Consider the following 244,416-nt stretch of genomic DNA (forward strand, 5'->3'; position numbering starts at 1 on the left):
AATGTTGTGTATTTACTAAAATACACAACATTTCTCAATGACTATGAGTTAAGGTGTTTACTCTATGAATGGAATGATTGAGAAAGGAAGATGGAATTGTAGAATGATAGAAGGAGGAAAAAAGATATTGCGTACTATGGAAAACGAGAACGAAAACAAACATTCTAGTGAAAACAATGATTAAGTAATACAAAACCCTGTTCCCAATAAAAAAGGGGGTGGAAGGAGAGGTCCCCAATAGCGGGGTCATTAAAAAAAGGTGTTTACTCTGGAGCAAATATCCACTTTATTTTGATTACACCACACATTGTCATTTGTACGGAATAGTTGCATTAAGCTCATGCTTATAATGCGTCTTTAGCTTACCATCTCGTATTTCTAATTTCTATTTGTACTCCTATTTGCTTTTAAGTAAAACATATTGTGAAGGTTGTTAAATTAAAAATAATGGCATGGATTGTTACAGAGCAAAAATATTGAAAGTCGTAATATTAATTAGGAAAGTCAGCAATACATATTGACGATCTTCATGAATTATATTTTATAAAATGTAATTAATTCATGCACAGTTTTTAAAAAATAATCACGTGTAAATGCATCCACAAATAAAATTGAAACAATTTTATTTGTTATGTGCTGCATACTGTGTTTGCGCAATAAATGCATAAAAAAGTTATAGCAATGCGTTGATACTTAAAAAAATTCAAGTTAGTCGTGGATGAGAATATCAGTTCCAATATAAAATAAAAAAGTCTTTAGAAAACACTTTTTAACCTAGTGATCTCTAAAATAATTTTCTTTGATTTTTATCAAACTCATTTCAAATATTTTTTTCAATTTCTGTGCGTAATACACCAAAAAATTCTCATTATTCTTTTAAGTTTTATAATTTCGTTTTATATTTAACTATTATTTCTTATTACAACACTTAGTTTTACGTAACTTGCAAAAAAGAATTTCGAATTTATTTTGTTTTGAATTGACCGTAAAACGAAACGTCAATGTCATTTTAGCTAATGTTTTAACTTTTGTGTATTTTGTAAAATTTTAGAATGTTAGTCAGAAGAATTAATTTAACTCATTCTTACCGTTTATTTAATAAACTTGTAAATAAACAAAGTCCGACGTTATCAACATTATGTAAATGCAATAATATATCACAATATAGGTTATGATTTGTTTTATTTTTCAATTTTAAATTGTTAAAGTCTAACAAATTCTTTGCACTAGTTGCAAAAACATTTTTTTTAATTATATGGGTTTTTATTTTGTTGCTATGTTACAAAACTAAACGGTTATCCTTTTAACTATTAATTACTAATTAATTTTGAACCTCTCATCATTGAGCAATAAGCAATTGATTATATGTAATTTTGCAGGTGGTTCAAAACTGATGTTTCTCGTAATAATGAAAATGTTACAAACAGAAGTAGCATTATGGTTTCTGGAGGTATGGAAAAAAATTCCTCAAAGTTTCCTTTTCATGCACAACAATCATCACTTTCCTCGGAAGAACTTTTGGAGAAGATGTTTACTGTCTTATCAGCGGATATACATCAAAAGAGGAGGGTGTATAAAAATGATTTAATCAAAGTTATTAACAAAGTAAAGGAATTGAAATTTTCATCAAACAAGCAAGGGTTACTTTTAATTAAATGCTGTGGTGATTTACTTGTAGATGAAACCCCATCAACTAGAATGGATTTATTGGAACAAGTATGGTCTACATTGAAGTAAGATGTTCTATATTCACTCATTGTCAGTTAAACTGTGATGCTTGTGACTAATTTAAATTATTCAGATTAAATTTATTACTTATGGATTTGCACTTACCATACCAACTAGTGTACAACACTAATTTACTATAGGAAAATATTACTTAAGTACAACAGGGGTGAGCAACTTTTTAAATTAATGAGCCAATTTAAATTTTAAATTTATTTGGCAGGTAGCACATAAAGTAAACTAAAATTTCATCTATAATAGACATAACAACAAAAATTTAACACAAAAAGTTAAATATTTCCTGTACAAAATTAAAAATAATAAAATTTTATTTTTTTTTTGATTAGAAAAACTGCCAAGAAAGGAATAGAACAATGACTACTTAAAATTTTTAAAAAGCACTGGCTCTGTTTTTTGGATCTTGTATCAATGTCAGCCAGAATTGATGTAGTAGCTACACATACCCATTTCTTATTATGTATCACTCAGCCTTGATCAGTGATCTTTTTCATTAATTTCATGGTTGGAAATAGTTGTATGTAAACATTCTTCTAAATAGAAACTTTTTCTTTGCATTTTTTGTCAATAGCAAAAATTTTTCAGGGCTCACATAATTTTTTTTTTTTTTTTTACTGAAAATAGTAACATTATGTGAATGACTTACCATAAAAATTGTTTCGTTTTAGTGTGTACTATCATTTTATTATATCAATTTTATAATTATATAGTCATTGGACAAAGTCAATAAAATAAGTTAAATTTTAGAAATGCTTGGTCGCTTAAACATGTTTAATGAGTCACAAACAGCTCTCAGGCCATATGTTGGACATCCCTGTATTACAAGATATTATAAGAGATAGGATATAAAGATGCATGGTTTTAGTTATTTTTTGGCTACTCACTATCAAGCTAGTTACTTATTAATAAATTTACATAAGGATAGTTTTATTATATTTAGTTTTATGTTATTTCAGTTTTATGGAGCTATTGTATTTAATTGCAGACCACATACAGACTTTATGGTTGACCACTACAATGAGTTACTCCGGGTATACATAGCTAACAATAGGACATTGAATGTTAGTTCCTTTATCGGTCAGATGGGAAAAGCAAAACCTAATATATTTACTTATGAACTGCTTTTGGAAGCTCTTGGTGAGGTAAACACTATATATTACATAACTTAATGTAAATTAAGCAATTGTAATTTTAACTAATTGTTACTTGATATAAAAAAAACAAATTTGCATTTGTTATTAATTGCTTTTCCTTACATAGCTAGTGTGGTTAAGATCTGTGTGTATGACAATCTTTTGTGTTTGAATCTTTGATTGATTTTTTGTAACTGTTCACAAACAATAACCATCAAATTGTGAGGAAGCTGGCATGATAAAACAACAAATATCATCAATTCATATTAGGTCCATCTACAACCATAGGCTCTCTCTGAAAGGATGCATTTCATGCAGTAGTAGAAACATGACAAGTCTAAAACAATTAGATATTAATTTGTAGCTTGAGCAGCTACTTCTTAGCATTCTATGGATTCACCATGCTGGTGCTAGGTCCTTCATGGTGTAGGCAGATGGGCCCCTTGTGGTACTTGGGGTTGATGACCTCATATAGCAGGTTCAAGGAAGCCTTGTTCCTATGCAAGTGTATTCACCTTCATGAATCAAATATCACACACTACCTTACCAAAATTTTGAGAATATGTCAACCAATATATGCATGTTTGCATTGATAATTTAATTGAACTGTTACACTTAACTGCTTATAGTTTATAGTTCTCTTCTTATTCATATAAAAATCAATGTTTCATACCATTTATACATAGTATTTACTCCTTGTATAATTAATTACATGATTGATATTATAATGTACATGTCAAATATAGTTAAATTACATTTGAAAGAGTAATATTTGAGCTTTTTAGCTGATTCTTCTCTACAGATATTATTTGCAGATAGTTGTAGCTTACTACTTATGTTAAAGTAATTGATGATTCAAAAGTGGTCATGTAAATGCCTACTTGAATAAAGATATTTTAAATTTAAATAACCTAGATACATGTGAATAAATTGTAAATTTCAGGTTGGAGATATAAATCAGGCTACAGAAGTAATTTCTAATATGAAAGCTCGTGGTTTACCAGCTACTGAACATATTTTCTGTTCTCTGATTGTATGTCAAGGAAAATCGGGGTAAGCACCTTTTCTTTTAATTTTTATCTTATGGTGATTTTGAATTAATTATATGTAAATAATGCAGATTTCTGTCATTACATTTAATTCCTATTATAATCAATTAAATAATAGTGAAAGAAAAATGTTTCTGCTTTCGATTTCAGTAACCTAAACAACATTCAAGAGGTTTTAACAATGATGAAATCGTTAAAACTTAACTTAACAATCAATACATATACAGCAACAGTGAGAGCATATATATTTAACAAAAAAGATGAACTTGTCCTAAAAGAAATGCATAAAGCTCAACAAAGTGGATTACAATTTGATGAGACCCATATAATGAATATAGTCAAGACATTAGCGTCTGTTAGCTTGTATGAGCTTATTCCTAAGGTAACTATTCAGTTTTAAATTCTCTGGTGGATTTCAAAAGGTGTTGTAATTTAATAAAATTAGATGGACTTAATTGTTGGATATATTTTATATAACTTTTGGTTGAATTGAATGAAAAGTTGTCACAGTTACTGATGACTGTCGCGGCCTAAATAGAAAAGTCAGTGTCACGTGTGTACATTTACGCACAGTGTGTGTGTACATAAATATTATTTTTCACTGATCAGAAAGTATCATATAAAGTATAATGCCTCCATTGAAAGAAAAAAAATTTTGCTCACTTTTAAAAATAATCTATTATCAGTTTATTACAACAGGTCTGTTAAGTTAGGCTTGATAATTTTTTTTTATGAAAAATACTAGTAATTTATAAGTCTGTTCCTATTTCATTTTGGACCTACCGCTCAATCCATTGCCAACTAGGAGAAGATACGATATCATTTACAAACCCAGTAAATGATGTTTGGTCTCCTAAGACTTGATAAATATAACGATAAAATTCATTTCATTATTCAACATTGGACAACTTCTAACAGAACTTTTTGATAAAAAAATAACTTTTTAATCTATTTTTTTATTGAATATACTCTGCTTCGCAAGGTTATAGTTGTGGAGAAGAAACAGAAAGAAACTCCACAACAACACATCTTTTAATAATTTAACTGCACAGATTTATACATATACACTATTGAATTTAGCCTTAATGATGAAAGTGATAAAATGATGAAAATAGTCAAGCCACATCATTGTCACCAGTTCTAGTCATTAAAATATTCATTTAATGAAAAATACCTTCACCATAAATTTGCTTTTAAAATGCATTTTGGATTTTGTAAATTGTTAGTTAAATAATGTTATGCGAAATTACATAAAAAATCTAATTCCTTTTATTACAAATGATTTGCTTTGTAAACACTGTAACACACTTAAAACTTAGAATCCTACATAACCACAAATGCGCTAAGATGATACCACTTGATGTTTTGATAATTTAGAGCTGTAAATTGTAGCAATGTATGTATTTTAATTCACATTTATTTTATCATGCTTCGTTTTATTTTGTTTTGAATTCAGGTACTCAAATACCTCCCGGAAGATATTCTTAAAACCCCTTCAATAACACCATACATGCAAAGCGTTGCTACGTCATTGGTGTATCAAAATCACCCAATGGCAGCTCTTGAAATATACAAATGTCTCCCTATACCCTCATTCGGTCCTAAAGATGACCAAGGATTGCATGGAAGAAGCTTAGTTAGGGATTGTGTTAGGGCTTCTATGGTAAGTGACAAAAGCATACTTTGTTTTTCTCTTCCACCGTTGCACATAACTTATCCCCTTATATTCCAAATAAGAGCAATTGAAAGTAGTCTACAATCTTAACAAAATCGTCTGTCCGTCTACCTCACGGGTAGACGTCGTACAATGAACTTCTTGGTCCCTGGTCTCAACTCGTGAACCCTAAGGCCCCAGGGGCCATCTGCTATTATTTTACAAGTTTTTGTTTAGTATACTTCTTAAACGTATTACGTGATAATTCAAAGCGCAATAACACGGGGACTGTATTATAAAACTGTTACGAACCAAAAAAGATTTTGTCTTTTTATCTGTCATATATATATATATATATATATATATATATATATATATATATTTATATAGATATAAATATATCTGCATTATTTAACTTTTACAAATTCTAAATTCAAATATCTTTATTCAAGTAAGAATTTACATGCGCTCTAAATTATCGTCAATTATTTTAACATTATGTAGTACTACAACTGGCTCCAAACGGTTATTCGTTGAGAAGAACTAGCCAGAAACGCATCAGTTGCTCTTTTAAATGAAATTTCATAATTCTTTATGTGTACATTACAACAACCACCAAGTTCCCCATCTTTCGATTTAGTAAAAACTCTCAAATTCTATAACAAAATTGATTTAATAATTTTCTTTTAATTTTAGATTAAAAACTAAGAAACGGTAGGTCTAAAATATCTTGTGTTAATTTTTTTGTATATATATGCTTACATTCATATCCATGAAGGATTTGTAAACTTTTTGAATACGAAATTTAGACGTTGCGAGTTTATTTTTTTATCTTGAATTTATCATGGGTGTGTTACTATTTTTATATAAGATTTTAAATTAAATAAATAATTTTCTAGGGATCTAGCATAATCGGCCTTATTGCTCAAGAACTAATGTCATCGGGCCGAAACCCCATAGCTTTACAGAATGCTTGTGAAACAGCATTACGGCTTGGTAAAGTGCCATTAGCTCTGGATTTATTAACTAGAATGAAGCAGTTAGGTATGCCAATAAGACCTCATTACTTTTGGCCTATTTTACTTCATACATCAAAAACGTACGGAGAGAAAGGTAAGTGCTCTACATATTTTTAATTAATTTAAGAATTGCAATTGTTATAGTGCTATTTAAATTCACAATGGTTTTATCTATTTATTTATTTAAACACAAAACACATTTATTTTAACTTATGTTCTTATCAACTAAACTGTGGTATTGTTGAACTGTAAATTACAAACTTTTTTAATACCTTAAATAAAAAAAACCTGCGAATATAATTTGTCTTTAAACTTATTTTACTTTTGTAAATTCAATTAACAATTGAATTGCGAGAAACGACCGAGGTAAAGATGCGTTTATATGCTTGTTGTCTTTTGCACAGTGCGGATGAGTTTTGCTCTTGTCCTGTCAACTTTATGATTTTTGTGTTTTGGACTGATTTCAATTTTAGCTGTAATTTGCGTTTTTTAGCATTGGTTTTTGATTTATCTGTGGCTCGATGTTTTTTAAACAACGATAATAATTATATCAAAAAAACTCACTAACCACCTATTTTATTAAAACTATTTATGACCAATAAATATCAATTTAAATTTTGTTGTTACTGGTAAAACTTTAAAAAAGTACACAGTGTAAACACATCGTTACATATCTTTGCGGTTGCTAACACCCACTGCAGTGATCTATCTCTTTTACTTACCAAAGTACGAGAAAGATTTTGTTGTGCATAAACCACTTATGAATGTTTTCTTTTAGGTATAATGAATACGCTATCAACAATGATGATGATGGAAGTAAGGCCTGATTATGAGACAATTATGACGTATACACTTCCATATGTCAGTTTCACTTCACCACAGAATCTGATGAAGAAATTCCAAGATGCAGGTCTATCAGCTACCACGGTACTGACGCCTATGATGGAAACGCTTCTGAACACGGGTCAAGTTAGAGCAGCAAGCGAGATTTGTGAGTATATATAGTCATTCTTATTTTTAATTAAGACTACTTTTCGGATACCTTGTGAGTAGGTTTCTTGCTGGAGACTATTCTGACTGAGAAAACATCTAATTCCATACATCTTAGTGCTCGCCTCACTAATAAATGATGGTAAAGATAGTCCTGCGGTTCCCAAATACCGCAGAGACATAGATCAAAATAAATAGTACCGAAAAATAAAACAGGCCGGATAAACATGTAAAAATAGGAAGAAATGAAAATAAAACTAAAATAAGACTTGTAAACAAAATATGAAGATATAATTTAGAAATAATAAAATAAATTTAATCTCTTGCTGTGATAAAAATCTTTTATGTGATACCTACTAAGTAAAAAAACAACATTAAAAATTTAATGAAAGCAAAAGTAATAAACTGTCAGAAATACATAACATTGCCTGTGATAACTGAGGAGCGAGGCAAAGGAAGAGAGGCGATGCATGGAAGGAACATAGTTTGGAAAGGAATGAAAAGAGATCTTATGACGTATGATAGATGAGCATATCAATAAAAGATTACGTTGAAAGAATTATTACAAGTATAAAGCCATGTTTAAAATTACATAGGGGTGTACAAGAGGTTTCCAAAAAAAAATTACCTCAGTGTCAAATGAAGGTTTATGACGAATGTGTGTTACCAGTTGTGTCTTACAACATAGAAACTTGGGCTCTCACTATGACCCGCATTATCAAGCTCATAGTTTCTCAATGAGACATAAAGAGAGCTATGTTCGGGATTTCTTTGTAATATCAGAAATATCACGAATCAGAATTGAATCCGTAGACGAACAAAGGTAACGGAAGTAGCCTAGCGGATTGGCAATTTAAAGTGCAGCTTTAAGGTTCTAGAGACCATGTTCCGCTCACAAGGTGGACAGACTTCGGAGGATGCCGCAGGTCGCGCCCGGTCCTATTAAAAATCTATGTGAGAGGCTTTTGTCCAGCTGTGAACATCCTGTGGCTAATTAAAAGTACTTCCTCGTATAGCCAACGAAGTGAATAGGTTGACAAATTACTATCCAATTATGCAACATAAAATACTGTAGAGTTAAAACGTCTTAAATACGCCAGCGGTTGTCAACCTTTCATACGATGATATTACAAAAATCTTTAATTTAATTACTAGTTATTAGATTGTGACTATTTATAAATATTGTTTCAGGCGAGTTGTTTGAAGGAAAGGTTGACACGGAGATCTTACTGCGACCTCTTGTCAAAGGATACTTAATAAGCCTGGATGTGAAATCAACGATCCATATTCTAGAGGACGTAACTGCGAAGGCTATTGATAAGAACAAAGATTGGGTGGGCAGATTCCTTTGTGTTTTTATTAAACATAAAAAGGTGAAGGTGGATCTATCAGATTTTATGGCCATTATTCAGGTTTGTTCATGTTTAAGAATTTTTAGCTCTTTTGAATTTTAACATACTAACTTAGTTAACCTTATTGAATTAAAGCAAAAACCAATAGGCTTTTTGGAACTCCCAATAGGCATGCGGCTATTGGGAGTTACAAAATTGAATGATGATGAGAATTTAATTTTGCCCCTCTACTATTATTCATTCAATCCTTGCTTTTAATGAAGTAATTCAATATATGTAGCGTATTTTTAAAAACTGTTGACTGTAGGGTACCTACATATTTTGTAAACATCTGATTGTTGAAAAGTATTTACAAGAGAGAATTCTCGAACAATTCACACAGTGTTTGGATTTCTCAAGAAGTTACGCTGTTAGTTGGAAATAACAAAACATTGTCTTAGTATCGTGTATTTGCCGAAATAAATATAATAGTAGCACTATTATAATAATCCAGTTATTTAATTTATTGGGTTGTAAACTGTTCATCTTATAAATCACTACTTATTTTTTAAACTGTGCGTGCTCAAACGCGTGCTAACTATTTTTTGGCAGAAGCGAGTATTTTAGCTTTTAAATAACTCGTTATTCGACTAAAATACTAGCATAGTCCGAATTATTCTTTAAGCTTAATATTCAACACTTCATCTATGCCTTGTTTATTTTTTGGTAATTGTACTTCGATTTCATAATGCATCATTTCCTTAATCGTGTTTCGCTATGGTCATTAAAAATTACAGGCTTTAAAAGGAACGTCATTAAAGATATCAACCACAGCAGCAGACTATTGCATGACAAGACTGCCTGATACTTACGACGAGGCGACCGTTGAGAAGTTTAAAAGAACTCTCATTGATATCACGGATGAGAAGCTGGTGGATGACAATGATATGTTTGTTCAACAGATGCCGCATCCAGTAAGCATGTACCATTTTATATTAAATGTTTTACTGTGTATCAAAATTTCAATCCAATTAGGACGTTATTGATGAAATTATTAATGAAGAAAATGAACCCGTAGTTGTTGGACGTACTACGCTCCACTTTGTACGAACGAAACAGAGCACTCCTCGTATTCCGGTCTTCTTTTAATCTTTACGGCCGCATTTTTGGCCAGCTGATACGCCATTGCCCTCCAAACCCGCATGCGCTTTCACCCAGTGCAATCTTACGGTTCCCTTTCTCTCTTGCAGTTGTAGATGATTATATTTACCTGGCATAAACCGTCTATCTTGGTTAGTCCAATTTCGAGAAAGAGATCACTTGCCGAATCCAACTCGTATGGGCGGTATTCCTGAAGCTCCGAAATATCTCGTTAAAATTGCCTAAAAAGCAAGGTCTTTGACCAATATGTGTAGCCAGTGATGACATACAGATCTGCCAGATGGTACCTTACTATGTACCTGATAAAAGGCTTTAGGCTTCATTTAACATCTGATAGCCTAAAATGGCATCCCTCCTGCAGTTTATTTTACTTTAAAATTATTTTATATATTTTCAGAAAAATATGAACGAAGAGTCACTACGCGCTCATCTATGCGAGCTCGAAGCGAAAAACATGAACACACGTGGAGTTCTTCGCAAATTGCTGCTGCAGTATTGTAAAGAGAATAACTTGAAAGCGGCTTTGGAGATTGTCGACAAATGCCAGAAAGAAGGAGTAAGTTATTTGTTATATAAGTAGTTGAGTAACAATCCAAGCCGAGGTCCTCTCTGAGACCTTTCCGCCCAGACAGTATGGAGCATACGCTGAAGGTACTTATGCTTGGTGGAGTCTTAATCTGGTGAATTATGTAAAGACACGAGTCGAGGTTCCTGAACTGAGCCTTAGTGTTTTGATGTAGGCGTCTTCAGCCCTCTACCATTTTATTACCACAGGCATACCAAGAGGCAAGTTACCAATTTTAATGCACCGTACATGCTCAGTGTATATTGGTTTAAATCCTAGGATATGTTGACTTGCATTATTACTGAATAACTGTTAATAGTCTAGTGGATTAATTCTAGTAGCTGGTTACGGAATAGAATTTTTTTTATGTTGGTTTAACAAATGAAGGCTATAAAACTCGATAGATTTGGTCCATATGCTGACTGGATAAAATCATAATTTCCATACATTCTCTGGTTTCTGGCTTCCGTTTCTGGCCTCCGTTACTCCGGGTACAGTAATAATGTTATGTATTTGTTACTACATATTTAGGGTAATTTAATAAACGGACTAAGTAATCCAGTTCTCCCAGAAAATACAGATAAATAATAGTTAATTTTTAAATTCGCATTATTTTTAATAACCTGCATAAGAGGCAATATTACATTACAGGTATTTCTGTCTGCCGGTATGAAAGCGGCTATATTCGATCTTCACGTGAAACTAGGTGAATTGGAGTCGGCCGAGTTGGTACTCAATGATCTTAACAAAACATTCCCCAACTTCACACTCGACGAGTTCAAACTAATCGACTTCGCGACGTTGATGGTTTACAAGAACAAAATCAAACAAGCGTGCGAATTGATTAACGAACACTCAAAGAAAAAGTAAGAATTTACTCTATTTACACTATTTAAAGTCAAACTATTTTATTCGGATCGCTAGATGATTTGCGATTCTCTCTAGGGTTTTGAAATACGAGACACTGTAAAACACCATGTTTGTTGCCATTTCAGGACAAGATTAGATTAAATATTTTACTGGCTACTTTGTTGATCTTAAACTTAAAAAAAATGGTGCCTTCCTTCCGTATATTCCTTCTATCCACTACAAGTAAATATACTATTCATTAATTTGTTTACAATAAAGATATAATACTCAAGAAATGTACTTTGTACTGTATTCCCTAGAAGGATTTAATAATAGGTAAAGTGCATAATTTAACTCATTGGACTAAGCTAAAGATATTTACATATGTCTATAGGGTAACACATGGTGTGTTTTTGTACATATTTATGTTTAACCTGCGGTTTATCTGAAAAGACTACTGTGCTTTTTGTTATCCGAGAAGACGATCATAAAATTTTTAATTTATTATCAAATTTTAGATTTCAAAGAGTTTTGACTTTAAGCATTAAAATCTTTGAACCCCATAATAATCATCTGTCCCTTTCAACCTTATACTTTATTAAAAATATGGATGGAAAAGCATAAACGTCTTATGAGTTTATTATCATCTAAAAACTTCTATATGGTACTTTGCCTTTGTTTATAATTAAAAGTAAAATTATGATGTACAATTCTTTTTTTTTTCAGTCAATAGGCATAGGCCCAAAGATTGTCACAATGACTTGTGTCACAATGCTGCTTGCAGCGACTTCTCTTGACCATAATTATATCGTCGGTCCCTGTCTTGGAGGGCCTACCCATGATGCGTCTATCGGCTCGTGGTTGATCCTCTGATCTTTCTGTTCTAATGGCTATTCGTTGCAAGTGCGATGTGTTCCGCGTACTGTCACTTCAAACAAGCAATGTTTAGACTTACGACGGGGTCCTTGCTTCTTCTGCAGATCTTTTCATTTATAATTAGATCTAGTAGCAAAGCTCCGTGTATAGCCCTCTCGCTATCTGGGTGACCTTGAACCTTATATATATATTTATAAAACTGATTATTTTTTTACAGGCGCGTGGTGGGTGGCCGGAGTATATCAATGAACTGCTGGAGGCTGTTAGACGCGGTGGCGGCGCAGGGCACGGCGAAGGACACGCAGCGTATGTTCGAGCTTCTAACGAGCCTGCGGTACTGCAAGCCAACGAACACCATACTCGGTCCATTGATACGTGTGCATTTAAAAAAGTAATTTGATTGACCTGATTCCTATATTTATCATTAATTTATATTATTAGAATTATGTTATTCGGCATCGGCTAGTACAGCCTTTTTAACCCTTTCCACTCCACTGTCGAGTGATACTCGACATGGCGTAATACTTCTTTTTGCGAAAAATTTTAAAACAGGAAAGATTTTTGTTACTAAAATGAATGAAACATATTCTAGAATCGCAAGGTACCATAATTCAATTAAATTTTATCGAAGCTACATAATAGCCTTGGAGTGGAAAGAGTTAATAATTAATTTCCAAGAACAAGGCCATTGACCACGATGAAAGGTCATGCCTGATACATAAATATCAAATATTTTTTTAACTTTTTAACCTAGACTGTTTTGTCAGTGCATTCAGTTGAAAATACGAATACTGATAAATACGAATGCGGCAAATAATACGAATTACACAATTACTACCATTAAATCATTAGACACATGTTTCACTTCTCCACGGGGTATCCTCAGGAGCAACGCCACACCGATTAGTGCCACAGTGGTCACTCGGTGTTTGGCATTTATCAGCGGGCTGGCGGGCGGTGCACTTTATTGCACGACTACTGCTACTCAAGAGTTGTTATAATTAATACGTTAAATTTGTTTTTTACGTATAAATGTGATTAAAAATATTTATTCTTATTGTTACCAGTAATAATCTAGAAGTAGCTGTGCAAGAGTTTGAAAATCTAGCAAGTAAATATAGTAGCACTCCGATGAAGCATGAGCTACTCTGCAATATACTGACGGCTATGGGCGATGGTGGATCGGAAGACACGTTTATAGTCAACGAGAAACGCAACAGTGGTCTCAACAAACTGGTGCAGCGAATTCTTAGTGTCAATAAGAAGGTGCACGGGTCTGGTGATGTTCAGGTTTGTTCTATTACATTGTTTGCAGAAAACATGTCTAACCTATCAGCATTAAAACCTATGTGACCTAAAATTAAATTTTAAACTCTCCCTTTCTTAACCTTTCTTCGACACCCTTCTGGAAATATTGTTATAAAAGTTAGACCTCTCCAATAATAATCAATAATTATCTGAAATAGTGAATAATTTCTTTATTGTTCAGATGTCTATTTTTTTTATTGAGATATCTTTAATCGGTTTTCTTAGAATCTCTCGTCTCCTTGTGTCATCTCTTGTAAGGTCTTCCTCTCCACCTTTCTTAAGCGAACATATTTTTGAACGACCTCTAGATTAAATTCTCAATTTTCCAAATACCTTAGCTTAGTGTTTTCCAACGTCAGCTCCACGCCCCATAGGGGGGCAATTTAATAGTTAAGTGGGTATTTACAAAATGAACCCTACTACTTTAGTTTAATGCTTTCGCTTTAATATTAAAATTATGTACTTTATACAAAGGGACTTAACAATTTTAGAAAGTAATAGGGAAGGATGGGAAACACTGCCTTAAACAGTAAACGCCAGATACAGTACCTCTCGAGCAATCTTCTTCGCTATTACTATTGTCAGTGTTCTTTATACGAACTTTATTCGTAACATTTTTGCAATACTTCTGTCTACCTTCATTAATTTATCTATGTACCGCCCAAATGGTTAAATGGTAGAAAATGCGGAATTATGTTCAACGTTATTGTTTAAGATGTATAAATTTAAACTTTTTATCTCTAGTATAAAGTTTAATAAGATTGTTTATAAAGATCGAAATAAAAAAAGAGAAAAAAATTATCAATCTAAACAAGCTCGCTTCGCTTTGTGCATTTATTACTTTTGAAACTTGCTAATGTTGGATTTTTGTTGACAGTTAACCTTAATAGCAGCTTTAACGGAGGTTGGATACAAAAAAACACTTCGCAGGCTTTTACTGGACCCCACGGTAAAGTTCCATCCGGACGCTTTGCTGCGCCGCTGCGAAAGGTTCGCGGATGAAAAGAAAGTGGTGGCGCTGGAAATGATCGCAGATTGCATAAAAGATCTGCGTCTCTTTGATGTAGAAGAGATATATAACTTGATTTTAGACGTTTATCGTAAGTAATTTATAATGTATAAAAATATACCCAACAATAATTAATATTCACACCGTTACGTTATTATTCATGTTTATATATTTCCAAAATAACCGGCTGGAATCGACCTGTCCACTTTGTAGGCAACGTTCTGCTCTCTTCACTCCAGAATCTTAAGGCTTCTATCTTCACAAAATATACTTCTTATGATACCTCGAGAGAGACAGATTTAGATTAAGTCTACGCTAAGTTTCTAGATTTAATTTCAGTAATAGCAACAATAAAACTGATAATAATAGAAGATAAGTTGGACTTAATTCTGTATAAAAAAAAATCTTAATTCTAGCGACTATTTGTCCGTGCACGTTATGTGGTTTGGCCACTGTCCGATTAATTTCGTCTACGGATCTTATCAATTCTGATACTGTGGGAACTTATCAATAAGACGAGTCAACTAAAAACTGAGAGAATCTTAAGTTAATAAAGGATATTGTAGACATTTTGAACGGATTACTTTTTCTTTTAGCTCCCGCTATTGGGGATCTCTCATACCCTTTTCTTGTTTGGTACAGAGTTTTAATTCCTGTTTTATAAATTTTTTCATATCCATTTTTTATTTTTATTTTATGCTTTTATGCTCTTCTGTATTTAACATCTATCTTTCCTCTTCTTTCATTCTATAATTTTCTATTATTATTTTCCATACTGATTTCCGTTCATTCATCGCCTCACTTCCTTCGCCTCGTTCCTCATATATCCCAGAATAATGAAATTTGTATTTTGTTTCATGTTATTTATTACTATTCTCACAGATCACCATTTTTTTGTTTAGTTTTATTCACGTTTATTTCTAATTCTACCTCCTGTTTACTTGATGACTTGATCGGGTTAGTTTAGGAATCTTTATATTTTATATTATAAACATATTTTTTTTTCAGAACGTGATAATGATTGTCAAGAGGGACTAGCCCTGTGGTATAAGATGCAAGACGCCGACGTGACGCCGTCGCAGAAGTTTATACGGAATCTGTGTTCACTTTGTATTTCTAATAAAAGAGAAATACCTTCAGACTTAGAAATATTGCTCGATAAGCATAACAAAAAAGCAACTAGTACATAAATGATTGTATTGTAAAATTTTTGACTTGTAAATACAGTGTCTTAGTTTTGAATAGAAAATTTAATTTAATTGTAGTGATCTGTGATATTAAATTTTGTGTTGCAGTAGATAAAATGTTACTATATATGTGAATTTTAATTTATTTCCTTTTGTAGGCACTGGAATGAAGGATTTTAACTGCTCCCTTCCCACATCCACTCTGTAGACTGCCATCTTGTGATTGAAGGATTATTAATGTTAATTATTTGTCGGTAAACACAATTTAGATATACAATAAGATTAAGATCCGGAATTGTGCTTTATTTAATATGATCTGTGAAATATTTGTACACCTTTTCTGTACAAAAAAGTAAAATGAGGTATAATATACATACCTATATTCGGCAAGCACTTGTCAGAGTGGTCGTGATCACGCCCCAGTCAGTTCTGATGCCCTCGCTGTTTTATGCGTCGTCACGTAGCTCGATGTTGAGATGAGGAGGAGAATTTATTTATAGAGTATAATTAAAAGTAGTTTTAATGAGGAGTGCTTCCATAAGAACACTTGCCTTCCACTTTGCAACAACTGTTAAACCTTCCATTGAGACCTCATAACGATGACATGTCCAAAGAACCTGAGAAATTTTAGTACAGTCAACGATAACCGCTCATATATACATATATATTATATATGTGTATATATACATACACACATATAACTTATATATATATATATATATATATATATATATATATATATACTTATATATATCTTAACTTTTATAATCTTATACTTTGTAGAAGGTTCTTATGGAAAAAATCAATAAAAACCGCAGTCATTTGAAGAATTTCTGGAAATGTAGTCTAGAACTGCGCGTTTGGCAGTTGGCTATGAACTTTCACCAGTTTGACAAATCATCTCCATAAATTTAACTTCTTGTTTAACTGCGTCGGTCATTATTGTTAAATAAAGTGATCAAGTTACATTTTTCTAACGACACACCAATAACTATTTATATATTATATTTCATTACTCAATAACCGTATCGACAGCCAACAAAAATCGAATTTGAGGATAAATTGAAAAAGTGTTGTCACAATGAAATAAAATTAAACAATGCTTAAATTTAAATACATTCAAATTTAATGTAAAGTAAGAATTTGAAAAAAATATCAAGAAATAAAAGGCAAATTGTAATTTCCGAATTAACAGTTTATTGATTCGTAATTACACAATAATAAACACTTCACTATAAGTACGTTGCCTTTAAATCGATATATATATATATATATATATATATATATATATATATAAAAATATTTATATGGGTTAAAAACAATGTATTCTCTTTTGTTAATAGGATTTGACATTATCGAGATCTTCAATAATTTTCTTATTAAGGTTTGATAATTCTTCCAAAGCCTGCTTCTTGATTGGTTCGTAATCCGCTTTTAAAGTGATCGAAGCTATATCTTCTTCCAATACGGTCTTTCTATTTTCAAGATGTGCTACTTGATCTTCTAACGCATTAAGTTTTGCGTACATCTCATTTCCGTCTAGGACCGCCTGCGTATAAAAATGAATTATAATCGCAATATACAGGATGGGCCAAAATAGATTTAGAATATTTTCTCGGCTTCTTTACCTGAATTTTCTCGAGTTTATTAGCCGCTTCAATAACTGCACTCTCAGTAGGGGCTAATTTCTCTTTTAAAAGTTGTAGCTCACTTTGCAATGCTTTCTTCTGTTCCTCTCCTGCCAATTTAAAATAATTACTATATTAATTTATTACTCAATAAAATTAACTTTGCTAAAATATACATGCGCTTATACCATCTTCTCTCAGTCTTTCTAGGTCGGAAAGTGTCACAAGTTCTTCTTCCATTACTCGTGTTTTCTCAGGTAACATTTGTAATTCAGTAACTAAACGCTCTCTAGTTGCTTCAACCTGAAATTCAGATACCGGAATTAACTAGCTTTATCCAGGCTGTTTAGTTATAGCAAAAAGTTTTATAGCACACTTATTTCTAATCACTATTTACAAAGTGATCACTCTGAAATGGGTTACTTTAATTTATTTTTTCCAGTGGAATAAGACAGGTCAATAAGACAGACAGACAGTCAACAATGTCAAAAGGTAATAAGGTCTTACAGTACAAAGTCTGCAAGAATAGACAGTGAACAATAATTTATTTCAATATGTAGTAATCCGAACTGAAAATGTTTTTTATTACTATATTATTATTACGGAACTTTTTATTTCTGTTACCATTCATGTCGGGTTGTTTGTCAAATACTCTATCCATGAAGTATAAATATACTTCTTTAAAGCTTTTACACTTACTACTTATAGTTTTATGTCCTTTATAAACAGAGAAAGAACATCGGATACATATTTATCTGAAATTAGATAAGTAAATATGGAGGCGGTTCCAAAGAGTATTTTTTTTAAAAAATTTCAGTCTACTTAGGCTAACACAGGTGTAGTTTGCCGTCCTATTCGCCCTTTTTTATGTGTGATTGTTTCTAAACAAAAGTGTTTTCTATAGTTAGCTAACTCTTTAATTTAAAGCAAATATGGATTCAGTGATCTAATCTACGACTATGTATGTATATGTTTATAATAAAGCTATTACTTTTTTTAAATTCGCTTGGAATCTTTCATAATCCTTCATGAGTGTTTCTACAGTTTTTTTGCTTTCATCGTATACCATCGAATATCCTTCCCTTTTCTTTAATAAATCTATTTCACTCAAGTCCAAATCGATGTTAGAGCTGCTATGTTCTAGAGCAAACACAATATCTTTCTCTAACTGTTCTATCTTTTCTTTTTCCTTCGCGAGATTTTCTTCGTATGTGGACATGAACAAGTCCATAGTTTCCTCTCTTTTCTTCAATTCTCTGTATTTTTGGTGTCGTTCAGAATTACCCTCTTCTAGATCCTAAATAACACAAATAATTTAGTACACCGTTAATCCAAATTTTAAATAAGGAATTGTATTGTGTTGACCTGTTCAGCTTGTTCAATAAGTTCTTGGACTTTTTTAATCTGTTCTTTCAAATTTGCCGCATTACTATCTAATGAAGCAATTGCGGCGTTATCTTCTCGAACCTGTAATATATTTTTGAAATTATTATCACGGTTAGTATACTAGTGTATGTATATACGAGGATCAACTATATGAAAGTCCAATCCAAGACCGAGTCTCAAAAGTCGAAGTCAAGCGACGCATAAACATTGTTTTATAATATACGTTTGAGACGTTTTTTTGTTGTTTACCCTAATTTTTCTTATGTATAAATAGGGAGTAAAATTATTGTATCAACTCTTAACAATTACGATTTTACATTTATTACTTATTTTAATATCTTTGTGTATTTCATAGAATTGTACATGATTCAATGTAAACCAAATGAATGAATATCAAATATCATCGTCGTTTCTGCCCATAGATCCTTTCTACGAGGAATAGTCTTCCCCCAAAGATATTTATGGGAGGATATACCGTAATTTACACGCTTGGAAGGTGGTTGCTGCATATCTTCTGAAAACTTGTTTGTGACCAGTGACAATCCTATAAAACCCGGGAATCGAACTCGAGACTTATGTCTGACCTCTTACTTATAGTTCTTTACCGCAGGGCTACTAATATTCAAAAAAATATAACACCGGAGAAGAATGCTGGGAATATCATTTACTTCGATAGTTATCATCTCTTCAAGCTCATGATTAGAAAGCGTTTTTCGACAATGGTTTGTTTTTTTTTGTTTGGATCGGGCTGTCTCTGCTGCCCAAACGCTATTTGCAGATTCCGTGGGTTTGAGGTGACAAGGTGCATAAAGCGCCTTTAGACCTATTTTAAGTTAGCGAAACTCGAGGGTTACCGAAGGAGCTTCAGCTCGGGTCGCCACATATTACTATTACACCAGATTGGCGGTTTGATCTTAAATTATGAAGTAATATGACAACGTTATATGAAAGAAAGACTAAACATTACGGAATACGTAATAATTATGTAGAATGGCGTAAGGTCCAGAGGTCGTCTTGCGTAATGATGACTAGTTAAAGTGAAAGTCCTCGCGGATCGACGCCTAAAATTGTGCATAAAATGTCTTGGTGAAAGAGAAATGGCAGGAAACTTTTAAAAAAGACTGCTTTGCATTAAAGGTAATTTTTATTAAGGTGAAAGAAATAGTTTTTATTTATTTTTCGGAAATTAAATAATGTTTTTGAAAGTTTTAATGAAATTGGTGTAAGTTTACCTGCTGTAACAACTTCTCTCTCTCCTCCTGCGGATCCAGGCGGTTGTTTATTTCATTTTTGAGGCTATCACGCTTCTCTTCCGCCGCCGCTAAACGCCTATGTAATTCTAACAAGTGAACTTTTATCTAAAATGTTAATTAATGATAATTGAAAATGAATAGAATGAATATTACAAAAATGTGCAAGTATGCCATCGATAACAGCTTCATTAGTCTTGTGGAAAATGGACAAAATTCCGGAAAATCCATTTATTTTTATCGATAGCAATATGCTAATATATTTTTTTTTCAATTCGACATGCGTATATCCGCTCGTTTTTAATTGAAATGCACATAATATTTGTAAAGTAGTGCAAGGTGAAATTGTTTTGAATGTTCGTTTACCTGTGACATAGAAATTTCTCTATTGAATTCCTCTTTCTCCTTTGCGAGTTGGTCAATTTGTGTTCGGGCATGTTCTACTTCTTCTCTTAGTGTTGCAGCGGCTGCCTCCAGTTCATTGTATTGTTGCCTTTGTTCTGCTGACATTCCGGACAAAAGTTGGGATATTGTTGATTGCTCCTGCAGGAATTGTATAAAGTATTTATTTACATATAATACGTTTCTTCGAGTCGGTAGGGACGGTTGGGGAGATTGAGCTAAAAATAACCGCTGATGTTAACACTTTTGGTACCCAAAGATGATGATTATCCATTTACTGGTCTTTCTTTAACTAAATGTGGCAAAAAAAGAGAACTGGTAGTATTACAACAAGAAAAGGAGCATAAAGAGTATAGCATTCTTGCGACTTAGGCAGTGTGAGTTTTATTATTGCGTACTGCTGCTTTCTTTATTATCCGTGGTCATGTTCATCTTCATTTATCATTTTAGTCGCAGGACGTCTACCGCTAAAAATAGGCCATCGTATTATAGATTTCCAATAGAACCAGTAAGGAGCGCCCCGCATCCAAAGGTTTCCGTCGATCTTTACAGGATCATCTGTCTGTCTTGTTGGTGGATATTCTACGCTGCGCTTGTCCGTTGAACTCGAATCTAGAACCTTAAGTAACCTGTGGTCGAGTTATAAAAAAATATCATGAGACAGTGAGGTGTCTTATTTAAGAGTACTCGATATTAGAGTTCAGGAAAATCTCGTGTCCCAACTCACTGTTGGAAGTTAGAAAAAGCAAATTCGGAATAGACCGACACACCGGAGGTAAAATCAACGTTTAAAGAATTTTTTTTTGCATTTATATGACAATAAAATAAATCGCTCAATGTGTTGCTAAGCGCAAAACTCGTAAATGGTTCGAACAATTCGAGGAAGGTTTATCTGGTGGAAAAAAAAAAGAAAAATTGTTAAGAAAATAGTATTTCAACTTTTTTAATATCTTTCATTGACAACGGATGATATTAAAGAATTGTTTTTTTATTATTATTAAAACATTAAATCATTATCATTTACGATCGATTATTGATTTTTAAAAGTTCTACTTTTCTTATCAATTTTTACTAACACATTAAACTTTAAGAGAAATTTGGCTGTTTTCTTAATGCAACATAAATTATCTTTGCTCTTATTTAATTAATAATGCAATGTAAATACTAAGTTTTTACTTAAGTAAGTAAGCCAATCTACCTTCCAACTTCATTGTAATTGAGATTTCTTCTATTATTATCGCTCTTTGCGACAAAACCGCCTATTTTAACACTGTCGATAAATAGTTACAAGTGTTTCAGTGTTTAAAGAAAAAAAAACGAGTAATTTATTTATCTATATCAATAAATAAAGTTATCACTCTGAAAAACGTATCATTAATTATCGTTTTCTATTTGTCTACGACAGGTCATTGACTTTTGATACTACGAAATCTATTAAGGCTAGTAATAAATAGAATAGTCCGCAAATTTATCGCTTATATTAATATATTTTACCTTATCCATTTGTTCTCTTAGCTGTCTTAATTGGTTTTCCTTTCTCTGTTTCTCTACAAATACAAGTTCGACCTCTTCTTGCAATTTTCTATTACTGACTTCCAATTCTCTTGTTTGTTCTTCAACTGACTGTTTAGTGGTGTCTCCGTTGGCAATACGAATGGCTGTGTTATAATCGGCCAATCGTCCTTGTAGATCTAAAAACAAATATGTATTAATAAAAATATGAATAAATGATTAACTTATATCATTTAGTGAGGAGACGATCTTCAATTTGAATGATATGCTGTCCCATATCAGTGCAATACTACTTGGAGTTTCAACGATCTGTTATGATATAGTTCTATAACGTTAGTGATAAAAAAATGAATATAAAATGGATTAATATAACAACGTTTGAGATGTACTTAGCCTGAGTAGTTGTCTATTGAGGGTACCCGTATATATTCTCTATTTTTAGAGACTTAACCGGTAACCGGTACTATTGGGAATGGGCGTATGTCCAGTAGTGGGCGTCTTGTGAATTTTCATTTAAAAATAATTAAAAGGGTTTGTCCTAAAATTAAACTTATTTTTACCCGTCAGTTCTTGGGCTAGCTCTTTAACTCGCTTCTCGTAATGTTTCTTAGCAGACTTCTCTCTTTCACCAGATTCGACTTGTTCGCTTAGACGAGCAATTTCGGCTTTCATCTCACGAACTTTCACTTGCATCAGCTCCTCCCAGTACCGTTTGTCTTGCAGCTGCCTCGTCCGGAAACCTCTAGCTGTTCCCGTTCTCAGACCGGAGATGCCTTGTTGTGTGATTGGTCTATCAATCTGCAAACGTTTACACATTTCGTAATTACTATAGGTATCCGCTAAAAAAATAATAAAAATTTGATTTGTTACATGAAATATAGTTTTAGGGTCTGTTGTAGTTAAAAAAAACTTTCTTATTGTTCCGCTACTGTTGTAAAATGTAAAAAAATGATTGATTTACCATAGAAAACCCTGTCATAGCTGTGGGTTGCCGGCTAGCAGTAGGCGGAGCTGGCCCGAATCCAGCTGTAGAGACACGAGAAGCTGTGCTTCCACGATACGCAGATGTAGGCCGCATATTGCTGCTTCTAATTTGTAAGAATTAAACTTATGACACACAAAAACTTTGTGACTCATTCTCATGAATTACTTCCTACATTTAATTCTAATATCCAACATATTACATAGATACGTTGACAAGAATTTCAGCTTGCAACTTCAAATATTTCAAATTGGATTAATTTACTCTCTTTCTAGAAATGTCATCTTTGAAATATATTTAAGTATTTATTACTACTGGATGTCTCTGTAGCAAACACATTATAATGTTTTTGCATTTTGTTTGAAAGTACAAAAATTTCCAAATCTACCACCAAACACCTATCTCTAGGTTCCGTAAAGTTAGTAACAGTTGTATAGATTGTAGTTTTACAGTATACTCTTCTTTAATGCCTCTGAATTATCACGTAAAAAATTAAAAAGCTTATTAAGACAAAACATATACAAAAATACTATTACACTGATTTTTGTAGTAATGATTTTGAATATAAAATTGAAAACTACTTGTTCTTTATTGTTGAATCTGTTGTAGATCCTTTTCAAGACAGTTTTGGAACCATTGGAGCCATGTATTTTAAATTGAAGGAAACCGTTTTAGAGAAACAAATTTGATCCAAGTTTCTAACTTGGGTTCTACTAGTGCTTTCCTCATAAAGTACATGTTATCACTTTAATAATTCAAACTGGATAATGATATGAATAAATAAATAAGAAACGGTTTTAGGTGACAGGAAAAAGCTTCATGTTAGTACCCTGGTCTTCTGCAAAAGTTACTAACTACTCGTACATAAATGTAATATTTTGTAAAGGTTCACGATCACATGAAAACTTACGAGAGTGACAGATAACAAAAGCGGAAGACATCAAATACTTATGACTAGCTAAGAAACACGAACGAAAGTTAAAAGTAATATCAGTTTTAAAAATACATAATAATTTAAATTATATGTCAAATAGTAGTAGTATATATTTAGTTATAAATATTAAGAATTGGTTAACCCGGAAACTGCAGTTCCACTGTTAGTATATTCTCGGTAACCTCTCCTGGACACAGGCCTTGGGGCATCGGGCCGTCTACTCGCACTCGCTCTGTCCACGGCACTGCCTTCGAAAAAATCCATAACGATCGTTATATCTGATTATTTTACACGTACAAGGGGCTGGATTAATTAATTGAACTTATCGTCACGCGCAACTACGATGTTGTTTGACCGTTACCATAGAAACGTTACCGTTTGTCTATGATAAGGACGTATTCCTTTGTAAGTTAATACTTTCTAGCTCAAAGTCCCGTGCAGCTGTAAAATTCGTAAGGGTTTAAAACACAAAGCATTAAAAATGTTTTAAATATAAACTAGGTATTGTTTTCTAGATTTCTTTAATTTTTACCTTGCATTTAATAATTGTTCATAATTTAAAAACGTGAGAAAACAAACAAAAAAGTGGAATGCGGTATACCGATCGCTAAAATAACCGACTTGCTATTGACGAGAAACTTTTCTGTACTTTTGTATTATTAATACATTTCCAATCAATCACTTGTTAAAAGTCTTTAAAGACCATTGCGCAAAACTCAATCAAAGCCCTAAGGTATCGAATTCTTATGGACTAAGTTTCTTCAAGAGAAAGACAGATGTTATAACTACGATTTTAACCATATGATTAATCATACTTATAATAATCAAGTGACTGCGTACGTTTGTTCGCTTTATCTAACATGTACTACATTTGGTTATTTCCCGAGTACTAGTTCTCGTAAACAACCATTTACAAATAATGTGCCAATTGAATTTTTTTGAAGATGTGTACCAGTATATTTGGTTCTAAATTTAATGATAAATTCATAGAGGGCGGTATTGAACATGTTAATAAGATGTTCGATGGCTTAAGACCTAACGTGACGAAGGTGGTCTTTGTGAACGGGGATATGGACCCTTGGAGTAAGCTGTGTTCTGAATAATATTTCTACTGAAACGCCAGCTATTTCTATTCCGCGTTCTTCTCATTGCCGGGATCTATTTTCTAATCGTGAGGGTGATCACGAGGAATTAAAAGAAGCGAGGAAAAATATTGAGAATTTGATAAAGAATTGATAGGAGCGAAAAAGTAGAAGATTATTTTTATTTCAATTGTAGCTATTTAAAATTAGATTATTCAGAAATAATCGAAGTAGTAGGTAGTATTAAATTATTTTTTTTTCTTTTACATCTTACTTATTATAAGTTACTCAATAAATAAAAACCTGTAATTCTCGTTCACATAATACTATTTCACAAATACGTCTTTAAAGTTTGGCAATTTGTTTACCGTAAAATTTTGGTTTTGAAATTTAAAAGAAAAAATTTATTTGATTATTCATTTTTTAAAATGTTTCTGTTTTTAAGTATTGTTTTGACTATTTACCCAGAAGAGCCTTTCTTGAGTTTTAACGATAAAGTATGAAATACGTATAAGCGAATTGAACAGTTCTTGAGTTTTACGCTAAGCAATTTTTGGTAAAATAGTAGAAATAAATATTAAGAGTCAGTGAATCCGAAAACTGTAGATCCATTGTTCGTATATATTCCCGGTACACTGCCTTCGAAAAGATCCATAACGATCGTTATATCTGATTATTATACATGTACAAGGGGCACGATTAAATAATTGACTTTATCCTTACGGGCAATTTAGTAGTTGCTTGACCTATCTTATGACAATTTTACGTTTTTATCTATGGTATGGTCCTTTTCTACCTTTCAATTAAACCGTATGTTATATTGTAGATTCATAGCACGAAAGATATATGAGGAATATATTAGGAAGGACAAAACACAAGTTAACTCGCAATAGGGTGATGCTGTGTGTATGATGGGATTGTTATGGTATTGTTTATTATGAACTTTTACCGTCCGGCTGAACTATCGATAGAAAACTACTGCCAACATCTAGTAAGATTAAAGTATGATCCATGGAGAAAAAGGCCAGATTTAATCGATAGAGAACTTCCATGATCATAATGATCTTTTACGTTACACACATTTAGCTATTCAGAAAAAAATTGGAAGTTATGGTAGAGAGGTGATAATGAATTCCTCATATAGTCATAACCTTGTATCTTTAGATTTCTACCTATTTCATTCTTACTACATTTGTTCAGGCAATATCAGGTAAACGTCAAAAGAAGACTGCCAAAACAACTTATCATGTTTTTTTTTTAAATCAGAGCTCTCAAAATTCTACAACAGCAACGTCATGCCTCTACTTACAAGATAGCAAACAGTTAACGAACAAAAAAGTACCTATGTACTATATTTCTCCATAAAAAAACCTTGTGAAAATAGGACTAGATTTACAAACTATTACCTATAGGTAGGTAAGATCTAAGTAATTTAGTTCTTCATTATGTCAATTGAATCGATAAACCTCTTTTATGAATAACTAAGGGAGATAAATTCTGATACGGTATACCGGTTACTAAAATAATCGAATTGCTGCTTTTTGTGTGATCAATTTATTACCAATTAGTCTACATTACTCCTTTTATTACACATTAAAATAATTAATCTTTCATGTTTAATCACTATATTTTTATTATTGTAAAATATTGTCGTATATTATTACGTCTTAAAGAATTCAAAGCCTTGCATTTTTTCACAGCAATAAAAATAAACAAACTGTAATTTCTAAAACAATTTAGTTAGTACATTGCCACTATCATTTGAATGCGCGATAAAATTTCCTTAAATATTTATATATTCCAATTACGAAACGGCTTTCTTGCATTATAGTAATATATTCATTACACTACACAGCTCCAACTTGATCGGGAACAAGTGCTGTCACGAGTAGGAGTTTCAAATATGTTAACAATTATTATAAAACTATTATTTACCATTCAGATTCAGAACATTTACGGATTTGAATTTAACGGCGGTTTTAAATATCTAACGAAAGAAATAGCTTCATATTTACGAGTTGGAGATGATGCAAGATACGAAACACGGTGGTTGCAACAGAAGCTCGACCATTTTGATAGCAACAAAAAACGTACTTGGCGTATGCGATATTTTGCAAAAACTGATTTTTGGAAATCTGGTGGTCCAATTTACTTATTTCTTGGAGGCGAAGGCGAAGCATCACCGAATTTTCTGAACACTGGTATAATGTATGAACTGGCAAAAGAAACAAATGGAGCAATGTATGCCTCAGAACACAGATATTATGGAAAAAGTATGCCCGTTCAAGGCACAAGTGTTGAAAATTTTAAATATTTGAGCGTATATCAAGCCCTTGAGGATAATGCGCATCTTTTACGCATAATAAAATTAAATCCGATTTTTTACAAATCTAAAATCATCGTCATCGGCGGTTCTTACGCAGGAAATCTGGCGGCATGGATGAGATTACTATACCCTGAACTGGTTTACGCAGCAATAGCGAGCAGCGCGCCTGTTTTAGCAAAGAAAGACTTTTACGAGTATCTCGAAACTGTTAACGAAGTTTATGGAAAATACGGGACGGATGACTGCCTGAATGAAATAAATCAACGATTCATACAGTATGAAACTATGTTTGAAACCGCTGATGGCATCGAAAAACTAAAGGAGGAAGAGAATATTTGTAATGATGTTGATATGAGTATTCCAGAAAACAAACAGTTATTTTTTTTAGACAAAGCTTCTAAATTTATGTCAAATACACAATATGGAACAATTACCGTAATTAAAGACCATTGCGCAAAACTCAACGAAAACCCCAAAGAGTTGAATATTTATGGACCAAGTTTTTACAGAGACACAGCAAGATGTTATAACTACGATTTTAACTATATGATTAATCAGACTTATAAAAATCAAATGACAGCGTACGCTTGCTGGCTTTATCAAACATGTACTACGTTTGGTTATTTCCAGAGTACTAGTTCTCGTAAACAACCATTTACAAATAATGTGCCAGTTGAATTTTACGTCAAGATGTGTACCAGTACATTTGGTTCTAAATTTAATGATAATTTCATAGAAGACGGTATTGAACTTGTCAATAAGATGTTTGGTGGTTTAAGACCTAACGTGACAAAAGTGGTTTTTGTGAACGGGGATATGGACCCTTGGAGTAAGCTCAGTGTTCTGAAAAATATTTCTTCTGAGACGCCAGCCATTTTCATTCCGCGTTCTTCACATTGCCGGGATCTATTTTCTAATCGTGAAGGAGATCACGAGGAATTAAAAGAAGCAAGGAAAAATATTAAGGACTTAATAAAGAATTGGATAGGAGCGGAGGAGTGAAAAAAAAAATTTAATAACAGCTATTTAACAATAGGTTAGTGCGAAATATACGAAGTAGTATTAACCTAAGGCGGCTTTTAGCTAGTGATAATGTAAGGTTATTAATAAGGGGAAAAATAAAATAATCAGATTTATTAGAAATAATTGTAAATTTTATTCATACACATTTTCCTTATGATAGGTTACTCAATAACCAACACCCTACGATATATGAAGAGGATGTTGATGTATCTAATCTAGTAAAAAGTACACCGGTCAATAAAATTCCGTTTATACAAAATTCATTTTACGAAATAAAATAGTATTATTTCACAGATTACATTCCTCCAATTAATCTCGGATTTTAATATTTTAACCTATTTCTTTCATAAAAATCTACTCTACATATACTATATTGATACCATAAAAAATAATATTCTTTTTATTTTTATCTGTGGTTTATATGTAAATTTATGTATTATTGATTTAGTATACTTTAATATAAAATAAGTCTTTAATACGTTCTAATAGGTAGGTATAATACAATATATTGGTAACATGTGAAGCACCTCCGAAAATTTTATGTTGAATGTACAACGACGTTCCATTCTCTCTGAAAACGTTTATTATGAAAAACAAAATTCTGTACAACATACGTTCGCGTGTATATTGCTTACTTTTTAGACCTCTTACATCTTTTAGATGTGGAAATTTTTATACCGTAAAACCGTGGATAAGAAAATTTAAGTAAGAAATTTTCTTAGGAAACTGTTGTGGTGTTTAATTGTTATATATATTTATAATATTATTTTCAATTTATATACTTACTATAAACAGGGCAGTATAGCTAAGCTTTATAGTAATTGAGTATTGTTAAATTATAGATTATACAGAATATATAGATTTGCAAATCATATTGGCGTTAACATACTGTATGTAACTAAAAAAATAAATCGTAGCTGGAAATCTATATACAACAGGGTATAATGATAAAAAATGTACCATTACAATCTAACATATTACTTTAATGTTTAAATTAGACATTATTAACCGTCCTTAAATGTATGTATAAAAAAGTTTCTTTAAAATCGTCTCGTCTATAAACGTGCTGATATAAATATACAAACGTAAAAGCAAATTAACGATTTATTGAATTGCTTTTATTCCCAACCCTGTATTGACTAGGATTGACACCTAACTTAAATTTAAGTATAACAATAGAAAATACACAATAGAAACTATTTGTAGTTTTGTTTTTCCAATAATAAAATTTCGGAATCATTTTGAAATGCATTGGTTTTGTTTTTATTTGTTTTAACGTTGAAATCAGAATAATACATGAATAATAAGAATATATTTATCTAAAAATATCGGCAGTGATAATTTAAACGCGCTTACCGTAAATTAAATTAAAAACTTAAAGAAAATGGTAAAAAATATTTCGTAGAAATAAAGTGTATAACTAAAAATTTATATAAAGTCAATTTTTTTTACAAAATATCGATGTTAGTTGTTTTAAGAAATATCGAAATTGATTATTATCTATCCATTTTAATTCGGTCGCGATATATGTTTAAACGAATGTTCTATAATTTACAACAAAGCAAATATTTACAGTGATCGAGTAATAATAGATATAAATACAGTCACATCGATATGGCTGAAGCGTAATGTTAAACATCGAGTTATTTAGAATTTATTCAACATCGATGCGACGGTATATGTTCGTCGAATTACAATACATGGTGCGTCTCTATGGATGATCTAGTCCCATTCTCCGATGAACATTTGACGAGCATTCGGTGCAGGTGGCGGCGGGAACCCACGACCGGGTACAGGCAGGCGGCCATAAAGTGCGTACGGATCGTAGTGTTCGCCGTCTGAAAAATATCAAACAAAAATTAAATTTATGCCTCGAAATATCAATTGGATTATATGCACACGTAGTATGTTAACTTTACGTAACAACTAGCAGCATACACTCATCGTTATACGATGTCTCGTTGATTGTTTTCTAATATAAAAGTAAAATGTTATATATTCTTGAAAATATAAAACGTTGGTGCCTTACAACTTTGTGAAATAACAAAATTTTGAATAACACGATTCTATTCACTAATAGTGATGCGAAGCTTGCTATGGCGAAGTCTGGCGATTGTATTCGAGCGCCATAGTGAGTATGGTCTGAAAAATGCAGAGGGAAAAGAGAGCGAAAGCTTAAGAATTAGAAGATTGCAGTAAGACGGTATCGTGATTTATCGGAAGCGAAAGGCGTGGTGCTACCAAGCGAAGCGTAAAACGGAAAGATTTGTACCAAGACTGCAGCGTAGTCCGCGAAGTTAAAGTGCGGGGTTAGTCTGTATGTACACTATCGTGGCTGCTGGATCACGATCGGGCGCAGCTTTCGATCCCTGTCGGGATAGAATTGGAACATCAGCTTTTCTTTTTTCGGGTTACGCTGGTACGCACCGATTCCGCTCTCGTAGGAGCGAGCGTGCCACAGGGCGGCTTGCGGCATGGGCGCGTGGGCGAAGGGCGGCATGTGCGGCGGGAAGGGCCCGGGGTGGGCGTGGGCCACGCTGTAGCGCTTGCTGGGCACCGGTGCCTCCTTCAGGGTCAGCCGCTCGGTCATCGTCGGCAGCACGTGCTTCGCTCCATTTGCTTTTACGAAGTTTGGCACTCGTGCACGGAGTCCGCAATAATACGGGTCATCTGGAACAACACGACATAGGGATATATATATCTTAATTACTTTTTCCGAAATGTTTTTGAATTACGACCATGAAGCAGTAGAAGCAGCTTGGCTGGGAACCAGCTTAGTCGAGGTTGAGGGCAGTCAGGCCAGATACGGTAATCGAGGCGATCTCTATTTCCCTTGCAGTGGGCGTCTATCATAATGGATTTCTTTAAACGATGGTATAGATATATCAAAAGCGGAGCAACACAAAAATAGATCAAAACTGCGATGGGTTAGTGTTGTAAAAAGACTAGAAGTTGGTAAGAAGCGAAGATGTAAAGATAATACGCTGTTATCGGAAAGTACAAATTATCTAGATAAGAACTTTTAACTGCTTGCAAAGACAGAATTTAAATATATAAAATTAAAAAAACCTAAATAACAAACACAAACAATTACAATACCTAAATAGTAAAAAACATATCTTATATAGTTTTAAAATAAATCCATGTTCATAAATTTGCCGTTAAATAGCATACCATGGATCGCGATGTCAACTGGGACACGGGACCATCTTCATGTTTAACATGTCGCCGATATTCCTTGAACGTGTTCAAAGAAAGTCTACATGTGGTGACCATCTCAACTGTATACGTATAAAAAGATTTTCATGTAACAGAGATTTACGTACGTTTACATTTGCACACCTTTATAGATTATCACCAATGAAAGTCTAAATGTATTTCGCGACAGAATTAATTTTATTTATTTATAAATCATAACACTTACGAAATATAAGTTAATACAACTTAAATTATTTGTTAGCTTAAGTATTGTATTGTGTATCATTCAGAGACCTATAGCAGTATGACAGACAATGCTTCTCATATGGTCGGATAACACATAAAAATTATAACTTAAAACAGCATTTCACGTAAATAATAATGTACAAAAAAAAAAGAAAAAATCTGGGCTGCGATATCTATTAATTTCAAGATAAATGCATCTAATCTCTTAATTACTTTAATTAAATAATTATTATGATGATGAAATCAGTACTAATATAGAAACATTATGACATTACGAATTATTGCAGGTGTGTGTCATTACTTATGTGTATCATACGTTTTTAGTCAAGTCAGTAATATAATTTAAAAAAGAATCCAAAGATGCTGTTAGGCAGTACACTTCCGTTGTATGTGTCACAATAAATGCGACTATTTATGTTTTTAAGCGACTGTTTAATCGGAAACAGGATCAAATGATCAATGTGGTTATTTCAAACCGTTTGGAGGAAGGTTAGCGAACTTTACTGTAATAAATTTCGAAGTATTGTTTATAGTCTAGGAGCAAGACAAAGTAATTCGTGATCTGTTAACTGCGCATGATCTTTCCGCATCCTACGCTTCGTCAAATGCCGTTTGAAATATCAAGGATATGCTAAAATGCCAGTGCAGTTGCACAATAGCTAAACATTGCTTCGATATAACCTATACTCTAAGCTCCGTTTTACTTTAAATACTCCATGACTGTCAGCAGTAGAGTAAAATTTAAGAAATGCTGCCACAAACTATATTATTAGCTACTGAAGCCATACAAAATCGAATATGTTACGATATGTATAAATACTGTATTCAATAAACCAAAACAGATAAATCAATTAATTTAAATCACATTTTGATTATGATACAACAATTATCTCTAATAATTGGGAGAAATGTTGTTAAACGTCAAAGGAGACGAAAGGTAACGGGAAAAATTGTCCTGTCAGTACCATAGATAGTGTTCATTAACTTTTGTTGTTTTAACACATATGGTTGTGGGAAACTGGATATATAAGGAACCAAAAAAATCTCTTCCCATAAATTTTCTTCATGGACATAGATCCATACAAATTTTCATGGTGATAAGTTGATCAATAAACAAGTTGATAGGCCGTAGCGCCATCTTAGGGCAACATACAACAACAGGAATAGCATATAAACCTTATGATAAGAAATAAATATACGTTTCAATTTACATGGTGCTCGCTAAAATAGTTTTTATGCTAAATTATTTCACAATTCATCTGAACTAAAGTAATCATTGATAATACTACATTTGTATCTATTTAAGTTCATAGTTTTTAACACCCAATGATTGAAACCTAATGAGTACGTAACTGCAAAAGAACTTTAGCCTTTATCGTCAATTCCAACAGTCATAATAGATACATTATCAAATGTAACCAAATATCAAATATATATGTAAAACAGTGACCTCATAAGAAGATCGCATTTTTAAGGCCGACGTTTAAAATTAATTGCCGCCTTGTCAGTCTATTAGCATAGCATGACTTTTCAAATTTTTGAATTCGGGTCAAAACATTGTACTATATTCAATTATGCGAATTAATTGTAATTAAGAATTAATTTAAAATGAATTTGTGCTCGTAAAATATCTTGCGTATATCGTCGAAAAAGAAATGTTGAATACTGGAATTTTCTAGTACATAAATTAAAGATCACTAGTTACTTGCATGTTAGACAATAAAGACTTACACCAAGACGTTAAAGAGTTTGATATATTAATATAAAGATTTTTACATATGTTTATTATAATACTATTTCGGTTTTTAGTTGGTAAAGTGAAAAAATAATGATTTATTTTAAGACATGTACAGCTTTTTACTTCTTCTTTTTCTTTACATTTGATAGACGCCCACTCAAAATCAGCACGATGACCGGTCTCGCACTTCCCTCATCCAGCGAGTTCTCGTCACCTTAATTACGTTGTCGTTTCACTTAGACAGAGATCTACTCAAGATTTTTTCCACAACAATGGCTATCGTTTTCACGAGCATTGAGCATGCCTGACGAGCAATTCTTTGAGCTACGTCGATGAACTTGGTCATTCCGTGGATCTCTTCATTTCTGATGTGATCTCGCAGCGAAAATCTGAGAGACCTTAAGACTTCTTTTGAGCCCGTCGTGAATGACTACGTTTCAGATTCGTACGTCATCACAGCTAACACATATTATATAAAGACCTTGATCTTATGACATTGTGGTCTACTTCACGTTGTGATATTTGACTTATTTTTCCAGTAAATATATGATAATTGATACCTTAATATTATTGCCCTTCACCCAGAGGGCGTTATTTAGTGTAAACTTCGCATATGTATACATTAAAAAAAAAATGTAAATACATAGTTTATAAACATTTTGACCGTATATTATATTTGTGAAGGCGTTGAGCCTTATTACATAGACGAAACGACCAGGATTTTTTTGATGGGAGAAAATGTTGAAAAAAAAAATCGCGTAGAATAGTTAAAACTACATTATTATTTTACCACACAAGCCACTATTTGATTCTTTTCATAATTGTGCTTAACCTAAACTCATTTTATTTAAAAATGTGTGATCCTGAGCTATGTACTAGCTCAGCCAGTTCATTGCTTTCTGTTAATCAAACAAAAAGTACATGAGAAAAGGTTCTTCCTCTTTTATAAAGAAGCAAATATTGGCCAACCTTTTAAACTTGTAGAAGAAACATGGCATGGTGGAAGTAAAGTATTTCTCTTTACGCCTTTCAGAAAAAAAATGTAGCTATACTTGTGTACAATAATTTTATCAAAAAAATTTTTGTACTCTTTAATATATTAAATGCGACATTTGAATTTTGTAAACATTTAGTTGGTTTCCTAAATCTATGAAGTATAGTAGAAAATAAATTGTAAACTGGACGATATCAGCTACTAACATCTAATAGAGTTGTCGGCCTGAATACATTTGGAGCGCAGAAATGCGCATATTTTAAATATGTCTAGTTGAAACACGTAACTCATACTTTACGAGTGGCGCTGTAAATCTACGGGACGCAGACAACATAGGTTTATAAATGATGATTCTTAAGAACCGGGTTATTGATATTACGATGTTCACACCACCGGTGCAACCATTGTAAATAATGATTTTCGTACATAAATCCTAAGTATTGTCAAAGGCATTCGCTGCTAGAATATATCAAGGGGAGTGACCTTGATAAACTACCTATTGTTACACGAGCAGTGAACGTGAACGGAAATACACAAATACTATAAATATCTCTGAAAATAGCGGGAAATTTTTAAATATCGAACGCAATAAAAACTCGTGTTACCGTACCTATACAAAATAGTTTACGTAATTTATATTTATGCATGTGTAACGTACTATTTATATAATACGGAGTACAATTTACGATTGAAATTACTAGTAAATATTATAGTAAATAGTTCAAGAGGTATTAAATATGCCATATGCAACATATGCCTCCCATCATAGCTATTTCAAGCGTTTGCGAGTTCGCATGTATGTAGTAATATAGACTCCTTAGTAAGACATTTGTTTCATTAATTAAATACAATTCTATATGCAATAAAAACATATCTGTTACCAATACAATATGTTTATTGTCCATTTTAAATTTAATAAAGACTTTTAAATATTAATACTTTTTATACGTATAAAAATTATGAGTTTGAGTTCCATGAGTTGTTCACTGATGGAACACGTCTCTCTAGGAATATAAGCCATCATCGAGTATATAATCATATAAATATGTATTGTCAAACTTTATTAAAAGATGCGTTGTTGTGAAGTTTCTTCTTGCTGCTTCTCCACAACTATAACACCTGCTTATATTCTGTAGTACGACGATGGTCGATTGCGACTTCGTGTGAATAATTGTGTAAGTGTTGGGGTGTGTTAAACTCTTCCCCGAGCAGGCTTTCAAAATGCCGAGGAGCTCGGCTCGGAGACCGAGCAAGTCTGTATTTTTTGAAAGCGGTCTAGCGACCTTCCAGGATTGCAACGAATGCTGGTCCCACGGAAGAGTCCTCCAACTTGCTTCCATTAGTGTAGATATTCAAAGCATGGGGATAGGGTGGAGTGTAAATACGATCTCTAGAGAGAGAAAGGAAAAAAAAGAGACTAAAAAAAAGGTTGATGATCAATAAGAGTTCTATTAATATTCCAATATCGAAAAAATGAATTTTATCTTTTTTATCATCACACTTTTAGAGGATAACCCAGGTTAGAGAATAAGCCGGTTTCCTCAAGATATTTTAAATCCTCAAAAAGACATGTTACAAATCACCTCAAAAGTCTGAAATAAACTCGCGCATGAAACCTTCTCATAACTCCAATCGCTAACTCCATTCATATTCATACAAAAATACCAGTTTATTACTTACATAGTATAGAAGAAAATGATATTTAAAGATGTATCAAGTTAATTGCGCATTTGAATCATACTTGACCCAGTAATTGATATAACAGTAACTTAATAGGCAGACATATTGTGTGCACATTCTCACAAATATAACGTGCGATTGCTAGCTCAATCCCACGACAGTCTCCGCTAAACACAGGTTGGTTTTAACTTATATTCAAGAACTGACTGAACTGACTTATCTAGTTCATTAAGTCTTTCTATTTTTATTCTTTATGAAAATAAACAACATTTACTTTATGTCATATATAAATAATAATAGCATTGAATTGTTTATAAATATGAATCCCTATTTCCCTTGGTAACGTCATAACTTGACGGAACGACTGTCGATTTCATTGATCTTTTTATAGAAAAAAAAATTAACTATAGGAAAATTCCGCGTTCGCACGCTGAAAATGTATATAATCGATTAACAGTTGCATCTCAAACCAAACCAACAAACAAAAAGAACCAAATACTCAAATCACAAAATGATTTTATCTACTTCACATTAATTTATTTTTTACATTAGAGTAATTTTTTTGAACAAAAAATTTCGGTACAGATTGTATTATATACATTAGATTATTTGTAATTTTATCGTTCATAAATTATTTTTTTGGGTGTATATACGTTACATTTGGTAAATAATCTAATTAATCAACGTACACGAATGATATTGAGACATTTATCTTCACATTAACAATAAATAAATTTAAGTATTAACATGGAAAATATTTTTAAACGTTCAAGAGGGTGTAAAGAAACTTCTTTCTCATTCACCTTTTTAATTTGCCAATTTATTTTTCTTTTTGCGTTGATTAATAACATTTATAGGACGTGCGCAATTAACGACAACTGTTTTTTAGTATTTAAACCATTCGCTTTGTTGCCAGTGGTCGTAATTTTGTATGTTAATTAAAAAGCTGCGCAATAGGACGCTATAAAAGTCTGGCCATTTTTTTTAATTCTAGCCTCAGACGTTTTAAGGTGACCTTTGGTATATTGGACGGGTTTCGATGATTATAAATAGTTAGTTTTATTCTTTTTGTTTCCGCTTTACAAATAAGCATAATATAATTTAGTACATTTTATTTTGATGTGATCATTTCCCAAATATCTTATTACGACTCAAATTATTTAATGTTATAAGAATGTAAATTAGCACATCTCTCGTTTTTGTATTTTACCATTCAATGCCTAACAAGTAGTAAATTTACGCTTTTAATTTTCATTTGTGCAGAAAATTACAAATGGACTATTTGTAATTGCACGTCGATACATAAATTTTCGAAACAATTATTCAGTATCACATATGCGTATAATCATATGTATCAATACAATACATTTGTACCTTCTTAATACTTTTGTAGATTGCTGTGTTTGCTTTTACAATAAACTTCTCAGTAATGTTTCTGTTTTTTAAATATCTAAAGAATTATTAAGATAATATAAACTAAAATATAACTAGAGAATAAATTACTCTACAATGTTAAGAAAGTCTCATAAGTAATAAAAAAAATTAACTAAGGAATTTTCGTTGCTTTACTAAAAGCTTTTCAAATTTAGATGTTAGTTCCTACCAAATTGGGCTTCACTGGCATTTTTCTCATGACGTGCACAAATAATCACAGATTATTTATATAAAACAGATAATAAAGCGACTAAACGAATAAATATTTGTTTAAATGTCAACGTCTATATCTACCCATGCTATGAACTAATGTATAAAAAGTAACCTGCAACTAGTAATCTAGTATTTTAAATGCTAAACTCACCGTATTTCTTGTTGTCCTTTCCTTTGTCAGATTTACCTCTTGGGAACTGTGATGGAACGCGTCCGTTAACTTCGATGTCATCGTAATCCGGCTGGAGATGATAAGAAAAAATTAATGTTTAGCGGTAACAATAAATTTAATTAAGATTCAAATCAACACACTTATAATATATATATATAAATATTTCAATTAACTACGTCTACGATTAATAGATTACTTTAACGTCAACAAATAAATCTAGTTATTTTTAATTTAGTGATATTTGTGATGCTCTTAAAAAGTTATTTTCATTCACTCTTTATAAAATGATAATTCTGAAATAATTAATATTAAAATATTTTTTATTGGAATGAGGTTGGCTAAAGTCTGCATGGCCAAATAGTAAACAATTATTAATTTTAATATTTAGTAATCAGAATTTTGAAAACTTTTGTATTTACTATACTATGATTTCGTTATTTATTTTTTTGACACCATTCGTTTTGAATAGGGTGTACCAACCATTAAATTAACAGCATTATCAACCTGTATATTATAGAAATAAATAAGTAAATATAGATAACCTGACCAACATTTTAACCTTTACAAAGATATCAATAAAGGTAAAGATGTCGACAATATATTCTGATTTCAACCAGAAGCTGTCGACGGTGTAGTATATATTAAAATGTTGTCAGTTTAACCGAAGGTTTATCCTCTAAATCAGTACAATCGGGTGCGATCCGGAGCTAACATGTCTTTGGAAATAGAATGAAAACTTCTCTTTAGGAATCTCATGTATTATACAAGAATATTCTAGTATCAAAGTACATAAAGAAAGTAAATGTACATTGGAAGTATTTTGTAATTTAATAGGATTGTCTTTGTACGAATTTTGTATATTTTAGTACAATGTGAGTACACAAAGGAAGTAAAAAAGTAAAAGATTAAAGAGCGTTAAAATAACAATGCGTGGGCACTATCTCAGAGTCACGGCAACGGAAAATATTGTCCAAACTACAACTAATGTTGATACAAACTCATATTGTAGATGAGATTGTATCATTCCGAAAGAAATTATTCGCACCACCCGGCTTAAAACCTTTTATTTTGAACTGAAGTCTCAGTAAACCATGCGTTTTACAAGCGGAGGACAAAAAGGCAGACCGCATAATTCATGTGTGTAGTGTCACGGTTACAACCTTTTAAAGGAATGTACTATTTGGATCACCAATAAAAGAACATAGAAGGCGACCTCTAGAGGGCGTGTTGAGCCATCTATCTTTACCGGTCATGGAATCACAGATGCGTTGGCGAAATGGGCTTAACCATTGTGTTCAAATAATACTTTTAAAAATAAATCACGATTTTTGGATTATATATTCTGTTGCTTTGGAAACTGTTACATTGTAAACAATTGGAAATGACTTTTTTACTGACATAGTTTGAAATTCCATAAAACTTACCGTTGCTCCTTGTTTAACGTTTAATATATTATAATTAAAGCACATGTTACTAATTTACGAAAACATATTTTTATTTAGAATTCATTAATTATTTATCTATATTTTTATGGATTAAGATACTTTTTGATATCCATAGCTGTATATGTCCAATAACATGAAACTAATAAAATTTATTTGTTTTTTAATAACTACAAAATGGCTATGTAAGGAAACTGCAATTCTGTCTGTAAAATATTACTTTTTACTTTTATTTAAAATATGTATATACATATTCAAATGCACACGTGTTTGTAACATAAACTAAAAGACTATATATTCTTATTCTCCTGGTGGTTTTTGAGAAATTTAGTTATTTTGATCATAATTCTAGAATTTCCTCCAATGCAATAGCGTCTTCAAGGCAGTGAAACATTAGTAATTATTTTTTACTTTTGACCTTTATTCTTTTCATGACCTTAAAAGATGGAATATCTATTGATCCTTCTTCAATATCAAGTTAGGTAACATCATCCTGCGAATATGTGTTGATTGTATATGGACTCCATTATTCACGTCAGGCGACACTGATTCGAAATCACTTTGCGTATATCGGGAACCTTATCTCCGACATAATGCATTAACAACGTCCATTTCATTTTGGAATTTCTGCGGTTTGAGGGTCAGGGTCTCAATTCCATTAAAACCTACTTGATTCATGGACTTAATTTAGTTAGGTCCGAAGAGATTGCTTTTGGGATTCCGATGACAGCTTTGGACGTATATTACGTTGCATGACATGCGATTCTCGAAAATTTCTAATTTTAATCTGCCTCCAGACACTTTGCAATTTGTTTTTAATTTGTTTATTAATGTTTAACATGTCATATTAAAGATATATTTGTTGTGTTTTATATGTTTTAAATTAATTTTATAAAAATATACATAATATTTTGAAAAGCATGAAAAAGCTTTTTTCACATGCTATGATTTTATAATATATTTTTATTTTATGGTTATTAGTTTAAAGTGTAAAAGACTCGATTGAGATTTAATTTTTAGTTTCTATCGAATTGAATTGTTTTGTTATGTGTGACGTTGTTGGTATTGTTTTGTTATGTTTCAGCCTACTGCCAAGGCATCGGCGTCCCTCAAAGAAATGGGGGGTATAGGCTTGGCAGGCGGTTTGGCAATCGCAATGTGGTATTATAGTGCGCAGAAAACGCTGCAGCCCATTTACGTGTGAGCAGTGACAATACTATCAAACTAAGGCAATAATTGTTATATAAGATTGTACCCCGGGAATCGAACTCGCGCCCTACGATCGTAAGTTTCATTCCTTTACCTCTGGGATACCACTGCTCCAAAAGCGACCATTATATATAATTCAAAGTATAAAACAATATGAGAATATGCATCAAATCTTCATGCATTATCTGAACAAAAACTGTGACCTGGATAGTGTTAAAATTAATCATTACTTTGTTTAAGTTACGATTGTGTTGTATTAGGTCATAAAACTGGTTATCGTCTAAGTGCTTATAAATTAGCGTGCCTTTTAGAAACCACTTAGCTAAATCCTTTTTAAAACATTTAATTGGGATTTACGGTGAAAGGTTGTGATGAAAATCGACTGATTTTTGTTTCTTTTACAGGGTGCGTGGTTATCAGTGTAAAAGATTTACAGGGGTGAATGTATAGTTTATATGTAACCAAAAAGCTTCAAATCTTCTACATCCATTTTCAATCACCTTTTATAAAGTGATCACTGTTAAATATGTTACTCAAATTTATTTATTGTTTTATATTGAAATTTGACAGATTAATAACTCATTTCGAAGCTCAAAATCGACCGGGGCACATCGGAAACAATTATTATTTTTAATAATTAGTTAACGGAGTTTTTAAACTTTTCTTTTTACTATATTCTTATTATGTTATTTATTATTTCTGAAACCATTGATTGATTTTTGAGTTTAAGATTATTGTTACATACCTTAGGAATGTCAGCAGGCCCATAGCCGTTCTCCCGTGGTGGAAGCTTGGGTGGTTTATCACCTCTCCTCTGTCCCATTTGCATTATGAGCTGTTCCCGGGTAGCTGCTACCACGCCATGACCATTCCCATGTCCATTGCCAAGTCCATATCCTCCAGAGCTTCCGCTTGATCCTGAACCATTGACGTTAGAGCTAGCGATGCTGTAGGGGTCTTCATCAGGGATGGGTATGCGCGGTCTATTTTTGATATCCAGCGGTCTTTGAACTGTTGAAAAACGTTTTTTTTTTTAATTTGTGTTTATTTATTTATTACTCACGTATAAGCCAAAGTGGCAATAAAAAAATACATGGACAACTTTATGCGCTGCAGGGGCATGGAGTGAGTTATACTAGACTCGGCTAAAACCTCGTGGTCTTGTTTAAAGATATGTTGTTAAAACTACGGAAAAGATTTCGGATACTGCTAGACTTCTAGATAAGTTTAATTTTCTGGATAGTAGTCGATATCTTTGAATCTAAAGTGTCATTTATTTACGGGTACCACCCATCTTTAATTTCATCAGATTAGACTGGCTAAAAAATTAGGGTTTAAAATTATTTTACATGCTATGAATGAAATCAATGCTATGAATAGAATTTACATTACGTATTTTATAACTAGCGTTCTTTAAAAATACTCTAACCTTTTTTTTAGTTTGGCAGTTGGAAAAAAGTGATTTTAAATGTTATTAAGCTTACAACTCATAAACGGCACAACTTATTCATTTAATTCTTTATATATATATATTTACATTAAATAACGAAGAACGTTGTTAAAGAGAAAAAATGGCAAAATTAAAAATTAAGATTTCTTCACGAAAAGTAGTAAAAAACATGAAATAAAATTGAATGTTAAAATGAAATAGTTGTGTTAGAATGTATTCCAATAAAATAACGTGTGCCATTAATTCTTACAATGAAAATATATTCACATTACTGCTAAAGCCTTGCATTGTATGGTATAAAAGACTTATTTTTATAAATAACTGTTGTTTAATATAAAGGAGATTTAATAATAATAAAATGATCAATCCCAAATACGTTTTATTTATTATTTTGTTTACTTGTGCGCAACAGACCTATAATTTTTGATATTACGAAGTCTGTCGGAGCTGCGATTGATGATATGAATAAAAGATTATATTAACAAATATATACGTATTAACTTGCTATGTGGCCTTTAAGTAATGGTATTAAATGTTGTCGCTAACAGACACTTTGAGCTATCGAAAATTGTGAACGTTTAGTGTCTGTTGCGAAATCGCCACGACATGAACGTCGTGTCGTGATGCTGGGATCGGACGCCAGTCACTTTACTTCACGACTTTGGGCAACCTACAATTATTACCTCCATAGCAATAAAGGTTGCAGGGCTTATTAGCCATCAAAATTACCAGTTTCAACGTTATCCATTTGTCATAAAAACTAATCGTATATTATTAACTACGAGAAAATTCGGCGCAAGGAGGGTAGGTTTGAAAACTATAGGTCTAGATTAATAAATATAGCGGCCCTGAAATCTTTTTATTACACTAATTATAGGTTAAAGATCGAACCAGGATTTTGATGTTATCATATAAAAAATGTTTACATTAGTTCAAAATCGAATTATATCGAATGATCAAGCGGAAATCGATATTAAAGCGTACGATGCAGTAGACCATGACGAAGCTATACAAGTCACTTCGAAAGCTGTGATTAAAATGGTGGCAATTATATATACAAAGTGGCTGTTATTATTTTGTATCTAATAATTACAATATAATTAAAACAATGAAATTGTAAGTGCGTGAGATAACGTAAGTTATACTTAGAATTTAAACTCTTCATTTTACAGTTTTCTAACAGCGAAACAGCGAAGGAATAAAACATGTAAACTAGATTAAAGATAAACGACGACAAGTAAGATTTGCGATTGTTTCACACATATGTGGGCTTACGAATAGGTATTCTTATAAAAATTATAAGTACGAAATAAGAACGCTTCTAGAATCATGATAAGGTATGGCGGTGACGTGAATACTAAAGATTCGGTCTATCTTTGTGTCCAAAAAGAGAGCAAATTAAATGTCATTATAAATTGTAACGTGAATTTAAGTCCTACAAATTGATGTATACGGGGATGACATTTTGATATATTTTATCTATCAATATACACATTATATAAAAGATTTCCATCTATGTACTGACTCATTACGATATCTCCGGAACCACAGGACTCGGAAACATGAAATTTGGTACGAATATCTCCTTCACCTTAGTATTTATTATCATGTTGCTTTTTTTATCAAGAATGGATTTTATTAAATTACATCAACAAAAGATAGTGCGAATAATGTTAAGCAGATGGGAGATGGCTAATTTGTTACTATTTATTTGTGAAATTCATATATCTTTATAGACCGCCACAGTTATAGACATTATTAGGGATTATTTATTTTTTAAGGAGGGAAGTCTTATTGGTCTAGTAATTTTAGAAAATTCGGCAATAGAAATAGTCTAGTCTTTGCTTCCCTATTTCTAATCTAAGCTTTTTCCGAATTTTGAAATTTATTGTAATTTCCTAATATTTAGGTTAAATTAAGTTTTTTTTTGCTCTAACGCTACAATAATTTGCAGTAAATGTTATTAAGTGCTTCTGGCTTTCATAAAAAGATCGTTTCCGTAATTTGATCAACGATGCTTCCTTTTGTCATCAGCTCGTGCTATTTTGCATAATTTCGATCACGATTCCGGTTAGACCAATACTTTAATGTTTCAATTGCCGATAATTTCGATCTCATAGTTGATCCTGCAGCAATGGGACAAAGGTGAATGGTTTATTTCGACTCACTGAACTAGTTATGCCACAGTTAGTCACGAACACGTGGTGCGACCTTCACGATGAAATTGAAATTTACCAGCTTAGAGACGAACATGGCTGCGTGCTGGCGTGGTGAACGATTTCGAAATATAAGACAAAGTGTATCGAATGTTACGATCTATACTATACATACTTGAAATTACCTTTATTTTTATTTTAAATTCATCAAAAATTGCGGAATCGGAACAATAACTTTGTTTAATTTAAAATCGAAGGCTACACGGAAATGAAAAAAGTTAACCAAACAATAATGCATCGCTTTGCACGCAGCGATAAAGATATTATAATCCATGGCGGTGTCACGATAGAAACTTTCTTCTAAAGATTTCTTTGCGTTCTCATCAAATAAACAGCTGTTAGACCGCGAAACCACTGCGGGAAAAACGAGAACGTATTTTATGCGCTATGGGAAATCAATGGAATCTGGTTGTGCGGTTTCTTTCACATAGATACCTCTATGATTTGTGCAAAACCAATATTAGACGATGATAGTAAGTGCGATGTGAATAGAGCTAGTTAGAAATTTGAAGTGTAGTGTAAGTGAAATGAGGTGCAATACATCATAAGATTGAAGGCAGATTGCATTGTTGCACAACAATAAAGCAGACTACTGAGAAGTGAGGGACTGAATAGTTGATGCGGTCGCGCGGTATGAGAGTTGAATCAGATTTGCAATTTGTTATAAAATTGCGTGTTTTATGAAAGCGATATCGACCGCAGAATTAATGTTAGTTATTTTTAACAAAGTAAAATATCAAATCGTGAGTAGGAAATCAGTTCTAAAATAATATATAAGATTCCTCAGAGTGAAGCGAAGCAAATAAATTAGCACAGTTCATGTTAAATTCTGTAACCTCTTAACCATTTCTTTGTCTGTTGGTTTTCCTTGTATGTATCGTTGAGTAGAGAAACAATATTAGGTAATGATATAAAATGGCAATAGTAAACATATACATTTCCCAGTATTATACGTGATGCATAGTCAGGTGTTATATTGTTAAGTCTTTCAATTTCAAAAGGAATTACTCTGATCGGCCGCATGACCTAGTTCCGGAAGCATGTTGGACTGGACAATGAAACCGATAAATGGCGAATGCGAGTGGCGGATCACCTTGGTCGTATAAAAACCAGTTCACTTTTGCATGGGCCACAACAATTACCTTTAAAATTACGTTGATGGTCCTGTTCTTTAAGGTCGTCTCGTATTACCCGTGTGCGGAAACCTTTTTCTGTACCCTCTATATCGAATTTATTCGGAAGATAACGAGGTAAAAATTTACTCTCGCTTCAAAAGCTTGGCTCAAGGTCGCGGCGTATTTAAACACACGTCTGCGGTTCTCCGTGAGAACTTTGCATTATAAAATTTAATTTTATATATTCGTTAACGTTTCTTAATGATAAGTGCGGAGGTCGACTCATTGTTGTGTTGCATAACGCTGCAGCGCCGTCCGGAGGTCTGAGACAAGGTAACTGTAGCATTGCCGGCACTTCTACCGCCAGCAACAGTATGTACCAGCACCATTCAATGGTAATTACTTACGTTGATGACGCGTGACGTCTGATTGAGTCCTTGTAATATTTTTACAATGAATGTATGCGAAGAATTGTTATAAGTGCTAAAAATATGTTTGCGTTTTGACATTACTTGATTCAAATCGATAAAGGGATGAGTCCGGCGATAAAAAGGTAACAAAGACAATAAACACAATAAGCGTTGTCATACATTAAAGTCGTGGGCGTCCTTTGAGAAATATTGTTCACGATGTAATATTATAATGGGATCATTTCTGTTCTCATGGCGATGGTGGGTCTTTAGTACAACACTGTGTCTTTGTCAGAGATCTCGGCGTTAGGCGATTTATTCGCTTTGACACGTATTGTAGTTTAGCGTCGCCTAAGCGCTTCCATTTAGATGTGTCAACTGATCTCACTTACCTTCTAAATAGTTTACCTTGTAAATACCGCGCACTCTTTTATTTTTATACACCTAATTTTAATATGTATCAATTTTAACGGGCTGATAATTTTGTAAAATATATTTTAACAAAATTATACAAACACTGACTATCCAACAATATGTTTTTAGATTGATATAAAAAATGGTTATTCCTATCGGTCTATAACAATCGAATTTTTTTTTCTCGATTTAAAATCATCATATCAAATGTCAGTAATTCGAGTCAGTTTATCCATATAGAATCTTTATACCTACAATCAGGGTCGTGATGAGGACGATGTATATTTTACACGTTATTAAACTGAAGAAAAACAAACTGCCTGTCCAATAGCATTACTCGGGTTAATCAAGCAGCGGACAGAAAAAAAGATCATGGAACAAAAACCCAGAAATGATTTATTAAAGATGAATCGTGGCCAGTTCACATTGAATTCGGGAATCGGTTGCGGCTGGTTTTTTTTTTGCGCGGAAGTGCTAGGCTTTTTTGCACAAATTACGAACAAACGATTATTAACAACATATATATTATTCAAGTACTTTTGTTGTGGAACCTATATTAATATAACATAAAAGAAATACGTTGCTAGATACATTTTTTCTTAAGTAGCTATTTATTACGATTAATTAATAGATTATGTTTAATTTAGACCAATTATTATTTGAGTTAAAATTAATTTATAAATGTAGCTGATATTTAATATACGAAAATATAAGGTATTATAGATAGAAAATGTTAAACGCTGTAGATATACAATATAGCTATGTCATAAATATTATTATCATCATCATATTAACTGATAAACGACCACAGAAAGGCACAAGCTTCCCCCAAAGATGGTCAGGACGACCAGCCTTGCGCTGCTCGCACCCACCGACTTTCCCTGTCCTCAACTATATCCTCAATCCATCTAGTAAGGGCCCTATCCACGATGTGTTTTACTCACCGCCACTACAGATGAGCTTGGTTCTTCTATGGATGTCCTAATTTCTTATTCGATCTCATAGCGAAGCTCTGTGCATAGCCTGGCTATTTATGCACATACATTTTTATATTTACATATAATATCTACTAATGTGTTCCCGAGGTAATTGCATCTTGCTAATGTGTTGCTAGTGTAATCAAGGAATAGAGTTATTCGACCGAAAAAGTGTAATTAGTTATAACAAATATGTATTGTTTATTTTCATTCTGAAGTTAAATAGATGTCTCAAAATCATAATAATCATATATTATTTATACTGTCTATAAATAGAATACAGTTCGATGTTTTATTCCATTGAAAGTATTTTATCATTTTTATTTATTTGTTGGAACTTTTAAAGGTCCTTGTCACTCGGATATACGAGTTCGTTCTAAAATGTATTTATATGATATACGTTTTTAATTTAAATTTCTGATATACACTACAACCATTAAATACATTAGGCGGAGTGTAAATTAAAAGAAATCTACAAAATATGCGTTATATCATATAGACTGGACTTTATCAAGGATTAGTGGACTTAGAAATGACGTAATACCCGTGCAAGTTTGTCCCCTTACACTCATACGTGAGAAGGGAAAATGTGAATTACTTACAAGTCATCAACTTGATTGTTGTTACTTATGTCAGTCATTAAGAATGCTATGATGACTGCTGTTAGTGAGTCAAGTATTGTAATTGAAAAGTTCCCAGATCACACTCAAGGAATTGCGGTTGAAATTTTTTGTTTAGCATAACATATCATCATATATCAAGACAACATCTACCGCTGCACTTTATATTGTTGCTGAATTATTATTAGATAATTTTAAATTAAATAATAAAAGTTATTATCTGCATACTTGTATATAAACAAAAAATAATCCCTATTTCTTTTGTACGTGCTATGACTTGACAATAATTTTTCTGAATCTATACACATTTTTTTGTTTTTAATGCTTTCTGGAACGTTTATTTTAAAGAACAGAAAAATTGAGCAAAATCTGAATAAACTTAGCGCATTTGACAGTTTGCTGTGAATTTCACGTACAGTAAACTAACATTGTCACGTAATTTCTTTATACAAAATTAGAATATATTTTTGATATTTGTAGCATATATTTAATTTTCTCTAGGAATATGACAAGAAAATAACTCAAATTGTTTCGGGACATCTCGAACGAAATATTTATTATAAAGTGTAAATCTTATAGTAACAAAAATCTTTTATGTTACAAATTTCTAACATGATCAAATATGACATTTCTTTTAATAGAGTCCGTTAAAAATTAATAACCATGCTGTATTTATCCCACCGTGTTATTTATTTCCTTAACGACTTAAAAATTAAGGGAAGTAAAGATGCGTTTACAGGGAGCAAAATGACAGCATTTGTCAGAATTTGTTTATATACTATACTGTTTTCACCGGACAAAATGAATTTCAGAATATGTATCACCAATCTATAGTGCCAGTGTGATAAGGATGCGTTTACATCTGCCGATGAACGAACTCGCACAATAATTGTTTCTATTTATGTTTTATACTATATTACTTATCGTATGTTTATCATACATATGTTAGAATAGAGCAATAATTGATATTTTGATATAAATTATTTTTATTTATATTCTTTGATGGTAGACTATTTCAACAAATAAAATTTTCCTGTTTTATCTTAATACCGCTCAGAGTTTAATTATAATTTACAACTTAATACACTGTAATTAGCACAATAGAAGAGGATTAAGGTGACCTACTAGAAAAAAACAATTCAAACTAGAATAAACATAATGTGAGAATGACTAAATTGAATTCGTATTGTGAGAAAACAATTTGTGTATAACGGTTACGTTATATTATTACTAATTAGCATCAAATGTTGTTTGTGACGTCATAGTGCTGTTATTTGTTTAAACAATAGCTGGTAAATATTAGCTGGTGTTATTAAAAATTTTATAGCAACTTATATAAGCAAACTGTTTGATATGTGTTTTTGCATTTTAGTATATTAGAATAATATACAAATAATATTTATAAGCTTTAGTAATAATTGATTTAATTGATCAATTTCATCATCATTTCGGTCATAGAATGGCCACCGCTGGACATAGGTATCTTCGTCCAACTATGGATTTGCCGGTCTGTAGTGTGGACACCACAGTCCTGGATTGGACTCCAGAACTTCAAGACTCTGGCAGCTATCTGCTTAGTGCGCCATGTGTATTACCATTTAACCTTTTATTATTTTGATATTTTACACTCATGATATTGTTATGTATAAGTAATGTATATCTGTTCATCAATAACAAAGGAATCATTTTAATAAAATTAACATTATTCGTAGTTTCAGCTCATAGGTGCCCACCGCAAGACACAGGTCTCACCCAAAGATACCAATTGGAGAATATATCATAATTGCCACACTTGGCAGGCGGGTTGACAATCGCAGTGTGGTATGTGGAGGACGCTGTTGTCTTACCTCAAGAAACTTGTTTGTAAGCAGTGGCAATCCTATATTATTAATGCAGAAAGTGTGAATTACATTAGATAACGTAACGCGGCAATTGAATTCACGACCTACGATCGCAAATTTCAGTCCTTCCGCTAAGCTACAACTGCTCAATATTATTTATTATTACATCTTCGTTAAGGAGGTCAACCTACAGAGTGAACAGATGACTTTGTTAAGGTCATCGGAAGATGCTAGATGCAGCCCAATGTTAAATGGTGTTATTGGAAAGTTATGGTTAAAGTCCTGGTTGAAATGACGTTGTACTAAAATTATTATACATAAGTAGCTCATGTAGTATTTAAAGTATATATATATATATATATATATATATATAATTTCAAAATTTATTCTGTATGCATATACGGCAGTGTATAAACGTTCTGGTTAAAAGTATTAAATTTTTGATCTAAAATTTTATTAGCTATTTTTTGTCTGTAATTTATTTGGACAACTGGCTGTATGTATTATCGGCTTTGTATTTTAAATTTAAAAAAAAAAACTGTAAATGTCAACCAATTCATGAATCCGGTTTTGTGGAACACAGTGTATCGAAAAAAATTGTTTTAAAAACCCAAGTCGAAATTCTCCTCGAACAAAAAATTTATTCATCTCAATGTCACACAAAGAATAAAAACAATGCTATAAAAATAATATTTAATTCACATATAATTAATGAAAAAACTATATGTAGAAAATTACCTTGGCATTTCCTCTGATCGCGGCTATTTAGTGCCCGTCAGTGTACTATGTATCATATTTTATAACTTGATAAGTTGTTTATAATTATACTGACAGATATATCTAAAATTGATATTTTCTGACGCTCACATGCCGTGATAATCGGTAACATGATATAAATATATCTTTAAAAAATCCGCATCGAAACTTTAAGTAGCAGATTTGACAAAAAATTAATATCCACTCATTAGCAATACGCGTTTGTACGTCTCCACGTGTAAAATAAAAGATATAGAGTCGTTCATAATGAAAATATAAAAAGAAGAAACTCGCCTATTAACGGATGATTTCGCTTTTGGTTATATTTTCATTTAAGATTTTCTTAATGTCACCTTCATGTTGTCAGAGACACGTAGACCATTTAGAACTTGGCAATTTCCGAAGTTTATATTATTCATAAACAGTATTTCTTAGCAACTTTTATTTGTATACATTTATCATTTATTTATTCTTTCCTTTCTACTTTTATACATAAGAAATTAATTAAACTAACGGTTTTATTAAATAGAAATCCAAGTGTAAACATAATCAGTATAAGGGTTTTTATGAAAAAAACATTCGATTACCAATGTGGCTTGCATTTGCAATGTCGTTAAATAAATCGCAAAGGGACTACCCTTGTGTATTCGTAGTAATCTAAAAAATATATGTTTTTCATATGGCGAATTGTAAGTCCAACCTATACACTTGTGTTATAAAAACATCAACATTATTATTTATACACCAGAAAATTTAACTAACAATTATTTGTATTAAAAGAATTACAATAAATATTGCGTTTTGTAAATGACTTTTTTATTATTTATTACGTGTCGATTATTGATTATTCATAGTTAAAACAGGACAATGTTCGCTAGGATAGTTAGATGTAATGTACATGTATCTTTATTATATTAGTCGTAAAACAGAATATTGTGTGAAAATTTACCTGGTGGCAGCTTGGATTTGAGCATGTCCATAGCGACGACGTTGATTACTAGCACCCATATCGGACACTCCAGAAGATCAGCATCTGATTTGACGAACGCTACAGCGCTCAAGCATTGCGTCTCCAACCGCCTTCGATCCGGGTAAGAACGCCTGAGCTCACGGTTCACATTTGACTGGAATTTCTTCATGTCGAACAGCTGGGAACAATAGTAAAGAGTCAGAACTTCTTCCTCGTTTTAAGATTTCCTTATGACGTCACAGTTGGTCTAGAGCTCATCCGTTTTAGCATCATATAATACCGTTATACTGCTTTAGCCAGAGAATTTTTTAAAATATGTAGTCATCGGAATTATTACGTTTTTTATTATAGTGTTTTTATGTTACATTATTTATTAAATCATAAATCATTGATCTTTGAATACGTTGTACACAAAATTAATTGAAAGCAAATGAGCTATACATTCATCTGCTAAATGCTGTTTCACTTGAAATTATTCTTTATAGGTAATACCTGTATATACATAGCCAGTTATTGATTATTATATTAGAAATACCTGTACTGAAATTTTAAAATTTAAAATACTGGCTATCGAAGATACCGGATAAATTGAAAGAGCGACAATGTTATTATGCAATAGGAGCACATCTTCTGTTATCGCGGTCAGTTGCATCAAGATGTCCATCAGAATTCAACATGACATCGGACAGAGAAAAAAGAGTTGTCGATGGTATCTACAAAAAATTGCCGCCTACGCTAATGATAAGTCATCGGGATAGGGCTGTCGGTATAATAACTGATTTGTTTTGGAGAATTTTAATTATAATTGCTGTACACATCTCCTTTGTTAATTTAAGAACCGAAGGTGGCGGCTCACTTTAATTGAGAAAGTTCTCGGAATTTAGAGTGAAGTTAAACAATATACACCCGGTACAACGGCTTGATGGATTAAGCAAAACAAAATAAAAAGGCCATTACCCTTTTATTTTGTTTAATAATTAATGTACATATATTATAACTTTACTAAAGTATGCTAAGAAAAACAAGTTAAGCTTCAAAGGCACTATTTATTGCAGTGGTAAAAACTTTTTACTTTATTACACACACACACATATATATATATATATCTACTATTTAAAAAACTTTAACGTATTTTGTAATAAACATTTCATTTTAATCTGCTGAAGCATTATGGATGATACTAAGAAAATGATTGCGTTATCAGATGGTCTAATAAACCTTACTCCGGTGACATACAAGATGAAGAAGACAACATTGTTTTTCTTTAATTTACTCTCAAGGGAACTAATCGTGGGAAATAAAAAGTATCGCACGAAAAAGAATCACACAGATCAGGGTGGTTACAACACACTGTACAGTGTATAGTATTGTAACTGTTTCTTTAAAGAAAACTGACCGATTCTTGTAAATTTAATGGTCAAAATAGCAGTACGAATGTAAATTTAGAGTATCAAGTTCATGGGCGTATTGGTACGTGATTATCGAAAATATATTTACAAGTATAAAAACTTACTATTATTAAAGTTCTGTTTATATGGCTATTGTATAGACCGTTGTAATATTTTAAAACATATTTTTTTGTTAAACTATTATTCACTTTACACTAAAAGCAATGTATTTACAACTGGTTGTATACAGATGATCTATTTTGTGTAATTTGTCAGTAAAAATCGATAAACTTTTTACACCATTTACAAACAGCCTGTATAAAGACTATTTTGACATAAACAAAAAAAAATTCTGGTAAAATTCATCATTCGTTTAACTTATAGCTATACAGTTTGCAGGGACGGATAGTAAACAATAATTCATTTTACTACGTAGTAATCCGTAGATTTTAAGACGAAAATATTAAGCCTTATTTAAAGAAAAGGGTTTACCGTGTATCAGTTATTTGGCAGCAAATTATTTATAGATTTTTAAAGCCTATGTAACCAATCAACTGTATATATTTCAATCAGTTATTGAATGTATAAACTAATTCTTTTTGAAAGCGCTCGCAAATTGTTGCAATATCTAGAGTACAGACAAAAAGCACTTTGTTATCTGAGTGTTCGCTTTCATTACTCTCAAGGAAACAGCTTAAGATACAAACAAATAAGTGAGGCAATGACCATTCTTTGCCTTGCTTAATAGCGCTATCTTCTCTCATTGTTCTTGGCTGCTGCTTACGTAAAAGCTGGTATTTAATGGTGTATGAACTACTAACGAATATCTCGTCTAACACACTAGGAAGTGAATTTTGTATTGTTTGATTCGACCTGATTATTTTATACTGTTTCCTACTTCGCAACGTATATTTATTATGTACAAATTAAGAAGTGTAATAACTAAAATGTATTTTCTAAAATCATCTATAAATAATTGTTAAAAGAAGCGTAAATAAAAAAGTGAATATGAAAAACAATGTGACGTAACAAGATCAAAAAACGAACGCCGCTGGGCATTTTGATAATTTCGAAAGAACGTCAACTAAAAAGAAATTATGTAGCAATGCCACGGTCAAGACATGGATCGTGCTCGGACGTAAAGTCGTGATGCACAAGGAATTACCACTGCGCCATACAATGCTTCTCGCATTAGTGGTGCTCCGAAAGTTAAATTTCTACACAAATTATTGTCTTAACCGCTAATGTACGACTAAGAAATTATAGTACTCAAGGGCGAGTCTAATTGAAGTAACAATAAAATAATCTAAAAACACAGGGCCGAAATAGTAAAATATTTTATTGCATTGCATGTTTAAATATATTTTTATTTTGCAGTGCGATTAAGGTAAATTTGTATTGCCATCACGATTGTAGGAATACTGATCAGATTGTAAATACAACACATGTGGAGGAAACAGCTCGAACGTGATAGAGATGTAATACTTATCGATATTCTATCAACTGCGCATTCAAGTTTTTCCAGTTAAGTTATTTACCGGACAAAACGACTAGTAAAAACAATTTACTTATAACTTTAAACGTTGACAGGCAAGTATACCTTCCTTGTTGTAAATATCAACGTATTTAAATGAAGAAAGCGAGCATGAAACTCAGATTACGGGAGCAGCTAAGGAATTAATTGAACAAGTTTCGACATACACATAATGTGCGTTCGTCTCGAAAAAAATTATTACTGGTAACACCCATAGCTACGCCTACTAAGCTAATAGCCTTTCTTGTAAGTAAAAAAATGTAGTAAACATCGCTTAATCTAAATTTTAAACGTATTATAATTTAAAACCCATCGCAGAGAATGCAGCATAATATACACAATTAGTTTTGGTCACTATATTTTTTTATAGCTAATTAACTATAAAACATTTAAATGTAACATTTTTAATAAAATTTTGTAACGTCTAAGCGCCAGTTAATCAAATACACAAATCGTTTTTCACTGGCTATATAAATAAAATAATTTATTTCATCTTATGTTTGCACAATTTTCTATTCCATTATTAAGTATTCATTCATATTGTCGACTGGACTTTTTGGGATAAATTACACAGAGTTGAGGTCGATAGTTTTTTGTATCCTATTTTAGTTATAAAGAAATGATTATGTGTACTTTAAAAATGTATAGTAATCACAAGTTCTGAAAATGTTTCATTTTAAGACCAAAATGATTATTTCAGTTTTAAGTACAAAGTGAACTATGTTATCATCTGATATTATAACCATTTAAAATACATAGAGGTAAAAATAACTTACTTTAAATATCTTTTCTTGTTCCAGTGAATAGCCAGGTAGCTTCATAATGTCCTGACCTATTGCAGTCTCTTCGTTGTTTGTAGCTGCCGTACTCTTCACAAACACGCTACTCTTGGAGTAGCGTCTGATGAGTATGTTACCTGCATCGTCCATTTTGATTTTCACGCCCTGATTAAAAATGATAATATCATTTAAATTTATTATTGTCAAATTCCTGTTTTAGTATAGACAATTCATCGTTTAAGCCTATAGATGCCCACTGCATGGTATAGGCTTCCTCCAAAAATATATTTATAGGTCGATATGCTATAATCTCGTTTAGCAAGTGGATTTGCGATCGTAGTGTAGTATTATGGTAAGCAGGGAACGCTTCTGCCCGTCCTGTGGAAACATGTATGAGAGTAGTTACAATCATATACAATTAATGAACAAAGTATGAATTATATAAGATTGTATTCCTGGAATCGAGCCCGCGATACGATTGCATGTCTCAGTCCTTTACCGCTGGGCTAACACTGCTCAACAGACAGTTATTAACGGGTTATTGTGATATCCTTAAGCGTTATGTACAAGGTCAGTTTTTTTTTAGAACGAATCATCGTGTATTGGTTTTCGTGTATGACGTGTCAGGAGAGCTTAACAATAGAATAGGATCTATTAACTTTTGACCTATGATTTCATTCACCTTTATAAAATCCGAAATGTTCGGGGTATACTTATGCCTTTCCTTGAAAACTTGTTATATATAATCCTAATGATAGATCGTTAATATTCGAAAAAGAGTATTGATTCTATAATTGATATCCAAAAGAAAAATATCCAAAAACTAAACTTCATATTACACCGGTTTAAACTTCAAAACAAAGAAGAGATTATTGTGATTCTCATGTAAATTATGTTCAAACAATTATTTTTAATATTTTTAAAGTTATTACAAGATTAGCCTATTATAAAAGGCACAGGACCCTTTTTTGCTTATTCCAGAAAATAATATGATTATACTGTCCCCAAAGTTCGCAACCGTTTATACCAATGGGGACAGTAAACCTGCCCGAGGGCGGTAACCTATTTACGGGAGAGCTTGCCTCTGTCATCTCTGACAGCAGTACTCTTTAAAGCGAGTGCCCTGTGCGGGAACGCGTTACTTGACTCTCCAAGTAGGCTATAGAGTTGTAAGGCTCATTCTCTTCGAGTACACAATCAATAACCTTCGCTCAGGATGCCAGACAAGCTGACTCACATATAATCTGGATATGGTGTCGGAGTTGTGGGCATACTCATTTTCAGATTCCCACTTAAAGATCTGTCTGTAGTTTAGCTACAACAGGCTGCAGTGGGTATTATTTAACATATCTCTTACTCAGCAGATAAGCATCTGAATTGCTGTAACTGAACACATTGTCAACACTGTCTAAAGTGGCAGTAGGCGGGGCATATTGCCGTTGCCGTTGGGGCCGAAAAGTTCTTGAGAGGCGACCACAATTCGGCGTAGACATAGTTGAGTACCGGTCATCGTGACTATTTTTTGAGGAGAGCTATACTTTGCAGTGGGCGTTCATCAGGTGAAAAGAAGTATAAGAATAAGTATTTATTTCTTATAGAGAAATTTGAAAATATTTATAGTATATTAAAATGGTACAACTTTATGTTCACGAAAATTAATATTCGTTTTTTAAACTACCTTTTCGATGTTGGTAGACGATGTCTGTGCACGAATTTAAATCGATTTTTTGTTCACTGACGTGTTTACGAGTTCGGGGCGTATAGTTGGCTGTACCGGGAAGTGTAGCAACATTAATGAAACATAGTTAATTGTCGCTGGTTGTTTCGAATGCCGTAGGTTCGACGGGCCGTGGATAATGAATTCGTGTAGAAACTAGTGGACTGTTTAGTCACAGATAATATATTATTATAATGGTAGTAAATATAAAACTAGTGTAATAATGAAACTAGAAAATACACGATGCTTCCATATTTAAAACTTTTTAATTTGATTTTATTTATAACAGAGCAATGACGTTGGATTTAGCTTACTGGTCCTATAGAGAAACTATGGGGGAGGCACATGTCCACCTGTGGACATCTTACGTCAGTAATTATGATGGTGAACAGAGTGATAATTACAACAACATTCTACTCTTTAAGTTACAAATTAATTAAAATAATATTTTAAAATATCTTAAGAAATTAGGAGCATGCAGAGGAATAATGGAGAAAAAAGATTATTAACTCACACTGGTTAAAAATATGTATGAAATGAATTTTAAAGCGAAAACAAAATCGTTTGCCGTAAAATCTTGAGTCATATATCCTTCTGGAGAAGTAATAATGTCTAAACGATTTAGTTGCCAACCTTCACATGAGGAATACTAAGAGATTAAAAATGTAAACGTTAATGATTTTCAAAATGGCTTTTATGCATGAATAAATGAAATAAATTTTCTTGTGTCAAAATATTTTTATATACTTCACTGTAACACACCACTGACGTTTACTGCGTCGTTTGAATGGTATCAGTGCGAATAAAGTTGTGCGTGCTTCATTTATTTTTACATGTAAACTAAACCTTATATACCAATTATTAAAATTGGTTTCTGTAAGCAGTGTAATTGAATTTAAATTTAGAATTGATAATTTTTCATTTGGACATATGACAACTTCTTAATATACATACATAAAATTTGACATGTTAAATTTCGAACTTTTGGACATCAGCTCTTAAATTTTAAAAAAAAAGATTTTTTGTTAGGAATTTGAATCAGCGTAAAAGTTTACATTTATATATCGGGACAAAACTCAAAATTAAAAAGTTAAGGTGATCGCCTGGTTGGAATAATATTTATTGAAATAAGTTGTGGGCAGGACTTATCACTGTTTTTAAATTTTTTTTATTATAAAACAATAACTAATCTTCTTTAAATATTAAAATGTGTATAGTATAATGGATCTGTCAATTAAAATTTTCTTTGAAATTAACTTATCGACATTTGGACAAAACTTAAATTATTATTTCGAGTGTATAGTATGTTCGGTGCAAATGTTAATCAGTGATTGTTGTTTTAGCATTGGTGACATCAAACTATGTGTTACGTAACCGTGAGACCCATCGAAGTAGTCATTAGGGCTAATAGCAATTGTTATTATCTACATGGTTTCGTATCTAAGCAATATTCAGCTTATATATAGAAGAAATATTAAATCGATAGTCTTTTTAGAACGAAAAAATTATATCTTTTGTTAAGAATTCTTTAGGAAACAAATAATGGATCTGTAGAACTTTATTCACTATCATAAAAATTGTGTACTGTAAATAAATCTTTACCTGTCCTACGTGTTTTTTCACTTCTTCTGTCTTCGGATCTCTGAGTGGGTTATCAAATCCGCAAAGGCCGATTCTGTAAAGATAAACACAACGTTAGCGATGGCAACAAAGGGTTGTATTCATAACACGCAAATCGTATATTTTTATGTTATTTCTGCATAGCTTGGAACGTATCCAAACGAATTTAGAATAACATTAAAGTAGGAAAAACCGCATATAAAAATAAAATGCCATTTGTGACTAACACAGAAAAAATAATGTTCTTTGAATCTTTGTAGGTATTGCTAAAATTTTAAAGCTTAATCGGATAAATTAAAATACGTTTATATGTAATCAAATTAAATAAAGGAGTATATTGACGACGAGTTCGAATATTTTTATTTGCAATTCAGTTCTCATGTAACAAATTAAAGAATGACGTCTGAAGAATTCGTCATTGATCAGAATTACATGCACGTGCAGTATCGGAATATTGTTTTCTCAAAACCGTTCTTCGGTCTGTGTTACCCTGAGAACGACTACGTGGTTAGTTCATTGATATTCACGGTGTGATGGTTGGTTCCTGGCGACGCCTACTGATTGGAAATTTCTATTCGATTCTTTAAGTATTGTTTGAGAATACTGTGTTTTCTAATCACTTACAGAGGCGTTAACTCCTATGGTTTTGTAAGCGATTACCGTACAATTGAAAGTTTATCCATTGAATTTTCTAACCGTGATGGGAATTATGATGGTTAATCGCTTAAAATTGATTGCCACACATTGTGCCAGGCCATTTATTTCTCCTAGAGAGTAAGGTGGTGGTCTATGCTCGGAGCTCCTCTGCGAGGCCGAATGAAATGTGAAGAGACCTGAACAACCAACGTTTCCGACGTTGCTCGAAAATTCAATTGGTCGTTTGAAGTGGAAATGGGCAGAACAATTTGCTCGTTAATTTGACAGCTATTGAGTGACGATAGTAGACAAGGAATGGGTAAGCCAATGATAAAGTCAGGTTTGCTGGAAGTTGTAGGATGTGAACAGCCCAATATCGGTCATCGAAGCGTTCTTAGGGGAAGGCTTATTCCTTACAGCGGTCGTCAACAGGCTGGCACAAAGAGAGGATTAAAAATGTTTACAATGTAAGAAACATTGCGAGATCGTTTTAATATTCAAAAATGAATCAGTTATACCTCTGGAATGAGGAAGTAAAGAATAATTATAAAACCAGGACTTCATTCTCAGACGACGGCAAAAATAAGATAGAATAACACGAGAACAAATCAATTTGTAGAACGTATCGATGGGTCGTCGAACCAGTAGAGACGGGGAACGGTGAACGGCAGCCTTGAGGCGTGACTTGTGCCGGACCGGATAGCTACTGTCATTTCTCGCGCGTGGCGCCATCTACTTCAAACCGATTGAATGATAATTTTTTTACAAGTTTAAAGAACGGTTCATGACCTTTACAAAAGCCATTTGGTGTTTTTAATAGTGCTCTTGTAGATAACTTATTTTTAACGTCAGTTATTATACAAAATTATAAGAATAACGTAAATAGGCAAAAATACATATCTACTTTATCGAGTTGATAAATTTAGCAGGAGAGATTCAGTTAGACATGTTGTTAAATAAATTGTCATACAGCCGTTAGGTGTCAAGTAGGTCTGATGGCATAACAGCACCAAATATAACAATCACATATGTGTCAATGAATATTTTGAAAATCATCCACGACCGAAACGAGGGTCATGCGTGATCGAAGTCAAGGCGACGTCGCTTGATGAATTGCTTTGAAACAGTGGACTCGTTAATTCGATATTGTTCCGTTATCTATAACAATTACATGTTATTTCGTTATTAGCTGTTGCAGTCACGAACTGAATAATGAAATGGTGGTTCTGGCATGTAAATAATAGGCTATTTTGTTTAGTAACTTGCAAAGCGTAAGGCAACGATAGCCTTTACAGTTTGTCTATATAATTATATTGTTAAATATACCGGGAGGTACCTAAATATTACGAAATAAATATTAAAAACTGTTATCAATGAAATTCCTATTTATGATGCCGTATTTGCCTTATATTGTGATAAGTGAATGTTCACACTAATGGGCGATATTTAAAATCCTCGAATTTTCCATTTTTTTAAATAGGTTAGCATGTCGAAACGCTGTAACTTCGGATAGTGCCGATAGATGGCGCTGGTAATGTGGCGCCAGCATCGACTTCCCCATAATTTGTTCGAAGCAGATTATCTTGCAAAAGGTCACCTCTTCGTTAAATTGGGTGTTAGTTTATAATGAATTGTCAATAACCCCGACAGTATATGTAAAATATGTAAGTTTCTTTAAGCAGTGTTCAAAATCGATAAATCAATGAAATGTGAAACAACTAAAATAAAGGAGCCGGATTTTAAATTCAGCATGAAGTATGTTTTAAGCTATGATAATGCTTTGGAATGAATTACTCTACTACTTTATTAAACATGTTGTGAAAGCAATCACAAAATAAAATAATTGTTTGTTGTGGGTTCAACTCAGATGATTTGTTTGGAATTCTTGTGAGTTTAAATTGAAGAATATGCTATAAGCAAACTCAATTTGATTCTAGTTTTTTTTCAACCGGCAAGCGAGGTAACTGCAAATGCTTTTAAGTGGATGGATGGATACGCTTTCAGCGCAATATGTAATCCCTCTGTAATAAATGTAACATACTGCAGGTAGCAGATATGCTTGAAATCTATTTGAAATATAGGAAGTGAGAAACTGAGTTACAAATTATGTTATGCATAATTCAATAGTGTTGCTATATATCGATACATTAAAAACAATTAATTTGCGAATTTTTATTCTATATCAAGTTTTTACAAATAAAACAAATTAAACTTATATAAAAAATGAAATTTAATAAGGAATGAAACGCAGAATAGAATTCTTTAAGACTATTATGATAAAGAAAATTAATATAATAAAAATAATTTTTACTAAGTTTATTTTTCGTAACATAAATTAACATATTAAAATGAATTTTATTCTTTTTTTGTTATGAATTGTATTTGTATAATTTTTATTCGTTTCTAGAATTTAATTGGAAACGTATATAGGCACTTATTTAATTTACCTAAATTTAAACAGAAAATTAAATAAAATTGTCGATATCGATAGCCCTGGGCATGACGAAAGCACTTTCGATTACGGAAGTTGTTGCCTCGAGCGTAATCTCATTGAAAGTAAAAGTCGATGGGAAGGTACTGGATTTGCTTCAACGAGGCCTATACAGTTTCATTAGTGTAGTCATATATTTTTTCTTTTATCTACCTATTTTAATACTGGATTCTTTTTAATTTACGTCATTCTTTTTTGCAAGTAACAAATTATTTAGTTTTAAAATCTCAGCAAGGCAAAATTCTTAGACTGCACCTTTACAAGTGAAAATTAACCGCCATATGTGTTGTAAGGCGTGAAATTCGAATAAAATTCCCCTAAATCTACATTTTGTTAATATTTTATAAAGAGTAAAATAAAAAATTCACATCGTATAATAGTAAATAAATAATTTTCCCATGCACAGCAAGGAATGATTATCCGTTATTAGCTGTCAAACATTTGATGTCAATCAAAACAAAAGAAGGGCTTGTTAGGATGTAATCAAACAAAAAATATCGTGTAGCATACGGTATTATCATAAAAATAATATAGCATTGATATTTTTTATTACAATATTACTAAATCTTGCGGTATTTGAAATAAAAAAAATATTTTTGTTAGTGTTGTTTAATTATAAAGACTTTAATCTTTAATCAATAAAAAAGTTAACAAAGAATTAGTCAAATGTTGGATTGCCAATAATCTCTGATAGTACAAAGTTTGTTGGAGCAGCTGTATTACTTATAAATAAGTCTATTTTTAACTTAGAGTTTAGTAATAAATATCGTTTGTAAGCGAAAATAACTTTATAATCACTGTAGAACCCAGTTTCGCCAAACAGAGGAGGACTTTTCATCTTCTATTTATAGATTATGTATGTTGAATTACATATAAATATCACGTTATATCAGCTAATGTTACATAGAACAGGTTTTTATTGGATATAATATTATAACTATGTATATTTGTATAAAAACTATTAAAGTAAGTTAATATCGCATAAATAAATATATCAGATGTATTAAGTAATTATTAAACAAATTATTTCTAAGCACTACATGACGAATAAAAATAGGCTCATTCGAATCTTGAAATATGTTTTAACAAGCAATTGTAAATTGTGACACGAATTTTAGAGGACATCTTTGTTTGCAGAGATGAATTAAAGTTCAACATGGGTCACACCTTGTGACTAAAAGGCATAAAAATTTCAAGGTTAATATTCGTCTACATCTTAAAGTTAAATTAGAAGACTGTAAATAGTGTTTTATGTAAAATATTTGTATTTTATGTTATGTTATGCGTTGGATTATTTCCACTGTAATGATGTCACTGATTGATTAGTGAATGTTACAAATTATGTTAATTTTTAGGCCGCTTTTCTAAAATTTTTGCTCTTTTTTAACACAAAGGCTGAAATATATGTAGATAATTCGTCGGAACTAATTGAAAAACTCGCAGTCGCTTAAGGAGTCATGGGTAAGGCTGCTCAGGACTTCTTTATGAAGTCGAATCAGGAATCAGGAGAATTGTAGGTGACCTAAAATAACTGATATAACTCCGTCGATTAGTAAGCTGAAGTGTCAATGAGCAAGCGATATAGAGTCAGAACAGATGGTAGCTTGGGCCTTAAGATTCTGGAGTGAAGATCACAGACCGGTAAGTACAGCCTAGGATGAGCACCAGTAAATGGATAAACAAAATTGTTAAGATTGTCGCAAGACGTTGGACGCAGTCTGCCCATCGACTCTATAGGAAATCCACTAGGGAGGCTTTACAGCAGCGGGCATCCCACGGCGGAAATAATGATGTAATTATGAGATAATTCTCAAAAAGTGTTCACTTGCTGTGAATCAAACTCGCGACCTACGGCTGCAAAACACAGTCTTTAATCAATGAGTTACTACAACTATTAATTTTATATTTTTAGAAGTTGTAATCAATAGTAAATAAATTTAACTAAGTTAATTGCCAAACGACGAGCAGATTACGATATTAAAGAAAAAGTTTTACATGCGATGAAAGTTTACTAACTTAAAGTGTATTGTATTATATGAATTAATCCGTATTTATCTTGGCTACGTCATTTGAGAAAAACTTTACCGATTTCATTAATTTTTACAAACGTTTCTTATACTTGATTGAAGGGTCTTATGAAAAAAGAACGTTTTAATTTTTTTTCATAAATTTTCAAATAATCCGAAATATTTTCTTATTTTTTTTCATCAATTTGAAAAAATTCAGAAGGTTTTTGGTTCGCTTTGAACTTCGCGTTTGACAGTTAAAATTAATAGTTCATATTTTGAAACTTTTTTAAAGTGTTATAAGTAGAACATATTATTCACACAGTACCTAATATAACATAGCTGGCTGATAATAAATTGACCCCAAAATAATTTCTCTTAGCGTTTATCCACTTTCTACCTTACGTCTGTCACTTCTCACTTAATAAGATATCGTTAAATCAAATGATGCTCGACATGGATTGCTCATTAACTTTCGCTACTAACAAATCGTATTGTATGGTTTACTGAGTTCATTTCAACTATATCTATTATGTCCCAGGTGACACACGGTTTAATTATATATATTATCTGGGCTTTTTCATTTTTATATAAACAGCGGTATAATATTAAGGACTGTGCTTATATATCGCCAGTTATTATTAGATATAAATTAAGGAAAATGTCATTAGAAAACTACGACACTTTGGTACAAAAAATTACGTTCCACCGCTCGGTTCTAGATTAAGAGAGATTGATAATAAAAATTGCATATTCTTTTCGATTAAAAAAATATAGTAAATTAAAATACTAGTCCAGGCTGTCAAGCGTTTGACGAAAATTAAGACAAAAAATGACCTGTTAGGATTATCTTTGTTTAACCACATTATTATTAAGATATTGCAGTAAAGGAAATATAAACTTTTTTTGTAAATAATCGTAGTAACTATGATATAAATCAATAAACAAAATAATCTATTCGAAACACGTTTTATTAAGTTTCATCTTCTACTGAACTACGACAGGCCAAAAACATTTAGGCAATACTTAATCTACCGGAGTAGTTTGTGTTTTAATAAAATAAAGCTAAGATTATTTAATACTTTTGTGCAGTTTATGTCATCGAAAGTTCCCAGTTTTACGCACGTTTTGTTTGTCTTCAACCCGATCTATCCACTGTAGGTCAGACATGTCTACTTTACTAACAAACACAATAGATCGAGTTATGTTCCTTGAAACGGAGCCGATTCGTTTTGTGCCAAGGATCACGGCGATTGTCCGCAGATGCGCGTGCCCCGTTCGTGTCACCTTGATTACAAAATTAGGGCAATAAGAGAACGGTCAGAATTATGTGTCGATTATTATCAACCGCTTTATATTCTTATTACCTTTACGCTTGGACGATTATGCTACATCGTAGCAAATAAACACACACGTAAAGTACGTCATAAAAGTCTTCATTTTACTATTAGATTGATCATTCCTTTTTATTATATTATACTTTCCAAAGTTCATACAGCGTTGTTTGAGATAGACTGAAATAGGCATCAATTATCAACAGTAAAGAAATTTAAGGATGCGTTTACAGATGGCTACTTTTAATTTATAAGACGCACTGAAAAGAGTTATTTACACACAGACAGACGTTAGATTATGGGTTCCTGTAACCATAAATTTTCATTGTTATAAAACATAATATGCCCACTGCATTTTCTTTTAGTTATAAGACTTAAGATATAAAAAAATCAGTCCAGAAACATGCCTAGTTGCGTGATTAATGGCATCAAAAATATAAGAGCAAGAAAAGAACAGATGCGTGTAAACGCTTCCTTATCTCGCTATTAATAAAACAATAACAAAAGGTATCCATTTTATGGTGTTATTCTTTCCGGCGAAAACAGTAGGATAAATACAATAATATTTTCATTTTCATCAGATCACAGTCAATAACACAGAAAGGCTTGACTTACTTTCGTAAATAGGATGACAAATTAGTACAGGTAATCGGACGGAATTTTATATTTATAGATAATTTAAAAAACCATTTACAAACACCGTCAATACTTATCTAAATGTTTTATAAAGAAAAGGAGAAGTTATGTCAAGGGCTTATATCAAACGCGTTAGAATGTTTGGTCTCCCGAAGTGGAACAACAAACCAGGGTAATTTTAGATTTTACGGACTATTCTAAGGCATACCCATTCACCGTTCAAGTAGAACTATTTATATTATCCACGGCAACTATTATACTAACGAGTTCTACCATGTACAAGTTCAAATTAATTGTTGATAAAGGAATCAATTTAATAAATAGATTTGTTAAATATATCACAACGTAATTTTTTTTTAATAAATCAATCAATATGAAAAAAAAGAATCGTTAATTTGCTAAGCATAAAAGTCTAGAATAGGTTGAAAAAATACGCTAATGTTTTTCATATCTTCTTTAAGGCATAAGTAACATTTTAAAAGAAAGAATAAGTGGAAAACTCGCCATGGAAATAGTAAAAAATAATATTTTAATTTTCCCATAAAAACCACAAAGTAAATTAACAACCTCTAGCTGACACTTTCAAACAATTGTCATTGATTAAAACCAAACAAAGATGTGGATATTAAACAATGATAAAATCACATATATACCCCCCTTTGCAAGGCCCCTTCCAACGTTCGCCACGATGAGTGCTCTTGCGCTGCCCGTATACAGCACACATCGTCCTCGTGTAAGACCATACAGGCCCACTGCAATGGTCTCCCCCAAAGACATCTATAAGCTGATAATCTCTACGCTTATCAGGCGTAAGAGTGGTCGCAGTATTGTATTATGGTACGCAGAGGAAACTGCTGCCCATCCACTGAAAACTAGTTTGTGAACAATTGCAATCCTATATAATTAATGCCGAAAGTGTAAATTACATAAGATATCCGGTAATCAAACCCGCGACCTGCGATTGCAAGTCCTACACTGGTCTTTTACTGCTCCATCCAGCATGCATTACTATGAAAATATAATCACATTATTGTTAAAATTTTGTAGTGTATGAAATACATAACATATTTATGTAAATAATCATTGTTTATTACTAAGATAATAATAGTTATATAGATATATTAATATCAGTAATAAATAAAATGTCTAAAATTAGCTATTTTATTATTTTTTATGAAAACGTTTGCTTGTACGAAGTCTGCTGGGACAGCAAGTCTATAAATAAATACAATTTATTCAGGTATTCCATTATTGAATCATCGCTCAATTCAATTATGTGGTAGATTTTTTTATGTATTAAAACAATGTAAATTTTGCTTTATCTCTATTAAATTATCTGTCGTTAAAGTTCAAAGTCGGTTTTCAGATGACGGGTAGACATCAGTCCGATAAATGAGCGTTTCCGTTATTGCTTTCCGTATTGTTAGCGAGAATCGATTTTCCCGAGCAGAAAATCAATTTATATCGGTGAATAGTATTTTACTTTCTTTTTAGAGTCGCGTTGTGTATTTTCTCAGCGCTCCATTTATTAACTGTGCCGTTCTTTACGAACGTAAACTATTATCGAATTCGCTTTCTTTTGCTTTTTCTTTACACAAAACTGTTTAACTATTATTTGATTGAGTTCTACGTTTTCTAAATTTTACTTCATTAATATATTTAACCTTAAAGTTATTATTCTTACAAAAAAGGAAAATGTCAGTGTAATTAATTACGTACTTTGTCGAAGGATGTACTTAGGGCAATCTAATTTTATACAGGTCGTATAAAATTCTACTCTTTTATCATTATAAATAACGTACAATGGATTATAGTGTAAAAAAAACAATAAAACTATTACTATTAAATACATGTACAAAATTTAACTTTTTTTTTTTAATTTACTCTTTCAACATAAACATTTTACAATTAATTTTTTTATTAATAATATCGTCAATTGCCTTAGCCGATAAACGAAAATATGAATGAATTTAAAGTGAAATTTAGACAGTCGTGCAAAAACACATCACATATATAAATACAATGCATTTGGAATATTGCAACATTTGAAAAAGTTTAATTAATGTGAAGTGCTGTATCGCCATTTTATCCATACGTCTACTTCTGGACATTGGAAGTGGCATGCATCCAGTATATTCCGATCTTAACAAGGTTGGCTGTCCACCTTGTAGGTGAACTTACTACACTGCGCTTTCCGAACGTACTTAAGAGGCATTAGGATATTACGAATTTTTAACGAATTGATTTGAGCTAATGATGACGATAAATAGTACATATAACTTTTTCATCGAATTTTATAACTATCTTATTGCGCCTATTGCAAAGTGAACCTACGACATAGTTAACCCTTTTTTTTTTCTTTACCAACGTGCTCGGGTGTTGAATCTCTTCTACCTGTTAAACGCGTGTACTTCAACAAAGGAAGATCGGATGCGTGCTCGGGTGGTAACTTAACTCCATCAACTAACTGAAAATACGTAGGCCATCCATTAAGTGCACCGACGACATATTGAAGGTCGAAGTATCTTGCAAGATCCGAGCAGCGCAAGACTGACCATCAAGGCGATATTTGGGGGAAGGCTATGTTTTGCAGTGGGCGTACATTTGCTGATAAAGATAGGAAGAAAACAATCACAGTTACTATGTGTATATGAGCATAAGCAACATATACTCTTACAATGTTACTTAGAACATAAATATGTTAACAATAACGTATTGTTTAGTACATGTCAGGCAATATTTCATCGTTTCAACTTTATATCAAAGTTCAGGACAGCTGTAGATTACGGCACAGCATTGCGAACAGCTGTTACGAAAATCACCTCGGGTCATGTAAATATCTAAATTATCCTATCAAGTTTTAGAAACGCATTCTAAAATTGTTACAGATCTATTAGAAAATGCCTCTGCAATTGAATATGTTAATCGCTTTTAATCTAAATTATAGATCGACAGTACGATTATGTGTTAAGATAATGTTTAACAAAAATAAATTTAAAATTAAACTATTGAATACTGTGTGTGTATCAATTTTCCTATATAAAATTTAATTGTAAAATATATTTGATATTAACCTTAAAAAGCGTTTTTAGTAATTTATTTTAAACGTCTTTTTTAATTCCATTGCGGTTAAGCAATATACAGAAAGACATGTTCGAGTTTTGTGAACTGTAACACATTTTTAATAACAATAAAAAAAGATTTATAAATAAATTGACAAAACCGAGATCCAAATTAAAATAAATGAATAGCGAAAAGTATTTTATTCTTGATCAATAATATATATCTGGTACTTCGTTTCATCTTATCATCAATTACGATGTTAATATGAGCTCTACATTTGATTCGGCGCTATGGAGTAAACAAAAAATAAAAATTTCGCGGGCTGCGTTCGACACGATATCTCATTACACTACAATGGGACCACACAGGCGTTGCTAATGCGAGCGACAAATGTAAATCTTGAATAACAACGTCTATACATTCTCAGGGAACGCAACTTCACTAGATTTATTGAATGTTGCCAGTCGTTACAGAAATCAATGATCACTTTGCAAAGTCGACTTACAATACGCATTATGTCCAAAACCTCAATAAATTGGAAAGAGTATCGGATAGAAAAATAAAAAGTGTTCGTAAAAGATTCAGAGACTTGAAAAGATTCTCGAATATAATGCAGCTTGAATAAACTATGGTGTCAATGCTTTAAGAGTTTATTTGAAGCCTTATTAAGTTTATGAGTAAAATACGTGTCATGTATGATATTAAATAGCTGAACGAAAGTAAGAGACATTGCCCAGCAGATTGGTAAGTTGGAGTGGCATTGTGAAGAGCACAAAGCGCGCAGAATAGATAGACGAAGACTTAAAATTATTTAGTTTGGTTTTCTTTTCAAAACTAATTCTAATTTTTTTTAAAGAGAACAGATTAAATTTATGGTCACATTACCATCTTAATTCTCGTAATGAAAATGGAAAGTGACGTAATAGATTTCCTTAATTAAAGTATTTTTTTTTCATTTGCTTATCTTGTTAGACGTAAAAATTAACACAAGCAACATCAAATTAACAATGTGTTACTACTTCTTTAAATCTAGTCATTGTGTTGTTTATCGTGAATCAGTGAGGTCACAATCAAACAAAATGAACATTGTAAGATAGAGTTCGCCAAGTGTCAATCGAACTTGTCGACCTTCGCCACACCTACTGAACCATTGGTGTCGCTACGAAAACAGGATGTGTCTTAAATATTTGTTATTTAAACTATTACACTATCAAACGACTTGCAATTTAATATCTGTATAACATATAATTTGAATATTGTTTTTACGTTCAATAAACAGGTTTAAAAAATTAAAAAATATTACGACATATTTTGCAAGATACAGAATTAATATTGCATATTTATATAGAAAATTATATTCTAAAACTACAAATAATAATCGATAATTACAAGAAAAAGATGAAAAGGTCGTTGATATTATTCTGCCAAACATAATATGTATTAATTTAGTCGGAGCAAAAAAATTTCATAAAAATTATGCGAAAAGATGACACATTCCGTTTCCGACAGGCCCTATTGGGAATATAAGAGGGGGTACGGGGTATATGTCCAGCAGTTGACATCCTATCGCTGAAATGATGATACAGAATTTTATCATCTACACATTAACTTAAATTTAGTGTTGGCTTATAATGGAAAGCACTTTTGTATCCAAAATATCGGAATGCAAATGCACAAGTTAGATTGATATTCAAGCCTGCGTGCTACATGGATACCACATGAAGTGGTACAAGGCACTAAGGTGGACCTTGTATTTCCATCAGACTAAATGTGTTTAACATTCCGGTTCAAGGGTGCCCGAGAGAAAAGAATCTCCACATCGGTTACTATTATTAAATTACATAGAATATTAGGCTATTTGAAATGAAAAATGAAAAATAATAACTCTTTATATTCAGATTATAGACAGGCTTACCTTCTATTTGGTTCAATAAACTAGTCGATTTAACAAATTGTAATATATAAATTAAGAAAGTAAACATAATAAACGGAGCTATGTTTACGACTTTCTAGAAGTGAACACACTATAACGTAAAATAAGAGCAAAGATACAATGATCATTAAAAAGAAAATATTATGTACGAGCTGGTGGAAGCAGCTTATTTAAGCCATCCGTTTGGTAGACTGACAACGTTGTCAAGGTTGCGAGAAGTCGCAGGATACGGGCAGCGAGGAACCCGTCATCAGGACGATCTTAGAAAGAGTCCTATGCCCAACAGTGGGCGCTTATTAGCTGACATTATAATGATAGAATATTATGGATAGAGATAATTATTCCGTGCTTATTAATTTAAAATCACATTGCTTGTATTAGAAGAATTCGATAGTTTCATTTTATTTTGTAAAATCTAGTTTATTTAAATTGTGAACGTATGAGGTCATCTTCCAAGGTTTATAAAATATTTTTTAATAAGTCAAAGTTCATATTCAACACAGCACAGCTAGGAATATGCGAATTTGTATTTCTATCGACTGAGACCATAAAACTGATTAACAAAATATTTAATATCAGGACAAAATTGAACTATGTAATTATTACCGAGGAGATAATTGCAATAAATTACGAAAATTGGTTTATATACTCGCAGCCTGTATAATAACAGGAACATGGTCTATGATTTTGAAATTGTTCAAACTGATTAAGAATTCCAGTAACTTTACAACTTTTATGTTAACATTTATTTACGCTTTTAGTAAGGCTAACGATCTAGTAAACAATTATCAGTGTATGCAGTCAATTTATTTCGTTCTCCTTCTGTGTTTAACTCAAAAGGTCGATAGAGATATTAAGACTGTGATATAATGTAAAACGCTTTTATAGCTATGTTTTGTTTTCAGTTATATTTTTTAAAATAATATCAGCGACTTATGTGCACAGATAATGCAAAGTATACATTATAAATTATGATCTATCGTGGCGTTTTTCATTTCCGATCTATTCGAACTTTGTTTGAACCTTATATCATAATCACGTAATTAAACTGTTATGTCTTAAGAACGTCCGACAAATATGTGTCATTCAATAATCTCTTCTGACTTGTATATATACCAGTAGTGTAGTACAATAAAATAAAATACCTAATATAAAAGTATGTATACACGTAATTGCGTACGGCTTAATAATTCAAGCGATTAGCAGAAGCGAATCCTAAATCAATGCAGGGTATGTTAAAGATTCAAAGTACGAAGATATAATAAACATTATTGATATATTATCAAATCGATTAGTTAAGATATTTCATCGACCTTAAAACATGGTGCACTTTGCACGCAGCCAAAGGTCACTTGACCAATTTAAAGATTCGAAATTAATGCATGTTTCCACATCAAACGTACTTATGAAGAATCCGGCGCCATTAAAAGGTAAACTAGTAGGTGATTATATGTCTTCGAAAGGAAATATTAAATGATGTATGGAATTCTTTGTAAACAAATTTTTAACAACTCGTTATTTTAATTTATGCATATAACGCTTTAAGACAATATCATTTGTGTATTATTAGAACTATTTCAATAAAAACTTTTCTAATTCAATATTTTGTTGTTATTATCAAAACGTAAAATTTAAAATAAAAGCGATTTTGAAAAAGATATAAACTTTGACTTTGTTGTTTTGCTTCCACGGTCAGGCCTACATGACTCCTAACTTTTTTAATCACTTTTGGGTTCTTGTTTTACTCGTTCTCTTTGTGTAAGTAATCAGGAGAATATAAAACAAAAATAGGACTTAACCCTTGACCAACGATAATAATATAACGTCCTTAACCAACAAGCTTCTATTGCTTACAAAAGTTTATTATTTGATATTTACTTTACTAACACACGCTTGACTTTATACTAAAGAAATAAAGCAAAGGTCAATCTGTCAGTTTTGTTTAGAAAATTAGTTATGCCCTGGGGCTAAACTATTGTGCCATAGATTTGTATAAGCATTCACTATTCAAATGTTTTTATACATAAGTGACTGCCGTTATCCTGCCTTAGCTATTACTAATTAATTTGAATTTTTATAAATATAAAAGTCACTTCATAAACATTGTATTTATTGTAATACTTTTTGAAACGCAGCAATGTTGCATTTTGTGAGGCGTAAATAAATAATGTTCATGCTTCACGGAAACAGACGACATACAATTAGCGTTGTGAAAAACATAGATTTTAACTTTTTCACTACTATTTATTTAACTTAATTGCAAATGAAATCCGAAAAATGTAATTCTTCCAACAAAAATATTTTATAAATAATTAGGGAATAGAAAATAATGAAACTAACTGTTTATTTTATTTCAGTAATGCAATTTTCAAGAGAAATATGAATTCGTTTTTATGAATGATGGTATGTAGATTGTCATTATATTTTTAAAGAGGTTGAAATTGTTATTTTGTAAAGTGAATATGTATGTTTATAAAAATCATTGATCGTTTTTATTTCACGTTTTATATGTAATAAAATTATTATCATATTCTTTATGTAGTCAATACAAAGACATTTTCATAGATTATTACATGAGTTAAATAAAATTCAGTTTACATCCGTAATTAATTGGTCCATGCAACAATAATCTTGACCGTTTACGGAACAAAGTCGTGAGTTATCAGCAACTAATCGATATAAAGCATCGATATATGGCTTTCGATAGTTCGGCACAATGAATGTAACGATTGATCTACTTAAGTAGGTTAATCGACTATTTCACCACATGATTGTTCTTAATGGTTCTGTTATATAAATTATAATTACAAAACAATAAAATAAAATAACGTTAGGCATAGATATTTCGAAATGTTTCTGTATCATAAGTACATTGATTGAAATGTTACATTACTTAACAAGTGTTTACTTAAAGACGTTTAAATCGTCTCTGTACTATTAATATAAGCAACTGTTTTGTCCCAAGAGAATCCAGAGAATCTTCAAACGCTGAATTGTATATTTATACAAATATTTAAACAAGTATATAGTTTCGTACACTTCGTTAGTATATTGTTTATGTGAAATATTTTTTTTCTGAATTTATATTTTTTCATTTTATTAATTTATTTCGTTCATTAATTTATATACGCGCCGTTCTATATTGGATTAACAGGTAGAGAATACTTCAGCATTACGTCTGCCGTATCTATCTACACTATAAGAGATTTCTTCCTATGTACTGGCTCATCATGATATCTCTGCAACTATAAGGTTTAGAGGCTTTAAATTTCGAAAAAATATGCCTTTCGTCGAATAAAGGTCATCTAAGAAAAAATTTTTGAAAATCCACCGCAACGTGGAGTTAATTAAATTCGCGAATTGGGCGGTGAATACTACTAAATAAGTGAAGTGTAAACAAATAAGTAAATCTGTTTCGAGTAGCCACTACACCACATTACTCCGTGGACTCCGTGGCACCTGGAATTGGGGTTCTCTTAATGCGGTAAAATAAATAACGCAACATAGTGCTCAAAGGAGGTTGTCAAAGAAGCCCTGGAGCGTACTTACGATATATTCTCATATATGCGTGTTATGTGTGTAAAATGTAAATACGTCTTCACGCCCTGTGACGTCAGATACACAAGATTGTGAGATTGCATTGTCATCACTGTATTTCGCTTTCACTTGATGTCACATTTTCATATGGTCTCTTTAACAGAGAGGTCTTTATCGTTTGATGTATCCAAATAGACAGTAATTTAATATAAAAAAAATAATAATAAAACAGTTGTGTTAGAATTTAATGCTAGCGTTATAAATATAAGCGAAATAATTTGTATTGAAATATATTTAAAAGATTTACTAAAACGATTGTTGAAATGTAATTCAGTTTATTATAATTTCATGACATAAATACAAATTTTGCTTCACTGCACGAATTTATTAGGTTCCCTTTTAGAGAATTTGAATTCAGAGACTTAGGTGTGTGATACATTAAAGCTTAATTCGATTAATAATATTTATTATAAAAATCATCAGTTATCTAGTAAAAAATAATTATTGCTAATCTAGTTGACTTCCTTTGTTTCGTTCTATATTTAAAAAACTACATACATGATCAATACCAGTAATGAAAATAGTTGGATTCCTGGTTAAAACACGAAACTGGATATTTATCTTCTTTTCTTAGTCGGAATAAAAGCGTTACAGTCTATGGAATACATTCGTATTAATCAGAATATCAAATTTATTCACCAGTGTGCACACTTCTTTATAAACGCGCAGAAAGATCGGCACGCGTGCCCGTGGGACGAATCAAAATACCTCATCGCAGTAAACACGACAGGAGCAACTTAACCAGCAAGTGGGCTGTGATGAGATTAAAGATATTTGCATGGAAACATTAGACTAACAAACTGATCTAGTTACTGAGGATTACAAAAAAAAATACCGACTCGACTGCCTAGATAATAAAATAAACAGGATTAAAAGTAACGTTTTTTAATAAGTGCCGAAAGCAACAAAGACACAATTTCACGAAACAGTTCAGTGTTTCACAGACTTTTTTAACATAATATACCGTGAAATACATGCGCTTATCGCCTACAAAAGTCAGTCCAGTAATTTCACCAAAGATATGGCTGACGACGTTAACACCTATTTTCTTTTCCTAGTAAAGAGATATGAGATATATATGATAAACATAAATCTGGAATTCATATTTGATACATCGAACTAGGCTGAATTCCAAATTCTTAATCTTAAATAACTAATCATAAATAACTGGTTCCACTTAATAATTTACTGTTGTAATTGTGATAATAACTCGCAAAAGTAAATGTTACGCCTTATTATACAGTCGTATTTTCAACACCTGTGCAAATAATCAAACTGGAGTTACCCACCGTCTATAGCTTACCCCTTAGAGCTCTAGCAATCTTAAAACAAGGACGCCTGTGAATCTAGTAAACTTTATAGCCTAAAGGAACAAACTATGGCCTCTAGAGCCTAAAGTTTCTCGAGTGGCGACCACAAGCCGTTAGACGCGGCGTGGGTAGATCCTTTACTAGGTGCACCGAAGATATAGTCAAGGTCGCAGGAAGTCGATTGATGCGGACAGAGCAAGACCAGTGATCGTGGCGATCATAAGCGAAGGCCTAAGCCTTGCTGTGGGCGTCCATAGGCTTAAAGGAAGAAGGAATCCAGCCATGGTTTCCGAGGATATATGAAGAATAATCATAATAAAGACGTTTAGGCTAAGTGATCTATGTTTCTTCAGAAAAGCTGAAACTTTTAGTGATTATATGTCAAACAGAGACGTTCTCTCAAAAGAAACAGGTCTTCTGAATCTATTTATGTACATTATGTGAATACGTGTTTAAAAATAATTGATAGCTGATACTACCGAAGTATCATCGTTCATTAAAAAAATATTTTCATTCGTAATTAATATTATTCTATAATTATGGTTAATGATTCTAGTAAATTAAAAAAAGCTAATAATGAATAAAGGTAAAATTTGTATTTTTACTTTAAAATTGCGGCGTTTAGAATCAAAGACAGCTAAATCTACATAGTGTCAAATTTCATTAGACAATCGCAACCTCAGTGTCACTAAGGTTGTGAACAGTTCCTTTAATCATTCATCATATAAACCAGCTATATACGACACAAATTTTATTAAAACACTTATGTTAGAAACATAATAAGTAAATCAATGCTTTTTAGATACTTTGTTTTGTGAAAAATCTGCCGAAGTGGATTTAGCTGCTTATGATTTTATACGCCTCAATTACAAAAACATAAACTTCATATTTGTTATGTGGAAATTACACAAGGTTTTGAAAAATGGTATCAATTAAACTAAACCACGCGAACTAAGCGAGCGTGAGGTAAGCCTCAATTAAACTGTAGTTAGTTGAAGTTAAAAAGTAAATTTTTATGAATTAGATTGACGATGCCGATAAAACAAAGTGCAAAGGTAGCAAATGAAAATGTATATTTAAAATGTCGTGTACAAAAATACGATGTAATTAATTTTTAAATATTTTTTTGGATTTATGTTTTGTTTTCAAAGTCCAGAATTGATTTTACAATACATCCGTTTTTGTATTGAGTTTTGCACCTTCTATTATAAATTAATAACAATGTTTTACTTTAAAGATTCTACTGCGATATCTAAAAGGGTGTAAACATGAAGGTATTCCATTGATTTGACATATATAAAGTGTTTTCCTAAATATTCCGCATTTTATTTGATTATCTTAAAAAGATTAAAAATGGGTAAGGTAAACACGTCTATGTTATAAGGTCTAAAGTAAAATATTAAATTTTTATAAAAGTTATCTATTTCATAATATCTGCAACAAATTTGTTGACACTGCAACGAGAACTCTTGCAAAAGCCTACCTCAATGTCGCCCTACTTTCGCCGCGTACACCCTGCGCCGGTGTGCGGTGTCGTATCAAACAATTATGTCATACTCAGTAGTTGTGTACGTTCGAATATAATATAAAATATTCTAATTCGCCTAAAAATGTTATAGTTTTAATTTTAATGTAGCTATTCATTTTGTTTACAAATATACTTATTTTTTCTTAAAAGTTGTTAGGTTATCGCTTCAAGAGAAAAAATAAGTAGGTAAAACATCATTAGCGTTGTAGTGCAGGTTAAGCTGTACGTAGTTGAGTACGGATTATTATTGTTGGGTCTCTTATAATATATTGCCTATATTCATTTGAAACTAAATCTACAACAAAAATCTTATTCCTTTCTTTACTTCGGAATGATACTATATTTAGTGATTCCATGTCTTAATATCGATCGATGATTAATTCCAAAAATTTGTTTTTCATTTCGTAGTTTGAACGATTTAAATAACAAAGTGATTATAAATGTTTTGTGATGGTTTATTTTATATTGGTTATATTTATTAATTCTACTTTTTTACATTTTTCTCACCGCTAATTCCTTATTTAATTTTTTTTTGTCTATTCGATAGATAATTTATCTAGATTGCTAATTACTAAATTTTTGTCCTATTTATATTTTTTCTATTATATATATATTTGTCTTAAATTCTTACTACTAATTATCTATATGTAAAATTTATGCATATCTTCTATTTACAACCAATTGGTGGCATTGTGGCACAATATTTTTTTCTAATTTCTATTTATAATCTATTTTTTTAACGTGCCTGCCATCTATTAACTAAGTCAAACAAGACTTATTACTATATTAACTAATATCTACAATTTAAAAACATGATCTATTTCAATTTACTTAATTCTACGATTACACAAAAGGCAGTTAGACGCGCTGTTTGTTTTGTTTGAAATAAATGTACGACACCTGGGGACAGGTGTTTTAATTTACTATATGAAATGTAGGAAAGAAAAAAGGAGCTGTTTTTACAATTTTTCTCGTAATTTAATGATTTTTTTCGACATTATGCTTCTCGTGCTTTAATGAAAGTATACAATAAGGTTCGAATTGGTGATTTATATTAAATTTTTTGGCTGTTATTTATAACGTTTATATAACACATTTATCAATAAATAGTAATAAGAGCGTAAAAAATTATTGGCATATTGAGTCAAAGAAGGTCGTTTAATTTTTAAAATTAGTGTAAGATAGCTCTCAAATCAAATTTAGTTTAAGTTTGTCTAAAAACCAATAAATCGTAATAAATACATATTTAAGTGTATAGCAACAACCACTGTTTTCGACTTTAAGTTTAGTCCATTAACCCAGAAAGAAATTTACAACGGTAAGCAAACGTTACGATTAATTTATTTATCAAATACAAAATCCTTTCGTGTATTTTGATGGCAATACAAAGTTAATGATATATGCTACCGCATTACGCTTTAATTCCACAAAAACCAAGGCTAGCTGCGATCTATTGTATGTGAGCCGACACAAACACACGGGTTCCGCACAGCACCAACAAAGCACATAGATATCGATAAGAAGACAATAAACAATAACATTCAGGTATTGCTGTTGCAACATGTAATAGCTATGCGACCGTGGCAACTGGATTGTTTGCACTTCGTCGCCTTGTTAAAGCGATACATCGGAAAAAATCTAAAAAAGCTCCTTTGCTTTAATACGTGAGAGACATTTACATCAAAGTGTATATACAAGATGATTGGAAATAGGTATAAAAACTTTAAAGGATTAAATGTAAAGCACATTTGTCACCAATCAACGTATGGTACACTCTGTACAAAATTATATAATCCAGATAAATTAAAGATTTAGCTTTAATGAAAAATTCCGTATGTAAACAAAATTATACATTAACTAAAAATGATTATTTTTTTATTGATTAATTTCCCATTCCAAATAAATTATTTAAAACTAAAAAGGTAAAGAAACTGACATCATGTGGCTGAATAAGCTGACATTAAAATAAACTTTAATTAAAATACGAAAGCATTTGTATAAACGTGTACTCTGTTAATTTAAGTTAGCTAAGTTACAGATCATAGTTAAAAAGTGTCCGTGTTAATTATTTCTGTTAATTCTGAGGTGACCCATCGGTCATAGTACCATTAGTACACGATTCAATGCCACTACTATAAAATTTTTTAACCAAAATGATAATTTTTTTTAACAAATTTAATTTGTCTCTTAAATATAAGCACATATACTAACCGATATAACATGGCCGGTATAGTAAAGATTTATCTAGCTGATCGAAAGAACAGGACCAGCTGTTGCTGCCAGGTGGCTGAGGTAACTTATGTTGTACCGACGTTATGTATGACTCTAAGTGACCGTAATAGGTTACGATTGCGATGATGCAACTTAACAATTGAGTCTATAAATTATGCCAAAAGCTTTTATGACTAATATATTCAACTTGAGGTTCATTAATATTGTTAGGTAATATGCCAATTTGTTCAATAATAAATAGTAATAATGAAAGGATAGTGAATGACAAGGAAGTCAGATGACCTTTTTTCAATTCTCAAAATTTTCTAATAAAATTCCCGAAATCAATGGGAAGGCATGTTAGATTAAATTACAGTAGCAATAGAAAATTGTTCTTATTTATCGAACGTCCGCTAATTCAAATGAAAGGGACTAGAGAGGAACTATTTTCGTATCAGACATCCGTGAACCAGTCCTAATTATTACTGGCGGGAATGTTCGATCTTTATTGTTCGCTGTTAGGCCCGGTGTACATTAGATCGAGGCTAATTAAATGAGGGTGTAGGAGCTCTGAGTTTCATTAAAACGGCGATTTTCGTGTGTGTGCATCAGATAGTGCACGAAGGCCGACATTAGCGACACTTCCTCCTTCGTACAGACCGCATGGGCAGCATTTAGCCATTAATAACACTATTAATTTTATATCACATAAAAATAAATTAAAGATCATGTGTAATTTTAGGTTAATTTTTTTATCTATCTGTTCTATTTAAACGTATTTAATGCGGAGATTTTTTTTATTTTAACATTAATATTAAGTTTAAATCACCTAGTTGGGCAAATTAAGATTGAATGAAATTGAATTGAATTCGGGAGAAGGCTGCTTTCAACCAAAGCTTTTGAAAATCTATGGGAGAGGCCTAGATCCAACAGTAGTTGTCGTATAGCTGGAATGATAATTATTTAAGATTAGATAAATGGAATTCTGACTACCAGTTTATGGCCTTCATTGTCTCCATTCACAAATATGTAATATTCAATTCGTGAAAAATAATCGACAATAAATTAAATAATTGTTCTGTAAATTATAATACGTTCATTTCAAAAAGCTAAGTCAAGAAGCTTTTAATAAATCACCATTAGCATAAACAGTGGCGTGATGATCTAGGGCGCTCAGCAACGAGGCTTCCGTGTCATTAAACAGCTAGTGGACGAGATACTGTCTCTAGTACACAACGGCGCGCCGATCACATCGCCCCTACACACGCCTCTTTGTCCACTTTAATTTATTTCCTGCCACCTCATACAGTATAAATAGAACAAATACTTCGTATTCTGAAAGAGACAGTGAAGCCTTCTTTTTAATCTCTTTATCTTGTACGTTTATTTTTATACTAACCACACCTACAAACTTACACTCTTAAGTTATTAGCTGATACAGCAGTCATTTACGATAAAAAATAAATAAAACTTTCTTCACAATGATCACTTTATTTATTGAGTTAATAAACAAGGTTTACTTTTAAAAATATATTTATATACATTGCAAGACTAGCAATAATATCATTATATTTTCGTTGCAATACTTTATTGTTTTTTGTATGGATTAACGTTAAATGTTTAACACTTAGGAATAGGTGTTTTAATTTACTCTGTCGTTAGTTTCAAAAAATAAAAAAGGTTACTGTTTTGTTGATTTTTTTTCCATTTTTTCACTTCGTTAGAACTTTCTCAGTACATAAAATGAAACTATGAAAAAAAATCATTAAGTCGCTATTCGAGCTATAATACTTTGGTTGACTAATTATTATTTATGTAGATATACATTTTATGTTTATAAATAATTGACTATAATGTCTTACTTCATTTTCGAAGTTACAGGTTACATATGGTTCAAGAGCATTTTTGCATAAATAAAACAATCTCGTAGGTTCTATAACCAATAAACCTTCTTTCTACCAAGTTTATTCTTTTCTTTTACTTTCTCTTTCGTCAATAATTGTAACATCCGCTACTTATCATATTTTATAACATGTTACATTCAATTAAAAGTTTTTATTATTATTTTATTGCAAATATTATTGTATAACATAATAGTATTTGGTAAATATATAATATTATTATAAATAATACCGTGAAGAGAGGCATCAACATGAAAATTAGTCGTTTAAATTAGAAAGTACAAATATTTTTCTGTATGTGTTCATCTTTATTTAATAACCAATATTAATTATTTAAATTCACAGTCATGTAATAACTTAAACTTCAGTTCGTCGAAAGGAGACTTAATAAAATTGTAACTCAAGATGGCTAAACTTAGGTCAGAATTCTTAAATATACGAAATATAAAATGGATACGCTTGGGACCAATAAATGAGAAACTAAACAAGCATCCTAGATAGGAGTTGGGCTAGAGCTAATAATCAAATCAGTTATCGACGTATTAACACGCCCGGTTGCCCAATTGTTACGATACAGTGCTAGCGTATGACAGCTGAGACACGAAGAAACTTTCACTATCACATGAACGGCCCGAATGTAGATCTGATAAAGTTATTACACGTCATTAAAAAAAAAAACCGGTGAAACTGTGAAACTTCGGTAATGGCCGACTAAATGACCTTGTTTCGGGCACGCTCCGTCGGTCCCGCGTATTTTGTTAACATTCGTTTAATAAATTCTTTATCATAAAAATTTTAAACACTTACAATATTTCATAAAATGTTTACATTTAATTTTTTTATAATGTAGTCTGTTATAGGGTTTCCTAATGCTATAGAGAATTGTTTGATGTAACATTTAAGTGACTAAATAAAAGGTTGTAATAATATAACGGTAGTATAATAATAGGTGTAAAGGCTTCAAAAGAGTGAATGTTTAATGTGTTGTGTGTTGACAAAAAACTCACTTGCTATCAATTAAAGATACACACTATTCGAAAATCAAGAGTTACAGAAATAATATAAAAAGTAATGATAATAAAGTAAGACAAAGCATTTTCAAATTCCGTATTGCATATATTAATAATTGTTTACTATATGTCGCTACAGATTTTTACTGTGAGTAGTTATTGACTTGTTGCATTTAAATAGCGTTACAGAGTGATACCCTTATAAAGGATGTTTGAAAATAGAATTAAAAACTTTAAAACTTTTTGTTAGTAAAGGAGCTATACCACTTTAAAGTTAAATCATGTATAATGTGACGTGTTATCGGTGTCTTTCTCATCGTATAGAGCATTTTGTAAAACAAAGTCCTACACAACACCTAACAGATATTAGATGAGTACTTTTGAAAAATATTTTTTAGGTGCAATTGCATCTAATATTGTATTATATTAGATATAAGAAGACTTAATGGTTTAATAATTAAATAATTTTCTACGTATGCTTCTTATAAATTCATTAATTTTAATTATAATATTGTAATAATTGTAAAGCTCTCAATTATTTCAAATTGATTTTATAGTGTTTACAAAAGATTTAGTAAAAATTTTACTATTAATATGAATTAAAATACATATCGAAGTTTATAATTGAGAGCGAAATCATATTTGACGTAAAATTCATGTCGATTTCTTTAATAATAAAACAGTATTACTATTAAATCGGCAAACAAAGGCGGTTGTAAATGTATGTAAATATAAATGATGATTTATGGGTTGTTAAACGATTTATTGTCAACGAACTTCATAGACAAGATTTCGTAAGCGTTATGTGTTCATTATAAGCACACAGAATGTAAGCCGGGCTCGTGTCAATAATTTAGATCGATATCGAAGAGAATTCATATATTAATATCGATATATAGTCGTATCAAATTACCGGTTTTTATTGGATTCCGAGAAAATGAAAAAAAAATGTTTTTACCGATTGAATGAAAATACTCATTAAGTAAATCACATTTCTAAACTTTTTAGTGTATTTAGGTAAGTTTGGCCTAGATACTGATATTCCTACCAATCCGCAAACGCAAATAATAGTCGAAGAAAATGGTTAACATTTAAGTTTCCAAGTAGCATGTCCTATTAAATATAATGTAATTGAAATAAGGGTATATTTGCCGAGCCGAGGCTCCCGATAGCGACCACTTTGCATCTTAAACACAATCTTAGAATTAAATAATCAAAGAAAGTTATTTTTATCCATTTATATATACTACTTACGTAGAAAAGATAGATAGCGGTTTATTCTACCAAAGAAAGAATTTAACCGTCTATAGTCGACTATATTTAAAACAATTATGTATGAAAATGTTTTGTTATGAAATACATATTCTTTTTTTCTTCGTCTACTCCTCAGGACTGAGGTGGGGCGAAGAACGTCAATTTTGGCTACCATTTTTATGTTGTGAAAGTAGTAACGCACAATGATGGTTAATGCTATTGAAATTGGGTCAGTCCTGCGAGAAGGTGACAATTCTCTGCTACAAGCAAATTGTGGATAGTCTGGTCTTTATTCTGTATACATGTGTATCCATACACAAATGTGACTTACCTCATGCCATCAAATCCATCGTCCGATCCATTAATTGTGAGTACTGGTGCACGTGCATATGCTTTCGCCACCCGCCTGTTCTTTTCAAACACTATGACCTTCGCCCATATTTCATCATCGATCTGTGTCCATTTGTCTAGTACTTCTTGTATGTGTTCCTGTAACAAAAGAATACATTGATAAGAAACGATGACTTATTAAACCATAATGTTTTTATTTTTAATACAGAGGTCGCTTCTAACCGGTTTTTTTGAAAAACTATTGGGAACGCATAAGACATGCGATTAGATGATGATAATAAAGAAAAATATGTATGGCCTATATTACGGTTGCATATTAGATTATATTACTCTAGTTATAATGTGATATAATTCTGGATCGGGACTTTTGAGATACAACTTCAATTTTATAATAACATAATAATTAAAAATCTGTGGGGGAGGTCTTACAACTGAAATGACGATGGTAGTCGATATAGAGGTGGTCGCTATTAACTACTACAGTTTTACTAACTATTGCAGTTAGTACCTGTCATCTAATCTCACTTTTAGTGTATATATATGACTTATCCGGTCAGTGCTTTAAATAGGTTAGAATCATCTGAATATTAAATCTATTCTTTCACAAAATTTCGTATAAGTCAAAATTTGAAAATAAGAGTGGAAATGTATTTTACAAGTTAATATATCTAACAGAATAAATTTGAAAAGAATCAACAAGTTGTTGTATTAAATTCATCACGAATTTCTTTTGTTTGTCTGAAAACCGTTTTTTTTTGTTGCATTACTTCAAAATTCCACATTTCTGGAGTTCCGTTAGAAAGGAAATAATTTTGGTGTCAATAAAACGTGCGAATGAAATGGTCAACTCCTTTTGTTATTACCGCTACAAGCATAATTATGTAAAACATTAGGGTTGCTTCCATATTTTCATTATTACTTTACGACACTTTAAAGTAAAGTTGACCTTGTGTCATGGTGTGGTGTTTCTTTTGTAACTTGAGATTGCTAATGTCTTAGATATTAATCCCGATTTGGCAACAACGTAGTAATCTGATGACATCGGGCCCGGCGCGGGCGCAACTTTATGTTCTGCTCTGGTAATTTTACTCTAACATGAAATTTATGAGTTATTTTTAATAACAATTGCCGAAAGCGTTTTATGTTTCTTTATATTGAGCAAAAATAATTAAGCAAATGGTATACCACCACCACAAAACGAAAATATAATAATTACATATTAAATACAGTTTAAATTTAGAAATAAATGTTTTATGGTTTAAGCTTATGAAATGATTGCTGTCAAATGAGAATAAAACGGTTTTTACTAAACTGTTAATTTATTCTTTCACAAAGGAATACTATCGTTATTTCCATTTATTGATCATCGAAAGATACGTGTATTTACATGCTGAAAAAAATTCCACAGTAATGTTGACATCACTATCATAACTTTGGTGATACAAAAAAACTTTAAGCGTAAACCATTTTCGGAGAACCTTATTACATTTGACTAACAGCGTAAAATATCTTCAAAGATACTAACGCTCCTGCGGTTTAGGCCACAACTTTATATCCGTGCTGCAAGTGCATCGTTATTTTTACCCACGAGACTTGCGATAATTTTCTAGCCTCAATAAGTAATATTCAGCAATCAAAAAGTATAATACATAAATACTATTTCATTATTCTAACATTAACTTATTATTGGTATTTTAAATGTAATTGCATATGGCAAAGTCACTTTAAATGAATCAAAATATGATTTTATTATAATTTAAAATTATCGAAAGGTTTTCTTACAATACTATCACTTCAATGTCAACGACCAGAATATTATGTAAAAATTTCTCTCAGCACATTTACCTAGGGACAACTAACTTTATGATAAAGTAAATGCGGTTTAAAATCTGTCATACGCGCAACAGCAACAATTTACGCGGTCACCGGCCTGTGTAAAGAGAACTCCGTTTTTACACGAGCGTAATAATCCAGCAATTTTCCCGCGGATATCTAGTTCTAAATAAACCGTTGTTTTGAACAAAAACTTGAATAACAATTAGAATAAATATTCGCTTCATCTTAATCTAGGGTTGGGCAAATGTTCTTTATTAAGGAATTTTAGAAAATGAAAAATAAATTTCGAATATTAAATTGTCAACTAATTTACCCTCTCAAGTAATTTATTGAGATGTTTATATTTAAAAGTACTTTAATTTATATCATTTTCAATGTTTACAGTAAACACGGCTACTGTGTTTCAAGCGTGACTTTTAGTAGAAAAAGCCGATGGTGAAATTCCTGAAATAAAAATTTGTATATCTTTTTCTTGTTTCATGAAAACGACGAGAAATGCAGTACTCACAATTTGCTAACATAGCATGACAATGATTTAGTTAGCTACTCAAAATGTTTTTAATTTTTTCACGTCTTTAAAACGTACTATTAAGAAAAAACTATAACAATTAAAAGTTATTTATGTTTTTTGGTAAATGTTTTATGAAGATGAAATAAAAAACAACAAGGTTGTCAGCCCTATAGGATACAATACAAAAGTGTGTTTGTATTTTTGACGCTGTTATTAAGGTGATTACATAACAACCTATTGGGATTGTTAGCGTGTTTTTCGTTCTTTCCGCCTCCGTGATAATGATAGCGAATCTCACTTTCGATAGCGTTCAGCCGTATCCCGACTTTTTGCTCGAAAGTAAAATTTGTACGCTACCATTGTGTTAAGGCACGAATAAATTTACATATATTTATTTCAATTCTAAAATAATGACGGTTACTTTGTTTAATTCCTTATTACATAGTGAATCAACAATAAATAAAGTAAATTGCAATAACACTTTACCCGAACTAAAGTTGTAGTTATTCAGAGAAAACGAGTATTATATCTGAATGTTTCTCTTTATACTTTTTAGGTTAGGCATGTTTTAACGTCACCGCGTGTACTGTCACCGTGAATCTACTTGTATTTTAAAAATATACACTTTTACTGAATAACGTCTAGTACCGTATGATATCGACAAAAATTAACTAGTCATTCTTACTTCTTTATTATAAACTTCATTTACAAGTATGCATTTATGTGTATGATTATACATGTATTTATTTTTGCGAATTATTTCTGATAACGTAAATCTACGGATACGTTAAAACAAATACATAACACTCTGTAACCTGTATCTTTTTATTATTTACCCCCTATACCCTCTTGTCCGTGTACCACTTTTATCCAATATTTGTACGGTAACGATCTCCTCGAGTGATAAGGCCTCTACTTTTATTTACAGTTGCATAAATTGTACTTACATGTGCAACGCAATAAGTATACAATAAAATGTATATGTACAATTAAAAGTATATTCGAAATTTAAATGTAAATTTTTATGTATTATTTAAAATGTAAATACGAACGTATTATTTCCAACATGTCTCTAACTCGAAATTGCACAATACTGACAACCATCACTTTCACGTTTCTATAGTTGAATACATCTTGATTAGAATGCAACTTCATCATTGGAACGGCTTTATTTGACATCGGCGAAATCAAAAGCTTATCACAGATGGAACATTTTCGCTAATGTGCGATTCATAGCAATCTTTCTCACAATCTATTTCCATATTGTTGATTGGAATGTTATGTATGTGCTATTTACGCTGAATGGTGTTCGTTAGTGACCGTAGTCTTGTACTTGTTCGTAAGTGAAGTGGACGGTCCCTCACGCTTAATCATCGAACTGATTTATGGTCAACGCTTTAAAGGTGGCCACATTGTTGTCGTATATGGTAAAAATGAACGCCCATTTGACATCCTGTTGAAACTTTTTACTTCACTTTGTAAAACGTTACTTCCTTGTTATAGTTTTTATGATGTATAAGAAGTTAAGTATTTAAGAGCAAGATAGAGTTTTATTGATCGACATTTATTGAATGTACATTTCCGTATATACATAACAAATTAGTTCGACGGTAAATTAATCGATAAATATTAAATAAATAAGAGAAAATAAATTTCAATAATTTATATACAATAATTTGTTTATCTTAATCTTCACGTATTATCCTCAAAGTTATCGCACAATCTTTTTAACACATACAATATGTGGTAATAAAAACATCAGAAACTGCATCACAAGGTTGGCCACACCTGGCTGAATATTGCATAGCTGTATTTGCTACTTGATAAGTAATCGCATATTGTTTAAATTTAAGCAAATGCCTTTCAAGTAATACTAATGCACTAGTAATTCACGTTAATGTCGTGTTGATAAAGTTAATGTTTTGTTTAATGTGACTTTTATTAACTTTATTTTTTGATAATGATAAAATTTTTTGTGACACATTACGACCTTAAAGCAAGGTTAATTAATGTAATGAATGTGATAACTTATTTTTTTAACACTGCATGTTTTAAAATTTGTAAAAGTGCTATGACAAAAATGTTGATAGCTTGGTCCATTGCAATTAAATATGTTATTCAATTTATTTTACTGCTAACATTAGTACCTAAAAAACCTCACCAATCTCAAGTTATATATTTTGTGATTATAATCAGAACGAATATATTATTATTTCTTGTAACACCACACCTAAACTACATTCCTATATCACATTTAAAAGAAAAACGTTATTATATAATTAAAGAAATATTTTTGACGACTAAAATAAGCATTTAAATAAATAAAAACTTAAAATAAATATTTGTACGAATTAATATATTGTTTTACTAACAATAAACCGGCAGCAATGCACGCTCTCATACAAAAGACTTCAACGCATATCAAGTCATTCTATGAAAGCATAATCTTTATTTAATATTATATTACAGTGTGGGCACTGCTTTACAATTCTTTATACTAATGTAAATCATATTACATACCTCAGTCGTATTTTATTAAAATTTAATGAACAAACTAGTAGTAAAATTTTCAATCCATACATTAATGTATGAGTTCAAAAACTTACGTAAAGTATCATAATTTCAATACAATATTTGTTGAAGGAATATATTAAACAAATTTGAGAAACCTTTTCCATAAAACCTAACGCTGGTGTACCCAAAAACCTGTTCGGATCATTATTTTAGGCTTTTTGGTTTGGACATCTAAAAGGCTTATATAAAACTGTGACAAGCTATAAATTATTAAAGGCGCAATAATATTATACTTACGGATTAGAATGTTACTGTATTGTTTTTTTATTGTTACCAAAGCTCGACATTTTAATGTTCCCTGTTTAATTTATATAAATCTAAATTGTCTAATATTATTATTATTTGCATATTATGTATAACTGTCTACAAAGCTTCAAATATAGCGAACCAAAATATAGCCTTATTAATTATACATACATTTTTTAGGTACATACATAAAATAACAGCAACAACAAAGAGTTAAACATGTAATTTTCAACTAGTTTAAAAAATATTTTTTTTATATTTTTACTTATATGTTATCCTATTCTGGTCTTTCTTGCTTAAAAATGTTTACGATTCTTAAAGAAAGTCCAAATCTACATGAACATTTGTCTTACACTCGTACATTGCTTTAAAATGATTCCGCATTCTTGCTCTATCCGTCATAACAAATAATTTTCGACCTTATGTGTATTCATTCAAAGTTGATTTTAGCTATTAGTATTTAAGTATGCAGTATTTAAAGCTGCTCTACATAGGCATATAACAGTTAAGTGATGACCTTGAATGGTCAAGTTTCCGCTGACCGTTCTTGCGACAGACCTGTACGTATGTATGTACATAGTCCTTGGTAACTTATTACGATGGAAAAATAATAAGAAATTTAAATAAGCTTCAAAATTATTTACGATCGATTACAAATTGTTTTACATTATGTGAAACTATGAAACATCTTTTCGTCCGTTATCCCTCAATAGTCGAAGGGCTGCGATGTTAGCAGAGATGACTTACGGCACTGCGACGTGGCTTCTCTCCCTCCCTTGGTAAACTCTTATTCCTACAACGGGCCATGAGTGGGGTTTTTCACGGTTTTTAATAACGAGATCGAAATTGACATGAGGAGATCCGTAAACGAACGTAAGTACGAAGAAGTAAGTGGATGGACATATATATATATATATATACATACATACACAAACATATATATATATATATATATATATATTGCTGCATATATAGCGTAGGTAGTCAACCAAGGTGAACAGATGACCTTGTTAAGGTCGTCGGAAAACACTATATGAAGACTGCTTGGAAATTGGAGGTCCTATTGGAAATTTTTAGTAAAAGCCTATATCTAGCAGACGAGGTTCTACGGTTGAAATGATATATATTGAATATATTGAAACATTATACATAGTAATGGTTCATTCTAATGCAGTTTGTTTAACGAAAGTATTAATTTTGAAAAATACTTTTTTTTTAAATTTCAACTTCACTCACATTTTATAGGTTATTAGTAAGGTGATATCATTACTTCAAAAACATTTACTTATGATTTATAATGAGAAAAATCTGCCGCTCAGACTGACCCATGAAGAATTGTATACTAAATTATGTATTCAATAAATACTTTTTTATTCATTTTCTCGTTGAACGTATTATAAAAAGTGTAAACTAATGGTGGCTTTGTCCTTGACCCAACGAAAATGATATGGCATGCTTGTGAGGTCCAAAATGCCAAAAGCAATTTAGACTCCCGCGGGTTTATCGATCCGTGCAACTCTTTAGGCTCCACACCGACATTGAGGTTGATGTTTTAGGCGAAACCACTGAAGTGGAAGAGAGAAAATTTTTTTTTTTTATGTTCGATTTATCCTTATACATTAAGTATCTTTTAATTTTATTAAACCTCTGTGCTTTTGCGATGAGTCTTCCAATGTTGAACGATATTTAAAAAGTGCATTAATATTTATCGATAATAGAACTTTATTTACATCAGTTTATTTTCGCTAAAATTGAGTGAATGTACACTATTGTGTTAAAAATATGGTTTATTTATGCTAACTTATTTAACATCAACTCAAGTTATTGTTCCTTTATTGATGAAGATCTAACTAATGATTAAATTCTCACATTATCACCGATAGCCAACTTGATCAGTTTGATTAGACTGATTTATCTCGTGACAATAGAACAAAACTTACATTATATATTAAAGATATAGATCCACTGCTGTCGTTTTATTTTATACATTCATTTAGATTATTGTTTTAACAATAATTTAATTTTTTTGGATTTTCTTGTGCAATAGAATCATGTTTATAAAAGAATAATATGGTTATTTATTTTTAAAATGATCACGAGTTAGCAAGTTTTAATTTTTAATTCAGATAAAAATAACGATTATGAATAATAAAAAACTCTTTACTATTACGATGAATTGAGAAAAGCCTGCAGGTAATATAATGTAGGTTAATTCTTTGAAAGTAAATTTGATTTACAAATGTGAGTACTCAGTAATATTCCATTTACTTGAAGACGTCAAAAACTACATTCCAATGAATTCTTATGAGTTATATTTATCGTTCTGTTGGCATATACTTTATGTAAGGACAACGTAATAAATACATTCACTAAATAACAAAATTAATTTAAAAATAGTTATCGGTAAGAAAATAATAGTATACAAGACAGGTAGAGTATACATCACGTAGCATTTTTATTTTCAATTAAATATAATTTAGAATTTACTGTCACAGTCAATTTATGCAATTATTGTTTCAATTAATCAAAGTAGAACGCATTGATTTTTTCTTAATACACTTGTATTCCAACATCAAGTAGAGCGAACGACGACCTTGGTCATCCCTTGTCGACCTTTAGAACTCAGGCGGCGTGCCAATAGTGAACGTATACTTGTTTGATGAATCTACTTATATTAAATTACGGATCATCTTACTATGAGTTCCCTGAAACTTCGCAGGTGGTTCTGACATACTGAATTAGCACAAAATTAAAAAGACCAAAATTACAAAGACTACTGTAGTTAAGAAATACTCGTATGTTTTTATATAGATATAACGATAGAAAGCCACTTAAGATATAAAACGTCTGTGATGCAATCAGTAGTTTTTTTAGGTAATACTAAAAATATGTGTATAATTGTAATGTTGCCGTCTTTTTAATCAATAATACAAGGCTTAAAATCGGGCAGTGGTAACCCAACGGTACAGGACTGGCGATGGTTTGTTTTATCTTTTAATTGTTATCAGATTGAAGCTTATAATTAGAAAAATATTACGAAGAACAACTTCAAATTGTCATTCTGTAAAATAGTCTTTTTCAGATTCGAGAGCGTACTTAAGGTCAGTAAAAAACCTAATAATTTAGATTTAATAGTGTTTAGGTTATTGTTTCGTTAACAAAATGTAAAAACGTAAAAGATGTTCACACTTCTATTATTTAGACCGTGAAGGTTATTTAAGGTTATTGATCGTAGATACGAGTTTTATTATTCTTATTATTTATAACTTCAATTAGATTTAAGAGATATATGGGAAATGAATTACCGGCAAGTGTTTCATGTCTATGACCTATTATACATTAATCAAAGCCTATGTTATTTTCTTTTTCGAGTTTATGACATGAATTTGTATTATCACATCATTAATATCAGTATCCATTTATGTGTTTTTGATAATAAGTGTAAATAATAAATAAATTTAGCAAAAGCCTTAACACACACATTTGTGTTATTAGTGTGTACTAAATTTGGGTGAAGATCAATGTACCGAACAGACAACCATAAGTTATAAGTCATATAGGACGTGACCTTTAAACGAAAACGTCTGCTTAACAAAAGATATTTTTAAAAACTTGAATTACCTGTTCTACGATGTTTATTGATTGCTCTCAGATTAATAATTTATTATTAACAAATCCTACTCGAACATAATAATATAACATTTTATTATTCACGACATCTTTAGTTAAATGCAAAATCTATTATCTTTTATCACATTTGAACCGAAAATTTTTCAATAGTATATTTATTGTTGAATATTAATGTATCAACTAAATAATGACTGCTGTTATCCAAAATATAAATTTAAAATGTAAACAGGCTGTCATTTTTGTTCAGTAAATTTTTAATATTATTATTCCTTTTCCATATTATTATGATGTCAGGATAGCCTAATTTAATACAATCTAGAGCTAATTTATTACAATCTAGATCGAGCTTCTATAATGGAATCATTTAACCTAACTCAAAGCTGCGTGGGTTTTAAAGGCGCTCTGTTTTTAGAGTAGCCAACAAACAACTGAAACTTGTGTTTTTGGTAATCACTTTCATAATCTACACAAATAAATAACATTAGTGTCCGTTTGTAATATTAAATAAACCGCTTTTTACTTGATGCATATAAATTTATATATATACGATACATATATCAAAATTTTTTTGCGTATGTATGTTTGCTCCGGATAATTTCTTAAATAGCTATACCGATTTTGTTGGGACTTATTCTAGCAGGTAGCTGATAAAATGAGCTATATTATTTTTTGTTAAATTTCATGCAGATGGAGTCGCAGGCATAGCTTATATATCTTTATTGTCGCTCAAAATAATTGCTCAATTTTTCTAATTTTTTTTATTTAACAAACCTCTTAAATTTATTTCATGATCTTTCAGGGACATTGCACTGAAGGTGTATTGTAATACCGCACACAGTTCAAACCTACTAACGGTTTACACGTTCGTAGATCAGATCTTATCTCCCTTTTTCTTATCAGCCGATTGACGCCTGTAAGGCGATGATTGGTTTTCCTTTTATCCAGCGACTACCCGCAACCTTAATTATGACATAGACCAGATTATCTATGTACTAGTAAATTATTTCCGTTTTTTTGGTATGGAAAAAATCTTCAAGATATTATCTCACATATTACAAATACACTATGTATATGTCTGTGAAACTATAGAAATATAACTGAAGTTAAATATAATGCTATACAAAGGTATTTTAACGGTTGTCTATTAAGCCTCTAATAATACGACTAAAGCATTCATAATCAGATGCAATAGAACAATGGCATTTAGTGTGAGTTTATTGTTAAAGAATGTGATCAGGCCTTAATCCTTTTACCAGTTTATAGCGCGAGGCGAATCTAATAAGTCGCACTGACCTTTGACAACACAAGTCACGAAACTGCACATATGCAGTAGATTTCTGTATTAAATGTAATTGAGTTTGCTGGATCCTATTATGATAAAAACAATAAAAAGCATTGCACGTATAGACAAAAGATAAAATTTATTTATTTAAAATTGGAACTTTTAATAGAACTTTTTTTATCGTAATAGAATTAGCAACGGAGAACTAAGAAAGTTACAACGGTTTTTCTTTTTTGCCAATTCCATTCGTATATTTTCTTCTATTCTTTAAGAACTGCAATAAATAATGGCATTCCCATAAATCAACGTTAATTTGGAATCTTGACCAACCTTCCGTTTTTGCAACACAGATTAATAAAGATGAGATATTTTTAATTTTGAGTACATGTTTTAAAATTTTTTTAAAAAATCACGCTATTGCAGAATTAATTTTTCAAACTTTAAATAGATATTACGCATAGCAATATGAAGATAAAAATTAAGTCAAGGTTCATAGTAATAATAATAGAACGAATATCACAGAGTATACTTTGTGAATGGTAATAATTTTAGAAACAGGTGTTATAGACCTTTTCTGTGGTTAACAACTATATGTGATTTCATTCGATTTTGAATTGAAGTTTATTTAACTACCTCTATCTTTTTTTTTCAGCCGAAGGACGCCCACTGGAGGGCATAGGCATCTCTCAAAGCTTGCCACGATGAGCGATCTAATGCTGTCCGTATCCAGCGACTAAACTATGTCGTAGGTTGTAGTATTGGGGGTCAAAACACGCAGCTTTTAGTGGTTCGTGGTCGCCACTCGAGATCTTTCAGCCTCTATGGCCATCTGTTGCACGACCGATATTCCTTCCCTTTGCCACTTCAGTTTTCTATTTTATCTCTATAAGTCGGCCAAAATATTTTATAGTGTATTTTAGTTTTCGCAAGCATTCAATAACCAGATAAACATCATCATTTATTAGAAAAACTTTCCATTGACAACGACGTGTTACAAAAGTGTTGTAGTCAATTGTCTAAGTCAACCGATTTATGCTCGAAGCGAACAGGTGTTTTACTTGTCAACTCTCCATTTCGAAATGCAAAACTTGTTAATGACATGCTTTACGACTTTGATTCTTAATGCCCGGTGATAAAGTGTCGCCGGTATTTATCACATGTAAATGAGAACGTCCAGCTCTTCTGGTTGGTACAATAGAACACTAGTGTCACGAGTGGTAATGTTCACTGTTACATAAATAAATCGCGAACAAATGATCAAGAGATTCATGGAATTTGTTTATAAATGTGACATGTTGGTTTTTTATTCTTTCGTATAAATATTGAGTCGATAGAGAGGAAATTAAATAATATATTGTATTGGGTTTAATATAGACTGTGGTTCAAAAATTACGAAAACTTAAAAAACAACAAAACAACAACACAACAAATACAATTAAAAACACTGTACTATGATGTGAAGAAGTTAATTATTGTAGTATTTTAGTAGCGGAAGAGAAGGTAGGTGGTGTGTAAGGTATTGTGATGAAAAATAGAAGACGAATGAAAGAAGTTGTGAAGAAAGTTAGGAAAGAAAGAAAATAGAAATATGAACGTGAAAAAATTATTTAACACAATGAAAAGACCCTATCTATCTCTAGGCAGGGGTGAACGAGTAATTATTAAAAAAATGAGTTATTAATAATATTGAGATGTAATTGTTTGGTGGAAAATGATAAAGTTATGTAAACAAAGTATCACATAAAATAGAAAAATTGAAGAAAATAAAAATGAAAAAGTCTGTTGGTATTTTTACCAATTGTTGCTAAAATAAAGGTATATTCCCCAGAAAGAGTTAACACCAAAAACAGCACACTTTTCAATATTATTTAAGCTTAACGACGTAGGGAGTAAACATGATTTTTTTTTAATTCTAAAATGAAACATAAACACCCATGACTGTAATTAGCTCTATCAGATCCACACGTTTTTGAGAAACGAGATTTAACCATAGTCCTTGGTCAAAATATAACAGGCACATTATTAAGTGCTATTTAAAAAAAACCACACAAACCTTGATTAATATTGATGACCTAATATTGTTTTAGGCAAATCTTTCAACATTGAAAAAAATGTACACAACTAAAATTGTATCAGACATATTGTACAAATCATAGAAAACCACCAATACCAAATACTTGTGTAATTGCTGTAGATCCAATGTCTAAAAAAACTCGTTATAAATAAAGAATCCTGGACGATAACAATAAAACAGATAAAGACGTATATTTTGGAAAAAAAAACTATCTCTGTGTAAATTCATATTATTTTTTTACAATGGTCGACGTTCACTACTAATAATTATTTTATTTACTTGCTTATATAAGAACGATAGAATGAACCTTTTGGCTAATATATTATATATTAAATATTAAGTTAACTGTATGTGTGTCTAGAATTTTTTTATTGACGTATGTATCAGTGAGACTTTGTAGTGTAATTATTCACTGCATCTATGAACCGAGCAGGTCTGTTCCCGCTTGACTTAACTGATGTTGATTGATATTTATCAGGAAATGATGCGCGGGTCGCTTTCGAAACGTTTCGTTTGAACATCAGCCTACCATCTGTTTCGGCTCGATATGCTCGTGTACTTATTCAGTGATTGATATCAAAGCGTGATATCGATGTTTCATATATGCTCTTTAGACAAGTTAGTTATTAGCTATTTTTAAATCTCAGACTTTGAATTTGGTTGGGAAATATTTTTTGTATAGGAAATGCCAAGTTTCTGCCAAGCTGCTTTGTAACCTGTGCAATTATAAGTTAATGATTATTAAAAATCTAAATATAACTATTATAGTATGTCTTAAGCAATGTTAATCAGTATAATCGATTAAAAAGTGTTTATAGGTCAGGTTTATTAATATAAAATTTCTTTTGAATTCGAATCGATATCACGATTTGAACCAAGATTGAATACTGCAGACATAATCCTCAACCACTAAACTGCTCAATCACGTGCAATAAGAAATGTCTTTAGATTTTAGATTTGTTAAAATGTTGGAAACTTTTTTGTTGTTATTTTATAAATCATCGTCACCATCAACTGCTGGATATAAGCCACCACCATTTCATCATACTTGTGCCGTCTTCCGATGACATTAGCAAGGTCGTCTTTCTACCATACTGGTCATCTTTCACTGCAGATGTTGGTTCATAGTTTTCACTAAAGAATCCCAGGACAGAAGGTCCACGCGACCATCTCTTCTGCGCGTTACGACACCTCCTCACTGCCACTTCTATTTGTCTATCCGCTGAGTTATTCAGTTACTTTCATTTGTCTTATTTTTATACAAATAACAAGTGTTATTTTTATAAACAATAAGTTTTTTTAAGAAATAAAAACATTTATTGACACCCTATTTTATTGAAGCTGCATTAAATTCGAGAATATTTTACATAATTCTAATAATTTTTAATCTGACTTTGAATTTAATCATTTGTGTAAATGTTTCTTATTTACATTATACTGTTTATTTCCTTTACTATAATAAAGTATATAAATAGATTACCGTATAATACCGTATTCTAATGAGCCAGTAATTTAAGGTCAAAGGTTATTCCGGTTGGTTATACTTGAGAGTCGTGAGTTCAAAATTTTACAACCGTTGCTTATGTGTCCATTATCTCATAGGAATCAGCACGTACGCTCTTAACGCGTTATCAAACGTGAGCGAAAGTGTAGACGTGCTACAGTGACACTGAAGTCACTTCCTTAATTAGGTATTTAATTTTTTTTGCACATTGTTTTACAGATAATGAAAATTTATCATCTATTCATATATATTTCATTGTTTATTAAATAAAGGAAGGAGTGATTTGACGGTAGCAGTTGTGTAGTTCGCAATGTTTGCTGCATGCGCATTTGTCAGCGGGCTGGCGAGTGGTGCACTTTGTTGCACGACTACCACTGCATGTGCGGAAGTGGCTAAATATTGTTCCTTTTCTTACTTAGGATGGACTTACGCAAAGTAACGCCTGATTTCATTAAAAATAAAGGACATCAATACAGTAATTAGGGGTCCAAAAGGTTGAAGCTAAACACCCTAAGCTCTCTTCCACCTTTAATATTTGAAAACTGTAGATACTTATGACGCAAATAATAATCTTTTGACAGAAAACATTACGCAATAGAATGCAACACTATAACGTTTCAAATAGTGTAACCACTAAATCAGGTAAATAATATATTTTTAAATTGTTTGTTGTATGTTATATTGAATCAAAAAATAAGCTACCTTTTAAAACAAATAAAGATTTAAAGAACTGACAGTCTACGCGCCATGAAAAACGACTCGAGATTTACCTTTGTGATCAAATTGAATAATGAAAAAGAACGAGAAGGAATAAGGTGATCCGAAGACAAACAAAGTAATTTTCATGTCCCCTCGGATTAGCACGTTGAAGTGGCAGTAAGCACGCCACGTAACGCGTAAAACAGATGGTCTCTGAAGCCTTAGACTTCTGAATTGGTGACCTTGGACCCACAAGGATAATAACGACCTTGGTAAGGAAGGCGCTGGATGGAAGCAGTTTCAAGAATGCTACGGAATAAATGATGATGAAGTAGTATTTTGGGCTTTGTATACTCCAAAATATGTAGTAAGTACTACGGTTGCGTATGAATTAATATTACCCTGCTTATAATTTGATTTCATTCTGTATCGGGAAAATTCCTATAACATTTTAACTTTATTTTAACGTAATAATTTAATATTTTTTGTAATTTTTGATTAATAAATTATGAAATATATAGTTAAATGCGTTTTTTCTTTAAAAATACAACGAGACAACTTGTTATTTTTAACTTTATTACTCGTAAATAAAACGGCTACTCTCCGTTTTCCTTGGCACTGTGTCACGATTCCGCCTATAGCGCAGAAAAAACAAGAATTTAAATGAAGCATAGACTCGACCGTATTGCATTCTATAACTTCGCAATCAATGTAAGGCAAAACGAACCTAATATGAAATAGTACGAAGATTGATTTTTCTAAAATAGGATCGAAGGAATTGCAAAGCTGCAGGACCAGACAGGTGGGTAAAATAGAAAGTTGTTCGCTTCCTGCTCACCCGCTCGCCTCGGAGTCTCCAGGTCAGAAGCGGACTGCGTTTAGATTTTGATACACAAGGACGTTTAGTGCTGTTTTCATACACCTAATTTATTATTAATTTTAAATTTCTTTATCTATACTGGTTGATTGATTATAGGAATAAATGCGATAAAGTGTATAAAGAGGTAAATTTGCAATGTATAGCTTTTTCGCTGTCAATTAATGTATGCGATATCTTATAAAAAGGCAATGCTACTTATTAAAATTATTAACTGTTTACTGTCTGTTCTTGCAGATTTTTTCTGCTTGAATTTATCGGTCTACTGTATTTGCCAACTTAATATCCATTTATGTACTGATTCATCACGATATCTCCGGAACTTTAAAACATAGAGATTAGAAATATAGTAGGAAAATTCTCAGCCTACTGGGAACTCTGGTCTATGTCTTAGCTAATAACGACGTAATTCTAATCGCAATGTGGGAAGAGAAGGCTTTCACTAATTTAGCAAAGTGGGCAGTAGACAGCAAAAACCATTGCAGTCGTAAATAAAAATAAATAAAGCTTATCATTTACGTAATTTAAAGCCAAAATTATCTTTATTCTAGTAGACATAACAATCGGTGTTTTAGAATTGTCTAAATTGTCTTAATACCAAATACGATTGACCAACGACCCATGAAACACGGTTGAGTTCCGATAATCTTAAAAACTAGACCGCCATCTCTTCATAAACTAAGTATTAACTAAGTTAACCACCGGTTCAAAAGTTTTATGTTTTAATACTTAGTTTGTTTAAATTTTTTCACATGTTTTTATTCGGGAGACTGTACAAGTCGTAGCACGTCGTGAAGTGTAGATTGGTGGATGAAGAAATTACGAAATAGTCATATATTCGGAACATACCGGTTTTCACAAAAATGTTTAACAAGACTTTTTGTTACTAGTATGGATGATTTTAAGGATGAATTTAGGCAAATAATATGCCTGCCGGGAGTCAAATTCGTAATTCTAACTATTAGGTTTTCAGGTTATTAGGTCAGTAGACTAACACAGTTATTAAATAACATTAACACATATTTTTTTCACTAACGTATCCTCTTTTTACTTGTAAATTAGTAATTTTGCTTTAAACAAGTTATTCCAGCAGAAACAGAAATATATTTGCGCAAGAAGTTTGTTCTTACCGACGTAATACCGCATTGCCTTTACAGATGTTACGTAACGTTAAGCAACGAAGATGTGCCCAAAGATGAACCAACGGATTTTAAGTCGATACTTAAATAGAAGGTGTTTTAAAACACACATAAATCTTTTTATTATTTAATGATTATTTAACATGTTAATTATTATTTATTAGGTATCTATGTGTATATATTTAAGAAAATTAAAATTTATTTCGTTAAAAATGTATTTTATTTTATAGCCTGCGATAAAAGGAAAAGTTGAAACTTTAAATCAACTTTCACTTACGATATACTAAAAAGTGAAACTGAAAACATCAGAGACGCAGCGAGCGAATAATGACTTTATAAGGCAATGATTTTTCCTTACAAAAAATTGCAAATAAAGGTCGATTCTGAAGTGATGCTGATACTATGCAACCCGTTATATAAAAGCAATTGACAGTGCGTTTTCAGTGTTTTCAAGATCTTACAACCTATTATGGAACTATGTTACTACAATGACTTCTTATTCTTATTATAATGTTGTAGCAAAATAAGCGGATATAACAAAATGTATTTGCATTAATTTTAAATTTATAAAAAAAAATCTGAATTACTTCCTGTCACATCACAGTCGTTGTCAGCAAATACATTCCCTCTTAAAGGCATACGCCCTCCCCAAAAGATATCTATGGTGGGTATACACGCTTGGCAGAGGGGTTGGCGATCGCAGTGTAGTATTATGATACGCAGAGGACGCCGTTGTCCATTGTCTTGACACTTGTTTGTGAGCAGTGGCAATACTATTAACATGTACAAGACTATATCCAGGGAATGGTACCCGCAACTTGCGATCGCACTTCATTACATTATAATGACAAAACTGTCGTTCAGATATTTTTTTAATATTGTAATTAACAAATATTTTAATTTTAAAATAAAACAGGGCGACGTGATACGAATGTCAAATGGCCAATGTTATTTTAATGAAAGGTGTAAATGAAGGCCGTCGAGTTATCTTACATAATTTCGACGACTAGCAAACGTGACAGTTAAATGTTAATTAGTAATGCAAACATGGCATCATAGTAGGGGTGAGGATAGGTTCCTGTATTAAATCAATCGACAACATATTTAAGGCAGCAGGAAGTCGCTGGTTTCTGGCCGCGTGAAACTACTTTGAAGTAGAAGTCTATCGGCTGATATAGCGATGATGAAACGGCTCTGCAAGCTGGTATTAAGGTTTTGTTATTTATTTATTGGGTACACAAAACAGGATACAGTGGAATTTCTGTTTATAACAGTTTTATTTATTACACTAAGTAATGAGTTTCTTATACATCTCTAACTGTAAAAAAACAGTAAAAATAAAATTTCGACGTCAGTCGAATCGAAATCGTCAATAAATAATAGATGTCTTCAATAATAAAATTTTTGCAACACATCATTGTTAGAGAATTTTATAAATATATATTATCTGTACAAACTTTTGACAAGAAGATTTGCAAAGAGAATAGTTAGTGTTCATTTTATGCGAAGAAAATGGTGTTAGCGAATCTAAAGGAAATTTACGTAATGTTAAATATTACTTTGTGAATCAACGTCTGGATACAATGTAAAACGTACTGTTGCAAACTACAAAAATACTGTTAGATGCAAGTAAGCAATTATAAATTGCATTATAAAAATTTATTAACTGTTATCGACGAGGGATTCAATCAACACCTTTAAGTTGTGCCAGTCAATAAAATAGCAAATCATTGCGAAGGAAATATTGACAAAGAGCAAATCGGAATAAAAAATGATAAAGGATTCGCTGCATTCAAGTATTCATTTATCAATATGTCAGATTTGCCGATGATTTTTGTCCAAAGAGAATAAATTGTGAACCATTTGCATCAGAATATTCTATTTAATATAGTCAAAGATGAAGGAGAAATACAAAAAGAGGTCGTCTTCATAAGGTTCCTACTTAAAAATAGACTTCAATGGGTAAATGGTATGTACCTATTTACTTATTAGTACATTAGTACATTTAGCCTATTTTTAAGCAAAAAGTATAAAGGTTTTTACTCCAATTTCAATCAAATTGTATAAAGTCAAACGTTTGCATTATTTATTATTTTTATTGGAATGCGAGAGGACAAATTTCTGAAAGTACAAAGCCTTTTATTATGAAGTAAAAAAATAAGAACATGCTTTGTCTAACTACATTGTAAATACGTTATTTTTTAATTCTAAAACCATTTTTGGATAGGGTGTACTATGCATTAATCGACAGCAAATATGTTATACATTCTACACTTAAAGATTTTATATCAATCAACCTGTATAGATTGTTTATAAAGAAAGATAAAGAACGACACGGTTTAAACAAAACTAATTGGACTCCCGCTGCATAAGTTATTTTAAAAGTAGTAAGCCGGATGTAGGGAGGCTTTTCGAACGTTTTACAAGGACAAGTCGAACATCTGTTCCCATATAATTAAGGTCACCCAGAGGGGAACGTCAAGTATTCAAATTTCAAGGGGAACTGTGCAAGTAAAAGTAGTTTCTTCTTTTAATATTTTATTTATTAAGTATTGCCTTTGATTAATAATGATTAAAGTACACAAGTGCCATAAAACTGATTAAAATAATGCCAAAATAGCTGAATTTCATACAAGGTAGAATCTAATTGAGCTATTTTGTTATGACCTTCAACCTAAAATAAAATTGTAGTCTACCAAGTACACGTCTCAATCTAAGAAGACCTCACAAACTCAGTCGGAGTTTTAAGTGATACTACTAATCCACACTTTAGTAGTACACGGAACTTTGTAGTACAAAGTTGTTATCACTGTGTTGACATGGCATTTGAGATGATGTTTCAATATCCTAAAAATCACTAGAACACTCTTAAAGCGAAAGATGATAATGTTTATGTTAGACCATATGGTGGCCTATACAGTTGCCTGTTTCATTCTAGACGCTATCAAGAGTTGAGATCAAAGTAATTTATTTTAGTGGAATTAAGACCCAACGTTAGATTCATCAGTATCAATCCTTGTCAATGACATTTCGCTAATTACAAATCAACGACCTGGATATAGCATAGATTCATCTAATGTCTATTACAGCCTACATGTCATTAGAATACGCGACCTTTACTAACGTGCAATTACGTTACACACAACTAAATACCATTATTGCCGGCATAAAGAGTGACAACTGTAGCCTTTCGTAAGCAATTCCAACCTTAGATAGATATTACGTAATAAAATTTTGCTTCTTAAATGTCAAATATTGACCTGCGACACGATCACGTCACACTTGTCCCTGTATGCTAATACATACAATTCTGTGCCCTATAATAAATACATTAAAGCTCTATTTGTATTGATACGGAACAAATATATTATAATGAGGTGAACGTATTAAAAATAACAGTTCTAAGTTTGAATTGTTGCTTGTTATAAACCTAATAGCGTAATTATATTCCTTTTCTGAATTAGTCTTTATTATGCCAATCATTGTATAAACAAGTACCGGTCGAAATAAAATGGAAATCGAAAATTAAGGACAATCGATTCCTAATCGATTTTATTCGAAAACCAACTAAATATTCTGAGTATAATACAGAGTGATTGTAAATAGACATAAAAGCTTCAAAGAGTTGAATGCGTACTCCATTTGCTGACAATAAATGCATGCTTCACCCTATTTACAAATTAATGGTTTCTGATATATTAAATAACGTAATGATATAGTAAAAAAACCTTTTTCAAAATTCGGATTACTACAATAATATAATAAGAAAAAATGAATTAATGTAACATATTTCAACTTTCCAATCCTCATGTGTAACACTTTACACATGAGGATTAGAAATAAGCACAAGCTTTAAAGATTTATTGCTAAAAAATAAGCTATACATTTACATCTGTAAAGTTTTACACCTATCACCATTACAATATATATGTTATTGAAGTAGTTATACTTCTTTATTGTATATGAGTCGATGAATCATTCGGTCGTTAAAATCGATACAAATAACATTGCATTTAGAGTTTTCATGCGAAAATTGTATTATGTCAAAACTAGAGGTGTGAACAAGGTTTAATACAGTATGTTCTTTAGAAAATACTTATATAAGACCAAACTAAGTAATAAACTTTGCGTTATATTCACGCGTAAGTTTCACGTTAACCACGTGATGTCACCGGTAGATGTCCTTGACAAAATGTGAAGAATTTTTGAATGCTTCATTGTAATATTATAATAAAGTTTATAAATTTAAATTTACATAAATAATTCATTGCCTTTCAAATTTGACGTTCATGTTAAATACAATTCATAATTTAAACTTTTAATAGTCGATTGCGACAATAAAACCTCAATAAGTCATTTCCAAGATTTACGTTTGATGTCATTGTTAGATTCTTCATGTTTTGATCATTCTAACACGTTTTTAATATTGATCACTCACCGCCAATACTTATTATTGTTCAATGCTATGCCATTTTTTCTTTTATTTAAATCGAATTATAATTTGGTTTATAATAACAGTTTTTTAGCTCTACGTATATGTCATTCAAAATAAAAAAACAATTTTATTTATCATCCATCTACTAGATAGATGTTTATCAGATAATGTTTATTCACTTTAATGAGTCACAGCATAAAATCTTAAAAAGCAATACTTTCTACGTCTTGAGAATTAAATAATTTCTCCCAACGAAATCGTCTTTAAACTGCAACTTAAAACGTTTTGCACAAATAGTCCCAGGCTTTCAAGAACAACTTCTAAGAATACCTTTGTTAACATTTTACTACTGATTTAGCTATTGTCTATAACAGTGAGTAAATGAAAAAGAAAACCAATAATAAACATGTGAAATTGCAGTTATGGCTCAGGCAGATATACCATAGTATTCGTGTAAAATATTGAATCATTGTTGTCGTTCAATATACAGTCTCGAGTCCGGTACAGTCTTTAACTTTGTATAAAATATAGCTTAAAAATTTAATCTAAAATGGATCGTCATCATCATTTAGGCCATAGAACGACATGAAGCTATGTATCATGAATTGGATGGGTGAGAAACAGCCTGCATATATCGTATTTTGACGTTTTAGATCGGAAGGTTATCGGTCCTTACATAACATTATTAAAAAAAGAACAAAAACATAACTCTTTAAATATGTGTACATTATACACATATGCTGTGCATAAAGTAAATAGTGGGTATTGCTACGTTTTTTAATTTTCAGCCACATAGCTCGGAGACAACAAGAGAGTCTCGATAAGCTAGTTATCGTAGGAATACACCAACTCGATGGAAGGTTTCTCGGGAAAGCAGTTCATAGAGACCTGTGGAGGCTGGTTTAATGACAGCTTTCCAGGAAGGGTGCAACCTTCAGCAATAAAGATATGATCAAAAATGTAAAACTATGTTGTATAAGGTTTTGTTTTCATACAAAAAACATATTAAAGAGATAAAATATATCAGCGTATCAAATACGTACAACAAGGCAATGTATACCTCTGATATAGTACATAATATATTATACAAGGAACATTTCGCAGATGTATTTAAAGGCGTAAATTTAAGATATAGCCGGATTTAGTTTATTGCCATTTAAATCTTAATAATAAAGTAAAAACTTATTGCACATGTCCTTTAATAAACGGCCTTCACTTTTATAAAAAAAAACTTTCCGGCAAGCAAATAAGTTTCACTTTTAACACTCGTGAAGTAACAATGTTACGTTGTTTCGTGTACGTAGTTAATTACTTTGTTAATAAATATCGTATCCTAGAGATTTTTAGTGCTAAATTTTCACGTAAATGTATATTTTTATCTGTAATAAGTTTTTATTATATCTATATAATAAAGATGAGAATAGTCATTGGTTAGTTATGGTTTCAGAAATATTAAAAACCACAATGATGATATAGTACGAAAAGGCGTTTTTAAAATTCGTATTACTACATATTAAAACGCGACTGGCCAATAACTTTTGGCATTCTGCAAGGTCAGGTAGTAAAAAATAAATATTATTATTATGTAGTTATTTTAATTTAGAAAACGCATCGTATTTCTATATTAATTATCATGAACTATTTTTGAAACTAATTATTTTTACATAGGTTCAATTATACATTAATCACCAAATGAGGTAACCATTCCTCCTTTTTAAGCTTTCACAAATTAATATGTATAAAATCGTAAAAAAAATCCATAAATGTAGAAGCATACTAGGAAAAAATCTGGTGTACTTTGTGGTTAAGACGGCGGACAGGTGTATGCATTGCGACAGCCGGTGTCGGGTAACCACTTGCAACATTTCGGTGCGTGAACCAAACGGCGAGCCGATCGCGTATTAAGGACACGGTTGTATAATTTCGCGTCTTACATCGCCGTTGACTATAAGCATCATGATAAATTTGATATATCACCGACTATTTGATTTGGCACACCGAAAATGGCACAAACTAATTGAACTAAAGGTCAAGATAGGCTGGATTCGCTTTTTAAAGTGTTTTATGTAAATTTTTAAAATCCATAACAAATTATTTATTTTTAAATACTGCATATTTTTAATTTACACATTAAAATGAACTATTTACAATTATCGTCCCATATGAAATAATCTTGAGCGATTTAATTTCTCCATGGTGTTGGTCGCATAGAAGTGCTAAGGTATATTAAAATTTGATATTGAACATGTCTTATAAGTATGTATATATATACATATATTTATACAGTATGTCTTTAATTAGTTTTGCAAGAATTTACTATATGTAATAAATTAGAGTTTCGAATAAACCAATTATAATCAAAAAATAATTCCATGTATAACATTTAACCTCGGAATTTAATCTTCAACCTGCTTGTGAAATCATTTAAGATCTACTTTAAGTCCGTGATATGCAAGTTTGCAGATGTGGTCGTGACTGTTTTTAAATTACTAATGCTCTTGTGATTTAATAAAGGCCGAATGTGCATTAATCAGTTTTGACAACATTTCTAATGTGTACTTGAATAGGATTGCGTGGTTGGTTCTTACGCACAAGGCTGTGTTCACGATTACTTTCGTGTTATTTCTATTGCCCATGTTTGCTTGGCTTTCACAAAAAACTGTTATGTTACGTCACAAATCTGAATTTTCTCTCTTTTTCTAATTTTCTCTCGCTATCTCATGTACACGCACATTCAGACATAAATCTTTTGCTATAATTGTCATAGTACGCTAGCGAATAAAATATTTATAAATTAGCCAAATAACATTGTTTAAGTTTTATATATATCTTACGATTACATTTAATTCGTCTTTCTTTTTCATATTCGTCTTTTAATATTTAAGATGAGGTGTTTATGTATAACAACAGCACTACAGTTATAAAAGAAAAAACTTTACAGCTAACTAGAAAAATTAAGTTTGTTTTATTTGATTTAATAATCTAGTCAATAAATAAAATTTATGCAGCAAACGTTTATTTATTTATTTATATAATTAATCGCATGGATCATTTACCGCTTATGTACCTCATGTAAAGAATGCCAGAAAAATCCAATTCGCTAGAAACTAGAATCTAAGTATTCTTATTCCTTATAGTGGAATATTTTATTTTAAAACTACTAACTAGTATTATAAAAGCACCCTTATCTGAGAAAAGCCAACAAAAAGCTTAAACGACTTGTTTTTTTTATCAGTTTGACAAAAAATAGATTTTTAAAATTTTGAATGTAATATGTAATATTAGTGTATATGTTTGAAATGATAATCTAAATAAATTAAAATTCAAAATGAGATATATCTACAAATTTTGCAAATTATAAAACGTCATAACCAATCACGGTAAAGGAGTTGAGTATTTTAAGATAACTCCCCGATCGCATTATAAATGAAGCTTCTCGATTTGAAAAGATTACTCGTGAAAATTAATTTTAAATGAACGCTGGATGCAATCTGGCTAAAGCCGTTTCTTGGACAGCCATTGTCACGCCAAGATCAACGCCCCTGATGATTTATGACACTGATTTTTCTTATGTTCTGAAATTTGGCACGTATTAATAATTCGTTATGATAACTTCAAAGAAATCGTTTTATCATTCTGGTAAGTTGCAATGAACGTTGAAAAATTTTTGAAAATTAATTTAGACATTGAAAACTATGAAAAAGTAAATTGATTACCGGTATTACATCGTCATTTTTACTTCCTGTTTTTAAGAAACAAACTAACCCACCGCTATAATTTTTTAAACTTTCGCAGTTCAATAGATGAAATTAAATGTTTTTAAAAGTGATTATAGTATTCACATGTTGTTTTCACTATTGTTGTGGAGTTTCTTTTTGTTTTTTCTTCACAATTATAACACATTGCGAAGCAGAGCAGAGTCAAAAATAAAAAAAGTTTAAAAGAAGTTGACAATCAATAGGAGTTCTGTTCAAATTTTCAATGTTGATGGAATAAATTTTATCTTCATGTTTATTTCCTTTGCAGATTTTCAATTTTTTCTTTTCAGACGAACTTTCGCGAGCATTAACGAAAATATAAAATTAAATTTGCCAAATTGGTAGCGTCGTTTCGAGTTTTGCATTTAGTGACGCAATAAAATTTTATTTATTAGACGGTAGAGTATTAGTAGAAAATTTATAAAATTTACATGGGTATTTAAAAAAAAAAATTTTGTGTTTGTGACATTGTTTTAAAGCTGAGGTCAAACATTTAACTGTCCAGATAAGATGTTTTCCGGACAATTTGCGGTGCCGTAACAAGACCATTGTTGTCCGTCGGTCACGATCGAGATCAATGGGTCAGAGCGAGCCACCATTGATTGCCGGCAACGAAAATCGCAAATAAAATCAAAAGGTTTTCGTCTATTGTTCGTTCAACCTTCGCTGATTAGTATTACATTAATGTAACATACATCTCTTAACCTTTAAATAACATTTTTAAAAAGATCTATTGTGACATGTAAAAATCACAAAGTAGTTATTTCGACTAATATCAAACTTTCTAATGTTATTGGCACAGGCCAATGCGACAGCGCGGTACATTGTAACACGCATATTTTCGGTTTTGATTACTGTCAAATGTTTGACAACATGAGACGTGCTTTTAAATATACTCTGCGGTTTTAGTTTGGAAGGGAAAAGTGTTTTATTTTAAATTATCATACGGTCAGGTCATTTTTTTATTTTTATTAAAACCTTTCTCATTTTTAACGAATATATGGAAAACAAAACTAGCTTTCTTTTATAATGAATCCGCAAATAACAAGCGTGACGAACGACATTTTTCCTTAATATCTCTAATACTAAACATTTGTAATACCTTATGAATCGAAAAACATGACCAGGAACTCGAAACACATTTAAAACAATTTTATTTGACAAGACCTATGTTTTACAGTGAATGAATGGGTAGAAACAACCATTATTATAGCTTTTCTGTTATCATTATTATGTGAGATAATAGATCTTCACTGCAAGGCATAGACTTCTAATTAAGAATGCTACAATGACCGGGTCTTGAGTTGTCCGCAGTGCTATTCAATGGTTGGCTATACTATATTAAAAGATTTCACATGATTTAAATTTTATTGCAAGGTTTAGTAGTGCTGTATCCTTGAGAGTCCTAAATTAATAAGTCAAATGACTTCTTAATGGTTTATTATTTCAAGTACCGTTAATGAAGATATCGCATTCTATGGCTGCGATGTTAATAGCGATGAAGCATGTAAAAAGTAAATGCAGCATAAAGTGGACAAATGGCGCTTAATGCTGCTAGTTCCCACGTACTTCATGGAAACTGGTACAAAAACATAACCACTACAGTTATGTCTGACAAAGGAAATCGAAAGAAAACAAAATGTTTAACTGTATAACATAAACTTTGATCGGATTACCCACACCTAAACGATATCATGTTATGATATAAATATTCATAGAGGCGTAAATGTCGAAACATGTTAGCCGTTATGGTTCTATTAAAAAAATATTATGATTCCTAATAATTATATAAAATATTATATGATCCTATAATTACACAAATTTCGCAAGCCTTTAACTTGTTTAGATAGGTTAGTTTTTCTTTAAAATTACAATGATTATTGATATATATCTTAACAAACATGTAACAAAAAAATAAATAAAACCAGTCTCCAAAAATGAACAAATATTTTAAAATTGAAAAAAAAAACATATTTAAAGGTTTAAGGAAAAAATCGATGAGCATTTTCATCGATGAACATTTGCTGCGCACTTCCAAAAAGAAATCCTAGAAGACATGATATATTTGAAGGAGAGAAATTAAGATATATATTATAGATAAACAGAAAAAATATATTTTACAGCTAAATGTTATTTATCCCCGAATAATGCTTTAAATGTGGGGCAAATAACAATACATAAAGTAAGATTTAACATGATACTTTCGAATCATACAGTAAAGTAAAAGATTTTTTGCGTATATTTTTAGTCTAGCATTTGTAAATATTTTAATTTAGGTGACGGCACCACGTCATTTTATGATTTTTATTGTTGTATTACAATAATTATTTTATTTAACCAAAAAAAAACCTATTATTACATACATACAAAGATTTTCGGAATATCTTTATAACAAATAAACCTCTTATAAATTTTACTTTCGATGTTTTATTTATTTTCATCATTGTAATGTGAATTTTGCTTTTATTATTAAACTTAATGAGTGATTAGAAAGACATTAAACCAGATTGTCCTCGATTCCGTTAAGGCTTTTCAAGACGTAATCAACCTTTAGTAGAAACAAATAAGACGAGAGAATGACTAGATAAATAAATACTATGTATTAATATAAGCTACTATTGTTAGTTATAATAATTTATTTTTTTACTTTGTTTGAAGTTAATTTCGACTTTCGCGCATGTTTAAAAATATAACTAATTTAAATCGTTAATTTATTTTGTCTACTACATGACATAACAGAACGGTTTCTCTCGTGCAATGGAAGTCGTTGTCTCTATTATTACTGTATCTGTGCGAGCTCAGGCGTGAACATTGCTACCAGCGGCACCGCGACCTCGTGATTGATGTGTAGAAAGTTTCGGACTGATTGGGCGTTATACGAGCCTATTAATGCTTCATTGGTTTGTTAAAACATCGATTTGTTCGTACCAAAGAATAGAGCTGAGACAATAACATCTTTGTGCTGGTGTTTTGTGTTGGTATTCAAATAATAATGTATTCTTTTTTATTTCATAGAATACAATTAAAAATATATGTGAGAAAGTTTCTATACCAAAACATTGTTTAATTTGCTGTGATTTTTTTTGTATGGATTAATGTAGTTTTCGTGTTGACATTTAAGGCTTTATCAGTTTTAGTGAGGCACAGCGCTTAAGGAATTTAACTTGCACCTTCTACAGTTACTAAGCTTGTGGGATCCCTTAGGAACCTTTTAATTTTTCTAGAGCAATCATGGCTAATCAATACAAAGGCGGAAATACATTCGATTACCAATTATGTGTCAGTTTTGCAAAAACCTTAACTGAAGAGCGAAGTCTGCTAATAACATTACAAAAATTTTATTTCGAATATTTTTTTTAAATCATTTCCTTAACTTTGTAAATAGATTGTTATTAAGATCTTGCGAACGGTAACATGAATTGTTTTGTTTGCAATATTTTACGTGAAATTGAAAGTCCGAATTGAAAGACCAAATACAATTACCAATAAATGTTGGTAGTATATAAAAAATCGTACCTTGTAAAGTTTGTCCTTTTGATACCACACATCCTCTTCTTCCTCCACTTGGGTGGCGAATGCTTGTGTGAGATCATCGCGTGAACGCGACAGAATGCGGCGCCGTGACACCATCTCGCCACCCGTCGCCGTGTCAAACGGACCCAGGCTGTTGAAAAAAAAACAACATTAGTGTTTTAATATAATTCAATGACATTTACAAATCATCTAAAATCAAGTCAAATGATCAAATTTAGAATATCCATGTAATCAAGTCAAGCCTTAAATTTGATAATATGTACTTCTCTATCTTTATATTTTAGTCGTAGGATAATCGATCTGTTAAAAGCTGCCGGCATCCGGCCTCTTTCGACGATCTTAACAATGTCATCTGTTCACCTGGAAAGTGGACGTCATACGCTGGGCTTGCCAGTTAGTAGTATTCACTCCACAACCTTAAGGCCCCAGTAGCTTTCAGTTTTGCCCGTTTACCTACCTACTGCCACTTTAATTTGCAAACTTCTTTATCTCATTCTTGATTTGATTTTAAAGAATTCCTGGGCACAGCCTTCTTCAAGGTTCGTTGAGCGACTGGCTTTCTAATGAGGCTCAGATAAAGAGATCCCGTATATATACTTAGTCTGATCATCAGTCATAAATGGTCCACACCAAAATAAAAAATATGACAACTTTTCTATTCGGTATTTTTCATCCTGTTATGAATTTAAATTGTATTTTTTTCTGAAATTCAGATCAAGCAGCTTAAATTATTATTTTGATTTTAAAATTAAGCCGGATGGTAAAGAGATCCCTATTGCTGCACAAAGCACTGTAGCCAAATGCACATTTTGAAGTTCTAAATACGCTCGCTATTAATCAAATGTTTTCTTATTCCGCCTGAAGTTTGTATTCAAAAAGTTAACAAATCATTCACGGGTGTACGCATATAATATAATAAAGTTTCACAAAATATTAAAGACTTGTCTTTTATTGGTTTTAAATGTAAAATTAAAATCAGCAGTGTTTGGTTGATCGAAGAGCTAGGGTCATGGTTTATCGATTCATTCGTGTGGTTTATATTACAATGTATACATCAAACATTGTTAAAGTTACTTTATAAACAGTAAATGATGAGTTTCTGGCCGGCACTTTTGAACAGATCAGCATTTAAAGCCGGTGGTAGCTTACATATGTTATAACGTTAAAATAATCGATGATATAAAAATTCATTTAAATGAGATAAAGAACTTTTGAATTCGAAATAAAATGACTAATTACAATGAAACCTTTTGAGACAGAAGGAGTTTTAGTCTTTCTCATAATATTTGTATAAAAGACCATTAAGAAAAAAATCCTTGTAATAATATTTATGGTTGGATTATGTATATAGTCTGAAGGGAAAGCGTTTCAATCTGTTAGTATGAATTAATAACAAACAATAATCTTGTTAAAATATAAATACAGACATACTATCTATATCTATATATTGATATCATAAGAGTATCATGGTTTATATCCAGCGTTTTCCGACGATCACAACAAGGTTGTCTGCCCACATTTTGGAAGATCATCTCACGCTGCTCATGCTGGTCTACGGTTACCTCTCTAGTACCTTAAAGCTGTCACTTCTGTCCAATGTGGTCTGTCTAGTGATTTAACTTTTGTATTTTTTAGATTAGTTTTGTCTAGCGAATAAAATATTGCGTATAATTGATATTCAAACATTATTAGCATTCTCCGTTGTTCCATACGTTAAGACTATACAGGTGTGGGATGCGTCGTTTATATCAAAGCCAACAAAGCAATAGTTAGCACCGCTTCCTTCCGAGAGTTAACAATGTGTGGCATTGGATTCGGCATTGGGGATCGCGGTCCGTATCTAACGATCTCCTCCGTCGGTTCCTCCCATTCATCTGATACATTGCGTGGTTTGTTTACGTCCGAGATGTTCGCTATTGCACCTCTAACGCCAATTATAGCAAAGCATGTTGTCGTAGAAAGTGTGATGCCGATAGGATCTGTGGCGCATTTGCTTGTATCTGTTTGTTCTCTAACACCAGCGTTAGTAGCACTTATTGTACTGTCACTCGTCTATTCATAGCGTCTATTATAGATTTAATTCAGGAAGTAGGAGTTCGATTCTACTAGATATCTTCTATTTATTTAAACAGTTTCAGTCTTAACTGTATTATTTAAATGAAGTTAAAAAGCTAAAGAACAATGTTTAAATTTATCATAGTATTAATTTTGGATATTTTTTAATTTAATATTGACAGACTAATCAAAAAAACTAAATTAGGTTCCTGTCTTAATCCTCTGTTATCTTTAAGAGATTCAAAAGTATTACAATATAATAGAAACAGAGATATAAAGCTTGTAGAGTTTTTAGTTTAAAAAAAAATGGTTTATTCTAACATGGTTTCGGAGAAAAATAAACATCCAGTTCAATTTAGGAGAATCGTCTTATATTCAACTAACAGGATAAGAATAGGTTGAAGAGACGGGAGCCAGGCTACATACACGTGTATATGTATGTATACGTGTATATAAATGGCCGCTGGAGTTATCATCTTCATCTTTTTAGTCAATGGATACCCACCGCAAGACATAAGCTTCCCCAAAGATTGCCACCATGACCAGTCTTGCGCTGTTCGCATCCATCGACTTCCCGCGACCTTAATTATGTCGTCGGTCTCCCAAGGGGGGGGGGGGGGGAGTCTACTCACGCCGCGTCTTCCGACTCGAGATTTTCGACTTCAATGGCCACTGGATGCACCAGCAAAGTGCCCCGCCCAAAAACTAACTAACTGGAGTTATAAGGTTCAGGAATAGAGACTTTGGAGCGGCAAGCGCATCGTACAGCCTTGTTAATGTCGTTAGTAGGAGATGCTGGAATGAATTCTATTGGAAATTTATGGGGGAGGCCTATGTCCAGCTGTGGTCCTGCGGCTTAAATGGTGTGGTGATGAACAGCAAATTTAGCGTCTTCAGAGATCAATGAGAGAATTCTTTTTTAAATGATATCGATGTGTCGTTACTTATATCCATCAACAAGCAACTTATTTATATTCCACTTAATATTTATTTTTTAATAATCAGGTCAATACATTTATATCTACTTTACAATAATAAATTTCCTATAATTACGCATTTTTAAAAAGCTGCTTTTAAAAAAAAAAACTTTTGAGCAGAAACAATAATTCATGAAATTTCTTTTATAAAAATTATGAAGACATTGTACTCAATAAATTTTACATGTTAACACGGATGTTGTTAAAAGGTCACTTTAGCTTGTAACATGGTTACCTTATATTGAAATATAAGGCGCAATCGATCATCAAGATAACTTTCTTTGTTACTTTATTTCGGATTCTACGAAGGAAATTTTGTAGTATAAATGGATTGATGTTGGCCGCATTACTTATAAACTACTGTACTTTATTTGCGATTGTAGATTTTCATCTTTTTATTCGTCGTATTTAGTCAATTAAGTTTTATCGTATTTAGTCAATTAAGTTTTTCATTCAAATATTATGTTGCTATATAAGATAGGAGATTGAAGTAAATCTTCTAGTGAACACTAATGTGTTAGTAGACTAAACATACGTCGCCCACTGCTGGGAATAGGTCTCCCTCATTGATTTTCAATAAGACCGGTTGGAAGCGGCATTCATCCAGCATCTTAGATAACAATAATAGCATGACAGCATTAACAAAAAATATAAAATTTACGAGTCTCAATAAATGTCATTATCTGTCAAGTCAATATAGTGTAATATATAAATGAAAAGAGGTACATATAGCAAAGAGCCTTAAAAACTGTGTTTTTTTCTGAATTCTGCTTAAAGTATTAAAGACTACAACATTGTAGTTAATTGTTACTCGTAAATCATGAATTATTTATTAGCATTTATTTGACATATACTCGACAAAAGCTTGACATCCGCTATTAATGTTCTACAGATTGGTCATTCCGCTATGTTTTATAGATTGGTCTCACAGCTCCTATGCTTGAAATGTGAATGGGTGAAGCTTCTAGAATATTCTACATATATTTATCGTTGTGTATGCAATGCCGATTGTCTCAATAAATTGTTTGTTTTAAAATTATAAAGAATGGTTTTATTAATAAGTAAATTATCACAAGAATAGCAATCTAATTTTGAGCAGTTCAAAATATAGATTAGTAGAGACATTAATAGTTTAAAATTGATTGGAATTGAAGGCATCAAAACTCTATACCATTCTGACGCAGCGGAATGTTGTAATTGTGTATAAAAATAGATCAATAAAGATTCACAGCACGCGTCCCTGCTTATTAGGGCACTACGTATGATTACTTCGGTGATTAGTTTTAATAATAAACAATACGTAGCTATAGATCATATCAAATGTAATCATTGTAACAACTCTATAATTTTAATATCCCTGTAATAAGTCAACAATACCTTAATGATTTCGATGATAATTATTACGTTAATTGGTCATAATAATTCCAGCTAAAAAAAAAAGTATTTTGCGGGGTCTTATTCATTAACTTGTATATATTACGAGGCCCATGTTAATTGTAAATATTTTAATTTAAAATTTCATTAAAAAAAACAATTAGATTGCATTACACTCTTCCTGCAGCTTTTGTTAAAAACATACATAAAAGTGAGTTGAACTATGTAACGTCGTATAGCTTCAGATAAATCATGATATAACTTAGATATCTTATTTTTAATCATTATAACCATGTTTATTAGAAAGTATGAATTTGCTCAAGATTTAATTGTAGTATACACTTACTCGAAGTACAACCGCGAAATTAAAACCAAATGCATTCTCTACTAATGAACCGCTTGAGTGGTGCAAAAATAAATCATTGTAGATAAAAAACTGTCATAATTATATCAACGAAGAGAACTACACTTGACTGTTATATAATGATTAATAAATATGAAGTAATACATAATGTTTTGTCTTACACCAAGTGCATTCTTACCACTACAGTAGCAAGCTAAGAAGACTTGAAGTCATGGTAAGTTCTGTACAAATGCACAGAACATGAGTAGGACTTCCTATTTGAAAATTCTTATTTATTGTATTATTACTACTAAGTTTTAGGTTAAGTAAATAAATTAACTTTAAATTATTTCGAAAATCATGTCTTTGTATGTATTATAACTAGTAAATGTTATTAATATTGTATTGTCATTTAGATATATATATTTAAAAAAAAATCCGTTAATAACAACAAAATATTTATGTAATTTAATAGTTTCTGCTACAAAGTCAAAAATTAATTTTAAATACTGTAGATGTGTATTAAATATGTCCGTGCAAAATTAATATCAGGTGTGTTCGATTACTTTTTAAATGAATTGCTCGTTGTTGCATTATATCATCAACGGGAAGGGTCTTTGCCCGCCGCGGTACAGTTATGCTCACAATTACGTCACAGGCGGGACCTGTTTACAAGGAACCCTGAGACGCTGACCTATATCGACAGGTGAGCACGTGAGGGTTATCCGCGCAACACGATAACGAAGCGATCGAAAATATCGTTAAGATGTAAATATAATGTATATTATTTAATTATTCGTTCAGAAAATTCAAACTTAATACCACTGAGACATAAAAGTATTTGTTTAAAAGTCTTACATTGTACATATTGTTATTGTTGTCAGTTGCATTGGTTGGACACTGTATTAAATATTTTAAATTTAGAAGAAAACTTTCACCTATGATTTTTCTTACAAAAACATTTCTTTTAAACGTATATCTACACAAAAGAAATGTATGTAACATTAAATGTACATAAAAATAGATTACGTTATTATTTATTTTTATTGAAATTTACTGATGTATTTTCGAGTATGAAATTCATTTATTTTTGAGTTAAATAAAAATATTCAACGTGAAGACAGTCGACGTGAAGAATCGCAAAAAAATCACATGATTTAAGTCGTTACATTGACCTAGTGTGACAATTATTACTCTTCGAGTCGCTGTCGAGCGAATCGATAAAAACGTTCGATACAATGGAAGCCGGGACCGGTCCCGTTAACCCGAGGCGAGTTATTACGGGAGACTGGAGACGCAAGCGGTACGTCTTACTTTTATTTTCTCTTCGTATCGTACAGGCATCTCGATGGCGCAATTACCCTAGCAGGATAACGTCGTGATGTAATCTTTAACGTAACTTTATTCCATTGGATACCTCATCGAACAACATTATCGTGTATGAAAGATTTTATAATTTAATTAATTAATAATTCCTTCATATAATTTAATTTCTATTATAAACATTTGCATATTTTTGTCGTATACGTATGCTAAAATATGTTTTCTTTAAAAAAATTTAAGACATGTTTGTGCTACATGTTTGATTTTGCTGTTTGATCTGACAGTGTCGAGGCTTGCGAAGTCTTCATCTGATTTGATGCGATAGCAATACGTTGAAACTCAACCTTTTGAAATAGGAAATTATGCATTTAAATAAAATTCCTTTTACGTCAATAATTATATTAGTTATGTCCTTATATATAGCGGAGATAATGATTCCGAAGTATTTGTATTCCGAAGTGTGTGTTATGTATATATATATATAAATGTATATATATATACATATATATATTTATATATATATATATATATGTACATATATATATATATATATATATATAAAGTGACCTGGAGCAAGGGTTACCGAGGGGACATTTCGTCTAAGGTTGTCATTGGTACTCGTTTACCATTCCCACTCAGGGGCGCTAGATATCGTCCAGCTATGATTTGATAGCTTGCTATTGTCTAACTATTATTACTAATAGTTCTGAGAGCACTACAATATTATATATTATAATGAATCACCAGCAACTTAGACAGTCTCTAGCGAGAGACTTCGTCATTATGACACTTAAAGATTTCAGTCAAAAATGAACCGAGAACATTCTGAACAACTACTTTCCAAGTCAAATGATTACGTGCTCGCTATTCTAATTGCATTCTACTATTGTACTCGTTGCCGGAGGAATGTAGACGTTACATGCATTATACTTTTTCAAAATTCTTATGCGTCTGAACTCATATCACGTAGAGTTCATAATCGCATGCAATCTATTTCTACACCTCTCAAAAGCGACGCTCTTTTTGATGATTTGTCGCGTTCTATTTTTGCTAAATGCCTTTATGTCAAGCTAAAGGTATTTTCGCAATGCGTGTTTTCACTTGAACTTTATGCTGAGAGTAGATTTTGACGCTAATCACCTTTTGAAGAACAATCGTGTCAAGGTCACATTAACCTTTATGATTTTAAATTATTAATTTAATTTTAGTCTATTATACGTCAACTTTTAACATTAAAATAAACTATATTATTAAAATCTTGTCTAATATTATAATATTTATAAATTAATATTAATTAATGACAAATTTTCGATGAAAACAATAGTATTTTTTTATTATTAACCCTTAACGAACGGACGCATTTTTCTAAAACGATGACCAGTCGTCAGTGCGATTGCCAGTGCGTCGACCAGCATTTTTAAGAAATTAATTGCTTTAGTTCCAGAGTGAGAAAAGGTAGATAAACCCTTTGCAAACGAATGCTACCATACTCGCGACAACGAAAATCGAACATTGCAATGTCGCGAGTATGGCGGCATTCGTTTGCTAAAGATTAAATTTTAGACTTACAATCTATGCACACATCAAAGACGAAAGTCATTGTCATAAGTATTTGCTTTAAAAAAAGTTCGAATTGCGTTTATTTCAAAGCGCTTCTGAGACAATGGTGACCATCTTGATTGATTGTACATTATATATTTAAACTTTAACTTATATTTTGTAAGAATAAACTTCGTCGTAAACCGGGTCTATTGAGATTCAAAGATAGATCATAAAACTAATAGTAATTATCTGTCCAATTTGGTTATTCATTAGTATTGTTAACTCAGTATTAACTTAAACCACTGACATTTAAAACAGCAAAATTTGTTCCGTAACATTTGCCATTAATTTTTAAAATTCTATCGATATCAATATTAATAAATCACCTCGTAAACCAAAATGATAGCGTTTTCTAAAAAACATGAATAATATTATTAAATATACAAGAAATCACCTGTGTATAAATTTTAATAATATAAGCCGCCTTGAAGTTTTGTGTTATACACAACAACTACACCCACACAGGCTCACAGCCTACAAACTTCCGATATTGAAACCATAAACACGTCATATCTATGCTATGCCGCTTAGAAAGTTAACTAAACGTCTAGATTTCAAAAGCGCAATTTAAAATCTTCTATTATTTCCTCTGTACTCGTTTTTAATTGATAGTCCAATCAATGGAAATGAAAATATATTCTATAACATATTTGTTGCATATTCATAGACAATCTCAGACTAAATTAATTTATAAGATTCTTTATATTTCCTTTTTGTTACATAAAAGAAAATAATTCATTATAATATTCGCTGATTACGTAACGGTTATTTAAAACTTGCAAATAATATGGATAAAAATTTATGGTCACATTATTTTCAAGTTTTTTAAGACTACCATACACGATGACCACTGCTTGACATCGACGATCTTAACAAGGCCTATTGTTCAACCCCAAATTATTGATATAAAAATATTATTTGATTGTAGTGATCTATAGAGTCGATCTGAAATCTTAACGGCCTCCGGATCCGGTGAAATAAAAAACGTAACAAGACAAATAGTCTTTAATGCTTTGTCACATTAGCCCGATGCATCAATAAAAGCCAACGGACAAAGTGCATTTAAAATTAGAAAAATAAAAATTATTGATTTACGAAACGGATGCTGAAAGGAACTGATATCGTAATTATACATAAAGTTACTTATGTACTCTGTTTTCAAACTTCACAAACAACAGGAATTAATTTGAATTTTTAAATGACCTTATATTTGCTATATACATCGAAGTTTCTTGAATAAGAATAATACATAGCTTGAAAAGCTGCAAAACGTGACGTAGTGAGTATCATGATTATGACGCTGCAGATCAATCATAATTTATTCTATAAAAGATATGTAGCGTCTTTATTCGTGTCATAGATACGAACATAGAAAGCCGAGTAAAATTTGTCAGAATGTGTAAGTAGTGCACAGCGCTACTATTGCTATTGTATTGGTCACATATTCTTTGAACGGATGACCACCATACATTTAAACCTGTATTCTATTCCAATGGTAACTAAAGGACTGAATGAAGATGATACTTTGACACTACGATATGTTCAAATGATGTATGAATTTTTTGATGCTTGTGTTAGCCGTGGAATTTTACCATTTTAAGTAAGATAAAAAGATTAGAAGAAATCATTTCAGATAAACTTATACTTTCGAAGTTTCGTTAGGTAATGTATGTAAGGATTAGACATCAAATAACTTTTATTGTTTGCGGTGGACAGATACGTATATGTTGTTTTTATCAATTTTGATACGAAGGCTTCGAAAAAAAGGGCTTTTTTTTAAACATGAAGACATTATTACTTACCAATAAAACAAGTTAGTCAATTATTAATATGTCCATTATGTGTATACTTTTCTCTTGTAGGTATTGTAATGTATTTGAACAGAATGCGGAAGTCGGAAGTTTCCATAAAAAGATGAATGCCCACCGTTCGTCGCATTGTTTCTAGTGTATTGGTCGAACAAAGTTATTATGCGACAATGCAAAAGTTCAAATCGATAATCGTTCCTTAGTCGTTCAGTTAAGTTAATCTTATTGGTTTGTCATTACGAGCTAAGGATGGGTTTACATGTATCTGTTTTTGCATAGAATAGACACATTCTTTACTCATATGTTACTTGATTCTATTAACCTATTTGACGTATTTTTCAATGATTTCTGTTGATCATATGATTGGGCGTGATCTGTTAAAAAATATTTAAATTTACCTTATGCGTATCTCAGATCACAATGATTAGGAAGTCAGAAAACCAAGTAATAAAGAGATCGCGACGATATTACATCTCTAATTAGACGACGAAGATAAAAAATAAATTAAGCTGAAAACTCTTCTAAACTAAACGGATCTTTGAATTTTTTTTACAATTTAGTTGGTTTTTTTGTTTGATAAATATGATATATTTAATTTGAATCTATATCACTAATATTATTGTCATTCAAATATTTTAAATCTGATTTATGATTGGTTCCGTAATATTTTCAAACTTTGATCATCTCCGGGTCTAAGTTCCGTGAACATTAGTGACGCAATTATTTCCAAATGTTAATATTTCTCGCACCTGATCTAATATAGTCAAGCTATAGAATGTCGATTCTGTTTCAAATTAAATTTGACAGCATCAGATTTATTACTCAACATTTATTCTAACTTAATTCTTCCGTAATTAACATCACTTTGTAAGATCTTAACCGTATATTAGTTAATATTATGTACAAAAATGTTAGTGATAACATCCAAATTTGCAATGTTAATTCCATCTAACGAAATAAAACTAATAGTGCCATATTAATCTTATATAGTAGTACGTGTATTTTTCATTAAGAGTGGGATTACTTTACTCAAAGGAAAGACACATCTTATGATGATCTCATAACACAACGAAGACAGTTGAACCTATAATTTTTTATCATACATAGTTACATCTTTCGTTGCAGAGTGCAGATTTAATTAAATGTAAATAAAATTCATATTTAGAATATTCTTTAAAAATAAAAAGTTCTTATTAAATAGATGTTGTAGGCCTAATGCGCAGAACAGATTGCCACTGGAGGGACAAGCTTCTGGAGCGGAGACGCCAGACCGGCAAACGCAACGTAAAACGTACACTCTCGAGGTGGATGATCGATGTTGTTAAGATCGACAAAAGTCACTGGATTAAGGCTTTTAACTGTGATTTTTAGAAATCTACGGGGAGCCTATGTATGATGGGCCTGCACACGTCCTATGGATAAATTTAAATTAGACGAAATAAAGAAGTTTGAGTATATTGAGTCATTGTTTAACAAAGGGCGATAATATTAACATTCACGAACAAACTCACTGGGTTTATTTAGATGAATAATCCGTGTATATTTCTAACAAAAGTGTAATGAAATAATAAGCCAATGTATCGATCTTATCGCATTTTACGTAAGAGTTTTATTATTTTTACATATTCACACGTAAGTTTAATAAATAGCAAAGATCAAATTAAATTAATTAAGATATTGAAAAATTTGGAAAAACAGAGAATTGCGATGTTGTTTGAAATTATAAATATTAATTCATATTTTTGTTAAGTGAGCAACGTGTTGTTTAATTTAATATCATATTCGTTATTACACATTTTATTTCAACTTTCTCTTTACATATGAATTTATCCCAAAATTGTAATTTTATAAAATTATCTATATTGATCATAACAACCGCTGCTTCCAACTGGTCCTATGTGAAATCTCATAGGTGAGATCTTTTAAACAGTGTACTAAGATGTCCGTGGTGAAAAAGGTGATGAAATGAAAGAATAAATGATGTTGTTTCTCTAGGCACGTGCTATAAGTTACGGCATGGATCTACCACGTCCGAGGTGTCATGGACAATGGTTTACACTAACGACAAGTTAATTTGCGATGTGCAAAGAACTGGCAACACTGCACTTAATGCCGTACCCACACAGCTGTTACGTAAATTAATAAAGGTCATGCGATTGTGGGAGTGAATGATGGAACGCAAGCCGGTGCAATAAGACAAACATTCATTTTATAAATTGCATCGCTATGACGAAATTTGCGCCGAATTGTGTGCGCTACAGCTGTTTTCTAGTTGTTTCATATTGTGTTATTTATACTGTACGTTATTTATTTCTTTTATGTAACAAAGAAAGAGGGATATATTAAGTCAGAAATTTTTAAATTTTGTAATTTTGTTTGTTAATCACGGTTATATGTGTAAACGCTTTAAAGCGACGAATGTATAGCTCATTTTTCAGCACCTGTAATATGTTATTAATTTCTTTTTCTGTCAGTATGCGACAGGTAATAACTTTTGGCTGTCTAAATTCTGAAGCGACGAATAGTTACCAAATTTGAACATGTAGTAATATTAATTTTGAAAACATTTTTTCTTATAATATTTATGTATTATTTCTAAAATTATTGATTTTTGAATAGGATGTACCATAAACTAACTGACAGCAAGTGAACTAAACATTTATCTCTTTGAAACTTTTACAACTATAACGAATTACCAACCAAAAATAAATTTTGAAAATGGAACTATGTGTCGTTTGATAGTACACAAATCGATGATATATCCAATTCAATTTAAAAAGATATATTCTTCTTGAACAAAAATACTTTTTTGGTCACTTTGCTTTAAACATTAATCTAACGTGTTTTCTAACCTTTTTTGTGTCATGACCCCACTTAACCCTTTTTAAAATTTTTACGTCCCCCTATGTAACATATATAATTTTTATATTAAAGCGAAAGGATTAAAATCAATTTTCGAATTGCCCCACTTAATAATCAAATTGCCTCCCTGTGAGGGTCCTCCTATGGGTCCCACGTTGGGAAACACTGCTAAACAGTATTTTAGAAACTATCACATTTAACTATGCAGCTTTATCGTACACATAGACCATTCGGTCTACACATTATATATTTATACTTACAGTACGTCGAAAACGAGATCGTAAAAATACATTAAAAAAAACTTGTCATAAAAAGTAGATAAAATATTTCTCTGCATAACATGCTACATTTTAGCGAAATTTTAGTGGCGGCGAGTCTTTGCAAGAATGATGAGTTCCTAACAAGAAAGTGATAAGCGCGGTAACGGATCAAGGGGTTTTACTTGTAAGGATAACATCGATGGACGTCTGGTTGGTAAAAAAAATACCCCGTTTCAACCACACATTGTCTGCCGGTCTCCAGCTGACACGTGACACGCTTTAGCAAACTTAGTAGACGAGTTTGTACGCGCTAAGCGTCTAGGAGATCATAGATTAGAAACAGCTTTAAAATAAAGCCCTCTCCACACAGTAAAAAACAAGCGATTTTTTTATATAATAAATCTACTCTCAGAAGTTATCAACAGAGTTATTATTAGTCAGTTAAGGCGCTTATGTATACTTACTAGATAACTTTTATTCCTAAAGGTCATCATACTACGTAAAACGTGTATAATCTATTTCCTTCATACTTTGAGCAAGTTTGCCAATTAAGAAGCACGTTTTTTGTATGTGCATATGTAATAACTTCCTTGTTAGGGCATAAGTGGTTTTATATGCATAAAGTTGGGTTTGGAATAAGCATATATATAGTATTATTAATCTTCTACGTAAAAAGGATAATTTACACCCACGCATGTTTCGTGATAATGGATTTTGTGTGAAAGTGACTTAAGGATTTATTAATATTGTCAGTTTCAATGGTGTCTCGCATCTAAGATAATGTTAACACTTTGTAATTTGAAGAAACATTACGCCTACAAATATTAATTTAAACATTAACTCGATACAAAATCTTTTTAGACATTTTTTTATATATTAATATTGTATCTGTATATATAAAACAAAGTCGTCTGAGTTACACCATTTATAACTCTAGAACTGCAAAATTGATGTAAATATTTTTATATTTTTAGATATGTTTTCGTACGTAACAAAACAATAAGTGCATTATGAAGTGCTTGACGGAATCATGTTCACTAAATGTTACCACCAAGAACTGGATGCGATTTAAATTAAAAAAAAACTATAGTATTTAATGATTAAAAAATGGACTAATGGACTAGACTTTAAGTGACCTTTAAAACAGTATCTTGAATATACGTAGCGTAGTAATATTTTGAAGAAAAAATTGCGATCAGTAGTTGACATTACTTTTTTGGGTTCAGTGAAAGATAATACACGTATGATGTAAAATACACACATGTTATAATGACTACACAATCGTTATATTGTATGCATATGTAATTAAACATTATTCTAAGATATATTAAGTAATATGAACATTACGCAATACGGTGATACCATAAATCTACAGTCTGGTCATTCTAAAAAAACAAAATTCTATGATATGATAAAATTATATGATATATAAATATATATATATTATATAAGCTGATATTATTGCGACTGACTATATTGAGTCTTTCTATCTCTAAGCAATGAGCGTAAAAGAATGTTGGAAAAATAATTTTGTATTTAAAAATCGAGGTTTTACCGTACTGTTTCTGACAAGTTGTACTCCTAACATAAAGTGAACGACCTGTATGTCTAGTAGCTTTATGGCTTGTGAAATATTTTGACTGCTAAAACAAAGAAAGCCGGTACCAAAAATTATCATGTGATGTATTTAAGCGTTTTTGTTGTAAATGAAGTTAGTACCATAAATCAACAACCGCTTCAACTATACATTAAGAATAATTTGGAAAGTCACTGTTTCAAGTAAAGGCATCATCGTTATTTCAGCCGCAAGTTCATAGGCTCACGCTACTCTTACCGGTTCTAAGTCTTCAATCCAGAAAGGTAAAGTCCTATCAGCCATCTGTTCGCTATGAAGTCTGCCGTAATGTAGTGGCAATGCACTACATATGTGTATGGCTTTGTCATACTTTCAGTCGACAACGGATCTCCTCATTCCTGATTAGATTTCTCAGAGAAATCCCGAATATACCAACCTCTACGGATGCTTTGAGCTACTGTCGGTTCGCCAATAAAGCACAGACAGAGTCCACGTTTCAGTTGATAACATATTTAATTTATAATGTTTTACTCAAAGTTATTTTTTTTAATGGAGTAAAATTTCAGTGCATTTACTGTTTAATTTTACATATTTTTCTTTTCATATAAAACATTTACCGAATTAAAAAGCGTTATGGATTTATCTCGGACCATTGAACTATTACAAGTATAAATCTTAACTTTATCGCGTGATTTCGGAATACACTCCCGGGCTCTGTAATAAAATAACTTGGGCACCTCAGCTACTCGTATTCGTGTCGCGCAATAGTTCATCAGCCGTTATATCGGGTGACATTTCGTCTCGCGGATTTATGACTCTAACTGTAAAATCTAGATTCAATGTCTACGAACTTTTGATGAATGTACTAAGTAAACGATGACATTCGATCATCACTTCATGATTTACAACCATCATCATCATTATTTTAGCCGTAAGACTAGAGATTTCGTAAAGGCTTCACCCAGAGGTTTCCAATAGGACCCGTTGGAAAAAGCCTGTGTCCAGCTTCTTTGGACTATCTTATGGGTGGATGTTCTAGACTTCTGCTGGTCCGTGTTCTCCACTTTATAAGATTAGGCTTAAAAGTGTTATAAATGGCATCATAATATGTAAAATTGAATCTAAAGTATTGATTCGCTTTTGATAAAAGTGTGTGACTTTCTATTCATATTTTTTTAAAAATATTTCAAAGCGCGATTTTTTTAAGTCAAAGAGTTTTAATTTATATTTAACAAAACTACAAAAACGGACGAAAAATATTTATTTCGAAAATAATATCACAGTTTAGCCAATATCGGGTACCCAACAATTGATAAGCAAGCTTATAGTTTTCAAACATGGAAATAGCCGACACGACATTTCCAGTAATTTGATATAAAACCTACTTGAATCATTTCTTATAAAATACTATTTTTACTACACGGTTTTTCCCCGTTTGAATGACCATGGCTTTAATATATAATTTATAGAATTACATAGTTATTTTTAAACTTTTTTTAAGTATCTTGTACTCCAACTTGTCTATAAGATGGTTAATATCATCGTCATCATCATAATCATAATCATGTCGGCCGCAGAAGCAAACTTCAAGGCAAAGGCTTCCAACAAGGACCGCCTCGATCACCGTTCCTGCGCTGCTCGATTTCAGATAAATCTCGCGACTTTTCCTATGTTCACCTAACAGGAGAGGGGGGTGAGACATCTGCCCATGCCACATTTACCAACTTGTGGTCATATTGATTAAAGATTTTAAATTTGTATGCCACGGCCCTTGGAATGTTGCTAAGCTATACTAGGGGAAATTCGCTATAAAGGAAAAGCAAAGCTCGTCGTAGTGCTATTGAAATGTAAAGTGTAAATAATAATTTTCGAGTGACAGTGTATTATTCTTTATAATTTAAATATCATGGATGGTGATGAGAATATTGGTAATATAGTGTAAATAGCGATTGGCAAACACTTTAGAGCTTCTTTTGTTAGGTAAGAAGATTAGTTTCGGTTTAATCATAATAATAGTGTTTAAGTTACAAATTCTTTGTTTATTGCCACCAGAAGTCACAGAGGTCACATTTGAAAATCGAAAATACTTCAGTTTGACGACGAGTCGTAATCCTACTCATCTAGGTATTTATAGTATATTTAATACAGTAATATTGTATCTATTTTGATAAAATATTTAGGATATACAACAACACATTTTCGCGTCTTATTGTTGATAGAAACTTCTCACCAATATAGTGAAAAGCAGTAATATTATTTTAGTAAACACTGTTAGAATTGTTTCTTTCGTTTTCATAAAACTTGATTTCCTTGTTTCAAACTTAAATCGTAAAGTGTGCAAAAGAAAAAAACCGTACGGATTTTCCTGCATACTTCTTGTTATGGCGTTTTTTTACACAAGTGTCCGTTACAACACTATCAGTAACAATTAATCGTCGCGCATATAATAAAGCGGACCGTCTGTAGAAATGCCTAACCTATCGCAATCTGTTTCGGTGTTGTAAAAATGTTCCGTTTTACTATTTAAGAGATTTGCAACGATAACATTCGTACTTGTTGTACGAATTCTTCTATTTTGTTTCATGATTTTTTTCGTTTATGCAATATAAAGTTTTTATACTTAATTTTCATAGATACCTTGCGGTTTCAACAGAATGATGTAAGATTAAAATATCACAGGCACTGAAACGGTGAATTTTTAACAAGTCAGATTCTCAGATAATGAATTTTACGAAATTCGCCAATAATTTATAAAACGTACGATTTAACTGTGTTAACTGCTAGGTTAAAGATAAAATCTCGAGTCGATTGCAAGCTTAAAGCTTAATATATATCATAAGATTAGTGAAACAAAGTTGCAATTTTACCAACACCCGATAAATAATTTTGATGAAAGAATTGTCCTCTATATTCGTAGTCATGGTAAATTATTCAAAATTGTTTCAATTTTTTTTGTTATGGACAAAATTTACTCTATTTAATACAATAAAAAATTTGATCTCTAAAACAAAGCTGGTGCTGAAAAATCAATTATTTGATTTTTCTAATGACTCACCATACATAAATACGTACGACCCTTCTATAATGGTGTGGTGATCTACAAGATTTTATATAGTAATTACATTTTCTTATCACCGGATATGCTACGTACTGTTAATTAAATGATTTTAATAGCGACAAAGTCTTGTCTTCAAAAAAAAGACAAAAAAGAAGAAATGGGTGCGGTGGTATTGGAAATTTCCCAAGAGACCTGGTACCAGATTTCTACCATCAATTATTTATTATTGCAAACTGCAGATTCGACGAGAGCTTTTGTATTAATAGTTTGACGATTATATTTAAAAAAAAAACTTATGTCAATAAAAACCTTGAAGCTCTAAGATGCAATGTAATTACAATCAGCTTTTTAATGGTTCGACACCAAATTCTGTGAGTACCTCCTAAACAGGAGTTTGTCGTGATTAGCTATATAATACTTTATTTTACAAATAATTATGGTCGTGAGTAATGAGATGATTGTTCGACACAAGATTAGCTGCCTTGGTATGGTAGATAAATCCTTATTCTATATATGTACGAAATTTACTAAAATTTTAATCAAGGACCTTGTACAAGTTGTGAATAAAAAAAATGACTGCAGGTTCAGGTTGTGGAGTGAAGGCGGAGGAATAGCAAGCGCAGCGAAGTATGTCCAACCACAAAGTGGACAGATGACCTTATTAAGGTTGTCGAAAATCGCTGAACGTAGGCCTTTTTTAACCGGTCTCATTAGTAATTTAGTAGAATATACAGCATATTGCGATGTCCAGCTTTGGACGTCCATCTAAATATACAAACGTATACTAAATAAAAGCTTAGAACATCTTTAAAACGTTATTTTAGTAAGGCCATATATGTAGTATAAGACATCAATAATTCAAATCATAAATAATTCAGATATATCACCAGCGATTTCCTAGCGATTAAGGTCCTTAAATTATAGTTAAATTTATACAGCTAGTGCAGATTTCTTTTTATCTATTTGAAAAACTTACGTATTCACAATGCGAACTTTCACTTAAGACATACATAAACACAATTTGAGAGTTATTTTCAGTGAGTTCATTTCCTAATGTTCCGGCTTACGCAATACACTAATTACGTCTCAAAATAATTAACGATAGCAATAACACGTATGATATGACTATTTTAACATTAGAATTAGGCTGCATTATAACTATGTATGTTTATTTAGCAGTTATCTAACAGAAGTGACCCAGCGGAATAAGACTTGCGATCGTAGGTCGCCGGTTCGATTACCGGGATACAACCTTATGTAATTCACACTTTGTGCATCTAATGTTTCTGAGGATGTTATTGCTGTTAGCTCTGAGTGCTTTTACAGCTTCATCGGATCTACATCTGTCTAGTTAGTTAGTTACAGTTTTAATTCATGCAAAAAAATTAAAATTACACGTGTTAGTGTGGAATGTTGTGTATTTCAATGGGCGGTTTTGGATAGAAGTGAAGACATTTGAATATCTTTGAAATAGGTGATCTGCGGTAGGATACGTATCCTACCTCGGATCGCTCTCATTGTTCGCGGAGGCGGGGGCGGGTAGCCGCTCCGAAAACGAATCGGGTGGTACGTAGTTTTATGCTCGAGTTTGTTGCATCGCACTTGTTTACTTTGTGCATTAATTACAAGGGATTGCCACTGCTTATATACAAGTCTGTCAATAAAATGCTTAAAATGTAAACGCAATGTTTACATTAATAAGTGACACACACACACAAAAATTTCAAACCTGTTACTTATATATGTATGTATATATATTAGTGTTATTTTTGGGAGGCACTGATTGCAGGAAATTTTCAACTGGTTCTATTGTAAATCTGTGAGGGAAGGCCTACGTTCAGCACTGAACGTGAATGATGGTAATCATGATGATGCTGATAGCTAATTACAGTAAAAATAAACTTAAAACGAAGCTCGAGTGCAGGTAAACAATGCTAAGGCCAAAAAACTCTCTTTTTTTATTAACATGTATCTGTATTATTTTAATATGTCTATTTTATTTTCTATCTTTAAGATAATATAGTATTTAAAATTTACATGTATTTTATAACTTCTTTTTTATTTTGATATTTACACAATTGTCTTTACCAGTTGACTGGTACAGTATACCTATAAGGCATACCATTCGCATAATATATATATAATATACATATAACAAAGTTTTCGAGTAAATATATCGTTATTTAACAATGGAATTTTTTTTATTTACAACAACAAAGAGTGTAATACAAATACAAAACAATTTGTCACAACCTAGTTTAGTTTACGTGTGGTAATTAAAAAATAAAAAATATTTTAAGTTGAACTGTCTACCTTTACATAAAGCCGCCTGACCTCGACCCGTCTGACATTGAAGGTAAACGTGAACTGTCAAACGAGTGTCAAAAATGTCTCGCCTGAAGTCTGTAGCACACGTAAGCGATTGTGAAATTTTAATTCAGATCTTTATGCGTATAATTTCAGCTAATTATTGAAATTAACTTTCAATTTGTTTAAACATATTTCACAGAAAAATCTAAAAACAACATGAAGCTCGCGCGGTTTGTACAGTCCCGTACTGATGTTATACGAAAATGCCAGTGTTTAGGTTATAATAGAAGTTTCCTTTTCATTCAGCATTTTAAGATAATTAACAAACTTGCACCAATAAAACTATATGTAAGATGTTACGTTTGCACCATAGAGTAATATTAACCCGGATATTAATCACGCTTTAATTACATCTGTAATCACGAATGAATTCTCATATGTAATGTCAAAGAGTGACACTTAACAATGCCATAGTAATGAGTGTGCCGATATTGCATCACTACATATTCTTTGATCGTTGTTTTCTTTGTGTTGCTAAGATGTAAGAAAATTTTATTTTAAATTAAATTTTGCAGTCTCTAAATGTATTCTTTTAAGTTTAATTTGTTTATAAAATTGCAATTTTTTTAGAAATTTATGTAGTTTATATAGTTATTACTTAGATTTTGCAGGTAATAAATGAAACACATTGCAAAATGAAGTATGTGTCAGTAATATTGTGATTGGAATGAAAACGGAATAATAGTTCGTTTATGTTGTGAAGGGAGTTGTCGTTAGAAATAATGGTGACGTCTTAAACTATAACATTTTGGGGAAGCCCCGGGGCCGGCCATAGAACATATCAGTTACATTGGTAACAATGAAACTGATATGTTCTACATGCCTAGGTAAGTTACAATGATAAAACGATAATGTACTTAGAAATATCCTGTTATTATTTTATTCAAAATTTATTTATGCATGTTCTTGACTCTTTGAATCATTTACATCTATATGTAAATAATTCTAAGTAGTTTAGCTGTCTAAAAGGCCAATGAAAAGATAGGCACATATTAGAACTACACCTTTGTTCAGGCATATCTTTTTTTAAGTTTTCAACATGTTACAATAAAGAATCATTGTTACCTGGGCGTAGAGATCGAGGAAGATCGCGACAAGTTGGTTTTAGTCTTGAATCTCAATATTTTACGATGCCGCAAATCCATGATTACAATGAACTGCTAAACAAACAAACAGTTGAACACAACAATGAACACACGACCGCTCACTGACCGCGCATACTTGAAACTAGTGTAACAATTAGAACACTCTATAATGCAATCTAATTAACATAAAAATTTCAAGTTTTAGCCTTACACTGGAACGATGGAAGCGAATCACAATGTTGAGTTGAGAAATCTCACTTTTGCTTGCTAGCAAAGTGTTTAGGGTGAGAGAGATAGTTGCGCTTGAGTCGCTTTGTTGAAATTTGACTTGATGTCGTAAGTGTTGTGTTCAGTTTACAGAACCTTTCTTTTCTCACGGGCTCCATTGAGTATCGCGCTAGCTTTTACTTTACATCGTATTTATGTCAATTTATGCTTTACCTACTTTTAGTTTTATTAAGAATGATCCGTGATCGTCTTCAGGGTACTCATGAGGTCTTCAGGTCAAACAGCGCCTCCACTAGGTTCGCGAACGCATACATGCACTGTACACATATTTTTACCCTTCTTTACTATATTTATTAATTTTGTATTATTTCATCATCATAATCGTCACCATTTTCGCCACAGATTGTCAACTGCTGGACATAAATCTCTTCTACAGATTTGCAACGGTACCAGTACGTATAGTTTAGAAGTGTTGGCTGACAAGTCTATTTAACTTACACTTCTGCACTGTACGCAGGTGTACTTCCTACTCTACGCTTGCTGGTCTATAGTCTCTACTAAAGTACCTTGAGGCCCCAGAAAAGGCTTCATAAAGGCAAGACGACTCGAAACTAAAATCAGTTAAAAAAAAACATTTGCTTGTAAGGAATCTTACTACTCTATTGGCGTATTGTACTATACTAATATATACTGTTTAATTTAAATTGAAACTGGGATCTTTATCTGGGTAAAATATGTGAATGCCTTCTTAATCATCTAGTAGAGAAGCGAGAATTTCAGCATTCTAGCTAACTGTATCTTGCACGTATTCAGTTTGATTCGGAGCCCGCTTTTCAAAGAGATCTACCCTAATTGAAAACTAGGAAGTGTCGAGCGGCATACAGATTTAAAGGCGTAGAAATAGGAGTTAGTGGGCGATACACGTACGTGATAGTGAGCGGTTCGTTTGTGCCATCATAGTGCGTGGACAGCACGAATGTCGCTTGTGTACATCACTCTTAATTACGCACAGCAAAATTTACAAATGCTCCTCTTTAATATTCCTTCTAAAAGCTAACTATAGAACACTTTTATAAATATAAAATTATTGGTGAATGACGAGAGATATATAGGCGAATTTGCTATGTAAGCCACTGATGATGAGATGATTTAGGCCAATTAGGAAGGAACATCAACTTTTTTTGTGGAACCGGATTTATTGGTAGGGTTATTTTAAATTAGACAGTTAGGACGTCTGATCAATGATGGTGAATGCTAATGCATTAGGAGGCCTCGCTACACGTGATACACGGATTGTCAACCTCCAGAACTATACCCGATCCTTCTTCACAACATGATGGCCCCACATCCGCTCGAAACATGGAATGCAGACTTATTTACATCTCCATTAGTTAACAGAAGATTACGTTGAAGATTTTACGTTTATATTTTATTTCTACTGGAATGCAAGTAGCCACTTATTTTAATATGAAGTGTCTGTAATATCGCTTTATCTTACTTTATTATCACTTCGTTATTTATCATTTTTGAAACAATTTATTTTTGTATAGGGTTCACGATTCATTAGTTGACAGCAAATGGCATATTCTCCTGTAGTAGACATTAAAGAACTTGAACGATATAAAGAACGAACGTGGTATAAGACAATGCATTAAACGACCCACATAAATGTGTTAGATAACGTGTTCGCGAAGCATTTGTGACGAGAATGATTACCGGACCCTACATTTCAGCATCGCCCCGTTAGAGGCGCGCGATTTGAATGTAAACATCGATCCATAGCTCGCGTACCTTTCGCTGATCGTACTTATAACTGTTTCGAATATTTTTAGACGACCTAATTCATACATTAGGTACTTCCAGCGTCGTCTTCCATTGAGCAGTTAATTGGCCGTTAAATAGCATGTAAAGGTGATGTGATTTAGTTTTTCGTTGTTGAGACGCAGATGCAGACGCACTTTTTTCAATTGGGTAGAGAGAAGATGAGTACTCTTGGTATCGAGGAGAACATGGAAGAAGAAGAGAGAGGTAGATGAGGAAGGGAGTCGTACAGAAAGAGGACGGTAAATAATAATCCGCCGCAGGAATTCAGAGCGGGTTTGAAGTTTTTAAGATAATCAGTTTCTTCTTAAGCATTTGCTGGCTTTGGAGCTTTGTATAATACAATAAAAGTAAAGCTTTTGTGGCCTTCGATGGTATATCAAAACCCCTAATTATTAGATAATTACTCATTGCCTTTTTAAAATTTAATTACAAATATGCAAATGTCCTCAAATTCTGTGCGGTGATCTATCCTTGAGAAAATTAATATTCATTTAATACAATAATCATGTCAAAGTAAAACTCAATAACATATATAATGTCAATAACAAGTCAATTTATTAGTTAATTTAATTTAAAATATCGATGTCGTCCTCGATCTTATGCTATTAACAGCTAAAAACATCAATGACAAATTTGTTCGCATGTTTTTTAATTAAATGTTGAAAACATTATTAAAACTCAATAATTTGTTAAATGAACGCGAAATTGATAAGCGTATGATTTTATGACATGCTATTTACGACTAAAACGTGATAGCGGAATCCAAGATATGCATGACGGAAGAATGATATAGTTGGAATACTAATGAGATACAATAGATGAGTTGGTACTCGAAGAGCCTGGGAAAATACAACTAGGTTGAATTAACAATCGTTTTTTATAGGAGAACTACAGTTTTTTTATTTTTATTATTTTAAAGCACACTTTAGGCTATTGCTTCTATAAGTATTGCTTGTTAATATTAATTAGGTGTAAGCTTTATTTAAAAATAATACGGCGAGTGTGCCTACGTAATGATTCTTTTTCGTTTATATTATTAATATATAGTAAATGAATTATTAAGAGGTGAACTCAAATATAATTATTCTTTATTAAATTAGTGATGTAAGTCTTGTCGATATCACTAATATAATTATGGTGATTATAACATCCTTGCCAATATAAATATACCTAATTAGTGTTTAAGTGTATTTTATTAGATTTGTTATAATAGTGTAGCAACGACTGCGGAGACATATATGATGATTTTTTATATAACCCAACAAGAAAAACATATCAAGTAATTATATCTAAACATAACATTGAACTTCATGAGATATAAAATAAATTACAAGAAAGATTTTAACTAGTCATTGATCGATATTTACTTAAAGCGAAAGATGTCGAAAATAGAAGAAACAATTAAGACATTACATAGCCCACGCCTTAATCTAGTTTATAATTATACCGTATAGAATTGCGTGAAGAAATCTATTTAAAAACTATTTATTGTAATTTAATTCAGGATTAATTGTTATGACCCTTCAACGAGGGGGCGAGCCGATGATATCAGCGGACACGCGACGGACGGAGACGCGCATTCTGTCCTGACGTGTCAACATTCAGTCAATCAAGTGTAACCGAAGATCTAGATCTATATAGAAACATTAAGGAGCTTATTTTAAATAAGAGTACTTTAGTAACGTTTATATTCTTGCTGCACCAGTCCAGCTTTGAAAGCCGTTTATTTTTGTTAAAGATTTCTGTATTCTACAAAAACTCTTTTGTTACATATATTACAAAAAAAAAACAAAAAAGTAATGTGTCCTAAAAAGGAATAATAATACTTTTTGACTTTGATACATTATTGCGGTTAATGCATGCTTTCTAATGTGTTATTTTAATTCATTACTACTATATATTTGTTTACAAATTTATATTGTTTATTGTAGATGACAAAATAATAAAATTTACTTTTTTATTATAGCTTGTCAGTAAGGTATAAATGTGTTTAGTACAGTAAAGACAACATTTTTAACTAACATTCTATCCTAATATTCATTTTTAAATTAAAACAAAATATATTTACGTACTTTTACTAAGTTATTATACATGTATACATATTGTTGTGAGATGAACTCTTGTGTAAAAAGGAATTTGTTTCGGATTAATTACAAAGTATCTAAATTAATTTATTTATACAATCCGGTGTCTTAACACCCGTGTACTATCGCAGAATCTTGCGAGATTGATGTCGTTAGGTATAGACTAAGACAATTTGCAATGTTAACTGTCGTCGTATATCTTTAAAGAAAAGTAAAACAAAGAAACGAAGACACCACGCGAGATGTTCTCAGATCAGAATGCGATCACTTAAACCAAAGCTGCGATATTTAAGTTGAAAGTTATTGGATTTTAGTTTCTATCAAAGTTATCTCATCTGGCATCTTCATCGTGTTCACAGATCACAATAAATGATAAAAATGGAACAAATGAATGACATTAATGTTATTTAGTCTACATACAGTTACTCTTAATGTTAGTAAACATAAGTAATTTGGTTTTTAATTAACAATGGTACAGTCGGGGAAAGATGCTCCTCTCGGATCATCTTCATAATTTTAGCCCTTGGATGTTCATTGTTGGACGTAACCTCCGGGAGTTCCATAAGAACCGGCCGGATACACGGCTTGCGTACAACGTCTTCCGACGACCTTACAAAGGTCGTCTGTCTATTTTATATGTGAACGTCTTACGTTGCGCTTGTCGGTCTGGTGTCCATTCAAGAAACTTAAGAATAGAGTAACCATCTGTTTCGCGCTCTACATGGCGCTACATAAAGATATCCCAAAATTAGCATAGAGCTTTCCATAGCTCGTTGAGCAATAGTGAGTGTGCCAAGCTAATCAAAATATTATTTCTTTATTTATAACAATATTTCAAAGTATTTTGTACCTCCAAGACGTCCACATCCTGTTTGTGACTATTATTTTTACATATAACATGTCAATTTCTCCTGATTAGCATTCAGACTGGCACATATAAATACGTTTCTTTTATGCCTATCACGTCATACTAACACAGAGGGTACGTCATAGAGCGCGCATGTGGGCAATTAGGTAAGAATTGTGTCGTAACCGGCCGTCGATATTGCAAATTAGCAAACATATACAATGTTATAATAATTATAATAAATGTAGAGTTGTTTATAAAGTAATCTACATCAGTAATTTTTTATTAAATAAAATATCATTTTCTAAAATCAAAGGCGGTTGAAAACATAGGTAAAAAAGCACAGATTGAAATCCTCGGCATCGGGGGACTGTTGAAAGTCGAGAATTAAGATGTTTCTATCGACAACCAGTCTCTGGTCTAAAACGACATTATAAAATGACAGTTACATATTTTTTCTATTTTTGGTTTAGCGGTAAAGAATTTAATTAAAATTCCGGGGTAACATGAATAAGTCCACTCAAGCGTAAAAAGATGGGGCATTATAATACAACCGGAGTTCCTGTTGATTTGTGATTGAAGGTATCGAAAGTTTAAGCATACAAAACAATAAAAAATAGCATATTTGTTTTTTATACCAAGTTTTGTAGAGATATTATAATGAATTTTTTCCTAAATTTACCACTCTCATCGCCATGAAATTATTAATTCGTTTCATTCGTTCAATGTTAATTCTTTATCTTATTACGTTTTGAAAAGATATTATCAAGAATTGAAACGTCACACGTGTGACGTGAATTGCGTCCGTGTAGTTTTATAGCACGTAAAATATCAACCGAGTACAATACGAGGGATGCGAACCTTTTTGCAATGTCACGCTGAGAAGGACTTCTTGCCACTTCGTTATGTCGTTCGCATAATAAAGATTTAAAATTTGTATAAGCGTTAAATAAATCGAGAAGGGTTTTTGTGATCGACGAACAAATGCATTTCTTATTCGCAATGACTGTGTTATTCGTAAATAAATCGAAGTACGACGGCGTTTTTTTACAAAACAAACCGAAGTGGGCGCTCTAGTGACTTCATTATTCTTTGTGTACTCCGATCGCGGCGTGCGATCGATTGTCCTATAACAGTTCCATTGAATGCATGACATACAGACGGACAGCGTTCGCAGAACTCTTATGATAACCGACAGTTGGGGTTTGAATCGAATTTTAGATTTTTATTGATAAAAAGAGAGTCAAGTATAAAACTTTCCCGTATACTATAACTTATTCCCAATAATTTATCATTGTTTAATTTTTAATGCAAATCTTTGTTTTTTAGTTAATATAATAACTAATTGTATTTTTTTTGATATATTAATTTTATATCTTATCAAGAAATGAAATATACTTACGAAGATAATTAGTTTTGATATTAATACTAAAAGAACTTACTTATCAAACCAGTCTGTCCCTATGTGTAAAGAATTCTTCGTTCGCAACAAAATTGTAAGACGTACCTGTAATAAAAAAAAACAGTAATTAGTTACGATTTTAAAAATAATGTAAACGACATATAAATTAATAATAAATTAGTATTAAACGAAGCTTCACTGTAAGGCGAGATGATGAATAAAAAAATATCAATCAATCCTCACTGAATATCTATTGAGAATGTAAAATTAAGCCGTTGCGCTAAGAATTATTTAAGAATTTAAGTTTTTTTTTGGTAGAAATTAGCTAAACAATGAAAAAGTATATTTAATTGTAGTCAAAAATTTTTATCAGAGACTTGATAGCAAATGACGTGGTGCGCCCGTAACTGCATCAACACGTGTCTGAACTCTTGTGACATAATAGTGCTAGCATTTTATTGGCTAATTTTACTAACTCTTTTGAAAATAAAACAAACAAATATACTTGATGCAATGAAGTTACCTATTATCAAAAGTGAAATGCGTGTATAAGCTAGAGGTATCTAAACGGCACGATGGAGGAAATAGACAAACGTCAAGCCGTCTGGTCTTTCGCAATATCTCTTGTGCGCCTTGTCAATTTCTTTTCTAATTATTGAAGTACATCTTCAAGAGGTGACTTATATTTGGGCGAACATTATACTAGTAAAATAAGCGATTTATAACTGTATTTTTTACTTCTAAATAAACACTGTTATCATTCAAATTGATCATGTACTTTATCATTTGTTTCATTTTAAACTCACAACGTATATCGTCTATATTTTATCGCCTACCACTTAAAGTAATGATCAGTTTGAAATTAAACAGCTCGTTACACTTCCGCGATAGCTATCTCGGTATCAACTCAAAACAGTCGGTTGTATCTTTTTTACGGTCGCTATGGCGCCCGTCACTCACACGTCACGGTACGAAATAATATGATTTATTAAGTCCATGTTTCATCGAAATTGCGTTTTATGCGCGTTAAATTATGATTTAAATTTGTTTAGCGATTTGATTGATAAGTATTCCTGTTTAATATGTTAATAAGTTTTTTTTTAGCGTGAGGCCGTGCAATGACAGCTGCGTTTTGAAGCCAGTAGGAAAATTAATGCACGTGATGCATTCTTGTTACGTTAGTATTTAATACTTAACGAAGCAATTAAATTTGTTAGTTTCACCGTTATTTAAATGTTATGCCATCATCGTCATTTTAGCTATGGGACGTTCACCACTAGACATAGATCTCCCTGATAGATATTTAGTCTTTTGATTTCTAAAATCTCATGACGCTTTTTGAATCGAAATCATAAATCTAAATTAAAAAAAATGTAATTACCAAGTCTGTTAGTAAGCATAATAAACATGAACGGATAGACAAATTCGGCATTTTTTTGTTGTTGCTATAACTTTTTCAATAATTTTGTAGCATTCATTTTTCTTTTTTCATACAAACCATAGAATAAATATATGCAAATATTCGAAGTCCATTAACAAGAGAGAGAAGTGTTAGGATTATTTTAAGTTAGGTACTAGGCCAGCGTTTCCCAACGTGGAATCCATGGCCCAAAGGTTGGCAATTTTATTGTTAAAGGGGGGAAATTTTATTATTAAAATACGAAAATAGACCACATGAGTTTGATATATGTGTCACATACGGGGATGTAAATTTTTTTAAAGAGCTTAGGTGGGCTATGTCCCAAAAAAGGTTGGTAAACTCTGCTCTAGGCCAACGTCATTTAAGCTACGGTAGTGCGCCAAAGTGTTCACGTAGTTTTGACATAAAGCATCAAAGTAGACCTCAGGATGTAGATGGTAAGAGATCAGGAAAAAAAAAGTACCTATGGTTAATAGTGCTAAGTCCAGTGTACGAAATTAAAAATGTACTTTTGTAAATTTTCGTTGTTTATTAGTATCACAAAAAATAATAAAGTGACCACGCTAAATTTAATTATATACCTTTATTTTTTCTTTCTTACCGATATAGGCCAATAACCTTTTATAGTTCATATTGTCAGATTTTACAGTCTGCCAAAGTGGCTAGCAAGATTATAAAAGACTCGGTGTTTAGCACTAATCTGTGTAACGACTCCTGAGGATGCCCCGTGGAGGGGTGAAACACGTGTTGAGTGAATTTGCGGTGGCGGTTGTGTAGTTTGCATTGTCTGTCGCATGCGCATTTACGAGCGGGCTGGCGGGCGGTGCACTTTCATGCACGACAACCACTGCATGTGCGGAGGTGGCTAGATATTGGTCCTTTCTTATTTAGGATGGACTTCCGCAATGTAACGCCTGAATCCATTAAAGATTATAAAAGCTTAATTTATTGTAAAGACTCGTTCAAAATAAATTAAATAATTTGTTTGTTTTATACAAATCGTTTTATGAACATCATTCAATAATGTTAAACATGGTGGGGGCGTTATCTAGACACATCCGTATCGAAGTCGGTCTATTAATATGAAATTAATTTACCAAATTATAGATAAAAGAGACATAAATTATGAACAGGATTTGAATTCCATCTGTAATCATAAATTAGAAACATTCAAAACGACTAGTCAAGCTTTGTTTATCACAAATTTTGTTCTACTTTTACGTATATACACACACTAATATTTATATATTTGTTTGATTTGCGAAACTAAATCATTGCTCTGTTAGAAAATATTCTCTTATACCATTAGAAATAATAATTCAATGCTAAACTAAACTATATATGACTTTCTTTCGAGTTTATTTTTCAATTGATTCCATTCAAAACCATAGGTAACAGTTGATTCGGTTTGCATCCGGTACGAGTCACGATGAGTCATGTCGTCCGTTTTGTTCCGGTCAAGCCACTTCCGCAAAGGGTCTGAACGGGATTGCGTTCGCGACAAAGTTTGACGGGTTAATGAATTAATTATTACTGCACACAGTTAGCATGGCGTTACGTAATCCTTGCTTGACATTCACCACATATGTATCATATTGATATTTTAATAAGGATCATAATTTTTGTTTTCAGTACGTATGCCCATACTATACTCATATATATACTTTATCTTTTTCTAAAGCATATCTTCACTTCAGCTTTTAAAGGTCCATTGCTAGGAATCGGCATCTCCAAAAGATATCTATGGGTGGATATACCATAATTATTACGTAAGGATTGGCGATCGTAGTACGCTGTATGCTGCTGCCAATCCTCTAGAAATCTGTTTATGAGCAGAAGCAATCATATGGTTAACACAAAGTGTGATTTATAAGATTGTATCCCGGGCATCGATCCCGTGACTATGATCGCAAGTCTAAATCCTCTAACGCTGGGCTTCCATTGCTCAAGCTTATTGGGGTAATGAAATAGTATTCCCTTTGTTTAAAATTAAATACTGTTTTACAGCATTAACTTATTTTTATAGAGTATATAATTTGTTATCAGATTTTTATATTTTCACATTATAAAATTCTTTCCTCTAAAGGCCGTTAGTAAAATATATAAAAAATCGTGGAATACGTTAAATTTAAATAAATTAGCAATTCATAATATATCTATCCAAGAAGGAATTTGCACAATTTTTTTAATTTTTGATTATTTTAATATTAAAAGTACAAATCGACTTTTAATACTAATCTACTCAGAAAAGCCAGTAAAAAATTCAGAAATTACTCATTTTAAACGAACTTAACAATATTATACATCTATATCTATATCTATCTATATATATATATATATATATCAGTATATTTCGATGTACTGAAAATTCTTGAATGCTGAATAGTATATCTTTTTCTAGATTTGAAATTAAGAGAAGGAAGGCCTAAGATCTATTTTGAAGAAAAAACTATTTTTTTAATACACAAAGCCTGAATTACATTAGACTGTATATCCCTGGAACCAAACCTGAGACGTACAATAGCAATCTTAGTCCTCTACTGCGGGGTCAACACTGCCTGCTTTGTAGGTATTAATCAAATTTACTATATTTTTTTCATTGTTATTTCTTTCATAAATAATAAAAATTGTTATATTTACTCTCACGTATTTCATTTACGTAACTGCAACTTGTGATTTTATTACATAGAAAAAGAAAAATAACGCTATATCTACCAGTAGCCAATACAATCTCTATAAACTATAACTATTATAAGGCCAAAACTATTAATAAGGCCTGATAACATTGAAATAGCACATACAGTTTTCTAATTTATGACAAAGAGGTTTCATAATTTATACCTGATGTGTAAATTGCTATATCTATTATAATACATAACAATATCATTGTTCAATTTAACACGCTCTAAATAAACGTTTCAGAGACCCGTGTCCAGAATCATGTTGACGACAGTTTCACTTAGCCGTGTCTCGCGGCGTTGTTTAATGATTTATTAATAATCAGCTCTAGCTCCGACCAACTCGAGCACATGAGATTGCTCTTGTTCGCTTGTCCGTTTGACTGTTGCGACACATGAACACGACGGCTGCTTACTTTTGACAAATGGATATATAACCTGCTTTGTATCTGTAGGCAGTACTGGTCGCTTGGGATTCAAATTGTTATGAGAAAAAAAAGAAAAATCGATTATGATTTCAAAAAAATATAATTTTTTTTCTTAATAAATAATTTCTTAATACAAAACAATTCTTAATAATTTTTTGTATATATAATTATGCAATAATATTTTACTAAATTAAATTTGTAATTTAAATTTTAAGTTAGTTTAACATTCAAATGATGTGTTGCGAAAAAGATTTCGACTAAACCAATAGTGACATTGCTTTGCGTAGACATTCCGATGCATGTGGAAATAAAAATTTACATCGTGACCGGTGTAAAAAGGAGTAAGGCAGAGTATAAAGGTTATTACTTTATAAAACCAACCCTGTGATTACCATAAGGTAACTATTCGTTGTATAAGATTCAGAGATGTCTAAATGACTAAACGAGTATAAAAAACTTAGAGATACATTTCTAGAAATAAAGAAGAATGTCACATTATGGAAATAAAAAATATCACATATCAAATAAATAAACGGTTATCATTGTCGGCTTTATCACAGTAAAAATAAAGATGATTATTGAAAGTACAGTTACGGTACCGTTCCGCCGTTTGATTTGGCGTAGCATGTTTAACAGATATATGAATGCGAATTTCACCGCATTTCTCTGTCACTTTCCAAGCGCGGTTGAATAACCCTCTGTTAACGCATCCAGTAATTACGTCAATCTACAAGTCCGCGAATGCTACGCGTACTAGATTTAGTGGTCCTATTACGCGTTATCTAGAATCGATAAAAGTATGCGGTTCTTACGTTTGCTTACACACGTGTGTTAACATCAAGTTTAGGCGTTGTTATTAGTAATTATAAAAAATACTCCAAATATATTTCCTTTAAAACTAAGTTTTATTTTTTTTAATATATTAATTTGTGTTTTTGCTTTGTTTTCGTTTTATTTATCTACGCCATACACCTCTATCCTAAAACGACAGAGAACTTTTACTAAGTTTAGAGCTTATAAGCTTGATGACGTTTCACAGATTTTTATTTTACATATTTGTGATAGTGAATTTCGACCTTATTGTACAGAATAGTTGAGATAATGAGGAGTGAATTATAGTTGTCGGTAATGTAGAAGGTAAAGGTCCCCTTTACCCCAAAGGAGACGGTCACCTATTCACAGGACAGAGTTACATAGGCTTGTAAAGGCACTGTGAACGTACTCCATAAAACTTTCAGAAAACAGAAAAACCTGTAAACAAATGGTAACTGAGAATCTCATGATCGTAATAATAATTGTTTTGTTGGTGTCATCATCCCATTATCATTTCGCTCAAATGACGTCCACTGTTGGAAATTGGTTTTCATAATAGTTTTCAAAAAGAAACAAACCGTTGCAAGGGCGCATGCAGCGAATCATTAGATACTGCCCCTTCCAATATTTAAGAATATACGTTTTATTAAATATTAGATAAATATATTTATCATTATGAACACAACAAGGCTAATGAGAAATATAAATATTGTTTCTCGTGTTCTTCGTTCATTTGATTTTTAGTACTTGACATTTTGATAATCAAATGATATAGAAAAGAAATGAAATATAATAACAACATCTACCTCTTAATTGAGTTAGTGTTACAATTATTTATTTTTATTAAGACATCAGCGGCGTTATATAATAAAAAATGCAATAAATACAAAGCAAAGATACAAGACAGTGTGAAATTCGCTTTATTGATGGACAATACTCATGTATGTTTTAGAAAGCAGCGCACTTAAATAGGTTTTAATTATTTTGTTTATAATAAAGCGTGATAATAATGATTTAAATTAAAAATCACTAAGGATTAAATAAAAAAGTACATAAAATAAAAACATATAAGAGTACTCAAAATATCTCTTTCTCGTTTTGGCACACATGAGCATGTTTTTTTTAATATCATGTATAAGTTTTTTTTACAAAATAAAAATTGTTTTTGCTATTTCTCAGAAAACTAATCAGTAGTAATTTAGATATAATAATGTTTTTTTTTAATAAATAATAATAACGCTACTCACTGTTCTCATGTTATATATGCTCTTATACAGTCAATTGAAATCGCGCAAGCCGATCTAGACAACTAGCCGCTATTAAGTGTCTGCGACGCCACAAAACAGCCTTGTGCCCTAGATTCAGACTTGAGAAAGTCTATAACTATTAAAATTTTCTTTGTACTTATGTTAGAGTTTCTCTTACTCTACAAACTTTTACTTGAAGTCTTACAGCACTTCTTATTTGGTGTTTAAATAAATATTTTAAATCTTATTCAGTATATTATCTTCAGTTTGAAATGGTAGTGGACAGTCTACAAAGCGCGAAGGGCTTATGGTCATTGGCTTTAAGGTTTTGGAGTAGAGACAACGAAGTGACAAACGTAGTGAAAGATGATCACTCGCAAGACAAATGAATAACCTTGTTAAGGTCGTTGATGTGGGCGTTGCTACTTTTAACCGTTCTTATTGTAAATCAGTTTGGGGAGTGAGGGAGTTCCGCAGTATAGGTCCTAGGACTGAAATGACAGATATGACAATGATAAGCCATGAAGGATGTTGTACCAGCTTTTGTACCAACATTGTTTAATTAGTTACAAGTTTTCTTTCGTGTCAATTATCGTTAATATAAATATACAAAAATTTGTTACATAACGTATATTGATGTAACTGAATAACAATAAAATATATATATAATTATAACTGTTACATTACTTTATTAATATTTATTTATAATATATTTATAATTAAGAGAACAATTGTAAATGTGTGTTATAAATGTATGTTGAGCATGTTAAACAATTATAAGCTGTATCTAGGCCGTGTGGATAAAATTACCTACAAAATATCTGATTTGGTGGGAGCCCATTTGTATTACATAAAAAAATTCCTTTCGTCATATGCATATATGTAGCAAAATAACTAGTTTATAAATATAACTAAATCTTAACTTAACTTGCATCCGAAGCGAAAGTTTACAATTAGAAAAGGTGTTAAAACGTTCGGTGTTTGCCACACGGTGTTAAATGCACCGCTATATACAACTAGAATCGTTAGCAACCTATGACAACGTGTATTAAACATAAAAAATTGTAAAAATTTCATGGTAGAAGTCTTTCAAGTACTCTAAGTTATAATAAAAATATAATGCCTTTGCTTTTCACGGTACATATTTTATATGATGATTGAAAAATAAATAATGGATTTATAAATCTTATTATTAAATTCATCGCTTTTGTCTACAGAACAATTAGGATTCTGTTATAGTTCTTGTGTAGACGTGATCTCGGAACACGGAGGAATTTTCATTGTATTTCGCCACTCCGTCTTTGGTTCCATGAAGCATGAATTTCGGTGTCAACTGTCCAGCGAATTTGATCCGACCCATTGGTGGGACTGCGTTAATTTGGATTTAAGCCCTCGACTTTTTCAGTCACTAACAGTTCGAGGTTATGACCGTTCTTTCTGGCTTTATGTCTGAAAAAATTCAGTACTAGGCACAGGCTGATGATATAAAGCCTGGTTTTGATTTTGACTTTACGTCACGAATCAGCTCTTGATACGCTGGTGGTTTGCAATCCAGAGAACCTGCAAAGAAAGGTTCATCGAATACCAAAGCATGTATATGATACCATACGATTTTTTTCGGCCTACTTGTTAACTTATAAAATTTTATATTACGACATCTACACTATATAAAATTTGAAGCTACCTTTTCTTGATTCAGCTAAGCTCTTTTTTATTATATTTTCCTTATACATCTTTTATAAACTGCAGGTATATATAGCTATCAGTATACATCAGTTCGAGGGCCACCTTTTCTCGTATATTCATATACAAACTGATTAGGTAAACATTAAAATTCGACAGTTGGATTTAAATACGTGAATTTATTTAAACTTTTTTACTATTGGTTAAAAATTATGTAATAATATATTTGTCTAAAATAGTTAATGTTATCTATTCTTCCTTAGCCGTCAATATTAAAACACAAATTCATTGCTTACAAACATATAATTAAATTATTTTACTATATTCTTTCTGGTTATCAAATATTATGCGTAATAGAGTTAAAGATGAAATTAATGACTATTTTTGAATCCAAAGTCAATAGTCAAAAACAACGTGTACTTATGTATTTCATATGAGATTAAACGTTCTAGAACTTTTGTGACATTTATAACATAAAACCGTAAAGTAAAATCGAATGCATTAATAGTTTTTTTTATAACAGAGCGTATTGGCGCAACGACGAAGGCGACCGCGGAGGCAGCGAGAGGTCGTCCAGTTTCACCGAAATAAGAACAAACAAGTTTTAAAATGTCACATAAACGTAAAACCATTCTACATTATTGAGACGTGTCAACATGTACCAGCTAGCAACAACGCAAAAATATCTAAATGGTTGACAGTTCAGACTACCTGCAAAGTCGTATCCTTTGGTACGATGTTGGCAATTCAAAGTCAGATAGTTTGTCCACGAGTTTTCTTCTATATACATTGTTTTTATTACTATCCAAACATTAAATTTGAAATTTTTAATATTTATTTATTATAATGTTTATTTGTAATTCAAATTTTCATCAGAATCGATAGAAAAATTTTTCAATTAATAAAATGATTACACCATACGCTTGTTCGAATACCAACGTACAGCGTATATAAAAACACACTAAGGAATATGCATTAATAAAAACATTTGAAGTTTTATTTAATTTGATTGTAGATAACATTGAGTCGTACACAGGCTTTTGTTATTAAGCCTTACATTTTCGCTACAAAATTTTAGACATTAGTACGAAAGTAGAAGTATAGCTCAAAAACTTAATTTGACGGAATATATAAGGTACTAAGGCGATGTCTATTTAGATGACCCCTATGTTAAAAACCTTTCAAAAAAGAAAGTCTTATATATTCACATATACAATAAACCCGATGTGAGTTTTCGTTAGGCACAAAAGTTTTAATGTGTATAAAATAATGATGTGTTAGCCTTGGTGGAAATACAAATTATTGCTAATTTATAAACGTTGGTTCTATCTTAATTTTAAGCAATAATATCCTGAGTAATTTAAACAAAAATCGAGTGACCATGACTCATTAGAAATTTACCATGTCAATACTTTTGATGGTTTGGTCTTATCCTTATTTGTACAAATACATTTACACAGAAAATTATAACTGAATTTTTGCACGATACTTGAATTTTGAAAAAAATAGGAAAAAAAAAATAATGTGTTTATTGGCAGCCCTGATAAATAATAGAAAATAGATATGCATGAGAAGAAAGTAATATAATTTTGTAAGCCATAACATTCAACTCTAACGATTATTTCAAGAGTAATTCAGTCTTCAATTAATTTAAATAGGCGGTCAAATTTATTAATTGATCACATATCGTATATATACTACTAATCAATTGCTATTATATTTTCTAAATGACGTGACCGTAACTAGTTGAAGCCAGATATAGGCGGTTTAAGAGTTTTGATTAATTGACCACACAAGGAAGTCCATCTTCGTACAAGAGTGATCGGATTAGCTGCTCATTCAAGCACGGGAAATTTTAATTTGGTTTCTGAAACAAAGCTTGTAATAAATGCCTATTCACGATAACTCCGAATCTTTCGCTTGTAAGATTTTTATTTATTTAGTAATGAATATATATCCACTAACAAATTTACTGATCAAAATTGACATTGACAGAAAATATAATGTTTTTTTAGACATCGAAATCCGTTAATTCTAAACTTTTAACTACAGGTTAAAGGAACAACCGTATATGCAAAAACATTGTACTTTTTTGTATATGCAGTTATTATTTTTATAGTGTATATACTAACATATATAATAGTATATATGATTGAATTACAAGTTACATGGCACAGAAGACTCAGAATCAGACATTGATGATTTACTGTTGGTTAAGCATGGCTCATTTATTACCTATTGAAGATTAAATTAACTTTGTGAATATGTAACTAAAGATTGAGTTCACGCATTATCACCAGATATTAATGCAGTTGTTCTTTCATTAAGATAAAGTCATCTCGCAGGTATGAACCAATAATCAAATCTTTTGAAAGAGTACATGGTTCATCCCAAAGAGTAACATAAATTATTGGAATAAAAATAATATTATATTCAGTGACAATTAAAATTAAATTAATATTAATTACGACTTATAAATACATTGGAATGAATAATGGGTTGAATTCCTTTCTATACGTCAGTCTGTTCAATCATTAAGTTGATATTCTCATTCTAATGCAATATCGTAAATTAGAAGGATGCTAATATTGTATTTTCGTCACTAACTAAATACTGGTTTTAGATCCGGCTTATTTTGAATATAATTATGATAAAATCTTCTTTTTCGACGTAGTTTTTTTATCTTTAATTTTTATTCGATTCATTTGGTTATATAATTTTAAGTCTGAATCTAGCATTAAAAATATGCCATTGTTAAGAACTAGTATCGGTGACGATTGTTTTAAAAAATATTTTAATTGGATGGAAAGAGGCTGTGAACAAGTTAATGATATAAAAATGAATCTCCAATTTTTTTTGTTATTTAGTATAAAAAATAAAAGTTTTTGCTGTAAAACAACATATGTTTTTGTTTCTTCTAATCTTTATCAACAACAAGACAGCAAGATAATAAAAAATAATAAATTAACTCCTACCACAAGTAAACTAAACATTCCCCGTTCTCGTTGCAGTTACGTAATAGAGGCTTTTGATTGCTATTTTGACAAACAAATTTATTCGAAGATATATAGATTTTCTTCATACGTTATCGAAAAATGATCAACATTTGGTATATTTTCTGGAGGAATAATTGTTTTAAAAATGGTAAATAAATATTTCATTCATTACATAACAAAAAAGTTTTCAGCCTACATGACCTAAAATAGATATAGAATATTTGATTTATCGTAATAATGCCTGCCCCATCCGTCAAAATGAGGGACTATGATAAGACACGTGGCCATGTAGAAATATTACAAGGCTAACAACAACAATAATTAATTTTGTCTTTTTCGCATAATATTAACACAATACGTATAACTCAAAAAGCGATAACATACTTTAAAGGTCAAAAAATAAAATTCCTTGCGACCGTTTTTAGAAAGAGTATGCTAATAAACAGAAATAGTCATAGCGTATTTACGAAAAGTGAAATTGGAAACGAGTAATAATAGACTTAAATATTTAGCACCTTCAAAATTCATATACATTACGGGCTACACGAACTAAATAAATAAGAAATTTTATTTCGTAAAGACATATACAGGATGATCGGTGGTAGATATATAAGCTGTGAACAGGTGAATTTATATAGCTCCCTTGTTATTAATTAATTAATGGAACACAATCCAAAAATTAATGATTTCAAAAATAGTAAATATAGTAATAATAATAAAGTGAGAAAGGTGTTTTCAATACTCGGATCAGCTCTCCAAGCAGACTTTGTACTACTAGAAGCTATTGGTCTGTTGCATTCCAATCGTCGTCATTTCATTGAAAGATACACAACGAGGGGTGACTTATCTCCCCGAAAGATGTCTATGGGGAGATATACTATAATGTCCACACTTGGCAGGCGGGTTAGCGATCCCAGTATGTGGTATTATAGTACGCAGAGGACGCCGCTGCCCATCCTCTGGAAATTCGATTATGAGCAGTGGTAGTTCTATATAATTAATTCACAAAGTGCGCATTACATATAAGACCATGTCTAGGGAATTGAACCTGCGACCTACGATCGCAAGTCGTTACCGATGGGCGACCACTACTCGCATTACAATAGACAAATTAAATTTATATAACATATTTAAGAGTAATGATGGTAAAGAGTTTCACGATGACTGATTATATGTGTAAATGCTGACAAATTAGTTATATTCAATCATCCTGTATACATCGGCGCTTGAAATGATGTTAATCTTAAAGCTGTTTACGAGTTCTTTAAATGTTTTACTAGTGCTCCACGTTACGTATGTGAAGAATTTGACAATTATTAATTGCCATTTGAAATTTTCTTAACCTCGTGTTTCGATACGGAACTACGTAAAATGGGCTTCTGGCATCTAAGCCAAGATTATATGTTATTTCGAGTGCTTGCCAATGTTTAAATAGTTTTATCACAAGTACTGATTTAAAATCAACGTTTAAAATTGATTTATAATAACAGCATTGGTAAACCTCGTCCTATTTACAATTCATGTATAATGGAACTGTTTGATACATAAATAGAAAACTTAGTTATTAAATTAAGCCTACGTAACTGTTCAAGCGACTGTGAGCTGAACATGCTTTTATATAAGAACGAAAGTTGTTCAAATGATAACGCACAGGCACTGCCAACGACTCCCCACTCCGACCTAATAATTTCTACTCGCTATATGACCTTATCACGCCAATCAAACGTGTTTTATCTTTAATCGAATCAAATTAGACGATTTCTACCAAGTTACGGCCGCCACAGACCTATTTCATCTATTGTTATTATCGATTGTTCTTATTACATCTATATTTTATTAGACACATGAACTAAGAGAAGTCAAAGACCTGTATGAATGTGTAGTATATACATAATTTTAATATATTATAGAACACACGGTAAAGAAATCACATAAGTCCTCGAATCTTCTAAACAATATCTTAAATTATCGTAAGATTCAGATCAAGTGTAATACTTAAAAGAACAGGATTAACACTAAAAAGAAGACATGGAAACGTAGGGAGAAGGCCTTGGCTATGGAGAGGCGTCGTTGTTGTTACGAGACTCGAAGAAATAATTTTAAAACATCAGAACAAACGTACCTCTCAATAAAGTCTGAAATATTTATTATAACAATGTTTACTCAATATTTCAATTGTACAGATTAATATAATAAATGGAAGTAACGCAAGTCAATATAAAGTTTGACGCATAAAAAATAAGGGCGTTTAAAATATATTACTTCGTTCTAATTTTCTTTAACATTAAATCTCTTTAGTTTTATTACATTAATGTTAGAAAAGAAACACATATTTCTGGTTGTACTATTCTGTAGTGACATATTTACCAATTGGTTATTTAAAGAAAAAACTGTCCAGAAAAGACAGTACTAAAAATTGGACACCCTAATGAAAGATCTCGCGGCTCGGTTAGATTGCGTCTGGGTTTCGTAACCAGCCAGTCTACGCGTGTGCAGATAGCTAATTGTGATGTAGCAAGCGCAGAAAGGCTCCATAACTGATACTTTATGGATATAGTATTGCAAATGTGTTTTTACACAAACTATGACAGATATATTTTAGCAAGTTAAGCTAAGCAATGCTAAATTGTTAGACATACAATATACATATTTATATAATGTTTATTTACACATTTAAATTCACCAGCGACATAATTATCACAATCATAAAATTACATCGTCGTTTTAGTCTAAAAAGGCTCTCTGCAAGGGATAGGCCTTCCACAAAGATATCTTTAGGGGATAAACTTTAATCGTCAAGCTTGACAGCTAGCTTGCAATCGCAGTGCAGTACTCGTATAATTGTACGCAGAGGATTCAACTATCTATCCTCTGGAATCTTGTTTGTGTGTAGTGGCAACTTATATAATGAATGCACAGAGTGTTAATTATATAAACCAGAGAGTACCCGGGTTCGATTCCTGGAACCCGCGACCTGTGTTCATAAGTCACACTTCACTGCCACTCCGCTACCACTGCTGGATAATGCAGCAATTTCGTAACAAAAATAATAATATCATAAATACGATTATTAAAATAGAAAAATGTTAAATTTATGGAATTGAAAAACATTTACAATACACTTTTTAACATATAACTGTAATTTAACATATAAATGTCTAAAATTAAGGATTAAAGATACATAAATTAAAAATTAAATCCTTAAATAATATTATCAATTATTTACCGATTATTTTGAGAGAAAAAATTGTAAAAATATCCTTTTAAATATATTTAAAAAACTACAGACGTGTTTTTACACTCACCATTAAAAGAAAATCGATTAAATATTAACACCGAGATTAACATAACCATGTTTGCAAATTCAATCGATTTTTATTTTGTCCCTTATTTTATCACGAATAATAAGTCACTACCTTGGAGTAGATGATAACAGATTCAGTTAAGAGTAATTTAGTTAACGAGTCAAAGTACCGGATACCCTCATATAATTTCGCAGTACAATTTTAAACTCTGTTACAAAGTTTGAAAGTCTATTTTAGTTTGTATATTAATCACTGGATACCCCGCCGGAACTAGCGTTTCTAGAGAATCAGAAAATGGATAATGGTTCAGTAGAATATACATACAGAAATGATGCACTTCCGACGGCCTCTAAACGAAATGTAATTTTGTAGAAATAAAAAACATACAATGCTTCAAAGCCTAGAACTAATATCGTTAATTAATTTGAATATTACCTTAAATATACTAGTCCTAGATCATTTTTATGCTATGCTCATATGCTCGAGGAACTTAATTATTATATAAAATTATTATTTTGTAATAATTGGTTCTAACAAATTTGAAAGACTGGAGCAATAATTTTAAGAAAGAGCGTAGATATATATTACGCCTTTATGAAATCATATTCATCATTTTTATATTCTTTTTATATCGATTTCACGTCTTCCGACGAGTTTGAACAACATGTCAACCCTTTTGATGTATGCCTTGCGATGTGCTGCCGGTACGTGGACTCTAATCCAGAACTTATAAGACAACATGCTAAAATTCTAAGTTATACCTTTTGGAACAAGCGTATATTGATTATCCACACAGTGTATAGGACATATGGCTACTGAGGCCTCAAAGTTTTGGAGCCGAGAGAGATCAACAAACGCAGCGCATGACGTCCACGCACAAGGTGATGGTAGATGCTAGTAATTCCAACAGACGTTGGAAATCTGTGGAGGAGTTCTGTGTCCAAAAGGAGATAGAGTACGGCTGATAACTATAAATATAATATGTTATTTATAGCTTGTAAATCAATTCCAAATATTTTATCTTTGTATGTTTATTTTATGATGTTTGTTTTTAAAAAATTGCGAACTTCACACAAGATCACTATTTAGCAGTTGATTACATGTTCGCCGGAGGCTTCGCACACAATCGAGTTTCACAACGTGGTTCACCAGTTATTGTTGACGTTCACAATAACTGGCAACTGTAACTGTCAACGATTCCGTATCAAAGCGGTTAACCGGACCATTTGCTTTCTTTTGTCAATGGATTTGTAACGTCACCAAATTTTCGGCATTCTAGTCTCTAATGCTTGTGTTTTAAGGACGCTGGGACATTTTGGTATTTATGCTAATTTTCACAAGTACCAAAAGAGACACGCGTTGAAATTCTATGACAGGGCGTGTAGCGTGGGACTTTCGATAATGGATCGCTAACTGAATTTATATTGTATCAATTTGTATTCACAATAGTAACTTAAAAATTTGGGAGCAAAAACATGATAGATTCATCGCTCTAATATAATGTAAATTTATTTAATACGCTATTTCTTTTGGTATATGCTTACATTATTTAATCGAAGAGAATTTTTTATGATCAGCAAATGTACATACTATGTAAAACTACAAAACCGTATTTTCATTTTATAAATCTATTCTTTCGCAATATTAGAGCCAATACTCTTCTATGTAACCTGTTTTATATGAACTGATAATTATTATACCTTACTAATTTCTATTACAAAGTGCTACGGACCCTTATGATGATATGAATTTTAAGTCCTCTGAACATGGAAGTTATTTAATAATATATTACAAATATCTACAAATCTGATTTTTTATTAAACTTTGTCATAAAAAACCTGATATATTTTAATAAAGTAAACCATTTTTTCTCTAGCTTCCATAGCACATTGAAATATTGGAGGAAATTCTCTTTTCGTAAAATCTGTCTTATTCGTTGTCTATATTTGCTACTTGATCCATTAAATCATAAATAATAAGAAAGGTGTGTTCACATTAAACGATTGAAGTAACCCTTTATAAAATTGTACGATAAAATTCTACATTATTCGTCATTGAAGAAGATCCTGTATACAGGATGTTTAGAATAAAAAAATTGTAAGGTTAAATATAATTTAAATGTAGAATTTAGAAAGTAACTTTTAAAAGTACACAAGGTAATCCATTCTGCGGAAAAAGGTTGAGGTGGAGAAGTTAATGACCGATGTCATTCGTTTCAATAAACTCATATTTATTAAGAATAGATTCAAAAAAATTTTATATTTATCAACAAACGTGGGCTCTGGCTGTTTCGTAAGCAAGATTTCTAAGCTCTGAATATTTGTTTAAAGATGTAATTAAAATATATTTTACGAAGGTCCATTACTAAAATATAAATACTTAGTATATGTTTTTAAACTATTGAATAAACCATTAAAATAGCAGCAGACAGCCTTTGAATAATAATCAAATTATCAAGGTACTCCAGAAATTTCGCTTACAAACGATTGAAAACTAAAAAATATTCGCCTTACGACTTCATCAGACGTAATTATCATGAAATGATATTTTAATAGTTACTAACATTAATATTTACTGTTAGGAAATCGCTATCAAATACCTTTCATAACTACAAGTGTTAAGGAATGTTCTGACAGTTATAATATTGATAACGTTTTACTGGGCAAGAGTGCTCGAATTTGTCTATTATTGCAAAACATAGCCAGAGATTAAACGGTTTTAATACATAGTATTGTAGCTTCTACATGTTAAAATTTATTAGTTTATTAATAAATATTATTATCCACTAAGTATCATTTATAGTTATTGCGTCATAAGGATGCCAGAAGAGCCTGATTTGATTAGAAACTAGCACAAAATTGCTTTAACATCTTAAAGAGTTCCAAACACGCCCTGATCTAAGAAGAACCCACGTCAAAGTCAGTCAGGTTATTTTTGTATTCACTTTTACCAATATCATTAATCTAGCAGAGAAATGCTTTCATATGAAATGGTTTTAACGAGTTTTTGATAAAAAGAAACCTTTTAAATTTAATACATGAGAATTCAAAGATTATACACGAAAGTTTATTACGAAATTGTACACAAATGTCGACAAAATAGTAACGAATATGAAGCCTTGACAGAGGTATAACAAGTCTATATATAATTATCGAAATATATAGAATCGAACCTTATGTACATCACTATTTTTTTAATATTTATTGACATTCAAGAAGACATAAATGTAATGTCCTAATATTTCTTGTTTTTTGTCCTAAAATATTAAGATATCTTTCTTGAAAGACTAATCCTGACGACAAATTAGAAAATGATAAGACATTTTTGAATAAAACTCTTTATTTCAGTAATATAAAAAACGTTTGATAAAATATTGTGAAAAATTTAATACGACATAACGTATTAAAATAAATTATGTTAATTAACCACGCACTTTATATTTTTACATTCAAACATGATTTTCTAGACAGACGAAGAAACTATTAATTATGGTTGAACAAAAAATTATAAAATTAGCTGATTAGAATCATTTCACAATTTGATGTCAACGATCTATAAACTATTATATATCCTGTTTTTGACACTCAAACTAGAGGCAAGTATTATTTATCCTTAAACTGTATCGCTAAAGAACATCCGGTGGTTAGATTTTATACTAATCGATAATATTCTATTTATTTTTGTTTTTAATTGAGATTGTTTTTAAACTGAGACTGTGATGGGCAAATGTTTTAAATTAACATTTAATCATTAACTATTATTTATTTGAGCTTGTGTCTACACTTTTCAACTCAGAGTTCTTTTTATTCAATGTGAAGGCTTAAAAATTAACTTATTATTTTCTTTTCTGAATCATCAACTATTATATTACATTATCTCAAACTAGCTGTCGATAGACTGTAACTCCAGAAGTGTTTGGCCCGGCGTTCCATTCATAAATAATTATGTTATAATAAAATATTTTTCATTATTTTACGTGAATAATTATAAAGTATATATGAGTATTGTAGTATTAATAATAGATTTAGGTAATGCTACGTGGCTGGGATAAACATACTCAAGGATTTACTTTCGGGGCCTTGGATTGAGGCTTTATAACTATTTGTTTCGCCACAATGTGTATAAAACAAGTAGTTGGATAGACATAGTTTTAATTTTTTATCCTGTACATGTTACAAAATCGCTCAATATATAAAAAAAACAACATAATAATGACACTGGCTTGCTTAAAAAATTACAAAGTTTTAAATGTGCGTATTTTTTAATAAATTATACTTGCTTAATATAATATTCTCTAACATGTATGCTAATTTCAGAACGTCTGTGACTACCAATTGAATATTATTTTTAATATTATTAAACAATTTTTTTGTAAGCTACTAATTGAGGAGTGATTTTATTATCTGTGCGACAAGGCGCCACAGCTTATATGAGAATTTAAAATCTAATGAAGCTAATAATAAAAAATTAGTATACGATTGCGTAGTTATGGCCTTTTGCATATAAAGTCGAATAGTATACAGAAACATTGGTTTCGGTAGAAACTTGTTTGATATCGCAATACGATAGATTTTTTAATGGTTTTTTAATTGACACTATAAGTAATGTATAACGGTCTAATATTTAACATCAAGCACCAGTCTAAATAAGTTTATATAATGTTCAGAATATGTAATTTCAATAAAGGTCGATAGAATATTTTTTAATGTTTTGTATTTTTACTTTTTTTTTCGAATAAAACGTTATTAACTACAAAAAAGTGAAAAAAAAAAAACTATTGTTACACTGCATATTATATAACTTTTTAAAAAATGGCACACCATGGGAACATACCATTCCCTAGGTAAGTTTCGAGAGCTATTTAAATGTTTATTGAAATTACAAAATTTTACGTCACTAAAATATTATAATTATCCTGTAGAGTTCAGCTCAACTGTTCTTTTTAGATCTAAGGCATTTATTATCCAAACTAAAACTAGTGATTCGACCTGACGTCAATAAGAGATGTCTTTTGTATATTTAAAAAGATTTTTTTTTTAATTTGAATTAATAAAACTAAATATAATTTAGTAATGGTTCGTTACTGATTGTACCAAATTTAAATTCATTTGGATGAACATAAATATACCTCTACGTATACTATTCGAACTTGATTACGATGTCTCCCACATAAATTGTTCAAATTAAGAATTAACCATTTTGGAGAAGCGATGCTGACCAATCAGGGGTCACCCTGAGACAGAACTAGAATTTTTATTAGGTATTCGCAAGTTGGAATTTCTGCCTACTTTAAACAACAACGGGTTGTACGTATGCAACTCGCGCATACAAAAGATATCAACGCGCGTCGTCCAACATACATTGGTAAAAATAGCATATGCTAATTATTTATTGATTTGTAGAACTACATACAATATTAAAAATTTTAAAATTATTTATATTAGCATATACAAAATATACTAAATATATTATAAAATTCATGTATAATTTATTTATATAGAAATATATTTACAAAATTTAATTAAGAACAAAGAAATAAAAATTTCATTTTTGTACATATCGTCGATAAATAGTGCACAAAGTTTTATGAAGTATAACAATTTTAGTGCAATTATTTGCACGCCTAAATCCGCATACATTTTCTTATTCACACACGCATCGGTGTCTCCGAAGGCACACGAACGCTATAAAATTCTGTTAGATTGCAACATTTTTACAACTCTCGACGTTTCCGCATATCGAGACCGCAATTGTGTAATCATCAATTACGCGACGTCCGATTAAAAATAAGCTAAAACACTCACCGCTTGCAAAAAACTCTGGTGAGGTGAAAGTTGGTTCCTGAATGGAGCTATTAGCAAGCGTCGAATGTCACTATTATATTGCTGGCACAAAACACTGAAAATGCACTGCTGACATAAAAGAAAACACGGAGTTCGATTTTTGAAATTGAAGGTTCGGTGGATTTGAAAGGCGCGCGGTAGTGAAACGCGCGCGGCGACGGCGGACGGGCGCGCGAGGCGGCTGGCGGCGAGAGACTGCGCGAGCGGCTTCCACTACCCAGGCCCGAAATACTAATCACCTTGCTATCGAGAATGGATTTTGTCCCAAACTTAAAGATATAGCGATATATCCAAAACCACCTAAACATGAAAATATATCACTATCACCAATCAATGATGCTATATTGAAATCATAATTGACATATATATATTAATTCCTTTAGCGTGTGTGTTTTACATAATAAGACCGTAATTGATTGCTCTACATTTTCAACTCAAAGATATTTATGAAACATTAAAAATTACCAAAGTCATATTAGGTATACTCAGGTATAATATACTATAGTACCCGTCAAAAGTAGTTGAAAATTATAAAACAAAAATACTTACGTCACATTGCGAATCATTTCACATCCTATGACTTGAACCACACACCAAGGTAAAATACGCGCCCAAATGACGTTTCTCATTTCTAATAGGAACAAACTAAGGTCAAAAATTGGTCACATTTGTGACCTACCTGCCAGTAATCTTCGATTTTGAAACGGAGCAAGGAAATGGGTCACTGTCAGACTTTGTTCCGGATTCTTTGACGTATTATTTTAAGTAAATATGATAATGTTATATTTATATAAATAAAAATAAATCATCTTAAATATTGTTAATCACAAAATTCAAAAACGTTTCAATCAAATCAGCTACATTCTTTTCATTTCTTTATCGTGGTTAATTGCGCGGATTAAAAAAACTAAACTTTTCTTTTACAAACCACAGAGTAAACAAAAACATTTGTTCCTAACTGTCAAACATTTGATGCCAGCTTTGAAATCAATTTCTTTTTACAGATATATGTTTATTATTAAGTCTTGAAATCGATAAATAAAATAATCATTATGATATGCATTTTAGTTATGATTTTTTTCTATTGACAGACACCGTTCAATACCTCCGTAGACATTTGGATAAAATGTTGATATGGAAGAATTATATCAAATCATAGCGAAATGAACTGAGCATGCGATCCGTAAAGAATTTTGATAACAAAGAACTGTTATTAGATAATAAACTACGTATACATAAAATAATCCTGAAACCGACAGAATTTATGGAGCAAAACTGTGTAGAAGTGCCAGGAACCTACAACCTTAAATATCAAATAAACTGGTTTATTACTAACACAAAGAACCACGGAAAAACTAAACATAACTGTTAAGGAAGTGCTAAAATAGCAGAGAATATATATAACAAGTGAGTGTAAAATCACCCGAAAAACTTAGCGTACCGCAATAGTAACTAACTGTTATATTAAATGACGGTAATTTCACGATATATAAAAAACTCGTTGACAGATATGAGAGATCTCCTGCAGAGGAGCACATTAAACGTGATAATATCCTTTATCAGGAACAAATCTGATCATATTCTAAGACTGATTGCAGACATCCAATAACTTTTGATACAACTAAGTCAGTAGGAGCCACTAGTTTTTATTATATCTATGTGTGTGTATGTGTTTGTCTGTATATAACCTTTAGTAGGTTAAATAATAACAATAATTCAGTCTCACGCTAAGTCGACGCCCACGTTCCTAAGGTGGGGACAATTAGTGTCGAATACAAGCACACGCATATTAATGTGTAAACAATCAACGAAGCAAATTTGCAGATGGGTAGTGAAATCGCAACTTTACAGTTATTTACGTATATACACATAAATATCTCTAGAAAAACAGCTTGATATCGAAAAACATTTGTATGACAACAGTCACACGTGAAGAATTTTAGTTATTCTGGACACGTCATGCGAAAATCTTCTAATTGTTTACAAAAGGTCATCTAAAGAGGATTCAGAAATCACAAAAAACCCCAAGGATAGCGATCCAAGTCTTTGCTAAGTTTTAATTTGGTCATGATGATAGATTTTTAAACTGTAATTGTTATTACATTAGTAATTAAAGTTCTAATTTTAAAATAGATTTATTGTAGTTTTATATTTGATTTCATTTTAAATAGAATTTAAATTATAACTGTGGTTGGTATTTGTTATTTTTCGAGTGATAAGTTATGTTCATAGTCATAGATATAGTGTCGTCCTTTCAGCCCATCATGGACGCCCACTGCACGGTATAAGCCTCCCCTGCAGATATCTATGAGAGGCTAAACGATAATCGCTACGTTTGGCAGGCGGGTTGGCGATCGCAGTGTGGTATTATGGTACGCAGAGGATGCTGCTTCTCATTCTCTGGAAAATTGTACGTGAGCAGTGGCAATCATATATAATTAATGCAGAAAGTGTGAATTGTATAATAAATTGTATCCCGAGAATCGAACTCGCAACATACAATCGCAAGTGTCAATCATCGATCACTGGGCTATCAGTGCTCCATGTTATAAGTATATACATACACACACATTTATATATACATACATATATATGTATATAAATATATATACATATATATATACATATATAAATATATATATGTACATGTGTGTGTGTGTGTGTGTGTAAAATAACTTTATTTCATCTGTGAACTCTTTGGACGCAGAAGAATGCCACTCATTATTATATTTAAATAGCGCAAACAAATGCATAATAAATGATACCGTTTCCATTACGCCACCGAATTCAATGTAATGTCATATTTGCGTTAATTACGTGTTACTAAGCAAGTAATAACTGTTATTGTTATTTAACGATTGTTAATAATTTATGTCAATGTTCCGTTAACTAAAGATAATTAATAGTTAATGGAAAGAATTGCATTAAAACCTACAAATATTTTTCGAAAAGTTAATGTAATAAAAAGATTATGTATAATGTCTTAAAAAAAATATGATAAATGATAAATAGTTTAAATATAACATAATATTAATACTTAAACATAACGACTGAAGAATTTATACTCAATTACCAATATTTTTATAAGATAGCAATAAAATAATAAAAATATAAAATTAAAAAAGCTATTAACGAGAATGCCGTTATAGTACGCTATTAATTACAGCAGCTATCGCATAACGTAATATTCACTTTTTATATTTTTAAATAGTTAAATATATTGTCAGTAATGTTTAACATGGTATTGGTAACGATTTTCGTAAATTTTTAAAGTGATTTGACCCGAAAAAATGTTATATTTTTAATCAAATAAATTATTGAACACTCATCATTCAAGAGCATTAGTATTTTTTTCAGTTTTGTGAGTTCATTAGCAACAATATCCTGTGTATCTCGTATCTCGTAAAATAGTTTTTATGGGTATTTATTTATAAACACACATTTAGTACATAAACATAACGGCTATTTTAGTACCGAAGGCTGTCTCTACCAGTTTAGGCTGTGCATAGATTACTTGATCTAGGTAGAAAAAAGTATAAAGAAGTATGCTACAGAAGAGAGCTATTGTCATCGCGATTGTTTCAGCCTACAGATGCCCACTGCAAGAAATAAACCTCCCTCAAATATATCTATGAAGGGATATACCATAATCACCAAACTTGGCAAGTGGGTTGGCGATCACGGTGAAGTATTATGGTACGTAGAGAGAGTAGAGTAGTGGCGATCATATATTTTTAATACACAAAGTATTAATTAAATAAGACTGTATCCCGGTAATCGAACCAGAAAACTAATATCGCAAGTCTAAGTCCTTTATCGCTGAGCTGCAACTATTTAAAAGAGAGCTAGAAAGAGAGAACTATACTGGACTCTAATATAAATACAATATACACAAAAATAATGCGATACATAATCTTCCAGTAAGTTATTTAAAAAAATTCAGTTATTTTAACGATTTTGACAACTTGTCAAGCAACATCAATCGAACCTTTGCTTTGAATGCGCAACGATGTAGTCTACGAAGGATTGTCAAGTATGGCAATTTATAATATCTGTAATTTCTTTATTTTTACATAATAGAACGTATAAAATGCTAAAACATAAAAGAATGTGCTGTGTTCGTCATTCATATATGATATATAAATACGATGTACAACGATATTATTTTTTTGTAATTATTAGAATTCATTTTAGGATGCTGCCTTTTTTGTAAGGAAGATTTTTGATGGGTACTGGACATAAGCCTTCTTTATAGATATCCAATATGACCGATTGGAAGCAAGCTTCAAGAGTCCTCTGTCGATCTTAATGGCGTCCCTGCGTAAGATAGACATCCATTACTTGTGGACGTCCATCGCTGCGCTCGCTGATTCATGCTCTCAACTCCAGAATCAAATAAAGATAATCAGAATAAGTATTCAAGTAAGGCATAGGCTTAGGCTTTAGGGTCCCAGTAACTCGGGGTTCGTCCCTCTGGCAAAGCTGATCTAACTTGGTCTTTCTACTCATTAAGATTAGTATAACTTATTTTCATATATTTGTCAAATAGATAAAAATAGGAAACAAGATTGAATTAATTAAGATAATCAAAAATAATAATAATTCAACATTTGTTTTGTTAAGTGCGAAACACAGGAAGGCTTGACCAATTTAAATATTTTCTTTCGTATCATCTGTTGACAAGAGTTAGGCAAAAAAAATAAAAATTAAAAACAGTGAGAAAAATCTTTTAACAACACTTTTCTTCTCACATGAAACTACAGATAAAAATATACAATAACACCCCAACTGTAAATTTGGCATGCGATTGTACGAAAAGAAAATTTATTTCTGTAAATAAGCATTATTTATTATGAAGACATAATAAAATGCTATATATCTATTTTTTCTATTTGTCTACGACTAGCCATTGCCTCCACAATATGAATTCTATCGGTACAACTTGTGTTAAATGTACATGACGTTAGTGATAATATGGAGTCTGTGGGCGGCTTAATCAATAAGATCGTGTCACCTCACCGTGTGGCATTGGCCTAGATGCAGCGGATTCGATATTTGGTTACATCGTACTGGTGACGAACCTGCGTATCTCTGCACGCATCTGTAATTATGTTTTGTTATTTTTTTTTCACCTCATTCTTGTGACGTCATCGACGTAATGTTTCGAGAGAATTCGCTAATAGTCAAACCGTCATAACTTATCTGATGGAAAACGATGTTACCTATAACTTAATCTGGCTTTGTTGAATATCCGAATGTGACTTAAAGTGAATTAAGTATTTACTTTAATAGCAAGAGTATTTTTGAAAAGTGTAATTTAAGGATGGCCAAATATAAGATTTTGTTTATGAAAATCAACAATTTTCTAAATGTTTCTTAATGAATATTACAAAAAAAAGAAAATAGAACAACGATTAATTCCTTCTTTCCAGAAGAAGAAAACGTGTCTCAATTTTTACATGTATTTCCCGCGTCTAACTGAATGTTGTTAATATGGGTTTAACTTAATTTGTCATCTCTATAATATGGTATTTCTATATAGATTCAAAGTCTACAAGGTCGATAGCGGAAAAATGTAATTTCCTTGATTTATGAATATAAACCTTATTTACACTGCTACAAGAATTATATTACGCAAAAACATTTCGACGGAGATCCAAGTGACACGTCATTATTTTTTTTTTAAATGGGTTTTACCTGAACCCTGTGACAGGATGCTTTTAATGACGTGTTCAATTACGTATCTGACTTAATCACAAGGACTTAAGCATTTTTTGTATTTTGAATGGAATAGATCGTTTCGGAGAAAACTGAAAATAAATTGGGAATACCCCATAAAAGCACTACAGATAGCCCGCAAATTTTTTGAATGAAAATTTCTTTTTTTGATTTCATTATCATTTATTAGCAAACTCACAATCGCTCAGCGAACTATGATAAGGGCTATCCAGTATAAGAGCTTTCAAATTATAATTCAATTTCAATTAAAAATATATGTATTAAAGTAGTCATTTACGTGCACTTATGAATCGACGATTACTTTAACGCAATAAGTAGAAAGCTTCCATCACCTCGAAACACTGATCTGTTGACAAAAGCCGTCCAAAAAATAAAAAGTTGCTCTTTTAAATGAAATTTAACATTTTTTTAAGGCGTTACCTTGCGGAAGTCCATCCTAAGTAAGAAAAGGATTTTTATATTTAGGATATTTAGGATTTTTATATCTAGCCACTTTCGCATATGCAGTGGTAGTCATGCAAGATAAATGCGCATGCGGCAAACAATGCGAATTACACAACTGCCAACGTTAAACCACTCAACACGTGTTTCACCCCTCCACGGGGAATCTTCAAGAGTTATGTTACACCGATTAGTGCCAAACTCACTTGTTTAACGGTGGCAGTTGTGTAATTCGCGTTGTTTCCCGCATATGCATTTATCAGCGGGCTGGCGGGCGGTGCACTTTGTTCCATGACTACCACTGCATGTGCAGAAGTGGCTAAATATTGGTCCTTTTCTTACATATATATTCTTGTTATTGGAATGCAGGTTTGTCCTATAACATATTGGATAACGTAATCTTTAAAGTAATTTAATATTTGAACGTAGACTAAAACATTGAGAAAATTCATGAACCATTTACTTTTAAGCAATGACTACTTATCTTCACCGTATGTCTTCATAATCACTATCATCATATTAGCCAATAGTCGCCCATTATAAGACAATGACCATCAATAGATCGCCACGGTGACCGATTTTGCGATGCCCGTATCCCGAAATCAATACTATGTCTTCGGTTAACCTAGTGGGGGTCTCTCCATGCCACTTCTACTGGCTCGTGGTCGCTAATTCCGAACTATTCGACTTCAACGGTCACCTTTTACACAAGCGATTTGCTTCGCCCACTTCTACTTCAAACGAACTTCTTCTGAAGATTTCTACATTTTTGATTCGATCTCGCAGCGACGCACTTAGCATAGCTTATTCCTTTGCTCGATGGGTGACCTTAGACGTCCTTTTAAAACACATCGTTTACAACGAAATAAATATATTGTAAAATATGTTTAGTTGATAGTTATTTTTAAAATATAAAATCTTGTTTTGAATTCAAGGTTAATAAGTCTTAATTTTCTAAAATGGATAGAGCTACATTTAAGCTTACAGATCTACTGAAATGATAACTTCTAACGCATTCTTCGCTACAAGCAACAATTGCTATAATGTACCGGACGTTTTGAGACGTGTTTAATTTTTGAGAACCACAAATGTGAGAAGTCCCTTTTAAGGCTGTTAATGCGAGTTCGTCGAACCGAAACTAAGATATAATTTTCCTTCTACGTCTGTCTGACATCATACACACCTCTAAAGGACACGTGTGAATATTTTAATCACAAATTATACAATTACTATAAACAGGGTTTGTGCATCTCAAGCTGCACTTTTGGTTCTAGGACACAGTTGAACAGAGTAAAAAATCAGTGAAATCAACCATAGATATTAGAACTTTTCTTTACATATCATAAAATTTATAACTTTTTGTGTTAAATTGTGTACGGATTTATATTTGATTAATTTTCAAAAAAAAAAATCCTGAGTTTAAATTCTTAGATCAGGTCGCTTTTGGAACAATCGTATCTTTATTTTAAAGAATGCTTAGCTTATAGTTTTTTGAATAAACGTCTAATCATATACTGGATTGGTACATTTTAGAGATTGCATTACAATATGAAAATAGTATTATTTTACAAAGAGAATCAGAACAAGTTAGTCGATCTCCAGTATATTACATATTATTTCTTTTATAGCCAGTTTATTATTATTTTTTATAATATATGTTTATACATATAAATATATTTCAGATCGGAGATAAGGTATCGTTAAAATTCCTTAAAGGATAAGAGGGCTTAACCGAACTCCAATAACGCAGGACACCGTTGACTAAAAACCATTTTGCGGTTGACCACAAGGGTAACACCGAAGCGATGAGTCATTATTATCGTTAATAAACTGATCTTCTGTACGGTTTCACACTTTTCTGTTACAAAACCGATTCCTGATATGTGGTAAGTGGTTGAAAGTATGTGTAAAATTATATTCTCATGGGCAGGAAAACTGAAATATTAAGACTAATAATATATTGTCTATAAAATAATTTAACTTTAAAACTAACTCAAAGATTTTAGGATGTTATGGTGATGAAGGGTATTGAGCAGAACAGAGCAGCGTATAGAATACAAAAGGCCGCCTGGTATAGGTTAGTAGCATAGAACGTCAACCCAAGAGCTAGACATATAACCTTTTCAAGGTACGATGGCGCTAAATGCTGGCCACTTCTAAACAATCATTGCAATCTATGAAGGAGACTTATGTCCAGCAAGGAATGTCTGACGGTTGAAATGATGATGATATTGAGGTATCATGTTACCAAGGGACAGATACTGATTAAGTGTTCTTTTAATGAAACTTTTCATTAATAAATACGAAAAAAGATTAAAAAGCACTGTGTTAGAGTAGTATGACATTCGTTCATTTTTTATAACTAGTTCACTAAATAATTGTGTAATAGTTTTTAGTAGGGAAACCTGTATTAAAATATATGTACATCTCAGACCTATAAAAGCTTAAAAAAAAGTTTCCGCATTTATTTGAACTTAGCAGTTAACCGTAAAGATTTTTTTCATATATGTCACGTTTTATGCAAATAATAAATATTCTTTTATGTTGTTAAAACATAACACAGTTTATTTATCATGTGTAAAAACATAATCGTTTTTCTTATTAGCATATAAAATACAAAAAAAATATCATGGTACAGGTTTTTAACGGCAAGTAATGTAACAATGCGTAATTAAAATATGGTTCAGTCGATAAATATATCAAATTTGTATGCAAACGTTTCAATTACAGGAAAATATTCCAGAATTGCACGAGCGAGATAATAAAAATATGAAATATTGGCAATTTATAATGCTTCCATATGACAACGAGTTAATATATTGCCGTAAACAAAGTGCATTCAAAAACCTATTACTCTCAACACGGTATCGAAATGAATCTTCAATTTGTTTAAAAACAAACGAACATAAATCGATTACGCAATTCATTCCATTACAAATAAACGCTCCCGCCTTTCTGGATGTAGATAAGAACAGAAATTAAAATTGTTTATCAATTATTTTAATTTATTATCTTTGACAATGTACCGTTGTTTTACTATCTGGCTGGTTAATCTTCAAAATAAAATATTTTTATACAACTTTTAAAGTAAGTAACTTGTATTTTAACTGTACGTAGTGTAAAAACTGTCCTTTTAGAATATGGTAATAGTTTTATATTGTCTAATACACTTCTGAAGATTGTGTTTTAAAAAGCCTTGACAGCACGCGTTTTACAAGTATTAAAGTACAATTGACACTAAATGAAAATGTTCATTTTAAATTATCGAATTACAATGTGTAGAATTCTATAATTTAAAAAATAGCAATAGCTAAACATATAAAAAAATGGAAATAATTTTAAGCGTTGTTAAAGTTCACGAAGTGAATTAAAATTCATATGGTTTTAAAATAACACGTTAAAATTTCGTGTGAAGCATTCTTTATTTTTTAAATTTGGAATGCCGGAGGCGCCGAGCTCGTAATGTCAAAATATAAATCAATGGGAAAGCAAATACATCGTCCGGGTGTACTTCCGCGACTCATCTGTCTTCCTCTGATACTTGATATTCAAGGGCTGCCAATTTTATATTAATTTTTAATTTACAGCTACAACATATTATTTTTAAATTAATTTTATTTTTTGTAACTATTTTTTAAAGTGCGTATTGTATTTATATTTATGAATGCTGTAAATTAGTAGCAATGCGTTAAACAATCTGTATATTCGCATTTTAAATGTCAGAAAGGTTTAATTTTAAAATAAGAAGTAATAAATTTTTAATCTTAAATCACCAGATCACCGAACGTTTACAAGTTTTTTCTATTTTTATTTGTCAATGGAAATACCCTTCAAAAACTAAACAAGTAAAAAAAAATGTCGATTCATATATAACGGTTTGAAATAACAGTAAAGTTTAAAATTAATAAGAATTGCTACGTAAACTAATAAATGTGAACTTATTTAAGTAGTACGTGACTCAGACGTCGGACTATTTGTTTATACATCCAAAACCAATTTGAGCACGAATAAATTATCAATTCGACGTATTTGTATAGTAATGGTCTTTAACGGGCGTTGTATGTCTGTTTCGCTGAGTCTTAAAATGTTTGGATATGTTCAATATGTCGCTTTTTATATACAAGTCATCAACCTTACTAATTGGAGCTGTTTTAGTGTCAACATAAACAGCGAATACATCACTTACCTTCGGTTTGCTGATGATGTATGGCTAAAACCATGGTTGGCCTGAGTAAAATGCTCGATGACCTCAATAGAGCCTCAAGACAATAAGGCCTTAAAATATATGTGGTTTAAACCAAGTTCTTTTTTAAACCTTTATTTGTTTAAAAGATATTTCTTAAACGTATATTATTGTTCTTAATCTATTTTTTATTCTGCTGATACCGATCGTTTCCCTGAGTAATTAATGTATAAAAAAATTACTGATGTCGATGTCAAATATTTGTTCGAAATAAAATTTATTTGCTTCACATATGGTTAATTACATATCTTATTGACATGAAGATGAGTGTAGCCGGTGTTCGGATACTAAATATTTTAAATCTGTGAAGAAGAGGCCAAATAAACTTGATGTAGGCATGGTGACGTAGGAAGATTTGTAGGCTATACATAGTAATATTTTGTTAATTTATTTATGTAATTATCTAATAACGTTCATTTTCACATAGTAATCTCTCGTGAACGCAGGAGAAGGATGCCTGAAAAGCCCAATGCAAAAGAAACTAAAAATACTCGTGTTCCTTTCAACGTCTTTAAACATAAAGATACTGGTTAAAACACACACTGGTCTTAGAACAGTGCGCAACAAACTCATAAGGTCAAAAATGACTTATGACTCTTAACATTGTTATAAGTTTTTTACAAGTTTTAGTTAAATAATATTTTAAAATTTATAACTGTTTCTAGATTGTATTTATTTTGTTTGATAACATTCTTGGGCAGAAAATACATAACTTTGTTGTTTATAAAATGTTTTGACAACCCTCCTGAGTGAACCAGAACAAATTACAAACAAATTCGTAGAATTTTAAACGTTTATTAATAAGATACCATGAGTAATAATTAAAATATTTATTAATTAATTATTACAATTGTTTTCTACCAATTTACTATTAGGTTATATGTTTTAATGTTTTACCTAGTGTTATGTTAGTAAATAAGAAAAACCGTAGTAATGACAAAGCATATCGATTAATGACTATAAATGTATTTAAATTTCTTTCAGTTTATTTATTTACTTCTGTAATTAGAAATTGATGTGATTAAAATTAAGGTACACTCTCTAATGCTATTTGAGCTAAATTGGTAGAAGAAGCTGTCATAGAAAATCATCATAACCTTGAATGAAAATGTTATATTAAAAAATGTAGTTATCCACTGGTTTATATGCCGCGAGTTAGTGGTTAAAAGAATGACTTTCATATATGTTGCAGAGTTGGAAGCAAAATCGCGTACGTTACATGGGAAATTTAATATTAACATGACTAAATGACGGCATATAAAAACGTCGAGAGGTAATCAGTTAAATCTTAGATACAGATAACAGCAACCTCAGCAATTATGAATTATTTTCACTGTAAGCGCTGATTTAGCTGGCCTGAATGTACTTGATTTACTATACTTAGGATATTTACTCTATCGTACGTGAGGCAGTTTAGGAGCTGGTAATCTGGGTTCTCTACAGTAACTGGAACATAAAAAAAGAATAATATTGCAGTATCTGTACAGCAAACTTTAATGTTAGAACTCTTTTATCAGACATCAGAAAAAAAGAGTTAATGAATATTATTATGTTAATAAAATGGGACATTAACAAAACACATCAATAAAAGAATACACATATTTTATCATATTTCATTCAACTAGAACGAATGGAAGAAAAGAGTAGGATTCTTAATTGAAAAATATTAAAAAGTGATACAATAAATGTCATAAGTTTGTCGGACCGCCTGGTGTTATTAGAGTTACAAAGGAAAGGTTTAGGAAAGGCCACGGCAAAGATGTAAATGCTACTTGTATAATTTAAAATCACTTTTTTACTTGCAATGTCATTGGTAGAAATAATTTAAATTTTCAAATTAATATAATACTGATTTTATCAAAGGGAATACCTAATATAAAAGAAAATTCCATAACGGTATCTTTAGTAATATTAATTATAAAACGTAAAGTATAAGTTGTAATTAGAAATAAATGCTATTTTTATTCAATTTTATTTGTAATTTACGTGTGTCAATTGTGTTGCAAGTACATACATAAGTGCGTACGTGCATCCTATAGTACGAAAGCTCTCTAAGAGAAAAAATCGTTAATAATATCTAAACATAATGTTACATTTGGGGGGGGGGGGGTATGCCTAGAAATGGGTGGTTATTAGCTGAAAAGAAGAAAAAGAATACTTCATATTCAATATATGTTTAAATAAAAAATTAGTGATATACACAGGGAATTACACTTACTAGAACCTGTTGTACTTTTCTATAGGCGACATAAAACTAGCAACTCGTTTGTAGGCAACTGTTTATAGTATTATAATACACTCCCGTGTGATACCACTGAACTATGTAACAAATTTGAGAAATTCAATAGATAAATCATTAATAGATAAATATTTATAAAAACGTCCCATTTTGGTATTACAGATTTGTACGTGTACAATAAAGCTAATAATAAATTGCTCTACTATTGTATTGAGAATATGTATGAAAGTGCCCACATTAGAAATAGAGTTTGTCGTGAGTTGTATCTATTTTTTAATGCTCCCTATTTTTGGGCACCTCTTATGCTTTTCTGTTATGTGTAATCAGGAATTTATTTAATATATTTTTCACTGCTCTTTTTTTTATTTTCACGCTCCTTTTTTGTCTTTCTTAAGATCTTCCATTCATTAGTTTGTTTTCATTCTCATTCTTTTCTTTTCCTTGCCATAATTTATTTATTAATTTCCTCACATCGCTTCTGTTTTTTTGACTTCCCTACAGAATTATGAAACAAATTAAAAAAATATTTTATTTAACAATTTTTATGTTTATTTAATTTTTATCTTGTCTCCATTATTTTACTATCATACGTAGCTCTAAGTTCAAAGACGCTATTATAGTTGAGCTCAATTAGATTGTATTTCCTATCAAATGAATGTCACTGTAAATAATTTCCTTTCCTTCGTGTATGAAAGAATGAGTGTAAATGTTTCTGATGGCTGAAGAATTCGTTAAAACTTATAGTATTGTTAAAAATGTGAGCAGGATAGAAGACCAAGATAAGCTTCGAGAATCAATAAATCTGCACTGAAATCGCGTAGATCTAGGGAAATTAAATGTTTTATTATAAATAACTCACGACTTTTATAATAAGAAATTAGTAGGAATAAATACATAGTAGACCGCTGGATATTTTTAAAGCATCGGTATATTTTTAACTGGAAAATAAACGACACGGACGTCTTTTGAAACTGATAAGAGTAAGCAAGCGTGTACTTTGTGTTTATTTTCCGTAAGTTATGCAAAAGGAGGACATTATTGTATGCTTAACGGTGCATTGTTCACCGGTTAATGGACGAGACAAATAAGTTTTTTTGGCGGCATAACGTAGGAGGCGTATTTTTGCAAAGCTCATGAATCTTTACATTTGCAGACCCTTTCGCTCTTATTACATTGTGACACGGATTGAATTTAAATGTTTTGTGGTAGCACATATCTTTGTTCAGGTCTGTTTGTTTTTTTATATGGAAATACAGTATTTGGTTACACGTTACGCAGTATATTGGGAGTCTTCGTGATATTATTTGGTGTTCCCTTTTTGAAGCCCGAATCGTTGAAGGTGACATAAGAGTTGTCCTTGACAACTTGAATTGGTGTCATGTAATAATGTCCGTGGACATTTTGATACACAAATTTCATGAATCAGTTATTTTGCCTTAAATTTACTAGAAAAGTTGATTGTAATTTGATGGAAGCCATCTCAAAGTCTGCAAGCTAAAATGTTAGTCGACCGACCATATTCTTCTGTCAGCAAACGAAGATGAAAAAGGAAAGTCTTAGGAGACGTGTTTTGACTGAAAACCTTAGTAAAATCGTCTACAGATGTTGGAAAATAGCTGTCAAAATTGAATAAGAAAAGTGGAAGATCCTACACGATGTTTTTTTTTAAATTATGAAGTTCTTATTTAATCTAAATCAAACAAATCAAAGAAAATAAAAGTTAAAACTATTCGTTGAATACATGTTATGCTTTGTTATATGTACTCTTGTTTTTAAAATTTTAAACTCCTCATTTTTCACGCTAGAAAATATATACTTAATTGGATAATAGTCAAAACAAGTATACAATGGGCGATCTTATCACACGAGGCAATTTCATCCAGACAAATCATAGTATGGGAAACAGTAAAGTGATTAATAACGGGTAGTTAACGTGTACAAAACATACATTTATACAAAAATACACACATATACACACATATGTAAAAAGCATACCTTGATATGTATGTTAAATCTTGCCATAGATATTAGGCAAGAAAAGTAAGGGTAATTTAACCGTCTGTCTCTTCATACCAGGGCAGGCTATTTTAATAATTTTATTTATAATGAAGGTTTTGCGTTGGTAGTCTATATTAAAATGGTATTTCAGTATTCATTATTCAGTGTCAGGTCTTTGTTATTAATAATCAGTGAAGCGATAGAACAAGGTAATCGACTACTAGCGCCATCTATGAACACCGCCCGAAGGTATGGAGTTCCAGTATTTGTAATGTTTACAAGCGTACACACAAACACCTAGGTAAATTAAACATAATAATTAGAGCATAGTAATATTTTAAGATTTTGAAATATAAATAAAATTTTGTCAAAATTACATATCTGTAATAACCTTTGTTATAGAATTAAAGAAAAGTGTTATCCACTTTTAGTTATGGAAGAGTGAAGTCTATTTATACAGGAACTAATTCTAAAAAGGGTGTTCAAGTGACAAGTAATTGTAAGCAAACACTCTGTAATGTTAAATAAAAGTTAATATTTTTATTAAAGCGTATCCCATCAACAACTTAATAATGCCAAAGAATATATTATACTTTATTACCTTTTAATAAAATTAAGTCACGCCGACTAACGGATTTTCCATCAAAAAACAAAACACGCGAGACGATCCAAAAATAACAAATCGTCGGACATTATTCAATTTGAATTTCGAACTGCCGCCACCAATCAGGATTAATTACGGCACGTCGTACCTCACCGACGAGTCCCGTAACGGTTAAGTCGGTCAAAAAGGAATTGTGTCAAAACCACCCGCGGCTCGAAATACGATCCCGGGCTACTACTCGTAAATACCGCGTTCCCGGTAATATAACAGTACTCAAAAAACATTCTCAATTAAAATTCAACTTTAATCACCCTTTTTAAAGTCAATTTTCAACTACAGCCTTATTTTATATAGTTGTAACTAACGTTAAAAGTTATGATCCCTTTGAGTATGTTCCGCTTTAAAATTTGTTGTAATTATGATAATAAAATTAAATGCTTTAATAAATTTGTTTAATTATACATTTTAATCACTATTAAAGTTACAAACATGACGAGTGCGTGTCTTTGTCGAATAAATATGAGTAAATTTAGTTCATTCAAGAAAAAAAAGCTTTACTCAGAGACTACTGGCTTACTGGTAGTAAATAATAAGTATGCAATACGTATAATTGTAAATACCCCATTATAGTATATAAACGAGAGAAATAATAAAGAACAATAATTATAGAATCATACTTTCTTCTAAGATTCTGAACTGTATTTCTTATCTGAAATTTTTTTATTCATCAGTAAACACATATTAGTTTTCGCTTTATTTCATTATCAATCAAAACTTTGTTTCTAACTAAGTCTTTAACCCTGTAAAAATATTTCTAGAAGATATCATGAATAAAATTATTATAAAAAAATCACTACACTCCGAGTCGTTATATTGTGGTATTTGTAATATACATACCTAGACAATTTATGCATGGTTGCATCCTGTAACAGCATTGGAAACGCGGTGAGCCCACTAGATTTTTTCATCGAGTTTTGCGAACGCAACCAAATCTTTTTGGGTTTCTTGAAACCATATTCCACCAAATTTTTCTACGATTTGAGAGTATAAATAAAAGTCCAATGTTAAATTGAATTTAATTTAAGCCAAATATCTTGACATCAATTTTCTCACTAAGTCTTCCTCCAGTTCCTTACAATATTCTACTCCCGATATAATGTGTAGGAAGCTCTAGTTCTAGCTAGTTCCAGAGCTAATAGAACTAGGATGGCATTCAGCATTCATGTGAGAAAAAAAAGAGTAAGAAAAAGACCAATATTTAGCCACTTCCGCACATACAGTGGTAGTCGTGCAAATAACTCCTGAAGATGATCCGTGAAGGGGTGAAACACGTGTTGAGTTATTTGACGGTGGCAGTTGTGTGATTCGCATTGTTTGCCGCATACGCATTTATGAGCGGGCTGACCGGCGGTGCACTTTGCTGCACGACTAACACTGCATGTGCGGAAGTAGCTAAATATTGGACTTTTTCTTACTTAGGGTGGACTTCCGCAAGGTAACGCCTGATTCCATTAAATAAAAAGGAGTGTCGACGACAGTGATAATTTTATCAATGATATGTTCTATTTTGTGTCTTCCGATAAACAGAACCGTATAACCAGGTGAACGACCTAATCGTATGCTTCCATATAAAAAAATCATGTACAGTTGATATTAAGAGATAAAAACTATGGCAGATTGACAAATAGTATGCAATGTTTTGTTATCACTATTACTACTAATGTATCAATAAATCTTACAAGTATTTTACGATCTTGAACTAACTTAACCTAGTTTAAAGTTTATTGTTGCCGTATGTGTAAATTGCGTGTTTTGTTTATGTCTGAAAATGTATTTATTTTGATAGCAGTGTTCCTAACGGAAATTTTATGCTTCTTTAATAAAGATGAGATTAAGCACCGATTGTTTTGTTCATAGGATGGGTGTCTTCCTCGTATAGAGTCAGAGAGATATCTTTCGACTCTACCCTAGACTCTTCTCTGTGACTCTTTAAAAGAACATTTTTTAAACGAATTGGTATATAATATAGTCTTATTTAAGGTAATTATTAATTATCTAATTATGTTAAACATAAACTTGAAAATAATAAAGAAAAGTAGATATTTTATTATTTCGTAGACATTTTTATCTATTTATAATTCCGAGAAATAGAACAATACCATGTTCTGTTAGCAACTTCCTGCTACAAGCAATAAACATAATAATAAAAAAAAATAAGTTAAAAGGCTTATTTATACTAGTAATCGTTAATTTTATTAAATGTAACAGCTATTTTAAACATCTTTTTTTATCGTAAATGCCTTGACTAAAAATCAAAAATAAAATTTTGTGTTATTAAGACATATTACGTATTCGTCTAAATCGTAATTGGTCAATCATTAAAAAGTCACTATTAAAATAAAAAAAAAACACTTTTTATTGATTTTATAGATTTAAAATATTATTAAGACAACAATTAATTTCAAATGATCAAGATTAAAAATGCAGTCATGGCAATATAAAATACGAATTAACTTTAAATATGACTTATGAGCTTCCCGGCAATCCTCATTAGTATTTTTTCCATATACGACAAATCAAAAACTATAACACAGTATTACACCTTCAGTGGCAGAAACGAAGGCTTCTATAATATCCAACTGGATGTCTTAAAAGAGATATATTTATTTCCTCCTCCTTGCGTCTTATCTCACACTTCTGAGAATCGTGACCCTTGATTGTTTGCGACACAGAAAATTATGACATCTGTGCCAGTCTTCAGCGATGTGTATTCCTTCAGTTACTGTGATATGGATTAAATAAATAATGTTTACAGTTATGATAGTTTTACAATAATAATTTGAAACGTGCACACTCATCGTCATAGTGTAAGCTGGAGAAGGTTCACAGCTGGACATAGGTCTCTCCTACAGATTTCCAATAATACCTGTTGAAAGCGGCTTGCTTCCGACGACCTTAGCAAGGACTTTCGACTCTAAAATCGCAAGGCCACTGCCGCCATCTGTTCTGCGCGCTATGTGGTGTAATGCAGTTACGGGTTCTGTTCGTTCATATACAGAATCCTCATTCCTGATTTGAATCATTTCCACACAAACAAACATAAAATGCAAACAGTAGAAATAGAATTGAAAAACTGAAGTAAGTCACCAGTATTCTGATAATCTTTGCATGTAATAAATTTACATAATTAATTTATCAAACACGAGACACTATCTATCAATCGCTAAATATGTTTGGAATTAAAAGTAATTAACATATAAAAATGGACATTAACCATCTCATGTTGATTTAATGTACTTAGAAACAAATCAAATACCTCAACTCGTCTCCTCTTAAAGCGGTTTCTATCTTCGGATGTACGACCTAAAATGCACGGCTTATTAACCTAGATTACTCCTTATTAGGTAATACTAGATACAATCTTGTTGAAGCTTACAACCGATCCCAGTTTAAGGCAACAGAAACTTAATAGATGTAATGTCAATTAACAACATTAAAGAAAGTACATCTGTTTATATTTCAGATGTTTGAAATAATGTATATTTTAGATTAATATTGTTTTATAATACTGCAAAGAGGAATTATAATATAAATTTAAAAGCTTGCTGTGTGTACATCAATATTACATCTGTAAATACTGACTGCACGAATATTTTCATCTATCTTAATCCCAATTCAAAGAATACTTGTTAAAAAAAAAACTTAAAAATAATTTTTAGACAATTTTTAATTTGGCTTCTGGGTGTATCGTATGGCACATCGTATCGAGTTGACTATGTTATGTGTACTATAGTCTTACAAACCAAAATACAAATAAATATGATTATATATAGTACCTACTTCCATATTTACATTAATTTTTCTTTTTTTCTTATCAGACAATAGCCATGTACTAAATCAGAAATCTTTTCTAATCTATTCTAAGTTTAAATCGTCAATTTTCATTCATAATGAGAGAAGACCGCCAATTGTATTTAGTTATGTATTCTTATTGTATTAACATATATCAAAAATGTAAAAAATAACATATATCCAATTTAAAAATAAAAGAAATCGTAGACGTAGACTTACTTAATTTTTTGCTCAATACTGCTATAATATGTAAAGCTACGTTACTATTTAGATTCTCCTGTTCGTTCTGACCGACTTAGAATGACATTTTTTCTTAACAAAGTCATTGACTCTTATTGTAAGAGTAAAAATCATTTTATTCAATACCTTTCACTTAAGATATCTATAGTCTCATTTGATTTTTCAATTTCGTTTTTATAATTTACATACTAAGCTCGAGCCGTAATTTACTTTTTTTAAGTAAATCGTACCCGGGATGGATTTTTATAAGCTACATTCCTTAACCCGCTGACTGACATGGCAAGTTTAGGAATATGGTCTAAAATGTCAATTTTTAACATAATTTGATTAAAAACTCTAATTCTAGTATACAGTTAACATCAAAAATCATAAAAAATATATGTTTTGTCTTTAAAAAGGTCTTACGAATTATCTCGTAATAATAAATATACCTCGCAAAAAAATTCTGTTCGTGCAAGCAGCCTTGATTTTTTGTTCTTTTCCCAGGAGCCGTCTATCGATATTAGTAGTGATATATTCCGAGTATAATCGTATCTGCATAAAAACGGCAAGTAAACACATGACGAGATAACTCGTAGTTGGGGTCCTAGAAAAGAAAGCAATCGACGTATCATATCTCGTAGTTGGCAGTCAACGTATTAAGCGTAAAGCTACCGCTGCCGTCAATGTTACAGCTCCAAAAGTGTTTGATCTCTTTTTAATTTAAGCACATTGCGAGAAATGTCTTCTTTGTTTTTACCTTTCATTTCCTGGAATAATATGAATAAATTGTATTTCGTGTAACAACGACACTGCAACAAGATTTCAAAGTTGAAATAGCATGCAATAATTTAAAAACGAACCTGTCAAATATTGTACGGAGCGTATGAGTGTTGACTGAAATCGAAACCGCTGGAGCAAATGAGATTACGGTACTTCGTTTATTTATCGCCGACATTGGCACTTATAAATAACCTTCACGTTCTCCCATCGATGTTCTCGGTGTCAGGACATGCGACTGATTCGCAATTAATTTACCAATGGAACGACGAACATGCAAAACACGGAGCCGTTAGTGTATCTTTAGTACTACACGTAAAATAAATTTGAATATTATTAACACAAGATTTTTTAATAATTATCCGATGTCAACAATCGTTTGTAATAATTTTTGTAAGTCCTGCGACAAGGCCCTGATAGACGAGCAGATAAAGCGCCGGAAAAAGAGCGGGATGGGCTATTAGCTATGTTGACTAGATTTGAATTCCCGAGGAAAGCAAAGTCACCTTCATATCGATAATTGCAGAAGCGAGACAAATATGGATCGCTGAGTTAAAACTTGAGATTCAAGACCTACCAGGATGGCGTCGCATTAAGGACCCCTCTGTCCACTTAGGTCCATAAAGATAAGCATGATCGCACCGAGCCGAAGCCCGAAGTTTCCTGTCAGGAGCCTAATAGCCAAGACAACCCTGCTTAAGCGACTACATAATGTAACTAAGACAGGGGCTTAACAATGTAACAGGGAACCTAAAGGAACCTTGAGTTTTGATCCAATAAAGAGGTTTCTGACATGCGCATTTAAAGATATACTTCCTCGAATTAGGAGAACTTGCAAATAAGTATAAGAAATCATTCTTGTCAATGAGGTGCTTATGTATTGATGTCAATAGCCGTGACTATTGAATTTCTTATTTTAGAAATATCGATCAGTTTCAGTGACGATAACGGTACTCTCTGATGAGTCTTTTTAGATACAAGAAAAAAATAAAAAAGAAATAAAAAGTTGAAATTTTCAAACGGCTACTTTTAATATATCAAGCTATCAGGAAATATGTTCGGAAAATAAAAGTGAAAAAAATCTATGTACGATCGTTATCGTTGCAGCCGGATGTCCACAGCTATATATATGGCGCCTCCATAGATTTTTAATAGGTTCGTTGGAAGCAGTTTGCATCAGTTGTACTCTGGTATTTGCCGGTTCGTTGTCTGCACTTTCGAATCTTAAGGTGCCAGCGCGTTTTTTTGTTCTGGCCTACCCACTGCACTTCAACTTCCTAATCCCGTGGGCTATATCGGTTACATGATTATGAAGCAATATTCGTTTAGTTTTTGAGTACGTCGGCCTTTCTAGATAAAGATCTCTTTTAGGAGGGCTCAGTTTGTGTTTCATTATGGTTAGTTATTGTAATCGCGTAAGTCATTCTAATGATCCAATTTATAAATCACGCGGTAGCGGAAATGAATGATACGTTCAATTTATAATCTTTTTCAAAATGTTTTTTTATTAGTTAATTGTAAAAATAATTCTAATTATAACACGTCTGAGTACAAATTATAATAAAAGGAAATCTTGCAAAACTTAACCTGAATTACTACCACTATCGCCTTTGCATATTGTCCTTTCAAAGCATGACCGGTTTGAGAATATTACCTTTTATGTAAACCCGTGCGAATTGATAAGGGCATTGCACAAAATCCACCTCGCAGCCGTACGTATGAAAGTAGGTGTTGTCGTTTACATATCGTGTTATTTATTGCATTATAAAGGGTATCGCGGATCGCGCATTTCGGACGCCGCAACGCATGTGTGATGACGTATCAGTATTTATGGCGTTTGGCTTTTGTCACTGGTGTAGGACGTGATGTATGTGCCGTGTGTCTAGATAGATAGCGTGCGCTTCCGAAGGCTTTGTTATCTATGAGCTTGCGGTGGTATTTGTGAAATGTACCGGCTCGGAACTATAGCTTTTGTTTGTCGATATTGTTCCTTCGGCATATCGATTTAAAGTGATGTACTCGTACCTATCCAGTTCTAGTTCATTATACGATTTTTAAGTTGTTAATATTTTATCGGAATAAAACGGGTTTTCGATTTCTTTTCATTATTAAACAATCCCCGACTAAATCCAGCGATGCCCTTTTTACGACTACCCGCGTTAAACTATACAAGAGGAATTGAAAACTAGCGACATCTATCGAAGCTCCCCGAAGCTACAACGTTCTGCGATATACTATACCTTATCATACAATAACCACGTACTAATATATTGATAACAGAATTTTTATTGGAACTTTACATTTTTTACCTGCCGGTATCGTGTTTTAATAATGTACATCGAATACAAAAATGCAATGAATATTTTACAAGTTCAACTTAGCAAAAAAGAAAATTAACGAGATATTTTTCTTCGAAAATAAACACCAGATATATACATGCATAGTATGTAATATATGCGCACGACAAAATTTTAATAACATTTACGGCAGCTATAAATATTATCTACCATTAATATATAATATACAAATGATTTTTCTGAAAAAGAGAAAAAACGTAAAAACTGGGAGTAGTGAAGTACCGTGACTTTTTCCATATAATGGTCAACTACTGTTTTCTCAGTTATTTTGTATAAACAAAGCTCTTTTAATCTGACCAAACGCTTTGACAAGTAGTGATTAATATTTGTCGAAGTGTTGGGTTGGATTGGTACAACTTCGTTTCCTGATAAATTTAAATATAAATAGTCAACGATCGCCATAAGATTTTATTATAATGAAAAACGCCATCTTTGACACCAACCATAATTTTTAATGAACCATAATACTTCGTTCGACATATACGGGTGCGGGAAACCGCGCAGGGCAAAAACGCTTTTGCAGAAAGCGCATCCGCAAACGGAATAATTGGGTGCCATTTAATTGACGGACTCACAGATAGTTTAATTACGAGTGCATGCAGTGAAAGCGACACCGTTGGTGAAAGTGAAACTGATAAATTGAATGCATTTTAATATACGTTCTATATAGTTCTAGTGAAATGACTGGGTTCATGATAAGTTATATATTATATCTCAAAGTGATGAATGCAGGCCTAATACTGAGTTGGATCTTGTGTTCTAAGTTTAAATCAGTCAAGGTCAGACCGTATAAGTTATCATCGTGCCTATAGTAAATATAAAAATAAAAATGTAGTAAGTTACTAAGAGAAAAAATATAAAATGGTGTGAAAAATTGTATTAAAACACCTCTTTTCCGATTAAAATGTTCAGTTAAAATCTTAAAAAGGTGCTATGATGAAAATATAATAACATGATTGTTAAAGTCCCATAATTAATAATATAAATAAACCATAATTCTCATATAATTTTGTTTCTTATTGTGACGGATAAATAGTAGTATGTTATGGATTTGATATGTATATTTATAACTTTGCTGTAAATTATAAACTTTACAGTTCTACTTCTTTACTGTTAAACGGACATTATAGAATAAAATAAAACAAATTATAGTTGAAAAAATTCAATTAATGTTTATGAAACACCCATACCATAACAACATCCCACACTGTATTTCAAGCTACAGAGATAACGCTCTATGAAGCCGAAATTAGCCGATTGTCTCTTTCTAAAAACTGATGTGTAATATTTGTCGCCGGGTAATGTATTTAAAAATATTTTCGTGGTGTTTTTATCTATATCTGTACAGAATATAAAAAGATGAATAATTTCATTATATAAAAGACTATTTTAAATTTTCAAATAATAGATATGAATGAATTTAAAAGTGCTATATTAACTGTGGGATTACAAATTGAGAATGTTTTCCTCATTCCCGTCTGAAATGTTAATTTGTACAGCTATCAGATGTCTGAATAGGTACCAAACACAATTTACTCTCCCAAGTTGGAGTTCAAATGTAACATTATGTAATGCTATTTCCTCCTTTAGGAACACAACAAGCACGACGTCAGCCATTGTCAGCTTAGACTACAATATCGTAAACAAAATTCTTAAAGGTTGGTAGTACACTGAGATAAGTTGCATTGCAATATATTAAAAATTTTCTTTAAACTTTACCATCGCTAATTATTGCTCGATATATATAGAAAATCGATCTTTATAGAGAGAGATTGACGTTTGGTTCGTACAAGAAGGTCGCACATGTCGCATATAGACTTGAATTTGGGAACACTGGGTTATTAGTTTAGGCACTATGTTAGATATAGATTATAAGCAAAACCCATCGAATTATTTTCCACTTTAACTTTTACTCGAATTATTTTCCACTTCCATTTTTACTTTATCCAATATATTTTCTATCATTTTAATTACCAAATTTTGTTATTGCTAACACTGCAAAATAATTAATCATTTACATATAAACATATTGTTTTAAGTTGTTCTAAAAAAAAAAACTTCTTATAAATGTGTTAATTTCGTTGGATTTTAGATATTATTGTAATTTGGATTAAATTTTTAATTGACAAACATAAGCTATACATATAAGACGCTAGGGTATGTAATAAATCTAAATTAAAATACCATAGTTATTTCAAGAAAATTTAGACGTATCTAAAACTTTTTAATCTCACTTAATATTCTGCGAGATTGTATTTGTACCTTGTTTACGCGAAGGTTCGCTGTATGATTGTCTCTTCGAAACAACAACAGTCTATATTTGTTATTTATTATAATAAACTAAATATTACTTGGGGTTAAAGATATTTTAGCTATATATTTCAGCTCTTTTTAGTATACATTTTAATTTAGCGGGGTTATAAGTCTCCTGTAGTATTTAAAAATTACTCCAGATTATTGAAAAAAATCACAAAACACGATTAAATATAAGAATGAAAAAGTATATATATTATAAATAATTAAAGTTTTAACTGTCTTTGTTATTAAAGGCTATATCAATAAATAATTTAATATCGAATAAAATTACGTAAACAATTTCTGTATAAATAATTTTTTTTTTCAAATTTATGACTTATCTAAATGTTAAATTAAACTTGAATTAATACTTTACTTTGTTTTGTCACTGCTAATTTTTATATGATACTAGATGTCCTCCGACAGACTCGCCAACTTAATGATCGATCCTTCAACCCCTTTATATTGTAGAATTCGTTCTTAGCTAATCTTTACTTGATCAAATGTTTGCACCAAATTTCAAGCCTTACAAGTTCTTAACTTATTCAAGTCATTACATGGTGGAAATCTGTTATAGAGGGTGGTTTAAAACTTTTACCTTTTACTTATATTTCCAATCACTCTGTATAAAATGATCACTGCGAATTATGTTACATCTATGTATTTATCTATTGAAATACGAGAGACGAGAGTCTGGGCAGAGTCTGGTCTCAGGAATAAATAGTAAATAATAACTTAATTCATAATGTATTAATCCGAATATTGTAATCGCTTTTTCTTACGTTACTTAATTATAGTTGATTTTTAGACAGGATACAACATACATTGATTGACAGCGTATATAGGTTAAATAATATTTAGTGTAAGTTCTGGTCATAACATTAAAAATAACAGTTGTAAAGTAAAAGCTTTTTTAATACTTTTTTTTTAAATTGTTTCGTGTATACCACCGGTCTAATAGGCAAACATTTTCTAATTTTCCTTGCAGTACAACATGCAAATGCATTAGGCCATGTTAACACCGGTTAGGGAGCCGTACGAGGAAGCCACCCGCCCAGTGCTGACACGCGGCAGTTCAATAAGGACCGTATACAATCCCCGCTCCGCATTGCGTTGTCACTTCAACTGAGATAGTTTTGCATAACTATTCTTGGCTGATGGACAATGGATATTCTCCTTTTTATTTGTACTCTTCAATGACGGAATAAATGTTTTTTTAATAACCAACAATAAATAATACGGTCTATAAAATAATAATATTAAGAATTGAGACTGTACCAATATACTGTTTATTTATATATTATTTTCGTGACAGGGATATAAACTTCTTTTGCACCCTCTCTGTCTCTCATCATTCACAATATCTCTCTTTTTTCCTTCTTTCAATTTTCATATTTTCTATCATTCTCACAACATTCATTTACATTACATTCTCGCATCGCCTTCCATCCTTTTATTTGTTATCGCACGGTTTTGTTACGCTTAATTAAATCGCTTATTACCTTGTAACAAACAACAAGAAAGTGTGCGACTCTCTTTCTCCTCCAAAAGGGAAGCGGTGCTGCCGCAAGCATTGCTCTTACTTGTGCTAGAAATATTTCCAAAGATAATACGTAAATTCTAAATCTAATCAAGCTACTGGATTTGCAAACATATATCCCGGTTGGCTATGAAATCAGAAGAATACGATATAATTAGCAGTGTTAGATAAATCCACTAACGTGAAGTACCAATTTGCGGCATGTATAATAATTTTCTCCTACTAGTCTTTGGTGTTTTCTAGTAAATTTTATAGGTGTAAACACTATAAATATATAGCTAGAGGATCACTGCATGGCCCTACAGACCTGGTATAGCCCACCCAGAAATCTTTGGGGTATATACCACAATCACCGCGCTCGGCAGGCGAGTTGGCGATCGCAAAATAGTATTATAATACGTAGAGGACGCTGCTGTCCATCCTCTGGAAACTTGTTTGTGAACAGTGACATTCCCGTATAATTAATGCACAACGTGTGAATTATATAAAAATGAAGCCCGAGAATCGAACCCGCGGCCTACGATCATAAGTCTCATGTATAGCTCGTTTGCTATCGATTATTATATTGTACACCTTATACAAAATCAATGTTTTAAGTAATAATAATTACTATACCGTGTAGAAAGCGTTTCCGAATTTCGCATCACCATATATTAAAATTATTTATTGGTTACTTTCTGTCCCCGCTAACTTTGTACTGTTAGAAGATATTGCCTCGTAGAATTCCAATATAAGAAATAATTAATGTTACAAATTTCAGAATTTTCTCTTTAAACTAAGTGTTTGAAAATTGATGAATAGCTTTATATATTTCCGCTGAGTAATAAGCTCACCACGAGTAATTCACCACTTGAAAGCTTTCTCACCTACAACTACTCTCTCTGTATACATTACTGCCTCTATACCAGGATTTTTTTTTATTTTAATAGACATAACACGCGTTTTCTTGTCACTCGTATAATAAGTGCCCTTGTTAGATATTAATAAAACACATATTTCGTTCAAAATAAGTGGGACCTTTTCATTCTCATTTGTTGTTAGTGTATGAGGCAATGAAAGAGCGTTATTCGAGAATGCTCGTACTAAGCAATTTTGTACAACGCGGGACTTTTCTGCGGTGTTGTGTGGGCATTATTTCATATATATTAAAGAGACCAGATGAAAACGTAACTTTTCTTAACAAAGCATTATAAATTTTTCTTAGTAACTTATGGTTATCATTCTTTTTACAGTAAGGCTTTCACTGTAGAATATAGGCCTCCCTCACATATAGCCGGAGTCTTGCAACAACCTTTAAAAAGTCGTCTGTCCGTCCACCATGTGAGTAGACGTTCCAGTCTATATCTATTACCTATACAAATAAATAAAATCGGAGCGTCTATTTGTAATATTAAAATAACCGCTTTTTACTACAAGCATATGAGTACATACGTACATATGTACGGCACATTTACCAAAATTAGATTTTTTACAATTTTCGTCTGTCCGTCTGTTTGTTCCGGTAATTACCGAAACGGCTCCACCGATTTTGACGAACCTTATATTGGTAGGCAGCTGATGTAATAGGGAGTTACTTAGGCGACTTGTATTTTAGAAATTATCTTTAACGAAAAAAAAAATTAAAATAAGATAGTTTTTTTTTTTGTTTAATTCTACGCGGACAGCTAGTAATGAACTTGATATTTTATGTGAACACTAATAATTTAATGTTATAATTCAGACTTTAATACATTGTAAGTATTGACTGCCGCTTAAGAAATCTATTCCTAAATAAATCGTCAATGCGTGAATCGTATGGAATAAAACAGACGCGAAAAACAAGGTATCGAATTGTATATATTGAACAGCGTTTATTTTCCGAGCGACTCTCGGATAAATATCAAAAAGTCTTACAAAAATCTTGCCTGCACTGAAATAAATAGTGAAACCTTTCAACCCATGCCGACTGCACTACTATTATATTGTCAATTGGGGAACCTCCGCACTCTGGTATACAATTACGAGATGTGTTCATCCTACTACAATCTGTCAGGTGCACCCTCCGTCCCTCCCGATATAAATAAGACCGATTTATACGCATGCATTCGATTTTATTTATGGCTATTTCGGCTACAATGCTGTGACGTGATACCCTATAGTTTGTAACTTACCGACTACGAATGATTATTATGATTTATTTTTTTAATTAAATAAAACGGGCGCTGTACAGTGCAGTTAAATATTTAAATAATACAAGCATAATAACTATATCAATATAAAGTCTAAACAAATGTTGTAATAATGCTACCGAAATGAATGTGTGCATGCATTGACAATGATCTAACGAAACGGAGCGGTTTTTACTCTCCCCCGTCTCGCTGCGCGGATACCTAAGGCGTGGTACAGCGGTTTCGGTTTCTATAATTATAACAGCTTTTTCCTCTTAGTCCAGCTTTTTTCTTTTACTCACTTTAAGTTACAATCCTTATTAGGGAACTTCGGATCGGGTCTTTGCATTAGTTTTTATTACCGAATTGGAACAGCCAGGCTCTAAGGCCTTATAAGCGGTTGCTCCAAAGATTCGTTCGGTGCAAAGATCCCCGAATGGGGCTCTCGGCCTGTAATTTTATTTATTTCATTTGACGTGTGTAACTTTACTTATCTTTAATATATATTCATCAGATAAACATCGTTAATGCTATTTAAAAAAATTACAGTACAACTAAAATTCAAAAGCTGCGGGCAGGGCTTCGAAAATTACACATAATGCTAAATACAATTTTCTCATTAGAATCTGTCAGTAAAGTTGCACCGCGTAGCTGATAAACCTTGAGAAATGGTTCAGAATAAGCTCCAAAGCGCTATTGAGAGCTTCGACCTAATACAATCATACGGGGATATATATGGTAATTACTTATTGATGTAGAAGCTTAAAAAGAATGAATATATATAGTCATTTATCAGCAAAAACCTTTAAAGGTACATAAAAATATTACACATTACAATAAAAGGATATTAAATAAATAATATTTTTCGAAATTTAATAAATGTATTAAATATATCGATATGGAAACAACATCGCGTTTGATTTATCAGAATAAGCGGTGAGGCTTCGCAGTAAAACCTTGCCGCTTGATTTAGTTCCCAGTCAGCCGATGTCTACTGTCCGACTGCTTCACGGCACAGTAACGTAAGGGCACAACGTCGGAGGAGTTGCCTTACTATTTGTAACTTAATAATCACTGCTCTGTGTCACTTCTTAGTTTAACAAATGAGAATCTAATCTTGCTGTAACATTATAACTTGATTCAAATTTATTTGTGTGTACATGTCAAATCCGACACATTAATAAATTATTTAAGTCACTTTTATTACTGTCTAATCAAGTAATTATAAAGTTATAAATGTAGGGCTGTTACTTTCATAATAAAAGACAATGTACATTTATTGAACGTGATAATTTTTTTTTATTACTTATGATGGATTTTAGATAAATAAATAACGTTGATTTTTTCACATAACTGTAACAAGTAACATATTGGCAACTTGCAAAAACCATAAATTTTCTAGATAGATGCCACAAACACTTAACAACTACCATTTATTTATATTCGGTGAAAATGCACGCTGCACTAGAAAAATAATATAAAGATGACGTAAGAGATCGGTAAAGCCGTTCCAAGATTATGAAACAAAGGATTAATTTTTACAATTCATTAATATTTAATAGAGGTATAAATAATAAAACACATGTATGTAGCACGTTAGTTAATAATTTTAACATTGCACCTACCACAATCTCTGCACAACTCGAGGTTGACTGGTAGTTAACGGCATTAACTTCATTCATTTATACGAGTTTTTACATTTGATTAAATACATACAAGTAGTATTTATTCAAATATATTATACTATATAAATAAAACACCTAAAACATGACCATAGTTCTTTAATGCGTAACTTTTTCATGTTATGTTAAATTCGATTCAATGATAATAATGTCTATTCTTTATTAAAGAAATTAATTACCGAAAGCCAAAATTGTATAGGAGTTGAGAATCTTTTGTATTTATTATCCTAAATTAGTAGTTAATCGAGATAAAATTCAGCTCGTTCGGGTACCCTTGAATATGAATACAATACATCTGTGTGACAATATCATGTGACAGCCCAAACGAGGATCACCCCCTGGGGCCTTTCTGCCCACACAGTCCAAGTATCGTTCGTCTCAGCGATCCAGAAGTTTGTCGATTGCTCAATTCGTGAAACAAATAAAGTAACGTCCCGAGATAAAGAGAAGCTATGTGCCTTTGGAAGACGTTGAATGCTAGCCGTTTTCGACCCAGGAGTGAAATTGGGCTACTCCTACTCGTAGGAGTAGCCCAATTTCAGCATCAGAGATCCCAAGGCTGAAATGATGATACAGCGTCTTCTGTATTCTATCACCTCAAACTCAATAAAGCTGAACTTAATATATTGAGAACAGCACATAAAACGTGCAAAACATTTACATTGAATAGAAAATATAACCTTCCTTCTCCGAGTCTTGATACCGGTGGGAACAAAAAAAATCAAAAATAAAAACGAACATATTAAGAGCATTAAGATCCTTCAATAGGTTCTCAACAGTTTATGAGTGACGTCACTTCAAATTACCACAGAGCGAATTGGTTCTGTAACACAACTGTAGATAGATACAATGCAGCGCGTGTAAGATCTTAAAACACGGCACGCGTCCTGTGATAATGAAATCATAAGTCACGATATAACGGCTACAATTACCATTTAAATGCCGTACAAATCGATTACACACCAATGTAATATAAATCTTAACTTTTAACAAATACATCTCATAATTGTAGGCATTACTAAATCCATATCTCTTTGGGCGATGTAAAAATTAGAACGTGTTACAAATTTCAAAATCTTAAGCAAGACATACTTTCAAAGGTGTGCGAACAAATACTTTCGCGTATTTTTGCTTAAAAGTAACTTTAGGTTCAAAAGATATAATCTCAAACCTACATTTATTGTGCAAGGTTCTTAAATTACTTATCTACATAAATTAAAAAGAATTTATTACAGAATGTAATATACGGTGAGGATAAATACGATATTCGATATTTAATTTATGATATAACGAATTTGTTAGGTTTTTGTTAATGATGGCTTATGGGTCCGCGACGTAATCTTTTACTATGGGCCTCATAAGAAGGTTCAAGATCGCCTCTGAGTAATTGAGAGGGTTACGCTCGCAGCAATGAGGCCAACCAAAAAAGATAACAAAAGTTATCGACGAACCGAAGTGGCAGAGGTAAGGGAATACGACGAAACTGACGACGATTGAGGTCGAAAGGTTCTTGAGGTATGATCACTAGCCGGTAGACGTGGCGTGGATAGGTCTCTTGATAGGTGGACCACCGATGTAGTCAAGATCACGGGAAGTCGCAGGATACAGGCAATGTAAGACCGACGGTGGCGATCTTTCGGAAAGGCCAGTGGTCGTCTAGTGGGTGAAATAATGATGATGATGCCGTTATAACTATTTCTTTCGAACAAAGTACGGTACATTTCAGATTAAATTCATGTCATTTATATTCGTTTCTTTAGTTACACATGAAAAATATATGTAGGACCGCCCATAAAGAAAACTGAAGTCAACATGTACTTGCCATTGCTTTACACAAAAACAAGTTCACTCACGCTCCCGTAAACTAAAAGCGCGAAAGCATACATAAAAAGGATGTAATACCCACCTGAACGAACAATTAACTTTATTTTATGGACAATAAAGTGCATAAACATCGAATGAAAAACGTTAAACAAACATTCCATGCTTTATTGTTCTTCTCGTACGATACATTCATCAGAGAAATATCGACTTACATACAATTCTTTAAGGCGTATATTTCAATGTAAACAAATACTGTTTAGTTTTTTAAAGAAAATTAAGGAACGCGTGAATCTTTCATAAACTTAAGTAATTAGTTCTTTTTAACGATGTACAAAATAAGCCGATTTAACGGCCTTCGATATGTCCATTTGAATGTTTGTCATAAATATTTCTAATTGACTTCAAATTCGGATACGTATAAACATTATAAACCACAAGGCAACTAAACAGGCTTTAATTAAGGTATTATTTTTTAAAATCTTCACATAGTTTGGTTTTCATTTCTTCTTATTCTAAGTTTAGTAAGCTTTTACGTGACACTCCTTTGTAAGCCCTCGGTATTACCTACATGAATAAAAATGAAACCCTATTTCTTTTCCAACGCTATAATTTTTGACTAACTTTACAGATCTCATTCATATTTCTATCAGTTTCTCAATACTTAGTAAGGTCTTTTAGAAATAACTTTAGAGAATTATGCGGAAATTCAAAAATATCTGAAAAATTATAACCCCAAAAAAATTTCGCTTGTGCTTTCGACCTAACAACCCTAACTAAAACCTAACTTTTACTTAAATTCTGTAACCATTACGCACGCGTTCAGAAAATCTAAGCTGTTTAAACATTGTACACGTGAAAAAATGTTAAATTCCACGAATACGTAACCAGATCTTTACGTCATTCACGCGGTACATATTTGAAAAACTGTTTAACAACATAACTGTGTCGTCAGTTTGGGAGAATCCGACAGCCCACACCAAATGATAAAGATCATTAACCACTCGTATCTTTTCAATGAATATTCGAATTTTAAAGTAAGAAATAAAACCTTAATTGATAACCATTCAGTTTTAAGTGCTTTTACTAAACTGTTTACAATTTGCGCTAAACAGCTCCTGAACCTTGAACTTCCTACCACCTATTATACAACAAGTACCTAAAAAGCCCGTGTGAAAGCATTCCTTAATTGCAAATATGTATTTAGCATTATTTTTAAAAAATCCTTTTTTTTTTACTACATTTATATATATTTGTAAAAATGCTTATATGCATACAATCCATGGTATAGTTCATACTATGATACTTAATGAGTATATACGAGAATTTAGATATTTTCTTTATTCTATTACAGTGATTAATTGCATTCTTAACGCAAACAAAATCTAGTGAAGATATTGTAGTAAAAACACACAAAGACCTTTTTAAAACTGAGTGTGTAACATTTATATTCCCCAATATAACATATACAATGACATACGAAATCGTAATTAAAAAAAAATTATACAAATTAATAAATTAATGAAGCAAGTCTACAGCTTAAGCGATTCGTGTGTTTGAACTTGGATTGTTCGATATATCTGAAAAGTCATCCACTAGATTAGTATAGAGAAGACCGGAATAGTCATTAAATTGACAAATATCAATATAATTAAGAGAAATCGTAACAAATATGTCTTAGAAAATAATATTTAAAATAAAAGTCGAACATGACAAATTTATACAATTTTATAATGTTTTTACACGATCGAAAGCATTTTTTATCTTCGCCGATATTGTTTTGTTTAACATATAGCTAGGCGAGATCGAAATAAAATTTACATAATATATGATCGAATCCTAAAACAGGTAAACTGTCCCATGGCTCTCGGTTGTTGACCGCCTTTACGTACGCAAAATTTCTAGTTTTCGATGATTACGCAATTGTTAAATTCCTTAACAGAACCGCACTGCCATTTATTACTATACTACCAAAAGTATTTGTCAATATTTCATAGTTTTCTTTTAAAAAATTTCGAAACTACTTGTTAAAGTAGTAGTAGTTAAAGTATAAGTTCATCATATAATTGCTAACCCTTATTAAGTCTCAAATTATTAGCAGTTAAATGTACGAGGAAAAATCGTCAGAAATATCAGTCATGTGTGTTTTACAAACGTAAGGTGTAAAAACTGGACCCATTTACCTTTGTTTTAAGAAATCTGTTATTTCTCATCGGGATCCCAGTTTTAAGTTATTTATACAATTTAAATGAGATACAGTCCATAATTTGTGTATCACTCTATACTAAAAGTATATAAATAAAACAACTACAATTCTTTTGTTACAAGGCATACAAACAGATTCATATTTGCTTTAACGTTTAATGCGTAATTTTACAAATTAACTTAAATCTTTACTTAAAGTAATTATTAGTAACTATTACTTAACAATGAACATCAACATTCATTTATTTACTAAATATTCTTGTACGGATCGAATGTAGTTGTCATTTGCAACAGGTGGTGCAAAAGTAATGTCATAATTTGAACTGGCAGTCATTTTGTTATAAATTTGAAAAAAAAAAGCTGTGACGTTATATAACTTTACTTGAAAGTGTAAAATAACAATTATTACTATAAAAAATTATATCGCTTAAGTGGCTACCTACCTGATTGTTGACAATAGCGTTCGTTTACGGCATTTTGAGTTTTTGCTCGCAAAACATAAGGCTCACAATTGGCGATATCTTCTTCAATGTTAGCTTTTAAGGCTTAGAAGGAACGTGGTTAGTTGCGGTAAAAGCGAGATTGTAAAAAGCCCAGTGTTCGAGCACATGGAGCACGTCGACGAGGAAAACAAGGTCAAAATTCAAACTGCGTTATTACAACAGTCTGAAAATTTGTCAAATAAGCAGTAACAATAACTCCACGTTTTTGAGGTGTCTATCCATCGCTTATTGATAAAATAATTTTATAAATCTATATCATAAAAATCAAAACACTGTTGCTTGGGTGCCATTTGTAAAAATTATGTCAAGTTCACATTATGACATTACGTTTATGCCATGTTTGTTAAAAAAAAACTAACAAGGAATTGAAATCCATTTCTCAATTAAAAATGAAGCTATTGCACGTTTTTGTGAAGTATTCTGTAATCATTTTCATTTTTACAAACGTCCTTCATACATTGCATCGAATCATTGCCAAACTATACTCATGACGCATCAGTCTGATTATAGGTTAAGTTTATTTAATACGTTGAAATAATTTCAAATCATCGAGAACTAGATAATAACATAACACTCTATTATTATTTATACATACATGATTATTAAAAAGCAGCGTGATTTTCCTGAACGATTAAAATTTCAAATAATATTAGCGCGGTAAAAAAATAATTTGCCTTAGCAATACTCGTTAAATAAATACTGAAATCTTTTATAATGGATACGTATGGCAAATTGATGTCCTTCGTTTGCTACTAAAAAGGTTTTTACTGTTAGAGGTCGTTGAAAACATCCCGGAAATTTCACTCCATCGAGTCATCTATAGCGGGGTTATATTAGTCAGTATTTTTTTTAATAAGAATTATCACTAATGTCTTCACAATGACAGGCTTACTCAGTTACAGATTTTTTTTTTCAAATCCTTACACCGTTTTATATTTTATTACAGCACTAAATACTATAAAAAACAAATTAGTCATCATGTAGTCAAGGATATACTTGGTTATTTATTTTGTATATATATGTACTATATAAATCTACACATATATATATATGTATATAAATCTACACATATATATATATATGTATATATATATATATATATGTATATGTGTGTGTGTATATTTATACATATATACTTAGTTATTTAAACGCTGGCCACGTATTCACTCCAATTTTTTTAATAGCCCATAAAAATAATATCTGTCAAATACGTTTTTAGCAAGAAAAGTCGTAAAACATACCGCATTGTTATCGTTTACATGTTTTTTGTCGATAATTTACTATTTCGTAAATTCCATCACGTAATGTTCGATCACTCGAACAATGACATCAAGTGGAAGCATTCGAAAGGTATTTCTTTATTTGGTAATTTGATATACTCACACATGGATGCAATGTTTATATAAAATACACACGCTGACCACAGGCTGCCGTTATTTATTATCGATAAGAATAAATAAAGGGCTTTGAAACCGACGGTTCATGACAAGTACAGATTAAATTAAATTTGACTACATAAGAGAAAATTTCTCATTTACAGTTATTTTCCAAAAAAAATACGTCAATTTATTCAATCACGCTGCGTCTAATTCAATTATTTTTTGCATAATATACTTCTATGTATTTATTTTTTATCTATATATATTATCAATCTGTAATAAAATATTTTGATAAAGTACTTGCAGTACAGAATACAGGATCATTTGTATAACAGTCTGCCAACACAATGATACACAGTATCTTAATTTTTAAATGGCGCCAAATATCACTATGCTTAGACATTAGACACTTGTGTAGATGATATATCGAGTTGTAACTAGATCTAGAATCATCCTTACGTGACCGCAGCAGTTTTTTTATTACTTGTTCTCGTGATTTGGGTGGTCAGCGACATTACTCACAAACTGTTATTGAACTGAATTTAATTGCAGAACTAGGTTACAGAATCTTTGTATATTCTTTTTATTGCTAATCAGTTTGTTAAAGTTTGACTTATGCATCTGTATATTTCTTTCTATTTTCAGATAATTTTTTTACTCTACGGTCGAGAGGATAGTCGGTTATTACATGTATTATACTGCTCACCTCTGGGTCACAGGTGCACTTCGGGCTGTCCCTACAATTATTCTTATATAAATACTCAGACAACCCGCCGTATCCCGTGAACACTATGTCGAACACCAATTTTTTCTCTACGGAGCAGGAGGCAAACGCGTCCGGAAAGAAAATTCCACTCGTAATCGAATTCTACAGCTGAAATAATGATTATAAAACACGTATTCTATAAACACATGACTATGTTAATAAATTATTGAAAGTGGACAAACATTTCTAAGTCTTATTTTTGGGTACAGATACCAGGGTACAGCACCGACGTCACAAAGAAGAGAGAGTTGCTTGAATCGCCATAACATACTGTTCCTGAAGACTTAACGCTGTAGTTCAAATATAAGAAGAATCTTCGAAACTGTGACAACGAGTTTCAAATAAAAAAAAAACTATAAATAAGAAAATAAAAACACAAATATGAAAACAAATATACAAATAAGAAAACAAGTACACAAATATGAAAACCAATATACAAATAAGAAAACAAATACGCAAATGAGAAAACAAATATACGGTAAAGAAAAAATAATTTATTTTCACATATAAGGAAATTTGTAGTTATCACCAAATAATTATCTTAGTGTAATTAGCCAATCTATGACGTTCCTTTAAAAACACTACTAAGGTTAGTTCTCCAGTAGATAAAACTTACAACTAATTCTAAATTAATTTAACACGTTTGAATATATGTATTGAAAAAACCAATGTAAACTTTTACCCTTAAATTAATAAGAATTGGTTACATTTATATTTTTGTTACATATGGCATTATCAGTCGTACATATTTGCTACTGACTCCTTACTACGCATGCTATGCGTGGGACTTTAAAACACTTAAAAATAGTACAAATACATTTATTAAAACATAAATTCTCACTTAAGCTCCCCCTATCTATAAACGCATTGTTTGCTTATCGCGGGGATAAAGCAACACCAATTAAAAATTGATTCTTGTGTTAAAAAGAGTTTCAAGTTATAATTTCAAGAAGAAATGGTTCCGCCTATTCTTTTAAAATTAATTTGTAATATTTAGATGTTATTGTATCTAATTTAACACACAGTATCTGAAAACTATTCATATATATCACAGTGATATGACGACAAAAAAATGGGACAACTATTGCCCCGTGTTGGATGTATAGTATAATTGGTTATAAGTATAAAAGTTTTATACGAGTCAATGTATAGCACATTTATCAACAAATAATTTAAAATTTTTTACACCTATTTCCAATCATCATGTTTATAATGTGATGATTATATTTTTTTAATGCAACAAGTCAATAACTTCTAACAAAACAAAGTCTGCAGGAACAGATAGTAAACAATAATTATTTTTTCTTACTATGACATCATTATGTTCTATATAATTTTTAATACCATTGATTTTTTAATCGAATGTACATTATATTACATACATTAAGAATGCAAAATAATACATATATTCACGCCTTTAAAAGTTTCTACACCTATATGTAATCATCCTGTATGTTTGATACATATTATGAATACGTTTACTACTGAAATTACAATTATAGCATTTGATTTTAGGACTGTTTTTGAATCAGTACCTTTCTCACACTATCAATTATATATTATAACAAAAGCTTGGAGAATAGAAATACATGGGTAAAAATCTACAGCCAAGATACATCATGGTACAATACTCTTTTTACTATCACATTTGAAGCCATAGCTAGTGGGAGAAGGAATTTGTCTAAAAGCAACGAACCAACTTTCAAAACTATGTTAACACTGCTTGCTTTAGAAATAAGGTCTGAACTTAAAATATTTAAACGATTACAGTTTGTACAATAAAAATAAACTAGAGTTTTAAAGGAACTTAATTAGCGAATTGACAATTAAAACATTAGAAAAAAGGGAGTAGTGAAAGTAGACTAAAACACATAATTTCAGTTATAACTACTAGCAGGTTGCAAGCATATATTTATAGATGCTTGCAATTGCCTTACTGGTCAGACCCCAGAGGGTGTTTAGCCTAGACCTCATTTTAGGTAGCTAGGCTGGAAGGATTGAGCTCTTAATTCGCTTGGACGGACGCTCCATAGAGAAACTTGACACATAGGCCCCCAAGACGGGCATAGCACAGAATGCGTCTAGCATTCTGCCTTTAGAGTGCCCAAGAAAAATGAACCTCGGTCTAAGTCGATTATTATTGTCAAACTAACATTACTATTACTTCTAGTAACAATGAACATCTGTTTCATCTAGATAAACATAAAGTTCGTCATTTTTATAAATGGTCTTTTATTATCTAACTTAGAGGACAATGATATATCTTAACATGGACTAAAGATTTTTTTAATAAAATACTATTTAGGACTTCATAAGTACTTTATTTAGCAACTCGTCTAAATTGATTCCATCACGAAACCTATTAGATGAAATAACTGGCCCAAGGATACCTGTCATATTATTTATAAAGTTGACGTGCGAATGCTGTGCTGATATGTAGGACGCGATAGATGTTAACTGGCAAATTTTGAAGGTAAGGTGTTTTCATATGTTCTAGACACAATGATGTTACAATTTAATTTGGAACGTTTATGATAAAAAATTAAATATATAAATATAAAATGAGTAAACAAGATTTACAACTGAACCCTAATAAAGCAGTGCTCCAATGACTCGGAACGTGCCGTGTTAAGCTGATGAGCTTTTAAAATCGTTTACATTCTTTTACACACGTCGCGCGTAAAAATAGCTCGGTACGCGAATAGTCAGACGGTTTTGGTAATGTCCTAGAAGTACGAGTTTCCAACCAATGGCCTTTCATCTTTTTAATAAATCAACATATATAAGCTATATTTAAATCGTTTTAGTAGCATAATATGTAAAATATAAACAAAAAATAATTTTTATATCTATTCAAGATACCTCAATAGCCTATCATATTAAGGTGTTAAATTTAACATTAATATGTTGTTTGAACTAAAGCTATGTAAATAAAAAGCACATTCATAAAATTCATCGAATATTATTCGATGATAAAAATTCGCTAGTAGGCTCGTAAGCGCTACAAAGAGTACAGAATAATTGAATAATGTAAAACCAAAAGAGATAATCAAACAAAGGAAAGTATAATGCTACCGAAACCGCTGTACTGTTCGTTGGGAAACACGACGCGGCAGAGAAATAAAACGACGTAACCGCAAGTGTTTACTGCAGGATTTTGTAGCAGCCGATACCCCCTCCGTCTCGTGTACAGCGGTACAGCTGTTTCGGTAAGACCACAGTATATAACACCTGTACATATCGTTGAAACACCGAGCAATGTAAAACCATGTGTGTTTAGGTTTGTTATGTAAAAAAGATTATTTTATGTTATTTATATCAATTCTGAATTATAATTTTGGATTAGTTCTTGGAACGAATAATTTATGTTATACTAGCAATGTTAAAAATCATAAAGCCTTCAAACCAATATTGACGCAAGGTTGAGTAACAATTAACAATTTTCAGGAGTGGGTGTCACGAGCATTGTCTATCGGCGCTGATGACGTCATAAGTTAAACTTACATATACGTATGCATTATTAAAGCTTTGCTAAATATTATTACAATCTGTTAACACGATGATTAGTTATAGGTGTAAAAGTTTTGAAGAGGTGATTGTATAGCCTATTTCCTGTACATTAATGCATAGATATACAACCTTTCTGAATATTAATGGTTTCTAAAATAATTATGATAATGTAGAAAGAAAAATAATGTTCGAAATTCGAATAGTCACATATCAAAATAAACTATTGTTTACTATCAATCTCTGCAGAATTTTTACTGCTTGAATTTATTCGCCTGTCACATTTCAATAGAAAAAAATAATAAATGTGACATATTTCAGAGTGATGACGTAATAGGAGTTCGAAGTGCCTTTGAAAGGTTCAAAGCTCTAGCAACTACAATATGAGTTAAACCTAATAATAACATACGTTCAATAACACAAAAAGACTAAGCTATTGAACTCTTATTATACATAATTATAACAATGTAGATTTAACGCCTGATACGGGTCGTCAATCAGATATGTCTAAAGTTGATTTATACTATTTAGTTAAGAATATTGGCCTTGAACTTTTTGCATTGAAATCATTATAAACGATTACATTACTATGACTCTTACTGATCTCTATTATTATCGATGATGAGAGTTATTTTATCGGGTAGACTGTATCCAGAGCTTTGATTATCACCTATTATAGCACTGAAAAATCCATAAATGATGCATGAATCGTTTAAATATCAAACTATATGTTTATTTGTAAAATGTTTTAGAAAGAAACGTGTGCGCATTTAGTGCTTATTTTTTGTCATGAATTATTTGCATAAATTTTTTTTACTACGTAGTTGAAGTGAAACTATTAACTATACAGCAATATTTTGAATAAATTATAGTCGTCATTTCAGGCAATAGACGCTTACGCCCACTACAAGGCATACGATTTCCCCAAAGATAAATTTTGGGGAATTAACATCCCCAGTACACAGAGATTATTTTTGCAAAATATTTTTTTACACATATATTATTTACATTCTCATCTTTTTTCTTTATCGATGCAATTTATTCATTCATTTTTTATTCTTTACAGGAAGTTATACTATAATAGCTACGCTCGGCAGACGGTTTCATGATCACAGTGTGATATTATGGTACGCAAAGGACACTACTGCCCATCCTCTGTAAAAAAAATTGTGGGCAGTGGCAATTTTATATAAATATTGCACAAAGTGTTAATTATACAAGTTCGTATCCCAGGATCGATCCCGCGACCTACGTTCTAAAGTTCTATACCGCTGGGTAATCACTGGGTATATCCTCGCTTATGGACAAACGATTAATAATATATAGTGATATAATGAAAATTATAGTTTTAAACGCCTTTTGTATTTCTTGTTCCGTTATTTTACATGATTTATTTTATTAATTTTACCTAAAATATCATCATTATACCAGCCGTAGGATTTTCTACTACAGGACATTGACCTACCGCTTAGATTTATAAAAATACCTGTTGGAAGGGCGCTTACACCTAGCGTTTTCCGACGGCTGTGCCATAGTTGTTTGTCTACCTTAGTGTACAATAAATGGTTAAATAAATGAAAATTGAATTGATTGATTAATTAATAAGTATATAAATAAATAATAAAAATATTATATAAATTTAAAAACAAATAAATATAGAATGTTCAAACTAAGCAAAACTTACTTCTAGAATAATATTTAACAAAATTTGGAACATCTTTTAAAATGCTTAACTCTTTTGCTTCTAGAAAACTACGGGGAATGACATATTGTTGCGCCAATTGGTATGAACGCAAATGCTAGTTACATTTTAGAATTTACATTTGCTTTTATAATACTTTTCTCCAGACTGCATAAAAATAAAAAACCAAGGATTAAATATTCATTGTTGGTAATACTTGACAACGACAACGACATGTGTAAATGCTGGAACTCTTTTAATTTAATCAGGATTCCCCCAAGAAAAGTCCACCTGACAGTCCACATATTAAATGATCCTAAAACAATGATAGTAGCTAAAAAAATTTAGAAGCTCTTGACATATGATTGGTTACATGGCATAAAAGTATCGTTATAATAATTTCGCTTGAACTGTGCGCATTTAAAAAAAAATGCCCTGTGTCAACGTCTGGTATGTCTGTCATAATTTGTGAATGGTGAACAATAAAAATTAAAACCGCATCGATGATTTGAGTTATTAAAGAATGAAATGATATTCACTCGCTTGACTTCATAATGGCATCGCTATAACTTGGAGTTTCAGATGCAGACCTGGTGTAGTAATTTCGACCCTATTACCTACACATACGAGTCAAGTGTAAGATCGGATATTAATGCAAAAACCATTCGAGCAAAAAACATACGAACAAATTAGTTTAACAAGAGCATGATAAATTGTTCACATGCGTTACGCATACTGCTATGAGATATGCATATATGACATCGATATAAGTCAAATTATCTGTGAATTTATAACCATTTTTTAACAAAATTTTTTCTTAGTTGATCAACAATGTTCATATTTATAAGTTTAAACGACATTTTCAGCAAATCACAGAAGCTACATACGACAACACCCCAATCCGATAATCTTGCACAGGATGTAACGGCTAGGACTCTTATTCCCAAAGGAGCTATCAAGTTAAGTTACGTAACAATTAAGATCCAAATCAACGACAAATAAACAGCACCTCGACAGGTACTGTATTAAAAGCAGAATAGCAAATAATATTATTGTAGTGACTTATCATTTGAAATACAATGTCACAAAATTATCACAGTATTAAGAACAAGAATCTATTGAACTGCAGCCGACCTCCATTATTTAAAAATATTCATACGACTCTCTTCCTTCTCTAACTCTAAACTCACATCTGCCACTTTTTTAACTTGTATCAAATTCAAATATTCAGAAATCTTACGCTATAAAATCAGTGTTAAAAAAACAAAAATCGTTTTAAATCACATCTGTTGTAAAAAGTGTAGGAAAGTAATATTTGAATAAGAATATATACACACTTTACAATAAACTTTAACCATGACTCAATAGAAAATTACATTCGACCATAACATAATTAAGTTATTAAATCCACGCGTTCGTTAATTATAACGTTGACAGCTATCAGTTGTTCTCTTCCAAAATAGGTACCTCGATTAGTAAGTTGGCGTTATTAAACTTAAATTTTTTGTGGCTTAATAACGTGGCGGCGAAATGGATAGGTAATTTAGAAGTACCGTTAATACGAAGAATATTTTCACACGTTTTTTTTGTAAAAAAAACTCTAGATTACTTTTTTAGTTATCTATACATTAGTAAAAAACTTGGGTTATTTGTCAACGTTCTAATAGTATATTAGTCGCCATTATCATTTCAGCCGAAAGAGGTCTACTGCTGGAGATAGGCCTGTCTCAATGATTTCCGAACTAATTAGAAGCAGCTTGCAGTGCACTTGCAGTGCATTTCCAGTTGATAGTAGACGTCATGCGCTGTGATTTCCGAACCGTGGTCTACGCAGCTTACCCTATGCCACTGTCGATACAACCTGTCCATCTGCTAGGCTATCTGGGTTACTTTTATTTAAAAAAAAGAGCAACTGTTAAGTTTCTGGCCGGCTCTTTTCAGCAGATCAATATGCCAGGCCGGTGGTATCTAACTACTTATAATGTTAAAACAATCAATTATTTAAAAGTGCGTGCAAATACCTATTTGAATGAAGGTATTTTAAATTTGAAAATTTTGAAATTTATTTATTATTTATTTTTCGATTAGATTAGATTAGATTAGATCCTCCATGACTCTTTAAGGGTCTGTGAGCTTACTACTGAGAGTCCACGTGTAATTTATGGAATATTGTGTAATTAATGTTCAGAGAAGATTATTTATTGTCGATGACCAGTGTTATGCTTGGCCTTATCTATGTAGTTTGACTAAAAACTTCTTAAAAAAATTTCCTGACTTATCATCACCGGAGCTACTTAAAATAGCATAGGGAGAAAATTCGAAGAAATTTTCAGGTTTTATTACAAAAAAATACTGAGTCGAGATCTCATGTCAATTTGTTGACGAATGTTTTTTTTATTCTGTTATCTATCTTTATTAATATAGCAAATGATATTTAGAGTATTTAATTAGATGACTTCACTTTTTTCATTAACGAGGTATAATATATTTAATTCTAATTATACGTTACGTACCATAATTGCATTTGACGTGATTGAAGTTATGCTGCTAGCCGATTTAGGCTTTGTCAGCGATCGGTGATTGATGTTTGTCACGCATGCAACAATCTTTAAGTAATTATTTTGTTTATTTAAACACTAATTTTGTGATGTGTTTTGTTATTAGTTAAGCGTTTTATTTTAATCTTTTATTAATTTAAAGAAACAATAAAATATTATTGTAAGTTTTCTGCATAAAAGTTGAGTTATAGACAACGCCATCTATCGTGAATATAAGTAACTAGCTGGTCACTAGTGGACGAATGAGTGAAAACTATCGCACCTTGTTGCATACAGTCGCCGTCTACACAATGGTAGCGCTAACAGCAATACTATCTATCTACAAATTTATTTTGTAAAACGGGGGAATAAAAATTAAAGATAAAATACGTTTATTTAACATAGAAACCTTCAGCAGAACTCTTGTTGATAGTTAGTTCTCTTTTTTTGTATCTATTTTATTGTTGACTTTACTCAGCTTCGCAAGGTGTTATAATTGTGGAGGACAAGCAGAAAGAAATTCCACAACAACACATCATTTAATGCAGTTTAATACAGATTTATATATATACACTATCAGATATTGCCTAAATGAAATCGAAATAATCCGGTGACATCACTGCGAAGAATTCTTATCGTTTAAATATTCGTTAAATCGTTAAACAATTCTTTATCGACTAAATTACCCTACTACTATAGTAGGGTTATTATAATATGACCACAAAAAAGCATGTCTAAGGCTGTTGTGTGGTGTTCTCAGGTCTTCCATTGGAACCTTCGTAACTTTAAGTTGAAAGATGCCAATATAGGAAAGATCTAAATTGAGTATTCTTCTCATAACGTATTAACCATAAACAATCCTTTTTGGATAGTAATCAAATAAATCTACCATCACTTACCATCCAAAAGATTATGGTGAGATTTAATACTCTTGATCTTCTGCTATAATAGTAAACACAAAAAAAATCCAACAGAATTTTCTGTGGACTCTTCTCAGATCACAGCGAGTTTAAAAACCTCGAAGGTTTATGTTAAAGGGTACTAGTATAACAGAACTTAATTTGATTTAAGATAAAAAAATGGTCACTTTAATTTGTTTATTCACACTCTATTAAACACCACAGATAATAACTAAAAAAAAAAACAATTTATACAAAGGTGCAAGGGGCAGTCTTATCGCTCGAGGCCATCTTTACCAGACAACCTTTGTATGGAGATGAGAGTCATTGAGGAGAGGGGAGTTTATGGTGATCACACATACAAATACATTCATATGTTCAAAAGTACTTATGTACACATAAATAATCTTATGTGAATAATAATAAAAGAACTTACAATGACTTATAAATCATTATATACGAATCTGGAGATTTGGTTCGTTTGACCTTTTATTGCGTTATGTCATGGCAATTTTATGATCTTTTACTACCACTTAAGAGCTTTCAATTGCTTCGTTGATTTGAGTGCCGGCAGTTGAACCAGATTCATCTGCGTGCCATGAAACTAGTATCAATTACAATCCATGACGTAATATCTCACCGCCCTATTACAAACGAATATAATATCTAAGTCGAACTGGAATAAGAGAATTTCCTTGTTCCTTATGCAATGAGGTTAAGCTCTAATGAATTTTCTCGCAACACTTACCTTTCAATAAGGGTTAAGTAATATTTTGTCTCTATAGGTAATTTTTGGATGAACTTAGAAATTATTAGTAATTTCTCTTCACTAGCTAATTAAATTATTTCTTTTCAATTGTATTTTTTTTTTTTGTGAACGTCGTGTTGGTCTTGAAACGCCTTGACTCTCTTTCCATACTACTTTCATTACCTCCATCTTCTGGGAGAGTCGTCAAGAAGAAAGGTTACAAAAACAAGAAAAATACACTACGTCTATTTATCGTGATTATATGCGATGAAAGTCAATCAATGAATCGAACGCTGACTCCATTCATTCTCTCACGACAGAAGGAAGGAAAGCGAACTATGATTTGCATAATCTAAGCCAGAGATGCTCAAACTTTTTTCTTTGTTGCTGACAATTTTACGCATCCGCACTTTTTTCTTTTAACACAGAAATAGTATAACTTTTGTCGTGATAGTTTTATCAATTAATTTATATTATATATATGGAAATATTCTCAATGTTGAGTGACAATCCACCTCCCCGAAAAAAGTCTTTGAGTTTGTCTTTGAATCCTCAGATATGCCATATTCCTTACGATGTTTAACGTTGTTTTAGCTTTAAGGACATCCTAGTCTTGAAAGTTATAGTCCTTGACCAATAAGCTAACACTGCTCTATTATAACATAGATTTACATGATTATACAAAAAGTAAGAAATACGGTTTTCATATAAGTTCAACTTCTAATTCTTTTAACAAAGACTACTTTTTTTCTTTAACAAAATTATCTATCATTGACTGTCTAAAACTGCCCAAACGAATAATCTTTTTAGTACCACCAGATATCTGTTTTGAAACTAGAAGAATATTTAAACTGACTCCTTTCATATATTAATGTTGCAAACTTATTCGATATGTTTAGTTTTCAATACATAGGCCTCTCCCATAGATTGTATATAGAACCGGAGGACGCCAAGGGATGCTAGCCCCGCCAGGAATAGCGAAGCTGCCAGGGACCTGGTGACACGGGAGATTTATATATATATATATATATATATATATATATATATATATATATATATATATATATATATATATATATATATATATATATATATATATATATATACACATATATATATATATATATATATATACTCATGTACATATTTCTTTTGTTTGCACATTTTTAATGCGTACGTCAATCTAATATTATGTATGTTTAAGAGCTTCTCCAATTTTGTGAATCTAAAGTAAAGTAAAAAAACAATAACTATAGTTAAAAGAGAAAATGCTTAGAAGGTTAGAACATAAAATCCAGAGGCCGCTGTATTACCATTCAAAGGCAATATTTTTTAGCGAACCGTCGTTTGATAAGCCCTGGCTAGAAGTGATGGCCACGTTTTCATCATTAATATTCCATTAACGATAAATACACAAATAAATCGGGAACACAATTAGAAACGGAAATATTCTGTTGACTTGAGGCGAGCTTAGAACGTCGGGGTCACAGGTCATGAGCACAACTCTGTATGCTTAAATTTCTTTGAATAATTATTAGATAAATTTAATTTTTAACATGACATTCTTTTTATTGTGTACGTGCGGTAATAATATCTATGTCTTAAAGGTAAGGATTAAATTTCTGTGAACGGAGGAAATAGTTGAAAGTAGCCAATTGTTATAATGCTTCAATTATTAAAATTAGCGTCCCAATTAACAGATCCTCAAAGCTTTTTTATCCGTGAAATTTTTGTGTTATTTCACTTTTAATAAACAGAAATTATCAATTTACAAATTATTTTAACCCATAACGATTTATTTCTTAATTGTCAAACGTAGTTATTCTATTACATGAACATACTATTTTCGATCATTTTAATGTATTCTCTTATAAACTAAAACTAAACGCAGAATTTATACTAGAGTGTATAAATATAAAAAAGTGTAAATCTTTATTTATTTTACTTTTAAAATACATTTAAAAAGCAAAACTTGTGCTTTATACATTAATGACGTATGTGCAACTTTTTTATTTACATAACAACAAAATATCTTTAATAAATCTGAAGACAAAAAACATAGACACAAATTGACATTAAATACAAAAAAAAATTAAAAAGGTAAAACATAGATACCTTAAATCATTATAGGTATGCAAGGCTCGGGTTTCGAAGAAACTTTATAAGCCAGAAAGGATAACAGAGTGTAACACCAATCGAACATAGCCTGTATAAAAAGATAACTTAAAGTCTTATAAAACACTAACCTTCTCTCGCGTCTTTTCCTTCGCGAAGTGCTGGTCCCTTTGATTGTTCTGTACAACGTCATCATCTTGATATCGTTTTTAATCACACTTTTTAACACAACACTAATTAATAATTATATTCGTAACTATAATTATAACTAGATTAAACGTTAAAATAAGATCACGATTAATGAACAATTTGTGTATTCACAATTAACTGTTAACACTATTTTTCGCATAACACTAAAATCCTACGGTGATCTTCTTTGCGCGGTTAAGAAATATCTGAAATAGACAAGAAACAAAAGAAATTAGTATGAAATCATAGTACAGTACATAAGATTGTATAAGAGATTATATAGCTTTGGATTAAATTGTTCTAACTACTGTTTTAAAAACGTTTGCAAAAATGGTGAATCCCCGTAGATATATATACATTAAGTATGTAATAAAGGAGTACGATTTGATACTAGTTTCTATTAAATTGAGCTCTTTTAACATTATTATCTCATTCGAAATTTGAAACTATTAGTTATACCAGTGTTTTCTAAGCTAAATGCTGTCTCTTACACTAAAAGGTTGCACGCTTGAATAATTAAGACTTTAAGATTAAGTTTCATATAAAAAGACGAAAAGAGCTAGAGTTGAGGTAAATTGATATAGTAAATAAGGAATTAAGAAAAGAAAAAAACTATAAATAAGGTAGTATAAGTTCTCCACCATTTTAGGTTAGAGGTGTATGGCAACCAATAATAAAATAAAACATTTTTCTCTCGTAGTGACAACATGCGTATCTTAATTATTTTCATTGGTCACGCCATGACTGAATGAATGAAATCGGTAAAGAACGAATTTACCGATTTCATTCAGTTTCGTAATACTTAAAAATATATATTTTCATAAAAAATTAAAAGTTTTAAAAAAATGTAATGACTATTAAAACATCGCGCATTTGATAATTTAGGGTGAATAATCAAGTTCGAGTTTTTGTCAGATCACTCCTACAGATGTAACTGTTCTTTAATAGCGTAATCGACCTGTATTTATTGAAAACAAAATCAATTACAAGATACAATAAAACATAAAGAGCAAAGCAGTGGTAGCTCAGCGATAGAGAACTGACACTAGCAATCGTAGGTCGCGGTGTCGATTCCTGGTATACAATATTATATAATTCACACTTTCCAGAGGATGGGCACCAGCAACTTCTGCGTACCATAATACCACACTGCGATCGCCAAGACTAAGCATGGCGATAATGCTACATCCCCCATAGACATTGTTGGGCTGAAGCAATGACGATTTTTTTCTATTAGAATGTGACAAGCTAATCAATTCGGGTAGCACGGTCTGACGGGACAGATATAATTTTAAAATCGCCACAAAAAAATATTAAATATACTCAAAACATTTCAGAAAACACGAAAACTTTAACTTGAAAAAATTTGAATGTATCACAACGTATTTCATAGGCTCAAACCATATTTAGTCATTAAGTTTTATTATCCCGATACGCTAGTTAAGCAATTGCATAACTACTATATATCTAACATAGTAACTATAAATAATAACTGCTGGTCATAACTTGACTACGCTTCTATTTAATATAGGTTAATGATAGATGCCTCCGGCGTCTAATTGCCAAATTTACAAATACTTCTTTAACTTGTATTTACCACGTGATTTTGAAAGACATACAAATCATATTTTTCATTGAAATTAGTAACATATAATACAATTTAAACGGTTTTTAACAAGAGTTACGAAACTCTATATTTAGTATTTATGTACATAAACGAATATAAACTATATATTTGGTGAACATCGATTTGAATCTCTTAATAAATAACGAGACAGTTATTAAGGTGCAAATGTCATCTTGTATAATATATATTATACAATAATACAATTCAAAAGAATTTAGAGAAGGTAGAGGTGAAAGTATTGACTATTTTGTTTGTGTCAAATACTTACAAATGTGTTAACGTAACAAATGCTTAAGGCAACTGTCTTATTCATTATACCGTGTTTTATTTTATATAGTTTGTTAATATGGCATAATTTTCCTTCTAGAAACTTCCACAACGGTATTTGTTTATATTATTACATCTTATGATATGACGTCTTGATGTTATATAAATAAATAATAATGTTGAATATAATACAATTTGATTTTTGCAACGTAAGAAATATATTAATTTAATTTGTATTATCTGTACAAATGCCGTTACTGCCCAGATTTAATCTATGTGTCTAAACCAGTGTATAGAGTTCAAAGTAAAATCGCTTCTATTACCATCGCATAAGGTAGACGACAAATTCCCTAAATTTATCTGATGATAACATGGACAATTTGGTAAGAAATGCGAACAAACCAGTCCACTAGCCTACTAACCGACCGTCTATTAATATTAACCAATCAACATTCTTAGTCGCTTTGTGTGTTTATCATTCAAGTGAAAATCAATTAATTAGTCTTTCAACTTTCATAGATTCCCATGTCGCGGTTTCTTTGTTGATTTGATTTCACTTATGTGCACGTCACTTCTTTGTTGTTTTTACCCTGTTATGAATAGTTCTATTAATCTTAACGAAGTAGCAGTAGGCGAGGCACTTCACTCTTGCACGCGTTAGGGCCGAAAGTTTCCTCAGCAGTAAAACTTAAATGTAATTTCAGTAGTAAAGTTATGACATACGACTTTATTAAGGTTTTCAGAAACCACTGCATACAGGCTGCTACCGAACCCATAGGAAATATTTGCAGAAGGTATATATCCAGCAGTTGACGTTTTATAATTTACATTATAACGTACGCATCTCCCATTAAATAGCTGTAGATGACAATGTACATTTTATTACTCTATTGCGGTTTCAAGGTCAAAGCAGCGACTAAAATTAGTGGGCTGACGGGAGCTATCATCGGAAATACACGACTGCCTTATGTAGAGGCACATATATAATTATACAACGGTTTTCATGTCAAGACTATGCAAGCATGGCTATAGGTATATTCGTATATTTAATGTTTGTATTTCATTTGCAAAAAAGTCAAAGAGAAAATCTTCATTTTTAAATTTAAAAAAATGTATTTACATTGATTTGTTATTTACACTTTTATATTTTAATTATTGTAGAATTTGGACATTAGAACAAAATTATTTTATATCAATGATGAAATTTATATGAATTACTATTTAACATAATGATTTTCTGAAAAATGAAATTCATCGTAGTTGTTTTTACGATATGCAGGGGACGCTGCTGCCCATCCTCTGGATACTTGCTTGTAAGCAGTAGCAATCTTTTATAATTAATGCACAAAGTTTAAATTACATATCGCATTCCGGGAATTGAACCCGCGAACTAAGATCGCAAGTCACTGCTTGGAAAAAAAAAATATTTCTATCGAATTCAAGTCTCTAAGCTTTATAATACGAGAGAAATCTCTGTAAATCTAAACATCCCGTTTGCTCGTAGGGTGGTGAGTGATACTGTTAATAGAAACAAAACAGTATAGATAAGTAGGTACCAAATAAACTGCACATAAAATAACTAGTCAAGTAATAATAGGAAAAATAGAATAAGAAAAGTGTAGTAATGTATTAAGAAAGCACAACTCAAAGAAAACTGGGATAAAAAATAATAAGTCAATAATAAAATAAAGAATTTAAAAAAATGTACCTTGCCACCTAAGAGTAATAAGATGATGGAAGGAAGGCGATGAAAGCAAGAAGGAAAATAAAAACAAAATGAAAGATATTGTGATGGAAATAAGGTAAGAATAAAAGAAATTGAGAATAATGACAGTGAGTGAAGTATAAAGATGGAAGATCTGAAAAACTTATTTGTAAACAAAGACCCTGATCCCAACTAATTAGGGGTGTGCTAATTAAGTGTTCAGTTATAAAAGACGCTGTAATCTGGCGACATTTGATCCAATGTATTTAAAATCTAATAACGATTATATTTTATAAATATTTTGTCACCTAAAAACATTGTATTTGTGATTTCATCTGGATTTGAGGAGGCAGAACGTTGAAGACGTATAAAACATAGATAACTTTGAGAGCTCTATCGAAGGCTTCGTATCGGGTCGTTACCTAAACTGTAGTACACCTCTATTGAACAACTCGTGTGATCACCTGATTGTAAAAACAATCCGCGTTTGTTCATAAATAAGAGCATTCTTCTATTTCTTTTCAGCCAATAGAGGTTCATTGCAAGGATTAGGCCTCCATCAAAGTTCGCCAGCGAATTCCCTTGACGCTATGTCGTTGGTTCACTTAGTTCGGGGCCTACCTACGCCGCGTCTATCGGCACTTAAGTACATTAAATGTGTTTAATAATAATTGCCTTATATTTTACAAATAAAAATACGCGTTAAATTACGCTAATCGTGGAAAATTTTACACCAATTAGTAAGAAATCCATAAATCATAAAACGAGGCAAGCGCGTCCAGGTGAAAGTGTTAGGTTCAAATAATTAACCATTATTCAGGCCGAATTCGTTAACTGGCTTAGTTTATAACATAACTGAAACATGAAGATCCATATCGCGTCAATTTTAAAACGAAAACAGTCTATTAAACTTTGTACATTCTATATGTAGGTTCGTTAATTAATGTTTAAATAAATACATTTTACTGCACTGTAAAATAATAACTTCAGCGAGTTGAAGCTTCAATACATCAGTTAAAATAACTGTTTATCACATTTTCGTACTTAGACACTTTATAGTCATTCCAGATCGTAAATAGGTGTCCTTAATTTTTTAAAAAGTGATCACACTGAGTAAAAATTGATCTCTTTAACCACTAGTATCAATAATCATTTTTAGAACATACCAATACAATGCTAATACCGTATGAAATTCTTTCACAGCTTGCTTCCACCAGTGAAACTACAAGATTGACATATACATGTGTCTGTTTGTGTGTTGACTAAATTAAATAAATAACGGCTTCTTTTGACTTTATGAAAGTTTCCTTTTGATCTTACTTATTAATTCTAACAACATGACGCAGGCTTTGATGTTAAAAATTATGCCATTTGTCTCGTGTCAACGGGCCGTGAAAATTTCGTAAATGAAATTAGATTTACGCTCAATTTCTAAGTCTTTAATATTTTCATAACTGTTTAATATATATATTATTTTATGTGATTAATAACAATTAAACTTATAACAATGGTACTAAAACTTAATAATTATATAATAAGCAGTAAACAATATTTATAAGCACTACATTGTAAAACTATACAAAGAACATTTAATGTAACAGAAATATTAGAGGACAGAGGATAACTAATTTAAAACCTCTTTTTTACTTTTTTATTAATAAATAGATCCACATCAAAGAGGTGATATAGTATTTCATAATACGTCACAAATAAGTATGAACTTAGTTGATCGTGTTAATCACTTTAAAAACGAATGGCAAATTTAGTATGATACTTGATCTCATATGTCAATGTAACAATTTTACAAAAGAGATGCAATATGTATACAAATGTTTAATAATAAAAACGATATAAAATTGCATTCCATGTTTAGTTTATAAGTTATTCGGTAATTTTACAAGGAAAATGGTGACTTAAGAAATCCTAAATCCAATACGTAAGTTCCAACCTAAATTTATTATTTGCTATGCAGTCCCTTGGGTCTTTGTCCTCTCTGTAGTTGTTAGCTTGTCGCATTCCTGTACAAAAATAAGTTTAACATATTTCAGCGTGATCTCTATACAGGTTGATTGGAAATAAGTGTAGAAGCTTTAAAGTTTATCGCTGACTAATAAGCTATACATTCCCCTTTCAAGTTCTGTAACATATTTTATGTATTACGATTGTTTATAATTAGTGTGAAATATATTTAACACGTTTTAATTATATACGTTATTTATGAGCCGCATGTAATTATTATGATAGAAATAGAAATATAAAGTCAAGATAATAGAAAGTCGTAGAGAACGAAAGCGTAAATTACAATTCTCAAATGCTATTTGACTACGTAATAATTATGTAATTATAAATGTGGCGAGTTAACATATTTTCATAGTATTATTACGAAATTTAAACTAATTTTCTATATAATTATTGTAAAAATTACTCCTTTACTAACATTATGATACATTACTAACATAATGGTTTCATAGCATTAATACCATATATTTTAATTCAACCTACCATTTATATCTCAATGCAAGTAAAACCTTTTCGCAAGCGTTTTTAAGATTCTTAATTTTATATCCATAAATGGTAATTGGTGTTATAGCAGATTACAATGAAGTTTTACGCGCTTTTGAGGCGCGGATTCGATTTTCGAAATACAGTCCTGTATATTATTCATACTCTGTGCATTAATTATATAGCTTTACCACTGCTCACAAACAAGTTCATGATGTGGGTAAACAGCAGCATCCTCGGTGAACCATAATGAACCATTCTGTGATCGACAACCTGCCTGCTAAGCGTGACAAGTATGGTGTATCAAGCCCACGTAGCCATTTTCCTCCAAAACAAACCATCTTTTGACAGAACCCCTAAAATCTAAAAGTAGAAAGTGAAAGTTGCCCGGGCGCATTTTTTTCCACTGTGTTGCCTCTAGTTACTAGAGAAAAACTGTATTAAACTCTCCTACTAATCAAAGCACTTAACTAGAGTTTGGTAATAAAAAAATTGCGCAGCACGACATTTGTTCATCGTTTTAAAACATGAGATAAGTACCTCATAACATTAATTTTGAAGCCTATATATTGTGATTTTTGTATTACTTAATAACTTCCTATATTTACGCGAATATAACTCATGACATAGAATTCATTTTTATTAATATATTCCGGTATATAAGCTTAAATTCAATCTATATATAGATATGTATTTTTATAGACTATGTCTATTCTTGAATTTACGACACTTTTTGCACGATTTTCTTTGATTTATGCCAAGATTAATTCAGGAAATATTTTTTTACTAAAATTTATTGCGTTTTATTTTATTTGAATGCTCCCACGTTTCTAGATCTTCGTAGCACCCATAGACTCGTATTCGTATTTCAACATATCTTTACACTTGTTCATTGTTATCTCTGGTCTTATGTACTACGCAGAAAGAGAAACATCTTGTCTTGCAGTGTTATTTGATTTTAGATCTAATAATAATAATTATAGGTACCAAGCTATTCATTACAGTTCAAACAAGAGGAAATATGTACTTACAAAAATAGTTATTATAAAAATTTCGATGAAGCTCAACACAGAAAGTTCATTTCGAAATCATCAAACAATTTCATTTAACAACGATTAATTTTATGTTTGCTCTAACGTTAACCAATTCATTGCAAACAGCAGCGCGAAGGTGAATGTTTATTCTCAGTTCGCATTTCAACATGTGTTCGTATTAAGCCCATCATTTTAATATGAAACGGTAAGATAAGATGGATGAGATAAATAAAGGAAAACAGAAATAATTTCAACACTTAGAGTAAAAGTTGTTAATGACGCAAATACATAATCAATTCCTATATGCTCTATGTAATACAGTGTGTGTGTGCATGTGTGCATGTGTGCGTGTGTGCGTGTGTTTGTGTAAACAAATAATTTATAAATGTTAGTTGTATTGGTGTAAGATAAATTCTATTCTAAGCTTAAATTTAAATTATTTGTCTACCTATTACTACTCGTACTTAAACATTTAAACGTATCAATAAATTATATTTCGCTGCGTTAGAAAAAAGACGCTGTCGGTTCAGTCGCACTAGTGCAACCACCAACGACGTACTGGTAAAAAATAAGTAATTAGTTTCAATTTTTAACAAAGAAATAATTCAACCACAGGACGTCCACTGCTTGGCATAGGCCTCGTCTTCAGATTTCCAGCAAGCTTAACTAGGTACTTTGTCCACCTTGTGAATACACGTCCTACACTACACTTGCCGATCCGACCTCTCCACTCCACTTTAAGGTCTGTTCTTCATGATCTGCTCACTGCCACTTTAACTTGCAATTAATTATAAATCATGATTTTTCTTTCTATGTGATTTTTCTACACATATTATATTATATTATATATTAGTACTACTGAGGTCAAAAAGTATGGTGAAATTGTAATTTAAACTCCCGGGCGTTAGGAAGGCAAGTATTTTTTTTCCTAGATTGGTACGACTGTCTACAACATTTGCCAAACGTCTGTTTGTCAAAAGTTGTAATATCATTTGGTTCCGCCCAAACCATTTTAAACGATGTTTTGTGTCTCAAACACGTCAAGTATCGATTGTTCAAGTATTTTCAAGATTGTCAAGTATCGGTGTTAAAATCGCTCAACTTTTCAGACAAAAGGCATTAGAAACTCTACTCATATCGTTTTGCAACCACCTTATTTATCTGCTTTGGATCCGTGCGACTTCTGACTATTAAGCGAAACCAAAAGGCCAACGCGACGCCATTTTGACACCATTGAGAAGATTTAAATCGAATCGAAAAAGGTCTTAAAGACTGTCCCGGAAAAAGACTATTTCAACTGTTTAGAGGACTAAAAAAAACCGTTAGTAAAAGTGCATTTTATCAAACGGATTACTTTAAAGATAATTAAATTAATTTGGAAGATTAAATAAAAAAATTACATTTTGTAAACATATTTACCTTACTTTTTGATCACAGTATAATGTTAGCTGCCTATGTTAATCGTATAATATTTATACACTTAGTCATGAGAGCTCCAAATAAGATGCTTATTTGAAAGCAAGCATCACCTTGACCAGTTCCATTTAAAGATTTAATCGTCGATCAGCCATCTTCGTGGAGAAAAAAGATTAATGTACGCGGATCAGACGATGTACTTAACTTTATTTGATATTTTGTATATCTTTGATAATTATTTATATTGTTGTTTGCATTCCTCTATAGTGCTTTAAGTTTCGGTTTTTAACAAATTTGTTTTTTTTTTTACATTTGTATGAAACATTTTGCTTCTTTATTAACCATATAATATATGACTATGTCACCAGTAACATCAAAATAAATATAATTTCACATTACTCCAAATGTATATGAGTAAATATATGTATGTACACGTTGATTGTCTTTCTTCTATTTCCACACAAAGGTTGTCATTAAGAAATTACCTTAAGTGATAAGACCACCCGTTGAACTTTTTCGTGTTATTATTATATATTATAAATATGTATTTCTTTTTATTACGTGTACCATAAAGAATGTAAAAATTAAATTCTGCTTTATTAGAAGATTTGCACAAGTATCATGGCATCTGTTTCTGCTGTCAAAGAGTTGTACACAGAACAGTTTCGATTTGAATGGAAAATTTAAGTTTCTTGATTATTAGATAGATACATCTTAAAAGGTTATGCTAGCCTAAAATTTTTGTAATAAAAACCATGCTTATTTTAGAATAAGCATTTAAATAGAGGATTCAAAACATATAATAAGGATATATTGGGCTGTAAATAGCGGTAATCATTGAGTTAGTTTTATAATTTGAAGAATACACAAACATTTACAAAAATACTGTGAAATCATAATCCATCTCGTAAAAGCAGCGTGATTATGAAACATTTCATCTGCCTTCTGTTGACCGACAAAACGCATGAGCAACAAAGATTTCATAATCCAAAGACTGGCACAATTCTGACTCACCCGTGGTCAGCCCCGGATGCAGCCGGTAACGAGATCTGGTCTGGCTGGAGTAGTTGTAAGCATGAATGTTGTAGATTAGGCAACAGAATTGATTTACGAGAACCAGTTTTATCCGACATTAATCGTAGTTTAAACAACTTTAGCGGATTTGTTAATTATCCATTGTTGCTGTAAGCCTAAAGATATTCGTAAAATTATGAACTGGTTTCAAAGAAAATAATAACTTATTTTATGACTATTTTATGCAACAACTTATTATAATTGAACTTCTCTAAGTTGAAATTATGATGATTTATTTTTCATAAGCGTTCATAATATGATGTTGGTCTTCTAAAAGTAATAAAAGGAGTTAGTGATGATTATTTGTAATGATAGATTGGTTATTTCTTTAAATTTCTTTTTTCTATCTTTAATTTAACCTATTTTACAATATTATAACTGCACTTAAAGCTATATAGTTTAGATAATTTATTCGTCACATAGCTTTGACCTTTGAGCTGCAGATTTTCATGTGTTTCTGTTTGCTCTGTAACCTTCAGGCAATGTCAGTTTAACATCAAGAGGGGACTTCCAAAATTAATTGCCGCATTTTTTAAATTAAAAGTCAAAAAAATTCTACTGCATGGACACCATTACCTAAAAGATTGTAAAAAAACTAAAATGCCATGTATATATAATAGTTAAATGTACATAAACTTTAATAAAGTCTGTTTCGAAATTTAACGTGAAATTCGTAGGAACTCTGAAACTCTTTCTCCGACCCATTATATATCCTATGGTACACAGAAAAACTCACTAAGTTTGTAATCGTACTGTATATATATAAAAGGTTATTTTTATATTTTTTGTTATTATTGGCGTGAATAAAAAGAATAAAGTTGCTATGTACAGCTCTGAATCTATCTACAATATATTAAACCAATACTGTGATAATATTGTAACCAATAATATATATTTGAATGCAAATATCAAAATTCCAGAACAATGACCTCAAGTACTAAAGTTCAATAACCATAAAAAAATTGTTAAATATTAAAGTTTAATAATTTATGTATGATACGTCACAGATACAAAATTCACGGAACGTCACTTGTGTATGTCGCAAAGCAATAAAGGCCAAGTTACTGTACCACGATTAAAATGTGCCACACGACTCCGCATCCTGATGCCCTGATTGGAATATAATCAAACACTGATAGTTATAGACCTTTCAAGTGATATATGCATTTTAGTAAGAAGGCTCCTGGTTCTGCTCCGGTTTTTGCCTGTTATTGCACAACTACAATACATTACAAAAGTAATGAAGGTTGACGTTTTAGAATGAAATTAATAATTGAATACTTTACAACTATACAGCTAAAAGACTCCCACAGCTGGACTTAGGCGTCCTCTAAAAATTACCGACAGGACTCGCTGAAAGCAGCCTGCGTCAAGCGTCTTCCGATAATATTAACAAGGTCATCGGTACACCATGTGTATAGACGTCCTAAGCTCCACTTGCTGGTCCGTAAGGCCGTTTAAGTCCTCAACAGTCATCTGTTTTATTCGTTAGTTCGTCTGCCAATTGCTAATTCAACTTGCCAATTCACTGGACCATGTACTTTTGTTCGTAAACAAATCTCATAAATAAATCTCATAGGTAAATACCGAGCAAAGACCTCTCCATAGCTGAGCTACTATGAGCTTTCCAATAAATGCCAGAGATGAATGAATAAATACAAAAAAAGACCACATTTCAGCACCGTGTACAACATTCTATTAATTCATAATGTAACTCCTTGAAGACGAATCGATTGTAGAATCACCTACACTCAAAACATTTTTTTTAGTAGCTTGAATAAAAATATTCATTAATTAATAAATATATCTTTAAATTAAGTTACTGGTAATCAAGTTCCATTGACATGCCAACATAATTCCAAACACCACACACAATTTCTAATCGATTCCTTGAATAAATTCCTCAATACTAACTTACTACTTAACAAAACGTACGTGAATTTATTTTATAAATGTATGAAACATACTAACGGAACTCTCGCACGTTTAGAACCCTCATAACTTTAAGTTGAAGGGTGTCATTACAGGCGAGCCATATTTGATTATAGTCTCTATAAAATTGGACCTCTTGGTATTTTTCTGGTGGTGTACATATATAATCAATATAAATGATGCAAGCAGATAATAATATTGTTTTATTTTCTGAGATCGCTTCTATGAATGATAGTCTTCTTGTCTTCGACTTTTCGGGAGAAACACGCCCACTGCAAGGCATAGACCTTCCCTTAAGGTTGCTACGAACACCTGTCCTGCGCTTCCAGACACTTCCAGGAGCCAAGCCACGCCGCGTGTACCGGGTCATCGTCGTAGCTCGAGAACCTTTCGGCCTCATCTACCACCGGTTGTACTTCATTATATTCCACAGCTAATAATTTTTTTTTGTTCATATTCAATTGTAACAACGATATAAATATTTAAATATAAATAAACATTAACACGTAATTAGTTATTGAAAATACATTAGCAATGTGTATCGTTAAAAATTCATCTTTAATGAATGTACGATTGAACAAGTAGATGAATGATGTCATTACAAAACATTGGAGATTGATAGATGAAGACATATTACGTATCCATTGCGTCATGTCACTTTTGAATGGCCTATTTACTTATTGGAAAATAAAAATGACCCATTGAATATTCTTTCCTCGGGTGTTTCTCAAAACATTGATGATGCACGGTGAAACGATAAGGTAAACATGGTTGATGTCACGTGCTTGTAGATTCTGGACCATTTAACCTTGAAATTAAAATTAAAATAATTTCTCTGTCACCTTTTTAGAAATAAAATACCTCGTGGGATGCTGGTCCAAACATAATTTATCTTTACCTATCTTATCTTATTCTATCGATCTTTCTATATCCTATTTCTTTTTATATCCTTTGTTTAGGACAGTAGTAATAGAGAACGGTAACAGATTTGTTTTATCATGGATAATTTCTGTCTTTTATAGTGCTAAAAGGTTGACGGGGAAATTGCACGAAATCATCTTTATTTTAATTTAATTTTAAAATATGATGAGATAGTTAAATAGAAATATAATAGATACAGAACATAAAAAGCAAATTATCTATGCTAACAAGGCGTTTCCAGACGGACACGACAAAGAAGAAGATAAAAGAATATATCTAATCAAAGAGTTCGTCAACAGATAATTATAATTGACTTTATTCTAAAAGAAATTTATATTATTTTTTCACGTAAGCTTTACAATAATAAATTCATTCAACGTCTTATACAAAGCGTCGTATAATGCGAAGGCAGTTTTGAGTAAAATTTTGAATTTCTACATCGTGGATGGCAACGCGAATACTACGTGTAACTATCAAATACTACGTGTTCACTATTACATCACAAGATAATGCATATCTCGTATCTTATACCATAAAACAAAAATCATTTTAAAAAAGGATTTTATTTAGCTATTAATGATTAAATAAATAAACTAACATGCTTAGAATTACGTTTTTAATAACCTTATTTTAAAATTGTATTCTTTTATGTTACCAGCACGGACCAAAATGGAAATGAATTTATATGTGAAAGTGGTCACAGTGGGCTCTTACTCACATTAATATGTGATCTAAGCAATGCAAACAAAATAAAATATATGAGTAAATATGCAGAAATACTTACATTTATAATACATATAAGTATTTTTGTATATATGTATGTGTATAGTAATTTATGTATTTCCATGTATCTTTATGTGTATTTATGTATATATATTTTAAGATAAATATGTTTTATATATGTATGTGTGTATAGTAATATACATATGTATATACACCCTAAACTGCCTTCTCCTTCATGTCTCTCACCTCCATTCTAAAGTTGTCTGATAAAGATCGATTCAAGCGATAACACCGCCTCTTGTACCTCTTTACAAAATTGTTTCTTTTTTAGTTATTATCTATGGTGTACAATATAGGGTAATTAAATTATTTTTATAAGTCAGGATACCACTACTATCATTCTTATTTTAACGTAGACATGTGAATTAATGAATTAAATGAGGTTCAGGTAATGAAATGAACAGTGATATATAAAATAAATAAATGAATAATACATAAACATACGAACTGCATGGAATTTCATATTTGCATAATGTATATTAAATAAGGCAATAAAGGGCATGATACGTCAGAAGAAACGTCTCCCCACTTGAAATGCAATTACCTGTATTACTATGATAGGAAGTAACTGCTTTTCAAAGTTTTATGACGACTTTTTACAACGAAATAGTGTAACACCTGTTATGGGGAGGAAACCTTAATGATTCTTGAGATTGTAGACGTATTCCTCATTGCTGACATTTATGCACAGTTGCCTAGTGGATGTCGCCATGTTGCCGCATAATTACACATCAGTTCCGAGGAGATTTGGTTATTAGAGCAACGGTACCGTAGTGGTTATGGAATAAAATATGCGAGAAAATCATGTATATCACGAAAGAAGAAAAAATTAAATACATCTAAAGTCTATTAATCCGTAAAGGGCTTGCATTGTTGATTGCCGTACACTCTCTTTGACAAGATACAAGTGTTCCAAAAGTAGATTTAGTTTTCACTATCCTGACTTCGTCAAAGCGTTTTAAGATGAATACTACAGAAACGAAGTAGAACTCGTACCGTTAAAAAACCTTTATACGTCCCGAGATGGACGTAAAATTGTTGATCATGTAACCCAAATAATAAATTAATTATATGGATTACACCATAAACAACAGCACAGCTGTCAAGTTTTTACTTGCTTTTGCACTTAAAAACAGGAATGTTAAATATAAATCTATATTACACCTGGATAGTTATGATTTCGTGATATAGTTCTGTCGTCATCGGATCATTCGTCTCTATTGTTATGTTTAGGTAATTTTAATAACATCTTGTTCTAAATTAATATAATCAACAGTACTAATAACTCTGTAAAGTGTCAAACTGACAAAAATTGTAGTTTTATTGTGTAAAAAAGTTCTCCAAGTAATTATTGAAAACAGGTTTAACGAAAAGGCCGTCTAGGTAGCAATGCTACGCATGTTTTGTCGCGAAACAGTAGTAAGTAGGAATCACAACATTTCAATTATAGCCAATGTAATTGTCCTACTGCATTGTTACGAATTACCTTATATTTAAAAATATTGTATGCAACACACTATTACATGCCAGTCATATGACTAACCATCGATTCCTTCGTTTCGACAATTTCTGATAAAAATATCGATAATGAGCTATCATGGTCGAACGGTTCTTCTTTGTGTAAAATACTCGAGATTATTGGGTATCATACCGTACTGATCTTAGTGAAACGAACGCACACGAGGTAGATATTTTTGATCGCGAGTATTTTTCGATGATACAAAAAACATATGCTTTAATAATATACGAGTACCTGTATTTTATGTAAAAAATATGATTGGTTGAACCGAATGTTCCACATTTCGTATAAATATTTATTTTAAAAATAATGGTTAATGTGATTTGTGAATACCAAATACGAAAGTGTGAAGGTAGACTTGTAATGTTAGAGTCGTCTGTATGCCAAACAGATATATAAATAAAAACAAATGAGTGTGTAATTAAAAAAAATTGTACAACATTCGATACAAATATTTATAAGAATAAAACTACTACGTAAATAGTTGAAGAGGAACAATTTTGATTTAAATAACTTCTACAACTGCTAACGGTTTCCCTCCTCTTTTATTATCTTAAACTAAAATACGCTCAAGATTTTCCCATTTCCAGTCATTATCTACCGTGACGTCTTCACCGTAATTTTTCGCTTTCAACATCGTCATGCCAATACGGTCAACCGGTAATGCCCGTACATCACAAGCAAATCATAGCCATGTCGCGAAATAACGTAGTTATCTCTATTCCTTCGTGTACCGTTAGCAAAAACAAATACAATGTTACAATATTTACAAATGCAATATTTGCTTTTTTTATAATGACAAATTAACGTTGGAGCCTGACTAGGTCAAACCTCTTTATATTTTTATTCGTTTTTTATACATTTTATATTGACAGTTTGTTTCGCTATGCAGTTTTGCATGTTCGTTTGTTTTGTCAGTCTATTGTTACGTATTATTTTACTGTTACCTAGTTTTGTGAAATATATTTAAATGTCCATACGCTTGCCAACAGATTATTAAATCTTAAATGCATGGCAAAATTATCATTTTATTGTGATTTTTCATTTTAAATCATAATTTACGTAGATAAGTTTAAAAAATAAACACATTCTCCTATGGTTGTTATCGACACGTACTGATGTGCGTTTACAGAAAACTCACATATTTTAGTAAAATTCAAAGGTATTGGATAAAAACAATTGACAACAATATGTTTTTTAAGGTTAACACCGAAAATTCCGCTATTTCATATGATATATTCGGGATTGAATTCATTGTAATATATAAAAATATTGTTAGATAGAATAATTTAAATACGGTATTAATAATTCATTTATAGTTAACATGAAAACCAAAATCTCTATCAAGTATTAACTTCTTAAAACAATAATAGTTTCAAAATTTAAATTTTGCAACAAATTCAAGTCATTTGGTGATCTACTGTAATAAATGTCAAATGATGTGTTAGTAATTTCATCAATGTAATGTCGATTTATTGAAATCGTGAATTGAATACAATGCATGAAACGTCGTAAAACCTTTTAAAGTTTATTCCGCAATAACATAGTAATAACGGTATGCAATAAATCGCTTCACGTCGATTCGATTCGTCTTTACTCTCGATCGGACGGTACATTCGGCATCCACCTGACCACTTTCGATGATAGCTTGCGTAAGTCCAAGACGCGTTAACCCGCTTCATTCAATACGATTGCCTTGTTCAATATTAATGTCCTCAAATATTTACCTATATTTTGTAAACGGTATAAATGACGCAATGAACAATTGCCTTCAATAAACTTGAACAATTAATTGACAAATATTAAAATAGATTTGACATGCTTTTAAATTCTTCATCTTCTATGACTATATTTACTATAATGTATTCTTAATCCACATTTAAACAAAAATAACCGCCAAATGTCTTACTAAGCGGAAGACTCGGGAACTACCCAAGCAATTTTGATATTATTTTTGGTGAACGAAAGTAAAATAGTAAAAACAATACTTTTTTCCCTAGATGGTATAAACCCCATAGGGTTTGTTAAAAAAACAGTCTTTTTTTTGTCAAAAATTGATATCATTTGAAACCAAAAAAACGCATTTAATCATTCTATCGTCGTTTCTTCTTTCACTGCAAGACATCAGCCTTCCCCAAAAATATGTAGAATGTATTAAGATATTCAGCGGTGCGGTATTATGGTACGTTGAGAACGCTGCTACACATGCTCTGGAAACTTGTTTGTGAACAGTGGCAAACCCATGTTATTAATACACAAAATGTCAATTACATAAGCTTGTATCCAGAGAACACAACCCGCGACCTACGATCTAAGTCTCAGTCCTTTAATGCATTGACAACCATTGCTGCGTGTTAGAATCAAATTTAACAAAAAATATCGTGTTACAATGTCGTGTACAGTAAATTTTTATTTTATTATTTTGTTCTATATGACCGTAGTAGTTCTGTAAGTTTCGAAGTTTATCCGAACACAAAATCGCCTTTTCTCTCTTTATATATTTGGGAGACTAAAGTAAACTTAATTTATATAAATTAAAAATTATTACAAAAGCATCGTACATACACTTTCTACAAACTAAAAAAATCACGATAATGATTATGGGCTTAGTAGTAAGAAATCGATAGAGATAATGCGATTTTAAAAATATTGATATATTATACAAAATTAATATTTGCGCAATAATTTTATCATATATCTTCAGCTCGATCATATGCTGCATGAACTTATGCTTCCAAGTGCCCTTTATATCTACGCCTTATGTCCAGTTAAACCATATTAATGTTAATAACAAAGAATGTGATATATTTTTTAAAAATAATTCCGTTAAAACAAAAGTTATTATGGTAACATTGGCACATTGAGTCAATTAAACTAATAAATAATTAATGTAACTACCAGTTTCAGGTATAGAATTTCGAAAACTCGAAGCTAGAGATAGCTACTCCTGTTCTGTTCTTGATTATATTAAATTAAATATGTTGTAGAAGATTAAAAAAATAACCGCTTTTAGTACTTGTATAAATAAAGTAACTTAAATTCAAGACTAACATGCCGTTATCCGTAACCCTTACATAGGTAGTTTCGATGATCCAAATCATTTATAGAATTATGTGATGACGTAGGCGGAAACTTCCAAACGTCTTTATATTTGTTAATGACAGGTTCCGTAAGTCTTCCATTACATTCATATTTTGAATTGTTTAGTCAAGGCAATTCGAAATATGAATTGCCTAATTCCATTCCATCACAAACCTCAAAATTAGTCATACTCAAAACTTACCTCACCGCCTAAACGGTTGACCTAAGGGCAGCCTCATCCTTGGCATGGTCATTCGTGAAAAATTTACAACAAAAAAAATAAGAAGTCTAATTTGGCACGTTTAAAAATGCCGGGAGGTAAATATTGACCTTTTACGTCAGCCTTGAAATAATGATGGCATAGACTTCGATGAGGTATTTTTATTTGTTTGAGTTCAGTGTAATCATCTTAACGATTACTTACGGTGTCCATTTTAGAATTAGTCTAGTGGAAATAATTTTAAAATGAGTAAAATTCAAAAAATATTAATTTCAGTAACCATCCATACAGTAAATCTAATTTTAAAATATGATGTAGTACGTGCGTGGCCTGGGAGTATCGCCCATCAACACTCTTGAAAATATAAACCGTTAATACGAAAAAAATGCAGTTATTATTAATTTAAAAAAAAAGCGTAACGGATGACATGACATGAGCGGTTTTAAATCTCATAACTGTGATTATGGGGAAGAAATAATGTGTCATGTCATGCATCGATCTCAATTTTTTTTAATGCAAAATCGTCAGAGCTATCTTATCTTCTCAAACGGCCTTCATAGGTCCCATACTCTCTTTATAATATTACGTAAACACACCGGCTCGGCAATAGACAAACCTCTGCAGTAATAAAATTAATAAGCATTTGTTTGAGATTATAAAAAAAATACTTAACATGTCTATGATATTCAAATAACTTTTTAATATGGGTATTATATACAAATACATGCTGTACCAAATACCCTACTTACAAATTCACGATCTTATATAACATTCTTCTCCTGAGGAAAGTTGTATAGTCGTATTTCAAAAGGGCTCGACAGTGAAAGTGACGAGATAATAAAAATATTTTAACTTTTTTATGGTCTTAAGGCAACGTTGATCTGTTTGTTCGGCCTCGTAACTTTTAACAAATCTTAGTACATGGTAATTTACAAATGTATTTATAATAATAGTATACAATGCTCGCTAAATACTATTTTGTTTTACCAGCTCTAGAAGAGGTACATTGATCATGCACGAATCTGTCATGGAATTGACTAAATTTCCTATGTAAATTAAAACGAAGAAAATATTTCTAATTCAGTTAATTAACACATATTGGTAAATTAACCGTATAACTTCGGAACATTTATTTCATTTAATGGAATCAGGCGTTATTTTGCGGAAGTCCATCCTAAGTAAAAAAAGGACCAATATTTAGCCACTTCCGCACACGCAGTAGTAGTCGTGCAACAAAGCCCGTCAGCCCGCTGATAAATGCGCATGCGGCAAACAATCCGAATTACACAACTGCCACCGCTAAATCACTCAACACGTGTTTCACCCCTCCACGAAGCATCCTCAGGAGTTATGTTACACCGATTAGTGCCAAACACAGAGTCATAAACTGGCTGGGCTGGCGGGCGGTGCACTTTGTTGCACGACTACCACTGCATGTGCGAAAGTGGCTAAATATTAGTCCTTTTCTTACATTTATTTCATCATCATTAGTCGTAAAGCGTTCACGTATGGTAGTGGCCTATCGAGCGACTTCCGATGACACAGTCATCTGTCCAGCTTGTGGTTGGACGTCTTTACCTGCGCTTGCCGGTGCGTGGTCTCCACTCCAGAATCTCAAAACCCGAGCAGCCATCTGTTCTGCGTGTTATTCGGTCCGTCTATTACAGTTTCAACTTGCCAATTCACTGGACTATATCTGTAATTTTAGTTCGTTTACGAAACAACTTTTATCTATAACAAGCATTATTTACATAACTTTATATTGCATTGAAATATATATTCATGCAGTAACCATAATCATTAAAGGCTTTAAATTTGTTACCCTATTTTATGATCTGGAAAATTTATATCCCAGCAATCAGATTTAGAAACAAGTTTAACTAACAAGCGATACTTGCTTCATATTAACGTAACAATTTACAGAGGAATGCATAGAGAATAATACAAAGCGTAGTTTGTATTGGAGCCCTAAAATGTGTCATATTAAATTATCTTAAATAAATTTTATTTAATTAATGTGTATTTCCTAGTGAAGATTGTAATTAGATGTTTTAATTAAATTTTCTTTCGGCTCATTGTGTGATACTAAATGTCTAAAAAGATATATTTTGTGTAAAAGTAAATTTTAAACTAGAATATATGAACGTACATTATTCTACAGTTTGCATATTGGAGATCGTGCGGCGAAATTACTCCTAATAATTCCCTCATCCACTTTTTTCCATCGGACAACAAGATGTACACGGTTGAAATTCCTTCCACTCGCACTAAGCGTGTTGCTAAAACTTTTTTAGTGCGAACAAACAAAAACATTGTAGACCTCGTCATCGCTTAACATCAGGCGAGGAAGATCAAATGCTTAATCAATAAAGGTTAAAAAAATAATAAGAACCTAAAATACTAAAAGGATAGTAAAGAATTTTGTAATTTTAACAAGAGTGCCTTCCGTACATTGACTATTAACCGATTAATTACAAAGAACTACTACAAAGTTATCAGAGTTACAACGATATTAGAATTTAATATTTTGGGTCCTATTCTAATATAGAAACGGCATGATAAAACATTCATGTTCCATATTTTTCAGTGCATATTAAAACAAGGAATCTCTCTCATTTCTTTCAAAATGTAAAATACTCAGCAGTCGTAAACTGTATTTAGGTCCCTTTTTGAATGATCCTTAACCGTTCCCTTATTTTATAAAAGAGGCACAAGATGATTCTTTATATATAAAGAGCTTTAAAAAGGTTAATGTATAGTTCATTTATTGCCGATTAATGTATGACTACCTTTTCCTAAAATTAGGGAATAATAATCAAAATTCTGATTTGGTGCTACATATTAAGATTACTTATTATTAATCATCTGCCGCTGTCGACTTTATGCTAGCAGAAATAAGTGTTCGGTCGCACTATAATCACTAGTATTATCACTTTATACAGGCTGATTGGAAATAGGTTTAAAAGCTTTAAAACTTTTTGCAGACTATAGAGCTGTACATTGATCCATTTAAAACTTTTACACCTAAAACCAATCGTTCTGTATAATCGTTATTTAAAAAAATCATTCTGTATGTCTTCTATTGCGAACAAATCGGGTTATTCACTACTTAATGAATACAATTGCATACGTCCGTACACTTATATAACAATTTGCGGTAAGGAAACACCTTTCCTAAACATTGGTCACACCGCGTAATACATTTGGAATGTAACATAACGTTGTTATATTCCATAATATCATTTTATAAATAGAATTATCACAGCTGTGAAGTAACAATAATAATAAAACATGTACTAAGCTGTAACAATGCGATTGATCTATCACAGAACGTGTTATCAAAATTCTGAAAGTACTTTGGAAACTCGCGACGTCATAATAATCAAAGTCAAGTACATGTCCTAATCAAGCAGTGTATAAGTTTCGTTGCTAAATCATTTATTAAATAATATTTAGTAGTTCCTGGTAAAAAATTGAAACTTAATAGAAAATCTGAATATTCTGTAATATACGATTTGATGCCTTATAGGCATATTATATCAGTAAATCCCAATATTATGACGATGAACGAAAAATAATGTCGCTCCGTATATATGGAGCCACAATATTTTTTGTACATTCTTATTTTAAAATTTACTTTTTATCAAATCTGGCTGTGTAAATAGCCAATCTACCAGCCAACCGTAGCAATTATGGTATATCTCTAACAAAAAGACAGACTTTAACGCAACGTGTGCGGTAAGCGTATATTAATTATGCCTGTACATAGTAAAACAGATGTAAATTAACGGTAGAAGCGGGACATAAAGGTTTTTAAATCTAGTCGTTCATTCGATTGCAAAAAGTCTACGCTAAGCAATCAGAGCTCGGTGTCTTCTAACGCCAAAAACCGAAAACTAGATAAACTCAATCAAAAAGTATCGATTAGCAAGTAAGAACAAAATTCAAAAATTGAACTTAAACCGAATTCTTTTCTAGTTAATTTTGTTTAATAAACCTTAAAGTCGACTAATCACAGGAACGCTGAGTCTTAAACGATGAAACGAACAACTTGAAAACATTATAACAATGGAACGATATGAACCCTAGTAGAATGAGAGGAATAACTTACGCGGAAACACACTCTCAGTGATAATATGTACAAAATAAAGATTAAACAATTTAGTAATCGCATGATAAATAAAGCGTATGCCAGTATTTTATAGGTACGCAATACTTATATATTTATTCTTAAAACACGCGTCAATATATGAGTAACAAAAATTAACAACGGCAATTTTGTAAGAGGAATTATTCAGAATAAACGCAATAAGATTGCGTTTGAATTCGAAAATAGTGATAAAAATACAAGAGCAGGAGCACGTACGAGTTTTAAAAAGTAAGACCTAAGATGTGTACATTTTTAATTAAAAACTTTTTTACATAATCTTAATCATTTCAGCAGTATGACGTCCACTATTGGATATTTAGGTCTCTCCATAAATTTCCAATAGGACCAGTTTTAAATAGGCTGCTCCCTGAGTCTTTATATTATTATTAAAGAAAATTATAAAGAAAATTTAGAGACTAATTAATTTAGAGATTAGTCTCTAAATTTTCAATGACTAATTAATTTAGAGAGATTTATTATTACAAATATGTACGCAGTTATGATCAGTAGATAACACATATTATGGGTATATTCTGATTTTTTCTGAATTTCAGTGATGTTATTTTTCACCATTCAAAATATGATTACACCGGTCTTGTTTGCAGAGTAGAATCAACACCACCAGCAATAAAAAGTAATCCAAGAAAGGGTTACTTTAATTACAAAATTACCGCAAGAAGAAAATTAATTGTGCAATGTGTAACGGTTTTGATTTTAACGTTTAAGGTTGCGTTACCTAATCAGCACGTTAACACGTAATTATTGAAACAATTTCCCCATATTTCGTCAATTTGACAGATGTACCAATGGATGACATGATTTAAAACTCGTTTTTATATTATAGAAACTGCCCCATGAAATAGATTAATAGAATACCAGTGACGCAAACAACTTGGTTAATTACTCTATAGAAACTGACGAAAACAGTATCCGTTAGTCTGATATCCAGCAATTTAACGTATCGGCGTAATAAATAGTGGTAAATATCTAAAAAGAAAAAAGTTTTGTTTTCATAGTGAGAAATTTCATAAAAAACTACCTAACCCTTGTATGGGTTTGAATAGTTCATTTGGCCAAAAATGTCGGGCACATTATGTACATATATATATATACACACTCACACACACACACACACACACAAAAAGCGTAAAACGTTAAGTAATAACATTTTATTTAACATTGAAGTAAGAAAAGAATATTTAAAGTTATTCAGGCCGATTTTGTGAATAAAAATATTTTTTAAGTAAAAATTATTGTTAATTTTGTTGGTAAATGCCAAAAAAATTGTTGTGACTCCATGTAGTCAGTTCTGCCCCTAAACTGGGAAAAACTTTAAGTTTTTATCAGTTTAAGGGGCAGTTTAATTTAAAGAATAAGTGGCCAGTTATGAAAATATGTCATTAAAAACGAAATTAATTATTACGGAAAGAAATATAAATTACACTATGATATATAAATTTTAAAATATTTTTATAAATAATTACACAACCTTTTTTGTGTGCATGTGTGTATGATTTACTAACATGAATCTTTATGTTAGTAAATAATGCCGACCAATAATTTATTAGAACAGATCTTTTTGACTATGTGGATTTTCAGAGGATTCATAAATATGCAATTATAACTTCTATTTATTTTATAACTAATAACAAATAGGATATTGCCAAAAATTTGGATTTCCAAAGGAAACGTGTATAATTTTTCGATAAGTAGTTATATGCAAACGAAATTAACATAATATTTTTGCCGTGACACAAGGCGGATTTTGTTTGTCCGAGGTCAATTTAAAGGTATCTGGTATTTACTTTTTTGAAGATTCTTCATAACCGTATAAAAACTAAATAATCACGAAGCTGACGTAATTTTATTTCGAGATATAAATAATAAAAAATGTTCAACACGATTCCATTCATATTTTGAATGTGCGATAAAGATGTTTGACAGTACTGTCAAAGACTACGAAAAAGCGTCACTCAAATCAAAACTAAAGTAAGTTTCAGCAAGTCGTCACGCAACTATCCTTCTAAATTAAAAAGGTGTGTTCGAAGTGAAATTATTTTTGTTTACAACATGTATAATATGTCACTATATTACAATTTTCTTCGAAATAAATCGTTTCGTTTTGGAATCTTGTCTTGTGTTGACAATCGTAGTATAGTATTATGGTACAAAGGGGACGCTGCTGCTCGTCCTCTGGAAACTTGTATGAGTAGTGGCGATCCTATATAAATAACGTACGAAGTGTTAATTCTATAATATTGTATACCGGGAATCGAACTCGCGACTTATGATCGCAAGTCTCAGTCCTCAACCAATGGGCTGCCGCTGCTTACACCGTACGTAATGATATTACATAATTAAATACTTAATATTCGGGTACAATTTAATAATTTAACAATTTAATATTTTACATCGAGTCACGGGAATGAGTGTTTTAAAACTTCTAGACATGTGAATACCGTACGAAGGTTTTATTATGTTTCAGTATAGGACTGTTTATATTGCATCCGACAAGCACTTTTCAGATGATACCTGAATGATATAATTAACACCGATTTCAAGGGAAGGATAATATCGAGAAATACATGTGCTATAATAAAATTCACCTCGAACAAGGTGTAAGAAGCGACTAATACTGATTTATGTACTGTACTGAATGCTGTTTCATGAAATTGAATTTATTAGTTTGTTTAAGAAAGACAGTGAAAATATTGCTGAATTTCCTTTTTGGAACTACCAAGCATTAAAAATATCGTTGGTAATTAAGATACCATTGGTAAATGATATAATGAAGTACTCTCAATCTCAAAATTATTTCTGTGAATCTTTCTTGACTATTATGAAAACAAAACAATTTTTTTAACTATTACCTGAAAATTTTTATTACAGTCTTTGTAATTTAATTACAGTACCAATAAAAATTAAAAAAAATCCCAGACATTTTAAAAAAAATATCGTCTATAATGAATATAAGGAAGTGATGGACGTAAATTTAAACTCCTGTTAAATCAATTAAAAACGTCTAGACTGAACAAAATACACAATAAAAAATACCAAACATTTTTTATTTATTTTATATGTTATACAAAAAGTAGATGAATACTTGTATGAATATTTGATGTATAATTTTTAAATAATACAATAATTTAATAAAAAGTATATATTACTCACCACAATAATTTTAATGATAATTACACATTATCCTTTATTAAAGAAACACTGTGTCACTTAACTAAAATTATATATAATTTATTCACTCGATAAATCGAAATCGAAAATTCGCACAATATTTTTATAATTTCGTTATTAAAATCGATGTTTTATTGATATCAACTAAAGGTTGAAAATTGCATGTTTTTTAAACATAAGACGCGAACACGTCAAGCGTGCTTGCCGCAAGGTGTGCGACGTTAGTTTGCGCTTGCTTACCTTACTCTTCGCCGCAGTGGGACATAAGTAGGTGACATAGAACTCGAACGAAATCTGTTTGTATTTTTTTAATAAATACTTAATTTACAGTTTAATATTTCAAAACACTTAACTGATTTTCTCGTCTATGTTTTTTTTACCTAGTAAAAAAAAATATTATTATTAACAGCCTGTTATAAAACAAACTAATGTTTAACTGATCAAATAACCTAAAAACATTTAATTCAAGCAAGCTTAATACCTAACGTAAATAATTTAAGTACATATAAATTAGTGTACGATCAAGTATCTTTAACCTAATTTAATCTATAAAAACATATTATTATTATCTTTACAATTTCACAAAAACAGTTGACAATCTGATACTAGTTTCCATCTAATTGTTCACAAGACTTTGTGTACGTCACCTTTAATTAGGGCTTACAATACTAAACTAAAATCTGAATACCGGTATTTGATATTTGAAATCTGAAATATCGTTATCCTGGAATTAAAACCGATATCATTAATCAAAAATTTACCAGTTATATTTTTACTTACCTCAGTTGTTATATTGACTTGTTAACTAATAATATATGAAATCCAATAAATATTGTTGTGAAATGAGTAGATATTATTTATATTATTACATAGAAATTAGTAGATAGATAAAAAAGTGTAAGTAAAAAAAAAGCACATATTAACTTCTATGTTGCATTTTACATATAATGGGCTCGCATGACATTATATAATTAAAGAATCAAAATATAATTAAATTAAAAGTATTTATGAAATAACATCAATAATTTGCGTTTTGTTTATTAAAGTACTCTCTTAAAAAACATAAACAATCAATCGTTTCACCATCAAGCGCGAACCGAATTTTCGTACCAATATAACCAGCCGTCGATGAAGCTCTTTCTGATTCTACAAATGTCGGCATTGTTGTCATTAAGAAATCATACACATTTTGTAAATACTTTCCTTTTGTTCCTGTTTATATTTTATAATTTTTGTATTACATACTTTATTAATTTGTATAAACGAGACCTATTCAGTGGGCAGTAGACGTAAAACATAAATACATTTTATTACAATCATATTGTTTGTATATCTCCAAATAAAAATGTTTGTTATTAATTTATATTATTTTAGATTAGATTTATATCGTGCATAAATTCAACAATATATATATAAATTCATAAATTTTTTTTAACTAATACAATACCGAAATACCGGTATTTTTAAATAAATACCGGTTTTTAATACCTGACAAAAATCGTCCGGGATTCCGGTATTCGGGATCCCGGAATCCCGGTATTGTAAGCCCTACTTTTAATTATCCTATATGTTTAATAATATAAATGAATAAGCAATATAATTTGTAATAACTTACTGTTTCGTTAAATCAGTCTGATAAAACAGCTTAATGATTAAAAATCACAACAGACTTTTCACAGACAATTTCACAACAGACAGTTGATTAAAAATTTTAAATGCGCTTTTTCGACTTATTTCTCATAAAACATTGGTAATAGTCTCGTGTAAAATCTATGAGATTTAAGTTATAAGTAAATTGTTATAATACTACTGTACTCTTATTTTAAGTGATATATAAAAAAGCGACGGATTGTTCGATATATATATTTGACTCAAAGGAAAGAAAATTAAAAAAATATATATTTTTTGATCTATTTTTTTATTTGTGTGCGGAATATGGTGGGAGTAGTCATAGCCCAGCGTTAGCCCAGTAAAAAGCAGTGGTATCCTAGCGGTAGAATTGATTGTAGGTCGCGGATTCGATTCCAGAGATACAGTCTTACATATAATTCACACTTTGTACAATAATTATGTGGGATTGTCATTGTTCACAAACAATTTTAAAGACGAAAGGAAGGGAAGTAGCGAACTCTACGAACCATAATGCCATACTGCAATCATCAACCCGCCTTCCAAGCGTGACCTTTACCTTACTTATGGCCTACTATGAACTAACACTAACAAATTAGGTTGTCTACATATTGTTCAAATTCCCATAATTTTGTTTCTATTTTATCATCAATACCATTTTAGCCATAAGATGTGCACTATTGGATATAGGCCGTCGCTATAGATTTCCAATAGAGTCGATTGGAAGCGGTCTGCATCCAGCGTCTTGCAACACACTTAATAAGTTCGTCTATTGTTTCTGCTTGGCTCTCGAAAAAACAATATATATTCGTTATTCCTAACTCACTGACTTAAGTGAAAACTAGAAGCTCATTGTTATGTTAGTTAAAAGACAGTTTGAATAATTAACATTTAATTAAGATTAATTAAAACTAAATTTTTCAAATGAAGTATAACGTCTATCGAACGCCTTAATATAAAAAAATATAATTTAAATGAAGTGATAATTACTACCAACCCATCGTACATACTAACATTATAACTAGAAACACGATTTCCTACTCACCGATTTCTTTAACAGGAAAAGTCATCCGGTATTTTAGCGTTAAAAGGCAATTAATTATTCGGATGCAATTAGACTCACAGGATGACAATTTAAACAGTAATCAGGCGTGGAGGATAAAATCTACAAAATAATTGCAAGTTTATTCGATAATAACCTTACACACCTCTTTATATCCTGTCTTTATATATTTATTTTTAAATTATAAAAGTCGCGTAGGTCAATCACCTATAACTCATACGTCTTGCCCATAATAATTCGATAAATGTTTTTAAAATATTATTTGCCTACTGTGAAACACTACGTATTAATACTTTGATTATATCTACATGACGACTATTTATAGTGCAATAACTACCGAAGGCACCGACGTAGCTAGACAATTTGCTTGACTGAAATGGCAGTGGACATATAGCTCGCGCAGACGACGGCCGTTGAGGCCGAAAGGTTTTTGAATGACGATCTCAAGCCGGTAAACGCGGCGTGGGTAAGCCTCCCACAAGGTGGATCAACGATATTATCTAGGTCCCAGGAAATCAGGACCGATGCAAGACCGATCATTGCGGCGATCTTTGAGGGAGGCTGCCTTGCAGTAGGCGTCCACTTAACTTAGTTCTTTTCGTCTTCGCACCGTTTTCTTAAAGACAGTTTTTACTTTCTCAACTTTACTCGCGCCGGGTTTTCAAGATCTACAGACGACTTTGAAAAGGTTGTTTGTGCACTTTACTCTGTCAGTCGAATATAAGAGGATTCTTCGAAATTGTGTAGTAAAGAAAATGTATTGTAAATCATTGAAATTTTATTAACGGTGTCGGCAAAGCGGACTACAAAAAACGACTGATCCTTCTTTTCCATCAAATATCAAGGTTGTTTGGCCACCTTATACTTGTGTTACATTAAACCATGGTTGCACAGACTTATTAAGACTAGGGGCCAGTCGGGCAAATCATGAACTGATAGCGGGCCGGCCGCCAGAAGTAAAGGTAATTAAATTTTTTGGTTTTGTTCTGGAATAGAATTCAATATTTTTCGTGTATTATTTTTTCGCGAGTATTATTTTTTCTGTCGGCGGGCCACCACTATTCGACCGGCGGGCCGCGGTCTGTGCATCTATGCATTAAAGTATCAGAAATCAATTACGCATATTTTAGAGCTTTGATATAAAAAAGTCGTAGAGAATAAAAACGTAAACTCAATTCACCGACCAAAGATTGAGCAGCTGCCATTTTCTATACTTTATTTTTATTCTGGTACTGAACTAGAAGATTAAAAAGATATAAGAGATGATGATAAATACAAAATGTAATGGAAGTCAATGTACCTTGTCCTCTTTAGCTGACCTTGCTTTGCGAAGATACGCCCACATCAGATCTTGGTTAAGAGAAAACGACTTACACACATCATTAACGCCACAGTAGGCAAAGGTACGCACACCATATAACTTAGTCAAATACAATTGGAAAACAACATCCAAAGTGGAGAAAGTAGAAAAGAATTCTCAGTAAATATTATCAATTTCATATTTTCTTTAATAAAAATAAACTATACCATTTTGATGAAATCGTGTCTTAATGCCGAAAATAAATTTATCAAAGTATCTTTTGAATTAATAAAATAGAAGAAAACATCGATTTACAATTTAAAAGAAAATTGTTTGATTGTCGATAGATATTTAAAAAACATTAACATTTTTAAAAATTAATATTGCATTATCTTACTTCGTAACATTTAAAATGATTCACAATATGTTTAATGAAATATTTTTAAAGAAGTAATCGTTGATTTAATTTTAATCTAAATCACCAATATTAATACATACTTATATTAATAAAATATAATATAAATGTAAGTTTTATATCATGATATTAACAAAAATCCTTTCAATTAATGCATGGACACATAATATGACGGCTGACGTAGGAAATAGCTATTTACGAAATACCTAAAGCAATGAGTTAGAGGACGTAAAAATCACACGGTATTGCGATCGAAGACTTATTTATTGATTATTTGTACGACTACATTATTAGCACACGTCTATTTCTTTTCCTTTTTTGATAAATATTAGGATAATTTAATATGTAGAAATAAGATAAATCTGACCTATATATAAAGAAAAGCAGGTCGTAGGCGAGGCGAGTGAGGCTTTATTTTATAGGTCATTTAATCCAGTCGTTAATGGTGTTATCGTCGCGTGATAATTATCAGTCGTAAAACACTGAGGTCAGAAAACTTGCAGTCATCAAAGATTCCAAAAAATAATGCCTCGATCACGTGTTTTAATACGATATGTACGTAGCTTTACCTGATTTAAATATAAGTTGATAAAAGAATGTTACCTGGGAAAAATGTTAGTACATAATCCAAGTATGTACGACAATCGCTTAAAACCTGCAACAGTTACGCTTTGAGATATTATGACCTAGCCTTCCAGTTTTACTAATCACTCAAAGAACAATATTATGTAGCGTTTGTTACTTAACCTTATTTAAGTAATACCTTTTACACGTAAATACATATATATTTTTAAGTATGTGTGTAAAGTAATGTATGTATTTATATGAATATACACCCTAAACTGCCCTCTTCTTCATGTCTCTTTACTCAATCCAAAGGTTGTCTGGTAGAGATTGCCTCGAGCGATAAGACCACCTTTTATACCTGTATATAAATTGTTTCTTTTTTAGTTATTACCTCTGGTGTGAAATAAAGTGTAAATAAATGTTAAAGATTTCATAAATGGGATAATTCATACGATGAAGGACGAATTACGTCTATTTCTCAATTCACAGAGTACTTATTACTGCCTTGCTATTTAAACCAGGGTTTTTGTTATAAAAGCATAAAGTTGTTATTATAAGGCTACTATGTCGTGTAGTAAAATGACATTGACAAGGAAAGAATTGAAAAACCGTATCGCCTGTAGAATTTAATATGACCGAATTTATCAATAATAAAAACGCTGACCACAAAAATCTTAGGAATATTCTGTTACATTGCAATACTTCAAAGCTTATTAATTAAACAAAAAAATCAAAAGCCCCAGAGAAGTTCAATTAATCTAATTTTAGATAAACTGTTATCTCTTATTAATCATTACCATTAATCATCAAATTCTTATGAATATTATATTAAAAGATTAACACAATATTTCAAAGGCCGATTCGGATCGTGTCGGCAAAACTGAAAAGATTCATAAACACTAGAAACTTTTTTATATGATAAAAGAACCTCTTTAATGCGTTCAAAAGGGCGTAACAAATCGATACACTAATAAATACGGTATAAATTCTGTCGGTATAAAGTCTTTGATTTTTGCCGATTTGAACAAAATAATTACGTCTCTTCAAAAACCGGTGTTTATATAAATGAACACAACAAGAACAAAGAAGAGTCGAATGATGATGCCGAAGCCGAAAGACGCGGCCGCAGGAAAACAGTAGTTAATAACCGAGAAAGACATTTAAACTTGATCGCTTTCTACACTTCCTCTCTAAGTGGCGATGTTTTGTTTACATTAGTCAAGGTACCGCTTTCTTTGTTATTAACCATTCCAAAGAAATGGCTGTCATAGCTAATTCACTGTAAAATAAAAGCCTTTCCAACGTAATATCTCATCCAATTTAGTTTATTATAAATGTTATTAAATAATTATGTTTAAATAAACTGTACATTATTACCCATTGATGTGTAAAAGATGTAAAGGGCTAGATATATAAATAACGTAATAATAACAAGAAAAAACATATAAAAAATTCAGAACAAAACATTTTAAAATTAAATATTGTTTACTGTCTGTCCCAGCAGTTTTTGTTTTACCAGAAGTTATTGGCCTGTCGCATTTCAAGAGGCAAATTAAATTAATGTGAGATATTTCAGAGTGTTCATTTTATACAAAAATTGGAAATTCAAAGCTTTACATGGCTTTTTGCTAAAAAAAATGATCTCTCGCACACTCTTTTAAAGCTTTTAAACCAAAAAAGTAAAAAATATTTTCATTTTAATTTTTTTATTCTTCTTCTTCATTTTAACTCATTGACGTTAACTTAGAGGTACAGTCTTTACCCAAAAATATTTAATATGGGGAAACATAACATAATCACCACGTTTGGCCAGTGAGTTGCCGATCGCCATTATACTTCTTTATGATAAGCAGAAAACGCTGCTGCCTATCTTCTGGACTCTTGTTTGACAGTTATGGCAATGCTCGATTATTGATTTAGAAACTGTAAATTATATAATATTGGAACCCGAAAATCGAACCCGCAACCTTCAATCGCTTGCCTCAATCCTCTACCGTTGTGCTACCACTATTCAACTTTTGTATACATATACGGAATTAGAAGCGTAATTCCATTACTAGTGAGCTTTTACTTTGGAAGAAGGTAATTAAACACAATTAACTTTACATACGTGGGCAAGTTAACAAGAGTCAGGGTAATGCAAATGAACTAATGAGCACTACTAAACCACATAAGAATTTTATTTATACCCTGGCGAAAAGATATGTTAGTCTATTAACTTTATAAATCGCTATTGCTAACATCAAATCGACAATCTTAAGTAATACATTCCTTAATTCTTTCTTAAGAGTAAGTGAATAATTTTATTTAAAATTTCTCAACAACATTGCCAAGAATGTCAAGGTTATCTGTAACAAGAAGTTGTCTAGAATTACTAACAGACCGGAGTGCGGAAATAAAAACGTAAGTACACCTATCCCCCGATTTACACGATAGATACGTTCCTGAGAAAAACGTGTAAATCGGAAATTAAAAATTTTCAAGTCAAAACCGTGTAAATCAAAAAACTTGCAGAAAATGCACGATTTTGCTATTTAACAGTTGTGATTTTTTTCCAATAATTTTAGATGTACACAGAAATAAAAAAAAATGCATTGACAAGTTAAAATATTTAATATATTACTGAAGAACTGTTTTTTTTATTTAATTACAATACATTAAACAGAAGAAATTACTCGCTTTCTTTTTTTCCGAATCGAAGGTTCGAATTCACTTTCATCGCTCGAAGTTATTTCTGCCGATTCGATGTTTGAGGCAGAAATATTTACATTATGAGAAATGGTAATAAAATCGGTTATTAAAACAAAAAAAAAACTCTTTTGGAAAACCGTCTAAAAGGGAAAACGTGTAAATCAAGTACCGTGTAAATCGGGGGATAGGTGTATGTTATTTGTTTCGAAATCACTTGATGTCACTTCAGATAACAATAATTTGATATTTTAACTCTACGTTAATAACATTAAAAAAATTGCTTCGCAAAGATGAACGTTTCCATAGGATGCTATGTTTGTTACACATGTCGCGAGGATTCGTTGGATGCGAGCAGTGATCAACAAGACAAGTGATCGTGTTGCTCCTTGAGGCACAATATTAATAGACTTTTCATTTTTCATTATTCAGTAACAATTTTACTTAAAGGCTTTGTTAGTAACTTGATAATATTTTAATTATAAAATAAAAAAAATCTAAATCAATAAATCATTTGTGTAAACTAGATCCGATATAGCAATTTTTATGTTTATTAATAATACAGGGCATATCTTAAAGAATTTTCAATTATAACTCAATAACTATGTCAAGTCAAAGCTTACAAGCCGGGCATAGATAAACTGCGGAGAATGTATTTATCTTTTTATCGAACAGGTTTGTTAAGTAGGCATTTTTTCGTCGAAGTACAAGCCAATGCAACTAAACTGGTGTTTGGCACACATACCATATCGATGTTGCCTAACATAGAACTGATTACCTTGATATAACTACATCATTTAATTAATTTCAAATGTACTTAATTCACAATGTAGCTCGCAAATTACTAATACCATAACCTTTTTTTGATAATTTATCCATATTATTGTATTTATTATTTATGTATATATCAATAATGAATTTATAATACAATCATATATACGTACATTAGAAGTAACATTTAGTTAAATCGATATTAGTAACTATATTTTTTACATTAACACAATGCAAGTAATAAATTTCAACAACGTATCTTAGACCCTACTTCGCCTAGTTATAAATCTAAAATTAAATACATTACATTAATACATTTTATAAATAAATATTATTACAGAATTCTAGAGTTTCTGTTTGATCGAAATGTATGGAACTTATTACCTATGATGGTAAAATAATCGACGATTTAAAAGTGCGCTCGACCTATTTCAATCTTCATATAGGCCGAGCACACTTGGAGTTGTTTTATGTGAATTATACTATTTTTTTATTTTCCTATTAGTCAACGTAACTCTATTAAATTATAAAAAGATTCTTTTTGAATTCATCCAAACGTTGTACATAAGAATGCGATTAGACCGCCAATTGTAATTCTATGTTTATAACATGTTGCTTAGGTGAACAATAAAGTGTGTTATAATAATATAATATTTTTCTAATTTATCACGACTTTTATGGTGACCACATAGCCACTAGTCGAATATGCCTCAATATCTATAAGCCCATTTTATTCTAATTTGTTCAAATAACACGTTTAAATTTAATTTAATAATCCAGGTGCATATTTTGACGAAGCTTTTCTTTATAAATATGATAAAAGTTTACGTGTTTTTTTAATCTATTTATTTTTGGTAAAATTTATAAACATTACAATACAGATTATTATTAATAAGCCTTGTTTTTATTTACATATCGACATTACACACGCATTATATAATTAATTTATTAGTCTAATGTTAGTCTGGTTAGTTTTTCTTTGGTGTGGATCCCGTTAGGATGAAGACCTCCTCTTTCACTTTCCAGAATTCTCTGTTTTTAACAAAAGTCATCCAATTGAGCCTTGCCGTTACAACAATATCGTCAACCTTCCGTCTTGCTGGTCTAGTCACTTTTTTGTCTTTAATCCTTGAAATATGAACTGCCCATAGCGTTATTAATTTTAAAGCCTGTGTTAAATCATCGGTTATTTTAGTATTGTTCCTCCTCTACTATATAAATACAAAAGTTAATTATTTGTAATAATTTCAACAATTGATACAATAAAGAATCATAGAATATAGAATTGTAAGTTTAATGTTAACATCAAAATTACCCTAGTAATAACAACTGACATCGTTATAAAAACATTACTGAGCCATCGACAATCATATAAACAAAATAGTATTATATTTATAGTATATATACATACTAATCTACAATTCTAAATTTGCAATTGGCGCTTTAACACATTCTATAATTTCTTACAGACAACTTTTAGATGTATTATATATATTTGGTTTTTTTAAATAGAGTAGCGTAACTGATACTAGAAAAAGAATAATTACATAATATATTAAGAATTTTATGTGGTATTACCACTTACCACAGATTGGAGGTAACAAAGAGTGAAAAGAGCTTTTTCCTATACATTGATATACTAAAGCCTTGATTCAGACCGTAATTTTTAACTGGATTGAATTTTGACGGAGCTATGCATTAATTTTAGGTCGTCAAGTAAATTTTCAGTAGTTACATATTTTCTATAATACAACATTGTAAAGAGTTAAATAAAATGCTCTGAGGCAACAGGTATAATCTCATGTACATACTACCTTCATCGGTCTCTCTTGGTGCCGTTCCGTGCCCTCCCTGTGAGGCCTGCTAACAGTGTGATTATCACAAGTTACATACGTAACTTTCGTCAAGTGTAGAGTCCAGTAATATATTACTAACGCAGACCATAACAGTCTGTCCAAGCTAACGGTATCTGCTATAAATGGGAAACGTCCGGTCAACGTTACACCGAGACTATCTATACGCTTAAGCATTCCGTATGCCTACCGTAGTGGAACAAAGATAAACATTTATATTGCGGTAAAGAATTCAATAAAGTATATTAAATGCTCTACCAGATATTTATACATTTTCTTTAAAACTCAAATAGTAAAATTGTAATAATAATAATAAAAATTGGTTTAAATAATAGGTTTTGTAATGATAATACAGCTTACAAACGAATCTACTCTAATTATTGTATAAATTAAATTTATGATTGCTTAAAACAACTAGTCTGATATTGTCGTCGATCAAACACGTTTGTAACTCTCGTAGGCACTTATTTAAGTTCAAATATGCCATTACGGAGAAATTCAACACTTCTCTAGTTTTTATCAAATTGGCTTCTGGCATGCTTCTAGTGACGTTCAACGTGTATAAATAAATAAAATGGATTTGATAGATGACGAAAATGTAAAATTGTGGACAATAATAATACAGGGTGAAAGGTTACATATGGTTATAGGTTTTTGAAACAATGAACAAAGTAATGTTAATGTTATATAAAAGGCGTATTAATACAAATCAAAATAGTTATTGTTTACTAATTGTCCTTATAGACTTAATACTGCCAGAAGTAATTAGCCTGTCGCATTTCAATAGCAAAAAATGAAATAATGTAACATATTTCAGAGTGATCGCTTTATACAGGATGAT

At 31.4% G+C, this 244,416-nt stretch overlaps 4 protein-coding genes across 8 annotated transcripts; 2 read left to right on the forward strand and 2 right to left on the reverse strand.

Moving 5' to 3' along the window:
* The first annotated feature begins 1,051 nt into the window (after window positions 1–1,051).
* On the forward strand, window positions 1,052–15,956 carry Lrpprc2 (Leucine-rich pentatricopeptide repeat containing 2). 2 transcript variants are annotated; one of them, XM_068770439.1, is made up of 16 exons: window positions 1,052–1,168; window positions 1,380–1,733; window positions 2,729–2,885; window positions 3,820–3,929; window positions 4,076–4,307; window positions 5,382–5,588; window positions 6,479–6,692; window positions 7,377–7,589; window positions 8,780–9,000; window positions 9,717–9,893; window positions 10,478–10,636; window positions 11,297–11,511; window positions 12,588–12,761; window positions 13,438–13,660; window positions 14,556–14,778; window positions 15,696–15,956. In XM_068770439.1, the coding sequence occupies exons 1-16, from the start codon at window positions 1,053–1,055 to the stop codon at window positions 15,875–15,877; spliced, it is 3,177 nt and encodes a 1,058-aa protein (XP_068626540.1). In that variant the 5' UTR covers window position 1,052; the 3' UTR covers window positions 15,878–15,956. The 2 variants fall into 2 exon arrangements, with proteins under 2 accessions (XP_068626540.1, XP_068626542.1); XM_068770441.1 differs by lacking the exon at window positions 2,729–2,885 and having other exon boundaries at window positions 1,380–1,716.
* A 1,235-nt stretch (window positions 15,957–17,191) lies between these two features.
* On the reverse strand, window positions 17,192–23,130 carry LOC137927055 (intraflagellar transport protein 74 homolog). Its single transcript, XM_068770839.1, has 10 exons — window positions 23,014–23,130; window positions 22,613–22,850; window positions 22,035–22,231; window positions 20,505–20,681; window positions 20,121–20,246; window positions 18,868–18,969; window positions 18,494–18,799; window positions 17,691–17,805; window positions 17,503–17,612; window positions 17,192–17,423 (listed from the first exon to the last, which is right to left on the reverse strand). The coding sequence occupies exons 1-10, from the start codon at window positions 23,128–23,130 to the stop codon at window positions 17,211–17,213; spliced, it is 1,701 nt and encodes a 566-aa protein (XP_068626940.1). The 3' UTR covers window positions 17,192–17,210.
* A 3,964-nt stretch (window positions 23,131–27,094) lies between these two features.
* Window positions 27,095–28,378, forward strand: LOC137926730 (putative serine protease K12H4.7). The gene has a single exon (XM_068770416.1). The coding sequence runs from the start codon at window positions 27,152–27,154 to the stop codon at window positions 28,376–28,378; it is 1,227 nt and encodes a 408-aa protein (XP_068626517.1). The 5' UTR covers window positions 27,095–27,151.
* Window positions 28,379–28,540: 162 nt separating this feature from the next.
* Window positions 28,541–207,991, reverse strand: exp (expansion). Of its 4 annotated transcripts, none has more exons than XM_068770237.1 (10): window positions 207,812–207,987; window positions 111,875–112,022; window positions 83,774–83,931; window positions 58,515–58,587; window positions 55,193–55,360; window positions 51,474–51,672; window positions 41,471–41,736; window positions 38,054–38,144; window positions 30,827–31,069; window positions 28,541–30,237 (listed from the first exon to the last, which is right to left on the reverse strand). In XM_068770237.1, the coding sequence occupies exons 1-10, from the start codon at window positions 207,874–207,876 to the stop codon at window positions 30,122–30,124; spliced, it is 1,527 nt and encodes a 508-aa protein (XP_068626338.1). In that variant the 5' UTR covers window positions 207,877–207,987; the 3' UTR covers window positions 28,541–30,121. The 4 variants fall into 4 exon arrangements, 3 of the variants coding, with proteins under 3 accessions (XP_068626338.1, XP_068626339.1, XP_068626337.1); XM_068770238.1 differs by lacking the exon at window positions 207,812–207,987 and adding an exon at window positions 159,345–159,586; XM_068770236.1 differs by lacking the exon at window positions 207,812–207,987 and adding an exon at window positions 132,566–132,635.
* Window positions 207,992–244,416: the final 36,425 nt, after the last annotated feature.

This window comes from Battus philenor, unplaced genomic scaffold (assembly GCF_028537555.1).
Source record: "Battus philenor isolate CCGP_79_NKW_IND1 unplaced genomic scaffold, ilBatPhil1.0.hap1 SCAF_3, whole genome shotgun sequence".
Classification (NCBI taxonomy): Eukaryota; Metazoa; Arthropoda; class Insecta; order Lepidoptera; family Papilionidae; genus Battus; species Battus philenor.

Excerpts from the sequence above, each read along its gene's own strand:
- LOC137926730 (XM_068770416.1), top strand. The coding sequence starts at position 27,152 with ATGCGATATTTTGCAAAAACTGATTTTTGGAAATCTGGTGGTCCAATT.
- Lrpprc2 (XM_068770439.1), top strand. The coding sequence starts at position 1,053 with ATGTTAGTCAGAAGAATTAATTTAACTCATTCTTACCGTTTATTTAAT. Across the intron at positions 9,894-10,477 it reads TTCAACAGATGCCGCATCCA|AAAAATATGAACGAAGAGTC; the intron begins GTAAGCATGTAC and ends ATATATTTTCAG. Across the intron at positions 12,762-13,437 it reads ATACGTGTGCATTTAAAAAA|TAATAATCTAGAAGTAGCTG; the intron begins GTAATTTGATTG and ends TATTGTTACCAG.
- exp (XM_068770237.1), bottom strand. The coding sequence starts at position 207,876 with ATGATGACGTTGTACAGAACAATCAAAGGGACCAGCACTTCGCGAAGG. Across the intron at positions 112,023-207,811 it reads AGGAAAAGACGCGAGAGAAG|CCTGGGTCCGTTTGACACGG; the intron begins GTTAGTGTTTTA and ends TTTTTTCAACAG. Across the intron at positions 41,737-51,473 it reads CAAATCCAAGCTGCCACCAG|TTCAAAGACCGCTGGATATC; the intron begins GTAAATTTTCAC and ends GTTTTTCAACAG.
- LOC137927055 (XM_068770839.1), bottom strand. The coding sequence starts at position 23,130 with ATGCGGCCTACATCTGCGTATCGTGGAAGCACAGCTTCTCGTGTCTCT. Across the intron at positions 17,806-18,493 it reads TCCAAGCGAATTTAAAAAAA|GTTGAAGCAACTAGAGAGCG; the intron begins GTAATAGCTTTA and ends TCTGAATTTCAG. Across the intron at positions 17,613-17,690 it reads AGAAAGACTGAGAGAAGATG|GAGAGGAACAGAAGAAAGCA; the intron begins GTATAAGCGCAT and ends TTAAATTGGCAG.